This window comes from Myotis nattereri (genome assembly GCF_964212035.1).
Source record: "Myotis nattereri genome assembly, chromosome: 5".
Taxonomy (NCBI): Eukaryota; Metazoa; Chordata; class Mammalia; order Chiroptera; family Vespertilionidae; genus Myotis; species Myotis nattereri.
The window spans coordinates 3,100,245-3,388,602 of NC_138080.1; the positions used below are offsets into that span (position 1 = coordinate 3,100,245).

The 288,358-nt window shown below is 51.0% G+C and overlaps 2 protein-coding genes across 3 annotated transcripts; both read right to left on the reverse strand.

Annotated features, from left to right (window-relative positions):
• Positions 1-47,900: 47,900 nt before the first annotated feature.
• Positions 47,901-51,454, reverse strand: FABP2 (fatty acid binding protein 2; the record flags this gene model as incomplete). Its single annotated transcript, XM_081092204.1, has 4 exons — positions 47,901-48,196; positions 48,833-48,940; positions 49,796-49,968; positions 51,388-51,454. 4 exons carry the CDS (start codon positions 51,452-51,454, stop codon positions 48,146-48,148), a joined length of 399 nt encoding a protein of 132 aa, XP_080948330.1. The 3' UTR covers positions 47,901-48,145.
• Positions 51,455-72,326: 20,872 nt separating this feature from the next.
• PDE5A (phosphodiesterase 5A) lies at positions 72,327-211,698 on the reverse strand. Of its 2 annotated transcripts, none has more exons than XM_081092068.1 (21): positions 211,487-211,698; positions 186,110-186,698; positions 181,227-181,316; positions 163,655-163,726; positions 161,717-161,806; positions 158,829-158,966; positions 156,238-156,305; positions 150,336-150,444; positions 149,174-149,261; positions 143,183-143,358; positions 140,616-140,675; positions 131,938-132,084; positions 129,408-129,533; positions 127,753-127,847; positions 115,550-115,637; positions 113,660-113,760; positions 112,172-112,249; positions 83,494-83,557; positions 78,352-78,426; positions 76,707-76,790; positions 72,327-73,815 (listed from the first exon to the last, which is right to left on the reverse strand). In XM_081092068.1, exons 1-21 carry the CDS (start codon positions 211,597-211,599, stop codon positions 73,681-73,683), a joined length of 2,586 nt encoding a protein of 861 aa, XP_080948194.1. In that variant the 5' UTR covers positions 211,600-211,698; the 3' UTR covers positions 72,327-73,680. The 2 variants fall into 2 exon arrangements, with proteins under 2 accessions (XP_080948194.1, XP_080948195.1); XM_081092069.1 differs by lacking the exon at positions 211,487-211,698 and adding an exon at positions 210,320-210,467.
• Between the last annotated feature and the right edge of the window lie 76,660 nt (positions 211,699-288,358).

Here is a 288,358-nt window from a genome sequence, read left to right on the forward strand (position 1 = left end):
ACAGATTTACTTTCCTTCCAGTCCGGAGACCTCGGTGTCAGAAGGTCCTCGGGAGACCCAGGTTTGGAACGGTGAAGAAGGTAGCTCCACGCCTCATCCCTCCACGGAGACCTGGGGAATGAGCAGGGTCTGTCCTGAGCAGTTGTCAGGACTCGGCACAGTCAGAGGATTGCAGATCTGAGCCAACACTGAGTCAGTGACATGAAGAAAACGTGGACAGAATCGAGGGAGAATAGACAGTTCTGCAGTAACAGTTGAAAGTTCAACACCCGCTTTCACTAATGGGTGCAACATCCAGACAGAAGGTCAGTAAGAAAGCAGGAACTTGAATGGCACTGTAACCATCAGACTAACAGACATGGAGCTGTACCCAGCAGCCCCAGAATCCATGCTCCTTTGCTCGGCAGCCTGAATGATGGGACAGGTCATGCATGAACTTTAGAAAGTGGGAAAAGTAAACTTTATAAAGTCTCAATGTTGCCACCTCACTAAAGAGTCCTGCACAAATCCCAGCTCCCAGCAAGCAAGAGGCTGTGCTTGTACATTGCGTCCTCTGCTCTCCCTACAACCTGGCAGCCTGAGCCTGGATCAGCACCCATAGATAATGGGTGTCAGATGGCACAGTGCTGTAGGGGGCAGTGAGCCTGGATCAGCACCCATAGATAATGGGTGTCAGATGGCACAGGGCTGTGGGGACAGTGAGCCAGACTGCTTTGGTTCAACTCCTAGATCAGCCACTTCTTGACTGTCATGTTGTCCAAGTTCCATAACCCCTCTTATTTAGTTTCGCCATCTGTTAAGTGAGGGTTGCAGTGCTGGTTCTCGTGTGGTCCGTGAGCATTAACACGCATTGATTTTTAAGAGGCATTTCAACGTCTGCTCATTACAGACATCACAAAAGTGGGCAAGGTGCACTGAAATTCATCTCAGCTAGTGCTGTGTACTGTGGATAAAAGACTTATTTATAGTTTACAATGCTCTCTTTGTATTTTGGAGCCAATTTGTATTTTGAAGATATTTTAAGTCTTGGGAACCAGCCTTTTCATGTCTGGTTACAAAGTAAAATAAGGATGGAAAGAACACATCTTTATAGAGTGTGCAACAGGCCTCCTATAACTCAGGGAGGCCACATAACCAGCATATGGGGAAGGAGGCCCATGGAAACATGAGTTTAGATGCTGCGGGAGTCTGTGAGAGCTTTGTCCACTCCCTGGTAACACCTATCACAGTGGTTTCTGTTCGTTTCTACCTCCAGATTCTGTCCTAGGCTGGATTTGAAGCTCTATGGGGACAACACAGGTCTGTCTCATCCATCACTGAGTTCAGATTAGTTGGAGCGGGGCAAGCTGACCAGCACAGGGTTACCTTTGTGTAAGCCCCAGAACACAAGTGGGAATGCTGCCTGCTGCCCACAGGCCCAGGTATCATCCACCTACAATGATTAATGTTTGCTGTGTGTGAGAGGGATATGGGTGCACAGAACTGAGACCATCCTGGTCTTGGAGACCTCACGGCCTGCAGTTGGCAAGTGAACCCACTGTGTCCAGAGTGCTGGTGTGATACTGGCGAGCCCTCTGTGCTGTGGGAACACAGGAGGCACACTCAGGGGCCTCGGTGTGAAGTAAGGGCCATCCTCATTCCAGTTTTTCTGTCCAAGTACATGTTGAAACAAAAACATTCTGAGTCATATTTGTCCTTTGATATCCTTATTATCTTGATATCTTCTTTTAAAAAAATATATATATAGAAATGATTACAAAAGGACAGCAAAAATGGGGGAACAAAGAAACAATCCCCAAAGGAAAGAAAAGGAGGAATTGCCAGAAAAGTAACTAAATGAAATGGAGGCAAGTAATTTGTCAGAATAATGGTTATATAGATGTTCAAACATCTGGATGAAAAATACATGCAGCTCAATGAGAATTATAAGGAGCCATATGAGAATTTCACCAACATGAGTAAGAATCAAGAGCAAATGAAGAATGACATAGCTCTGATAACACAATAGAAGGTTTCAACAGTAGTCTAGAAGAAACTGAGGACTGAATTGGTGAGTTAGAAGACAAGGTAAAAAAATTTATCTAAAGGAAAACCAAGAAATGGTAGTAAGCACATATTCCTTGACCTGAAACACTTTGGGTATGTCTCTTTGTGAAAGAGGGAGAGCACAGTTCTCTGGCTCCAGGTGCTTCCTGTGTTGAGTGTGGGCCGTGGAGCAGAACTGTCTGAAAAAACGACTTATACCACTGTCCTCTGGGACGTGACCTTGTGACTGGGCAGAGGTCCAGGAGAGCTTCCTCCCTCCCCAGGCTCCACTCCACCTCCCCACACAGGAGTCCTGCCCACTTACTACTGGGCAGGACTTGCCTTCCCTCTTCTCTTCCTGGTGATCTGGATGCCACCAAAGGCAAGACTTTCACGGGGTTCTCAGTGGGAGTGGGGAGGGACCAGAGAAGCCCTCAGAACACTCTTCTGATAATTTGCTCCATGGCCCTACATTTTGCGAATTCTGCCACTTCCTGCTGACTCTGCCTGCTGATTGTGACTTCTCTTCCAACTAGTAGCCTGAAGGTGGTTGTTGAACCTGGTGTTCATAAGTATACATCACCTTGCATGTCAGTACACGCTGAGGGTAACCCTGCACGTCAGTACACTCAGAACGAGTGTCACCCTGCACGTCAGCAGTCAGAACGAGTGTTACCCTGCACGTCAGCACACTCAGAATGAGTGTCACCCTGCACGTCAGCACACGCAGACCCAGTGAATCTGTTGATGACAGTCTTAATAACTACCTTACCAGTGGCATTTATTATTGAATACTTGATGCCTGACACACAGTGCTGTTATAAAACCAATGAAAGCCACTTTGGGGTTTGTTCAGGAGGACAGAGAAGGAGTTTTTGCGGTGCTTCTGTTCAGTTTGGAAGTTGGCATGAGGAAGCCTTTGCCAGGTATTGCCAACTGCCCAATGCAGCATGCCCAGCCCTTCTGGACTCCTCCTACTGAAAGGCATCTGCCCCTGAGGCCTTCAAAGAGCTCATGCCCATGACCAGCAGGTGGCAGACTCATCCTAGGGTTGAGAAACAGTAAGGGGCAGCAGAGGGTCAAGAGCATTTCATACCCCTTGGAAGTGCCTCCTCAGACAGCATCTCACCCACCCTGCCACATCTGCAGGCGCCAGGGCTGGCATTCTGCCAGGCTCTAGCTGCTCGTGGGAAAATGGCGGTTACAGTTAGTCCCAGCGGCCTCACAGGAATGGGGCCTGTGTAAAATGCACATGCGGGGCTTCTGGTTCAGAATTTCCTGAGTGTTAGTGCAGTCACAGCTGTGAGGCAGCATGCTGAGAGGTTCAGAGGTCACTCCCTTTCCACCTCTGCCCTCGCAGCTGCTGTGACACACAGCACGGCACTTAACGGAGTCACTGCATGCTGTTCACCGACCATGGAATCTGGCACCGGGACGGGGTAGTAGGGGCCATCTAGTCAAATGGCCTCATAAAGAGGACTGACTGAATTACATTCCAAGAGACCAAGTGACTCCTGTGTCCTGAGCTGGTGATGTCACAGACTGCCCTGAACTCAGGGTCCTCACTCCCAGCTGAGACTCTTCCTCCCGCCCCCCAGGCTGGTGATGCCCCAGGCTGAGGTCCACCCCCCGCAAGCTGTAGGCCTTTCCCCCCCCCCCAGGCTGTTGATGCCCCAGACTGATGGCCTCACTGCAGGCGAGGCTCTCCCCCGTCCCCTTGGCTTTGCCATCAGTCAGAAACACTTTGCTCTGTTCTCCCTTCAAGAGAAGGGCATAGATGCGAATCACTAACATTTATTGAGTACAAAAATCAAGGCTGGGCACTTGCACTTGACTTAGTGAGTGGAAGACAGAGTGTGGGAAGTCTGGGATCCCCACCCACTTCTGAGCCCAGTAGGAGCCAGCCTGCGTGCCTGGGCATGGCACCCATCTTCAGTCAGCGATGGCAGGTCTCGAAACTGTGCCCATCAGGCTCACTCCAGCCTTGGAACCTTTGCTCTTGGATGTTCCCTACATCAAGGTTTTTTGAGATATTTCAATGGATGTTATGTTTCCTTTTCGGCCGTAGTTCATCTTCACCTTTTCCTCCTGGACCGCACGCATCCTTTGCTCCAAATTGCTGCCTGCAAACGCGAGGGGTGCAGTGAAGTCAGCACCGGTTCTGCCTTAACTCAGCATCACCATTCTACATCATTCCTAGGGGTTGGGGCAGGACAGGGCAGGGTGGGGTGGAAGTCCTGAGCGCATGGCCTTGTAGACCTGCAGGTGCTTCTGCAGAAAAAGTCCCTGCCTTGCAAGCTACTCTCACCGAATTTGAGAAAAAAATAAATGGAGCATGGAATTACAGAACCTTAGAACTACATAATTTAAATGAAGCGATCACCCTTTTTGTTTCAGAGTTAAACCAAATACCAGATATGACCAATGAAGGTTCAAAATGACATTCATCCATGTGTAAGGATATACAACTTTACTTCTATGAATACAGATTCTTTTATTAGTGTAATTCTGCTTTCCACAGTGGCTTCAGATTGTGACCTTTGCCATTATCTTTGCTTTCAGAGGCATTTCTGACTGCCACCGAAATGAGGAAGTCAGTCATTACTGCAGCCAAGGTCATTATCATAAAGCATATGGATTCTATAAGTGGAGCTTCTGGCCCCTGAGCTGCAGGTCACAGTGGAGGCAGCTTTTACTTGTGGGTAATGACACACATGTGTCTGCCCTTCTTGGGCAGCGTGTGCGCTGCCCGCGTGTTGGAACAGATATTAAAGCAGTTAAACTGTGACCTCCTTTAGTAACCCCAGGTTGTCGGGAGGTTATTCTGAGGTTATTGCGTTGGCTTGCGACTCCTGCTAGGACCCTCCCTCACTCTTCCATGCCTTGTTGTTGCCAGCCCTGGAACTCAATGCCTCAGGCCTGGGAGCAGTCATGCACACCCCCTTCTTCCCTTTATAGAAAGAAGCTATGCATGTGCACCCATAGAGCTCGGTCAGCTCGAATGCGAGGAAACATCTGGATCTTTCTGTGTCTCAGGGGACAGCACCCAAGGCCTTTCCTTCCACTAGTGACAGTGTGTCTCCAGCAGAAGCCGGGAGCTGGGTGTGCCCTGCTCTGTGCCAGCACTCAGCCAGAGCCCCTAGGGACAAGGGATGAGGAGACAGAAGCACAAGAAGGAACCACAAAAAAGTGAGGCCCTTACCCATCTTCTCCAGGGAAGTGTTACAGTTCTCTTCCCGCTGGATCTTCCAGGCCTCTTTAGATGCCATGATCTCTGGTCCTGTCCAAGCCTCAGGTCCTTCTGGAGGAGATAATTTATTCTGTTTCTTATCTTAGAGCCAATCTTGCCCTGTGATGTTTAAGTTTAAAGTTCAGGAAGTCGACCAGCCAGAGTAGTCACCACAGCTGTGAACAGCACCCCCCAGAGGAGCTGCTGCAAAATGAAGAGCAGCTGCTAGCACAACTGTTAGAGGAGCAACCGCAGCTGGAGGAGCCACTGCCACCCAAGGAGCAGCCGCTGAATGACTCAACATCTAGATATGTCGGTGAGATCAAACATGGGTAGACAAAGAAATCCCCAAAAGAAAGAAAAGGAGGACTTACCAGAAAAGCAGCTAAGTGAAGCAGAGGCATGCAACATGACAGAAAAAGAATTCAGATTAAGGATTCTAGAGTGCATAAACCAGATGGAGGAAAATAATCAACAACTTATGCAAGAATCAAGAAGAAACAGATGAAAAAATCAACAACTCATGTAAGAATCAAGAAGAAATGAATGAAAAAAATCAATAACTTAGGTAAGAACCAAGAAGAAATGAAGAGTGATATAGCTGCAATAAAAAACACCATTGAAAGTTTCAACAGTAGACTAGGAGAAACGGAGGACCGAATTAGTGAATTAGAAGACAGGGAAGCAAAACACAACCAAACTGAACTGCAATTGGAGAAAAAAATTAAAAGACGGGAGGAGAGCCTAAGGGAACTATGGGACAACATGGAACGAAACAACATACGAATAATAGGGGTGCCAGACAACAGAAAGAGGAACTAGGGGTTAGAAAACCGATGTGAAGAAATAACATCAGAAAACTTCACTGAGGTGGGGAAGAAAAAAGTCACACAAGCACAGAGAGTCCCAAACAAGGTGAACCCGAAAAGACCCAAATCAAGACACATCATAATTACCATGGCAAGTGTTCAGGACAAAGAGAGAATCTTACAGGCTGCAAGAGAGAGACGGAAAGCTACATACAAGGGATCTCCCATTAGATTATCAAATAATTTCTCAACAGAAACACATCAGGCCAGAAAAGAATGGACAGAAATTTACAAAGTGATGCAAAGCAAAGGACTGAATCCAAGAATACTCTATCCAGCAAGGTTATCATTCAAAATTGAAGGGGAAATAAGAAGCTTCACAGACAAAATAAAGGCTAAGGGAGTTTATCACCACCAAGCCGGCAGTGCAAGAAATGCTAAAGGGACTGGTGTAAAAACGAAGAAATAAAAAGCTAAGAAAGAAAACAGGCACAAAGGATAGAAATGGCTACAAACAAGTACCTTTCAAAAATAACTTTAAACGTAAATGGATTAAATGCTCCAATCAAAAGACATCGAGTGGCTGATTGGATAAAAAAACATGACCCATATATTCACTGTCTATAAGAGACCCACCTCAGAAAAAGGGACTCACACAGACTGAGAGTGAAGGGATGGAAAAATATCAGGCAAATCAAAATGAAAAAAAGCTGGGGTAGCAATATTTATATCTGACAAAATAGACCTCAAAGTGAAGGCCATAACAAGAGATAAGGAAGGCCACTTCATAATACTAAATGGATCAATACAACAAGAGGATATAACCCTGATAAACATATATGCACCCAATGCAGGAGCACCCAAATACATTAAAAAAAAAAAAAAAAACTCCTGGAAGATATCAAGGGAGAGATCAATGACAATACAATCGTAGTAGGGTACTTTAATACACCACTGACATCACTGGATAAATCCTCTAGACAAAAAATCAGCAAAGAAACAGCAATCCTAAATGACTCACTAGATCAGATGGACTTAATTGACATCTTCAGAACATTTCACCCCAAAGCCATGGAATATACATTCTTCTCAAGTGCTCATGGGACATTTTCAAAAATAGACCACATATTGGGTAACAAACGAAGTCTCCCCAAACTCAAGAAGATTGAAATCATACCAAGCATCTTCTCAGACCACAATGGCATAATATTAGAAATAAACTACAATAAAAACAACCCAAAATACTCAAACACCTGGAAGCTGAATAGCATGCTATTAAATATTGATTGGGTTACCAATGAAATCAAAGAAGAAATTAAAAACATCCTGGAAAATAATGACAATGAAAACACAACAATCCAAAACCTATGGGACACAATGAAAGCAGTCCTGAGGGGGAAGTTTATAGCTCTACAGGCCTATCTCAAAAAAACAAGAAAAAATGGTAGTAAATCATCTAACTCTACAACTCAAAGAATTAGAAAGAGAGCAACAAGAAAACCCCAGAGTGAGCATAAGGAAGGAGATAATAAAGATTAGAGCAGAAATAAATGACATAGAGACCAAAAAAAAATATAATAATAATACATAAAATCAATGAAACCAAGAGCTGGTTCTTTGAAAGGATAAACAAGATTGATGAACCTCGAGCCAGGCTCACCTAGAAGCAAAGAGAGAGGACCCAAATAAACAAAATCAGAAATCATAGAGGCGAAATAACAACAGACCCCACAGAAATACAAATGATTGTTAAAAAATACTATGGACAACTCTACTCCAACAAACTAGACAAGCTGGAGGAAATGGACATATTCCTAGAAAAATACAACATTCCAAAACTCAATCAGAAAGAATCTAAAAATCTCAATAGGCCAATAACTATGGAAGAAATTAAAGCAGTCATCTAAAAGCTTCCAGCAAACAAAAGCCCAGGACCAGACGGCTTCACAGGGGAGTTTTACCAAACATTCAAGGACGAACTAAAACCTATCCTCCTCAGACTACTACAAAAAATTCAAGAGGAAGGAACACTTCCAAGCTCATTCTATGAAGCCAGCATCACCCTAATACCAAAACCAGGTAAAGACAACACAATGAAAGAGAATTACAGGCCAATATCCCTCATGAGCATAGATGCCGAAATCCTCAACAAAATCTTAGCAAATCGGATCTAGCAGTACATCAGAAAGATCATACACCATGAACAAGTAGGATTTATCCCAGGGATGCAAGGATGGTACAATATCCGCAAATCAGTAAACGTGATAGATCACATAAACAAATTGAAAGAAAAAAACCACATAGCCATATCAATTGATGCAGAAAAAGCATTTGACAAAATCCAACACCCATTTTTGATAAAAACTCTCAGCAAGATGGGAATAGAGGGTTCATACCTCAACATAATAAAAGCCATATATGACAAACCCACAGCCAACATCATACTCAATGGACAAAAACTAACACCATTTCCCCTAAGAACAGGAATAAGACAGGGATGCCCACTCTCACCACTCCTGTTCAACCTAGTACTGGAAGTGTTAGCCATTGCAATTCTGCAAGAAGAAGAAATAAAAGGCATCCAAATTGGAAAAGAAGTAAAACTGTCCTTATTTGCAGATGACATGATATTATATATAAAAAACCCTAAAGACTCCATCAAAAAACTATTAGACTTAATACATGAATTTGGCAATGTAGCAGGATACAAAATTAACCCCAGGAAATCTGTGGCATTTCTATACACCAATAGTGAACTTACAGAAAGTGAGACTAAAAAAAAATCCCATTTACCATCGCACCAAAAAAATTAAGCTACCTAGGAATAAACTTAACTAAAGAGGTAAAAGACCTCTACTCAGAAAACTACAGGACATTGAAAAAAGAGATAGAGGAAGACATAAGCAGAAGAACATACCTTGTTCATGGATTGGTAGAATCAACATCATTAAAATGTCCATACTACCCCAAGCAATCTATAAATTCAATGCACTTCCCATTAAAATACCAATGACATATTTCACAGATGTAGAACGAACTCTCCAAAAATTCATCTGGAATAAAAAAAGACCCCGAATAGCTGCAGCGATCCTGAGAAAGAACAAAGTAGGTGGGATCTCAATACCAGATATCAAGCTGTATTACAAAACCACTGTTCTCAAAACTGCCTGGTACTGGCACAAGAACAGACATATAGATCAATGGAATAGAATAGAGAGCCCATAAATCAACCCGAACCAATATGCTCAATTAATATTTGACAAAGGAAGCAAGAACATACAATGGAGTCAAGATAGTCTCTTCAATAAATGGTGTTGAGAAAATTGGACAGATACATGCAAAAAAATGAAACTATACCACCAACTTACACCATACACAAAAATAAACTCAAAATGGATAAAGGACTTAAATGTACAACGGGAGACCATAAAAATACTAGAAGAATCCAAAGGCAACAAAATCTCAGACATATGCCGAAGCAATTTCTTCACCGATACAGCTCCTAGGGCATTGGAAACTAAAGATAAAATAAACAAATGGGACTACATCAAAATAAAAAGCTTCTTCACAGCAAAAGAAACCATTGACAAAACAACAAGAAAGCCCACTGCGTGGGAAAACATATTTGCCAATGTCATATCTGATAAGGGCCTAATCTCCAAAATTTATAGGGAACTCATACAACTTAACAAAAGGAAGATGAACAATCCAATCAAAAAATGAGCAAAGGATCTAAATAGACACCTTTCAAAAGAGGACATTCAGAAAGCCAAGAGACATATGAAAACATGCTCAAAGTCACTAATCATCCAAGAGATGCAAATCAAAACAACAATGAGGTACCATCTCACACCTGTCAGACTGGCTATCATCAACAAATCAACAAACGACAAGTGCTGGAGAGGATGTGGAGAAAAAGGAACACTCGTGCACTGCTGGTGAGAATGCAGACTGGTGCAGCCACTGTGGAAGACAGTATGGAGCTTCCTCAAAAAACTAAAAATGGAACTCCTATTTGAACCTGTGATCCCACTTCTAGGAATATATCCCAAGACACCAGAAACACCAATCAGAAAGGATATATGCACCCATATGTTCATAGCAGCACAATTCACCATAGCTAAGCTCTGGAAACAGCCTAAGTGCCCATCAGAAGATGAATGGGTTAGAAAACTGTGGTACATCTACACGATGGAATACTATGCTGCTGTAAAAAGGAAGGAACTCTTACCATTTGCAACGGCATGGATGGAACTGGAGAGCATTATGCTAAGTGAAATAAGCCAGTCAATGAAGGAAAAATACCACATGATCTCACTCATTCATGGATAATAAAGACCATTATAAACTTATGAACAATAATAGATACAGAGGCAGAGCAGCCTCAAACAGATTGTCAAACTACAGCGGGAAGGCCCGGGAGGGTTGGGGGGCTGGTGGGGGGGGGGATTTAAGAGAGCAACCGAAGGACTTGTATGCATGCAAATAAGCATAACCAATGGACATAAGACACTGGGGGGGGGGGGTAGGGGAGGCCAGGGGATTGTTAAGGGCGGGAAAAAAAGGAGACATATGTAATACTCTTTTTAATACTTTAAGCAATAAAACAATTAAAAAATAAAAAATGAATGAACTACAACTACTCACAACAATATGGATGGTTCTTAAAAACAAATGAAAGAATAGAACAAAAGAATGCATACCGTAAATTTATTTCATTTGCAAAAAGTTCAAAAACAGACAAAATTAAACTATAGTGTTGGAGATGCAAATGCAAGTAAATAACAATAAAGAAAAGCAAGAAGCCGAGCAGGTGTGGCTCAGTGGATAGAGCGTCAGCCTGCGGAGTGAAGGCTCCCAGGTTCGATTCCAGTCAAGAGCACATGCCTATGTTGCAGGCTCAATCCCCAGTGTGGGGCATGCAGGAGGCAGCCGATCGATGATTCTCTCTCATCATTAATGTTTCTATCGCTTCCTCCCTTTCCCTTCCTCTCAGAAATCAATTTAAAAAAATATTTTAAAAAAAGAAAACCAAGAAAATAACTTCATGAAGTCAGGGGAATGAAGGGTGTTGTAATTAAGAAGGGGTACACGGTGGCTCCTGGCCATGTTAGATGTCTTGATCTGAGTAGTATTTAGAAAAGTGTTTACAGGCATACCTCAGAAATATTGTGGGTTCGGTTCTAGACCATCGCAATAAAAAGTAACATGAAAAAAAAAAGTTCAGGAGGTCACCTCACCTAAGTTCACTGAATGCAAAGCAGTTTTTGTTCCTATAAATCCCTTAGTTCCTCTCCTGAAATCTCACTGAATTGAAACTGCTCTTTCTTAAACTACAACTTGCGGGACATTAGAAGGCATAGGATCTGAAGGAAGGTTTTTTGGTGCGAGGTTGAAAGTGCACATTGCCTCGGAGGTAATCTGGAGCATAAGTAACAGCTGGGCAAGTGAGACGCAATGGCTAGTCCACTTTCTCAATAGCCACTTCCTTGTAAGACTTTCTGGCCAAGTGCAGCTACACAACCAAAGTTAATAAACCGCTGAGACTGAAAATCCACTCGCTTTCAAACAAATGTGTCACTGCCCTGTTTTCTGGGATTACTGGGAGTTCGGGCCACCCCCGCACCTGGTGCGGAGCCTGGCCCACATGCAGACTCAGCCCGCTTGTGTTTTGCCCTTGAAGGGTGATGGGCCTGCGGGGGCGGGGGCGGTGGGCGGGGGGGGGGGGGGGGCAAGATGCAGAAAGGAAGCTGGGTAACTCCCATCAGAGAGAGTCAGCTTCAAGGCTGTCACACTGCTAGCTGAAACCTTCCCTTCTCCGCTCTCCCTGCCCTGCCCTCCACAAACCTGGCCCAGGGGAATTTGGGGACTACTGTGGAGGGGGAGGGCGAGGGGGGGGGAGCAGGGGTGGAGGGTGGGAGGGTCCCAGGGAAGGTGGGAGCAACTCAGCCTCGACCAGCGCTGGCTCCTGCCCGCCAGGCCCCAGGACACCGTGAGCTGTGAGCAGAACGAGGTCACCGTGCACCAGCTGAGCGCAGTGATCCCTGAACATGGCTGTTGTGAGGGGACGTGACTGCCGAGCCCGTGGTTACTGCTGGTCAGGGGAGCAGCTACTGGGCCAGCCCAGACCTCTCCAGGCGCGGGGAGCGATGGCCACACATCTGAGCAGACTGCGGCTCAGCCAGGTTTACATCTGCTGGTGCCCCCGGGGCCCCCTTTCAGGGAGCTGCCCACTGTCCATTCCATCAGCCGGGCCATTGCAGGGCGGTGGCCACCAGCCCCAGGTGTGGCGTGGTGATCGCACCTGCTCTCGCTGGCCCGTCCGTCCTCCAGGGCAGAGAAGGAATGGCATGGCCATGAACGGGGCTTAGGGCTCCTGCTGTGTCTGCAGCCTCGCCTCCCCCCTGCCCCGCGCCCCTATGCCCTCCAGGTGCGGTCACAGGCAGGGTGCGCTGTGCAGGCCACGCATCGCTGCCTCTCCCAGGAGCCTGCCCTGTGCCCGCGAGGCCCGCCCGGCTCCCTCAGGGTTTCGGAACCTGCTTTGCAGTCCTCAGTTGGTTGCCTTTTCTTGCTGGACGGGAAGTGGTCTGTGTCAGGGGAGGGGGCTGAATTCGAGGAGGGGGGTCTGGAAAGTCCCGCCAACCCTGCAGGGGCTCCCCTCTCGCTCACCCTGAGCCACTGCAGCCCAGAGACTGATGCCTGTGCAGGGCTGTCCTAGAGGCTGTGCCTGGAGGGCTGCTTGGTTTCCTCCCCAAAGACCATGAGTGGCGGCAGCTGGGGGGGAGGGAGGGGCAGGTGGGGGACTTTCGTGCAGCGGGAGGGGCTGCCTTCTCAGGACCTGGAGGGTCAGCCCAGTGACCTGCAGTCAGGGATGTGACCTCCACCTCCTCCTTGACTCTAATCCAGACGCCTCAGGATGCGCGCGTGTGTGGGGCGTGGGGGGGTGGGGGGGTAGGGGGTGGGGGGGCAGGGGGCGCTCCTCTCCTGCCCGCACATGTGCCCCCACACAGAGGCAGGCCGGTCGCATTGTCTCTGCTCCCCACGCCACAACCCGCACACAAATCTTAGGTTTCCACCTTTTTTTTTTTTTTTTAAAGAAAAGCTTTTCTTTTGAGCCCATTTCCAACTGGCCATGACTTTCCAGCCTTGGCCATGACCTTCCAGCCTCGGCCTCAGGCTATCTATCTCCTCCTGGCCTGTTGTTATCATCTGTCCCCATCGCATGCTATCTCCCATCTACACTGCAGCTGGCTCACTGCCACCCGTGTCCTGCCACCACCCAGGTGACCCCAAATCCATGTGGAGAAGCCACTTGTCATTCTGGCCTCCCAGCTCCTGAACCATAAAACCTTGTCATGATTCAGCAACACCCTCACCACGACTCCTCCACCCTCTTTCACACAAAACTTGTCTTTAACAACCGTCTGTATCCGTTTCCTTGTCTTGTCCCCTCGCCTGCACTGTATCCCGCTGCTGCCTCCTCACTGCTGCTCATCGCGGGGCCCCACAGCCCCCTGGTCCGCGCGGACCCCCCGGCCCTGCACCTCTTGGAACCTGCGTGTGTGTTGCCTTCTGCTGCTCCTCCGTCGGCCTCCCTGCTCAGCGGCCATGTCCATCCGGCCCAGCGCTTTCTCCTCCTGCCCCGTCCATGTGAACCTACATTCCCGAGGGTCCTGCCCTCGCCTTCCCTCCGGGCCTGCCCTCCCACCACCCCGCAGTGGGAACCACACTGTGGACGCTGTGAATTTAGGGCCACCCCCAGACCGACGCCTCCGTGGGAGCCCCAGCCCTCACTCTGAGTGTCTGTATTCACCAGGTGTCCCGCAGCCTCACCGTCCCACGTTCTATACCACATCAGCTGGCCCTCCTCCTTCCCATTCCCGCTTGGTTATTCAGGCGCCATCCTTCTCTTCAGGCTCACCCGCCTTCTCTCTGCCTCACAGGTAGCGCCATGGACTGTGCACGGCCGTGGGGGTGCACTGTGTGTCCTGGCTCCACTTCCTGCCACGGTGACCATGACCAGCCACAGCTGGTCAGGTCAGGTCAGTTTCCCAAAGAGGGGTGACAGGAGGCGGTCACAGCCAGGGATCGGCGGCTCCAATACTAGGAAGCAGGGACACCCAGTGCAGGAGAGGCATAGGCTGTGGGAAGTGAGCCTGTGAGGCGGCGGGCGTGGACAAGGGCCCAAGCACTGGCTGCCGCTGCTGGACAGTCAGACCTGGCTCATTGGAGCGCTGGTTCTCATTGGGCCACTGAGGAGCGGGGGGCCTTTTTTTCTTAAGATACTTGTGTTTGGGAAGCCCCCCCCCAACCTAAAATCAAAAACCTGACAGGGTTGAGCCGGGCTGAGGCAGGGAGGTGGGAATGGAGAAAAGAAAGAAAGACAGGAAAGCGGGGTCGGGAGGACGCCAGTTCTCTTGATGAACTGAAGCGAGCTTATTAGCTGTACCATCCTATTTATACACAACACACTGAATAGGAGGTCTGTCAAGAGGAATGTATTCTTTGTTCCTCTTAATCTCTAAGGGAGAGACACAGCAGAAGGACAAGTTCTCAGTACAGCATATCTCAGTAAATAGTTACAAACTTCTTGGCAAGCTATGAAAAGCTGTTCTCATTCTACAAATGTTACTCCCATTCTACTGATAATCGCCATCCAAGCGAATCTGGGAAAACTGTGTGGGTAAGGGTCCCAGCCTTGGTAGCCCCTGCAGGTGCAAGGACCTTGCCAGCTTACATCTGGCCCCCAACAGATCCCCCTTCTTTGTTTTTTAGGCAAAGTTCATGTTTTAGTGTCCGACAGTTTTTTTATGTGTACATATCAGCAGTAATATTTCAGTTCTGGATGGTGGACAAATGGTGGCAATGTAGGTTTGACCCTCTCTGGTTTGGTCCTGGGCAACCTGCAGCAATGCACAGCTGCTGACTGCTAGCATGATAAAGCGTTGTCACCGTCTTCATTTCTGGACTGCTTCTCTTCTCATTGTCTCACGGGGCCACTGCTATTCTGTGGCTGGAGCAGTCCTGATAATTCCTCTCTGTTTCAGGAATCCACATGGTCTTGGAGTTGTTTTCTGAAAATATACAAATGTATTCTCGACCAAAGGTTAATAAAGGAATCATATCTATAATTGAGACTTGGGATTCTTTTAATTTTTGTCCAAACAATTTTCCTTTGGCTTATTTTGACACCACGTATATTTTCATGGGTGTCTTGCTGTTAGCATTATAAATGAGAAAATTAATTTTCAAGTAAAAATATTAAATCAATTAAGGCATTTACTTAACAGGTTATTATTCCACTAACCCCTCTTTTTTATTTTTTAATATTAGGAGGTTTTAGGAAATTTTTTAGTGTAGTCTTGATAACTTATAATTTTATTTTTTTGTATAAAAATATGACTGCTTTAGGTTTATAGTATGTTAAACAATTTATCCATGAAATGAAAATTTTGGTTAATACTTTTTGAATAATTACTTATATTAATTAGTAAAATTTAATTAATCTGAAAACTTGACTACTATTTTACTGTTAAATTTAATAATCTAATAACAATCTTAGTTTACACTGTAAATATTAATGGAAAGGATTATTTTTGCATCCTTGAGAAGGCCCTGAGCATTCCCGTGTGTTAAGCTGGATTTAGATATAGGGTAGTTGCTGTTAGCCAAGTCTCTGTTATCTGGGCACCGATTTTGGCTGGGCTAAGTCTCTTTCTGTTATCTGGGTCCCGATCTGAGCTGGGCATGGGAAGCTCAGCAGCCATGGGGGCAAGAGACCTCCCTCAGAAGGGGCGAGTGTTCAAGCCCCTGCATAGTTGGGGGGGGGGGTGAGGATCTGTGCCCCACCTGTGCTGACCCCCAAGTTCTCCCCTGAGGCCCCCTGCGACTGTGCCTGTCGTAGGTTGCCCCTCCCAGAGGGGTCTTACCCGTCGTTGACTAACCAGCCATCCTCCAGGGCCAAGCAGGGTGATGTGAGGTTTAGTTTTGTCTCCTTGATAGTGTATGCCCCTGTGGCCTCCATGCCCAGTAACTGCCTTGGGATCCCCTCGCCTGCTGGCGGGGCCCCGGCATTGATCATGGGGAACCCAGGTTTGTTCTCCAGAGAGGGCCCAGCTTATGCTATTGGGCAAGAGACAGATCTATGGTACCAGCCACCATGAGGCTTCAACCTCAGCATGAACAGAGAGCTTAGGTAACAGCTATGGGCAATTGGAAGAGAGACCCCCTTTGGTAAAAAGGGTCAAGAGAGGTCAATATAGAATGCTTAAGTGCCTTCCCAGGGGGCCTTCCACACAGTGGAAGTGATTAAATCCTTTCATGTTCTTATTAAATTGCTGCCAAACAATTAGTTTATAAGCTTGTTTGGAATAAATGTTAATATGCTGTTGTAAAATATTAAAAATTATTAATGAGCTTTTGTAGAATAATATCATGTAAGGATATTCTTTGCTCTAGGCTATGGTAATTCAATTTTAAACTGGCTGTCAATTTCTTTTTGTATAGACAAGCTCTTAGTTATATTTTCTGTATCTCTCCCAGGAGTAAGTAGTGACAGTCCCCTATTTCCTTGCCCTATTTATGTTCCTACTGGATACTATATTAGGCGGGGGATCAGCCCACGTAAGGGTTTTTACCTATGAAGGGTCAGGAGCATAAGTTTGAAATATTTCTATATTTGCCCTAGGTAATATTACCGTATAGATGATTACTGCTGGCATGGCAAGAAAGACGTTCTCAGGCATCAGGCGTCAGGCGTCTTCTTTACCATTCCTCAGGTGGTCTCCGGGCTGTTTGTTGTCTGGCTCGTCTTCCTCCTGCTGGGTTATACTTGGAAAACTTCAATTAAAAAAAAAAATCTTTTTCTTTTATACTAGGTAATCTATAGGTTATTTCGTGGATGTGGATTGATAGTGCCGTAAGGCTATGTATATTAAGTCAAAGTTATTAAATATTTATGGTGATTGTACTTATTTTTAGATTTGGTATTTTAACAGTAAATCATTAGATTATTTTATAAATATTAGTGGAAGATACTTTAAAATTTTCTTCTTTTTATTAAATTTAAGATAATATTTTTAAAATAATATTCCCTTTTGGCTTATTTGTATATGTAGAGGGATTATGGGAAGTCTTCAGTAATTGTTTTAGAAGAATTTACTTTACTAGGATTTAATTGCCTATAAAGATACTGGCTTCTTATGGTAGGTACTTTTATTAATGAAGTTAGTAAATTTATTAAAGTTTTATGTCTGAATTACAAGGTGTAAACACTGCCTATCTCTAGCCTAGTTTAAAATGTAGTAGTGAGGAGCTTTTGTTACTTTAAATTATATCTTAAAATTCTATTGCTGTATTTTAAGAAATTTTAAATAAAATAACTCTTTTTGCCCTTTTTTAGAGGCAAAACCTTAAAATATATATTTATTAATATATACTTGATAAAGCTTTCTATGTGATTTCAAGTATATTAAATTGGCTTTATTAAAAAATCCTTTAAGAAAAGAGAATAAACTTTTGAAAACATTTCAGGGCCCATCAAATGTCCTAAAGTCATTCCTCGATTATAGTTTTGAAACCTAACTTAAAAAACTATTAAATATGCCGAAACCGGTTTGGCTCAGTGGATAGAGAGACGGCCTGCGGACTGAAAGGTCCCAGGTTTGATTCCGGTCAAGGGCAGGTACCTTGGATGCGGGCACATCCCCAATAGGAGATATGCAGGAGGCAGCTGATCGATGTTTCTAACTCTCTATCTCTCTCCCTTCCTCTCTGTAAAAAATCAATAAAATATATTTTTAAAAAAACCTATTAAATATATATGTGTATATATAATTTAAAGATTATATACCTTTTATAATTATTAAGAGATATCAATTAAATTAAAACTGATCTTTGTATTTAAAAATTTTGGTTGGGATTATAGAATTTATCCTCTTTTTTCAATTAGATAAATGTTGAAATTTTATTATAATTATATGATTTCTCCCAATTTATTTAACCAGAACTTTAAACTCTTAGCTGGCAAGTTAAATATTTAATATTTTTCAATCAGTAACATTTTTAAGAATATACTTTAAAAACATAAGATATAATCAATAGATTTAATTCTGTCCTTTAGATTTTTCATGAGGGAAATTTAGATTAATATTTTAGCATTTATTTATTTCAGAATATCTAATTCAATTTAGCAAACTCCTAAACCTTGGGACTGAAAACAGGTAACTATTAAAATGCAAATTAGTTACATTCTTTCTACTAAGGATGGGAAACTGAGAAGCAAGCCTCTTTTTTAAAGTTGTCACTGGCAGGAAATTTTTGGCCTACCTGCTCTGTTGAGGGAAGGGAGGCTAGCCCTTCCTCTATTAGAAATTGATTTGGGAAGCCAGCCTTAAATAGAGGGCATAGCCGACTTTTACCTGGGCTACTTAGATTTTTATAATTAATATATTTTAATAATTCTTGAGATTTAAATCCAATTTATTATTTCAAGGCATATTCTTTAGCAAATTTTTGTACCAGAGATAATTTTACTGAATTTCCTTTTCGGCCTTGAAATTAACTTTTTAATATTCTTTATTAGTATTTAAAAACTGTCCTTTATTATGGAAATGCCAATCCTGCTGCTAGAATCTAGCCAGCATCTTTTTTCCTTTAGGTCAAATTTTGCTATTTTTATCAGGAAATAATCAGTCTTGGGTTTTATTTTGTATATTTGTAAAGAGATTTTAGCTTAAAACTTTATCTAAATGTCCAAAATCGGACGTTGCACGCCTTAGTTCCAAGCCAGTTTTCTCTTTACACGTGTACAGAAATCCCAGACGTATTTTTAAATTTCAGATCCGGTGGCATTTGCTGTAGCTGTATCGGAAATGCAAAGAAAATCATCATTTCTTCTCTATGTGGGAGGTTTTAAATCTAATGATATTTTGTTTATTTCAGTAGGCAAGGGCAGCACCCAGGGCAGACAGAATGTCTTATCCTATGGATCCAAGGTCCGGCCCGGCACTCCCGGGGTTGCTTGGAGTAGCTCTTGTATCTATTTTGCTCTCTGGGGTGGCCTGGGTGCTGTGCAGGCTGCTGGCCTTGAGACGGCACAGGGACAGGAGGGTAAATAGACAATGCCCCTGTTATTTGCCGTGGCTGGGCTGGCCCCTTTGGTAGTTTCCTGACTGGTGTTGAGGCAAAGAATTTCCCTGGATATCTGTCTTAGATTTACACTCATTTGCCCAATGTTTTCCTTTTTTACATTTAGGGCATAGTCCAGGTTGCTTGGGACCTCTGCCATTTCCTTTATTAACCCCTTTATTAGAAGGACACTGTTTTGCTATGTGTCCTGTTCCTCCACAAGTGTAACACTTGTATGTTTGACTTTTCCCTGTGCTAAATTGTTGCTGAAGAATTCCTTCAATGGTGGTTCCCTTTAATGCGGCCGCAATGGCAACTCCTTGTATATATGAGGGACCAATATCTGCGCAGATGCGGATATAATCTGAGAGAGTCCCCTTTCTTTGATAGGGCCGCAGTGCAGCTTGGCAGGCAGTGTTGGCATTTTCATATGCCAACTGTTTAACTATTAACATGCCAGCCTCTCCATCCACCACTACTCGGCCAACAGCCTGTAATAGCCGAGAGACAAAATCCTGATACTTTTCATCTGGCCCTTGAATAATTTTTGAGAGCGCCTCTGTTTCTGACCAAAGGTGGGTAACTTTTTCCAGGCTCTGACCCCAGCTCCATTAATCTGTCCATAAGCTTCCTGGGGGTATTGAATTTGATTGTGGGTATCAGCATAGACTCCTTCCCCTACCAGCATTTCATAAGAAATATTAATCCGGGCCGCTCGATTACGAGAAGCTTGTTCCTTCGCCTTTTCATCATATTCTGATTTCCACAAGAGATAATCCCCTCCTGATAAACAAGCCTTGGCAATAGCTCTCCAATCATTAGGTGGGAGAGCCTCTGAGGCTATAGTTTCCAAGATGGTTAACGTATAAGGGGAAGTGGGCCCATACTGAGCACAGGCTGTTTTTAACTCTTTTAAGGTTTTAAAAGGAAGCGTGTCATAAGCACGCTCACGCTGTCCCGTGTGAGGATTCACCTGTTCCATAACAGGGAAGGCGTGAATGCCCAACTCCTCACCACACTTTCGTGCTTCCTGCAAAGCCATCTGAAGAGGGGAAAGTGGAACTGGTGCTGCACAAGGCAGCGGAGAGCGGCGGGAACGGCCCCCGCGGCTTCTCTTTTTCTTGCCAAGAAGCTTTAATAATTCTAAAAAGTGTTCTAACACATCCTCTATATCACTACCCTCTTCAGTTCCAGCAGAAAAACATTCTTCCTCCTCTTCTGCCTGAACAACACCTGTATTATCATCATGACAAAGAGCAGCAGCTTCCTCAAAATCCTCCTCATCTTGAGGAGTTAAATTGTCTTTAAAAGTTACATTATTTCTTTTTAATACACTGTCTTTTTTAGACCCCTGTTTTGTGCTATCACACTGCTTCTCCTTTTTTTCTGGCTTAAGAGACGGTTGATTATGGTCATGCCTGGGATCCAAACAATCCCGTATTAAATTCGATAAGGAAATGCAGACCTCCTGAATGAATTTTAAAAAATTTTCTACTTGCTTGTCATTAACCTTAGTTCCTCTACTATTGAGCATAAACTTTAACATTTGCCCATAAAGGGCATTTTCTCTAGATTCTAATTGCCCCATGCTTTACTCCCGATTATCAAAAATTGCTCCTCCGATAGCTTAACGAGTGCACTCTTTATCCGGAGGAGATCCTCACGTCGTCTCTCCAAGCCCGACGGAGTTCCTCACCGTCTTTTTCCCAGTTCCTCAGTCCCGTAGCTCCGGCGCCAGATCTGTCAGGGCCAGCCTGACAGGGTTGAGCCGGGCCGAGGCAGGGAGGTGGGAATTGAGAAAAGAAAGAAAGACAGGAAAGCGGGGTCAGGAGGACCCCAGTTCTCTTGATGAACTGAAGTGAAGTTTATTAGCTACACAATCCTATTTATACACAACACACTGATAGGAGGTCTGTCAAGAGGAATGTATCCTTTGTTCCTCTTAATCTCTAAGGGAGAGACACAGCAGAAGGACAAGTTCTCAGTACAGCATATCTCAGTAAATAGTTACAAACTTCTTGGCAAGCTATGAAAAGCTGTTCTCATTCTACAAAGGTTACTCCCATTCTACTGATAATCGCCATCCAAGCGAATCTGGGAAAACTGTGGGTAAGGGTCCCAGCCTTGGTAGCCCCTACAGGTGAAAAAACCTTGCCAGCTTACATCTGGCCCCCAACAGAGGGGGAGCTCCCAGACGGCCTGCAAGGAGGAGAAAGCAGGGTAGAAGCTGCTCTGGAGAAAGGGCAGCCCTGGGCATGGGGAGCTAGGCCGGAGCGCAGGGGAGCCCAGTAGAGCGGGGATGGGGGGAGGGAGCCTGAGGACGCGCTCCACATGGAGGCCAGGGGGTAAGCGCCAGGCGAGCCCGGGGACCGTGACCAGGCCACCGCAGGGAAAAGATAAAAGATGAAATGACCAAACTGGTCAGAGGGCCCTACATCCCACCCGGGCACTCACCTGGGCCCCCGAACGGATCGCAGCTGCAGCCTTGACAGGCACAGCCAGCTCAAACCTTGTCAGGCTCTCTGACAGTGGCAGCAGCAGCGGCAGCATGGCCTCGCTCCCTCCTGGGAAATGAGGTCGTGGACCCGCCTTTCCTTGCCCACTGACGTGCTCTGAACTCCGTGGGCGGCGGTCACGTGGGTTGCCCCGGTCCATTTCCTCCCCCGCCCGGGTGGCCTGGGGAAGAAGGGCAGAGGTGGGCGGAAGGGGCTTAGGGTACTGGGCGCGCACTGATGGTTGGCTTACTGTATGGTCCACATAGGGACAAGGGGCTTAGGGTATTTGGCAGGTGCGGATTGGTGCTGCAATGTACAGTCCATATAAGGTACATGGTTAGTCACTCAGGTATCTCCCTGCTGCAGGTTAGGTCGGCATACTCCGCCCACCAGTTGGGGGAAGGATCTATCAGTTTCCTGACTTTTGGCATGAAATCTGGAGGTTTTTTGTTTTTTTTTTTTGTTTGTTTTTTTTTTTTAATTGATTAAGATATTACATATGTGTACCCTCTACCCCCCCTCTCCCCGCTCACCCCCTCACCCCCCCGTTGTCTGTGTCCATTGGTTAGGCCTATATGCTTGCATATAAGTCCTTTGGTTGATCTTTCCCCCTTGCCCCCACCCTCCCCTACCTTCCCTCCAAGGCCCTACAGTCCAATCAATGCCTCTCCGTCTCTGGATCAGTCCTTGTTCATCAGTTTATGTTGTTCATTATATTCCACAAATAAGTGAGATCTTGCGGTATTTATCCGCTCTCCAGTTCCATCCATGCTGTGGCAAATGGTAAGAGTTCCTTTTTCTTCTTCCTCTTCTTAAAGAATACCTTTCAGCATTTCATATAATGCTGGTTTGGTGGTGATGAACTCCTTTAGCTTATTCTTATCCGTGAAGCTCTTTATCTGACCTTCCATTCTGAATGATAGCTTTGCTGGATAAAGTAATCTTGGTTGCAGGTTCTTGCTATTCATCTCTTTGAATATTTCTTGCCACTCTCTTCTGGCCTGCATGGTTTCTGTTGAGAAATCAGCTGACAGTCGGATGGGTACTCCCTTGTAGGTAACTGACTGTCTTTCTCTTGCTGCTTTTAAGATTCTCTCTTTATCTTTTGCTCTTGGCATTTTAATTATGATGTGTCTTGGTGTGGTCCTCTTTGGATTCCTTTTGTTTGGGGTTCTCTGCGCTTCCTGGACTTGTAAGTCCATTTCTTTCACTAGGTGGGGGAAGTTTTCTGTCATTATTTCTTCAAAAAGGTTTTCAATATCTTGCCCTCTCTCTCCTTCTGGTACCCCTATAATTCTGATGTTGGTACGCTTGAAGTTGTCCCAGAGGTTCCTTACACTATCTTCATATTTTTTGAATCTCTTTTCTTTTTTCTTTTTCGGTTGGGTATTTTTTGTTTCTTTGCATTTCAAATCTTTGACTTGATTCTTGGGATCCTCTTGTCTGCTGTTGGAGCTCTGTAAAGTATTCTTTATTTCAGTCAGTGTATGCATAATTTCTAATTGGTCCTTTTTCATGACCTCCATGGTCTCACCATACTCCTTGAGGGATTCATTAAATTTATCGGCGGTTTCCATAAAATTCTTGACAAACCTTATAAACGTGGCCTTGAACTCTATATCCAGTCGTCTGGCCTCCTCCGTTTCTGCCAATTGTGACCTGTTTCTTTGTCTCCGCATTTTGGCTGCTTCCCTGTGTTGATAGAGTGGCCTGCGCGCCAGGTGTCCTGTAGGGCCCAGTGGCTCAGCCTCCCCAGTTACCTGGGGTGGACACTCTTGGTGCACTCTTGGTGCCTCGCTTGTTGTAGGATCACTGGGAGGAATTGACCTCCAGGCCAGTTGGCTGTGGGAAGCAGCTGTGTCTGAAGTGGGAGAATGGACCCCCTCTGACCACTGGGTACACTGGCTCCTGGATCTAAGGAGGTGCTAATTCAGCCCCTGCCTGAGGCCACACAGCAGGAACTACGAAGAGGCTCAGCTGTGAAGCAATGCAAGCCGCTGCGGGGCCTTGGGCCTTCTCTTGGAAGTTCCGGGTCTGGCTGGCCCGGCTGCAGTTAGGTAATTATCAGGTTGCAAAGTTCTGGGGCATTCACATGCAAAAGCCTCTGCCGCAGCCCGGGTGGGGCGGGGTCTCAGGGAGTCAAAGGGCCAGAGAAAGAAGCAATGGCTGATTCTCTGCGCCCGGAGTCGCGCGTCTCAGTGTCCCGGCAATGGCTGCGAGCACCTCCGAGGGATATCTGCCCCCAAGTTCGCCCGCTGCCGCCTGAGAGAGCCGCCTCTCCCCGTATGAGACCTGGGTCCCCAGAGACTTCCCGGAACCGGAGATCAGAGCAGTCGGGAGCTTGTGATTCAAAAAGACAGCCGCGTCCTCAGGTGCCACCCCCTTTCCGCGCGCGCGAGCCACCGCGTACCTCTGCACTCAGCCTCCGCAGCTCCTCTGGCTCTCAGCGTGCTTTTCTTTTCTTCTAGTTGTAGAAATTACACTCAGCCAGCCTTCCTGTTGTTTTGGACGATGTTTGCTCCGTCCTTTGGGCTAATTTTCAATTGTTGTGGGAGGCGACTATTTCCCGGTGTTTATCTATGCCGCCATCTTAGTTTCTCCTCAAATCTGGAGGTTTTGACTTAGGTTAGATTCTAACCTTCTAACTGTTAGAGGGTCTGAGGAGGTTTCCCTGAGAAAGTGGCCCATAAACTTGTAGTTAATCAGGCCAAGAATTGGGAAGAGCATTCCAGGCCGAAGGAAGAACACATGGGAAAGCACTGTGGTCTGAAGGAACACATCCTAAATATTGTTAGCCTGTCAAGGACTCTAGGATGTAACCGGAACTAAAGCTCATGAGCCTGGTGCGGTCATGAGGAGCCAGATCCTCTGGGTCTGATAGTCAAGGTCCAGGATATTGGCTCTTACTCTGAGAGCAATGGGAAGCCATTGAAAGGTTTATAAGCAGGAGGGGGATTCAGATTTCCTTTTTTTCCCGGTATTTTTTTTAAGATATATTTTTATTGCCCTAGCTGGTTTTGCTCAGTGGATAGAGTATTGACCTGCAGATTAAAGGGTCACGGTTTGATTAAAAAAAAAAAAAGATACTTGTGACTGTGCTGGGCCGGGTAACAGCATAGATCCCATGTACAGGGCTGAGGTCAGGGCTTCAGCTCCTGGGTCACCGTGGCCTCCCACACAGGAGACAAGCTAGTGAACAACATGCCAGTTTCTCCACCTTCAAATGCGGTTAGCTCCTGCCATTCCCCACTTCAGGTGTGTGGAGACCCTGAGCCAGAGAGGTGAGCTTAGAGAGGGACAGGTGCTCTGAGCCTTTGCTTTTACAAAAGCATGTGAAAATCTAAATCCTGTTTCCTCTGTGAAGTTTTCAGTGAAGTTATAACCTAACAGTGGGTTTGAGGGCTTGCTTTTGCAGAAGGGCAGGTGTTCTCCAATCTGTGCATTTACATCTTGTGCTCACATCTCTTTCTAGTTCTCATGTATCTGCCATGTGCACAAACCCAGCAGGACAGTGCTGGATCATGGCTAGGATGACGTACATGGCATAGTATGAAAAAGAGGCAGTCAAAACAAAAGCTCATAGAGACTCACAAAATATCAACCCACTCTCCACCCCCTGATGCACACCCTCCTGTAATGCAGCTGCTGGAAGAAAATAAAGTGGTACATCCTGTGATAACATGAGAAAGTGGTACATCCTGTGAGAACATGAGAAAGTGGCACATCGTGTGAGAACATGAGAAAGGAAAAGGCCGCCCCAGGTGGTTCTGCTGCGGCGCGGTCGCGTCGCCTGGCCCTCGCCGCTCCCGGAGGCCTTTCCAGCCACTTACTGGCTGTCATGTTGGTCAAGTTCCACAGCCCCTCTTCCTCAGTTACCCCCTCGGTTAAGTGAGGATTGCAGTGCTGGTTCTCATGTGGTCCATGAGCATTAACACACATTGATTTTTAAGAGGCATTTCGACAGCGTCTGCTCATTACAGACATCACGAAGGTGGGGCAAGGTGCACTGAACTTCATCTCAGCTAGTGCTGTGTTCTGTGGATAAAATATTTGTAGTTTGCAATGCTCTCTTCGTATTTTGGAGCCAATTTGAGTGTTGAAGATAATTTTAGGTCCTGGGAACCAAACTTGTCATGTCCGGTTACAAAGTAAGTAAGGATGGAAAGAACACATCCTTATCAAGTGTGCAACAGGCCTCCTATAACTCAGGGAGGCCACATAACCGGCACGTGGGGAAGGAGGCCCATGGAAACATGAGTTTAGATGCTGCGGGAGTCTGTGAGAGCTTCGGCCACTTCCTCGTAACACCTATCACAGTGGTTTCTGTTCGTTTCTACCTCCAGATTCTGTCCTAGGCTGGATTTGAAGCTCTATGGGGACAACACAGGTCTGTCTCATCCATCGCTGAGTTCAGATTAGCTGGAGTGGGGTGAGTAGACCAGCACAGGGTTACCTTTGTGTAAGCCCCAGAACACAAGTGGGAAGGCTGCCTGGCTGTCCACCAGCCCAAGTATCATCCAGCTACAATGATTAATGTTTGCTGTGTGTGAGAGGGACATGGGTGCACAGAACTGAGACCATCCTGGTCTTGGAGACCTCACAGCCTGCAGGCGGCAAGTGAACCCACTGGGTCCAGAGTGCTGGTGTGATACTGGCGAGCCCTCTGTGCTGTGGGAACACAGGAGGCACACTCAGGGGCCTACGTGTGAAGTAAGGGCCATCCTCATTCCAGTTTTTCTGTCCAAGTACATGTTGAAACAAAGACATTCTGGGTCATATTTGTCCTTTGATATCCTTATTATCTTGATATCTTCTTTTAAAAAAAAATACATAGAAATGATTACGACAGGACAGCAAAAATGGGGGAACAAAGAAACAATCCCCAAAGGAAAGAAAAGGAGGAATTGCCAGAAAATAACTAAATGAAATGGAGGCAAGTAATTTGTCAGAGTAATGTTTATAAGGATGCTCAAATATCTGGATGAAAAATACATGCAGCTCAATGAGAATTATGAGGAGCCAAATGAGAATTTCACCAACATGAGTAAGAATCAAGAGCAAATGAAGAATGACATAGCTCTGATAACACAATAGAAGGTTTCAACAGTAGTCTAGAAGAAACTGAGGACTGAATTGTCGAGTTAGAAGACAAGGTAAAAAAATTATCTAAAGGAAAACCAAGAAATGGCAGTAAACACATGCTCCTTGACCTGAAGCACTTTGGGTATGTTTCTTTGTGAAAGAGGGGGAGCACAGTTCTCTGGCTCCAGGTGCTTCCTGTGTTGAGTGTGGGCTGTGGAGCAGAACTGTCTGAAAAGAACGCCTTATACCACTGTCCCCTGGGACATGACCTTGTGTCTGGGCAGAGGTCCAGGAGAGCTTCCTCCCTCCCCACGCTCCACTCCTTCTCCACACACAGGAGTCCTGCCCACTTACTACTGAGAAGGACTTGCCTTTCCTCTTCTCTTACTGGTTATCTGACTGCCACTGAAGGCAGGACTTTCACGGAGTTCTCAGTGGGAGTGAGGTGGACCAGAGAAGCCCTCAGAACACTCTTCTGATAATTTTCTCCATGGCCCTACATTTTGCGAATTCTGCCACTTCCTGCTGACTCTGCCTGCTGATTGTGACGTCTCTTCCAACTAGTAGCCTGAAGGTGGTTGTTGGACCTGGTGGTCATAAGTATACATCACCTTGCATGTCAGTACACGTGAGGGTCACCCTATGTATCAGTACACACTGAATGAGTGTCACCATGCACGTCAGCACACGCACGTGTGTCACCATGCACACCGCACACTCAGAATGAGTGTCACCCTCCCTGCCAGGACACGCAGAACTAGTGAATCTGGTGATGACATTCTTAATAACTATCTTACCAGTGGCATTTATTATTGAATACTTGATGCCTGACACACAGTGCTGTTATAAAAACAATGAAAGCCACTTTGGGGGTTATTCGGGAGAACAGAGAAGGAGTTTTTGTGTTGCTTCTGTTTAGTTTGGACGTTGGCATGAGGAAGCCTTTGCCAAGTATTGAAACTGCTGAATGCAGCATGCCCAGCCCTTCTGGACTCCTCCTACTGAAAGGCGCCAGCCCTGGAGGCCTTAAAGAGCTCATGCCCATGATCATCAGGTGGCAGGCTCATCCTAAGGCTGAGAAACAGCACGTGGCAGCAGAGGGTCAAGAGCATTTCATACCCCTTGGAAGTGCCTCCTCAGACAGCATCTCACCCACCTTGCCCGTCTGCAGGTGCCAGGGCTGGCATTCTGCCAGGCTCTAGCTGCTCGTGGGAAAATGGCTGTTACAGTTAGTCCCAGCGGGCTCACAGGAACGGGGCCTGTGTAAAATGCACATGCGGGGCTCCTGGTTCACAATTTCCTGAGTGTTAGTGCAGTCACAGCCGTGAGGCAGCATGCTGAGAGGTTCAGAGGTCACTCCCTTTCCACCTCTGCCATCGCAGCTGCTGTGACACACAGCACGGCACTTAACAGAGTCACTGCATGCTGTTCACCGACCACGGAATCTGGCACCGGGACGGGGTTGTAGGGACCATCTAGTCCCTGCCCAGCAAGCTATTCTCCCCGAATTTGAGAAAAAAATAAATGGAGCATGGAGTTACAGAACCTTAGAACTAAGTGATTAAAATGAAGTCATCAACCTTTTTGTCTCAGAGTTAAACCAAATTCCAGATATGACCAATGAAGGTTTAAAATGACATTCATCCCTGTGTAAGGATATACAACTTTAATTCTATGAATACAGGATTCTTTTCTTATTTCAACTCTGCTTTCCACAGTGGCTTCAGATTGTGACCTTTGTCATTATCTTTGCTTTCTGAGGCATTTCTGACTGCCACCGAAATGAGGAAGTCAGCCATTACTGCAGTCAAGGTCATTATCATAAAGCCTATGGATTCCATATATAGAGGACCTGAGCTGCAGGTCACAGTGGAGGCAGCTTTTACTTGTGGGTAATGACACACATGTGTCTGCCCTTCTTGGGCAGCGTGTGGGCTGCCCACGTGTTGGAACAGATATTAAAGCAGTTAAACTAAGGCCTCCTTGAGGAACCCCAGGCTGTCGGGAGGTTATTCTGAGGTTATTGCCTCGGCCTGCGACTCCTGCTAGGACCCTCCCTCACTCTTCCATGCCTTGGTGTTGCCGGCCCTGGAACTCAATGCCTCAGGCCTGGGAGCAGTCATGCACACCCGCTTCCTCCCTTTATAGAAAGAAGCTGTGCAGGTGCACCCATAGGGCTCCGTCACCTCGAATGCGAGGAAACATCTGGATCTTTCTGTGACTCGGGACAGCACCCAAGGCCTTTCCTTCCACTAGTGACAGTGTGTCTCCAGCAGAAGCCGGGTGCTGGGTGTGCCCTGCTTTGCGCCAGTTTTAGGCCAGAGCCCCCGGGGTCAGGGGGTGAGGAAGACAGAAGCAAAAGAAGGAACTACAAAAGAGTGAGGCTCTTACCCGACTTTTCCACGGACTTGTCACAATTCTCTTTCTGCTGGATCTTCGGGGCCCCTTTAAACGCCATGATCTCTGGTCCTGTCTGAGCCTCAGTGCCGCCCTGAGGAGAGAATTTATTCTGTTTCTTATCTTAGAGCCAATCTCGCCCTGTGATGTTTAAATTTAAAGTTCAGGAGGTCACCTCACCTAAGTTCACTGAATGCAAAGCAGGTTTTGTTCCTATAAATCCCTTAGTTCCTCTCCTGAAATCTCACTGAATTGAAACAGGATAAGCATGCCTGCTCTTTCTTAAACTACAACTTGTGGGACTTTTGCTTAAAGAATTAGAAGGCATAGGATCTGAAGGAAGGCTTTTTTGCTGTGAGGTTCAAAGTGCACGCTGCATCGGAGGTAATTTGGAGCATAAATCAAGTAACAGATGGGCAGTGAGACTTAGTGGCTAGTCCGTTTCCAAAATAGCCACTTCCTTGTAAGTAAGACTTTCTGGCCAAGTGCAGCTACACAACCAAAGTTATAAGACACTGACACTGAAAATCCACTCATTTTCAAACGTGTCACTGCCCCGTTTTCTGGGGGTGCTGGGGGTTCAGGCCACCCCCTGAACCTGGTGGGGAGCCTGGCCCGCATGCAGAATCCACCCGCTTGTGTTTTGCATTAGAATGTTGATGGGCCTGTGTGTGTGTGTGGGGGGGGGGGGAAGGGGGGTGTCAAGATGCAGAAAGGAGGCCGGGTAACATGAAAACTCCCATCAGAGAGTCAGCTTCAAGGCTGTCACAGAGCTAGCCGAAACCTTCCCTTCTCCGCTCTCCCTGCCCTGCGGTCTGCAAACCTGGCCCAGGGGGACATGGGGACTCGTGTGTGGGGGACCGGGGTGGAGGGTTGCAGGGAGGGTGGGAGGGACTCAGCCTCTCCCAGCGCAGGGTCCCGCCCGCCAGGCCCCAGGACACCGTGAGCTGTGAGCATAGCGAGGTCACCGTGCACCAGCTGAGCGCAGTGATCCCTGAACACAGCTGCTGTGAGGGGACGTGACTGCCGAGCCCGTGGTTACCGCTGGTCAGGGGAGCAGCTACCGGGCCAGCCCAGACCTCTCCAGGCCCGGGGAGCGATGGCCACACATCTGAGCAGACTGCGGCTCAGCCAGGTTTACATCTGCTGGTGCCCCCAGGACCCCCTTTCAGGGAGCTGCCCACTGTCCATTCCGTCAGCCGGGCCATTGCAGGGCGGTGGCCACCAGCCCCAGGTGTGGCGTGGTGATCGCACCTGCTCTCGCTGGTCAGTCCGTCCTCCAGGGCAGAGAAGGAAAGGCATGAATGGGCTTTAGGGCTCCTGCTGTGTCTGCAGCCTCGCCTCCCCCCTGCCCTGCGCCCCCATGCCCTCCAGGTGTGGTCACAGGCACAGGTCGCTGCCTCTCCCAGGAGCCTGGCCTGTGCCTGCGAGGCCCGCCGTCCTCCCTCAGCCTTTGGGAACCTGCTTTGCAGTCCCCAGTTGGTTGCCTTTTCTTGCTGGAGGGGAAGTGGTCTGTGTCAGGGGAGGGGGCTGAACTCGAGGAGGGGGGTCTGGAAAGTCCTGCCAACCCTGCAGGGGCTCCCTTCTCGCTCACCCTGAGCCACTGCAGCCCAGAGACTGAGGCCTGCGCAGGGCTGTCCTAGAGGCTGTGCCTGGAAGGCTGCTTGGTTTCCTCCCCAAATACCATGAGTGGCGGCAGCTGGGGGGGAAGGAGGGGCAGGTGGGGGCCACATGTGCAGCGGGAGGGGCTGCCTTCTCAGGACCTGGAGGGTCAGCCGAGTGACCTGCAGCCAGGGATTGTGACCTCCACCTCCTCCTTGACTCTAATCCCAGACGCCTCAGGATGAATGTGTGTGTGTGTGTGTGTGTGTGTGTGTGTGTGTGTGTGTGTGTGTGGAGGGGGGCGGTGCTCCTCTCCTGCCCTCACATGTACCTCCCACACAGAGGCAGGCTATTTGCATGGTCTTTGCTCCTCACCCACATCCCACACCCAAACCTTAGGTTTCCGTCTTTTCTTTTTTTAAGAAAAGCTTTTCTTTTGAGCCCATTTCCAACTGGCCATGACTTTCCAGCCTTGGCCATGACCCTACAGCCTCGGCCTCAGGCTATCTACCTCCTCCCGGCCTGTCATTATCATCTGTCCCCATCGCGTGCTATCTGCCATCTACACTGCAGCTGGCTCGCTGCCACCCATGTCCTGCCACCACCCAGGTGACCCCAAATCCATGTGGAGGAGCCACTTGTCATTCTGGCCTCCCAGCTCCTGAACCATAAAACCTTCTCATGATTCAGCAACACCCTCACCACGACTCCTCCACCGTCTTTCACACAAAACTTGTCTTTAACAACCGTCTGTATCCATTTCCTCGTCTTGTCCCCTCACCTGCGCTGTATCCCGCTGCTGCCTCCTCACTGCTGCTCATCGCGGGGCCCCACAGCCCCCTGGTCCGCACGTACCCCCCCCACCCCCCCGGCCCTGCACCTCTCGGAACCTGCCTGTGCATTGCCTTCTGCTGCTCCTCCATCGGCCTCCCTGCTCAGCAGCCATGTCCGTTGGGCCCAGCGCTTTCTCTTCCTAACCCCGTCCATGTGAACCTACGTCCCCGAGGGTCCTGCCCTCGCCTTCCCTCCTGGTCTGCTCTCCCATCGCCCGCACAGGAAACTTGTTCTCCAAACACCTCACATGGGAAACCACGCCGTGGACGCTGCGAATGCAGGGCCACCCCAGACCGCCAACTCCGTGGGAGCCCCAGCCCTCACCCTCCGTGGGAGCCCTCACCCTCTGTGAGAGCTTCAGCCCTCACCCCTAGGCCTCACCCTGCGTGTCCATATCCATCGGGGGTCCCACAGCCTCACCGTCCCACGTTCTAAACCACATCAGCCGGCCCTCCTCCTTCCCATTCCCGCTTGGTTATTCAGGCGCCATCCTTCTCATCGGGCTCACCCGCCTTCTCTCTGCCTCACAGGTAGCGCCATGGGCTGTGCACGGCCCTGGGGGTGCACTGTGTGTCCTGGCTCCACTTCCTGCCACGGTGACCCTGACCAGCCACAGACCCTGACCAGCCATAGATACTGACCCGCCACAGCGACCCTGAGCCAGCCACAGCTGGTCAGGTCAGGCCAGTTTCCCAAAGAGGGGTGACAGGAGGCGGTCACAGCAGGGATCGGCGGCTCCAATACTAGGAAGCAGGGACACCCAGTGCAGGAGAGGCATAGGCTGTGGGAAGTGAGCCTGCGAGGCGACGGGTGTGGACAAGGGCCCAAGCACTGACTGCCGCTGCTGGACAGTCAGACCTGGGTCATTGGAGCGCTGTTCTGGGGGCCACTGAGGAGCGAGGGACTTTTTTTTCTTAAGATACTTGTGTTTGGGAAGCCCCCACCCGCCTGAGCCCGACCTAAAATCAAAAGCGAGCAGGACACAATTTTGAATGCAGGCACGCTGCATCTAGGCTATTTCAGTTAATGCTGCCACCAGAAGCTTCAGGGCTCCCTCCCGCCAGGCTTCCCACACTCCCCCAGGCCTTTCTTTCTATCCAATTAACCACCTCCCTGTAAGCACTGTACTACCCCTGCTGGCTTCCAACTTCGGGGCTCCAGCTTCTGCCGCCATGCTCCACCCTAAGATTCCCAGAGGCAAACAGAACAGCTGATAAGAAGTTGGTTAGATGCTCAGGAAGGCAAATACGGCCTCCTGTAAGCAGAACACACGCAGATTATCACTGGAAGGCAAGTCAAGTCAACCTCACCTCCAGCTCAAGGGATGGAGATAAACGTGGGCACACACATGTTCCACACATGTTCCCGGGGCAGGTGCATTTGGACCATGCCTCCTCTGGCCACGCAGGGAAAAGGACGGAAGAGGTACTACCATTTAGTGGGTGCCAGCCGCCTGGGCCCTAGGGGAAGGCAGAACCAGGCCAGCGAGGACTGTGCGGGGAGGAGGGGGAGAGAAGGACACTCAGAGTTCCTGGAAAAGAAATCCAAATAATCTGGTTCATACGCCAAAAATACTGAAATTTTCTTACCATACATTCTGGTGCATTGACTTGCTTTGCAGCACAAATTTACGTGAATTGTCTCCCCTGTCAGAGTAATAAGTGTTCTTTACGGGGTGGACTATCTTCTTTACCATCTTCGCAGCCTCCACAGTCCCTCCCGCAGTACCTTGAACAGGGAAGAAATTCAGGATTTATTCAGTTATATTTTGTTGCACCAACAGCATGGGTGACAGCTGCCCAGCTCTAAAGAGAACTGTCAGGGGGGCTGGAAGCAGTAATGATGGAGGAGGAACGGACGGAGGGGCCTAAGGATGCTGGGGTGGCCTGAGATATGGTTGTTTTCAGCGACCACCAACACAGTCCTGTTCACAAAGTACTTGATGATCTCTTCCTGGCAGAGTAGTGAAATGGTCCCTCCCTGTCAGGCTCCTTCGGGTACTGGTGAGGGACACGCACGAGCCGCACCCCCGTGGATGGCTCCTCTTTAATCCCAGGAAGCAGTCTCAGAGTGCGGGCGCTGAGGAGCCCCGTGAGACAGAGGCCGTGTCCGCCAGCCTCAGCAGGTCCGGTCTCCACCACAGCACAGTGGTGTGTGGCCAGCAGCCTGGCCCGGAGCCCAAGGGCGTGCATCCGCCTGGGTGCGGGGAGGGCCACGCGGGATAGGCTGTGAATGAAGGGCCTCTCCACCTGCCGCTCACGCACGCAGGGGCCTCCGCAGTGGAGCTCGGTCTCCTTTATTTCATGTTGCAGGGTTCATAGGAGATTTCATTTTAAAATAAAGGAGACATTCCTCTGCTTTTTAAGGATTAAAAGCAACTCAATGGGGCCAAGGTCACTTAATTGACAGGCAGACATAGATGACAAAGATGGCGGAACCCACAACCTTAAAATATCTTCATGCCCATCAGCAGAGCAAACAACCAGCTTTTGTTTTATTGGAAGGTGGAGGGACAGTCTCAGCGGGTGGAGACTGGAGGTGAGTCAGCACAGGGCCCGTCTGCTCTCATGAAGCGATTGAACAGGCTTCCAGGCGAGGGCGTGCCGATGCCATAGGCGCCATCTGGAATAACAGTGCGAGCTGAGTGGATGCCAGGTGGTCCTGCCACCCACCAGACACTCACCAGAACTGGGCGTTGTTCTGAGTGTGGGAGATGTCAGCATGCTAACAGCGGTTACCTCAGGAAATGGGATAGCAGATCGTTTTATTGCTGTGCTTTTTCATATTTTCTAAACTTTCTCAAAGAAAATTAACTAGAAGTTGGGGAGGAAGGTTTTTGAAAGCAAGTTAGGAAATAAATGAGACCACCTGCGCCAAAGCGCCTACTTAGTGATTTCTGACGTGGGATCAGAGCAGGAGGAGCATCAGTGTGGGATTGCTGTGAGGGTGGCTGCTCGTCAACCTGTCCTTCATGGAGCTCTGACCCCCGAGGAAGCTTTGACGCCCACACCTATAAATGTCCCCGGGAGGAAACAGATTTACTTTCCTTCCAGTCCGGTGACCTCGGTGTCAGAAGGTCCTCGAGAGAACCAGGTTTGGAACGGTGAAGAAGCCAGCTCCACGCCTCATCCCTCCACGGAGACCTGGGGAATGAGCAGGGACTGTCCCGAGCAGTTGTCAGGACTCGGCACAGTCAGAGGATTGCAGATCTGAGCCAACACTGAGTCAGTGACATGAAGAAGACGTGGACAGAATCGAGGGAGAATAGACAGTTCTGCAGTAACAGTTGAAAGTTCAACACCCGCTGTCAGTAATGGGTGCAACATCCAGACAGAAGGTCGGTAAGAAAGCAGGAACTTGAATGGCACTGTAACCACCAGACTAACAGACATGGAGCTGTACCCAGCAGCCCCAGAATCCATGCTCCTTTGCTCGGCAGCCTGAATGATGAGACAGGTCATGCATGAACTTTAGAAAGTGGGAAAAGTAAACTTTATAAAGTCTCAATGTTGCCACCTCACTAAAGAGTCCTGCACAAATCCCAGCTACCAGCAAGCAAGAGGCTGTGCTTGTACATCGCGTCCTCTGCTCTCCCTACACCCGGCAGCCTGAGCCTGGATCAGCACCCACTAATAATGGGTGTCAGATGGCACAGGGCTGTGGGGGCAGTGAGCCTGGATCAGCACCCACTGATAATGAGTGTCAGATGGCACAGGGCTGTGGGGACAGTGAGCCAGACTGCTTCGGTTCCTAGATCAGCACTTCTTGACTGTCATGTTGTCCAAGTTTCATAAGCCCTCTTATTTAGTTTCCTCATCTGTTAAGTGAGGTCGCAGTGCTGGTTCTTGTGTCGAGCCGTGAGCATTAACACGCATTGATTTTTAAGAGGCATTTCAATGTCTGCTCATTACAGATATCACAAAAGTGTGCAAGGTACACTGAACTTCATCTCAGCTAGTGCTGTGTTCTGTGGATAAAACACTTATTTATAGTTTACAATGCTCTCTTTGTATTTTGGAGCCAATTTGTATTTTGAAGATATTTTATGTCCTGGAAACCAGCCTTTTCATGTCTGGTTACAAATTAAAATAAGGATGGAAAGAACACATCCTTATTAAGTGTGCAACAGGCCTCCTATAACTCAAGGAGGCCACATACCCAGCATGTGGGGAAGGAGGCCCATGGAAACATGAGTTTAGATGCTGCGGGAGTCTGTGAGAGCTTCGGCCACTTCCTCGTAACACCTATCACAGTGGTTTCTGTTCGTTTCTACCTCCAGATTCTGTCCTAGGCTGGATTTGAAGCTCTATGGGGACAACACAGGTCTGTCTCATCCATCGCTGAGTTCAGATTAGCTGGAGTGGGGTGAGTAGACCAGCACAGGGTTACCTTTGTGTAAGCCCCAGAACACAAGTGGGAAGGCTGCCTGGCTGTCCACCAGCCCAAGTATCATCCAGCTACAATGATTAATGTTTGCTGTGTGTGAGAGGGACATGGGTGCACAGAACTGAGACCATCCTGGTCTTGGAGACCTCACGGCCTGCCGGTGGCAAGTGAACCCACTGGGTCCAGAGTGCTGGTGTGATACTGGCGAGCCCTCTGTGCTGTGGGAACACAGGAGGCACACTCAGGGGCCTACGTGTGAAGTAAGGGCCATCCTCATTCCAGTTTTTCTGTCCAAGTACATGTTGAAACAAAGACATTCTGGGTCATATTTGTCCTTTGATATCCTTATTATCTTGATATCTTCTTTAAAAAGAAAATACATAGAAATGATTACAACAGGACAGCAAAAATGGGGGAACAAAGAAACAATCCCCAATCGAAAGAAAAGGAGGAATTGCCAGAAAAGTAACTAAATGAAATGGAGGCAAGTAATTTGTCAGAATAATGGTTATATGGATGTTCAAACATCTGGACGAAAAATATATGCAGCTCAATGAGAATTATAAGGAGCCAAATGAGAATTTCACCAATATGAGTAAGAATCAAGAGCAAATGAAGAATGACATAGCTGTGATAACACAATAGAAGGTTTCAACAGCAGTCTAAAAGAAACTGAGGACTGAACTGGTGAGTTAGAAGACAAGGCAAAAAAAATTACCTAAAGGAAAACCAAGAAATGGCAGTAAACAGATGCTCCTTGACCTGAAGCACCTTGGGTATGTTTCTTTGTTTAAGAGGGGGAGCACAGTTCTCTGGCTCCAGGTGCTTCCTGTGGTGTGAGCAGTGGAGCAGAACTGTCTGAAAAGAACGCCTTATACCACTGTCCTCTGGGACATGACCTTCTGACTGGGCAGAGGTCCAGGAGAGCTTCCTCCCTCCCCAGGCTCCACTCCTTCTCCCCACACAGGAGTCCTGCCCACTTACTACTGGGCAGGACTTGCCTTCCCTCTTCTCTTCCTGGTGATCTGGCTGCCACCGAAGGCAGGACTTTCACAGAGTTCTCAGTGGGAGTGGTGAGGGACCAGAGAAGCCCTCGGAACACTCTTCTGATAATTTGCTCCATGGCCCTACATTTTGCTACTTCTGCCACTTCTTGCTGACTCTGCCTGCTGATTGTGACGTCTCTTCCAACTAGTAGCCTGAAGGTGGTTGTTGAACCTGGTGTTCATAAGTATACATCACCTTGCATGTCAGTACACACTGAATGAGTGTCACCCTGCACGTCAGCACACTCAGAACGAGTGTCACCCTGCACATCAGCAGTCAGAACGAGTGTTACCCTGCACGTCAGCACACTCAGAACGAGTGTCACCCTGCACGTCAGCACAAGCAGACCCAGTGAATCTGTTGATGACAGTCTTAATAACTATCTTACCAGTGGCATTTATTATTGAATACTTGATGCCTGACACACAGTGCTGTTTAAAACCAATGAAAGCCACTTTGGGGTTTGTTCAGGAGGACAGAGAAGGAGTTTTTGCATTGTTTCTGTTTAGTTTGGAAGTTGGCATGAAGAAGCCTTTGCCAGGTATTGCCAACTGCCCAATGCAGCATGCCCAGCCCTTCTGGACTCCTCCTACTGAAAGGCACCTGCCCCGGAGGCCTTCAAAGAGCTCATGTCCATGACCATCAGGTGGCAGGCTCATCCTAGGGTTGAGAAACAGCAAGTGGCAGCAGAGGGTCAAGAGCATTTCATACCCCTTGGAAGTGCCTCCTCAGACAGCATCTCACCCACCCTGTCCCATCTGCAGGTGCCAGGGCTGGCATTCTGCCAGGCTCTAGCTGCTCGTGGGAAAATGGCTGTTACAGTTAGTCCCAGCGGGCTCACAGGAATGGGGCCTGTGTAAAATGCACATGCGGGGCTTCTGGTTCAGAATTTCCTGAGTGTTGGTGCAGTCTCAGCCGTGAGGCAGCATGCTGAGGGGTTCAGAGGTCACTCCCTTTCCACCTCTGTCCTCGCAGCTGCTGTGACACACAGCACGGCACTTAACGAGTCACTGAATGCTGTTCACCGACCATGGAATCTGGCACCGGGACGGGGTTGTAGGGACCATCTAGTCCAATGGCCTCGTAAAGAGGACTGAACTACGTTCTAAGAGACCAAGTGACTCCTTTGTCCTGAGCTGGTGATGTCACAGACTGCCCTGAACTCAGGGTCGTCACTCCCAGCTGAGACTCTTCCTCCTGCCCCCCAGGCTGGTGATGCCCCAGGCTGAGGGCCTCCCCCCCAGGTTGGTGGTACCCCAGACTGAGGGCTGCCCCCCACGGGCTGTGGGCCTTACCCGTCGCCCCCCCTCCCCAGGCTGGTGATGCCCCAGACTGAGGGCCTCACTCCAGGCGAGGCTCTCCCCCATCCTCTTGGCTTTGCCATCAGTTAGACACACTTTGCTCTGTTATCCTTCAAGAGAAGGGCATAGATGCGAATCACTAACATTTATTGAGTACAAAAATCAAGGCTGGGCATTTGCACTTGAGTTAGTGAGTGGAAGTCAGAGTGTGGGAAGTCTGGGATCCCCATCTACTCCTGAGCCCTGGAGGAGCCAGCCTGCGTGCCTGGCATGGCACCCATCTTCAGTCAGCGATGGCAGGTCTCGAAACTGTGCCCATCAGGCTCGCTCCAGCCTTGGAACCTTTGCTCTTGGATGTTCCCTCCATAACAGTTTTTTGAGATATTACAACGGATGATACGTTTCCTTGTCGGCCGTAGTTCACCTTCACCTTTTCCTCCTGGACCACACGCACCCTTTGCTGCAAATTGCTGCCTGCGAACGGGAGGGATGCAGTGAAGTCAGCACCGGTTCTGCCTTAACTCAGCATCACCAGTCTCCACCATTCCTAGGGGTGGGGGAAGGACAGGGCAGGGTGGGGTGGAAGGCCTGAGGACCTGGCCTTGTAGACCTGCAGGTGCTTCTGCAGAAAAAGTCCCTGTCCAGCAAGCTACTCTCGCCGAATTTGAGAAAAAAATAAATGGAGCATGGAATTACAGAACCTTAGAACTACACAATTTAAATGAAGTGATCAACCGTTTTGTCTCAGAGTTAAACCAAATTCCACATATGGCCAATGAAGGTTCAAAATGACATTCATCCCTGTGTAAGGATATACAACTTTACTTCTATGAATACAGATTCTTTTATTAGTGTAATTCTGCTTTCCACAGTGGCTTCAGATTGTGACCTTTGTCATTATCTTTGCTTTCAGAGGCATTTCTGACTGCCACCGAAATGAGGAAGTCAGCCATTACTGCAGCCAAGGTCATTATCATAAAGCCTATGGATTCCATAAATGGAACTTCTGGCCCCTGAGCTGCTGGTCACAGTGGAGGCAGCTTTTATGAGTAATGACACACATGTGTCTGCCCTTCTTGGGCAGCGTGTGGGCTGCCCGCGTGTTGGAACACATATTAAAGCAGTTAAACTAAGGCCTTCTTGAGGAACCCTAGGTTGTCAGGAGGCTATTCTGAGGTTATTGCCTTGGCCTGCGACCCCTGCTAGGACCCTCCCTCACTCTTCCATGCCTTGGTGTTGCCAGCCCTGGGACTCAATGTCTCAGGCCTGGGAGCAGTCATGAACACCACCCTTCTTCCCTTTATAGAAAGCTGTGCACGTGCACCCACAGGGCTCAGTCAGCTCGAATGCGAGGAAACATCTGGATCTTTCTGTGACTCAGGGGACAGCACCCAAGGCCTTTCCTTCCACTAGTGACAGTGTGTCTCCAGCAGAAGCCGGGAGCTGGATGTGCCTTGCTCTGCGTCAGCACTCAGCTGGAGCCCCCGGGGTCATGGGGTGAAGAAGATGGAAGCAAAAGAAGGAACCATGAAAGAGTGAGGCCCTTACCCCTCTTCTCCAGGGATGTGTTATAGTTCTCTTTCCACTGGATCTTCGGGGCCCCTTTAAACGCCATGATCTCTGGTCCTGTCTGAGCCTCAGTGCCGCCCTGAGGAGAGAATTTATTCTGTTTCTTATCTTAGAGCCAATCTCGCCCTGTGATGTTTAAATTTAAAGTTCAGGAGGTCACCTCACCTAAGTTCACTGAATGCAAAGCAGGTTTTGTTCCTCTAAATCCCTTAGTTCCTCTCCTGAAATCTCACTGAATTGAAACTGTTCTTTCTTAAACTACAACTTGTGGAACTTTTGCTTAAAGAATTAGAAGGCATAGGATCTGAAGGAAGGCTTTTTGGTGCGAGGTTGAAAGTGCACACTGCATCGGAGGTAATCTGGAGCATAAGTAACAGCTGGGCAGTGAGACTCAATGGCTACTCCGCTTTCTCAATAGCCACTTCCTTGTTAGACTTTCTGGCCAAGTGCAGCTGCACTTTCAAACAAGTGTGTCACTGCCCCGTGTTCTGGGGTTGCTGGGAGTTTGGGCCACCACCCTGCACCTGGTGAGGAGCCTGGCCCGTGTGCAGACTTGGCCCACTTGTGTTTTGCCCTTGAATGGTGATGGGCCGGCGGGGGGTGGGCGGTGGGGGGTCAAGATGCAGAAAGGGGGGTGGGTAACCTGAAAACTCCCATCAGAGAGAGCCAGCTTCATGGCTGTCACACTGCTAGCTGAAACCTTTCCTTCTCAGCTCTCCCTGCCCTGCCCTCCGCAAACCTGGCCCAGGGGGTAGTGGGGACTCATGTGTGTGGGGGGTAGAGTGGGAGGGTCCCAGGGAGGGTGGGAGGGACTCAGCCTCTCCCAGCCCTGGCTCCAGCCAGCCAGGCCCCAGGACACCGTGAGCTGTGAGCAGAGCGAGTTCACCGTGCACCAGCTGAGCGCAGTGATCCCTGAACACGGCTGCTGTGAGGGGACGTGACTGCCGAGCCCGTGGTTACCGCTGGTCAGGGGAGCAGCTACCGGGCCAGCCCAGACCCCTCCAGGCGCGGGGAGCGATGGCCACACATCTGAGCAGACTGGGGCTCAGCCAGGTTTACATCTGCTGGTGCCCCCAGGGCCCCCTTTCAGGGAGCTGCCCACTGTCCATTCCGTCAGCCGGGCCATTGCAGGGCGGTGGCCACCAGCCCCAGGTGTGGCGTGGTGATCGCACCTGCTCTCGCTGGTCAGTCCGTCCTCCAGGGCAGAGAAGGAAAGGCATGAACGGGCCTTAGCGCTCCTGCTGTGTCTGCAGCCTCGCCTCCCCTCCGCCCTGTGCTCCTATGCCCTCCAGGTGCAGTCACAGGCACAGGTCGCTGCCTCTCCCAGGAGCCTGCCCTGTGCCCGCGAGGCCCGCCCTCCTCCCACAGGGTTTCGGAACCTGCTTTGCAGTCCCCAGTTGGTTGACTTTTCTTGCTGGAGGGGAAGTGGTCTGTGTTGTGGGAGGGGGCTGAACTCGAGGAGGGAGATCTGGAAACTCCCACCAACCCTGTAGGGGCTCCCTACTTGCTCACCTTGAGCCACTGCAGCCCAGAGACTGAGGCCTGCGCAGAGCTCTCCTAGAGGCTGTGCCTGGAGGGCTGCTTGGTTTTCTCCCAGAAGACCAGGAGTGGCAGAATCTGGGGGGGTGGGGGGGCACCCATGCATCGGGAGGGGCTGCGTTCTCAGGACCTGGAGGGTCAGCTGAGTGACCTGCAGCCAGGGATTGTGACCTCCACCTCCTCCCTGACTCTAATCCCAGACGCCTCAGGATGCCTGTGTGAGTGTTTGGGGTGGGTGGGGAGGGGGGAGGGACTCTACTCCTGCTTGGGCATGTGCCCCCCACACAGAGGCAGGCCGGTGGCATCGTCTCTGTTCACCATACCACATCCCACTCTCAAACCTTAGGTTTCTGCCTTTTTTATTTATTATTTAAAGAAAGCTTTTCTTTTGAGCCCATTTCCAAGGGACCATGACGTTCCAGCTTCAGCTATGACCTTCCAGCCTCAGCTATGACCTTCCAGCCTCTGCCATGACCTTCCAGCCTCGGCCTCAGGCTATTAACCTCCTCCCAGTCTGTCCTTATCATCTGTCCCCATCGCGTGCTATCTGCCATCTACACTGCAGCTAGCTCACTGCCACCCGTGTCCTGCCACCACCAGGTGACCCCAAATTCATGTGGAGAAGCCACTTGTCATTCTGGCCTCCCAGCCAGATGAACCATAAAACCTTCTCATGATTCAGCAACACCCTCACCGCGACTCCTCCACCCTCTTTCACACAAAACTTTTCTTTATCAACCATCTGTATCCATTTCCTCCTCTTGTCCCCTCGCCTGCACTGTATCCCGCGGCTGCCTCTTCGCAGCTGCTCATCGCGGGCCCCACACCTCCCTGGTCCTCACAGACCCCCGGCCCTGCAACTCTAGGAACCTGCGTGTGCATTGCCTTCTGCTGCTCCTCCTTTGGCCTCCCTGCTCAGCAGCCATGTCTGTCCGTCCCAGCGCTTTCTCCTCCTGCCCCGTCCATGTGAACCTACATTCCCGAGGGTCCTGCCCTCGCTTTCCCTCCCAGCCTGCTCTCTCACCGCCCCCCAGGGGAACCTGCTCTCCCACCACCCTGCACGGGAAACCACGCCATGGATGCTGCGAATCCAGGGCCACCCCCAGACCGCTGCTTCCGTGGGAGCCCCAGCCCTCACCCTCATGCCAGTCGTTCCTGTTATGCCCAGATTTCAAGATCCCCAAAAGCCCACCAGGGAGCCAGCCGAGTCCCATGCAAAAGCAAAGAGTCTTTATTCAAGCTAGCTCTGCTCCCCGACCACACTCACCAATGCAACAGCAAGCCAAGCGGCAGAGAGATAGAACTCTGTGTGGAGAGGGGTTTTATAGGGGGTTGGAGTAAGGGGAGGAGAAAGGACTGTGGGCCCTGCCGATTGGCCAGGTGCAAGTCGGTGTCTTGTTACACAGGATGTGGTCATATCTATGGCACCCACTTCCCTTGATTGTCATTGGTTAGTTTAAAGAAGTCCTGGGTGTGGCTAGCAGAGGCTTGGGCTTCCAGGAAGAAGCTCCTTGCAGAGCACATGGCTGCCCCAAAATGGAGGTTCCAGGGTAAGATGGTGGGCGTAGCCCTTACCCTGGGGCAAGATGGAGGGCGTAGCCCTCGCCCTTTCAGTTCCTGCCTGTCCATATCCATCGGGGGTCCCGCAGCCTCACCGTCCCACGTTCTACACCACAAGGGCCAGCCCTCCTCCTTCCCATTCCTGCTTGGTTATTCAGGCGCCATCCTTCTCTTCAGGCTCACCTGCTTTCTCTCTGCCTCACAGGTAGCACCATGGACTGTGCACGGCCCTGGGAATGCACTGTGTGTCCTGACTCCACTTCCTGCCACGGTGACCCTGACCAGCCACAGACCCTGACCAGCCACAGCTGGTCAGGTCAGGTCAGTTTCCCAAAGAGGGGTGACAGGAGGCGGTCACAGCCAGGGATCGGCGGCTCCAATACTAGGAAGCAGGGACACCCAGTGCAGGAGAGGCATAGGCTGTGGGAAGTGAGCCTGCGAGGCGGCGGGCGGGGACAAGGGCCCAAGCACTGGCTGCCGCTGCTGGACAGTCAGACCTGGCTCATTGGAGCGCTGTTCTGGGGGCCACTGAGGAGCGAGAGAATTTTTTTCTTAAGATACTTGTGTTTGGGAAGCCTCCCCACCCCAACCTAAAATCAAAAGCAAGCAGGACACAATTTTGAATGCAGGCACGCTGCATCTAGGCTATTTCGGTTAATGCTGCCACCAGAAGCTTCAGGGTTCTCTCCCGCCAGGCTTCCCACACTCTCCCAGGCCTTTCTTTCTATCCAATTAACCACCTTCCCATAAGCACTGTACTACCCCTGCTGGCTTCCAACTTCGGGGCTCCAGCTTCTGCCGCCATGCTCCACCCTAAGATTCCCAGAGGCAAACAGAACAGCTGATAAGAAGTTGGTTAGATGCTCAGGAAGGCAAATACGGCTTCCTGTAAGCAGAACACACGCAGATTATCACTGGAAGGCAAGTCAAGTCAGCCTCACCTCCAGCTCAAGGGATGGAGATAAACGTGGGCACACACATGTTCCACACATGTTCCCGGGGCAGGTGCATTTGGACCATGCCTCCTCTGGCCACACAGCAGAAAGGACGGAAGAGGTACTACCATTTACTGGGTGCCAGCCACCTGCACCCTAGAGCAGTGATGGCGAACCTATGACATGCGTGTCAGATGTGACTCGCGAACTCATTGTTTTGGTTGATTTTTCTTTGTTAAATGGCATTTAAATTTATAAAATAAATATCAAAAATATAAATCTTTGTTTTACTATGCTTGCAAATATCAAAAAATTTCTATATGTGACACGGCACCAGAGTTAAGTTAGGGTTTTTCAAAATGCTGACATGCAGAGCTCAAAAGGTTCGCCATCACTGGCCTAGGGGAAGGCAGATCCAGGCCAGCGGGGACTGTGGGGGGAGGAGGGGGAGAGAAGGGCACTCAGAGTTCCAGGAAAAGAAATCCAAATAATCTGGTTCATGCGCCTGTGGGGGGGGGGGGGCTCCCAGACGGCCTGCAAGGAAGAGAAAGCAGGGTAGAAGCTGCTCCGGAGAAAGGGCAGCCCTGGGTGTGGGGAGCTAGGCCTGAGCGCAGGGGAGCCCAGTAGAGCGGGGGGGGGGGGGGGGGGGGGGGGGGGGATGGGGGGAGGGAGCCGGAGGACGTGCTCCACATGGAGGCCATGGGGGAAGCGCCAGGCGAGCCCGGGGACCGTGACCCGGCCACCGAGGGGAAAAGATAAAAGATGAAATGACTGAACCGGTCAGAGGGCCGTACATCCCACCTGGGCACTCACCTGGGCCCCCGCACCGATCGCAGCTGCAGCCTCCTCAGGGCACAACCAGCTCAAACCTAGTCCCTGCTCTCCCAGGGCGGCAGCAGCAGCAGCGGCAGCGTGGCCTCACTCCCTCCTGGGAAATGAGGTCGTGGACCCGCCTTTCGCCCGCTGATAGGTGGCTTACTGTATGGTCCACATAGGGACAAGGGCTTAGGGTATTTGGCAGGTGCGGATTGGTGCTTCAATGTACAGTCCATATAAGGTACATGGTTAGTCACTCAGGTATTTCCCTGCTGCAGGTTAGGTCATACTCTACCTACCAGTTGGGAGAAGGGAGGATCTATCAGTTTGCTGACTCTTGGCATGAAATCTGGAGATTTTAACTTACAGCAGTTCTCAACCTGTGGGTCCCGACCCCTTTGGGGGTCGAACGACCCCTTCACAGAGGTCGCCTAAGGCCATCAGAAAACACATATATAATTACATATTGTTTTTGTGATTAATCACTATGCTTTCATTATGTTCAATTTGTAACAATGAAAATACATCCTGCATATCAGATGTTTACATTATGATTCATAACAGTAGCAAAATTACAGTTGTGAAGTAGCAACGAAAATAATTTTATGGTTGGGGGTCTCCACAACATGAGGAACTGTATTAAAGGGTCGTGGCATTAGGAAGGTTGAGAACCACTGACTTAGGGTGTTTGGCAGGTGCTGATTGGTGCTTCAATGTATAGTCCATATAAGGTGCCTGGTTAGTGTTAGGTTAGGTGGCTCAGGAGGCGGCGAAGGGAATAAAGAGAGTTGATCAGAAAAGGAAGGAAGGAAGGAAAGTTTATTCTGCGTACCGGGGAGACACACGTACCCCAAGGACAGGGCACCCCAAGGACAGGGCACGTGGATTCACACCAATAGGGAGGGGGGCGCTTTTTTTTATACTGCGGTTGGGTGAGGGGCGGGGACATGAGCTGAGGTATTCAGTTGAGGAAGTTTCCGCTGCAGGGGGTCAGCAAGGTATTCAGGAAGGAGTCAGTATCTGTGTCTGGCACGCTGATCTGTGAGAAATTCCAGGGGAAGTCCATTGTCTCATCACATGTCTGCATGTATCCGATTGTGGGCTCTCTCCCACCTAACAGTTAGGTACTCAGGTATTCCTGGGCTGCAGGTTAGGTCATACTCCTCCCACCAGTTGGGGGAAGGGAGGATCTATCAGTTTGCTGACTCTTGGCATAGAATCTGGAGGTTTTGACTTAGTTTAGAAGGTCCAAGGAGGTTTCCCTGAGAAAGCGGCCTATAAACTTGTAGTTAATCAGGCCAAGAATTGGGAAGAGCATTCCAGGCCGAAGGAAGAACACACGGGAAAGCACTGTGGTCTGAAGGAACCTGGCACATCCTAAATATTGGTAGCCTGTCAAGGACTCTAGGGTGTAACCGGAACTAAAGCTCATGAGCCTGGTGTGGTCATGAGGAGCCAGATCCTCTGGGTCTGACAGTCCAGGTCCAGGATATTGGCTCTTACTCTGAGAGCAATGGGAAGCCATTGAAAGGTTTATAAGCAGGAGAGGGATTCAGATTTCCTTTTTTTTTTTTTTTGGTATGTTTTTTTAAAGATATATTTTTATTGCCCTAGCCGGTTTTGCTCAGTGGATAGAGTATTGACCTGCAGATTAAAGGGTCACGGTTTGATTAAAAAAAAAAAATACGTGTGACTGTGCTGGGCCGGGTAACAGCATAGATCCCATGTACAGGGCTGAGGTCAGGGCTTCAGCTCCTGGGTCACCGTGGCCTCCGACACAGGAGACAAGCTAGTGAACAACATGCCAGTTTCTCCACCTTCAAATGCGGTTAGCTCCTGCCATTCCCCACTTCAGGTGTGTGGAGACCCTGAGCCAGAGAGGTGAGCTTAGAGAGGGACAGGTGCTCTGAGCCTTTGCTTTTATAAAAGCATGTGAAAATCTAAATCCTGTTTCCTCTGTGAAGTTTTCAGTGAAGCTATAATCAAACAGTGGGTTTGAGGGCTCGCTTTTGCAGAAGGGCAGGTGTTCTCCAATCTGTGCATTTACATCTTGTGCTCACATCTCTTTCTAGTTCTCATGTATCTGCCATGTGCACACACCCAGCAGGACAGTGCTGGATCATGGCTAGGTTGACGTACATGGCAATTGGTACCTTCATAGTATGAAAAAGAGGCAGTCAAAACAAAAGCTCATAGAGACTCACAAAATATCAACCCCCTCTCTACCCCCTGTTGCACACCCTCCTGTAATGCAGCTGCTGGAAGAAAATAAAGTGGTACATCGTGTGAGAACATGAGAAAGCGGTACATCATGTGAGAACATGAGAAAGTGGTACATCCTGTGAGAACATGAGAAAGTGGCACATCCTGTGAGAACATGAGAAAGCGGTACATCGTGTGAGAACATGAGAAAGCAGTACATCATGTGAGAACATGAGAAAGTGGTACATCCTGTGAGAACATGAGAAAGTGGTACATCGTGTGAGAACATGAGAAAGCAGTACATCATGTGAGAACATGAGAAAGTGGTACATCATGTGAGAACATGAGAAAGTGGTATATCGTGTGAGAACATGAGAAAGGAAAAGGCCTGGACCACACCATCGCTGGTGCACGTGCTGATGAAGGGGGGTGGCAGGTGGCCCGGCTGGCGTCTGAGGCCCTTCCTCTCAGATCCAGGCACCCTGCCCAGAGGTTCTGCCCAGGGCTGGGTGGAGCGGAGGAGCGGAAACCTCCAAGCCCCTCGGGCCTGGGATCCCTGGCAGTCAGAGACAACAGGCCAGGCCTCTCCCTTGCACGTGGTCACGTGGTTGGAAGTGATGCCTGTGGAGAAATGCCTGTTTCCACAGAGACGAGGCCGGGAGGGGTATGCTAAGACCAAAATGCTGACCAGGCTGGGTCCTGAGCTGGTGCAGATATGAATTTCCCATGTGCTTTTCTACTTCTAAGTTTTCTGGTTGAATATATATTGTTTTTATAATAATATGTTCTACAAGAGGAAATATTTAAAACCAGGGCCGGATTGTAAAGACCCCCATGCAGGCTATGCATTTAATTTTCCAAATGTGTGAAAGTACCCCAGTCTATCAATACACAGGGTGACGTCATGGAGCTTTTCCCTTTTTTTAAAGGAGAGGCTCCTTGTAAAGTAATGTAGGAACATATTTATTCATCTTTTAGAAAATGTCAGATTCTTTCAAACACCAATTGGTGTACATCTGAGAGAGCGCACACCCTGTTAAACCCGAACTAGCTTTCACTTCTTTGCTCTGCCGGACGGGGACACAGAAGCCGGGTCGTTGACGAATGGGCTGGCCTGTCAGTTGACTGCACTCAGGAGGAGGCGGCCACAGAGCTGTCCCTGTGGGTCCACCTGACATGCAGGCATCACTCACTCCTTCTTGAAGATCCTCTTGGCTTCTACCCCTTCGTACATGTAAGTCTGAAAGGTGTGAACAGACAGGAGGTGTTAACAGCATTAAGATTTAAGGCTAACTTAAGAAAAAGATTAGATTTGATTCATATAATGTTATCGCTTTGAAGTGAATTCATCGTTTGTCCTTGTTCTTGATAGCAGCATTTTGTACAGATACAGAACACACCTAATTAAAAACATTCAGTTTGCCTGGTTGGCGTGGCTCTGTGGTTGAGCATTGACCTATGAACCAAGAGGTCCCAGGTTCGATTCCCAGTCAGAGCATGTGTCTGGGTTGCGGGCTTGATCCCTAGTGTGGGGCATGCAGGGGCAGTCAATTAATGATTCTCTCTCATCATTGATGTTTCTCTCTCTCTCTCTCTCCACCCCTCCCTCTCTGAAATCAATAAAAATATGTTAAAAAAATAAATAAAAACATTCAGTTTGTAATCACATTTCAGTTAAAATAGGCATGGATGTATTAGACATAGATGTAAGTTTTCTTCAATACATAGGCACCAGAAAGGATGCATACTGTTAAAATCAGAAGGTTTATGAGAGTAATAGTCTGTTTATGGAGCTATAACTCGGGAACCACAAGGATAAAATTGCTGTCGTGTAGTTACTTGGCTTTGGGAAGCGGAGCCATCGGTTACAACTCACCTGGACCAGTTCACCACCTACGATTTCTCGGACGGCGTGCAGCTCCTTGCCGTTGTCCACCCGCTTGAATCTCCCGACAAGCTTATCTCCCTCCAGGCTCCAGGTCCCCTACAGAACAGGAACGTCAGAGGAATGAAATGGACCGCTGCGGTCGCCCACGTGTCAGGCGCTGCTCCGAGTCGGTTGGGGAGTCGTCTCGCATCTTCACAACCAACCCGTGAGGTGGCCGTCACTCTCCCTCTCACAGGTGAGAACACAGGTGGGAACCAGCCAGCCCGGAGCCGGACTGACCACAGCTAAGCTGTCACGTAGCCCCATGCGCTGGCTTGCAAACCCGCCTGGGAGCAGAGCGCCCGAACCTCTCCGTGGTTCTGGTCAGTTCCAGGGCCGGGCCGGCACCCCCGTTGGCTTTAGTTATGGACTTGTTATAGGAACTTTATAAGGGACACAGCGGGTCAGATGCTAACACTTTCATCGTCACTGCAAGCATAGAATTTAACTAGAAAAAGTCCGAGGACAGAAAAGTTTTCAAAACATCAGTTGAAACATGACTCCCTAAAATTTAGTATCTTAAACATGACACGGTATGAACTACGGTTAGCATTAAACCTTTCCCTCTCTCACGCATTCATAATTATTTTATTTAAATTACACTTATTAAACGTCTGTGATGTCTGGTTAGAGAGCTAAACGTTCTGCTTGCGTCAAATATGGAAAGTTGGTCTATGAATAGGTCTAGAGTCAGTCATTCAACGGACTTCTTCTAATTCTTATTGTTCAGTCCCGGTTCCTTACAGATATGGGTGGAAATAAAATGTATTCAATCCTCCCTCTGCAGCTGTGTGATATGCAAGGTGGTAAACTCATAAGTGAGTGAGACCCGCCTTGGCCAACTGCCAGGGCTGGGCAGCGGCTCCCGGGCTGGGCAGGGAAGCCAGAAGGAATCATATGAAAGTGTCTCACAGTGAGTTCCGTGCCGTCCGCGAGGCTGTAGTTGAAATTCACACCGAGCTCGAAAGCGATTTCGACGGTCCGGAAGGCGCTCGACTCCTTGATGGTGAACTTGCTTCCTTCATGGCTGATGATCAGCTTCAGGTTGTCGTGGGCGGCCAGCTTCCTTTTCACCATGTTGATGCCTGCAAGCAGGAGGGTGCAGTGAAGTCAGTGCCAGTTCCGGTTCTGCCTTAACAGCCTCACCTTTCGAGTTTGCGGAGGGCGGGGGTGGGTCGGGGGTGGGGGTGGGGTGGGGGGGGTGGGGGGGTGGGGGGGGTGGGGGGGTGGGGGGGGTGGGGGGGTGGGGGGGGTGGGGGGGTGGGGGGGGGAGGAAGGCCCCAGGGCGTGGCCTTGCAGACCGGCAGGTGCTTCTGCAGAGAAAGTCCCCGCACAGCAGGTCCTGAGCCCTGACAAGCTATTCTCCCTGAATTTGTGAAAAAATAAATGGAGCATGGAACTATAGAACCTTAGAACTAAGTAATCTATAATAATAAAAGGGTAATATGCTAATTAGACCGGACGTTCTTCCTGATGAAGCTGGGGCAGAGGAAGCCAGACCTGGTCCCAGGTGCCTGCCGGCTGCTGGAGGAGGGAAGCCGGTGCCAGCAGCCGGGAGTAGAAAGGCCTACTCTCGCATGAATTTTCATGCATTGGGCCTCTAGTTTAAATAAAATGATCAACCTTTTTGTCTCAGAGTTAAACCAAATTCCAGATATGACCAATGAAGGATTAAAATGACATGCATCCCTGTGTAAGGATATACAACTTTAATTCTACGAATACAGGATTCTTTTCTTACTGCAATTCTGCTTTCCACAGTGGCTCAGATTGTGACTCTCGTCATTATGTTTGCTTTCTTTTTTTTTGTTATAAGTATTTTTATTTTTTTAAATTGTTTTATTGCTTAAAGTATTAAGAAGAGTATTATATATCTCTCCTTTTTTTCTCTCCCCTTGACCCTCCCCTAGCCTCCCATGCCCCCCAGTGTCTTGTGTCCATTGGTTATGCTTGTATGCATGCGTACAAGTCCTTCGGCTGATCTCTTACCTCCCTCCCCTCCCTGCCCCACCCCGGCACCCTATCTTTGCTTTCTGAGGCATTTGGGCTGCCCACATATTGGAACAGATATTAAAGCAGTTAAACTAAGGCCTCCTTGAGGAACCCTAGGCTGTCGGGAGGTTATTTCAAGGTCATTGCCTCAGTCTGCAACTCCTGCTAGGACCCTCCCTCACTCTTCCATGCCTTGGCGTTGCCGGCCCTGGGACTCAATGCCTCAGGCCTGGGAGCAGTCATGCACACCCCCTTCCTCCCTTTATAGAAAGAAGCTGTGCACGTGCACCCACAGGGCTCAGTCAGCTCAAACGCGAGGAAACATCTGGATCTTTCTGCGTCTCAGGGGACAGCACCCAAGGCCTTTTATTCCACTAGTGACAGTGTGTCTCCAGCAGAAGCAGGGAGCTGGGTGTTCCCTGCTCTGCGCCAGCACGCGGCCGGAGCCCCCGGGGTCAGGGGTGAGGAAGACAGAAGCAAAAGAAGGAACCACCAAAGAGTGAGGCCCTTACCCATCTTCTCCATGAACTTGTCATAGTTGTCGTTCCGGTCGATCTTCCAGGCCCCATCAAACGCCATGATGTCCGGTTGGGTCTGAACCTGTTGAGCGAGACTCAGGTCCGCCCGGAGGAGAGAATTTATTCTGTTTCTTATCTTAGAGCCAACCTCGCGCTGTGATGTGGAAGTTTAAAGTTCAGGAGGTCACCTCACCTAAGTTCACTGAATGCAAAGCAGGTTTTGTTCCTATAAATCCCTTAGTTCCTCTCCTGAAATCTCACTGAATTGAAACAGGATAAGCATGCCTGCGCTTTCTTAAACTACAACTTGCGGGACATTTGCTTAAAGAATTAAAAGGCATAGGATCTGAAGGAAGGCTTTTTTGCTGCAAGGTTCAAAGTGCACGCTGCATCGGAGGTAATCTGGAGCATAAATCAAGTAACAGCTGGGCAGTGAGACTCAATGGCTACTCCGCTTTCTCAATAGCCACTTCCTTGTAAGTAAGACTTTCTGGCCAAGTGCAGCTGCAAGACCAAAGTTAATAAGACGCTGACACTGAAAATCCACTCACTTTCAAACAAACGTGTCACTGCCCCGTTTTCTGGGGTTGCTGGGAGTTCGGGCCACCCCCTGCACCTGGTGCGGAGCCTGGCCCGCATGCAGAATCTGCCCGCTTGTGTTTTGCCCTTGAATGGTGATGGGTCTGGGAGGGGGGTAAAATTCAAGATGCAGAAAGGAGGCCGGGTAACATGAAAACTCCCATCAGAGAGAGCCAGCTTCAAGGCTGTCACAGGGCTAGCTGAAACCTTCCCCTCCCCGCTCTCCCTGCCCTGCCTTCTGCAAACCTGGCCCAGGGGGACTCATGTGTGGGGGACCGGGGTGGAGGGTTGCAGGGAGGGTGGGCAGGACTCAGCCTCTCCCAGCGCAGGCTCCCGCCTGCCAGGCCCCAGGACACCGTGAGCTGTGAGCAGAGCGAGGTCACCGTGCAGCAGCTGAGCGCAGTGATCCCTGAACACGGCTGCTGTGAGGGGACGTGACTGCCGAGCCCGTGGTTACCGCTGGTCAGGGGAGCAGCTACCGGGCCAGCCCAGACCCCTCCAGGCCCGGGGAGCGATGGCCACACATCTGAGCAGACTGGGGCTCAGCCAGGTTTACATCTGCTGGTGCCCCCGGGACTCCCTTTCAGGGAGCTGCCCACTGTCCATTCCGTCAGCCGGGCCATTGCAGGGCGGTGGCCACCAGCCCCAGGTGTGGCGTGGTGATCGCACCTGCTCTTGCTGGTCAGTCCGTCCTCCAGGGCAGAGAAGGAAAGGCATGAACGGGTCTTAGGGCTCCTGCTGTGTCTGCATCCTCACCTCCCCTCTGCGCCCCCCCCCCTCCAACCCCCACACCCCCCAGGTGCGGTCACAGGCACTGCCTGCAGGCCAGGCTCCAGCGGGTGTGCTGTCTGCTGAGCAGGCCACGCATTGCTGCCTCTCCTAGGGGCCTGCCCTGCGCCCACAAGGGTCAGCAGCCCCCCAGGGCAGTGACCTCCGGGGTCTCAGCATCACTCAGAAGAGACACCAGGGACACGCAGCTCAGAGACTGGGGGAGGCAGTGCTATGTTGGGGGCTCACCCCAGAGGGCAGGCTCCAGAGGTCATGGGTCCTTCGCATCTGCCCCTGCTCAAGCCCCAGAGACCGGGAAGGGCTTGGAGAGAATTGTTCCCAGGATCATTCATGGGAAGCAGCCTTGTCAGCCTCCCTTCTCCCTCAGCCTTTCAGAACCTGCTTTGCAGTCCCCAGTTGGTTGACTTTTCACGCTGGAGGGGTGTGGTCTGTGTCAGGGGAGGGGGCTGAACTCGAAGAGGGAGGCATCTGGAAACTCCCACCAACCCTGCAGAGGTTCCCTTCTCGCTCACCCTGAGCTACTGCAGTCCAGAGACTGAGGCCTGCACAGGGCTGTCCTAGAGGCTGTGCCTGGAGGGCTGTTTGGTCCCCCCCCAACTCCCCGAAGACCAAGAGTGGCAGTAGCTGGGGTGGGGCATCCGTGCAATGGGAGGGGCTGCCTTCTCAGGGCCTGGAGTGTTAGCCACGTGACCTGCAGCCAGGGATTGTGACCTCCACCTCCTCCTTGACTAATCCCAGAAGCCTCAGGATGCCTGTGTGTGTGGGAGGGGGGGCACTCCTCTCCTGCCCGCACATGTGCCCCCCACACAGAGGCAGGCCAGTCGCATGGTCTCTGCTCCCCAGGCCACATCCCACACCCAAACCTTCGGTTTCTGCCTTTTTTTTTTTTTTTTTTGGAAAGCTTTTCTTTTGAGCCCATTTCCAAGGGGCCATGACCTTCTAGCTTCAGCTATGACCATCCATCCTCAGCCATGACCTTCCAGCCTCAGCCTCACGCTATCTACCTCCTCCTGGCCTGTCGTTATCATCTGTCCCCATCGCGTGCTATCTGCCATCTACACTGCAGCTGGCTCACTGCCACCCGTGTCCTGCCACCACCCAGGTGAGCCAAGTCTACGTGGAGAAGCCACTTGTCACTTTGGCCTCCCAGCTCCCGACCCATCACCTCATGCTTCATCTGCTGACACCCGGGCTGCATCTGCCATGGGCCCTGGTGGCAGCCCCTCCACCCTCGGCCACAGCTCTCGGCTCTCAGCTCCACTTTCCCTGATTTGTGGCTGGGAGACGTCCGTCAGCGTGGCCTCTTCCTCCCACAGGCCAGTTGAAAGGGCGAGACCTCAACCTAGAGGCCCTGATGCCCAGCGCTCCCCGCGGTCGGTCTCGGCGTTCTCCGCTGCGGGCTCCCCCCAGCCCATCCCCGACCATCTCCCGGCACCAGTGCTGGGTTGGCTGCCCCTCCCCCCCCCCAAACTAGTTTCCTGCCCTGGAAAGCCGAGGGCCACGGAGAGGGGGCAGGCCCGGGGCTCTGAGGGAGCAGGGGTGGCCTGAGGCCCCTCCAGCAGGGGAACTGCGCCCCGGGCTCCTGGGTGCTGGGGAGTGGCCTGCGGCCTTCGGGGAAGGACACCTATCGAGGGGCGAGGAGGCGGGCTGTCGGAGCTGGGGTTGCGGTGCGGGGCCAGGGAGCTCGGGAGGGAGGGAACAGGACAGTTCGCAGGAGGACTGGTGTGCTGGGCTCCCACCCACACTTGAGCTAGGAGGCCCCGCATGGCCCTGTGGACGGGGGGATGGTGGGGACCGACCAGGCTGCAGCTGCCCAGAGCCGCCAGCCCATCCCGGGACGGCCTCCTTTTCCACACGAGCGGAGACCAGCGGACGCACGGCCCCGGCCCTTCCCCGCGCCCTTCCCCTCAGTGGAGGGGTGAGGACTGCGCCCTCCATCTTGCCTTGGGTCCTCTATTTTTGGGCAGAGCCATGTGCTCTGTGGGGCTTCTTCCTGGAGGCCCAGGCCTCTGCTGGCCACGCCCAAGATTTCTCTGGACTAACCAATGATAATCAAGGGAAGTGCACGCCATCAATATGACTACATTCTGTGTAATGAGACACCGACTAGCACCTGGCCAATCGGCAGGGCCCACAGTCCCCTCTCCTGCCCTTACTCCACTCCCCTATAAAACCCCTCATCCCATCAGGCTTTGCTCTCTCGGCCACCTGCTGCTGTGCCAGTAAGGAGGGTAGGGGAGCCAGACCTAGGTTTGAAATAAAGGACTCTTTGCTTTTGCATCAGACTCACTGGCTCCCTGGTGGGCTCTTGGGAATCTTGAAATCTGGGCATAACACCAGCCTCCTGGTTTATGCCCATTCTCCACCCAAGCAAGGTGCTGTTGCCAATAAGAAACCCCTCCCACTTTATCCTGTGCTGAGCAGGCGCTCCCCCACCCCTTCCCACCGAGTCTCCATTGCACCCCTTTCCTCCGCCTGGAAACCCCACCCTTTACCCTGCTTTTCTCCTAACACTCGCTTGGCCAGTAAGAAGCCGCTCAATGCCACGTCCAATAAGCCGGCCTTGCACTGGCCGCCTGCTTGTGGCCGGGCTAACCTCGCACCTGCTGCCTCCTCCACGTGGACTGTCCTTCACACTCTTGGGTCGCGGTGCTGGGAGCCTGTTTCTCCAAGAGACGCCCAGGTGTGAGGGCAGAGATGCCCCCAAACGTGCAGAGATTCACGTGAGTAGCTAACGGTGAGTAACAGCAGCAGGGCCCGCGCTGGCTGCTCCGATTCTAGGGGGTTCCCGCCCTGCAGCTGAATTGCGGGGCCCCCTTCTCAGGCCCCCCCATTTCAGATACTCAGTCTCAAAGCTGGTCAGAGCCATAGCTTACATACTGTTTTGTAAACACTTTAAAAATGAACAACTATCATAACATTTTCCCATTTCATTAAATACTCCTTTACATCATTAAGAAAAAATTTTAGCCCAGCCACGCGTGGCTCAGTGGTTGAGCATCCACCTTTGAGCCAGGAGGTCATGGTTTGATTCCTGGTCTGGGCACATGCCTGGGTTGCAGGCTCAATCCCCAGTAGGGGCTGTGCAAGAGGCAGCCGATCCATGATTCTCTCTCATCATTGATGTTTCTATCTCTCTCTCCCTCTCCCTTCCTCTCTGAAATCAATAAAAATATATTTAAAAAAAGAAAAAATTTAAATTATAGGTTAAGGAGTGGTCAATGCATGTAAGAAAGTGCTGGAAACCAAGATCAACAGTAATTAATATAAATGCGAGAAGTCCAACAGAAGGCTGACCTGGATTCCTTTGACATTCACAGGGAGATTATTTACATTTTATTACCTACTGCTGACTCAGTGGCCTAAAGCAAACTCCCCCCAAACCTGATAATCTTACTGTTTACTAAACATTACCATTGATATGTCCGTTTGCATTCCTAAAAGGCAATTGTGTATTCTAGTAAACAAAAGCAGCTGGGAAGGGAGACTCAGTGGAACTTGACTACTACAGTTGAATTTTTCCCTGGCTTCCCCCCATAATTTCAAAATCAATATTTCTTGTCTTGTGTATTAATTTGCGTGTCAGCTCTTTCTCCAAGCCTTTGAGCCCGAAAGCCATGCTGGCCGTGGCCTTTCACAAGGAAGTATTAAGAGGCATAAAGAAAACAATGAGTCAAGGACCCCTAACCCTACCAGCTGGACAGAATCCTGCATAGGATTCTGTTAGCTTGAAGTGTGCGCATGTACACTCACACACATGTGTATGTGCATATTTCATATGGTCCCACGCACACAGGTGTGTATATGTGCGTACACACATAGCTTCATTTGGCACCAAATACAGGAGGCGTTTGGGAGACCATCGGGAAGAGGAAGACCGAGAGCAAGACTGGCGTGGAGAGAAGCAGCGGCAGGTAGCGACGCCCAGGCGGCGGGCAGAGGAGCTTAGCCAGCAGACCGCGGTGCCAGCGGGCCCGTGTGCCCTATCTCCCAGCGGCATCAGGGCAGGATCGCTCCTCAGGGCGCACTGCTGTGGGACAGGGACCTTTGAGGTGCAGATAAGGCCCTGCACACCTCAGTCAGTTGGACATTGAGCTTTGCCCTCCACATACTGCTGTCCTTGGCAATAGCAATTTGCTTAACTCACCGGCTGATAAGGATGGGGTTAATTTAGAGAGAATTACTCTCCTTAACCACTTAATTGGCCTTTCACTCTCTGCTTATCCCTCCATCCCTCGTCCATCCTCCTGTGACAGCACAGCCATGGAGTTGGAACTAAAACGCAAGTTCCTTTTTGCCCTCGGGGAGAAGTGTGTTCCTGGGGCAGCATAAAAACCGCGCAGCCCCGTGTTTTCTGACCATGTGAGCAACCAACACTCTCAGGGCCCTCCGTGGCAGGACCCAGGGCACTGGGCATGGAGGTCTCTCCGGCCACCCTCCGATGGGTCATAAGGGGAAGTTGCGCAACCGCCTTGAGTCCTAAGGTCATGGTTTTAATCTTTAACATCAGTCACATTTTTAATTCTGTGTTTAGAAGGGATCTGCCTTCTCTATTAAAGCATACTTTACCCTGCCTTCAGTTAAGACATCTCGTCACCGCCTGCCTCCTCGGAGGGCCGGGCTGCAGGTCCGCCAGCCTCCTCAGGGAGGAGAGGGCTGCGAACCTTCCTTCCTGCTGGCCCCAGTGGGGGTGGGGGATGGGGGGGGGCAGAAGGTGCCTTCTGACTGCTCTGGCCCTCACACCCTTTCCCACTAGCAGGGTCTCCTCTGCACATGCTCACTGCCAGCGTCCTGGCTTCTGCTCACAGCAACACATCCCAGGGCCGCCTACTCCAGGCAGTCCTCCAGCCTCTCAGACTTCCCTCCTGCCCAGGCTGCCCTGTAGATGACCCCAGGCTGGTATCCTGTCTCCTACGTCCATGTCTTTGCTGGCCTTTGGGTACTTTGAGCCTCTGCTGGACGAGGGAGGTGCCTGCTCAGTGCCCACCCAGTGGCCTGTCACAGCTGCTCAGCGCCCCGAGATTGGGGGAAGCTAGTGAGGCACTCACTTCCATTACAGAATTGGGGGGGTGGGGAGGGTGGGGGGCAAAAAACTCAGCAATCAAACTTTGTGCCAAAGATGCAGAGAGGCACATCATGCAGGCTCTGGGGATTTTTTTTAGAAACTTATTTTTTTAAAATACATCTTTATTGTTCAGATTATTATAGATGTTCCTCTTTTTCCCCCCCATAGCTCCCTTCCACCTGGTTCCCACCCCACGCACTGCCCTTACCCCCCGCCACTGTCCTCATCCATAGATGTAAGATTTTTGTCCACTCTCTTCCCGCACCCCCCCATACCCCCTTCCCCCAAGAATTGTCAATCCACTCCCTTTCCATGCCCCTGATTCTATTCTATTCACCAGTTTATTCTGTTCATCAGATTTTTTTTATTGACTTAATTTTTAGATTCACTTGTTGATAGATATGTATTTGTTGTCACTTTGTTGTTCATAATTTTTATCTTTACTTTTTTCTTCTTCTTCCTCTTCTTAAAGAACACCCTTTAGCATTTCATATAATCCTGGTTTGGTTGTGATGAACTCCTTTAGCTTTTTCTTGGCTGTGAAGCTCTTTATTTGACCCTCAATTCTAAATGATAGCTTTGCTAGGTAGAGTAATCTTGGTTGTAGGTTCTTGCAATTCATCACTTTGAATATTTCTTGCCACTCCTTTCTGGCCTGCATGGTTTCTGTTGAGAAATCAGCTGACAGTCGTATGGGTACTCCCTTGTAGGTAAGTAACTGTTTTTCTCTTGCTGCTTTTAATATTCTCTCCTTGTCTTTTGCCCTTGGCATTTTAATTATGATGTGTCTTGGTGTGATCCTCTTTGGATTCCTCTTGTTTGGGGTTCTCTGCACTTCCTGGACTTGTAAGTCTATTTCTTTCACCAGGTAGGGGAAATTTTCTGTCATTATTTCTTCAAATAGGTTTTCAATATCTTGCTCTCTCTCTTCTTCTGGCACCCCCATAATTCGGATGTTGGTACGCTTGAAGTTGTTCCAGAAGCTCCTTACACTATCTTCATATTTTTGGATTCTTTTTTCTTTTTCCTCTTCTGGTTGGGTGTTTTTTGCTTCCTCATATTTTAAATCTTTGACTTGATTCTTGGGATCCTCTAGTCTGCTGTTGAATCCCTGCATATTATTCTTTATTTCAGTCAGTGTATGCTTAATTTCTAACTGGTCCTTTTCCATTTTTGTTGGCATTCTCACTAAGATCCTTGAAGATCTCATTAAGTTCCTTGGAGGTTTGTAGAAGATTCTTGAGTAATCTTATAACTGTGGTTTTGAACTCTATATCCAGTAGTGTGCTTTCCTCCATTTCTTTCATTTGTGACATGTTTCTTTGTGTCCGCAGTTTGGCTGCTTCCCTGTGTTGATAGAGTGGCTTTGTGTGGTAGGTGTCCTATTGGGCCCAGTGGCTCAGCCTCCCCAATCACCTGAGGTGGACACTCTTGGTGTACCCCTTTGTGGGCTGGGTGCACAGTCTTGCTGTAGTTAAGCCTTGATTGCCATTGGTATCCCTAGGAGTAAATGACCTCCAGGCCAATTGACTGCGAGGACCCACTGTGTTTATAGTGGAAGAACTGCTGTGCTGGAGACACCCTTATGGGGCAGGACTTGCTTCAGTGGGGCTTTGGTGCTCACTGAGTCTGCCTCTTCAGTGTGTCACTTATGGATGTGAGGAGTTGAGATGTGGAATCTGACCACTGGGTACACTGGCTCCTGGATCTCCAAGGAGATGCAAAGTCAGCTGAGTCCACCCAGCAGGAGCTACAGTGAGATATGCAGATTTCTCCTCTTTGTTCGGGGTTTGGAAGTTTTGGAGCTCTCTGACCCAGCTGCAGTTTGTTAAGTTAGGCTGCGAAAGGACAGGCGATTCATTTGTGCCACTGCACACAGCTTGGGTGGGGTTGTAAATTGGGTGGGGCATAGTCTCAGAGAATCACCAGGATGGAGAAAACAGTGATGGCTGTCCATCAGCCGTCTCTGTCTCCACGTCTCCAGGTCTCCGCATCACTGAGTCCCCGAGTCCCATGCCCCCACAGTAACAATAATCCCTGCGAGCAGCTCTGTGAGAAAGCCACCCTCGCTTTCTGACCCCCTGCCAGACAGTCCAGTTTCTCCCTGTAGGAGTCTGGGTCCCCAGAGTCTTACCAGAAATGAGTTCAGAGCAGTCAGGAGCTTGTATCTCCCTTCCAATGGAAAACAACTGCACACCCAGTTGCAGCCCATTTCGCGTGCCTGCACACCTCCTACCCAGTCTCAATGCCCTTTTTTCTTTTCTTCTAGTTGTAGAACTTCCACTCAGCCAGCTTTTCCATGGCTCTGGATGATAGCCGTTTTGTCTTTTAGTTTTAGTTCTAATGTGGTTGTGGGGGGCAGCACGTACAGTTATATACCTTATGCTGCCATCTTGGCTCTCTCTGGAAACTTATTTTCAAAGTTTTTTTTTTTTTTTTTTTTTTTTTTTTTTTTTTTTTTTTACAGCTGGTGCACTAAACGGGTAATTTAATCAATAAATATTTGTTATCTATTTAGTTTGCGACACAGAGTGATTATTGGTGCCAATGGTCAAAGATACCTCTACAGTCACTGGCGGCACCTCTGGCCCATCCTGTAACTGGGTACAATGAGCATGGGGCAGGTGTGCCCATGGGAGACCCCTGGCAGGCGAGGCGAGGGGCCTGGCGGGCAGAGTGCAGGGTCACTGGGGCTGTGCTCTGTGGGGATCTGGGACTGGATGGGTCTTTAGTGCTGTCCCTCACTTAGACAGGGTCAGGTCCTTGTCCCCCCTAGAGCCAGGCAGCCCCTCAGGGGTGGGACAGTTTCTGGGGAGGCCCAGCTGTGAGCTGACACTTGCCAGCAACCTGCCACCTGGCATCTGCCCAGGGAGGAGGCAGAGGCAACCCTGAGGAGGGGCCCACAGCGACTTCTGCAGTTGGCCTCGTGCCCCATAAGACCAACCGCCTCATCTAACAGGTGCACCCACCTGGGACCTGCTCCTCAGGCCCCGCTGGTCTCTGTCTGGGAAAAAGGAAAGGTTAGTGGGAGGGACTATTGAGCCTCCTGGTGGCAGCTGTCCTTGCAGTCACCACTTCTAATCGCACCCCTGTCCCTGAGCCCCCTGCCCTGGGGCTCCCCTGGGGCCCTGGAACCCTGGCCATCACTGATCCCACCCCAAGGCTGCTGAGCTTCTCCGTTTCTTCTCAAACTTTGGGGAGAAGTCCTAGCACCACTGTGTTCACCTCCGCCCTCCCTTTTATCTCACGTAAGACAAGGAATGACGGGGGTGTGACTGGGATGGAGGGGTGACGGGGGGCAGGGAGGTCAGATGGAGGACTGGACAGCATCAGTGAGGAGCATTCTGAGAACAGCTGCCTGCACTCTGGTCCCAAGCCCCGTGGGTGGTAGGACTGTCACTCAGGACAGCATGCAGAGGGGGTGTGCAGGTCCGGGCGTTGGGGACCCTGGGAAGGTGTGTGTAGCCCTGAGAGGTGTCAGGGAGTGGGGACCCTGGGAAGGTGTGTGCAGCCCCTAGAGGTGGTGGGACGTGGGGATTCTGGGAAGGTGTGTGAAGGCCTGGAAGGTGGTGGGAGATGGAAATTATGGGAAGGTGTGTGCAGACCCGGGAGTGGTGGGAGGTAGGGATTCTGGGGAGGTGTGTGCAGCCCCAGGAAGTGGTGGGTGGTGGAGATTCTGGGACATGTGTGTGCAGGCCCAAGAGGTGGTGGGAGGTGGGGATTCTGGAAAGGTATGTGCAGGCCAGGAAGTGGTGGGAGGAGGGGATTCTGGGAAGGAATGTGAAGGCCCCGGAGGTGGTGTGAGGTGGGGATTCTGGGCGAGGTGTGTGCAAGCCTGGGAGTTGGCCAAATGGCGGGGCCCCTGTGAAGGTGTTTTTAGACCATGAGAGGTGGCCGGCAGGTAGGGACCCTGAGAAGGTATTGCAGCACCGAGAGATGGTCGGGGGGGGGGGGGGGGGAGGGTCGAGGGGTCAAGGAGTGAGACCCTGGGAAGATGTATTTAGGCCCCTAGAGGTGTTTGGAGGTGGGGACCCTGGGAAGTTGTGTGCAGCCCTGGAAGGTGGGGACCCTGGGAAGTTGTGTGCAGCCCTGGAAGGTGGGGACCCTGGGAAGGTGTGTTTAGTCCCAGAGAGGTGATGGGGGATGAGGAGCCTGGGAAGGTGAGCTTAGGCCGGGACAGGTGGTGGCAGGTGGGGACTCTGGGACAGGTGTGTGCAGGTAGGGAATTGACCAAAAAGGTGGGGCCCCTGGGATGATGTGTTTAGACCCTGAGAGTTGGCTAGGGGGTGGGGACCCTGAGAAGGTACGTGCAGCTCCTAGAGGTGGTCCAGGGGTGAAGGGGGGTGAGACTCTGGGAAGGTGTGTGCAGGCCAGGGAAGTGGTGGGAGGTGGGGATTCTGGGACAGGTGTGTGCAGGTCCTGAATGTGGTGGAGTGGGGATTCTGGGATGGTATGTGCAGGTCTGGGAGGTGGTAGGAGGTTGCGCCCCTGGGAAAGTGTGTGCAGCCCCTAGAGGTGGTAGGCAGTGGGGATCCTGAGAAGGTGTGTTTAGGCCTGGAGAGGTCGGGGGTGGGGGGGGGGGCCCTAGGAAGGTATGTTTAGCCCTGAGAATGGTGGGAAGTGGGGACCCTGGGAGGTGTGTTTAGGCCTGAGAGGTGGAGGGGGTGGGGACCCTGGGAAGGTGTCTGCAGGCCTGAGAGGTAGGGACCTAGGGAAGGTGTGTGTAGGCCTGGGAGGTGGTGGGAGGTAGGGATTCTGGGACAGGTGTGTGAGGCCCAGGAGGTGGTGGGAGGTGGGGATTCTGGGATGCTATGTGCAGGCTCAGGAGGTGGTGGGATGTGGGGATTTTGGGATAGGTGTGTGCAGGCCTGGGAGGTGGTGAGAGGTGGGGGTTCTGAGACAGGTGTGTGCAGGCCTGGGAGGTGGTGAGAGGTGGGGGTTCTGGGACAGGTGTGTGCAGGCCTGGGAGGTGGTGAGAGGTGGGGGTTCTGAGACAGGTGTGTGCAGGCCTGGGAGGTGGTGAGAGGTGGGGGTTCTGGGACAGGTGTGTGCAGGCCTGGGAGGTGGTGGGAGGTGGGGGTTCTGGGACAGGTGTGTGCAGGCCTGGGAGGTGGTGAGAGGTGGGGGTTCTGGGACAGGTGTGTGCAGGCCTGGGAGGTGGTGAGAGGTGGGGGTTCTGAGACAGGTGTGTGCAGGCCTGGGAGGTGGTGAGAGGTGGGGGTTCTGGGACAGGTGTGTGCAGGCCTGGGAGGTGGTGAGAGGTGGGGGTTCTGGGACAGGTGTGTGCAGGCCTGGGAGGTGGTGGGAGGTGGTGGTTCTGGGACAGGTGTGTGCAGGCCTGGGAGGTGGTGGGAGGTGGGGGTTCTGGGACAGGTGTGTGCAGGCCTGGGAGGTGGTGGGAGGTGGTGGTTCTGGGACAGGTGTGTGCAGGCCTGGGAGGTGGTGGGAGGTGGTGGTTCTGGGACAGGTGTGTGCAGGCCTGGGAGGTGGTGGGAGGTGGGGGTTCTGGGACAGGTGTGTGCAGGCCTGGGAGGTGGTGGGAGGTGGTGGTTCTGGGACAGGTGTGTGCAGGCCTGGGAGGTGGTGGGAGGTGGTGGTTCTGGGACAGGTGTGTGCAGGCCTGGGAGGTGGTGGGAGGTGGGGGTTCTGGGACAGGTGTGTGCAGGCCTGAGAGGTGATGGGAGGTTGGGATTCTGGGAAGGTGTGTGCAGGCCCAGGAAGTGGTGGGAGGAGGGGATTCTGGGAAGGTATGTGAACCCCCGGGAGGTGGTGGGAGGTGTGGATTCTGGGTCAGGTGTGTGCAGGCCTGGGAATTGTCCAAAGGGTGGGGCCCCTGTGAAGGTGTTTTTAGACCCTGAGAGGTGCCCGTGGGGTGGGGATCCTGAGAAGGTGTGTGCAGCTCCTAGAGGTGGTGCGGGGGTGGGGGTGGGGGGTAAGACCCTGGAATGGTATGTGCAGGCCTGGGAAGTGGTCGGAGGTGGGGATTCTGGGATGGTGTGTGCAGGCCCAAGAAGTGGTGGGAAGTGGAGATTCTGGGATGGTGTGTGTAAGCCCAGGATATGTTGTGAAGTGGAGATTCTGGGATGGTATTTGCAGGCCTGGGAGTTTGTGGGAGTTGGTGCCCCCGGGTAGGTGTGTGCAGCCCCCAGAGGTGTTGGGCGGTGGGGACCCTGAATATGTGTGTGAAGCCCTGAGAGGTGGCAGGGCATTAGATTCTGGGAAGGTGTGTTTAGGCCCTGGGAGCTGGTGAGAGGTGGGAATTCTTGGAAGGTGTGTGCAGCCCCAGGAATTGGTGGCAGGTGGGGATTCTGGAAAGGTATGTGCAGGCCCGGGGGTGGTTAGAGGTGGGGTTCTGGGACAGGTGTGTGCAGGCCTGGCAGGTGGTGGGAGGAGGGGATTCTGGGAAGGTGTGTGCAGGCCTGGCAGGTGGCCAATGGGTGGGACCCTGGGAAGGTGTGTTTAGGCTCTGGGAGGTGGCTGGGGGGTGGGGACCCTGCTAATGTGTGTGCAGCCCTGAGAGGCGGTCGGGAGTGGGGGTTGGGTGAGACAGACCCTGGAAAGGAGTGTTTAGGCCCAGGGAGGTGGTCAGCGGGGGCGGCTGGGTGGCTCCTGTGCTCTCCAGTGATCAGTGGCCTGAAGTGATGTCTCAGAGACCAGGGTAGGCCCACTGGAAGCCTTGGGCTGGGCAGCGTGGAGGTGGGAGGGGAAGACCCCCGGTGCCCCTGCTGACCTTGGAGTCATGGTCCCTCAGGGTGGATGCAACTGCTCTGAGGGGGCAGCTGATGCCAGGGGCCTGCTGACGCCCAGGTGAGAGAGGAAGCACTGGGACCAGCCACTGCCCTGCCCCCAGGGCCTTGGTGTCCCCTGCCTACAGAGGGAGCTGCTGCTGTGGGGAGAGAGGGGAGGTCCTGTAACCAGAGAGGGAGGGGGGAGGGAGCAGGGTGGGGGGCAGTGAGAGGAAGGGCGGGTTCTCAGCCTGTCTCACACTCAGGAAGCATTGGAGCAGCTGAGGTGGAGGTCAGAGGTCAGGCAGGGGCCGGGACTTGCATTGCCTGCAGATGCTGCTTTGGCCTGGGAGCTGCAGGAGGGAAGTTAGTGACATAACACAGGCTGGACGAGACCCTCGGAGAGGAGAGGGGGCACAGCGGCGCTGTGCGCTGGCGTGGGCTCAAGGGCACCTCAGAACAGTACCTGTGACCTGTGGTGAAGCGCTGAGCCTCAGCTCTGAAATTGGGGGGTAGGCGGGGGGCACCGCCAGCTGCACAGAGTCGCTGTTGGGGGAGGCCAGCACAGGGACCCACGGGAAAGGGCTCGGCAAGCGCGAACATGACGCAAGTTGAATTCATTCTGGATGTGGTTTCAATAGTCAGGTTGCATCTCAGTGGGAGAAGAGCTTTTGTTTTTCCTTCTGGGACAGAAACCCTCCATCAGGACCCCCCCCCCCCGCCCCAACCAAGGTAGAGCCCGCTCCCCTCTCCTGGCTGCCGGCACTGGGGCGTTGTTTACAGCCTCCACCAGCAGGTGCACTCTGCCCCTCAGAGCAGGCAGCGTGTGACAGTGACCTGTGCTCCGAAATTCCCTGTCCCGGGGACCGTGACTGGGTGACCGACAGCCCAGACCCTCGTCCTGGGAACGGGCCGCAGCACCTGTCGCGGCCGCAGGAGCTGTGCAGCGTGACTGACTGCTGAGCATCTGAAGTGGAAGGTCGTCCGGACCACCTGGGTGGGCCTGGTGTTGCCACAGGGCCCTTCCCAGAGGGAGACAGAGTCAGAGGAGACGCGAGGGTGGAAGCAGAGGCCGGGCGTGTGTGTGTGTGTGTGTGTGTGTGTGTGTGTGTGTGTGTGTAGAGGCGGGGGGTGGGGGAAGGACACGGAGGGTACCCATTAGTTTAGAGGAGGAGGAGGAGGAGGGGGGGGGGAGGAGGAGGAGGAGGCCGCCAGGGCTGAGCGGGGGCCCTTGAAGAGCAGGGCAGGGGCCACCACAGGAAGCAGGCTGTTTTTGAGGCTGGTTTTGAGGCTGGGTTTTGAGGCTGGGTTTTGAGGCTGTTTTTGAGGCTGGGTTTTGAGGCTGTTTTTGAGGCTATGTTTTGAGGCTGGGTTTTGAGGTTGGGTTTGGGGCTGGGTTTTGAGGTTGGGTTTGGGGCTGGGTTTTGAGGTTGGGTTTGGGGCTAGGTTTTGAGGTTGGGTTTGAGGCCAGGTTTTGAGGTTGGGTTTGGGACTGGGTTTGAGGCTGGTGTTGAGGCTGGGTTTGAGGCTGAGTTTGAGGCTGGGTTTTGAGGTTGGGTTTTGAGGCTGGGTTTTGAGGCTGGGTTTGAGGCTGGTTTGATCTGAAAGGTGAGATGCTGTGTCGGTTGTTCTAAGTCCATACACTGTGGTCATGTTACACACAATGGGAAATGAATATGGTTTTGAATGGAAATTTGGAAACTTGAGTCCGAAGAGGAATTCCCACACGTTGTTGTCCAGCTGGTGTGTGTGGGGTCCATCCCCCGGGCAGTGTCTGGGCCACGTGCTTGGCATGTCTCCGCCAGGCGCGTCCCATCCCCACTCCCCGAGCGCCCGCAGCAGGGACAGCTCAGCGCCGGGCCTTCAGACCTGTCTGTGTGGAAACAGCGTGGGTCTCGTCCCTGATGCGCTGACCCTGCTGGTCCCATGATCGTTCAGGATGCCGCCCGCCAACAGCTTCCATTCCCAGGACTCAGCATCCCCGTCACCCCAGCGGACGGCGGAGGACGGGCAGGAGAAAAGGCGAATGCTCGTGGCTGTTCACGCTCCATCGGCTTTTCCAACAGCAGCCCTGGTGGCTCAGGGGTGAGTGGCGGCCCAGGCACCAAAGGTTCTAGGGCTCGATTCCTGGTCAAGGGCTGGTACCTGGGTCGCGGATTCGACACCCAGCCTTGGTCAGGATGTATGCAGGAGGCAGCCCATCGATGTGTCTCTCTCATATCAATGTTCCTCTCTCTCTCTCTCTAACCCCCACCCCCTTTCCTCCTCTTCCCTTCCCTCCACTCTCTATAAAAATCAATGGAAAAAACATCCTTGGGTGAGGATTAAACAAAAACAAACACACACACATAAACACAAATCCTCAAACCGCCCCTCCCCCCCACCCCACCACAAGAACAGATCTTTCAGCCACACCTCTCTCTCCCTGCGCAGGGCCACACCATGGCCTCCGAGTCTGGGGTCACTCAGGGTGGACTTCACCCGCCACCTAGGAGGAGGAGGGAGCACAATCTATCCCTAGAACCTCACGGCCGTGGCAGGACCAGGAGAGATGGTGGACGCCGACCAGAGGCAGGGGCAGCGAGGGAGAAGGCCGTGGGCCCGGCAGAGTGGCTGTCAGGAGCCCTGGCGGGAGCTAGGGCAGTTCTCCAAGGTCCCTGAGGTCACGGGTGGGAGCGAGCTAGGTGGGAAAGGAAGTGTGTTTCTTACAGGAATTTGCTGGATCGGGTCATGTAAAGCCTGAATCAGTCCCGCTGGGCGAGGGGACACATGGCGGGGACGTGACATGGCCCTAGGAGTAGGCACTGCAGGAGACAGCACAGCCCATGTCCATTGCTCCCTCGACCCCCTCCCAGCGACCCCTCAGCCATGCAATCTTGTCCCTTAGTTTAGAAAGAGGGATCGAAAATGTGCCCGTGGGAAGCTATCAGATGACTGAGTCAGCTTAGTTGGTGTTTATCACATGCACACACACAGACACTCGCACACACTCATACACACATACACACACTCACATACACTCACACACACATACACACACACACTCACATACACACACACACTCTCTCTCTTTTTTCTTCTTAAAATGAAGCAAGTGGAGAGGGAGATCATACATGACAATTAGATCTCTTCTTTAAAAATATTTTTTATTGGTTTCAGAGAGGAAGGCAGAGGGAGAGAGAAACATCAATGATGAGAGAGAAACATGGATCGGCTGCCTCCTGCACGCCCCACACTGGGAGCCCACAATCAGGGCATGTTCCCTGACAGGGAATCAAACCGTGACCTCCTGGTTCATAGGTCGACGCTCAACCACTGAGCCATGCCAGCTGGGCTAGCCAGATCTCTTTGATGCAAATATTTTGATTCCATTCATAACTCCAGTGGATTTCCATTTTGAACAAGTGGTTTGTGAAATGGAAACATGTCACGTTGTTCCTTTCGAGGCTGAATGTAGCTCGAAATCAGAGCATCATCTCTGCCCATTCAATGTGTTTGTCCACTCACTCTCCTGTGGCTTAAACACAGAGTCACCCCCACACCAGCCCCTGTCACTCAGGGCCCATCGGAGGGGAGGCAGCACAGCTGGCCACAGGACGGGGTGCAGAGCTGCCGGCTGCTCTTCAGTGAGAGGGAGCCTCGGGGAGGGGTGTCGATGGTCAGGGGGACCCTCCCGGTGGTCAGCTATTGTTCATTTGGAGAAAATCATGAAGAAATGTCACTGGACAAAGGGCAGCCAGTCTTCTTTCTCCATTGATTTTTCCCATTTATTTCTCCTCTGCTAATAAAACCTTTTTATTTTTATTATTTTTTAAAACATATTTTTAGTGTTCATAGTATTATAGATGTCGCCCTTCCCCCTTTTCCCCCTCCTCCCACCACCTCCCTGCAGATCTTCCCCACCCTATTGCCCGTGTCCATGGGCTGTGCCTATCTATACTAATAAAAGGGTAATATGCTATTTAGACTTGGAGACCTTTCGGACGTCCTTCCAGACAAAGCCATGGTAGCAGGGCCAAGGCAGAGGCAGTTAGGTGTGATCATTTTGTTCATTAGGTTCCACAAATAAGTGAGATCATGTGACATTTGTCTTTCTCAGTTTGGCTTATTTCACTCAGCGTGATATTTTTCAGCTCCTAAAAACTGTTTAAAAGCAGCTCTATTCACTGTTTGTGCCGTGTGTGTGTGTGTGTGTGTGTGTGTGTGTGTGTGTGTGTCTTTGGGGAGGGGGTGGAGAGATGACCATTTTTAAATATAACTCAAACTCTGGAGCCCTCTAGAGGCCCAGAAGCCTGAACTCTGGCTGTAGGCGAGCTCCGTGTACTTGGCCTTCAGCCCTGACATGCAGGCCCAGCCCCTCGGCCATGGGAAGGGGCTTGTCTAGGCAGAACCTACGAGGCCTACGACCCTGCACTGAACCGCACCTCCCGCCCCTGCCCCGCGCTGGAGGGCCCTGTGCTCAAGGAACAAAAGGGTCACTGTGGATCCCAAACACACCTATCTGCAGGGTGAGTGACGCCCATCTCTACGCTTCCAGGTGCCCACCTGACCCACCACCCATGGACTGGGGGCCTCTTACAATGAACACGTAAAAGGAGGGCTGAGTGGAGTCACACCTACTTGGAAACTGGGCAGCTGGGCTGGGATCCAGCCCATGTACGTGGCCAGTACCGCCCCACGCCTGCACCTCTGTGGCATGAGGCTGGGCCCGTCCTCCGGAGCGTGGCTGGGCTCTTGGAGTGAGATGGGGAATGTGGCCGCAGTGGGTGGCAAAGGACACTGTTAAAAAGAGGAGTGCAGGCTGGGCTGAGGGACACCCTGGCTGCCGAGAGGAGTCTGGGCCGGGGAAGGACTTTTCCCAGCCGGCAGGACCCAGGTTAGCAAGGTCTAAAGTCTCTCCATCTCTTCGACCCATTCCCACTGCCTCAAATCCACACCCAATAACCACTCCACACTCATGCGTGGCTGCTCGTTCTTTCTTTTATTTTTACAAAGCGTGGCAACACGAGGGGACAACGCACAGTGAGGAGCCGCCCTCTGGGGGCAACCCTGACTGTGGCCTGTAGGGCTGGTCCCCGAGGACGTGCCTCTGAAATGCTTCTCCCGGTGGAGGTGGGGGTGGGGGAGGGGAAGATGAGAAATCAACACCCACAGTTATTCAAGTGGACTTAACCGCCAAACACAATATACACAGTACCTCCGTTATCCTAGTACAAAAATAGTGCCAGAAACTATATATTTGTTCAAATATGTTGAAAAGGTATAAGAATACAAATAGATATTAACAGTGGCTAGTGATGATTCATCAGGTTTTCTTAAACTGTAATAGAAATTTCTATTTCCCACTATTTACACGGCTTTCAACAGCATTCGTTCGGACGTGTCTCCACAGGCTTTGAGGAGGGTGTGGATGGCAGCGTGAGCTGCTGAAGGGCCCCCATGTGCATGGGACAGGCTGTGGCCAGCAACCTGGGGACGGTGCAGCACACGGCCCCACCCCAGCAGCGGCGCCCTCGGGGCTGGCGACAAGCTCGCCGGAAGACAGGTGTCCTGACGGATCTCCTAAGGTCCAGGTGAGGAGCTCCTTGGAAAATGCATGACCACAGGCTATCGATGAAAACAAAAGGGACACCGTGGGACACAGGCAGGCTCAGCGCTGAGCTGGTCCCACCAGCGCCACCCACGAGGCTGGGAGCCCACGAGGCTGCTGTGCTGTCTTCTCAGCGGCCTGCGCCTGGCACGTGGCAGGGACCGAGGCGGACACAGGTCAGCAGGGCGCGTGGCAGGGACCGAGGCGGACACAGGTCAGCAGGGCACGTGGCAGGGACCGAGGCGGACACAGGTCAGCAGGGACCGTGGCAGGGACCGAGGCAGACACAGGTCAGCAGGGACCGTGGCAGGGACTGAGGCAGACACAGGTCAGCAGGGACCGTGGCAGGGACTGAGGCAGACACAGGTCAGCAGGGACCGAGGCGGACACAGGTCAGTAGGGCCCGTGGCAGGGACTGAGGCAGACACAGGTCAGCAGGGACCGTGGCAGGGACTGAGGCAGACACAGGTCAGCAGGGACCGAGGCAGACACAGGTCAGCAGGGACCGAGGCAGACACAGGTCAGCAGGGACCGAGGCGGGCCAGGCAGAGTGGCACTGCCCCGTGTAAGCAGGCGCTCGGGGAGGCAATGGCGGGGCCACGGTTTCCTTCTCTCATCGCCAAGGATCTCAGCATGAAGCAGAGCAGCATCGCTTGTGCGGCCGTGAAGTGTGAGGAGCACAGACGATGAGAAACACAGGAAACGTGAAATCCACGGGGTCCAACACGCATGCTCTGTGCCGGACACGGCAGGTCCCGGCGAGGCAGGCTCGCAGCTGGGCCCGTCCCCCCGGAGCTAGACTCCGGCAGGTTCCCGCGCTCCAGGCCAGCAGGGCTGGGGGGAAACCGCTGGGGATTAGGAGACAGGTGACCACCTCACGCCCGGCTGTGCTCTGAGCCACGCTCAGCCCGAGGCCCCTGCGCACCAGCCGTCTGGTCTGCGTGAGCAGCGAGTGAGTGCATGTCTCTGAGGAGCCACCCGTGGGATCACAGCCCTGTGGCTGCGTGTCTCGTGCGACAGTGGTCTCGGCTGCTGGGTGGACAGAGCAGCCGCCACCTGTGACATCCTCGGGGAGACAGAGGCTTTGCCCGAACACAGCGCCTCCATGTCCAGGTGACAGAGGTTGTGACCCACCGAGTTCACACAGGATCGCGGCCGGCAAAGCCCACGCTCCGAAAAGTACCCGGCCAGGCACGTTCACAGATTCAAACAGCTGAGTGAGCAGTGGGGGCTCGGGGGCTGACCATGGAAATGAAATAATGGTGCAATGTCACTCAGCTAAAACCACACCAACCGCTTTCTCTGGAGCAGAGCGCACGCCTGCTGGTTTGGGTGACAGACACACAGGGGAAGGCGGAGGCCTCCCCCAGGGGGGCAGGCGGAGGGCTACAGCTGTGAGCACGTGAAACAGCGTTTTCTTGTAGCGTGACTTACTAATGGCTGTATTACTTTCCATACCAACAACTGTAAACCCACTACCGGCCCACCCTGGACATGTATTTCCCCCTAGGAAGCGACAGGAAAGGAAATACTCACATGAGAATGAAAACTTTGTGCCACATACCAGGTAGGAGCCCATGTATGGAATGATTTTCCTAACAAGTAAAATGGCTGCAACCAGCTCTAAAGACGTCTTCTGCAGGGACTACAGTGCCAGGCGTGGCACAGCCTAACTTCTAATTTCTAAACGAGTGAAGTAAAACCAGCGCATCTACAGGCAAACCGAATGGTTTCTCGTCTAAGTGTATCTCTCTGCCTGTGAAATCGGCCCCTCACACCCTCCCAGACTCATCTGCGGTGGCTTTTACGGTCTCAGTGACATGTGGCGGGGGGGTCGGAACCGAAGCATATGACGCAGACGGAGGCACAGTCACAGGGCATGGTGACAAGTAGGTTATGAGAGACACCGTTTCAGACAGTGTTCCACGCTGAGGAACATGCGTACACGGGGGTGTGCACAGGATGCAGGTGTGTGATTCAGGGGCAGCCTGTGGCAGACACACCCGCGCCCCCAAGAGGTGCCTCGGCTCATCTGAATGACATGAGATAGAAATAGGGTCACATCCTGAACATACAAGTGTCATGACAATCACACACACAGCATCACGCAGTCCCTAACGCTGCAGACTGGCCGTTCTCACAGAGTAAAGGCCGTAGATTTGCCCGCCCCCCCCCTCTTTTTTTTAAACCTGAATGGTAAGAATGCAGATACATTATCCCAAGGTACATGTACATATACAACTTCACCTGCTGTTAGGCAGTTTAGAGGAAAATGCTACCCATGGGAACCTTGTTTCCATGAAAGCTTTGCTAATGCTGTTACCGGCCCCCCAGAAACTTCCCTCCAAAACAGAAACTTGTTTGGGGTTGGGGGGCAGGTAACAAACCAAACAAACATCGCTCTTCCTGCTCAGTCCAGACATCTGCATGGATTTGAGCGGATTATCTTTCTGGAAGCAGCCGCCTGCCCCCTCTGTGTCTCCAGTGCTGGACGGTGCACAGGAGCACACACTACGAGTGGAGCTCAAATGCTAAAAAAAGTTCACATTTTCTAAATGGACGGGAAGCGAGAGATGTGAATACACCAGGCCCAGCTCAGGGCCCGTGGTTAGGGCATACGCCCACATTCTGTGATCCCGGGCGGACTGGTCCCACGAGCCCATACTGGGCACTGCCTCAGGCACAAAACAGACTGCTGACCATCCCTCAGGCCTGGGTGTCCTGCTGCCGCCCCCGCGGGCTCATTTCCAGCCCATGTCCAGGTGGCCTTCTGCTGCGCTCTCCTATTGGCAGTCACATCTCACGCCAGCTCTGGGTTCTTGATTTCCCACTGGGGTGCAAACCGGCCCCCTATAAACTATGCAGTATGATGAACCGATGATAAACGCTGAGGGAGTTACACACAAAAAAGGGGCAGAACTGGTGACCGTAGTGTTTCTGGGTCACACTGCCTGTTGATAAGATCAGTGACGGTCAGTGAAACAATTCTGCCCGCAGCACTTTCCACTGCTTGGGAGTTTTAACTGTTTTGTTAACATAATACGTTGTTGACAAATAGCCCCCTCCCCCTTTCACATCCACGCAGCCCAAACTTTTCTCTATCTTATGAAGGTTTTACGTGTCACGAAATATATTCCATTTGCTCTGGGCCTATTTTTGAGAAATAAAAGATTCCAAACATTCTTGAAAGGTCGGTGATTCCAAAACCACAAAACCAATCGCTTAAAATTCCCAAGCCAAACAGCCAACTGAACGCGAGACGCAGCCCGCACTCTCAGCACCGATTCCTGCGTGGACCTGCGGTGGGGGGTCGGTCCCGTGGTGGGGGGGGGCGGTCCTGTGCTTAGCGAGCCTCAGCTCAGTGGGCAACACACACACACAGGCAGGCAGGACCGCCCCCTGAAAAGTCCCTGCTGTGCTCTCAGAAGCTGTGCAAACACACCAGGACACCGTGGAGGGGCACACGCAGCCTGTGCAGCATCCAGCGAGGCCGGGCCGCGCAGACCACGGTCGCCAGCATCCCGTCCGGGCCCAGGCGGTCAGCTGCGTGGGGCGGGGCCGCCAGCCCCGTTGACCAGTGTGTCCTGCTGCTCAGCCAGCGCCTGCCACTTCTGCCTGTTGTGCCTGCAGCCGTCCAGCAGGGGGGAGCAGTCAGGGGACACGCGCGCCAGCGCCTGGGGAAGAAGAGAGAGCCGCCTTAGGGGGCGCTGGGCAGCAGCCCTCCCCATGTGCTGGCTGCACCGCTCATTGCGGTCAGCCCGCAGCTTTCACAGGCTTCGTGATCACCCAGAGACCATGGCTGTGACACACAGAAGGTCCCCTTGTAGTGAGTCTGTGCTGAGACAGGGCAAACACGCGTCACAAACCACAGCACTGGGCTGGGCGGCCCCGCGAGCTGCTGGCAGGGCAACAAGGCATTTTGCCTTTTTACATAGCACAGACGTCGCCCCCTGCTTGCGACTGTCCTGGACACTCTGTTTATGCGTTTTTCTATAAAACTATAGGCCCAGTGCATGAAGTTTGTGCGGGGGGGGGGGGGGGCGGGGCGGTCCCCTCAGCCCAGCCCACACCCTCTCCATACAGGACCCCTCAGGGGATGTCCAACTGCTGGTTTAGGCCCGATCCCCAGCCGCGTCTAAACCGGCAATTGGACATTCCTCTCACAATCCAGGACTGCTGGCTCCTAACTGCTCACTTGCCTGCCTGCCTGATTGCCCCTAACTGGCCCCCCTGCCAGCCTAATCACCCCTAACCACCTCTGCCTGCCGACCTGATCACCATCAACTGCCCCCCCATCCGGCCTGGTCACCCCCAACTGGCCCCCCCTGCCAGCCTGGTCACCCCTCACTGACCCCCTCTGCCAGTCTGGTGGCCCATCACTGCCTCCCCCTGCCGGCCTGGTTGCTCCCAACTGCGCCCCCTGCTGGCCTGGTAGCCCCCAACTGCCCCGCCTGCTGACTTGGTCACCCCTCACGGCGCCCCCCCATGCTGGCCTGGTCACCCCTCACTGCCCCCCCTGCCAGCCTGGTTGCCACCAACTGTGCCCCTGCCGGCCTGGTCACCCCTAACTGCCCCCCTCTGCCAACCTGGTCGCCCCTCACTGCCCCCCCCCCCCCCCCCCGCCAGCCTGGTTGCCCCATGCAGCCTGCTGCTCAGTTGTTTGGTCGACCCTCACCAACCCCATTGCTGGCCTGGTCGCCCCACGCAGCCTACTGCTGTCGTTTGGTCATCCCTCACTAACCCCCCTGCTGGCCTGGTTGCTCCCAAATGCCCAACCCTTGCTGGCCTGGTTGCCCCCTCACTGCCTCCCCCTGCCGGCCTGGTTGCTCCTCACTGCCCCACCTGCCGGCCTGGTTGCTGTCAACTGTGCCCCCTGCTGGCCTGGTTGCACCTCACTGCCCCCCTCTGCTGGCCTGGTCACCCCATACAGCCTGCTGTTCAGTCATTTGGTCGCCCCTCACTGCCCCTCCTGCCAGCCTGGTTGCCCCTCACTGCCCCCCCTGCTGGCCTGGTTGCCGCCAACTGCGCCCCCCGACAGCCTGGTCGCCCCTCACTGTCCGCCTCTGCTGGCCTGTCATCCCTCACTATCCCCCCTGCCAGCCTGGTTGCCCCACGCAGCCTGCTGCTCAGTTGTTTGGTCGTCCCTCACTAACCCCCCTGCCCGCCTGGTCACCCCATGCAGCCTGGTGTTCAGTTGTTTGGTCGTCCCTCACTATCCCCCCTGCCCGCCTGGTCACCCCACGCGGCCTGCTGCTCAGTTGTTTGGTCATCCCTCACTAACCCCCCTGCTGGCCTGGTTGCTCCCAAATGCCCAACCCTTGCTGGCCTGGTTGCCCCTCACTGCCTCCCCCTGCCGGCCTGGTTGCTCCTCACTGCCCCACCTGCCGGCCTGGTTGCCCCTCACTGCCTCCCCCTGCCGGCCTGGTTGCTCCTCACTGCCCCACCTGCCGGCCTGGTTGCCCCTCACTGCCTCCCCCTGCCGGCCTGGTTGCTCCTCACTGCCCCACCTGCCGGCCTGGTTGCCCCTCACTGCCTCCCCCTGCCGGCCTGGTTGCTCCTCACTGCCCCACCTGCCGGCCTGGTTGCTGTCAACTGTGCCCCCTGCTGGCCTGGTCGCCCCTCACTGTCCGCCTCTGCTGGCCTGTCATCCCTCACTAACCCCCCTGCCCGCCTGGTCACCCCACGTGGCCTGCTGCTCAGTTGTTTGGTCGACCCTCACCAACCCCATTGCTGGCCTGGTCGCCCCATGCAGCCTGCTGCTCAGTCATTTGGTTGTCCCTCACTAACCCCCCTGCTGGCTAGTGACAGAGGTCCCTGCCGGCCTTGTCACCCCATTCACCCTGATTGGTCGTCCGTTTGGTTGTTTTGGATGTGACGGCCCCTGGTTCTTTATATATATAGATTTTTTTCTTATCATGTACTTAAATCAATTTTTATCCACGATTACAATAAAGATGGATTCATAGTTCTCTGTGGTGCTATTATTTACCTGCTATAGTGTCATAAATATTTAGAAAAAAGGATGTTCATGGCAGATTTCTTCATAATAGAGAAACATTGACTTAAACACCCAACAACAGGGTTAGGTGATGGGATACCATTTAAACTTGGGAAGACAAGGGCAGCATCTATCTTCTGTACATGGAGCATTAAAAATCTAAACCAGTGAACTGGTTGTGTTAGGGCAAATATCTTCAACTCGAAAATGAAGACCCCAAGCAGCAGAAGCCTGGAGGTAGGACTTGCAATCGTCTCCCAGCCACTCCGTTACCCTCACAGACATGTATCAACACTATTCAGCTGCACTGTTCACTGAGAAAGAGTTGGATAATTAGTTTCTCTATTTAGGCCAGAGTTAACGTAAAAGGAATAACACTGACAGAGAGCGTGCCCGGCATATGTCCTCAGGGAGGTCACCGGGACATCAGTCCTAATGTCCCTCACCGCTGGGACTAGCACATAGCAGGCACTCACTAGATGGCTGCACTTGATGACGTGAAGTGTCTGGGAAACTGCAAATATGAAATGTAGGGGTTTAGCAGCCTAGCAGTTTGCATGGAGATACCTCATACAGCTGCAGGCAGATGGCGTCGATGAAGCCCACCTGCATACTCGGGATCTTGTTCTTCTTCTCCCTGTTCATGAGGTCCTGAAGCACAAACACAGGAGAGACACTCAGACCTGCAGCCACGGAAAGAGCACAGTGCCCGTCCCGGGCCAGGGGAGGACGGGCTGGCACCTACTCACCACCTCCTGACCTTTGCCAGCCTCCGGGACTGCCCAAGGCAGCACCCTCAGGAAGGCCCGATCCTCAGCCTTCTGTCCTGGTGGTGACCTTCCCACATCACCCAGAACTAACGGCTGCCCTAGAGCTGACATTGCCTTAGAGCTGACACTGTCCTAGAGCTGACACTGTCCTAGAGCTGACACTCCTAGAGCTGGCACTGTCTACTAGAGCTGACACTGCCCTGGAGCTGACACTGTCCTGGAGCTGACACTGTCCTGGAGCTGACACTGCCCTGGAGCTGACGCTGTCCTGGAGCTGACACTCTCCTAGAGATGACACTGTCCTAGAGTTGACAGTGTCCTAGAGCTGACACTCTCCTAGAGCTCACACTGTCCTAGAGCTGACACTGCCCTAGAGTTGACACTGTCCTAGAGCTGATACTGCCCTAGAGCTGACACTCCTAGAGCTGATACTGCCCTAGAGCTGACACTCCTAGAGCTGACACTGTCCTAGAGCTGACACTGTCCTAGAGCTGACCACTGACTTGCATCCAACTACTGACCTAACATTCATTTCTGATGTAGAACCGATCGCTGACGTGTACTTGAAGGACATGCAATCTGTGAACTGCATTCAGCTATGGATTTAACACCTTCTCTGTGGGAGGCGCCGAGGCTACAGTGGGTACAACTCAGGTCATGAGCCTCCGAGGGAGGCTCTGCAGGTGCTGCTGCTGCTTTGCCCAAGAGCTTGTGACGAGACCAGGTGAGCCAGCACCCGCATGGGAAGCACCGTGTCTGTCTGGGGCTTCCAGTCAAGCACATCCTCCCTCGCTGTCACCACCACTCTGCCCACCACTTTCTATGAAGATTCTGAGCTTCAAACAGCTCGCCTCACACTGTGCAACTGGAAGAGACGAGTGAGACACAGCCTCGGCCTTTGTTAACCATGGCCCATTCACCATGGGCCCAATAAACGTCCATTGGAATTGGAAAAAATGACTCTATGCGTCATGTGCAGGAAAACTCATTCCAAATGGTTCAAGGGGAATCTTTGTTTTGTATTTGAGATCCATACCCTATGCAAAAGGAAGTAGGTATTCAAAAAAACCTTCAAAATCCATGTGCCCTTCTGGGAATCCATCCTAACAGGACATGCTCAGCAACATACATGGTTATCACGGTGCTGGGTGGGATGGTGAGCATCGCAAATATCCACTGAGGGACGTGGGTAAGTGACGGTTAGATCTGTTTTATGTAACCATGATAAACAATATTTGGAGGGTAGCATTGTTAGAATGAAAAGTGGCTGATGATACTTAAATGGAAAAAGCAAATTACAAAACAGTAGGTATAACAGGATGGAAAACAGAATGAGAAGCCGTGTTCCTAAGGAAAGACCTCACTGACACCTAAAGAGAAGTTCATAACAGAAAAGCTTCTGAGTCATTATTTAATAATTCCTAGCTACGGGCCTCACTCACCGCAGGCTCTATGTTGAGCTCTCTCCTCTCTTTGTCTCCTTGGTCAAAGAATTCCGCCGCCACAAGCTCTGCGATCTGAAACAGACAGCACAGGGCGTTCGGGGGTTACACCCTCTCCTCTGTGAAACAGACCACACAGGGCATCTGGGGGTCACAGCCTTTTTTCTGAAAGAGACTGAAGTCCTGGATCTCCAAAGTTCAATGGCCCTTTGGAGTTTCAGATAAACAGCATTAGAATTCTTATCGGTTTTTCAAATGTTGATAGTTTATATAAATAGAACAAAGAATGTTCCTGTATTTTTGACAGAAATCTTAAAAGTTACAATAGCATTTTCAATGCTTTCCAAATACAAATCATCAATATAAGGACAAATAATTCACAACACATAGGCTCGAAAGCAATTGTAAAGAGGAAAATATAAATACTTTATGTTGTATTATTAAAAAAGGGTAATCCTACATAGTTGTACCATTTTATATGCTAAAACACCATAAAACTTTTAAAATGTGTCAATGTTATAAACTATAGAATTAGGAGTATTTATGATGTGTAAGTACATGGTAAAATACTGATAAAAAATACCAAGTTATGAATTTTGCAAATAGAATATTACTTGTACCTCTCAAGACCTGTATATCCATTCCTAACACTTTTACCCTACTACACCTGCACAAGTAACTGTGCCCTAAATTTTGTGTATTTCATTTATTATGTTACCATATGTGTGTAGGCATTGAAAAACAAATTGTTTGGTTTTATCTGTTTTTGAAATATATATGATTTTAAGCTAAAAATAAAAGGTACTAAAACCGGTGAGGTCTACAGCTTTCAAACAAATCAGTACACTTAGGAGCAGGCAGGAACGGGGAATGAAATTGTCTCCCCTCTGCTTTTAATGTGTGCTGTCACCAAGGTGGAGTCCGACCCTCTCACTACGCAGAGAAAGCTGCCGTCACATCCTCAGCACTTAGCGGGGAAAAGCAGGGAGCCCGTGTGGAGTGCAGTCAGCGAGGCATCAGGCACAGGTTCCCCGGGCTGTGAATATACAGCAGGTAGGCGCGTCCTTTGCACTCCATTCATAGGCCTTGTGGCTTTAACCTCCCGGGCCCTCCCTTCTCCTTCTAAGCCAGTGGTTCTCAATCTGTGGGTCGTGACCCCTGAAAATACATCCTGCATATCAGATATTTACATTACGATTCATAACAGTAGCAAAATTAGTTATGAAGTAGCAATGAAAATGATTTTATGATTGGGGGTCACCACAACATGAGGATCACGGCATTAGGAAGGTTGAGAACCACTGCAAGCGCTTCCCTTATGATTTCTGTGGTTGTTCTTATTGAATATGTTGAATACGCTGGGTTTTGCCGCCTGCAGTTCCCGCTGTCTAGGCCAGCCGTGGGCAAACTACGGCCCGCTTGAAATGAATAAAACTAAAAAAAAAAAAAAAGACCGTACCCTTTTATGTAATGATGTTTACTTTGAATTTATATTAGTTCACACAAACACTCCATCCATGCTTTTGTTCCGGCCTCCGGTCCAGTTTAAGAACCCATTGTGGCCCTCAAGTCAAAAAGTTTGCCCACCCCTGGTCTAGGCTTTGCTGACTGCATCTCAGATGGATTGGGCACCTGTGCCGTTTCTGTCACTGGTGATGAGATGTGGAGCTGCAATGAGATTGAGACGGGATCTTTCTAACTTGCATCTTTGCTCAGAGGCAGTGTCCTCCTGCCGCGGCTCCGAGCGAACGCCTGGTTGACTCTTTTCGTGACCTTAGCAACTGCGGATGACCTGTCTACCTTCAGTGATGTAGGGGGCTGCAAAGCTGACAGCCAACCAATCATTCCTTTCTGCTTTATTAGGTGAAATACAATGAAGAGAAAGTTAATTGGTTCCCCTAAAGCACCGCTGGCATAAAGAAGCAGGGGAAATGCGTGTTCCCCACTTTTGTTACCATTTTAAAACTAACTTGGTTCTCCCAAAGCATCCGCCAAAGATGACCAGGCAAGGCTTTGTTTCCTTACCTTGATTATTACTTCAAACTCTGAAATTTAAACGTATTTAACGTATTCTGATCCCTCATGATGCTCAGATTGTCCCCTTTCAGCCAGTGGATGCTCAGCGCGTGACTTCTCTGGTACCACCAGGACCCGCTCAGCCTGCACCTCCTCGCTCCCTGCTGCTCCAGGTCACCTGGTCACCTGCCAGGACCCATTTCCTGGCCGTCTGCTGCTTCAGCCCCAGGACCAGCCATTTCTCTCCGGAGCCCGCACTCCTCTCCAGGGAGGTACTCAGAAACCTCAGTGGCACCAGGTTTGTTCATTAACCATGGTAACCCATGTAAGCCCTGCGAGGGGGGCGAAGCTGGGGCACAACACAGGTTCCTACAAACTCTCATTCCCGGCATCCACATCCCTGCCTGACTTTGTCCATGATCTTCATCACCACTTACTCCCAAATCCTACTTCTCAACACCCCATGGACTTTCTTACCTGTTTCTACCCTCATCACCTACAACAGGGGCTGAACAGCTACACAGCATCGCACTAACGACACCATCCCTGAGAGCAGCTTCCAGGGCTTGTTTTGATGAAGATGTGGTTTTGAAGGCGCATCATCCTACTAGAGATGCATGGTTCGGTTGTTGTGTTAATGTCACCTGAAATGCAACAGTCGCCCTCGGTGTGGTTTCACAACCCCAATCAGGTTCATGTTACTTTCAAGGCTGAGTGATGTGCAAAATTTAATCCTATATAATAGAAGCCTAATATGCTAAGTATCTGGTCATCCGTTCAACCAATCAAAGCGTAATATACTAATGATATGCTAAGGCTGCTCAACCACTTGCTATGACATGCACTGACCATCAGAGGGCAGATGCTCCAACCAGTAGGTTAGCTTGCTGCTGGGGTCCGGCCAATCGGGACTGAGCGAGAAGGGCCGGACACACCCTGGAGCCCTTCCGTGGTCTCTCCCTGGCTGGCCAAACTCCCGCGTCCCTCCCTGGCCCTGATTGTGCACCGGTGGGGTCCCTCGGCCTGGCCTGTGCCCTCTCGCAATCCAAGACTCCTTGGAGGATGTCAGAGGGCCGGTTTTGGCCTGATCTTGCAGGCCTGGCCCAGGGACCCCATTGGTACATGAATTTGTGCAGTGGGCCTCTAGTTTTATTTTATAACTAGTGGCTCTGCGCACGAATCCATGCACGAGTAGCTCGCTGCCACTGTCTCAGCTGGCTGCCCCACTCACCGCTGCTCTTAGCTCTCCGCTGCACTTAGCTCTCCGCTGCACTTAGCTCTCCGCTGCACTTAGCTTGCTGCCCCGCCCTCCTGTAGCTCTCCGCCCACTGCCCTGCCCTCCTGTAGCTCTCCGCCACTCATAGCTCACTGCCCTGTCCTCCTGTAGCTCTCTGCTGTTTGTAGCTTGCTGCCCTGCCCTCCTGTAGCTCTCTACCACTCGTAGCTCACTGCCTTGTCCTCCTGTACTCTCTGCTGCTTATAGCTCGCTGCCCTGCCCTCCTGTAGCTTTCCACTGCTTGTAGTTTGCTACCCTCCTGCTGATTGGACGTTACGCGTTATGGCATAACGACCATTTGCATATTACCTCTTTAATATATAGGACTAAAGGCCTGATGCATGAAATTCATGCACTTGGGGGGGGGGGTGGAGGGGCGGTCCCTCAGCCCAGCCTGCACCCTCTTGCAGTCTGGGAGCCGTCAGTTGGACATCCTTAGTGCTACCGAGGAGGTGGAAGAGGCTCCTGCCACCACTGCTGCACTCGCCAGCCGTGAGCCCGGCTTCTGGCTGAGCGGTGCTCTCCCTGTGAGAGCGCATTGACCATCAGGGGGCAGCCCTTGCATTGAGCGTCTGCCCCCTAGTGGTCAGTGTGCGTCATAATGGCTGGTTGTTCTGCCATTCGGTTGATTTGCATATTATTATATAGGAATATAAGCACTATTTATATGGTTCCAAAGTTAAATCTACAAAACAAGCCTAGCGAAGCAGCTCTGGCTAGCATCTCTGTTCCTCACCCCTCTTCCCTCCTTAACTTGCCTTGTGGTTAATCCTTCTGGTTTTTTTCCCTCACATAAAATGCACCCTTGTGATCACTCCATGATGGTTACAGATGGTGCTCAATTCCTGTCCCAGCCCCATGGAACTCGTGGTGTAAAGTACTCGGCTTACTAGTCAGTACCCTGGGGATGAACTTTGGGCCGATGCTCTATCCACTGAGCCAAACCGGCGAGGGCTCTTCTTTGTTTTTCAGAAGTTCTTTAATATTAGTGATATTAACTATCAGAAAGAAGATGCAAATATTTTTATCAGTGTATCATGGTCTTTTGCTTTGCTTATACTGTCTTTTGCCATGCAGAAGTTCTTAATGTTTCCATTTGCGTGGAATCAAATGCATTCATCTTTTCCTGTAATGCTTTTGCACGCTGAGCCACAGTCCAGAAGGTCTTCTCATTCCTGGGCCGCAGAAGACTCCAGTGTTCGTATTTAGCACCCGGATGGCTTAATTCTCTGCACCGAGCTCTCTGCTCCACGCAGACTTTACCTTTGCAGACTGGGTCCTACTCTGCCTCTCGCTATCTGGCTGTGGAGACAGGGAAGACATCCTCACACTATTTAAGTCTGCCCTTGCCCGGTTATTTTAAACGCCACCTCTACTGTCCACCGAGTGTTCTGCGCAGTGCCTAATGTTCTATGGACTCCGTGTCTGTCGCCCTCACCACCTGCTTTGATTACAGAGGTCTTACAGTGTTGCTTTGTAGGTCCAGACCCAGCCTCACCACTCTGCCTTCCCAGGTCTGATGTGGAAGAAAGAAAAGGGAAATGAAAATGCCAATCTTTCCCTGTTCCACTGTTAAAGGGATGCGTTAAAACCATCTCTAAGCTAACCAGAAGTGGTACTTACCAAAGTCAAACTTACCAACTGTGAGGTGTCCTCCTCCTTCAGATACCTCACAAGTCTCATTAAGTGCTAATGAATCTTCCACGAAGAACACTTATGTCCAACTGCTTTTCATGCCACTTAAAAATGACATCATAATTACCACTAATATGCCAGAAGCCGCCATGGAGAGTGAAGACATTCCTGACTTTGATTTTTAAGGGTTAATTGCGCGTCACTAAGCGACGTACCCGTTGCTGAATGGGCCAGGGCTTCGTGATGGCAGAGAGGTCACACGCGGTCATCAGCATTGCCCTGCGGGGGGGAGGGGAGGGGAGAAGACCAGCAGCCCTGTTAGCTCTGAGCAGCACCCGCCCTCAGCAACAGCTCCCAGTGAAAGGCAAAGTCAAAACCCTCTACCCAGGAATGGCAGTTTATAAAGATGAAGAAACAGGATTTACACAGAAATGTGACTGATCCCGGTGGATCAGAGGGTCACTGTTTTGGTTACCCAGTGAAAGATTGGAATTTTCCCTAAAACCACCTCTGTTAGCCCCAGACAGCAAAGGAGAGAAATCACTGCCATTGGGCAAATCATGCCTTTTCTATCATTATTTCCACCTGAGTATTCCATTCTTAGTGATCACATGAAGAAAACACACTGATGACTAATGAATAGCCACTGAATGGCAACAATCCTACTGCAACACACCACTTTGGCAACACACCCCACTGGCAACACACCCCACTGGCACACACCCCACTGGCAACAAACCCCACTGGCACACACCCCACTGGCAGCACACCCCAATGGCAAACCTGACTCGCAGCACTTCCAACTGTAAACACTCTCTACTGGTCACACAGACTACCGTAACACATTGTACTGTGACACAGCATACTGAAACACATCCTACTGTGACATAACCTACTGTGACAAACGTACTGATCATACAACCTACTGGTCACACAGCCTACTGTGACACAAACTACTGACACAGCCTACTGTGACACAGCCTACTGTGACACATCATACTGTGACATATCCTACTGTGAAACAGACTACTGTGAAAAAACCTACTGGTCACAAAACAGACAGGTCAAACAACCTACTGTGACACAGCCTATGGTGACACATCCTACAGGTCACACAGCACACTGGTCACACAGCCTAATCTGACACAGCCTACTATGACATAGCCTACTGTAACAGAGCCTGCAGTGACACAGCCTACTGGTCACACAACCAACTGGTCATAGCATACTGTGACACAGCCTACTGTGACACATCCTACTGTGACACAGCCTACTATAACATAGAATACTGGTCACACAGACTACTGGTCACAGCCTACTGTGACACAGCCTACTGGTAACACAGCCTAGTGTGACATAACCTACTGTGACACAGCGTACTGGTCACACAGCCTACTGAGACATATCCTATTGTGATGACATACTGGTCACATTTCTACTGTGACAGATCCTAATGTGACACAGCCTATTGGTCACAAAACCTACTGTGACACACCATACTGGTCACACAGCCTACTGGTCACACAACCAAGTGTAACACAACTTACTGTAATAGCCTACTGTGACACAGCCTACTGGTCACACAGGCTACAGTGACAGTGTCTACTGTAACACAGCCTACTATGAAATGAGCTAATGGTTACATAGCCAACTGTGACATATGCTACTGTGACATAGCCTACTAGTCACACAGCCTACAGTGACATACCCTCATGTGACGCAGCCTAGAGGTCACACAGCCTACTGTGAGAGCCTAAAGGTCACACAGCCTACTGTGACACATCCTACTGGTCACTCAGAATACTGTGACAGAGCCTACTGGTCACACAACATACTGTGACACAGCTGACTGGTCATATAGCCTACTGTGACAAAGCCTACTGTGATATATCCTGCTGTGACACAGACTAGTGATCACATCCTACTGTGACATATCCGACTGTGTCACAGAGCCTTCTTTGAAATATCCTATTGTGAAACATCCGACTGGTTACATTTCTACTATGACGTATCCTACTGTGACACAACCTCCTGATCATACAGCCTAAGGTGACAAAGCCTACTGTTCACAAAGCCTACTATGACATATCCAACTGTGACACAGCCTATTGGACACACAGCTTACTGTGCCATATCCTATTGTGACTCAGTCTACTGGTCACAATTTTACTGTGACACATCCTAATGTGACACAGCATATTCACACAGCCTACTGTGACACAGTCTACAGTGACATATCCTAATTTGACACAGCCTACTGGTCAAAAAAGCCAACAGTGACATAAGCTATTGTGACACAGCCATTGGTCACAATTCTAATGTGACGCAACCTTCTGATCACACAGCCTAAGGTGACACAGCCGACTGGTCGCACAGCCTACTCTGACATATTCAACTGTAACACAGCCTATTGGTCACACAGCTTACTGTGCCATATCCTATTATGACTCAGTCTACTGGTCACAATTTTACTGTGACAGAGCCTCCTGGTCACACAGCCTACTGTGACAAAGCCTACTATGATATAACCTACTGTGACGCAGGCAAATGGTCACAGAGCATACTCTGACATATCGTATTGTGACAAAGCAAGAGGTCACACAACATACTGTGACACAGCCTAAAGGTCGCACAGCCTACTATGACACAGACTACTGGTCACACAGCCAACTGTGACAGAACCTACTGGTCAGAAAACCTACTGGGACATATCCTACTTTGACAGAGCCTACTGTTCACAGAACCTACTGTCACATATCCTATTGTGACACAACCTACCAGTAACAATTCTAATATGACACATCCTACAGGTCACACAACTACAGTGACAAAGCCTACTGTGATATATCCTACTGTGATACAGGCAACTGGTCACACAGCATACTATGAAATATCCTACTGTGAAACAGCCAAGAGGTCACACGGCCTACTGTGACACAGCCTAAAAGTCACACAGCCTACTGTGACAGTCTACTGGTCACACAGTCTACTGTGACAGAGCCTACTGATCACACAGCCTACTGTGACTTATCCTAATGTGACATCCTGTGACACAGCGTACTGTTCACACAGCCTACTGTGACAAAACCTGTGACATATCCTACTGTGACATAGCCTACTGGTCACACAGACCACTATGACAGAGCCTACTCTTCACACAGCCTACTGTGACGTATCCTACTGTGACACAGCATACTGCTCACACAGCCGACTGTGCCATATATACTCTGACACAGCCAATAGGTCACACAGCCTACCTTTACATATAGTGACACAGCCTGCTGGTGACAATTCAATTGTGCACATCCTACTATGACACACCCTACCGGTCACACAGCCTACTGTGACATATACTATTTTGACAGAGCATACTGTTCACAATTCTAATGTGACACATCCTACTGTGACGCAACCTACTGTGACAACATGTACTAGTTACAGACTACTGTGACAAAGCCTACTGTGATATATCCTTCTGTGACAGACTACCATTCACACATCCTACTGTGAAACAGCCTAAAGTTCACACAGTCATTGTGACATATCCTACTGTGACACAGCCTAGTGATCACACAGCCTACTGTGACTTATCCTATTGTGACACAGCCTAGTGTTCACAACTCTACCGTAACAAATCCTACTGTGACATCCTATGACACAGCGTCCTGTTCACACAGCCTACTGTGACAAAGCCTACTGTGACATATCCTACTGTGACACTGCCTACTGGTAACACAGAGCACTAAGACACCACCTACATTTCACACACCCTATTGTGACTTGTCCTACTGTGACACAGCATACTGTTCACACAGCCTACAGTGATACAACTTACAGTTCACACAGCCATTGTAACATATCCTTCTGTGACACAGCCTACTGATCACACAGCCTACTGTGATTTATCCTATTGTTACACAGCCTACTGTTCACAACTCTACTGTGGCACATCCTATTGTGACATCCTGTGACACAGCCTACTGTTCACACAGAATACTGTGACGTATCCTACGGTGACACAGCATACTGTTTACACAGCCTACTGTGAGAAGCCTACAGTTCACAGAGCCATTGTGACATATCCAACCTTCACACAGCCTACTGGTCACACAGACCACTATGACACAGCCTACTCTTCACACAGCCTACTGTGACGTATCCTACTGTGACAGAGCATACTGCTCACACAGCCGACTGTGCTATATATACTGTGACACAGCCAACTGGTCACACAGCCTACCTTTACATATAGTATTAAGACACAGCCTGCTGGTCACAATTCTACTGTGTACATCCTAATATGACACACCCGACAGGTCACACAGCCTACTGTGATACATCCTATTTTGACAGAGCGTACTGTTAATTCTGTGACACATCCTACTGTGACAAAGTGTGCTACTTACAGACTACTGTGAAAAAGCCTACTGTGATATATCCTACTGTGACAGAGCCTACCATTCACATATCCTACTGTGAAAGAGATTACAGTTCACACAGCCATTGTGACATATCCTACTCTGACACAGCGTACTGTGACAGAGAATACTGGTCACACAGACCAATATGACACAGCCTACTCCTCACACAGCCTACTGTGACAAAGTGTACTAGTTACAGACTACTGTGACAAAGCCTACTGTGATATATCCTACTGTGACACAGTCTACAGTTCACACAGCCATTGTGACATATCCTACTGAGACACAGACTATTGATCACACAGTCTACTGTGAATTATCCTATTCTTACACAGCCTACTGTTCACAACTCTACTGTGACACATCCTCCTGTGACATCCTGTGACCCAGCGAACTGTTCAAACAGCCTTCTGTGACAAAGCCTACTGTGAAATATCCTACGGTAACACAGCCTACTGGTCACACAGACCACTATGACACAGCCTACTCTTCACACAGCCTACTGTGACAAAGTGAACTAATTAAAGAGTACTGTGAACGCCTACTGTGATATATCCTACGGTGACACAGCCTACCGTTCACACATTCTACTGTAACACAGCCTACAGTTCACACAGCCATTGTGACATATCCAACTGTGACACAGCGTACTGATTACACATCCTACTGTGACTTATCCTATTGTGACTTCCTGTGACACAACGTACAGTTCACACAGCCTACTGAGAAAAAGCCTACTGTGACATATCCTACTTTGACACAGCCTACTAGTCACACAGACCACTATGACACAGCCTACTCTTCACACAGCCTACTGTGACATATCCTATTTTGACAGAGCATACTGTTCACAATTCTAATGTGACACATCCTACTATGACGCAACCTACTGTGACAAAGTGTATTAGTTACAGAATACTGTGAGAAAGCCTACTGTGATATATCCTACTGTGACACAGCCTACAATTCACACAGCCATTGTGACATATCCTACTGTGACACAGCCTATTGATCACACAGCTTACTGTGACTTATCATATTCTTACACAGCCTACTGTTCACAACTCTACTGTGACAAATCTTTCTGTGACATCGTGTGACACAGCGTACTGTTCACACAGCCTAATGTGAAATATCCTGCTGAGACACAGCCTACAGGACACACAGACCACATTGACACAGCCTACTCTTAAAACACCTTACTGTGACATATACTATTGTGACACAGTATACTGTTCCCACAGCCTCCAGTGACAAAGTGTACTAGTTACAGACTACTGTGAAAAAGCCAACTGTGATGTGTCCAGCTGTCATACAGCCTAGAGTTCACACAGCCATTGTGACATATCATACTATGACACAGCCTACTGATCACAAAGCCTACTCTGACTTATCCTATTGTGACACAGCTTACTGTTCACAACTCTACTGTGACACATCCTCCTGTGAAATCCTGTGACCAAGCGAACTGTTCACACAGCCTTCTGTGACAAAGCCTACTGTGACATATCCTACGGTAACACAAGCTATTGGACACACAGAACACCATGACACAGCCTCCTCTTCACAAAGCCTACTGTGACGTATCGTACTCTGACACAGCCTACTGGTCACACAGACCACTATGACACAGCGTACTGATCACACAGGCTACTGTGACTTATCCTATTGTGACACAGCCTACTGTTCACAACTCTATTGTGACACATCCTACTGTGACATCCTGTGACACAGCGTACGGTTCACAAGCCTACTGTGACATATCCTACTGTGATACAGCCTACTGATCACACAGACCATTATGACACAGCCTACTCTTCACACAACCTACTGTGACATATTCTACTGTGACACTGCATACTGATCACACAGCCGACTGTGACAAAGTGTACTAGTTACAGACAACTGTGACACAGCCTATGGTTCACACATCCTACTGCGACACAGCCTACAGTTCACACAGCCATTGTGACATAACCTACTGTGACACAGCCTACTGATCACACAGCCTACTGTGACTTATCCTATTGTGACACAGCCTACTGTTCACAACTCTACTGTGACACATCCTACTGTGACATCCTGTGACCCAGCGTACTCTTCACAGAGCCTCCTTTGAAATGTCCTACTGTGACACAGCCTACTGGTCACAAAGTCCACTATGACACAGACTACTCTTCACACAGCCTACTGTGAAGTATCCTAATGTGACATCCTATTGTGACACAGCCTACTGTTCACATAGGCTACTGTGACAACGTGTACTAGTTACAGACTACTGTGACAAAGCCTACTGTGTGATATATCCTACTGTGTCACAGCCTACTGTTCACACATCCTACTGTGACACAGACTAGAGTTTACACTGCCATTCTGACAATCCTACTGTGAAACAGCCTACTGATCACTTAGCCTACTGTGACTTATCCTATTGTGACTTAGCCTAGTGTACACAACTCTACTGTAACACATCCTACTGTGACATCGTGTGAAACTGCATACTGTTCTCACAGCCTACTGTGACATATCCTACTCTGACACAGCATACTCTTCACACAGCCTACTGTGACAAAGCCTACTGTGATATATCCCAGTGTAACACAGCCTACCTTTCACACATCCTATTGTGACACAGCCTACTGGTCATACTTGCTCCTATGTCATATCCTACTGTGACACTGTATCCTGGTCACACATGCTACGGAGACACATCCTACTGTGACATCCTGTGACACAGTGTAGTGTTCACAGAGCCTACTGTGAGAAAGCCTACGGCGATATATCCCAGTATAACACAGCCGAGCTTTCACACATTCTACTGTGACACAGCATACTGGTCATAGTGGATACTGTGACATATACTACTGTGACATCCTGTGACACAGCGTAGTGTTCACACAGCCTACTCTGACAAAGGGAACTGTGACATATCCTACAGTAACAAAGCCTACTGGTCACACAGACCACTATGACACAGCCTACACTTCACACAGCATACTGTGACGTATCCTACTGTGTCACAGCATACGGTTCACACAGGCTACTGTGACAAAGTGTACAAGTACCAGACTACTGTGACAAAGCCTACTGTGATATATCCTACTGTAACGCAGCCAAACGTTCACACATCCTACTGTGACACAGATTACAGTTCACACAGCCGTTGTGACATATCCTGCTGTGACAGTCTACTGATCACACAGCCTACTGTTCACACAGCCTTCTGTGCCTTATATACTGTGACACAGCCAATAGGTCTAACAGCCTACCTTTACATAGAGTATTGTGACACAGCCTGCTGGTTACAATTCCACTGTGTACATACTACTATGGCACGTACTACTGGTGGCACAGCCCACTGTGACATCCTATTTTCACAGAGCCTACTGTTAACAATTCTAATGTGACACATCCTACTATGACAGAGTGTACGAGTTACAGACTACTGTGACAAAGTCTAATGTGATATATCCTACTATGACTGAGCCTAGCTTTCACACACCCTACTGGGAGACAGCATACATTTCACACAGCCATTGTGACAATCATACTGTGACACAGCGTACTGATCACACAGCCTACTGTGACTTATCCTATTGTGACTTAGCCTAGTGTACACAACTCTACTGTAACACATCCTACTGTGACATCCTGTGAAACAGCATACTGTTCTCACAGCCTACTGTGACAAAGCCTACTGTGACATATCATACTGTGACACAACCTACTGGTCACACAGACCACTATGACACAGCCTACTGATCACACAGGCTACTGTGACTTATCCTATTGTGACACAGCGTACTGTTCACAACTCTATTGTGACACATCCTACTGTGACATCCTGTGACACAGCATACGGTTCACAAGCCTACTGTGACATATCCTACTGTGACACAGCCTACTGATCACACAGACCATTATGACACAGCCTACTCTTCACACAACCTAGTGTGACATATTCTACTATGACACTGCATACTGATCACACAGCCGACTGTGACAAAGTGTACTAGTTACAGACAACTGTGACACAGCCTATGGTTCACACATCCTACTGTGACACAGCCTACAGTTCACACAACCATTGTGACATAACCTACTGTGACACAGCCTACTGATCACACAGCCTACTGTGACTTATCCTATTGTGACACAGCCTACTGTTCACAACTCTACTGTGACACATCCTACTGTGACATCCTGTGACCCAGCGTACTCTTCACAGAGCCTCCTTTGAAATATCCTACTGTGACACAGCCTACTGGTCACAAAGTCCACTATGACACAGCCTACTCTTCACACAGCCTACTGTGACGTATCCTAATGTGACATCCTATTGTGACACAGCCTACTGTTCACATAGGAAACTGTGACAACGTGTACTAGTTACAGACTACTGTGACAAAGCCTACTGTGTGATATATCCTACTGTGACACAGCCTACCGTTCACACATCCTACTGTGACACAGACTACAGTTCACACAGCCATTGTGACTTAACCTACTGTGACACAGCCAACTGATCACACAGCCTGCTCTGACTTATCCTATTGTGACACAGCCCATATCCTACTGTGACATCCTATGACACAGCGTACTGTTCACACAGACTACTGCGACAAAGCCTATTTTGATATATCCCAGTGTAACACAGCCTAGCTTTCACATAGTTCACTGTGACAGCCTACTGGTCATAGTGGCTACTGTGGCATATTCTACTGTGACACAGCCTACTGGTCACATAGCCTACTGTGACATATCATATTATGACACAGCCTAATGTTCAAACTCTACTGTAACACATCCTACTGTGACATCCTGTGACACATGGTAGTGTTCACACAGCCTACTGTGACAACACCAACTGTGTCTTATCCTACTGTAACAAAGCCTACTGGTCACTCAGACCACTATTCCTCACACCGCCTACTCTGACATATCCTACTGCGACACAGCATACTGTTCACACAGGCTACAGTGACGTGTACTAGTTACAGACTACTGTGACAAAGCCTACTGTGTGATATATCCTACTGTGACACAGCCTACTGTTCACACATCCTACTGTGACACAGACTAGAGTTTACACAGCCATTGTGACAATCCTACTGTGAAACAGCCTACTGTTCACACAGCCTACTGCGACTTATCCTGTTGTGACTTAGCCTAGTGTCCACAACTCTACTGTAACACATCCTACTGTGACATCGTGTGAAACAGCATACTGTTCTCACAGCCTACTGTGACATATCCTACTCTGACACAGCATACTCTTCACACAGCCTACTGTGACAAAGCCTACTGTGATATATCCCAGTGTAACACAGCCTACCTTTCACACATCCTACTGTGACACAGCCTACTGGTCATACTTGCTCCCCTGTCATATCCTACTGTGACACTGTATCCTGGTAACACATGCTACGGAGACACATCCTACTGTGACATCCTGTGACACAGTGCAGTGTTCACAGAGCCTACTGTGAGAAAGCCTACGGCGATATATCCCAGTATAACACAGCCGAGCTTTCACACATTCTACTGTGACACAGCATACTGGTCATAGTGGATACTGTGACATATACTACTGTGACATCCTGTGACACAGCGTAGTGTTCACACAGCCTACTCTGACAAAGGTAACTGTGACATATCCAACTGTAACAAAGCCTACTGGTCGCACAGACCACTATGACACAGCCTACTCTTCACACAGCATACTGTGACGTATCCTACTGTGTCACAGCACACGGTTCACACAGGCTACTGTAACAAAATGTACTAGTACCAGACTATGTGACAAAGCCTACTGTGATATATCCTACTGTGACGCAGCCAAACGTTCACACATCCTACTGTGACACAGATTACAGTTCACACAGCCGTTGTGACATATCCTGCTATGACAGTCTACTGATCACACAGCCTACTGTAACTAATCCTATTGTGACATCCTGTAACACAGCATACTGTTCACACAGCCTACTGTGCCTTATATACTGTGACACAGCCAATAGGTCAAACAGCCTACCTTTACATATTGTATTGTGACACAGCCTGCTCGTCACAATTCCACTGTGTACATACTACTATGACACGTACTACTGGTAGCACAGCCCACTGTGACATCCTATTTTCACAGAGCCTACTGTTACCAATTCTAATGTGACACATCCTACTATGACAGAGTGTACTAGTTACGGACTACTGTGACAAAGTCTAATGTGATATATCCTACTATGACTGAGCCTACCTTTCCCACACCCTACTGGAAGACAGCATACAGTTCACACAGCCATTGTGACAATCCTACTGTGACACAGCCTACAGATCACACAGCCTACTGTGACTTATCCTATTGTGACTTAGCCTAGTGTACACAACTCTACTGTAACACATCCGACTGTGACATCCTGTGAAACAGCATACTGTTCTCACAGCCTACTGTGACAAAGCCTACTGTGACATATCATACTGTGACACAGCCTACTGGTCACACAGACCACTATGACACAGCCTACTGATCACACAGGCTACTGTGACTTCTCCTATTGTGACACAGCCTACAGATCACAACTCTATTGTGACACATCCTACTGTGACATCCTGTGACACAGGGTACGGTTCACAAGCCTACTGTGACATATCCTACTGTGACACAGCCTACTGATCACACAGACCATTATGACACAGCCTACTCTTCACACAACCTACTGTGACATATTCTACTATGACACTGCATACTGATCACACAGCCGACTGTGACAAAGTGTACTAGTTACAGACAACTGTGACACAGCCTATGGTTCACACATCCTACTGTGACACAGCCTACAGTTTACACAACCATTGTGACATAACCTACTGTGACACAGCCTACTGATCACACAGCCTACTGTGACTTATCCTATTGTGACACAGCCTACTGTTCACAACTCTACTGTGACACATCCTACTGTGACATCCTGTGACCCAGCCTACTCTTCACAGAGCCTCCTTTGAAATATCCTACTGTGACACAGCCTACTGGTTACAAAGTCCACTATGACACAGCCTACTCTTCACACAGCCTACTGTGACGTATCCTAATGTGACATCCTATTGTGACACAGCCTACTGTTCACATAGGCTACTCTGACAACATGTACTAGTTACAGACTACTGTGACAAAGCCTACTGTGTGATATATCCTACTGTGACACAGCCTACCGTTCACACATCCTACTGTGACACAGACTACAGTTCACACAGCCATTGTGACATAACCTACTATCACACAGCCAACTGATCACACAGCCTGCTCTGACTTATCCTATTGTGACACAGCCCATATCCTACTGTGCCATATCCTACTGTGACATCCTATGACACAGCGTACTGTTCACACAGACTACTGCGACAAAGCCTATTTTGATATATCCCAGTGTAACACAGCCTAGCTTTCACATAGTTCACTGTGACAGCCTACTGGTCATAGTGGCTACTGTGGCATATTCTACTGTGACACAGCCTACTGGTCACATAGCCTACTGTGACATATCATATTATGACACAGCCTAATGTTCAAACTCTACTGTAACACATCCTACTGTGACATCCTGTGACACATGGTAGTGTTCACACAGCCTACTGTGACAACACCAACTGTGTCTTATCCTACTGTAACAAAGCCTACTGGTCACTCAGACCACTATTCCTCACACCGCCTACTCTGACATATCCTACTGCGACACAGCATACTGTTCACACAGGCTACAGTGACGTGTACTAGTTACAGACTACTGTGACAAAGCCTACTGTGTGATATATCCTACTGTGACACAGCCTACTGTTCACACATCCTACTGTGACACAGACTAGAGTTTACACAGCCATTGTGACAATCCTACTGTGAAACAGCCTACTGTTCACACAGCCTACTGCGACTTATCCTGTTGTGACTTAGCCTAGTGTCCACAACTCTACTGTAACACATCCTACTGTGACATCGTGTGAAACAGCATACTGTTCTCACAGCCTACTGTGACATATCCTACTCTGACACAGCATACTCTTCACACAGCCTACTGTGACAAAGCCTACTGTGATATATCCCAGTGTAACACAGCCTACCTTTCACACATCCTACTGTGACACAGCCTACTGGTCATACTTGCTCCCCTGTCATATCCTACTGTGACACTGTATCCTGGTAACACATGCTACGGAGACACATCCTACTGTGACATCCTGTGACACAGTGCAGTGTTCACAGAGCCTACTGTGACAAAGCCTACGGCGATATATCCCAGTATAACACAGCCGAGCTTTCACACATTCTACTGTGACACAGCCTACTGGTCATAATGGATACTGTGACATATACTACTGTGACATCCTGTGACACAGCGTAGTGTTCACACAGCCTACTCTGACAAAGGTAACTGTGACATATCCAACTGTAACAAAGCCTACTGGTCGCACAGACCACTATGACACAGCCTACTCTTCACACAGCATACTGTGACGTATCCTACTGTGTCACAGCACACGGTTCACACAGGCTACTGTAACAAAATGTACTAGTACCAGACTATGTGACAAAGCCTACTGTGATATATCCTACTGTGACGCAGCCAAACGTTCACACATCCTACTGTGACACAGATTACAGTTCACACAGCCGTTGTGACATATCCTGCTATGACAGTCTACTGATCACACAGCCTACTGAAACTAATCCTATTGTGACATCCTGTAACACAGCATACTGTTCACACAGCCTACTGTGCCTTATATACTGTGACACAGCCAATAGGTCAAACAGCCTACCTTTACATATTGTATTGTGACACAGCCTGCTCGTCACAATTCCACTGTGTACATACTACTATGTCACGTACTACTGGTGGCACAGCCCACTGTAACATCCTATTTTTCAGAGCCTACTGTTACCAATTCTAATGTGACACATCCTACTATGACAGAGTGTACTAGTTACGGACTACTGTGACAAAGTCTAATGTGATATATCCTACTATGACTGAGCCTACCTTTCCCACACCCTACTGGGAGACAGCATACAGTTCACACAGCCATTGTGACAATCCTACTGTGACACAGCCTACAGATCACACAGCCTACTGTGACTTATCCTATTGTGACTTAGCCTAGTGTACACAACTCTACTGTAAAACATCCTACTGTGACATCCTGTGAAACAGCATACTGTTCTCACAGCCTACTGTGACATATCATACTGTGACACAGCCTACTGGTCACACAGACCACTATGACACAGCCTACTGATCACACAGGCTACTGTGACTTATCCTATTGTGACACAGCCTACTGTTCACAACTCTACTGTGACACATCCTACTGTGACATCCTGTGACACAGCGTACAGTTCACAAGCCTACTGTGACATATCCTACTGTGACACAGCCTACTGATCACACAGACCATTATGACACAGCCTACTCTTCACACAACCTAGTGTGACATATTCTACTATGACACTGCATACTGATCACACAGCCGACTGTGACAAAGTGTACTAGTTACAGACAACTGTGACACAGCCTATGGTTCACACATCCTACTGTGACACAGCCTACAGTTTACACAACCATTGTGACATAACCTACTGTGACACAGCCTACTGATCACACAGCCTACTGTGACTTATCCTATTGTGACACAGCCTACTGTTCACAACTCTACTGTGACACATCCTACTGTGACATCCTGTGACCCAGCCTACTCTTCACAGAGCCTCCTTTGAAATATCCTACTGTGACACAGCCTACTGGTTACAAAGTCCACTATGACACAGCCTACTCTTCACACAGCCTACTGTGACGTATCCTAATGTGACATCCTATTGTGACACAGCCTACTGTTCACATAGGCTACTCTGACAACATGTACTAGTTACAGACTACTGTGACAAAGCCTACTGTGTGATATATCCTACTGTGACACAGCCTACCGTTCACACATCCTACTGTGACACAGACTACAGTTCACACAGCCATTGTGACATAACCTACTATCACACAGCCAACTGATCACACAGCCTGCTCTGACTTATCCTATTGTGACACAGCCCATATCCTACTGTGCCATATCCTACTGTGACATCCTATGACACAGCGTACTGTTCACACAGACTACTGCGACAAAGCCTATTTTGATATATCCCAGTGTAACACAGCCTAGCTTTCACATAGTTCACTGTGACAGCCTACTGGTCATAGTGGCTACTGTGGCATATTCTACTGTGACACAGCCTACTGGTCACATAGCCTACTGTGACATATCATATTATGACACAGCCTAATGTTCAAACTCTACTGTAACACATCCTACTGTGACATCCTGTGACACATGGTAGTGTTCACACAGCCTACTGTGACAACACCAACTGTGTCTTATCCTACTGTAACAAAGCCTACTGGTCACTCAGACCACTATTCCTCACACCGCCTACTCTGACATATCCTACTGCGACACAGCATACTGTTCACACAGGCTACAGTGACGTGTACTAGTTACAGACTACTGTGACAAAGCCTACTGTGTGATATATCCTACTGTGACACAGCCTACTGTTCACACATCCTACTGTGACACAGACTAGAGTTTACACAGCCATTGTGACAATCCTACTGTGAAACAGCCTACTGTTCACACAGCCTACTGCGACTTATCCTGTTGTGACTTAGCCTAGTGTCCACAACTCTACTGTAACACATCCTACTGTGACATCGTGTGAAACAGCATACTGTTCTCACAGCCTACTGTGACATATCCTACTCTGACACAGCATACTCTTCACACAGCCTACTGTGACAAAGCCTACTGTGATATATCCCAGTGTAACACAGCCTACCTTTCACACATCCTACTGTGACACAGCCTACTGGTCATACTTGCTCCCCTGTCATATCCTACTGTGACACTGTATCCTGGTAACACATGCTACGGAGACACATCCTACTGTGACATCCTGTGACACAGTGCAGTGTTCACAGAGCCTACTGTGACAAAGCCTACGGCGATATATCCCAGTATAACACAGCCGAGCTTTCACACATTCTACTGTGACACAGCCTACTGGTCATAATGGATACTGTGACATATACTACTGTGACATCCTGTGACACAGCGTAGTGTTCACACAGCCTACTCTGACAAAGGTAACTGTGACATATCCAACTGTAACAAAGCCTACTGGTCGCACAGACCACTATGACACAGCCTACTCTTCACACAGCATACTGTGACGTATCCTACTGTGTCACAGCACACGGTTCACACAGGCTACTGTAACAAAATGTACTAGTACCAGACTATGTGACAAAGCCTACTGTGATATATCCTACTGTGACGCAGCCAAACGTTCACACATCCTACTGTGACACAGATTACAGTTCACACAGCCGTTGTGACATATCCTGCTATGACAGTCTACTGATCACACAGCCTACTGAAACTAATCCTATTGTGACATCCTGTAACACAGCATACTGTTCACACAGCCTACTGTGCCTTATATACTGTGACACAGCCAATAGGTCAAACAGCCTACCTTTACATATTGTATTGTGACACAGCCTGCTCGTCACAATTCCACTGTGTACATACTACTATGTCACGTACTACTGGTGGCACAGCCCACTGTAACATCCTATTTTTCAGAGCCTACTGTTACCAATTCTAATGTGACACATCCTACTATGACAGAGTGTACTAGTTACGGACTACTGTGACAAAGTCTAATGTGATATATCCTACTATGACTGAGCCTACCTTTCCCACACCCTACTGGGAGACAGCATACAGTTCACACAGCCATTGTGACAATCCTACTGTGACACAGCCTACAGATCACACAGCCTACTGTGACTTATCCTATTGTGACTTAGCCTAGTGTACACAACTCTACTGTAAAACATCCTACTGTGACATCCTGTGAAACAGCATACTGTTCTCACAGCCTACTGTGACATATCATACTGTGACACAGCCTACTGGTCACACAGACCACTATGACACAGCCTACTGATCACACAGGCTACTGTGACTTATCCTATTGTGACACAGCCTACTGTTCACAACTCTACTGTGACACATCCTACTGTGACATCCTGTGACACAGCGTACAGTTCACAAGCCTACTGTGACATATCCTACTGTGACACAGCCTACTGATCACACAGACCATTATGACACAGCCTACTCTTCACACAACCTAGTGTGACATATTCTACTATGACACTGCATACTGATCACACAGCCGACTGTGACAAAGTGTACTAGTTATAGACAACTGTGACACAGCCTATGGTTCACACATCCTACTGTGACACAGCCTACAGTTCACACAACCATTGTGACATAACCTACTGTGACACAGCCTACTGATCACACAGCCTACTGTGACTTATCCTATTGTGACACAGCCTACTGTTCACAACTCTACTGTGACACATCCTACTGTGACATCCTCTGACCCAGCGTACTCTTCACAGAGCCTCCTTTGAAATATCCTACTGTGACACAGCCTACTGGTCACAAAGTCCACTATGACACAGCCTACTCTTCACACAGCCTACTGTGACGTATCCTAATGTGACATCCTATTGTGACACAGCCTACTGTTCACATAGGCTACTGTGACAACATGTACTAGTTACAGACTACTGTGACAAAGCCTACTGTGTGATATATCCTACTGTGACACAGCCTACCGTTCACACATCCTACTGTGACACAGACTACAGTTCACACAGCCATTGTGACATAACCTACTGTGACACAGCCAACTGATCACACAGCCTGCTCTGACTTATCCTATTGTGACACAGCCCATATCCTACTGTGCCATATCCTACTGTGACATCCTATGACACAGCGTACTGTTCACACAGACTACTGCGACAAAGCCTATTGTGATATATCCCAGTGTAACACAGCCTAGCTTTCACATAGTCTACTGTGACAGCCTACTGGTCATAGTGGCTACTGTGGCATACTCTACTGTGACACAGCCTACTGGTCACATAGCCTACTGTGACATATCATATTATGACACAGCCTAATGTTCACAACTCTACTGTAACACATCCTAATGTGACATCCTGTGACACAGGGTAGTGTTCACACAGCCTACTGTGACAACACCAACTGTGTCATATCCTATTGTAACAAAGCCTACTGGTCACTCAGACCACTATTCCTTACACCGCCTACTCTGACACATCCTCCTGCGACAGAGCATACTGCTCACACAGGCTACGGTGACAACGTGTACTAGTTACAGACTACTGTGACAAAGCCTACTGTGTGATATATCCTACTGTGACACAGCCTACTGTTCACACATCCTACTGTGACACAGACTAGAGTTTACACAGCCATTGTGACAATCCTACTGTGAAACAGCCTACTGATCACACAGCCTACTGCGACTTATCCTATTGTGACTTAGCCTAGTGTACACAACTCTACTGTAACACATCCTACTGTGACATCGTGTGAAACAGCATACTGTTCTCACAGCCTACTGTGACATATCCTACTGTGACACAGCATACTCTTCACACAGCCTACTGTGACAAAGCCTACTGTGATATATCCCAGTGTAACACAGCCTACCTTTCACACATCCTACTGTGACACAGCCTACTGGTCATACTTGCTCCTATGTCATATCCTACTGTGACACTGTGTCCTGGTCACACATGCTACGGAGACACATCCTACTGTGACATCCTGTGACACAGTGTAGTGTTCACAGAGCCTACTGTGAGAAAGCCTACGGCGATATATCCCAGTATAACACAGCCGAGCTTTCACACATTCTACTGTAACACAGCCTACTGGTCACAGTGGATACTGTGACATATACTACTGTGACATCCTGTGACACAGCGTAGTGTTCACACAGCCTACTCTGACAAAGGTAACTGTGACATATCCAACTGTAACAAAGCCTACTGGTCACACAGACCACTATGACACAGCCTACTCTTCACACAGCATACTGTGATGTATCCAACTGTGTCACAGCACACGGTTCACACAGGCTACTGTGACAAAGTGTACTATACCAGACTATGTGACAAAGCCTACTGTGATATATCCTACTGTGACGCAGCCAAACGTTCACACATCCTACTGTGACTCAGATTACCGTTCACATCGTCGTTGTGACATATCCTGCCGTGACAGTCTACTGATCACACAGCCTACTGTAACTAATCCTATTGTGACATCCTGTAACACAGCATACTGTTCACACAGCCTTCTGTGCCTTATATACTGTGACACAGCCAATAGGTCAAACAGCCTACCATTACATATTGTATTGTGACACAGCCTGCTGGTTACAATTCCACTGTGTACATACTACTATGGCACGTACTACTGGTAGCACAGCCCACTGTGACATCCTATTTTCACAGAGCCTACTGTTAACAATTGTAATGTGACACATCCTACTATGACAGAGTGTACTAGTTACGGACTACTGTGACAAAGTCTAATGTGATATATCCTACTATGACTGAGCCTACCTTTCACACACACTACTGGGAGACAGCATACAGTTCACACAGCCATTGTGACAATCCTACTGTTACACAGCCTACTGATCACACAGCCTACTGGGACTTATCCTATTGTGACTTAGCCTAGTGTACACAACTCTACTGTAACACATCCTACTGTGACATCCTGTGAAACAGCATACTGTTCTCACAGCCTACTGTGACAAAGCCTACTGTGACATATCATACTGTGACACAGCCTACTGGTCACACAGACCACTATGACACAGCCTTCTGATCACACAGGCTACTGTGACTTCTCCTATTGTGACACAGCCTACTGTTCACAACTCTACTGTGACACATCCTACTGTGACATCCTGTGACACAGCGTACGGTTCACAAGCCTACTGTGACATATCCTACTGTGACACAGCCTACTGATCACACAGACCATTATGACACAGCCTACTCTTCACACAACCTACTGTGACATATTCTACTATGACACTGCATACTGATCACACAGCCGACTATGACAAAGTGTACTAGTTACAGACACCTCTGACACAGCCTATGGTTCACACATCCTACTGTGACACAGCCTACAGTTAACACAGGCATTGAGACATATGCAACTATTACACACCTACTGATTTCACAGCCTACTGTGACTTAGCCTATTGTGACATCCTGTGACACAGCATACTGTCCACACAGCCTATTGAGACAAAGCCTACTATGATATATCCTACAGTGACACAGCCTACTGGTCACAAACACCACTATGACACAGGCTACTCTTCACACAGCCTACTGTGAGGTATCCTACTTTAAGACAGCATACTGTTCACATAGCCTACTATGACATATTCTACTGTAACAAAGCCTATTCGTCACACAGACAACTATGACGCAGCCTACTCTTCACACAGACTACTGTGACGTATCCTGCTCTGACACAGCATACAATTCACATAGCCTACTGTGACAAAGCCTACTGTAATATATCCTACTGTAACACAGCCTACCTTTCACACATCCTACTCTGACACAGGCTACTGGTCATACTTGCTACTATGACATCCTCCTGTGATACAGTCTACTGGTCACACATCCAAATGTAACATATCCTACTGTGACACTGTCTCCTGGTTACACATCCTACTGAGACACATCCTAATGTGACATCCTGTGACACAGCGTAGTGTTCACACAGCCAACTGTGACAAAGCCAAGTGTGACGTATCCTATTGTAACAAAGCCTACCCGTCACACAGACAACTATGACACAGTCTACATTTCACACGGACTATTGTGACGTATACTAATGTGACACAGCATACTTTTCACACAGGCTACTGTGACAAAGTGTACTAGTTACAGACTACTGTGACAAAGCCTACTGTGATATATCCTACTGTGACACAGCCTACCATTCACACATCCCACTGTGACACAGCCTCCAGTTCACACAGCCACTGTGACATATCCTACTGTGTCACAGCATCTGATCAGACAGCCTACTGTGACTTATCCTATTGTGACATCCTGTGACACAGCGTACTGTACACAGACTACTGTGACAAAGCGTCCTGTGACATATAATACTGTGAAACAGTCTACTGGTAACACAGACCACTGTGACACAGCCTAGTCTTTACACACCCTACTGTGACTTATCCTACTGTGACATAGCATACTGTTCACACAGCCTACTGTGACAAAGTGTACTACTTACAGACTACTGTTACAAAGCCTACTGTGATATATCCTACTCTGACAGAGCCTAGAGTTCACACAGCCACTGTGACATATCCTACTGTGACACAGCCTACTGTGACTTATCCTATTGTTACACAGCCTACTGTTCAAAACTCTACTGTGATACATCCTACTGTGACATCCTGTGAAACAGCGTACTGTTCACACAGACTACTGTGAAATATCATACTGTGACACACCCTACTGGTCACACAGACCACTATGCACAGCCTAGTCTTCACACAGCCTACTGTGACGTATCCTACTGTGACACAGCATACTGTTCACACAGCCTACTGTGTCTAATATACTGTGACACACACAATTGGTCACACAGCCTACCTTTACATATAGTGCCACAGCCTGCTTGTCAGAATTTTACTGTGTACGTACTACTATGACACACCCTACTGGTCACCGAGCTGTGACACATCCTATTTTGACAGAGCCGACTGTTTCCAATTCTAATGTGATACATTCTACTGTGAAAAATTGTACTAGTTACAGACGACTGTCCTAAAGCGTACTGTGATGTATACTCTTGTGACAGAGCCTACCATTCACACATCCTACTGTGAAAGAGCCTACAGTTCACACAGCCATTGTGACATGTCCTATTGTGACACAGCGTACTGCGCACACATCCTACTGTGACTTATCCTACTGTGAAATCCTGTGACAAAACGTACTGTTCACACAGCCTACTGTGACAAAGCCTACTATGACATATCCTACTGTGGCCTACTATGACATATCCTACTGTGACACAGCCTACTAGTCACAGAGACCACTATGACACAGCCTACTCTGCACACAGTCTACTGCGAAGTATCCTACTGTGACACCGCATACTGTTTACAGAGGCTACTGTGACAAAGTGTACTAGTTAAAGACTACTGTGACAAAGCCTACTGTGATATATCCTACTGTGACACAGCCTAGCATTCACACTACCCACTGTGACACAGCCTACAGTTCACACAGCCATTGTGACATATCCTACTCTGACACAACGTACTGATCACACAGCCTACTGTGACTTATCCTATTGTGAAATCCTGTGATACAGCGTACTGTTCACACAGCCTACTGTGTCTTATCCTATTGTGACACAGCCTACTGTTCACAACTCTACTGTAACACATCCTACTGTGACATCCTGTGACACAGCGTACTGTTCACACAGCCTACTGTGACATGTCCTACTGTGACACAGCCTACTGGTCACAGAGCCCACAATGTCACAGCCTACACTTCACACAGCCTACTGTGACGTATCCTACTGTAACACAGAATATTGTTCACACAGCCTACTGTGTCTAATATACTGTGACACACACAATTGGTCACACAGCCTACCTTTACATATAGTATTGTGACACAGCCTGCTGGTCACATTTCTACTGTGTACATGTACTATGACAGACCCTACTGGTCACACAGCCTACTGTGACATAACCTATTTTGACAGAGCGTACTGTTCACAATTCTAATGTGACACATCCTACTGTGACACAACCTACTGTGACAAAGTGTACTTGTTACAGACTTCTGTGACAATGCCTACTGTGATATATCCTTCTGTGACACAGCCTACCAGTCACACATCCTACTGTGAAACAGCCTAATGTTCACACAGCCATTGTGACATATCCTACTGTGACACAGCCTAATCATCACAGAGCCTACTGTGCCTTATCCTATTGTGACACAGCCTAGTGTTCACAATTCTAGTGTAACACATCCTACTGTGACACAGCGTACTGTTCACACAGCCTACTGTGACATATCCTACTGTGACACAGCCTACTGGTCACAGAGACCACGTCACAGCCTACCTTTCACAGAGCCTGCTGTGACGTATCCTACTGTGACACCGCATACTGTTTACACAGCCTACTGTGACGAAGTGTACTAGTTACAGACTATTGTGACAAAGCCACTGTGACATATCCTACTGTGACACAGCCTAATGGTCACACAGGAACTATGACACAGCCTACTCTTCACACAGCGTACTGTGATCTATCCTCCTGTGACACAGAATCCTCTTCACACAGCCATTATGACATATCCTACTGTGACACAGTCTAGTGATCACACAGCCTACTGTGACATCCTATTATGACACAGCCTAGTGCTTACAACTCTACTGTAACACATCCTATTTTGAAATCCTGTGACACAGCGTACTGTTCACACAGCCTACTGTGACAAAGCCGACTGTGACGCACCCTATTTTGACAGAGCCAACTGTTTCCAATTCTAATGTGACACATTCTACTGTGAAAAAGTGTACTAGTTACAGACGACTGTGCCAAAGCGTACTGTGATGTATTCTACTGTGATGCAGCTAAACGTTCACACATCCTAATGTAACACAGCCTAGAGTTCACACAGCCATTGTGACATATCCCACTTTGACAGTCTACTGATCACACAGCGTACTGTGACTTATCCTATTGTGACATCCTGTAACACAGCATACTGTTCACACAGCCTACTGTGCCTTATGTACTGTGACACAGCCAATTGGTTAAACTGCTTACCTTTACATATAGTATTGTGACACAGCCTTCTGGTCACAATTCTACAGTGTACATCCTACTATGACACATCCTACTGGTCACACAGCCTACTGTGACACATCCTATTTTGACAGAGCCTACTGTTAACAATTCTAATGTTACACATCCTACTGTGACAAATTGTACTAGTTACAGACTATTGTGAGAAAGCCTACTGTGATATATCCTACTATGACTGAGCCTACCATTCACACATCCTACTGTGAAACAGCGTACAGTACTCACAGCCATTGTGACATATCCTACTGTGACACAGCCTACTGATCACACAGCCTCGTGTGACTTATCCTATTGTGACACGGCCTAGTGTTCACAACTCTACTATAACACATCCTACTGTGACACAGCGTACTGTTCACACAGCCTACTGTGAGAAAGTGTAATAGTTACAGATATCCCACTGTGTCAGTCTACTGATCACACAGCCTCTTGTGACTTATCCTATTGTGCCATCCTGAAAGACAGCATACTGTTCACACAGCCTACTGTGCCATACATACTGTGACACAACCAATTGTTCAGACAGTGTACCTTTACATATAGTATTGTGACACAGCCTGCTGATCACAATTCTACTGTGTACATCCTACTATGACACACCCTACTGGTCACACAGCCTACTGTGACACATCCTAGTTTGACAGAGCCTACTCTTAACAATTGTAATGTGACACATCCTACTGTGACACAGTGTACTAATTACAGACTACTGTGACAAAGCCTACCGTTCACACAGCTTACTGTGACATGTCATACTGTGAAATAGCCAATTGGTCTCACAGCCTCCCATGACATATAGTATTGTGACACAGTCTGCTGGTCACAATTATACTGTGACACAACCTACTTTGACACAGCCTACTCGTAACACTGCCTACTGTGACATATCCTACTGTGACAGAGCCTACTGGTCACACATCCTACTGTGACATATGCTACTGTGACACAGCCTACTGTTCATACATCCTACTGTGATACAGCCTTCTGTTCACACAGACTACTGTGACACAGCCTAGAGTTCACACAGTCAATGTGACATATCCTACTGTGACCCACCCTACTGGTCACACAGCCTACTGTGACACATCCTACTCTGACAACTGTGACACAGTGTACTGTTCACACAGCCTACTGTGACAAAGCCTACTGTGATATATCCTACTGTAACACAGCCCACCTTGCACACATCCTATGGTGACACAACCTACTGGTCACACTGCCTACTGTGACACATCCTACTGTGTCAAGCCTATTGGTCACTCATCTTAGTAAGATATATCCTACTGTGACACAGCCTACCCGTCACACAGCCTACTGTGACAAAGCCTACTGTGATATATCCTTTTGTGATAGAGGCAACTGGTCATACAGCCTACTGTGACATATCCTCCTGTGTCACAGCCATGAAGTCCCACAGCCTACTATGACACAGCCTTCAGGTCAAAACCTACTGAGACACAGTCTACAGGTCACACAGCCTACTGTGACAGAGCATCCTGGTCATACTACCTATTGTGTCAAGCGTACTTGTCACAATTTTATTGTGACACATCTCACTTTGACCCTCGTTATACAGCATACTGGTCACACAGCCTACTGTGACAAAGCCTAATGTGATATATCCTACAGTAACACAGCCTACTGTTCACACATCCTACTGTGACACAGCCTACTGTTCACACAGCCTACTGTGATATATATACTGTGACAGCCAATTGGTCACACAGCCTACCGTTACATGTAGTATTGTGACACACCCTGCTGGTTACAATTCTACTGTGTACATCCTACTGTGACACATCCTATTGGTCACACAGCCTACTGTGACATATCCTATTTTGACAGAGCCTACTGTTCACAATTCTACTGTGACACATCCTACTGTGACACATCCTACTGTGACACATCCTACTGTGACACAGTGTACTGGTTACAGAGTACTTTGACAAAGCCTACTGTGATATATCCTACTGTGACACAGCCTACCGGTCACACATCCTAATGTGCAATATCCCTTTGTGACAAAGCCTAGTGGTCACACAGCCTTCTGTAACATAGCCTACTGTGACACAGCCTATTGTAACACATCCTACTGGTCACACAGCCTACTATAACACACCCTACCAAACTCAGCCTACTGGTCACACAGTTTACTGGTCACACAGCCTAGTGTACCAGCCTACTGTAACACAGCCCACTGTGCCACAGCCTAGCTTTCACATAAATTAATGTAACAACCTACGTTGACACAGCCTGGTGGAACAGAGCCTACTGTGTCACAGCCTAGTATAACAGAGCCTACTGTGACCCAGCCTACTGGTCACACAACGTACTGTGTAACAGCTTACAGGTAACACATCTTACTGTCGCACAGCCTACCATCACGCAGCCTACTGTGACATAGTCTACTATGACACAGCCTAGTGTCACACATCCTACTTGTCACGTAGCCTAGTGTTACCGTGCCTACTATGACACAGCCTACTATGACACAGCCTAGTTTAACAAAGCCTAGTGTAACATTGCCTACTGTCACACAGCCTACTGTCACACAGCCTGTCACAGAGTCTACTGATCACACAGGCTACCGTGACACGACCTACTTTCACACAGCCTACTCTGACACAGCTTATGTTACACAGCTTACTGTAACACAGCGTACTGTGACTCAGCCTACTTTTACACAGCTTATTGTCACACAGCCTACTCTAATACAGCCTACTGGTCACAGCCTCCTGTGATACATCCTACCGTGACACAGACTACTGTACCACAGTCTACAGGTCACACAGCCTACTGTGACACAGCCTAGAGCAGGGGTGGGCAAACTTTTTGACTCGAGGGCCACAATGGCTTCTTAAACTGGACTGGAGAGCTGGAACAAAAACATGGATGGAGTGTTTGTGTGAACTAATATAAATTCAAAGTAAACATTACATAAAAGGGTACGGTCTTTTTTTCAATAGTTTTATTCATTTCAAATGGGCCGGATCAGGCCCACGGGCCATAGTTTGCCCACGGCTGGCCTAGAGTGACACAGACTACTGGTCACACAGCCTACTATGACACAGCCTACTGTCACATATCCTATTGTGACACAGCCTGTGACACAGCTTACTGTAACACAGCCTACTGTCACACAGCCTGTGACACATCCTACTGTTACACACATTAGTGTATCACAGTCTACAGGTAACACAGCCTTCTGTGACACAGCCTATTGGTCACACAGCCTACTGTGACATAGCCTACTGTGACTCAGCCCACTGTAACACAGCCTAGTGGTCACATAGCCTACTGTAATTCCTCCTACTGTGACACAGCTTAGTGTAAGAGAGCCTACTGTAACACTGCCTACTGTGACACATCCTAATGTAACACAGCCTACTGTTACACAGCCTACTAGTCACACAGCGTATTGTGTTACAGCCTACTGGTCACACAGCCTACTGTCACACAGCCGACTTGTCACATAGCCTAGTGTAACAGCTCCTACTATGACACAGCCTACTGTGACAAAGCCTAGTGTAACAGAGCCTACTGTAACAGAGCATATGTTACATCACCTACTGTCACACAGCCTACTGTGAAACAACCTAATTTCACACAGCCTACTCTGACACAGCCTATGTTACACAGCTTACTGTAACACAGCTTACTGGCCACGCAGCCTACTGTGACACAACCTACTGTCACAGCCTACTGTGACACATCCTACTGTGACAAAGACTACTGTATCTCAGTCTACAGGTCACACAGCCTACTGTGACACAGCCTACTGTGACACAGCCTATTATGACACATCCTACTGGTCACACAGCCTACTGTGACACAGCCTGCTGGTCACATAGCCTACTGTAACAGCCTACTGGTCACACAGCCTACTGTGACATATCCTATTGTGCCACAGCCTATTGGTCATACAGCCTACTGAAACACAGCGTACTGTGACACAGCCTAGTGTAACACAGCTACTGTCACACAGCCTACTGTCACTCAGCCTACTGGTCACACAGCCTACTGTGACACAACCTACTGTCACACATCCTACTGTGACACAGACTTCTGTAACACAGCCTACTATGACACAGACTACTGTAACACAGCATACTGGTCACATACCCTACTGGTCACACAGTGTACTGTGACATAGCTTACTGTAACAGCCTATTGTAACACAGCCTACCGGTTACACAGCCTACTGTGACACAGACTACTGTAACACAGCCTAGTGTAACAGCCTACTGTGACACAGCCTACTGTACCAGAGCCTATTGTGATACAACGTACTGTAAAAGCATGTGAGAGCAAGACTGGTGGGTCATCCTAATTCACACACACAGTGACTTTGGACTATTGGCTGGTGTCTTCCGGAGAAATGATAGAACAGTGCTCTTGGTCTTGTTAGAGAAGGACCGTGCTGGCCCTCGGGTCAGGGTGCAGGCACTCTGGGACTCAGGACTGGACTTGCCCCATGAAAATGGTGCTGTCTCAGCATAGTGTCCAATCCAGATGTCTGCCACTATGTCCTTTGTATCTGAAGAGACAGGCAGGATGGCATCGCTGTGGCACAAAGCACTCAGGGCACAGGGCTGGACTACATGCTGCTCGGGGACCCTGGCTAAGAGGGCCTTCCCCTAATCCCGCCGTGTCAGCACTCATGGAAACACTCCTGAGGACTGAGCGCACTGGGAAGGTGTTCCCTGGCGGCTTACACCATCACAGCGACTTCCGCGGGGCCTGCCACACAAGCTGATCCCCAACAGCACTCTGACCTACACGCTGAACCCTGGTCTATGAAGCGAAGTGGGGGGAGTGACAGTGAGTGGCCCGCGAGACCTCGAGGCCACAGGGAGGAGAGCTGAGCCGTGAACAGTGAGGCACAGGCTCGGCTGCGCATGGATTTGTGTTTTGTTATCAAGAAGAGCTGGTGATTCCTGAGGTGCTGCCCTGAACCCCAAGACTGTCAAGACTGCAGGACAGACAGCAGGCCCTGCGGGCTGGTGCTTCATAATTCCATCTTCACGCCAAGTGCTGACAACCTATTTCAAGAAACGCACCGTCCGTAGTGCTGCTCTGTCTTATTATTGACTCTGTTCTTTCTCACGAGGACAGCCCTTGCCCTGCAAAGGCAGCCAGGGAGGGGACCCTGAGCTGGAGGGACCAGCGGGGTCAGCTGAGGGGAACACATCCGGGTCGGCCCAGCCCCACCCTGCGGCTCTGCCATCATCTTCCAAGAACAGTGGACACCTCGCCACCAGTTCCTAGCTCCCACATCTCTAGGGTGCTATGTGCAGCTCTCTCATCCCCAAGTCTGGGATGTGAACACGGGAGCCTCAGCGCCAAGTGCTGATGCTCCACCACATCCTAACATCCCCCCAGAACAAAGGCATGGCTCCTTCAGGTGACTTTGCAACGCATTTCCTTTTGTTTAACATTCACGTCCTACCCTTGGTTCAATGCGGGAATTCCCACAGCCTCTAGGTCACCGGGTGTGACAAGTGCTCGCAACACAACCTGCCACTAATCACATTTACTGGAAACTAGTCGTCCGCGTGGAGGCGGACAGAGGCCACTTACAGAAACAGCTCCTTCTGGTGCGGGTCTCCCAAGTTGAACTGGTTTTTCCTTATAAGTTCAAAAAACTCCCCTCGCCTCCTTGGAAAGAAAGAAAAACATCGATTGTTATGGAGTCCCTAGGTCTCATCTTATCCCTTTGGTCTAGAAAGAATCATGGACTCAATTTTTGGGGGGAGAAAATCTCCAGTGGATTTTACCCATCTTAGAACCCAACATAAAAACCATCATTTAAAAATTGTGAATGCCTCCCTTTTCCTCCTTCTACCATTTCCTTTGGGTGAAGCATTGACCTCACCTGTACAGACCACAGACAGTGGTAATCTCATTCCTAAACACAACTTCATGAAAGTGAGATGGGCTGGCCGGCGTGGCTCAGTGGTCGAGCGTTGACCTATGAACCAGGAGGACATGGTTTGATTCCCGGTCAGGGCACATGCCTGGGTTGCAGGCTCCATCCCCAGTCGGGGGCATGCAGGAGGCAGCTGATCAATGATTCTCTCTCATCATTGATGTTTCTATCGCTCTCTCCCTCTCCCTTCCTCTCTGAAATTTTTTTAAAAAGTATATTAAAAAAGTGAGACAATGTGAGTTAAAATGGGATGCTGAGAATGATTTAAGGAATTTTAAGTGCATGGCAAAGAAGAACTATATGATTTCAGTGTAATTTCATATAATGCACCTGTATTATGAGATAGGGTAAATAAAAAGGCATAACAAGTGCTCTATGTCAGTGTAAAGCTGTGAACTGCTTCTGAGGCAAAGAAACATGGAGACACCGGGAAGAAGCCTCTATTGGAGGCCAGGGAGTTCCTCAGTGCCCAGTGCTGTAGACATCTCCAGAAGCCATGATGCCAGAGACATCAGGAAAACAGGGAACTTATGGAACAGAATGGACGGCCTGTGACCAAGAACCAACAATGAAACGCCGGTTCCAGAGAGACCCATGGCCTGGGAAGGTAGGAGGCATGTGGTTACAGGTGTTTTTCTAATTCTTGGTTATATGATCATCTTTACTCCGCCCTCAGGTTGAACCAGCTGAAATGGACTCAGTTCTCTACTGTCCTGGTTGAGTTTAAAGTGCCCCCCAATTCAGGAAGCAGGGATGCCAGCGGCAGCTCCCTTTAGGTGTCCGTGCTCCTGTTTGCTCTGTGTGTGCTTACTCCTCATCAATGGCCTACGCACAGGCGTGACTCCCCGTGCGAGGGGAGAGAGGGCCACGTGTCCAGGGAAATCACGTGAGTGTGACCATCTTCTCCCCTCACTGCACACGCCACCCAGACTACGGTCCCATGTGCAAACCACAGCCTGTCCGCGCAGTACACGCACATTCACCCATGAATGCACGCTAAGTCCTGTGTCAGTAATGTCCAAGTTCCACATTCCCACCTCTAAGAACTGCACACAGTCCTATAACCTAGACGTGTCCCCATGTGAAACACGGCACACTCTTCCCACACCCACTCATCGCAGGGCACTGGGGAGACTTACTTAATGTACAGGGCCAGGTCTGTGGCCAGAATCGCCTGCTTGATGATCTTCAACGCGGTCTTATACTCTTCGATGGAGAGGCCACTGAGGATCTGGTTCCCCTTCACAGAGAAGAAAACCATCGTCAGCACCCCACGGGAGCACCACATAGGAGCACCGCACGGGAGCACCGCATAGGAGCCCCCCACAAGGACAGCGGAAACACAGTCACAGCTAAACCACAGGCCTGGGGTTCGGAGTCCTGCGCATGGGCTGCCTGCTTCCAGAGAGTGAATGCCTAATGCCACGGCCTGGTCTCCTAGGAAACGCCGGCTTCCCGCTGGTGCACCCACCTCCTGTGCCTGTCTGCCAACTGCCTACCCCCCGGGCCTCCGCCAGCCTGAAGGCTAACTATCTAGCCAGGGGCAGCTTACTTGCCATATTGCAACTGGAAGTGAAGCTTGAAAACTCAAAGCCACATTAATGAAGAACGGAATGGTGAAACTTCTAAACAATTGATGACTAACACATTTTTTTCTCTATGGTTGTTGTAATAAATCCAGTGGCACATTGGCACACGTTTATGTAATTTTAACTTAATATCAAGAGCAGCACATAGTCCTTGGGAACATGCCTACAGGTGGGCTTCCTGGTGGGAAGCACACACGGTATGAAACCAAGAAGGACTCTTTAAAAGGGGCTGATCCGCGGGCAAACACTCAAACGCTGTAACTACATAATTATTGTGTTGTGCCTGCTAACACAATAAAAGAGATTTAAAAGCAAATCTGCTTTAAAAGAGATTTAAAGCAAATCTCTCATCTCGAATTGAGTAAAACGTGCCTCGGTTCGCAGAATAAACTCAACATCTGCTTGGGAGGCAGGTGTGCTTTCTAAGTCCCAGGGCTGAGGGAACCAGCGGCTCAGGACGGGGGTCCAGGGCAGCGGGTGCTTCGGGGCACTCGGGGGTGCCAGGCCCAGATAAGATCTTCGCTTAGTGGAGAGCTGGAGGCTGAAATCGGGCATGTGTCTCACTGACGAACTGACGAACATTACTTTTAAATATCAAGTCATTTTAGATTCTGGGCTGAACAGAAAACTATTCAGAAAATATCTTCCGATATTTTCATTGGGTGTAAGGTCAAACCATTTCCAGGGGAAAGAAGATGTCTAAAAGGAAATGTCTTCGGTGTTATGTGTTTATTTCCCCTTTCCCAGGCAAAGGCTGTAAACCGCTGCGTGTGGGGGCCTCCAGGGACAGAGTGTAGGGAGGGGCCTGCTGTAGGAGGATGTCCCAGCAGCAGCTATAACTCATGCTTCTTACTATAATGCCAGGCATGCACACAACAGACCATGCGAGTAACGGAGGAACCAGAATATAACAAGTATTAAGTTGGCAGAAACAACCATGGCTAACGGGTTGGTATACATGTTCTCAAGCTTACTTCCCTCCACAGAAATACGTCTAGCATAGCATGTCATGTGCTTTCTCACACGGATAAACATCTGTCTCCACCAGGCGTTGAACAGCTTCATCCCTTAACAATTTGTTCGTGGTCAGAAGTTTCAGTAAAAAGAGGAAAAGGTTCTTGAGCACTGTATCACCCACTTAATTTTATGCCCCGCCCTCCCCCCCAAAAAGGTGGAATTAACGGAGAGCCAGAAAACACCAGCTTTGCTTGCTTCTAGTTTGGAACAATGTGGAGTAATGAAGTGGAGGCGAGTAAGCAAACCCCCTTATCAGGCAGCTGGCAGCTTAGGGTGCACAGGGACGAGGCTGTGGGGACCTCGGCCTTCCTACCCAAAAAAGAATGACGCACACCCGGGAATTAGGATCCTGGGCATAAACCCAAACACTTAAAATATCCCCGCGTTTGTGCAGCCTCCGGGCCGCCACGCGCCGGGCCTCACCGGGCTATTGAGGACCATCAGGCACTGGTCGAAGTGGTGGTGCTCCAGGGTCGAGTGGCAGTACAGTTGGGCCAGCGGGTGTTCGCTCCTGTGGGGGAATCACAGAGACAGGGCTTAGAGAGGACAGTCAAGCGCTGCATGGGCCGACTGTCACTCTTTTCTTATTGGCTCCTTAAGAAAGAGGCTAAAATCCATCAAACCAACCACGCTCTCTCCTTTGGCTGAGAAAAGAGGGAGCTCATCTCTGGGAAATAAGTATAAAGAGCCAGGCTGTTCTCAAAGACTGGTTCAAACCGTGAACAATCCCATCGACATCAATATCGTGGACAAGGTACTAATTTCTCTAGATACAGAGAGAGGATCCCTGAAGTACTCGTACCAATCATCGCTTTCAATGTCAAGACTCTAATTCATTTAGAATATGAAACAAACGTCCCTGCGGCTTTTCCTGAGAAAGAAGGCTCACGGTCAGGCCCCCTCATGCCTCAAGAAAGGGGAGAACTGTCTGAGAGGAGCCGGTGAGGGTGCCAGATGGAAGGCACGGGGGGAGTCTGTTCCCCACGGGGACCCAGTAGGTCGGGGAGCTCGCTAGACTGAACTCGGGAGGACTGGAGAGGTGCCTGGCTGAGGGAGGGAGGCAAGGAGGGGTCCTGCACTCAGTTCATCACATGTAACAGATGGTTACAAATCAAGTTCCAAAGCGTGACAAGTCCTCAGGTCTCTCATGATCGTCCCATGTGAGCAGAGAGTACAGTGTCCACTGTTCTTTACAAGGGAAAAGCCAAGTTCCTGCACATCTCTGTATCTCAAGGGGCAGCACAGGAGATTATGAATAAAGCACCACAAGGTTAGAGAACACACATCTTATTTCCTTACTAGAGGCCTGGTGCATGAAATTTGTGCGGGGGGGGGGGGGGGGGGGGGCGTGTCCCTCAGCCCTGCCTGTACCCTCTTCAATCTGGGACCCCTTGGGGGATGTCTAACTGCCGGTTTAGGCCCGATCCCTCTCACAATCCAGGACTGCTGGCCCCTAACCGCTTGCTTGCCTGCCTGCCTGCTTGATTGTCCCTAACCGCTCCCCTGCCGGCTTGACTGATGCCTAACTGCTCCCCTGCAGGCCTGGTTGCCCCCAAATGCCCTCCCGTGCTGGCCATCTTGTGATGACGTGAGGGTGGCCATCTTGTGGTGGCCATCTTGTGATGACATTGCATGTGACGCCACCTAGGCTTTTATTATATAGGAGACCATATGAACATTCTGTTACTCTGCAGTTAATTCGTGGAAGAGAGAGACGCTCCTGAAGACTGAAGAACTGTGACACAGGAAACAAATGAGCAGAGTGAGAGAAGCGTAGGGAAAGCAAGCACAGTCGAGTGAAGTTAAAGCTTTCTATTGCTTCATCTCCCACCCACAGGGCTGCCCAAACAGGCCATTGTGACCTGTTCCCAGTTAGCCCCTGCCTGCTGCCAGCTTTGCCCCTCCCATCCTTTAGTGGTCCTGTGGGTGGATGCTGCACTCATCGTTGGGCAATGGACAGAGTCAAATGGGAAGACGTGTGGATTTATGTGGCCTCTGACCCTGGTTCTTTGACTTCCTGGAGTTCAGAGATTGTCTCTTTTCACACACTCTCTTTTGAGTACCACAGCCTCCAGGTGTCCCTGGTACAGGCCTTGGCCACCCACCATCCCTTCACATGGGATGAGGCAGGGTCCTCAACTCCTTGCTGCCCTTAAAGGGTCCCCATGAAACAGCTAAAACCTGCAGAGCACGTGTGCATGCCGGGAGCTGTGAAACACCCACATCAGCGATGCCCTTTGATCCTGACCCCATCACACAGAGAAGGAAGTATGAGGAGGTGGGTATGGCTGCCCCAGGGTCACGTGGCCAGAGGAGGAGCATGGTTCCCACCTGCAAATGGGCACCTGACTACAGAGGGACCCTAAGAATCATCACAATCCTAGCCATTGCATGTTGGTGTGAGGACCAACCCAATTCTTATCTATAAAGAGGTCAGGAGAGTCCCAAGAGCTCATAATGAGAGGTACATGATGTTGGCCTATACTCTTATTATGTGACTGGCCACTGGCAGGAGGACCAACTGAACTACTGACAGGAGGACTGACTGAACTACTGATGGAGGATTGACTGAATTACTGATGGAGGACCGACCGCCCTACTGATGGAGGACTGACCGAACTACTGATGGAGGACTGACCGAGCTACTGATGGAGGACTGACTGAGCTACTGATGGAGGACCGACCGAACTACTGATGGAGGACTGACCGAACTACTGATGGAGGACTGACCGAGCTACTGATGGAGGACTGACTGAGCTACTGATGGAGGACTGACTGAGCTACTGATGGAGGACCGACCGCCCTACTGATGGAGGACCGACCGCCCTACTGATGGAGGACTGACCGAACTACTGATGGAGGACTGACCGAGCTACTGATGGAGGACTGACTGAGCTACTGATGGAGGACTGACTGAGCTACTGATGGAGGACCGACCGCCCTACTGATGGAGGACCGACCGCCCTACTGATGGAGGACCGACCGAACTACTGATGGAGGACTGACCGAGCTACTGATGGAGGACTGACTGAACTACTGATGGAGGACTGACTGAGCTACTGATGGAGGACTGACCACCCTACTGATGGAGAACTGACCGAGCTACTGATGGAGGACCGACCGAGCTACTGATGGAGGACTGACTGAACTACTGATGGAGGACTGACTGAACTACTGATGGAGGACTGACCGAGCTACTGATGGAGGACTGACCACCCTACTGATGGAGGACTGACCGAGCTACTGATGGAGGACTGACCGAGCTACTGATGGAGGACCGACCGAACTACTGATGGAGGACCGACCGCCCTACTGATGGAGGACTGACCGAGCTACTGATGGAGGACTGACCCAACTACTGATGGAGGACTGACCGAGCTACTGATGGAGGACTGACCGAGCTACTGATGGAGGACTGACCCAACTACTGATGGAGGACTGACTGAGCTACTGATGGAGGACTGACTGAACTACTGATGGAGGACTGACCGAGCTACTGATGGAGGACTGACCGCCCTACTGATGGAGGACCGACCGCCCTACTGATGGAGGACCGACCGAGCTACTGATGGAGGACTGACTGAACTACTGATGGAGGACTGACTGAACTACTGATGGAGGACTGACCGAACTACTGATGGAGGACTGACCGAGCTACTGATGGAGGACTGACCACCCTACTGATGGAGGACTGACCGAGCTACTGATGGAGGACTGACCGAGCTACTGATGGAGGACTGACCGAGCTACTGATGGAGGAGCTACTGATGGAGGACCGACCGCCCTACTGATGGAGGACTGACCGAGCTACTGATGGAGGACCGACTGAACTACTGATGGAGGACTGACTGAACTACTGATGGAGGACTGACTGAACTACTGATGGAGGACTGACCGAACTACTGATGGAGGACCGACCGAGCTACTGATGGAGGACTGACGGAACTACTGATGGAGGACTGACCGAGCTACTGATGGAGGACCGACTGAACTACTGATGGAGGACCGACTGAACTACTGATGGAGGACTGACTGAACTACTGATGGAGGACTGACTGAGCTACTGATGGAGGACTGACTGAACTACTGATGGAGGACTGACTGAGCTACTGATGGAGGACTGACCGCCCTACTGATGGAGGACCGACTGAACTACTGATGGAGGACTGACTGAGCTACTGATGGAGGACCGACTGAACTACTGATGGAGGACCGACCGCCCTACTGATGGAGGACTGACTGAACTACTGATGGAGGACTGACTGAGCTACTGATGGAGGACTGACTGAGCTACTGATGGAGGACTGACTGAACTACTGATGGAGGACTGACTGAACTACTGATGGAGGACTGACTGAACTACTGATGGAGGACTGACTGAGCTACTGATGGAGGACTGACTGAACTACTGATGGAGGACTGACTGAGCTACTGATGGAGGACTGACTGAGCTACTGATGGAGGACTGACTGAACTACTGATGGAGGACTGACTGAACTACTGATGGAGGACTGACTGAACTACTGATGGAGGACCGACCGCCCTACTGATGGAGGACCGACCGCCCTACTGATGGAGGACTGACCGAGCTACTGATGGAGGACTGACCGAGCTACTGATGGAGGACTGACCGAGCTACTGATGGAGGACCGACCGAACTACTGATGGGAGGACTGACTGAACTACTGATGGAGGACTGACCGAACTACTGATGGAGGACTGACCGAACTACTGATGGAGGACCGACCGAACTACTGATGGGAGGACTGACCGAGCTACTGATGGAGGACTGACCGAGCTACTGATGGAGGACTGACCGAGCTACTGATGGAGGACCGACCGCCCTACTGATGGAGGACTGACTGAACTACTGATGGAGGACTGACCGAACTACTGATGGAGGACTGACCGAACTACTGATGGAGGACCGACCGAACTACTGATGGGAGGACTGACTGAACTACTGATGGAGGACCGACCGAGCTACTGATGGAGGACTGACCGCCCTACTGATGGAGGACCGACCGAACTACTGATGGAGGACCGACCGCCCTACTGATGGAGGACCGACCGAACTACTGATGGAGGACCGACCGCCCTACTGATGGAGGACTGACCGAACTACTGATGGAGGACTGACCGAGCTACTGATGGAGGACTGACCGAGCTACTGATGGAGGACTGACCGAGCTACTGATGGAGGACTGACTGAACTACTGATGGAGGACCGACCGCCCTACTGATGGAGGACTGACCGAACTACTGATGGAGGACTGACCAAACTACTGATGGAGGACTGACTGAGCTACTGATGGAGGACCGACTGAGCTACTGATGGAGGACCGACCGAACTACTGATGGAGGACTGACCGAGCTACTGATGGAGGACTGACTGAACTACTGATGGAGGACCGACCGAGCTACTGATGGAGGACTGACTGAACCTACTGATGGAGGACTGACTGAGCTACTGATGGAGGACTGACTGAACTACTGATGGAGGACCGACCGCCCTACTGATGGAGGACTGACTGAGCTACTGATGGAGGACTGACTGAGCTACTGATGGAGGACTGACTGAACTACTGATGGAGGACCGACCGCCCTACTGATGGAGGACTGACTGAGCTACTGATGGAGGACCGACTGAGCTACTGATGGAGGACTGACTGAGCTACTGATGGAGGACTGACCGAACTACTGATGGAGGACTGACCGAGCTACTGATGGAGGACTGACCGAACTACTGATGGGAGGACTGACTGAACCTACTGATGGAGGACTGACTGAGCTACTGATGGAGGACTGACCGAACTACTGATGGAGGACTGACTGAGCTACTGATGGAGGACTGACTGAACTACTGATGGAGGACTGACTGAGCTACTGATGGAGGACTGACTGAACTACTGATGGAGGACCGACCGCCCTACTGATGGAGGACTGACCGAGCTACTGATGGAGGACTGACCGAACTACTGATGGAGGACTGACCGAACTACTGATGGGAGGACTGACTGAACCTACTGATGGAGGACCGACTGAACTACTGATGGAGGACTGACTGAACTACTGATGGAGGACTGACCGAGCTACTGATGGAGGACTGACTGAGCTACTGATGGAGGACCGACTGAGCTACTGATGGAGGACTGACTGAGCTACTGATGGAGGACCGACCGCCCTACTGATGGAGGACTGACTGAACTACTGATGGAGGACTGACTGAGCTACTGATGGAGGACCGACTGAACTACTGATGGAGGACCGACCGCCCTACTGATGGAGGACTGACTGAACTACTGATGGAGGACCGACCGAACTACTGATGGAGGACTGACCGAGCTACTGATGGAGGACCGACCGAGCTACTGATGGAGGACTGACTGAACTACTGATGGAGGACTGACGGAACTACTGATGGGAGGACCGACTGAACTACTGATGGAGGACTGACCGAGCTACTGATGGAGGACCGACCGAGCTACTGATGGAGGACCGACCGAGCTACTGATGGAGGACTGACTGAACTACTGATGGAGGACTGACCGAACTACTGATGGAGGACTGACCGAACTACTGATGGAGGACTGACTGAGCTACTGATGGAGGACCGACTGAACTACTGATGGAGGACTGACCGAGCTACTGATGGAGGACTGACTGAACTACTGATGGAGGACTGACCGAACTACTGATGGAGGACCGACCGAGCTACTGATGGAGGACTGACTGAACCTACTGATGGAGGACTGACTGAGCTACTGATGGAGGACTGACTGAGCTACTGATGGAGGACCGACCGCCCTACTGATGGAGGACTGACCGAGCTACTGATGGAGGACTGACTGAACCTACTGATGGAGGACCGACTGAGCTACTGATGGAGGACTGACTGAGCTACTGATGGAGGACCGACCGCCCTACTGATGGAGGACTGACTGAACTACTGATGGAGGACTGACTGAGCTACTGATGGAGGACCGACTGAACTACTGATGGAGGACCGACCGCCCTACTGATGGAGGACTGACCGAGCTACTGATGGAGGACCGACCGAGCTACTGATGGAGGACTGACTGAACTACTGATGGAGGACTGACGGAACTACTGATGGGAGGACCGACTGAACTACTGATGGAGGACCGACCGCCCTACTGATGGAGGACCGACCGAGCTACTGATGGAGGACCGACCGAGCTACTGATGGAGGACTGACCGCCCTACTGATGGAGGACCGACCGAACTACTGATGGAGGACTGACCGAGCTACTGATGGAGGACCGACCGAGCTACTGATGGAGGACTGACTGAACTACTGATGGAGGACTGACCGAACTACTGATGGAGGACTGACCGAACTACTGATGGAGGACCGACCGAACTACTGATGGAGGACTGACCGAGCTACTGATGGAGGACCGACCGAGCTACTGATGGAGGACTGACTGAACTACTGATGGAGGACTGACCGAACTACTGATGGAGGACTGACCGAACTACTGATGGAGGACTGACTGAGCTACTGATGGAGGACCGACCGAGCTACTGATGGAGGACCGACCGAGCTACTGATGGAGGACTGACTGAACTACTGATGGAGGACTGACCGAACTACTGATGGAGGACTGACCGAGCTACTGATGGAGGACCGACCGAGCTACTGATGGAGGACTGACTGAACTACTGATGGAGGACTGACCGAGCTACTGATGGAGGACCGACCGAGCTACTGATGGAGGACCGACCGAGCTACTGATGGAGGACTGACTGAACTACTGATGGAGGACTGACCGAACTACTGATGGAGGACTGACCGAGCTACTGATGGAGGACTGACCGAACTACTGATGGAGGACTGACCGAGCTACTGATGGAGGACCGACCGAGCTACTGATGGAGGACTGACTGAACTACTGATGGAGGACTGACCGAGCTACTGATGGAGGACCGACCGAGCTACTGATGGAGGACCGACCGAGCTACTGATGGAGGACTGACTGAACTACTGATGGAGGACTGACCGAACTACTGATGGAGGACTGACCGAACTACTGATGGAGGACTGACTGAGCTACTGATGGAGGACCGACTGAACTACTGATGGAGGACTGACCGAGCTACTGATGGAGGACTGACTGAGCTACTGATGGAGGACCGACTGAGCTACTGATGGAGGACTGACTGAGCTACTGATGGAGGACCGACCGCCCTACTGATGGAGGACTGACTGAACTACTGATGGAGGACTGACGGAACTACTGATGGGAGGACCGACTGAACTACTGATGGAGGACTTACTGAACTACTGCTGTGAGCACTGTTTGAACTTGCACATTACCCATGTTCAGCTCTGTTGCCTCTCGAGCCTCCAGGGATGATCTCATCCTCCTCTAGGAAGCCCTGCCCACTCTAAACTTCACCAGTGGTGACTCCTGTGCTGTCTCGGCTCCCCTTTGAATCTCAGAGCCTGCTGACCCTGTGACCTGCACACCAGCCCATGACTCCCCCTCATTCCTGTCACTGTGTCACATACAGAGCAGGCAAGGTCTGTGGGAAAATACAGTTATCCTGATTTAACTGAATTGTTAATCGTGAAAAAAAATAATTTTATCAATTTACCTCTTCTTAAACCACCCTACTTATAATTTTCTTTTCTTTGTCATGCTCCTGTACCTTCTCTTTTTCATGGCTGCCTCCAGAGCACACAAACCTGCACACACACCTACACACACTTGCACACACACTGATGCACACCTGCACACACCTACACACACCTGCACATATACCTATGCACATACCTGCACACACACACCTGCCCACACATCTGCATACACAACTGCACATGCACACACACCTGCCCACTTCCCAGTTTTCACTTTCTTCAACGGCACCTCCTTGTTCCAATTTCCTGGACCAGAAATCATGAGTTCCCTTTCTTTCATGCACAGAACGAGCTGTTCAACAGGGAATTAAAATGTTTCTCCTCCAGTCTCTCCCCTGTGTAGCCAGGATGTGATTTTCAGCATGCTCCTGGCTGGCTAGCTGAACCCTGAGGCTCTACTTCCTACCATTTTCCTGGTACCTTCAGACTCTTCCTCCTAAACAATGCCCTTGCTTCCTCCTGTCCCCCCTGAACGCACTGCAGATGTTTAGAGCTATCCCTACCACGGAATGTACCTCCTAGCTGTTCATCTCTCAGTTCATCGGGGGATATCCAACTGATGGCTTGTGGCTAAGCAGAGCTCCCCCTGTGGGAGCAGACTGACCACCAGGGGGCAGCTCCTGCATTGAGCATCTGCCCCCTGGTGATCAGTGCATGTCATAGTGACAGGCCGTTCTGGTTGTTCCACTGTTAGGGTCAATTTGCATATTACCCTTTTATTATATAGGATGCCTGTCCTGCATTGCAGAACATGTTTCCCGGAATACTCCCATTTTACAGAGGCCATAAACAATGAACCATATACAACCCCCGGAGGGGGTTGGCAGCGCTGGCGCCAGACAGGCCAAGCCTCTGAGTGTAATCTCACTTCCCCCATGCCAACTCACGGGGGCTGCAAAGCCTGCAAAATGTCTGGAAGCCATATTTGGGAGACAAAGAAACTAAGGGTATAAAGGGAAAGTTCCTCCATATTCACCACTCAGGCTTTGGAAACAGACTCCCCTGAGTCACCGTGCTAGTACATCTGCAAATAAAGGGTTTTTCCTGAACTTCTGAGTACCCGTTGTGTGTTTTTCAGTCATCTGGTAAATTCTGCAACACAGCTTCCAACTGATTTTCGGAAAAGATGATGGAGAAGAAAATGGCGGAGGTTCTGTTTCTAACTGTGCTGCCCCGTGAGGCCACTTCTCTCTCTGATGTGTTCCTTTCACTTCTGCGCCTCCTTTCATGGTTTGGGGTTCCTTTCTATCGTGTCTGAGTATCTGAGGAGGTGGGGACAGCAGACCTTTCAGAAGCTAGTCCTTCGTGTGGGAATGTCCACGCTCTTCTCGTCCTCCCACGAGCGGCGTCACCCTCTCCCACTGGGGACAGAGAAAAGAAACGTCCCAGGAAAAGTCAGGGTTCCCTCTGCTTGAACCACAAGGACGGAGGAAGAAGTAAACATCTCTGGCCCTCCTTCAGGTTTCCACTGACGTTATTGTGACGTGGGGGAGTCTGCCTCATGGTGAGTGTGAAAGCAGAGGCTGTGATCCATGACTGTTCTCAGGGATTTTTTTTTTAAAAAAAGAAGATGACGTTTCTCCATATGTTTTTCCAGGCGGAAACAAAGGGAAAAACAGTCATGTTCTTCCCTCTCCACAGGACAGTGTGGCGTCTGACCTGAACACTAACAGCATATGCGGCCCTGCGACCTTCCAGCCGCGCTCGGGGCTGCATCTCCTGGTGGCCTTGTCCCCTTTGGTCATGACAGGTCAGCATTGCAGCCACATGGCAAAGCACACACGTTAGACTTTAAAGAGGAAACAGCCAGGCTCGGACCCTGGGGCCGGAGCTTGCTCTCTCCTCTCGTCGGAGGTCAGCAGAGGACGTGGCTGCTACATCACTCTGATTCTTTCTACATGAAGTTGTCTATTTATTTAGATAAAGGAATGTGATTAGAGAGCTTCCCGAAATTCCTCAAGACAGCAGACATCTGGAATTTCCTGAAGAGATCTATCTACCCATCCACGGGATCACTCGCATACCTAACAATGCTCAGCACTAAGAGGTTTTCCCACTAAAATGTAGGCTTTTAGACTAAGTGGCTGCAAGAAAATAAGAATGTCGTGGTGGCTCAAAAACCTGACGAGAAGTGGGGTTGCCTTCACATCTCATTTGCTATTGCAAACGCCCCTCAAGCGAGGTCCGCGGGGAACCTGAAGCCCTTGTCTGTGGAGTTAGTATCTTAGTCTCAGAATCGGCCGAAGAGCAGGCTGGCGATGAGAACGCAGTCACCAGCATGGCTGCTGGGGCTTGCTCACACTGTGCATAAGCCAGGCGTTCCCCGTGGTGGTGACGTGGTGGTTAGCTCCTGAACTGGCGCCAACCCCATGAGGTGGGAATGCGATCACCTCCATGTATACGTGAGGAAACCGGGGTGCAGAGCGGCACGTGCCCTTGCCCATGGTCACGCGGGGACTGTGTGAGAGGAAGGATTTGAATCCAAGTCTGGCTGCCAAGCCTGGAGTCCTCAGCACTGCGCTGCGCCCTGCACCTTCCCCGAGGCCACAGCCCCCTCAGGAGCCCGGGATCGAGCGAGGCCCTTCCCAGCATCACCTTGTTATTAGGGTGGAATCTTACCTTCTCTGAACTAGTCTTTGAAGTTTGCTATGAAGCCCTAATTCAACCTGAAACAAAACTCTTGGTAATTACCTCATGAAATAAGATTCTCACAGAAATATTTTCCCACTTTAGGCCAGAAACGTTACCAACACAGTACTGGACTTTCATTTTCCCCCATTTCCCTTAAATAAAACTAGCCCTGCTGGTGTGGCTCAGTAGTTGAGTGTTGACCTATAAACTAGGAGGTCAGGGTTTGATTCCCGGTCAGGACACATGCCCAGGTTGAGGGCTCAATCCCCAGTGTGGGGCGTGCAGAAGGCAGCCGATCCATGATTCTCTCTCATCATTGATGCTTCTATCTCTCTCTCCCTCTCCCTTCCTCTTTGAAATCAATAAAAATATCCTATATAATAAAACCCTAATATGCAAATCGACTGAACAGAAGAACGACTGGTTGATATGACATGCACTGACCATGAGAGGGCAGACGCTCAATGCAAGAGCTGCTGCCCCCACCCCGGCTGACTGGGGGTAGCTCCTGCATTGAGCGTCTGCCCCCAAGAGAGGGAGGTGACTAGTGGCGATGATTGGGGGGAGGGGCCAGCCAGCAGGTTGCACCAGGCTACCAGCCAAGGCATGTGCCAGCGGGGGCCCCCTATCGCCCTGCCCGCTGGTCACTCCACATATGGCCCTGATCGCCGGCCAGGCATAGGGACCCTACCCTATATATTGGGAACAGTCTCCTAGATTTAAAATTAAAACCTGGCAAGGCTACTCTAACACTGAAAAAACAGGATGATGCAGCGATGACGTGCATAGACTCTGGCTTGTACATTTTGTGGTCAGCCCTGATTCTGACACTTATAACTGTGTGACAAAGCCAATTACTTAACTTCTCTCTGCTTCAGTTTTTCCACCCATGAGATTGGGAAGATGGTACTACTGCCTCAGAAGGATCATGTTCTGTACTACGTTTTATAATCAGGGCAAAAAAAAATGCAGCTGCCCATACAACAGCAAGATTCACCTGTGTGAAAAGTATGGTAACTGGTGCATGCAGCATCCCAGATTGCGAGAGGGATGTCCAACTGCCGGTTTAGGCCCAATATCCCCCGAGGGGTCCCAGATTACAAGAGGATGCAGGCCGGGCTGAGGGACCCCCCCTTTTCCTCCCCCAACCCCATGCATAAATTTCATGCACGAGGCCTCTAGTATTTAAATAAAACCAGAGTATGTTACGGGACCTTAACCAGTTGATATTTTGGACCTTGACCAATGCAATTTTGCCGTGGGTTTTGCTTTAATAAGGACAACCCCACTGTTGAAAAGGTCACCCTGTCTGGCAGGGTGACCACCTCACCGCTGAATGTAGGAGTTGTTCACGCCGCGGTGGTCCAGGTCGTGGCTCAGGGCGGCGACCAGCAGGGCCAGCACCTCCAGGTCCGACAGCTTGCTCTACACGGCGGGCGTGGGGAGGAGAGAGAGAAGGACCTGTAAGGGTGCTAGGCCATCTCTGTGAATCTCAGCGCTTCACACAGGCCTGCTTCAAGGTAGCGGCACGCCCGCTCCACAGGGGAAGGGCTGCACCTCGCGCTCAGAGCGGGGCTATCGCCAATGTCACTGACCCACGGAGAGGCGGAAATGCCTCACCAACCACCTGTCCCCCACAGTCAACACCACTCCTTCCTAATGGTCTACGTATGCACATGGGATAAGCACATGAACTTTGAATCACTGGCTTCTCTTAACCTTTAACTCCTGCAGCTTCCACGGCTTCCATGCTCTACCCTCAGAGGCTGTGCCTAAAGGCACCAGACAATGAGTATATTTGGCAAAAGAATACACAAAAGGGGATTAGGGATGAAAAGTTGGCTTTAAAAAGTTACATAATAGCCTGGCTGGTGTGGCTCAGCGGTTGAGCGTCGACTCATGAACCATGATTCGGGGGTCGATTCCTGGTGCAGGGCACATGCCCAGGTTGAGGGCTTGATCCATTAGGAGGCATTCAGGAGGCAGCCCATCAATGATTCTCTGTCATCACTGATGTTTGTCCCTCTCCCTCCCCTTTCCTCTCTCTCTGGAATCAATAAAAAAATATATATATTTTGAAAAAAGTTACATGATGTATTTATTGCAAAGTGAATCCCAGATTATTTTTGAGTGGCTGCCATTTGTATTCTCTGTACTACTGTTATTCTTCATAAGAAAACACAAGCTGAAATTCCTATTGGCTCTATCTGCCGGAATTCTCAGCACTCGAAGTGGCATATTCACAGCACACACATCAGCATTTTGTTTTTCTTTGCCAGAGCCCGGATAGCATTGGGTGGTTTAACCCTCCTGACGTTCCCAGTTCCTCCTAACAGGAGTGGAGCCTGCTACCAACAACAACAAAAGACACTCACCAGGAAAGCATGGGAGCTCTGGACTGAAGAGCTCTGTTTGATGGGCCTGGACTCACTCACCTAGAATAACGGGTCGGTGCCCGCTGATGGCGGAATCTAAGGACAGAGCTAAGCATAAAAAGGCCTGGCAAGGACCTAGGTGCTGGAACGTTGTCCGCGTTGATGTCCTGTGAACAGGGTGTGGTCCACGCACTGGTAAGGTTAACGGGGTGAAGAGAACCCGCGACAGGGCCCTGGCCGCATCTAGGGAGCCACGCTCAGGACCTGCGTGGTGTGGAGCAGCACGAATGTGAGCAGACGGATGCTGCTGTAGTTTCCCTCTGAAGGACATACTGACCTTCCCAAGCGCCATTTGACTTTAGCGTGAAGCTACTTAAAGGTTATGCTAACATGCCGTATACATTCCATAGGAGAGGACGTTATCAACCACGGATTTTGCCACACTAGACTTCTTTCCTTAAAATACAATTTATTTTGTAGCTGGCAACAAGCAGTACCCTTAATCACCACTAATGCAGATTTAAAAAAGTACTTGAAAGCATGTGCTGTAAATTTTACCACGAAAGCCACCAAACGTCTTAAGCGAACGGCTCCATAGTAGAACTTGTACCTGGATCTTGCCTGCCTTCAGGGCGGCGAACATGCACTGCGCCGTGTTGAAGGCGTGTCTCCAGTTGTGGTAGGCCACGTTCTTCCGGTAATTCTTCTTCACACTCAGGATCCACCGGCAGAGGACCTGCGGGCGGAAAGCGGACGTGTCACAGCGACTGCGGAAGTTGGTCACACGCTCACTGCGACCCGGGCGATGCGCACAGCACACCCAATCTCCGGCTCCAGGGATGCGGGGGGGACTAGGATGCAATCACGTAACAGATCAGGACACTGACACAAACATGTGGCTCCATGTGACCAGGTCATGTGGCTCCTAAGGGAGGGGCCAGAGTTCATACCTGAGCATCCGACGGCAGACCCTACCCTGCTAACCAACCCACTAAATTAGTGCAAAATGCAAGGCAGCCGTACGGGAGGCCTGGGGGCCTGGAGGGCACCGACTAGCTCTGTGAGACACCAGGTCCACGTGTCACCAATTAGGAGAGTCCCGCATGTGCGGACAGCCACGCAAGCAGCCACCGCTGAGGCCTCCCCAGTCGCCTGCCGTCTGCTGTGACGGCTTCGGTGCGAGGCTCGGGCTGATGGGACAGGGAGGGGGCACATGTCCCGCTCCAGCACCTGGCCCGATGCGTCCTGAGCTCTTTGTCCCTTTTGCACCAGCTTGGGCATTCAGACAGAGGGACTGCGTGGTTACCGAGAAGCAATTAAAAAAATAACATATGCCAAGGTCCATATGAAAAAAAGCATTTTAAAGATGGAGCGAAAAAAGGAGAGACGGCTGAGCAGCATGTCACAGCTGGGCTTCACTCAGCTTCTCAGTGGTGTGTATGCAAGGATCCCGGGGCTCAGGTCCCCCGCGGGGGCTGTGACTGCGTCAGCATCCAGTCGCTGCTGTTCAATCCTGAGTGGTTCCCTGTGCTCTTGGGGCCTGGACAAGGAACAAAGATGCATGCTTCTCCCTGCACACATGGCTGGAGGCGCTCCTGCCACAGAGCACTGCCTGGGAAGTGGAGGTTTCCAGAAAGAATGCTGCAGATGCAGGTCCAAACCACAGTTTTCTCATCGGTGGAACCACTGGGAGAGGGTGGGTGGAGGGTCTGCGGTTTCTTGCCTGCCCTGTTCTCCCCAGGCCGCAGGGAACCAAGTGCCCCTCCCCTCCCTCCCAGCCACCGCACATGGCAGAGGATTGGGTGTTACCTGGCACCTCAGACAGAGCGGCCAGGAGGTGGCAGCTTCGTCCTGTTGGGAGGCTAAGTACTGTAACAGCTATGAGCTTCCAAGCTCTGCAGGGAGGGGTTGTGGCAATTGCTGGGATTGACCGCAGAAGCCGGGAAAATGCAGAAACCCAGCCAATAGTCCTTTCATCTGAGGGCTGACTGAGGGGACAACGAGGTTGAGCCCCCGTCACGCGGTGAGGGACGTGTGTCCCGCCCTCCCCTGCATCAGCCGGTGTCCATCTGGGGCGAGGCGTCTGAGCACGGACCCCACTGCGGACCGGGCCCCAGCCCAGTGCCGGGCGCACTGTCCCGGTATCAACCGCATTTCATGATTAACCATCAGCTGAGCAGCGAGGCCTCAGAGGTCCGTAAGTTCCAGGGGAGGAGACCTGTGCAAGGAGAGCAGACACCCGACCGAGCAAATGCCTTGAAGGCAAATGACTGGACTTTGTTCTCCGAGGTCTTCTCCCTCCTCCCTCCTCTGTGTCCCTGATGCTCCTTCTCCATGGACGGCGGGGAGGGACACGTCCAGTCCTGCTGTTTCCCAGGAGGCGAACGAGGTTGTCAACGCGGTAAAATCCTGTGTTCACCTTCTCCCCAGAGGTGGCCCGGGGGCGCCCAGAGCTGGCTGTCATTGGCCCTGTACCCCCTTGTCCCCAGGAGCCCTCTCAGTCCTGGCCCTTCCCTGAGAGGTTGTGACCTACGCCATCCGACATGTCACCCCCCCTTCAAACTCCTGGTGACACCACTGTTTTCAGGACAAAATCCTGATTCCTCTGAGCAGCCTACAGGGGTCTACACGATGGGCTTCCTCCTTCCCCTCCTGTGCCTGCCTGCAGCCTCACCCCTGCACAGCGCGCTCCACAGCCCCCACCTCCTGCCCACCCGCCTCTGCACATCCTCTCCCAGGGTGGGAACCCCCCCAGTGGACAGCGGGGGCTGGATACCTGGTGGGAACCCGATAAATGCCTTCACGGTGGCTGGTCGTTTCCTTTAAAATTCTCTGATAGGCATTAGTGACAGATCAGTCGCTGAAACTTAAAATCTGCATTTCACACCAGCATCCAAAGCCAATTCTCTCTTCCACACATGCATACACACGTGTGCACACACTAACCCACACACATGCACACGGGCTCACACACGCACACATACACATATGCGCCCCTACCTCATGCTTCATCTGGAAGTTCTGCACCAGGTTGAGGTCAGTGAACATCTGGATGATGCACACGCATGCACACATGCACACGTGCTCATACACGTACACACATGTGCACATGCTTGCATACACACACGCGTGTGCCTCACCTCATGCTTCATCTGGAAGTTCTGCACCAGGTTGAGGTCGGTGAACATCCGGATGGTGCACAGCGCAGTTTCCAGGTCCGACAGCTCGAAGTCGCTGAAGCCGAAGTCGGTGATCCGCAGGGTCTGGGCAGAGGGCACCACGGCCGCCTGGGGGAGGGGACACGAGTGAGCCCGGCTCACAGTCCTCGGCTTCACGGCGGGGAACAGTGCGTCTGCTTTCCCTTGGGAATGGGACACATGCGAGACCCTCATCTAGGAGGCGGGCGGAGGCAGTGAGGCTGCTGCCGGAGGCTGAGCCCGGAACAGGACGCAGGCCTCCGGAGGTGCCCTGTAGGCTGCCTGGCCTGTGCCAATGATGACTCTGAGTGGCCGTCCTGGGCCATGCCAGGGCCGGGGCGAGGATTGAGGGGCAGCAGCAGTGACGATGCTCGGAGCGCTTCACGTTTCATTCCCAAGCAACACTCCCTCAGGTGCAGAAACTAAAGCCCAGACGGGGTTAGCCTCCTCCCCCAAGCGGAGCAGGGGCCCCAGTGCCCAGCCCTGCCCCGTCCCCTGGGTGTGCTCGGCAGACAGGTGCCCGGCTCAGGTCTGGGCCGGCCTGAGAAGCCGGTTTTGCTCCCTGGAGGACCTGCGCTCTGACTGCCACCCTTGGTGTTGCTCCGACGCTCATTTCACTGTGCTTCATGCGGCAGCTTCATCCGATGCGCCTGGCTCCTTTCCCTCGATCTCATCCATGTTCCCTTCTACCCCTGCTTCTCTCTCCAGGTGCTGAGCTCCCACCCACAGAAAGGTCAAAGGTCAAATGCCGCAGAGCTGACCCAGCTGGGAATGCCCGTTCCCTCCGCAAAGTTCATGGGCACGTGGTTTCCTGTGTCGCCCGGCCACACGGGGACCTGCGCTTCCACTGTGGCTGCTGGCGGCTGCGGCTGTGACTGCTCACCAGGGACGGCTATGGAATGAACGCAAGGAACCCCATTCCCTCACTTGGTCTGAGCCGTCAGCTCCGGTGCAAAGGACCCCAAGCTCAGCGGAGATGCCCTCCAGCGGGTGGGAGACAGCAGCCCCCACAGCTGCCTGCTGACCTCTCTAGTCTGAGACGGGATGTTAATAAAAATCACCAAACTGGTTATGGTATTTGAATTGGGGGAGATTAAGCAAAAATAAAGGGTTTCCGTTTTCTCCTGAGAAAGGCTACACAGAGCTCAACTCCCAGGAAGCAACAGAGGCCAAGGCCTTGGCACGCGGGCACCTGCAGAGCTGAGCTGTGGGGTCTCCCCTAGATTTCCTGCGGGGCCGGGGCCCAGAATCGGCACTGGCAGGAGTCCCCATGCCCCCCTCTCTGCACCGGCCACCCCTCCCGCACCTTAGCTGATGGGGCTCAGTGTGGAGAGGGCACAGGTAAGCGGGGTCCCCCCTTAAAGCGTTCCCGACTCCCCCCAACCCCTGAGGTTCCCTGTGAATAGCTGGATGTCACTACTCTGCTCCACTTCCATCTTTTGTGAAGCACAGAGGTGACATAATAAAATCCCACGGCCAATCCAGAGCTTTCCCTCCCAGAGAGGGCACCTCGCCTCCTCCCACTCCCCACGACCTTCACGTCGGACTTATGCTCACCAGACGTATTTATACTTTATACACATGCCCCCCGCTCCCCCTGCACACAGACTCTCCCAGCCCAAACTCCACGAGAAAGCACGCAGCTGCTCCTTTAGCCCCGGGCCGGAACCGGCGTGGCTGCACCGGGAGGGGTTGGGTGTTACATAAAGGCCTTGTGCTTCCAGCAGCCCCTGTCAGCGCAGCTGGGAGTGAGGGGTGGGAACAGCCCCCTTTAACTCACAGCTAGAGCAGTGCCCGCCCCCCTCCGCCACACACACACACACACACACACACACACACAAACACACACACTGCACGGCCGGAGGACTGTCCCCCAGGGCATCACTGTTCGTGCAGCCGGAAGTGTCTTTCGTTCCTTCCACGAGGACGCTCTAAGGCTACAGGAAAAGAGGCCAACACAGCCGGGCCTCTCCCCGCGGACACTGGCTTGGCCTCGCTCTCCCAGAGCCAGCCTCTCCCTGCTGCCCGCTGGGCCAGGGGTCAGCCCACCATGGCCAGCTTCCTGAGCTGACCTCTGGGGACAGGCGGCCACGTCTGTCCAGAGCCGTGTGGTGTTGTGGTCAGTGACGCGGGGGCTCGGGACTCTTGGGATCCAGGACTGACCGGCCATGAGAAAGTCCCTGTCATTTACAGCTCACGGACCATCCCCAGGGACCCGACTTCCTGTCCGCCCCGACGGGCTTGGAAAGGCGATTTTAACTCCATTTTATGAAACAGAACTCAGCATTTTACCACGAGCAGGGAGGGCGGTGGGCGCCCTTTCAGGGGCAGCTCTCGCTGCGCCACAGTCTGCATCCCCACGTGCCCTGCAGGGCTGCCTGGTGGTCAGAGTGTGCCAAGTGAGAGTCCGACTTGGTTTCCTTCAGGGGCTGATGCACCTGACCGCCCTGTGGTGCTGGAGACGGACAGAAAGCGCGCATTTTAGAGGTTCTGTAAAGCACTAGGTGTGACAGATGTGTACATGTCCAATCACCGAATAAGCCAACCCAAACTGGGCCGCTGCCGCCTCCTGCCACCCAGCTGGGCCCGCCCCTCCGATGCCTCCTGCCACCCAGCTGGGTCCGCCCCTCCACGGGCTTCAACCTCAGAAAATCTGCTGAGGTACCTCAGCGATCAGTACGAATGTAGTTCCACTCTTATGTTCAGGAAAGCAGCTCACTTTAGTCTGAAGCTGATATAACAAACACATCATTTAAAGCTACACCACTGGCTCAAACTTGGCCAAGAGTTTAATTAGTCAGTCGTGTTTTTAAACAACTGCCTTCAGTTGTTTGTGCTCCTGTGCAGTTAGGAAAACTACCTTCGCGTCAACGGCCATGTTCACGTTGGCATTTGGGAAGCCAGCCGCCTGGAGGTGGCCCGGCTGAGGCCTGTGCCCACATGGAAGCCCTCAAGCTGCCCGCCCGGCAGCCACCGCATCGCACTTCCCAGGAGGCTGACGGCTCCCCTCCCCATTCAACACGCACAGGACACATGCTTTTAAAGAAAAAACATTCACGATTCATTTACAAGGCCATTAGCACTTATGAAGTGAGTCCATGCACGAATGAGAGAAGAAGCCACTGTACATCGGCTCCACATGGAGCCCAGCCGTGCAGAGAGCAGAGTGGAGCTCAACAGGGCTCATGTGTTTCCCTCAATAACTACAGCAACAGGCTTTTGGAGGTTCCCTTCCCTAACATCATATACGCGGACTCCTGTAAGTCTCAATCAGGCAGAGGCAGAGACTACAAAGGTTGGATTGCGAGTGCACAGTTTTTCAAAACCATATAAAGAAGGCATGCAATAATGGCAAGGACAGGATGAAATATGTATACGCTTGTAAGTAAAACTTTAGAGGGAACTTGACTACAACTGGGACGAGTACCCACGGAACTGGGTGACACCTAAGTGCATAAGAATTTCCAGAACAGAGCTGTGATATTTCGGAGCTAAGGACAGCAGTAGAGCCCTGGTTGGTGTGGCTCAGTGGATAGAGCGAGCCTGCGGACTGAAGGGACCCAGGTTTGTTTCCGGTCAAGGGCACAAGCCCAGTTGTAGGCTCGATCCCCAGTGGGGGGTGTGCAGGAGGCAGCCGATCAATGATTCTCTCTCATCATTGTTGTTTCTATCTCTCTCTCCAAAATCAATAAAAATATAGATTTTTTAAAAAGAATAGCAGTAGCAATAATCCACTAGCAACATCAAAGCAAAACAGGTAGGATTCGCTTATTGGGTGAAAGAGGAAGAATCAAACAGAATCCGCTGTCTTATCCAGGTGAACTGGATGGAGCCAGTCACGCCCTGCACGTCTGTAAGGATGATGTCTCGATGGTCTGAAGGGCCCACATTGTCCCGAGCACGTCCCTAGCACCGTGTGAGGAAGAGGTATCTTCTCAGTTGTTGTGGGTTACGACAGCTCAGTGACCCTGGTTAATAAGACCAGAGCATCAACTCTTCGTTGCTATTATTTGCTCAAATTTTTCCATTAATGAAATGGTTATCGATAGAGATCTGCCCAAAGAGGGAGGGAATGTGATCATCTGACAGGAGGTGCTGGGTCGCACCCTAACACTGACAGAGGCATCAGGGGTGGTGGTCTGCCCCTCACTGCTGTCTCCGGCAGTGATCGCACCTCGCACTGTGCCTGAGGGAGGGGTCCCCGCCTGATGGGAGAAGATCCCGCCCGAGGGAGAGGATCTCGCCCAATGGAGGGGTCCCCGCCTGGTGGAGGGGTCCCCGCCCAGGGCTGGCTCTGAACGCTGGTCCAACGAGGCCCATCTGTCCTGAGGAACCTGCCTAAGCGGCCAGCTGCTCCCTCTCTGGCTGTTTTGACACAGAAGACCTTTCACAGCAGCGTCTCGACTTGCTTTTAGAGACATTCTCGGGATGACAGAAGTCACAGCAGGAACCGGATTGGCCCCGGCCCCATGACGAAACCCGGAGCTTGGTTTACACAATGAACTCCAGGACATGCCTGGAAGAGGCAGCCAGCCAGGCTATGGAACATCCAGCTATCTATAATGCAGTGGTTCTCAACCTTGGCTGCACATTAGAATCACCTGGGAATCTTTTTAAAAACCTGATTTCTGGGCCTCATCCTCCAGAAATTCTGTTTCTTTGTTACTAATGTTGTGGCCTCACCCCATAACAAAGAAACAGAATTTCCGGAGGATGAGACCTAGAAATCAGGATTTTAAAAAGATTCCCAGGTGATTCTAATGTGCAGCCAAGGTTGAAAACACTGCTATAATGAGTGAACACAGTGCGTCCCAATAACTGTCTAATAGTCAGACCCAGGCCAACTGGCCTCCTTTCATTTTCATCTCAGTAACTGCTGACCAAGGGTTATTAAAACGTCCACAGCAAAATGCTTTGCTTAAGGCTCTACTTGTGCTACACCCAATTCTAAGCCAAGCAATGATCAGATTAATAACAACAAACTCAATAAACTCAATAATAATAATAAAAAACCTCAGGGAAAGTAGGGGGAGAAAATAAAGATGCTGAATTTCCTACCAACAAAATTATTCTGTATAACTAGTGAGCTTTTCTGGGCACAGGCGTAAATGTTTAGTGCACTATTTCATTCTCTTCAGAACTAATTTTTTAAAATAAAAGTTAAAACATGTGACAGCTTTTCCACGTATTTTAGGTTTAAGTTGGGATAAACAGTCAGACACATGATGAAGCCAGCGATTTTGTCATTTCTGGAGGACGGACACCTGTGTGGCTGGGGCTGTACAGGAATCTTTATAAGACTGAGAAAACGAGAATTGCAATCAGATGCTAAATTTCAACAGATTTAAACAAGTCCTTTGACCTCCCAGCTTTGTAAGCCTGAATTTCTGAACGCAGCTGCCAGAATTCTATGTTCTGAATAGAAAACAGATGGTTTTGAACAATACTGCCCTTTTCAGTTGCTCCAACGTCTTTTTCTCTTGCTAAAATTATGAACATAATTGAGAAAATAATTTTCAGATTTTTCTGAAAGACTATTGCTATTTTCAAAGTGAAAAGCGAGTTTTTTAGCAGGATCTTTGGGAATTGCTCTATACGCTAGTTTGTATTTATCTAAAACAGTGGTTCTCAACCTGTGGGTCACTACCCCTTTGGTGGTTGAACAACCCTTTCACAGGAGTCGCCTAAGACCATCCTGCATATCAGATATTTACATGACGATTCATAACAGTAGCAACATTACAGTTATGAAGTAGCAATGAAAATATTTTTATGGTTGGGTCACCACATGAGGAACTGTATTTAAAGGGCCAGAAAGTTGAGAACCACTGAAACAACTCAGGGCGGAGTGTAAGCTTGACCTCATTTTAGAACCACCTGAGTGACCCCCCAGTGCCCACACTGAAAATGTGCCTCTCCTGTGATCATTTCCAGCCCACAGCAGGCGGTCAGCCCCAAACGCCAGCATTCTGGGAGGTTAGACTAATGGGCCAATTGAGTCTGAGGTGAAGGAGTCTTTAAATCTATAACCCTTTGTCAATAATTGGGGGGAAAGCTCATTTCTTCAAATACCATCGAAAGCAAAATAAGTACAGCCGATTCCGAATGAGCTGAACCCCAGGGAAGCCCAGCCTTTTGGGAAAATTATCCCAAGTCCCTAATGCTCCTCAGCAGATGGCTCAGCTCGCCCCTCACCCCTCGACGACTTAATTGCGATCCAGCCCTGCCCTCCCCCTGCCTCCCCAGCTCACTCTCTCTGCGTGTGGGCGGGGGCTGCGGGCAGTGGGCTGCGTGGGCTCTGGCCTGGACCGCCTGGGCATACATGGGCACATCTCTGCCAACCTGTGTAGGATGCCCTAAATGCTCAACCTCGAGTTGCCTTAAAAATGCTAATAGCAGCAGCATGTGGAACTGTTGTGGATTAAATACACTCAGTTAACACACACGAACTTCACACATGCCACGCCGGTGGTAAGCGCTCCCTAAATGTGGCTCTTCTTACCACCCTTCCCCTGGTGGGGCAGAGGGGTGGCTCTCTCTAACGCCCAACCCAGTCCAGGCCTGGATGGCGCCCCGTCCCGCACTGTGGGCCTCGCCCACCTCTCCTTCCCTCTCTGTCCAAGAACGTGCCGACCTCAAGCTTGGGAGCTATCCCTACTCAAAATCCCAAACCGAACAGAACAGAACCGAACCGAACCGAAACATAAAACCTCATCATTCAGCAACACCCTCACCGCGACTCCTCCACCCTCTTTCACACAAAACTTGTCTTTAACAACCATCTGTATCTGTTTCCTTGTCTTGTCCCCTCGCCTGCACTGTATCCGGTGGCTGCCTCCTCGCTGCTGCTCATTGCGGGCCCCACAGCCCCCTGGTCCTCACAGACCCCCGGCCCAGCACCTCTCAGAACCTGCGTGTGCGTTGCCTTCTGCCGCTCTTCCATCAGCCTCCCTGCTCAGCGGCCATGTCCGGCCCAACGCTTTCTCCTCCTGCCCGTCCATGTGAACCTACGTTCCCGAGGGTCCTGCCCTTGCCTTCCCTCCGGGCCTGCCCTCCCACCGCCCCGCACAGGAAACCTGTTCTCCCACCGCCCCGCACGGGAAACCTGCCCTCCCACCGCCCCGCACGGGAAACCTGCCCTCCCACCGCCCCGCACGGGAAACCTGCCCTCCCACCGCCCCGCACGGGAAACCACTCTGTGGACGTTGAGAATACAGGGCCACCCCCAGACCGCGGCCTCCATGGGAGCCCCAGCCCTCACCCTCCATGGGAGCCCCAGCCCTCACCCTCCAGCTGGTCATTCCTGAGTGTCCATATCCATCAGGGGTCCTGCAGCCTCACCGTCCCACGTTCTAAACCACATCGGCCGGCCCTCCTCCTTCCCATTCCCGCTTGGTTATTCAGGCGCCATCCTTCTCATCGGGCTCACCCGCCTTCTCTCTGCCTCACAGGTAGCGCCATGGACTGTGCACGGCCCTGGGGGTGCACTGTGTGTCCTGGCTCCACTTCCTGTCACAGTGACCCTGAGCCAGCCACGGCAACCCTGACCAGCCACAGTAACCCTGAGCCAGCCAAGGCTACCCTGAGCCAGCTAGGAGCCAGCCACGGCAACCCTGACCAGCCACAGTAACCCTGAGCCAGCCAAGGCTACCCTGAGCCAGCTAGGAGCCAGCCACGGAGACCCTGACCAGCCACAGTGGCCCTGAGCCAGCCACGAAGACCCTGACCAGCCACAGTGACCCTGAGCCAGCCAAGGCTACCCTGAGCCAGCTAGGAGCCAGCCACGGAGACCCTGACCAGCCACGGCCTCTCTAGGTTCAGCGAGGCCTCCGTGGCACAGCTGTACAGTCACAGGGAAAACGCAGGGACCGCTCAGAGGGCTGGGGTTTGGCAGTTGAGATGCTGATGACCTCGACAGAGAACCTCGGTGACTGGCCACGCCCTTCTCGTTCCTTACCTGACCCTCGTCACATCTCACACCGACCGGATCCCTGAGGTCTCAAATTTAAACTTAGGAGGCCAGCGTGGCTGCCAAGGTGTAAGTAAATGCCTCAGACCTGCATGGACCTCAACCAAGACCAACCCCATCAAAACCCAGAACGCACGGCATCCCAGCCCCAGCCCGGGCGCTCTCTCCCCGCTCACTGGAGGGAGGCAAGAAGTCAGGCACCGGCCCCTGGGAGCCCAATTCAAGCAGCCTCAAGCCATGTGGTCGGAATGCAAAATCGCTTGCTCCTCAAGAACACGGGGCAGGGACTCAGTAACAAACCACGACACCTCGTCACCACGACCCCAACCGGACAGCCACTTTGCAGCTGCCCGGCCGCTTCCCCCAGGAACTGAAACGGAGTTTAATGTTGGCCTCAGCTAGATGTAAAGATGGGAACAATTATTAGAAAAACCTGGAATCATCGAATGGAGGACAAGGTCCATTGGAGTTATTCTCTCTGCTTTGCAGCACCGGTGACTGCAGCCCTGCAGGAAATGGGTTGACTGAATATTTGTGAGCGTCCCTCTAACTACCCGCCACATTGGCTGAATGTCTCCCACCGTTACTGGTGGGAGCAGATCCCCGGGAAAGGCGTGTGTGTGGATGACTGCGCTGTGCCGCCCGTCATTACCGCTAAGGCCTGCAGCTCCCGGGTCTCCTCCTCCGCGGCCGAGGCGTGATAGGACAGGACCTGCGGGGAAGCGGGGACACATTACACGACAGGGGCCGAGATTTCAGCCTGGGGTCCCGCTAACACCTCCCAGAAAGAGAACTAGGCCCCTCAGACTCTCAAGCCTTGTTTTCTTCGTTTCCTTCAACAGAGAGAAAACCCCCAGATTTCAATTCAATTGTTCCAGAAAACAAAATCAGACGCCCACTCCCCCGACCCCCATGTTCAAAGAAAAGGGCTCACTTCAGTCTGACATTGTTGGTATAACAAACACACGATTTACAGCCACACTATTGGCTCAAATTTGGCAGAAAATTTCAATTGTGTGTGTGTGTGTGTGTGCTTTTAAAATCCTGACTTTAGTTATTTGTGCTTGTGGGCAGAATTAGGGAAGCAAACTGACGTTTTAAAGCCAGCGCCTGGAAGTGGCTCAGGGGAGGCCTGTGTGCTGCAGAATCCACAAAGACGACGGCGTGGCTGGGATAGGGATGCCGCAGACCCAGGGCCGAGGGGCACCGGAGCTGAGCAGTGTGGCCGAGGGACCCGCCCGCTGATGGCTGCGGCCACCCAGGGGCGAGGACTCTCCTAACTTGGCTGCAGGCTCACCCAGGGAGAGGAGGGGCCTGGGTACCAGCTTCCACATCTCACAGTTCTGGCTCTAGAACTTCCCATTGCCCCAGAGGGCTAGGAAGTCAGGCTCACCACGTCTTATAACTGAACCTGAGGAGCAGCAATGCCCATTTTCAAAAGTGAGACCCTCTAGCAATGCGACAATATTTCCGACACCGTTTTAACCAGGGTGGTGGTTGGATTTAAAATGTCTATCATACTTTTAAAACATTTCTGAAAGTTCATTTTTGACAGAGATAATACAAGATTTATTTTTAAAAATCCCCCAAAGTTTTAGGATCATTGTTAAAAGGTACCCATTTTCAGACCTTTGAGTGACAGGTACACGTGTATGTGTGCATGTGTGTCATTTGGATGTGTGTGTGTGAGTATTTGCAGGTGGGGCTTCCCCTGGTTATGGTCTGAGGTCTCATCTGAAATGATTCTCTAGCGAAGTGTTACATATTCATTTTAGGGAGTGGAGAACCAGATGGGTTACTGATGAATCTCAACATATCTATAATAATAAAAGTGTAACATGCTAATTAGACCAGACAGCCAAACGACCTTCCAGACATCACTCTGACGTCCTTCCAGACGAAGCCGCGGCAGAGGGTGCCAAAGGCAGAGGTGGTTAGGGGCAATCAGGCAGGCAGGTGAGCAGTTAGAGGTAATCAGGCAAGCAGGCAGAGGGGTTAGGGGCAATCAGGCAGGCAGTTGAGTGGTTAGGGGTGATCAGGTAGGCAGGCAGGCAGGTGAGCGGTTAGGAGCCAGCAGTCCCGGATTATGAGAGGGGCCTAAACTGGCATTCGGACATCCCCCAAGGGGTCTCTGATTGTGAGAGGGTGCAGGCCGGGCTGAGGGACCCGCCCCCCATCCCTGTGCACAAATTTTGTGCACTGGGCCTCTAGTATTGCATAACTTTCTAGCTCTTTAGTTGGATGTTTATTTATTAGGGATGGAGGGAAGGTTACATCCCACCACAGATTCCAGCTCATGGCAACTGGAAAAGAGAGGTGTGTATTTTACACCAACACTGAGTGATGGGCAGACATGTGCACCCTCTGACATCTGCTTCCCTAGACTGGCCCGGGGGGGAAGACATGTCATGTTACATGAAGTGCATTTTTTCATGGATGTTGGTGAGGTCCCCCTGGAAGGGGCTGCCCCACCAGGGAGGGACCTGCCCAGGTCAGCCCCCAGCCAGCATTCACAGGGTCCCTGTGTGTCCAGGATCCTTGCAGACGCTCAAGAACATGCAGATCCCCAGCCTTCACCCAAGACTCACACTCAGGAGTCGGCCATAAATCTCTAAACGGAGTTTCTGATGATGGTGAGGTGGCCAGTGTAAGAGTTTGAACAGTGCCAGACGCATCTTTTCTTTTCCTTATTTCTGCTTCTCTAAGAGCACTTAGGATTTCTGTCTTTGTCTTTTGTTTTGTTTTTGTTGTTAATCCTCACACAAGGATATTTTTCCACTGATTTTTTTTTTTTTTTTTAGAGAGATTGGGAGGGGGAGAGACAGAGAGAGAAACATCGATGTGAGAAGAGAGACACATCAACGGGCTGCCTCCTAACACACCCTGACCAGAACCAGCGCTCGAGCCTGCAACAACGAGGTACATGCCCTTGATTGAAATCAAACCTAGAACTCTACAGTCACAGGCCGACACTCTATCCACTGAGCTGAACCAGCTAGATCTGTCTTTGTTTTTGAAACTGTGACTAGAGCTGTTGGCAAGGTGAGATGGGCCGGGTGACTGCCGTGGCAGTTCTGTCCATGGGAGTGGATGGCCTGGGTCACGCGCTGCTTTCCATAACAAAGCAGACGGACTGAGCAAGCCGTGGGCCTGAGTTGTGGTTTGGTCACGTAACCTTTGACAAGTATGGACACCAAGAGGTCCCCCAGCTGTGCTCACCTCCAACGTGACCATCTGCTTGGCCATGGCCCTCTCCACCGCCTCATACATCTGCGTGTTCTGGATCCCCAGGCCACAGAAGATTACAAAAGCTTCCAGGAACTGCTCATCGTTCCGGTTGAATGGCTTCACCTTGCCGGTGTTCTCCTCCATCTTGTTCACGAGCTGGCAAACCCCTGTGATGACACATGGAAAGGAGCCGATGTTACTGGAGGTCACAATGCTCAATGACTCTCACTCCGAGACTGCCTGATAATCTCCTCTTAGGAACGCCTGGCACCTCAGAACAGTATCAGCCAGAAAAGCCTACGGGATTTATCTACATGAGCCCTCACTCCACATGGTCTGGAATGTGGGCTGTTCAAAAATCCTGAGCTATTTTCTCGCAGAGGTGCCCTGAAAGTTAGGCTGCTGGATCCCCAGAGACAGCCTGTCCGTGGGAGACTAATTGGGTTTTTGTGCACTCGCCAAGAGAACAATTTTGATGCACATCTGAATTCTGGGCCAGGCAGCCTGCCTCTCCTTCCTGAGAAAGCAAAGGCTCAAAGCCACAGTTACACACAGGGTGGGACACAGAGAACAGGTAAGTCACAGGATGCTCTCACAGCTCACGCAGGGGCCTGCGTCTTGGAGAATCATGCTTGTAGATGGCTTCCAATACTTCAAATAAAAATGACACTTTGCATAGAAATAAAGGCAGAACGCATTCCTGAAGGAAACCATGACCTCCTATGTCCCAGCCTCACTTTCAAGGTCAAACATGTCATTAACAGGACTGGAAGAGGATGTCAACATTCTGACCGATTGCTACTGAACCATTTGCCCATGGACTCCTGAGTCTCATGGTCCCTGGGAGGATTGGGTGCTTTACTCACTTCCTTGCTCATCCATACTTGTTTCTCTTATATCTTCACTAGAGGCCTGATGCACAAAAATTCGTGCACTTGGCAGGGAAGGGGGTGTCCCTCAGTCCGGCCTGTGCCCTCTTGCAGTCCGAGAGCCCTCTTGCCAGCTGTGAGCCCGGCTTCTGGCTGAGCAGCGCTCCTGCTGTGGGCGCGCACTGACCACCAGGGGGAAGCTCCTGCATTGAGCGTCTGCCCCCTGGTGGTCAGTGCACATCATAGCAACTGGTCGTTCTGCTATTCGGTTGATTTGAATATTAGCCTTTTATTATAGAAGGTGGTCTGTTGGAGGTTTATTATTATTGTGTTTGCACATTATCTCTTATTTTAATCCCTTCCCAGTTCATAAATTTATCTTTTCATCATTTTCCCTCTGCTTTATTTCTTCCTATTATTTATTTACTAGGGGCCCGGTGCACAAAATTCGTGCACTGGGTGTGTGTGTGTGGGGAGTGTCCCTCAGCCCAGCCTGCCCCCTCTCACATACTGGGAGCCCTCAGGCGTTGACCCCCATCACCCTCCAATCGCAGGATCGGCCCCTGCCCAGGCCTGACGCCTCTGGCCCAGGCATCAGGCCTGGGCACGGGACCCCCAGACCCCTCCGATTGCTGGCTCTGCCCCTTGCCCAGGCCTGATGCCCCGGCCAGAGGCGTAGACCCCCATCACCCTCCGATCGCCTGATCGGCCCCTTGCCCAGGCCTGACGCCTCCGGCAGAGGTGTCAGGCCTGGGCAGAGGATCCCCAGCTCCCCGCGGTTGCAGACTCTGCCCCTGCCCAGGCCTAACGCCTCTGGCCAAGGCATTAGGCCTGGGCAGGGGACTGCCAGCTTCGACCGTGCCCAGCTCCCATCGCTGGCTCCACCCCTACTTCCTGCTATCACTGGCCAGGGCGGCAAAGGCACCTGATTCTCCGATCATGGCTGGGGGCAGGGCAAAGGCGGTCCCATGGCCGCCTTTGCCCTGCCCCCCAGCTCTTAGCTCCCCCCTGGGTTTCCGATCACTGTCAGTGGCAGGGGGCTTCTTCCTGCTTTCCCTTTCGCCTCCCTGCATTGTGCCTACATATGCAAATTAGACACCATCTTTGTTGGCAGTTAACTGCCATCTTAGTTGGCAGTTAATTTGCATATAGCCCTGATTAGCCAATGAAAAGGGTAGCGCTGTACGCCAATTACCATTTTTCTATTTTATTAGTGTAGATTTAGGGGAGAAAAGTGTAGAGGGTGAAAAAGAGAAAGTCCTATTTTTCTAATGTCTTCAGTTGACCACTTAATTCAAATAATTTTGTTATTAATAATAACAAAATATTTACAACTATATATCTCCCGAGTGTATAGCTTTGACCATGTACCTTGAGTATTTGTTCTATCAATACAACCATTAATTTTCTAAAATGCTCCCTTATCCATGGGGGATACATCCAAAGACCCCAAGTGGAGGCCTGAGACCATGGCGAGTCCCAGACCTCCTATCTAGTAAGATTTCTCCTGTATATACACAGCTAGGATGAAGTGTAATTGATAAATTAGGCACAGTAATAATGAAATAAGGCAATGCTAAAAATAGGCGGGCTTCTACAGGTGGAGATGGGGGGGAAGGGATGGTCACATCCCACACGAGATGGCATGAGACTCTCGAGATTTCATCACTGTCCTCAGAAGGTCATCCGATTTAAAATGCATGAATTGCCTATTTTTGGAATTTTCCATTTAATGAATTAGGACATGGAGTAGTTGAAACCACAGAACTACTGTGCTCTCGTTCTGACTTTGGAGTTCTTCTCTGTCATTCGGGAGAACACGTCCAGTTTCTGAGAGTTTTCTCCTTCCCACTGACCCTTTCATTCTGCACATCCAGCTTTAATGCATCACGGTCCAGGAGAGTGGCTGTCAATTCCACTCCTCAGAAGTCACTGAGCTCGTGTTGTGTGTGTGACTATCAACAGTATTTGAGAAATTTGGATGGATATTTGACAGGAATTTGTATTTTTAAATTATGAGATAAAAAGTATACATATGCCAAGTAGGTCCATTTCATTTTTATATTAATCAATTCTAATGTTCCCTCACTTCCCCCCTTTCTTTAACATTGCATGGATTGCCATTTTGTCCATTTCTCCTTGTATTTTTAACAGCTTTGGCTTTTATATGTCAATGATGTTTTTCAGTTTATTAGAAGCACGTATGACAATTACACATTCCTCTGTGGACTTTAAATCTAATCAATGTGGAGACCAGCGCGGGGTGACCAGCGGACCCTGAGCAACAGATGAATGGATTACTCTGACACAACGTTTGCTGTGAAAGAGAGGACCAGGCAGCCCAGATTGCCTGCCTCGCTAGGCTTTTATTACAGTTTGAGATAAAGTTTATTTTTTAGATACAATCAATAGTGTGAGTAATCTTGGGAGGACACGTGTATTCACGCTATCCTCTAGGTAAGGTCATTCAGGGATTAAGCGAAAGGATTCCAGTAAACACCCGGGGGTCTGCACGTGCACAGACTTGTTCGGAAAAGTCAAGGAATAATAAGGGGTGCTGCCTTTGACACTACCCTAAGTCTCCCCTAAGTCGGAATTCCGATAAACAGGGCAGACAGCCTTCCTCCCTTTCCTCGCAATGTCCTCCTCACAACTTTCCAATCAAGTCTCAGGCTTCCCCACAGAGACCCTTTACATGATGTTTTCACCTTAAATTCCATTTTGTCTGATGTTATTATCTTTATTCAAATTTTGCCCCTTTTGTGTGAAATGTGTTCTTGCAAGCGGCGTATTCTTCAGATCTTTCAGAAACTCCTTGGCATTTATGGCTCAACAGGCAGCCTTCTCTGTCTCCTGGTGCTAGAATGACATCTGTCTCATTTCTCTGTTTCTTCAATCGATGCTTGAAACCTTAACATCCATATTTGTTTTCACTTTGTAAATTTTCACTTTGATAATTTTAAGCTATAATGTCTTAGTGTTACTTTTTCTCATTCCAGTCCGATTATTACGGTCTCATTTCCGGGTGCTTATTATAACGAGGCATACCTTTCAGTTCTCCGACTGGGGAAACACTGGGTATTTAAGCATTAAAACATCAACGTGCTCCATGGAGGCCACAGTGCAGCTCAATCACGGCTGCATCGGGAAAACCCTAGCGAGTGTCTTATAAACAATGGAGCCATCAGCGATAGAGCCACATGACTGAGTTTAATGTGAAACATAAAATGAAGCAGAAGTCAAAGTTAAACATGTAATTTCAGGATATGAGTTTGTGCTGTGGAATCAGACTGCAACACAAGGGTGAGTGGAGGAGGTGGGGGAGAGGAATCCATTTGGAATCACATTCAGTAAAAAGGCCTATTTCTCATGCCTCCCAGTCAGGCAGTGTGTGGTAGAACACTGTACTTTGTATTAGACTTTGCACTAACAAACACATGGAAACATAAGTTATTTATAGTGGAGATGGACTAAACTTTTATTTCTTTGGATGGGAATGGGATAATTCCTTTTAAAAAATGCCCTAGAGTTTGTGTGAACAATAGGAGGAGCTGGTGCAAACAATAGGAGGAGCTGCTGTGAGCAATAGGAGTTGGTGTGAACAGCAGGGCGAATTGGGGAGAATGATAGGAGTTTGTGTAAATGATAGGAGTTGGTGTGAACATAGGAGTTGTGAATAATAGCAGGAGTTGGTGTGAACAAGAGGAGGAGTTGGTATGAACAGTAGGAGTTGGTTGGTGAACAATAGGAGGAACTGGTGTGAACAAGAGGAGGAATTGGTGAGAATAGGAATTGTTGTGAACATAGGAATTGTGAATAATAGGAGTTGGTGTGAACAATAGGGGGAGTTGGTATGAACAATAGGAGTTGGTGTGAACAAGAGGAGGAGTTGGTGAGAACAATAGGAGTTGGTGTGAATGATAGAAGTTGGTGGGAACATAGGAATTGTGACTAATAGAAGGAGTTGGTGTGAACATTAGGAGTTGGTGTGAATAACAGGCAGAAGGATTTCTGGTAAATACAATATAGGAAAAAGGCACATTTAGTCTAATAAGTAGGGGGACTAGTTGGTTAAATAAATGAATGTTGAATAGGAAAGTGTTTCCTTTACAGCGTTGAAAGCAAAGTGGTGGAAACACTGTCAGCCAGAGCACCGAGGAGACACGTGTGGGAAACAAAACCTCAGGGTACATCTGTCAAGACAACAGGCCCCCACTGGCCTAATGTCTGTGATGTCACCTTAATGTCAGTAATGGACAAGGATGAGCAGGGGAAGGAGGGAAAGATGACAGAAAACACATGGTCCATCTGTGTTCTGTGTGTAGCTCTGTGGGATTCTCTATCAGAACAACACAATCACAGAATCTGGTCTGTGACAGGCAAGAAAAATGATCTACAGCCCTGACATTTTCCAGGCTGCCTCTGGGGTGCACAGTCTAGTCAAGCATTGAAATGCTTTGTCTCTCCCACTTATGAAACAGCAGGAACACTGGCAAGTTCCTCCTTTACTTGGAACCAACATGCGCCCACAGCTAAAACCCCACCCAGGGATCATTTTTAAATCCTTTTGATTTACAGGGACTTTTCCTCTCCAAAAACAGCATCTGCTTACTGCAGACTCTGTTCTCAAGTGAGGACACAAAACGTACGCCAAGAGAGGTCCGATGGTTCCCACTGGCACTTTTAAATTTTTTTGCTCACTTGTTGACTGTTTCACCCCAGAGCCTAGAGCTAGATACTTCTGATGAATGAATCAGTACAACCTACAATCTAAACCACATGTTCAAGAAAGAAAAACCAGAAACCAAGAAATGAGACTCTAAAACAATGCACATGATCAACTCGATGTTTCTCTGTCTACTGACTCTCAACACGTCATCCTTAAACAAACACGCTGTTAAAACAGGATTACAATAATTACAGAAAGTACATCATAGTTAATAAGACATGCACCAAATGCCTGTGGTTAGTTGAACATCCTTTTATCATTTCAATTTTTATCTTTTACACATTTTATTCTTTAAATTTACACTTGAAAGACAGAAGTTTCTGGGAATACATTATTTTTTTCTTTAGTAAGGGCAGCGTGGAGGTTAATGAAAAGCTTACTTACCTATCACTTTATTCTTCTTTCCATTTTTTATAGGCGTACAAAGCAAACTTCGAATGCCCTGCTGGCTTACGTTCACCATGTTTTCATTCTAAACAAAACAAAACAACAGCAAAAAATTACAAAAAGAGTGATTTTCCCATTAGATGCTGTTATGTAAACTATATTGGACATCTGAACCCACTAACATAGTCATGTTTTATTAGCTGGAGTGATAAGAGTGCAGAAAATATACGAAGTGCAATGGCATTCACATGAATGCAATAGAAAGCAATTAGTTTTTATTATTAAAAATACAAATAACCTAGCCCTGGTTGGTTTGGCTCAGTGGTTAGAGTGTCAGCCCACGACCAAAGGGTCACAGGTTTGATTCCTATTCAAGGGCATGTGTTTCGATTGCAGGCTCAATAGGGGTGCATGCGGAAGGCAACCAATTGATGTGTCTCTCTCACACCGATGTTTCTCTCTCCCTCTCCCTTCCTCTCTCTCTAAAAACATCAATCGGGCAAGTATATATCCTAGATTTCTTTTTTCCCATTTTAAACGTTCCCAGCAGCTTCCAGTACTAGCATGCACTGTACCTGGAGGAGGCGTCTCTGGTCGCCTAACAAGAGGAGCAGAATCCAGAAGAGTCAACCCGCCCCCCCCGACACCACGTGTTACACACTGGCCTCTGTGGACGCATGACCACTGTGACCACTGCCCATACTGCTGACTTCTAAGAGGCCTCCTAGATATGAAACAACAACAGCGAGGTAGCTGCCTCCACCTGCAATGCTTCTCTGAAGTAAAAGGAAAGAAAATACCAGGATTCAAAGTTTCCCATGGCCGAGAGACGGGTCTTTGCCGCCTTGTTGTCAGGGAAAACAGATATTCATTCTCCATGGAGCTGCTCCCTGTGGTGGGTCACCAGGTACGTCACTTCAAGCCATGGAAAACTTACCTTTTGAGGATAAACTCAAGAACGCTAGCAAGCCTGTCTTGGGGCCATCACTGACATGAAGTGGGCAATAGAGCAATCATCTCACGTGCCAATGAATTATTTAAAAACGGGTGAAAGTACACAGGGAAGTACTCAAGCATCGTGGCCCAGCTCCCGGCAGGTGCTAAGGGCATCTGGTCAGGGAAGGCCGCCCGCACTCCGAGCCCCACACCGGCTACTCACCGCCCAGGGGAATCTGCTGTCCTTGCTGACGTCGGGGATGTTGAGCGCCTCCATGGTGCTGGCGACGTACTGAGCGTACATGTAGTTGATCTGGCTCCCATCCCGGTCCCTGTGGGAGGAATGCAGGTGAGTGCTCTGTGGGCAGCGGAGTTAAAGAAACCAACATAAGAGAGACGAACAGGTCTCCGGCCATCGGGCAAGCACATGTCGTACTTAGGAAAGGCGGCTTGAAATGCACTTCCCGATTGACAACTTGGGTGGTTACTAGAACTGAAATGGTTTGAAAAGACAAAGACCCACAATTTTCCAACGACCTACAGCAAGTTTTTAAACGCCCTAAGTCATCTCCTTGCCATCGCCGACAGGCCTGTTGATTTTTGTGCCGCTGAATGTAAAATCCACCTGAATTCCCTCCCAGGTCTCATTTTCATCAGACGATAGAGTGACCAAGGACCAGCCTGTCCTATTCCTCGGTTATTTTCTCTACGTACCCGCCCCAACAACCTCTCCCACATTTCAAATCCAGGGAGAGCCGACACGCGGAGACGAGCTTCACTCAGCAAGCTTGCGTCTCCTTTCTTTCAGATCTTTTAGGATACTTTTAAGATCATAAAAAGCATAAAAAATGTATCTTCTTCAAAAGATTCTCATTCACTTAGAACAGCAGTTCTCAACCTGTGGGTCGAACCCCTTTGGCGGTCGAACGACCCTTTTACAGGGGTCGCCTAAGACCATCCTGCATATCAGATATTTACATTATGACTCATAACTGTAGCAACATTACAGTTATGAAGTAGCAACGAAAATAATTTTATGGTTGGGTCACAACATGAGGAACTGTATTTAAAGGGCCAGAAGGTTGAGAACCACTGACTTAGAATATTTTCCCAGTGACCATGTGCCTGGTATTAGTGTGAGTGAAGAAGAGTGAGGAGTCAGAAGCCAACCCGCTCCACACAGATAATCTGGAGGGAATCCCAGGAAAATCTCGAGATAAGCATGGGCTTTAGGCTCATTAAGCAAACTTTAAAACTGCGGATCCTCCACGGACAGCAGGAGTCTCAGGGAAGGAAGACAGGCTTTTGGGAAGATAAGAAACATCGAAGTCACTGTGAGAAAGAGGGGCTGGAGAGGAAGTGATAATGATGCTATTAATGGCTTTATTATCCTTACCATCATCCTGTTCACAGCGGGAGCCGGATGAAACCCAAAATAGTTAGTCACTTGCGGGGGAGGGTAAAATCCGACTTAGAGACGCTGACAGGGAGAAGTAGTGACACGTCCATGACTTTTCAGAAACCTCGTTCTTTTAATTCCCCGAAGCTTTCCAGTTCCTAATGGGCACTTTAGGGAAAAGTGGTGTTGGGGTGACTGAGTTATCATTTCCTCTCTCACTCGGGGAGGAATGCGGAGGGAGCTTCCTTCCCACGTTCCGTAGGCGCAGCCTGAGTGCCCGGGGCCAGGGAGGCCTGGTCAGTGTCCCGCGGAGCCTGCCCACGCGGGTCATCGGCTGTCACGCCGCTGTGGTCGGCGTGCAGCTGCACACTCTGCCGGGTAGCGCCCAGTCTCCGGACCCCCCCTTGCACCTGCACCCCTGGCCCCCGAAGGAAGGCTCGGGCTCAGCCACCTGGGGCTGGATGCCATGCAAGTTCAAGTCTACAGGACAAGAGAGAAAACGTGAGGGCTTTTAGAAGCCTCCGCGAAGAGGCAGCTGCTGCATTTCTCTGCCCATCCTGCCTGGTCCCCCACAGCCCTCTGACCCCGGGAAAGGACGCAGGAGCAGCCTCCCTGACCCCAAAGGGGAGGGCCACACCTGACGGCTGGGTGCCTGGGTCCCCAGGCCTGGGAGCACCTGAGTCGCCACCTCCAGCTCTTCCAGGAGCAGCAGCACTGCGCTCGCTGAGCGCCTTTCACTGGGGTTTTTATGATGCAGGATCCAGCCTGACCCTAAGGAATGCAGCTGGCGATAGTACCACCCTGTGCAGAGGAGAGGGCGGGGCGTGTGAAGAGGGCGGGGCGTTGGGAGGAGAGGGCGGGGCCTGTGGAGGAGGAGAGGGCGGAGCATTGGGAGGAGAGGGCAGGGCCTGTGGAGGGGGAGAGGGCGGGGCCTGTGGAGGGGGAGAGGGCGGGGCGTGGGGAGGAGGAGAGGGCTGGTGTACCTAAGAGGAGCTGGTCAGGGAGGAGGCGGTGCTGGAGGGACTGTGAAAGGCTGGGTAAGATTCAGGAAGTAAGGATGTGAAGAAACAGATGGGGGGGGGGGTGAGGGGGGCGCCCAGGAAGGGAATAAAAACACCATAAAACACGACAGTGCTGAAACTGAGTCTGCGCGTCTGGAAGCCATTGCATCACCAGTCATCAGGCGTGCGGCGGTGGCTTCGGGCCCACGACATTGGCCAAGATCAGCTAAGACCACAGCAGGTAGCATGGAAGGTGCCATGCGAGGAATAGGGCCTCTGGCCTGAAATCACAGGGATCTCCCGGTGGCCTTGCAATGCGCCTCCGGCTCCAGCTGCGGGGAGCGGCTCTAAGCCACGGCCACGGCTGCACGGAGGCCACGCCGGCCAGCGCTGCGAGGGACGGTGCCGCCACAGCTGGGACTCTCCCGAAAGGAGGGCTCCCCGCAGCCCTGCCCGACGCCTCACCCCTGTCTGAGACGCCTCCACAGGCCCTCCCCGCCCTCTCTCCCTCCTGAATGTCTTGCATATTTAGTCCAGTCTCAGCACCCGCTTCTCCGAGGCCCTGGCTCACTCAGACGTCCGAGGCTCTTCACAAAGCAGGTATCAGTGGGTGTATGGGAGGACACCTCGGGAAGACGGGGGGTGGGGGGGGGGAAGGGGGGAGACACACTGAGAAATGTCTGTGCTTTAGAGCTAATTGGAAGCTGCAGGCGGTGTAAGCCAAAGACAGAAAGACACAGCCGAGAGACAGAAACAGCAGCGAATGCGGAGAACTTACTATGTCCCGGAATTATCTCGCTCAGTGCGAGCTCCAGCCCTGCTCCTGTATAAGTGTGCCCATTTCACAGATGGAGAAACTGAGGCCTCCAGAGGTACAATAATTTACACAAAGCCCTAGGGCCGGTAAAGTGGTGGAACTTAAATGCAACTAGTCTGATTTCAGAGTCTGCACTCTCCTCCGCCTCCAGTTTTTTCAACGTGGTAAAATCCTTTTCACTACATTTTTAAGTTGTAGGTGTTACTAAAATTATGTTTCTAATATAATTATCATCAATAAGTATTAATTAGTACCGTATATATATTCCAAGAAAGTGAGTTTAGAGGATTAACCCTATGTATGTGTTGTTTTATGATAAAAACGTGGATTTATAAATTAACAGGGAATGAATATGGAATAATAGCACTATTTCCTAAAATTAAATGCTAACGTAAACGGTGCACCGTCACACTCCCTTTCCCCTTCTAATTGGTGGCTCTTCGGTTTGAATGAACTGAAACCCCCCCATCTGGAAATGCGTTTCCCTCCCCGACTCCTCAGGCCCACCTCCCAGGGCAGCCCTCGCTTCCTCCCACGGTGATCCGACGCTAAAAATTCTGCATCCTGTGCACCCTGAGTGTTTCACACTTAACGTTTCACAGCTGTCTCTAACACATCACTTTATTTATGAAAGATAAGCGGGCTGGCTGGAAAGATACCAAATGAGCCAGGCTTTTATGCGGACACATACTGCCTACAAGGACTGACTTCCTCACTGCTCACCTCTCCCTCCACGGTCACTGCATGGAAGAGGGTCTGGACTGCAACGTGTGGGCCAGTGAGGGCGAGAGGGCCCGAGTTCTAGCAACAAGCAATTTTAGAAAGAGAACTAAGATTCTGATGGTGACAATGAGTACCAGGTTAGTCCTATTTCAAAATGCAGGAGCTGTTAAGCATCATTCTAATCAGCGTTTTCACAAAACTCAGCCTCATATCTAATTTTTACTTTTTTTTAAAAATCACTAAGATGTCTTTAAATGCATCATTAGAATAGCAGTTAAGTTTAAAATGTTCAGCGGAAATAAGGCATTCGTATTAAATAATTTTCATTACTGTAAAATCAGTTAATGAATCGGTTAAAATGATCCATGCAAATTAGTCTCCTTTAAGGTAATCATACCCAACTAGCTATCTTTATAAGGAAATATATTTATACTAAGACTGTTTTGAAATGATTAAAAACATAAATGAAAAGATACCTCTATTTTGCTTACAGAAAGGGAATATGGTATTCACCAGGAACTAATCAAATATGTAGTAAGAAAGTAAATATACTATATAGCAGAGGTTCTCAACCTTCCTAATGCCGCGACCCTTTAATACAGTTCCCCATGTTGTGGTGACCCCACCCATAAAGTTATTTTCGCTGCTACTTCATAACTGTTATGTTGCTACTGTTATGAACCGTAATGTAAATATTTGACATGCAGGATGTATTTTCATTGTTACAAATTGAACATAATTAAAGCATAGTGATGAATCACAAAAACAATATGTAATTATATACGTGTTTTCCGATGGTCTTAGGGGACCCCTGTGAAAGGGTCATTCGACCCCCAAAGGGGGTGCAACCCACAGGTTAAAAACTGCTGCTGTATAGTAAGACTTTGCTTTAAAAATAAAAAAAGCATATTCACCAGTAGGGGTCACTATTACACCAAGTCACTGGGCTAGTTCAGCTCTCACTGCCAGGAATGAGAGGACCTGGCTGAATTAATAACAACACTCAAAATGCGAATGAAAATAATTACACATACATGCTGCTGCACAGATATTCAAAGGTAAATGTAGGTACTTCATAATTTTACACATTTAATATTCCCTATCACACCAATTTCCTAATCCCATAACATATGTAAAGTCTTCAATATACATGTTTATATTTGTCCCTATATAAATTCATTATTTATGCAAGCCAAAAAGCAAACTAGTCCAATAATTATGTGTCTTATCTGGAAGCTTTCTAAAATGTTCTTTATAAAAAAGCAACAAAAATGTCACAGCATCCTAAAATCAAAGTGATCTAGATGAGGGCCCGTCCCAAGAATGAGGAACTCCGCTGCTGAAGGAGGCAGACCGGCCTGAAGCCCACATGTGGGAGGCAGAGATGTTGTTAAGATAATGTCCTATTTCCACGATCAAACGATATAATATCAATAATTTCTGGGAAAATGATTGGAAGGAAATGAAAAACAGGTCCCGTGATAAGCAGCATTTGCCAGGCCTTCCGGTCGCTGGAGGCTGGCGGACCACACTCCGCAGGAAGGCTCGTGCAAGCCAGCGCCAGCAGCTCGCACAGGGTGCACGGGCGGTGGGAGCACACAGATAGAACAGGGCCAGGAGCACCACACCCTCCGCACATCAACACTTTGCTGTTTCCGAGCAACAACTGAAAAGCGAATAAGAATTTAAACATAAAAAAAACCATGAAAAACCAGTGAGCTCCAATGGACACCTGCCCTGTCTCCAGCCCCAGGGTCGGCCCACGACTGTGACTCGGCCGCAGGCTCCCTTCTGCATTAAATCCCCTGCTGACTCCAAATCAGAACAGATTCGCGGAAAACTTTGTCTAGAAACTGTCCAATGTCCAGGGGTCTCCGATAGGCAGTGAAAACTCTAATTGAAATAGAGCCCTGGGGGGCTCCACGAGCCAGCTCACAGGACTCATGGTGCCCAGGCCTGTGCTCATCGGGACCGTTCACTCTGGGAAAGACTTCTTAGCTGGAGTAAACACAACACAACACAAACCCCGGGACTTTATAACATCCAACAGTGAAGTATTTTCACAAACCAAATTATTTGCGGGGAACATGAAAGTCAACAGCATCTGTGTCTGAAATTAACTGGGTCACGGAACGATGCTGTAGCCTGTTTCGCAGGCTGGTGAATGCAGGCGGAGTTCTTTTACCTTGTCACAGTGTCGGATGATCGCTCCAGCTCCTCACACTCCATGTGGAACACGCTGGAAAAGGAATCCTGGAAACACAGCGACAAGGCTGGAGTAAGTGTGACGAGGCTGTACCAGGCGTCCGCGCAGACACGGGCTGGTGTTACGTTTGTCTACTTACTCTCCGAGGGAGCCGGACCGAGCGCTCACTTCATCACATCATGCTATTAAAGCCATGTTCCTATAGCTTCTGATCGCCACTGCCTAGAATGCTTTTTTGAGCACTCTTTTTTTTCTACCAGGTCTTAATAAATGTTAGCTTCAAAATTTCTCTATATTTCTTCAAAACCCTCCAGTCCTGCTTTCATGCAGACATCGATTGCTGCTGCTAGATCCCAGCAGAGGAATGGCTTTTTAGAAAGACATCCCATGCAGTCATATTCTGTGAGAGCCAAACAATTGGGAAGGTTTGAGCAACAGAGAGAAACGCTTTTGAAGTTACACTGAAAAGCAGGTACGTATTTGCAGCCGAGCTATACTTGCGCCTGAAGAATCGGAAGGAAGCAGGACTAAAACACTGATGTTAGCGTGACGTGGGGACAGGAGAGAGGAGCATGTTGTTGTTTTTTTCTTGCTCACATTTTGATTTTGGCTCACGCTGTTGAAATACTTTTAATCGGTAACTAACTGCAACGTAAATCAAGTCACTTAATTCCCTACCTAAACCCAACAACCGAAGTTGTTAAAAGTGAGCAAAGTGCATCAGCGGGCCTGTGGCTGGAGTTTATTCAAAGCACCAGTGAGCCGAGGCAGACGCTGCCATGACAGGGTTAACCAGGGAAGCTTGAGCCGAATGCTAATGACTTTTCCGGTGTCTGAAAAAGGGGGGGCCTCGTATATAACTTTCCAACAGTAAATCACAGGGGAAACGTGCTAAGTTGACAGACTACATTAGTGAGTGCTGACCTGAACTTTAAAAGGGTGGCTACTCTCTTATAATCATCTCTACATTACAGGTTTTATAACTGATAAAGCATATGAAGTAGTATCTACGAGAATACCGGTTACCTTACAGCATAGAGAGTTCCTAATTGATATCCTATTAATGAGAATCACACACACACACACACACACACACACACACACACACACACACACACTGATTCGGATAATGTTGGGTCCTACAGTGCAATCTTACTACCTAAAACAATGTAAAGACTTTAAATATAAGTATTAAATATATTTTATTCTGCTTCCTCCCAAAAACGTAAACTCAAGATATCACACATGGTGGAAGCTGACTGATACAAGTGGTGACCCCACTCTCTTTCCTACTAACCCCCCAATAAGGAGCCTATCGCCAGGGTCTAAAGGGAAAAGAAGAGGAACAAGGACATCCAATAGAAGTCCCCTGGCAGCAGTGGTTCACAGGCTGAGAAGGGAAAGAAACTGCAGAAAGGAAAACTGCCTTCGGCCAGGGGCGCCGATTCTAACAGCAAGCGCGGCTGGCCCATCGAGAGGCAACCAGCCCCCTACGAGAACCACCTCTCACACACATCTCTTTCTTGCTTTTTCTTTTTTTAATCCTCACCCGAGGATATTTGCCCATTGATTTTTAGGGAGAGTGGAAGAGAGAGGAAAAGACAGAGAGAAACATCGATGTGAGAGAAACATCGATGGGTTGCCTCCTGCATGAGCCCTGACCAGGGCCCGGGCCAGGGAGAAGCCTGCAACCAAGGTGCATGCCCTTGACCAGAATCAAACCCTGGACCCTTCAGTCCGCAGGCTGAAGCTCTATCCGCTGAGCCAAATAGGCCAGGGCCCATCCCTTTCTTTACGTTACAAATCGGTGGATTGAAATTTACCACTCAGAACTGTTTGGTGGCTTCCCATTGCTGGTAAAGGATTGGGGACCCACAGGCAGCTTTAATAATGGAGGCTCTATTGGGCCATCCCTTTGTTTTTTAAAGTATTTCTGGCAAAAGATAACGTGGCCCTAGCCGGTTTGGCTCAGTAGATAGAGCGTTGGCCTGTGGGCTGAAGGGTCCCAGGTTCGATTTCTGTCAAGGGCACATGCCCTGATTGCGGGCTCAATCCCCAGTAGCGGGTGTGCAAGAGGGAGCCGATCCATGATTCTCTCTCATCATTGATGTTTCTCTCTCTCTCTCCCTCTCCCTTCCTCTCTGAAATCAATAAAAATATATTTTAAAAAATAAATAAGATGAGAAACCTATTTTAAAAAGAAAAGAAAATGTGCTACCCAACCCGTTCAGAATGGGGATCTCCCTGCTCCTAGCAGCCGTGGCACCGCTCTTCCAGCCATGGGAGGTCAGCACTAACGACAATGCATTTCCCCATCGAGGCCATGGACCCGCTGACCACAGCAGCACAGGACACGCCCATGGTGACCACTTTGAGGAGGGACACTGAGGCACCCTCCCCCCACCCCTACCTGTCTTCAACCAGGACAGGTCTACTGTCATCAGCTTTGCATGACCAACCACACAGGGTTTAGGAGAGGGTTCGAGGCTAACATGGGGTTTACAAGCAGTGGCCCAAGGAATCTCCATTTCTGTCTTTCTAACAAGAAAAAAGCCATACTCTGTACTCACGGAGCAGTCTCCATCCACGATGAAGATGGTGCACTTCTGCACCTGCATGAAGGAGATAATCGTGGCAGCGATCTTCTTCAGAATGACCTCCAAGGATTGCTGCTCTTCAAAAATCAGGCTGGCCAGGTCAAGCAGCACCTGACAAAAAGATACCACAAGCTTCAAATTTAGTAACTAGAGGCCCAGTGCAAGAATCCGTGCACCAGTGGGGTCCCTCGGCCTGGCTTGCAGGATTGGGCTGAAACCGGCTCTCTGACATCCCCTAAGGGGTCCTGGAGTGTGAGAGGGCGCAGGCCAAGCCAACAGACCCCACTGGTGCATGATCGGGGCTGGGGAGGGATATGGGAGGTTGGACAGCTGGGGAGGGACTGTGGGAGGGCTCCAGGGCATATCTGACCCCTCTCGCTCAGTCCCAATCGGCCAGACCCCAGCAGCAAGCTAACCTACAGGTCGGAGCGTCTGTCCCCCAGTAGCCAGTGCACATCATAGCGAGCACTTGAGCAACCTTAGCATATCATTAGCATATTATGCTTTGATTGGTTGAATGGACGACTGGACGACGAGACACTTAGCATATTAGGCTTTTATTATATAGGATTGCTTGTGACCACTAAAGCAATATAATGATATATATGAGCTATACGTTGTTTATATATATTTAATCTAACATGTTACAAGCAAGTTTGCATTCTGCTTACTAACAATTGTTATTACAGTTAGTACAGTGGTCCTATCATAGACTCTGAATCCAGCCAGAGTCATTAGATTTTAATTCCGACTTCCCTTCCTGCCAGCTTTGTGATTTAGGGAAAATTTCTTGAAAATGGGGATAACAGTAGTACCAAAATCATAGGAATGCCGTAAGAACAAAATAAGTTAACATTTATAAGGCATTTTGAACAGCATATGACACTTAAAACACGTTGTTCATAAATAATAAATGTGTATTAATGTTTATCGACATTTTCAGAGGACATATTAAATACTGTCCAAAGTAAACAAAGTATTAGTTCTTTTTGTGATTTTCCTGGTAAGTTCTCTTTCCTTTGAATTCCACAGAATTTCTTCCAATGTCACAAAGAATGAGTGTGATGAGGGGGTAGAAAGTGTACATATTACAGAAAATATTTTTGGAGGTGATACTGTCCTAGCCCAGGCCTGAGAGATGAGTAGAAATCATTGAGGTGAAGTGGGGGAGGGGGACTATTTCAGTCAAAAAGAACTGAATTGAGAAAAAGCAGCACACTACACTACTAGCTTCCATCAAGTTTCATGTGCTTATGGAGTTTAAAGAGGAGAGCTGGGCAGATGAGGTTGGAGAGTGAAGCAGAGAAACAACCCCAAACCCTGTATATCTCTTGAAGCAGTTGGATGGTGACAGTTTGCAGGAAGGAAGTGACAGGGTCATAGTTGTGTTCGTGAACACGGGGTCTGGGTGAATGGATGACAAGCCCAGAGCATGGGAACAGTTAGGGAGATACCGCAGTTGAAGGCAATGGAAGGTCCAATGTCTTATTAATACAAGTTCAAAAGAGAAAAAATAGAGAGCAGGGGAGAAGAGTCATCAAATAAATAGTGAAAAAGAATCACATAAAACGGAAGGGTATGAGTCTCCAGGCTGAAAGGGATGACCAGGTATCAGCATGATAAATTAAAAGGGAAAAGAAAAAGTCATATTGTGAAATTAAGTTACCAAAGCAAAGATAAAGAAATAATCCAAAAAGCTCACAGACATTTAAAAAAATCTACAAAGAACCAAGAATCAGAACAACATGGATACTAGTTAGAAGACAAAGCACTACCTTTAAAATCTGAGGAACTGATTTTTTTTTCATTTGAGAATTTTGTACCCAGCAAAACTTGCCAGGATGGTACAATAGACATTTTCATACATGCCAGGATTCAGAAAGCTTCCTTCACCACTCCCCTCCTCATAGAGTTACTTGAGAATGTGTGGCAATACAGCAAGGGGATGCGCTGAGAGAGGAGTTGTGGGATCCATGGCTGCAGATGAGCCTTAAGCTGTGAAGGGCAGTTCTATGCTGACACCTGGGCAGCAGTCATGGGGTGACAAGTTTGGCTTGAAAGAGGCAAGATGGAGAACATCTACTTGGAGATCTCCGAGAAAAAGAACTCCACAGAATGCCTGAATAATGGAGAGTCGCAGTGTGGGAGGACCAACAGCATGAGATGACACCAAAGCAAACAGTTCAAGGGAAAAAGAATGGAATTCAGAAACATCCAGAAAAACTAACATGAACAACATTCTCACAGCCCTGGCACTTCTGAACACCTTGTTTGAAATTGCAACTTTAGAATTAACCTAGAGGTAAAAAACAAAACAAAACAACAATCAAAAACCCACACAGTTAATCATGGTTGTAGACAATATATATGTCATCCACGTGGGCGACATAAAAGAAAAAGTCCAGATGGGCAAACAGAGGTGACAAGGAGGAGTTGGGAAGGAGAGATGAGAGATGCTGAGGTCCTGGTCTTACGAAGCATGGAATCAAGAGATGACATCTCTTGTGGATGGAGCAAGAACTGAAAGCGTTATTTAACATGACAAATGCAACCCACCCCGTAACTCAAAACAGTGACCGATGATACTGGTCCGCTAAGGGTCATGCAAGCAAAGGGTGGTGAAAGCCAAATAAGCCCTCCCCTGTTCATTAGTGAACACTGCCCAACGGTTATGAACTTGGGAAGAAGGAAGCAGAAATAACTATTAGAAGGAACAACTGACATATTTAGAAACTGAATCTGTGCTATTTGCATTTTCAGTCGTGCACAGAGATTGTCTAAAAATCACACGCATATATTAGATAAACATTTAACACATTTAGAGAGAATCTCCGAGCTCTCTCTCTAGGCCCCGGACTTGCCTGATTCCTCTTGTTCTCCAGCAGCGATGTCTCGTAGAGTTGTGCGTTGTGCAGAACAATCCCACAAAATGCCAAGTACGCGGCGAAGTCCTAGAAAACGGGCCAGACAACACCAAGTGAGAATTGTCTCTACAACTGTCTGGGTCTGTTGCCGGAAACACAAAGGGCATCCAATGTTAGGTACAGTTGAAATAAATACGGGAGAGCCCGAAGGAGAGATGTTTATTCTACGTAAAATCAGGAAATGAGGCAGAGCGGGTGTAAGCGAAGTGGCACCCCCTAGAGGGTGACCAGCACCGACACAGCCTCCTATGTTGTAAGTTAGGTAGACATGAACAAGGAGAGAGAGAGTGGTATGGAGACCTGGTCTCTTTCTTAGAAATGGGAACCTGCTCTTATGCAAAAACTCGTGTGGCCTCTGAATGACGGTGACTCAGATCCATGCCGAGGAGATGCAAATGGCTTATAACTTCTTCCCGGGGCAAATAAAGCTCTCGTGCTCGTTAGGAGAAGACGGGCAATTACACTTCCCTCTAAAGTTGCCGATATTAGTTGAATTGTGTTCCTTTTAACAGGTAACTATTGTCCTCAATATACTATACTCAGGTGGTGTGCTCACACTTACATTGCTTGTTGGTTAAAATAGATCTTTACCTGGCACGCTGGACCCACAATCGTGGATTCATTTTGCCAAGTGGTGATATGGCCTAAGGATCCCGGCCTTTCTAGAGGGGTTCACATTTCATGAACTATAAACAGATAATGGGACAGAAAGCTGCCTAGAGCCATGCGTCCACCACACACGCTCAGGAGGCATTCACAGACGGGAGAGTGGATGCCCAGGACCCTGACTTTACAGGCACTTGCTTTGTTCTGGAGCAATTTAGACACAGAGACCGACACCAGGGCCAACACAGCCCCAGCGTGGAGACAAGTCTTGTCTCCCAAAGCGCCTAACTTTCAGGGAATGACGGACACAGCACTGGGCTTGGGTAGGAGAAATTGGGGCGGGGGGGGGGGAGGATAGAGGGCGCCCTGGCACACGTGTAACGCCTCTTCAGGAAGAGGGATGGCAAACCCGCCAGTAGATGCAGCCGTGACCAGGTGTGCGGGCTGCGGTCCTGAGAGGAAGCAGATGGTGTGTGGCCTGTCACAGGACAATGCTGACGGCCCTCTTTCTGGAGCTGGTTCGCACGCTCAGCCTGAATGCACGCCTCGGTGCCCTGCGTCCGTGTGCCCAGCTTAGAGGACATTGTGATTGGGCTTCACAGGGGGCAGGTCCGACGCCCAGCTGACCTATGGTGCTGGCCTCGGAGCACGGCTCCAGGGGGTTTATTCGAGGCTGAATTTCTTTTTTTTCTTTTAAATAGATTTTTATCGATTTCAGAGAGGGAGAGGGACAGAGAGATAGAACAGAGAGATAGAAACATCAATGATGAGAGAGAATCACTGATTGGCTGCCTCCTGCATGCCCCCTACTGGGGATTAAGCCCGCAACCTGAGCATGTGCCCTTAACCACAATCAAACCTGGGACCCTTCAGTCCACAGGCCAACACTCCATCCACTGAGCCAAACCAGCCAGAGCAAGGCTGAATTTCTTAATAGCAGGATGAAAGGTAGTGAGCAAACTGAAAGTCCATGTCACCCTCTGTATGGCCCCAGTGTGTGCACACGCACACACGCACACACGCACACACACACACACTCACACACGCACTCACACATACACGCCGTGGGGGAGGCGTGGCCACACAGAGCGGAGCTGACTAAGCGGATGGCACAGGTTCCCCTGCAGGTCCCTGTGTCTGCCGCAGGCGGCATCCGGACCATTTCAGATCACGTTAACCCGCAGGCTGCTTAGTGAAGGCAGCGTCAGCAGCAGCTCCTCTGCAGGTCTGTCCACCCTGAGGAGACACCACACCAGACGCGCTCTGTACCTTCTCATCTTTCTCAGTGAACGTCCCGCCGTTTCCCGACTTCTTGTTGATGGCCTGGGCGACGCCGACAACCTGGTGTAAGGAGAGAAAAGTGTCCAAAATGATTGGTATGAATGCACCGGTGTGCTCGCAGCAGAATTTAAAACAGCAAACAAAACCAGGCTGCCAACCCGAGACAAAGCCCTGGCAGCTTCGCGAGCCCTGCAGCATCTACTGCAGTCTTTCGCACTGACAAGAGTTTGAAAGTTTTTACCTTCCTGGGTCCCAACGACACCTGACTTTGTGACATCACCTGGAATTGTGTTCTAGGCAGTGAAGACGCGGGCGGAACAAGAGAGATGGCAGATGCCATAATGGTGACATTCCAGTCAGTGTGAGGCTCGGGAGGAAGTCCCACCCACCCCCTTCCCCACCCCGTTTTACAGACCAGCTAACAGGAATCGAGGGGCCGACGTGGCCCACGCAGGCTTTCCACCTCTCTTCCAAACCCTAGGCCAGTGATGGCGAACCTTTTGAGCTCGGCGTGTCAGCATTTTGAAAAACCCTAACTTAACTCTGGTGCCGTGTCACATATAGAAATTTTTTGATATTTGCAACCATAGTAAAACAAAGACTTATATTTTTGATATTTACTTTATATATTTAAATGCCATTTAACAAAGAAAAATCAACCAAAAAAATGAGTTCGTGTGTCACCTCTGACACGCGTGTCATCGGTTCGCCATCACTGCCCTAGGCAGTCATCAAGTTACAGACATATTCACGCCGTAGGCAAACACAGCCCCAGACACGGCCTCATCCTAATCCCTGGAGCCTGGGAAGAGGTCACCTTACATGGCAAAGGGACTCTGCAGATGCGATTAAGTTATAGGTCACCCGAGTCATGTGGGGGGTGAGGGGCCCAGTGTTGGAGCAGGAGGCAGGACAGTCGGTCAGAGATGGGAAGATCTGGGCTGCAGGGATGTGGGCAGCCTGCAGGCAAGAGAAGGATTCCTCCCGGACTCCGCACAGGAGCACAGCCCACCCACACCGATGTTAGCCCAGGGAGAACCAGTCTGCGCTCTGGCCTCCAAACCATACCATGGCACATTCGTGTTAAGGCACTACCTTCCCGGTAGACTTCTACAGCAGCAGTGGCACTCAGACGGCCATTAGAGTTGCTCTCACAATCCTCTTCCCTTCTCACTCCTCCGCACCCCATCCTGCATCTGCTTCACCAGAGAAACCTCATTCTCTTTGAAGCCTGACATCTCACTGCTGATGGTTTTCCTGCCGTTAGTCCATCTCTGACACTAGGCCAGGCCTATCTTCCTGGGCCACTGCTTTGGGCATACAAGTTACCCCATCACTCAGCTGTTTTAATGCTCTACCCATCCATCCATCCACTCATCCACCCACTCACTCATCCATCCATCCATCCATCCATCCATCCATTCATCCATCCATCCATTCATCCATCTATCCACCCATCCACTAATCCATCCATCCATCCATCCATCCATCCATCCATCCATCCATCTATCCATCCATTCATCCATCCACCCATCCACCCACCCATCCACCTATCCATCCATCCATCCATCCATCCATCCACCCACCCATCTATCCATCCATTCATTCATCCATCCATCCATCCGTCCACCCATCCACCCACCCACCCACCCACCCACCTATCCATCCATCCATCCATCCATCCATCCATCCATCCATCCATCCATCCAGGATAAAAATCGCAGATGGATTCCACACCCTCAACGTGCACTGAGATCGCTTACATGGCCTTTGAGTTAGAATCCTGCGACCTTAGTTCACGGGGTTCTTTGAACTATGACCTTCCTCTCTCTCAACAGAGGCCGAGTTTCCAAAGAGCGGCCCACAGACCCCCCCGAGTCCTCTGTGGCTGTCATAATGCCAGACATCTGACAGCCAGGCCTTCCGGTCCTGCACCTCATCTTCTCACACACCCTGAGTCTCCAACTAGCTTGTTTCCCGAGGACATGATGTAGGCCTTGCCCTCAAAGTGGCCTGGGGCCTGTGCCGTCCTGACGCCCTCCGTGCCGGTTGGTTGCTGTAGATGACGAGGGAGAAGTGTCCGAGGGACCACAATTTTCAGGCTGATGTACTTACTGGACAACCCACATTTGAATAAGAGTTAATAAATCTGCCCCCTCTCTCTCTGCCTTTGGCTTGACATTAAGAGATCTGCCCGAACCCGAGGCCTTACATGGCAGTGCTAAGTCTGTGCTCTTAGTCAGCCTTTAGTGATGAGGTTAACACAGCCCAGAGGGACTTGGGGAGAATGGAAAAGAAAAGCTTGTGTTTATTTCAGTTTTTAATTTAAAAAATATAGAAAATCACAGAGAACAAGATGGTAAACACCATGTCGTTGTCAACTAGAACAATGGTAATGAGGGCTGTGTTCAAACTCAGCTGTGACCTGGTCAGGGTGGCTCAGTTGGCTGGGCATCCTCCCATAAACCAAGAGGTGGCTGGTTTAAGTCCCCCATAGGGCACCTGCCCAGGTTTCGGGCTTGATCTCCAGTAGGGGGTGTGCAGGAGGCAGCCAATGGCTGTTTCCCTCTTTCCCTCTCCCTTCCTCTCTCTCTAAAATCAATTGAAAAGACATATTTAAAAATTTCAGCTTGCAGGTCCAATCCCGGTGGGTCGGACTCAGTAGGTCTGGGTTGGGGCCTGAGAATTTATTTCGCTAAAAGTTCTCAAGTGACGCCAAATGCTGAGGTCTAGGGACAAAAACCACTTTTAGAACCACTGATAATAGAACTACAAAGTGTTAATACTTCGTGGTTTCTTTTCTTTTAAGTTACATTAAGATAAAACTATCCCAGTAGGCATGGCTAGTGGTTGAGCATTGACCTACGAACCAGGAGGTCACGGTTCAATTCCCAGTCAGGGCACATGCATGGGTTGCTCACTCCATCCCCAGTGTGGGGCGTGCAGGAGGCAGCCGATCAATGACTCTCATCATTGATGTTTCTATCTCTCTCTGCTCTCTGCCTCTTCCTTCCTCTCTGAAATTAATATATATATATAACTAAATGGGACTTTCTCCTTTCCAGTCCTATTGTACTCTCTACCAAATCTTGGTCATGTGACCCCCAGATATCTGCATCACTGGCAGGCTCTTGTTGTTACGAACCATCTCCAGTGACCATCTGCACATGGGTCTCCTGGGCACAAGGAGAGCCTTCCTTCGATGCCACTTTCAGAGGCCGACAGAAACGTACACCTTCCCAGCCATGCCCGAGAGCTCCCGCCAACGTCACAGCCTGACCAGCCCCCTGCGTCCTCAGGCTTTTAAATCTCAGCCAGTCTGCTGGGCACAAACTGCGTCTCATTGTCGCTTTCATTTACATTTTCTGGATTACGAGAGAGAAGGCACAGCTTTTGCATTTTTATTAGCTGCATCCATTTGCCTGTTCCGTGCTGCCTCTGCACCTTTGCCAGTTTTGACCTTTTGGTTGTTGTTTTGGGTTGTTGGGCTCTTATTAATAACCTAGAGGCCTGGTGCACAAAATTCGTGTATGGGGTGGGGGGTTCCTCAGCCCAGCCTGCACCCGCTCCAATCCGGGACCCCTCTCGCAATCTGGAACCACTGGCTCCTAACTGCTCACCTGCCAGCTTGATGGCCCTAACTGCTCTCCCCTGCTGGCCTGATCCCCCTAACTGTTCTCCCCTCCTGGCCTGATACCCCTAACTGCCTGTCTGCTCTCCCTTCCTCTCCACGCCCTTCGAACGCCCAGCACAGGCATGCTGAGAGCTCTCCGCTGTGGCCCCGCCCCCGTCCTGATTGGTAGTGACGTTATGGGGTCCCCGGAGAATTTGCATATTCCTCTATTAGTATAGATTTAAGAATTGAGGTTTGCCATTTCTTTAAATGGCTGCTAAGGCCCCTGTCTGTTGCGGCCCACTTTGTCCACCTGTATGTATAAGCAGTACACCGACTGTCTCCATCTTCTGAGTGTCTTAATGGGTGTGGTGGGCAGGGGACTGGCTGCTTTGGGCTTCCTCACATGCCTGGGACAGGGAAAGGCCCCAGTGGACGAGAGGCAAGTCACAAGACACAAGCAGCAGGGCCCTGAGGGTAACCGGTGTCGGACATACTTGACCGAGGGCCAGTGCCGCTAACAGAGTTGATGACTCTATTCCCAGCCGACATAAGCAAGAGTCAGAACGTGGAAAAGTTTGCCATTTCAGGAAGTGAAGGGAGGCCTGGCACAGGGCAGGCCCTTGGCATCTGCTCATTCACTGAACCTTTAGAGCAACACCTTCAGCTGGGCATTACCCTCCCCATGTTACCACGGGGGCAGCCGGAGCTCAGGAAAGTTAAGTGGGTCACCCCAACATGGCAGCTGACCTCTCCAGTCTGATTCCAAAGCCTGCGTCCTTTTTAAAAAAAAAAATATATATATATATATGTTTTCATTGATTTCAGGGAGAGAAAGGGAGGAGAGAAATAGAAACGTTAATGATGAGAGAGAATCATTGACCAGTTGCCTCCTGCACGCCCCTACTGAGGATCAACCCGGGCCTGTGCCCTGACTCGGAATCAACAGTGATCTCCTGGTTCATGGGTCAATGTTCAACCACTGAGCCACGCCGACTGGGAAAAAGCCAGCACTCTTTCTGCTCCCGCCTGGGCCCGGGGCAAAGTGCGAGCAGGCCCGCTGTGGGCACGGGCTCTGAAGCGCCATTCTGCAACGGAACCGCTCAGCCCGGGTCCCCAGTGCAGCCGGGGCTGTCGCCCCACGCCCCCGCCCCAGCCTCCACACACATGCTCATATGGTTAATGCATATTTCCACCCGAGGCAATGGAACAATTTCAGCATGAGAACTTTGAGAAACAAAGATGAATCCAGAGTGGCCGCTAGACATGCTGTTTTCTTGACTGCGATTATAAATCTCATGACACATTCTTACAGCCAAGAATCACTCATGCAACATAAAAAAAGTCCTACATTTCAGGGAGGAACAGATAATAATGCCTTTTCAAAAGCCAGTAGGTTCTTGCAGAAAAAGCCGGAGGGACTGATGGTGATCGCAGTCAGAACAGCGGGGGCTGAGGGTCCGTGTTCTAGCTCTTGACTGGGCTGTCAGTTACACAGATGTAAACACGTTTGTCGAAACACGTCAAATTGTACATTCAGGTCTGTGTCTTTTACTGTATGTAAATTTTAGTCGGTTTTCAAAACAGTATTTAAAAGTGAAAAGTGAACTTGTAGTTGCTGGTGGTCCGTGTGCCAGAGCCCGCTGCCGCGGTGACCGTGGCGCAGGCGGAGGTGTGACCGTCTGCTGGGTGCCGTGAGCAGGATTGATGTCCCCAGACAGGGCGGGACAAACCCAGCCCGGACCAGCAGCCTCCCTGCCCTCGGAACGGCCTGGGGGAGCAGTCTACCCAGCTGGCTGCATCCAGGGAACGCTTGACACAACTCTCCATCCTACCGTTTATTCTTGTCCCTTCGCTCACAAAAACCCCTCTCCCCTGCCAAGTCCTAGCGTCTCTGCCACCTCGCCCGGCACAGGCACTGCGGCTCCGGCTCCTTAGTCAGCGTGTCTGTCCCCGGGACGCAGAAATGCGGCTCTAAGGCAGAGCAGCCCCTGGCCACTGTGAGACTCCCGCCAGTTGCCCTTTATTTTTAAAAAATATATTTTTATTGATTTCAGAGAGAAAGGAGTCATCCATGATGAGAGAGAATCATTGATTGGCCTCCTGCACACGCCACACTGGGATGGAGCCCGCAATCCAGGCACGTGCCCTGACCGGGAATCGAACCGTGACCTCCTGGTTCATAGGTCGACGCTCAACCAAGGAGCCACACCGGCTGGCTCCCTAGGTGCCCTTTAAAAACTGCCAGAGACACACAGGTTACAGGTTATGTAGCAGAGAGCCTTGTGTCCCACGGGGGCACGTCCAGGCTTAGGGGGGTCAACTTCCCATTCCCCCTTTGGCTGGGCGCTGGGCGACATGCTGAGAGCGCCATCGTGCACCCTCAGAACCTTGCGGTGAGTCTCAGCGGCGGCCACTGGCACTTTCCTGCCTCCGAGCCAGCCTGGGGGTTTGTGCTTCACGTGGAAACTGCCAGCGAGTCCCGGAAGGCGCCGGGAGCAGAGGGACTTGCTCCGGGTCCTGCTCCTCAGCCAGCGCACAGGCCACGCGCTTCCTGCCACACAGTCAGGCTCTTCCCTGCACACTCTGTCTCTGCTCAATTAGGAACACAGTCGAAACAACAAACACATCTGCCTGCGCAGTCTGTGTGCACACACTGTACCCTGCACCAGGGTACTCCCAGCTCCGCCGCGCCCCCTCCACACGCCACGCTGCCAAGAACGACGCGGAGCCTCGAGCTGTTCCATAGCTGAGATTTGTTTTCAGGGCGGTGTCCGTGCTCTGCCAGGAGCTGGCGGCCGAAGCATGGGCTCTCCCCGGGCACGGCTGTTGGACTTGGACTCTGTTACACCAGAATCCAGTCTGTTCCAGCTCAGCCTGCCCCAGTGACAGGCCCACATCTCTCCAGCAGGGGGCGATGCTGTGCTGGCAACATTCGGAATTACAGGGTAAAGAGGGCGTCCCGCAGGTGCTCCCGACCCACACCGATGGGAAACGACACAGCATGAGTGGAAAAAGCAAGTTCCTTATCAAACTCCGATGAGGCTGTGTCTCACTTATATTCAGTATTATTTTATGCTAGAGGCCCGGTGCATGAAAATTCATGCACTTGGGGTGGGGGGCCTCAGCCCAGCCTGCGCCCTCTCACAGTCCGGGACCTCTCAGGGGATGTCCATCTGCTGGCTTAGGCCTGATCCCCTGGGGATCAGGCCTAAGCCGGCAGTTGGACAACCTTAGTGCTGCTGCGGAGACGGGAGAGGCTCCCACCACCACAGCTGCACTCGCAGCTGTGAGCCCGGCTTCTGGCTGCGCAGAGCTCCCCATGTGGGAGTGCACTGACCACCAGGGGGCAGCTCCTGCGTTGAGCGTCTGCCCCCTGGTGATCAGTGCACATCATTGCGACCGGTTGTTCCGCTGTTAGGGTCCATTTGCATATGACCCTTTTATTAGAGAGGACTGCTTTCAGGTGTCCAGCATAGTGGTTAGACAATCATATGCTTTACAAAGTGCCCACCTGCCCCCATAGTCATCCCAAGGTTACTGCCTGTATGTCCCACCCTGTACTTCACATCCCGGGACACCCTGTAACTGCCCATCTGTTAGGGGTGCTCAGTCTGAGATGTTCCAGACACGCCCAGGCTGAGGGTCCTGACCATGTGAGTCTGAGGAGGAGGGACAGGACACGTGTGAGTGGCATTTAAAGCCAGGCGAGTAGGCGACATCGCTACAGGAGCAGGTGTCGTCAGAGCAGACACGGGTCCAGGCTGGGCCCCCGCCCCGTGTGCGGTGTGCGGTGCGGCCCCAGTCGAGGACCTGGGCAGGCCGTCGGGGAGCAGGACGCTGGGTGGCCTGAGGTCCTGGAAGGCAAGGGAACACATCTGTCTGGAGGAAGACTGACCAACAATGTCACCTGCCACTGAGGGGCGAGAAGACGAGGCCTGAGGAGGATCGCAGCCTCGCCCACAGCATCATGGGTCCTCGCCCAGAGTGGTTTCCACAGGGCGGGGATTGGTGGGCTGGGCGGCGGGGATGGCAATGCCCCCGGACCAGGGCGGGGCCCTGTGGTCAGCAGACACGGTGGCCCTGGAGGGAGGGGCAGCCAGTGGGCTGTCTCAGAGGGAGCCTGGCAGCCTGGTGTGTGCCCAGGAGCCCGTGGGCACGGAGGAATTCTGATGAGCGGGGCGCGGGGGTCTCTCCTGAAACCCTTCTGAGTGCTTTGTTCCCACGGAACCGACAGGCAAGTGTCAGCTGAAAGCGGAGCCCGAGGAGAGAAGAGAGAGGATTAGCCATGAGCAACGCGTCCATAAAAGGAGCTAATGGTTTGCTCCCCATAAAGCAGTTCCCTCCACTGCATGTTTTATTTTAGGGCCTCTCACACTCTCTCCGGTTACGGCCCATCTAAACAACGGGGATGTATCCTGGATTCTTCCTGCTACAATTCCTGCATCAGGTCAGCCCTCACCGTCTCACACGGAGCAGCAAACCCACTCCCGGCCCCTTGGCCTCAGCCGGGGCCAGCCTGCTCGGGAGCACTCACTCATCATGGCCCGCTCCACGGATGAGCACATGGGAAATGCAGACTATCCACACCCATCAAGTGTCAAATGGCGGGCTCTGGGTTAGAATGAAGCACAGAAAGATGCTGGTTCTTAAGTTCAAACAGCAAATGTCTCCTGGTTTCAGCCCTCCCCGTGCCCAGCAGGAGCGGCTTCCCCTGACACTGGCCGCCTGCACAGGCTCCTGCCAGGCCAGCCTCCTGCAGCCTGAACCCTGGAGGACCCCAGGCACTGCCCTCTGCACTGCTCCACTGGGAGGAGCAGGACCCCAGGGGGGCCGATGAGAAGGATCTGAGGGAGCATTTCCTGTGGGCGGAGAAGCAAGGACTTCATCCAGGCAAACAGCCACCTCCTGTAGTGCAGCCTTTGTGACACTTGAAGCCCCTTAGTGCCTCAACCATATGCCAGGGCCCTTGGAGCACAGCTCACGCCCCTGCCCACCCTCCTCTGCACCCTCTCCTCTCCCTCATCCCCTGACCCTCCCCCTTCCCTGTCCTCTCCCTCATCCCCTGACCCTCCCCCTCCTCCATCCTCTCCCTCATCCCCTGACCCTCCCCCTTCCCTGTCCTCTCCCTCATCCCCTGACCCTCCCCCTCCTCCATCCTCTCCCTCATCCCCTGACCCTCCCCCTCCCCTGTCCTCTCCCTCATCCCCTGACCCTCCCCCTCCTCCATCCTCTCCCTCATCCCCTGACCCTCCCCCTCCCCTGTCCTCTCCCTCATCCCCTGACCCTCCCCCTCCTCCATCCTCTCCCTCATCCCCTGACCCTCCCCCTTCCCTGTCCTCTCCCTCATCCCCTGACCCTCCCCCTCCTCCATCCTCTCCCTCATCCCCTGACCCTCCCCCTTCCCTGTCCTCTCCCTCATCCCCTGACCCTCCCCCTCCTCCATCCTCTCCCTCATCCCCTGACCCTCCCCCTCCTCCATCCTCTCCCTCATCCCCTGACCCTCCCCCTCCTCCATCCTCTCCCTCATCCCCTGACTCTCCCCCTCCCCTGTCCCTGTGACACAGGCCGGTCAGCTCAGCACACACACGGACCCATCACCTTTCGGCAAAACCAGCCCATGTTGCCTCGGGTAGTTCATATGATGTTTTCGTCTATGAAAGACTGAAATTTTACTAGTAAGTGTTAGCTTAATCGACAAGCAGAGGCCTCCTGTGTCATCCAACCAGTTTTCAGGAAAGATATGAGTCCACAAAATGTATTTAGTCCTTCCTTCTGGTGGTTTCCACCTGTCTCCATGTCCTTCCACCCTCCTCCCCTCAGGGGCGGGGCCTAGAGTCCCTCCGGTGGCTGTGACCTGCACGTGACAGCTGGCTGCTGAGGATCAGAGCGAGAGGGGAGATGACCGAGCCGGAGACCTGGTCTCCGCAACCGCTGCTTCCTCCCCGCCGGCTGTCCACCAGGTGGTGCGGCCGATGGGGAGGCCCCGTGGAGAAGAGCCACAGCCCGGGAGGAGCCTCTGGGAGGCGGCTCACCTGGAGTCAAGCCCCTGGCCCCTCCTGAGGCGGCAGCCTGGGCAGGGCGGCCTGGCCTGCCGTGCCCTCGGGAATTCACCCGATTTGTTATGTTGCAGAAGATCACTCACAGGGTCCTCATGGTCATCAAACAATGCGTAATAACCAGCCCTGGGATTCTAAATCCAGGCACTTTTACATCATTTCACTTCTAGGAAGTGATGCAATAAACAAACGAACAACATGATTCAAAACTTCTATTAGATCACCACCTCCTTCTCTTTAATGTGATTTAATCCTGGAATATCAATTTCCTCTCTATGCTACAAGAGAAACAAGTGGGAATGTTTAGATGAGGATTTAATATGAAGAAATACAGAGTATGTAAAGCTCTTGACCGTGTAACCTTAACCCTTCACAGACAAACACAGACGTTTGCACATGTATCTATCGAGGGCAGCAATTTCACCAGCAGCCACCTGACTCGCTAAGAAAAATGAGAACTGTTCAATACTGAAAACCCACCCCAGGGTCTGGGTATGCGACTCCGGGGCTGCGTTCCCCGCAGCAATAGTCCATGCTCCTCTGCAACGGGCCCCAGACCACGGCTCTCGTCCTCAGGGCCTGTGGACAGCTCCTCAGAAGCAAACAAACACGACCCGATCCACGAAAATCCTGGGCATCCAACACGTGCTGCCAGGCTGCCCGGGAGGCAGCGACGGAGGCCACCGTCCCAGTGTGAAGGGAAGCCGCCTGGCCATGCCTCTGAGCATCAGAGGGGCCTGGGTGGGTGGGTGGAGCTGAGCCTAATGCCACCTTCGTCCCAGCTCTGGGCCCTTCCTCCCCCTCCTGGTCAGGAGGGGGCTGCAGGGGTGACCTGTCAGCGCGGCATTTTCACCTGTGGCTCCTAAGACGCGCTTTGCCTGAGGGAAGTGGCTGCTGGCTTCTTTGTAAAATACTTGTTTACGATGAAAAGGGGAGCGTGGAAAAGGGGAAAGCAAAGATCGCGGGCACGGTGACGTCCAGAGCAAGCGCCGCTCGGCGAGGGCTGAGCTCCAGAAAGGACATTGCGGGGGGAGCCATGCAAGGAACAATTTGTGAGCTTTTAAAACCAGTGACTCACCAGTTCTTCAGGACCAAAACAGAGCCGATCGGCCACCCGCCTGCCACGGAACTGCTGACTTTTGTGGCATCTCATCGGACTTGTCAGGAAGGAAGATGCACAAAGCCGTCAAGTTTATCTGTTCCAAGCTGACGCGTCAAAGGGAGGAGGCCCCGTGGCTCTGTGAGCGGGACCGCAGGCCAGGGTCCTGCCTGAGTCCTCCCAGGCTGCGGGCCCACCAGCCGGGCCCTATCCTTTCTCCAGCTCCCCGCCCGCAGCCTGGACTCCCAACTTGCGGGCTGAGTATCAACCTCACTTAACCCGTGTCCTGCTACTGGGTACTGAGCTTTAGTCTTCGGTGCACAAGTTCTACATCCACGAGGAAGGCAGGTTTAAAGCAAGGGCCTTCCTTGCCTGTGTTTCCCACACCCTCATTGCCGAGACCAGGAAGCAACACATCCCGGCAAGTCCACCATTACATGTCCAAACAGGACAGTTCGGGGGGAAATGGGAAGAGTTAACAGTGAGCGTCAGGCACCTCGGCTGCATGTGCTTCTGTGCACGGCAAACACTTATCTTCCTGCATCGCAGCTGGGTACACCTCTGGTTCCATTAACGCTTTATTTTGTGACTTTCTTCAGGTATTCGGTCTCTTCAGTTCATTAAAGTATTTATCTTCTAAAAAAGCTCATAGCCGTAACCGGTTTGGCTCAGTGGATAGAGCGTCGGCCTGCGGACTGAAAGGTCCCAGGTTCGATTCCGGTCAAGGGCATGTATCTTGGTTGCGGGCACATCCCCGGTAGGAGGTGTGCAGGAGGCAGCTGATCGATATTTCTCTCTCATCGATGTTTCTAACTCTCTATCTCTCTCCCTTCCTCTCTGTAAAATCAATAAAATATATTTAAAAAAAATTAAAAAGCTCATAAATATTAGCTGATATTTTTTGAAAATTTTTAGTATTTTTCCCCCCAAAGGAAGATATACACTGAGTGGCCAGATTATTATGACCATCTGAAGTTTGTAGGCAAATTAGCTATAATTTCCCACTGAAGTTGCTAGAGGGCCAGATCATTATAAACGTCTGAATAGCACAACATACCTAAGTATCGCTGCTGATCAGGTTCATCCTATCATGTTGATGGCATATCCCAATGGAGACGGCTTCTTCCAACAAGACAATGTGCCATGCCACGGTGCTCATGTTGTGCAGGAGTGGTTTCAAGAACATGAGGGGGACTTTACCTTGCTTAGGTGGCCCCCACAATCACCAGATCTCAATACAATTGAGCATTTGTGGGACGAAGTTAAAAGAGCCATCAGGTAGCTGGTTCCACAACCATCAAATCTCACAGAACTGGACAGTGCTATTCATCAGGCATGGTGTCAGATTCCTCCCATCACCTTTCAACATCTCGTGGAGTCAATGCCAAGAAGAATCATTGCAGTATTGAAGGCAAAAGGTGGCCCAACGAAGTACTGATGGGGTGGTCATAATAATCTGGCCAGTCATAATAATCTGGCCACTCTGTGTGTGTGTGTACATCCTATCTAATAAAAGAGAAACACGGTAATTAGTGTACGACCGCTACACTTCCCATTGGCTAATCAGGGTGATATGCAAATTAACTGCCAGCCAAGATGGCGGCCGGCAGCCAGGCAGCTTAAACTGAACATGAGGCTTGCTTGCTTCAGTGATGGAGGACTCCAACGTTCCCTGCCTGCCTTGCCGGCCTCTGAGCCTGCAGTTTAAGAAACCTTGTAACATATAGAAGCTAAACAAAACCCCAGAAACCAGCTTTCAGCTGGCTGGGATCTCAGGGCTGGAGTTGATACAGAGTTTCGATTATAGAACCGAAACAAACCAGATACCTGCTTTTAAGAGCGGAGGCCTAAGAGCTGGAGCCTCAGAGCTAAAGGTGGCCCAGAATAAAAAAAAGAAAAAAGAAAAAAAGGAGCAGTTGGGAGCTTCAGTCCCAGCCTGAAAACAGCCCTCAGCCCCTCACCCAGACTGGCCAGGCACCCCAGTGGAGACCCCCACCCTGAAGGGTGTGTGACCAGCTGCAAACAGCCATCATCCCCTCATCCAGGCTGGCCAGGCACCCCAGTGGGGATCCCAACCCTGATCCAGGACACCCTTCAGGGCAAACCAGCCAGCCCCCACCCATGCACCAGTCCTCTATTCTATATAGTAAAAGGGTAATATGCCTCCCAGCACCGGGATCAGTGGAGCTGCAAGGCCTCCTGGCACCGGGATCAGCGTGACAGGGGGCAGCGCCCAAACCCCCTGATTGCCCTGCGGCTCTGTGTGTGACAGGGGGCGGGGTCACAACCTCCCTATCTGCCCTGCTCTGTTCGTGACAGGGCAAGGCACCCCAATCCCCTGATCAGCCCTGCTCTGTGCCTGATAGGGGGGAGCTCCCCAACCCCCTGATCGCCCTGCGGCTCTGTGTGTGATGGGGTAGAGCCATAACCTCCCCATCGGCCCCGCCCTGAGTGTGAGAGTGGCGGCGCCCCAACCCCATGATCGGCCCTGCTCTGTGGGTGATAGAGGGTGGTGCCCCAACCCGCCCCCCCACGGGCCCTGCTGTGTGTGTGATGGGGTAGAGCTATAACCACCCCATCAGCCCTGATCTGAGTGTGACAGTGGCGGCGCCCCAATCCCCTGATCGGCCCTGCTCTGTGGGTGATAGAGGGCGGCGCCCCAACCCCCTGATCTGCCCTGCTCTGTGTGTGACAGGGGGCCGTGCCCCAACTCACCTATTGGCCCTGCTCTGTGCGTGACAGGGGGGAGCTCCCCAACCCCTTGATTGGCCTGCTCTGTGCGTGACAGGGGGCAGCGCCCCAACCCCCTGATTGGCCCTGCTCTGTGCGTGACAGGGGGTGGCGCCACAACCTCCCCATTGACCCTGCCTTGAGTGTGACAGGGGGCGGTGCCCCAACCCCCCAATCGGCCCTACCCTGAGCGTGACTGAGGGTGGCATCGCAACCTCCCGATCCGCCCTGCTCTGTGCACGACAGGGGGCAGCACCCCAACTCCCCAATCGGCCCTGCTCTGAGCCTGACCAGGGGCTGCACCTAGGGATTAGGCCTGCCCTCTGCCACCCGGGAGCAGGCCTAAGCCAGCAGGTCGTTATCTCCCGAGTGGTCCCAGACTGCAAGAGGGCACAGGCCGTGCTGAGGGACCCCCCTCTCCCCCTAGTGCACAAATTTTTGTGCACCGGGCCTCTAGTGTATATATATACTCTCATATAAATATTTATATAAAGATATAAAGATATAAAGGAAGATGTGTATTTATATATATATATATATACAAATAATTAGATATTTAGCTAAAAATACTCCTTTATCAAACTGTTCAAACACTTATCATAAATCCTGTTGAATTTGCATCAAACAATTATATGATCACATCTGATGAAATAACACCAAGATGCTAAAATAAAGCAGAGGAGGAGGGAAGAGGCCCGATTCCTGGTTAGATTTTCATTCAGTACCTGGAGCTGACAGTCAGCCAAGGAAAACAGGTGTTTCAGCTCAAAGGTATCCCTGGCTGTCCCTTCTGCAAAGCAATTCAAGGGTGACTTTGCTTTGCAAAAGGGTGACTTTGAAATGGAAAACCTGTGATGTCACCAGGACGTTGCAGGGGAGGCGCCACCGCAGAACTAGGTGGTCCGAGCGGCGGAAAAAGCCGGCTGTGCCTGCCCCTCTTGATGGAACATAAAGATCTGTCTGGTTATAGAACCACCTGATGCGAGTGACACACATTAACATGGGCCCACGTGCCCAGGCCCCAAATCCAGCCCGACGTGGGGAGGAAAAGGAGGAGAGGCTCCGAAACCCGCACGCCCTGTGGATCGTCTCTCTGTGCCGTGGGTGCGGCGTGGGCCCCTCCGAGCGCCGCCCGGATTCACAGGACACGGACGTTTCCATCCCAGGGAACCACGGATCCCCCAGGGACATCACAGAGGATGTGGTTCCCTCCTCCCTCCTCTCCCGTCTGAAAGGAGCCTGTCCCCGTGGTAGCCGCACTGTGAACTCCGCGAGCCAGCAGCACACAGTGGGCCTCCTCCCCCGCCCCCTTCCAGACCGCCTCTGGGCGGGGCCACGTCAGACGCAGAATGTGAAGAAACCCTCCTTTCCACCCACGACCCTGGGGTCAGACGGCCAGGTTCGACCCTCAGCTTTGCCAGTTCTATATATGTATTTATTCATGTCAGAGAGGAGGGGAGAGGGAGAGAGAGAAACATCAATGATGAGAGAGAATCATGGATCGGCTGCCTCCTGCACGCCCCACCTGGGGATGGAGCCCACAACCCAGGCCTGTGCCCTGACCAGGATCGAACCGTGACCTCCTGGCTCATTGGTCGATGATCAACCGCTGAGCCATGCTGGCCAGGCGATGCTCTATGATTTTTTAAAAAAAAATGTCACAGAAGTTTAGGACTGAGATCTGACCTCTAAAATCTACTACCCTGGAGACGATGACATCATGGAAAGAGCGCCTGAAAGTTCTCAGTAGTTGAAATACTTCCCAGGAAGAGGAGACCACATCTTTTTCCGGGTCTCGGGAGCTTCCCTGAACTTTCTGTCCCGTGTCAGAGGCAGCTCAGCCTCTCGTGGCCAACACCACCTGCTCCGTCCCTCAGCCCCTCAGGGACGTGCCTGTGCCTGTGCCTGGAGCATCGGGGTCACTAAAGGTGCCTCGGCATTTAACTAGAGCCGTGCTGGCTTCCTCGGCACAGAGGGACTGGCTCAGAGACGACACCAAACTCCTGGCCCCACGAGGAGGCACGCGAGGGCGGGCGCTTTTCTTTCCAGCTTCCTGTTTGCTCCACGGTAGGCCAGTTCCTCAGGGACGGCGCTGGTTTCCCTGCCACCCCGGCAGCTGGCGGGTCTGCGGCCGGTGACCTCCTCGTACAGCGTGGCCCATCCTGGTCTGTCTGGACAGCCCTGGGAGTTCTGTCTGTTTTAAAAATTAGCAGCTACTGTGCACTGGTCACTCCCAGTTGCCAGGAGCTGAGAAGGCCTCTGCACGCGTGAAATCTAATCTCCACGACCTTCAGAGTGGGTCCCTGTGGAAGGCCCAGGAGGCAGATGGGACATGGCAGGGACTGGCCGATTCCATCAAGTTCAATGGTCACTCATCAAGTTCAGTGGTAAAGACCAGGTTTAACCTAAGAGCAAAGCATCTAGGCATCACCCCCAACCCTTATGGTGGCTCCCACTTTGATCTCAAAGCTGAGAGAGAGAGAGAGAGAGAGAGAGAGAGAGAGAGAGAGAGAGAGAGGTGGGTGGGGGCTGTGCGCACAGCCAGCGCGGCCGAGTTTGCCTGCGCGGCTCCAGGTGAGGCTCAGCCTGGAAGTCACTGGGAGCATCTGCCCAGCGGCCTTGCTCCCGGAGCCAAGTTCCTCTTGTGCAGCAGCAGCCGTGCGAGAGCTGGGCTGCTCTTCCCGCTGTTTCTCATCTCCCTTCCCTCTGGAGAGGCCTTCTCCCGGGACATGGGGACATCGGGACATCGTCTCCAGCTGGGCAGTGGCCGCGGGAGGAGAGTGGGGGCCAGAGGAGGAGAGTGGGGGCAGAGAGATGTTTAAAAGCTGCGTGTGGAGACCCTCCCTTCTGCAAAGTCATCTAGTCTCCAGGCGGTGACTGACGGCTCCTTATCTCAGGAAATGCTGGGGCCAGTGGGCTGTGGCCACCAGTGACGAGGCAGCTTCACACGGGGTCACCACAGGTCAAACAGGGCGCAGAGAGGACATGGGAGCGGGGCGGTGGGGGGGAGGGGGTCGACTCCAGGAGGCTGGGGACCCAGCAGGAGGCTCAGGGGAGCTGTGGCAGCCAAGTCTGGGGGCCTGGCTGACCCGCTTCAAGGAGATCTGGGAGGGAGCAGCCGCCCTGGGCTGAGAGGGGGTTACAGATCCACGGAAGCAACTTTAAATCAGCCACGGGAATGGCTACTTTCACACACCGACAGGGCCCAGTGCTGCTGGGGACGGGCAGCCGGATGCGCAGGCCCCACCACTGAGCAGACACTGCTTCAGCCACTTCCCCGGAGACGTGCGTGTTCCTCACAAAGTGAACATGCACCTGGCACAGGGCCTTTTGTTTTTTTAATCCTCACCCAAGGATCTTTTTCCCGTTGATTTGTTTAGAGAGAGTGAAGGGGAGGGAGGACAGCGGGGGGGGGGGGGGGTGGGGGGGGGGGGAGAAACATGGATGTGAGAGAGGCACATCAATCGGTCCCCTCCCACATGCGCAGGACCGAGCCTGCAAGTGAGGAGGCACACGGTCTAAGGGCTGACACTCTAACCACTGAGCCAAACTGGCCAGGGTGCAATTCCCCTTCTTGGACAACACGGGTTCGAGCCATGCAGGTACACTCACACGTGGATTTTTTTCAATAAACACATTGGGAAAATATTTGGAGACTTGCGACAATTAGAAAATTATTGCAGATTCATATTTTCTGATGATCACTGCAGTTAGATAACCACGTATGAAAGGAACCCTATTCAGCCACTTAAAATATAATGTGAAATAAGCTGATTACAACCACGACCACAGTGATATATCGCGGACAGAATAAAGTCACGAGGGGGATGGTAGGGGAAGGACATGACACGTCTACAATTTATTCCTAAGTCCCAGTGAAATCCCCGTCAGGATTCAATCCTATAACTAAACTCTAAATTGAAAATATCAAGTGGAACAGGTGCGTGCTTTGGCGTTCCTTGTCACGGTAGGAGTAGTTCACACGTGTGCAAAGCAAATCGTTTTCTTCAAAAAGAAAACTGTTTTCAAATGACCTTTTATAAAACGGAACCTGCTCACCTCTTCGCGGTGGTTCTTAATCGGCATACAGAGGATGCTCTGTGTCCGGTAGCCGGTGATCTGGTCAACCTCTGCGTTGAAGCGAGGGTCCTAGGAAGGAAAAGGAAATTCGCTTTAATGACTGACCTGGTCAGACACTGATTTGATTCTCCCAATCGATAAGGTTAGAGAACTCTAATCATCAGCTTTCCTTGCTGGTCTGCACGCCGATCTTATTGTTGGAAGAGGCCTCAAATCACGTAAGTTCGTATCATTCTTGACAAAGATAAATCTAAGTCTTTTTGAGATGCTAATGTGTATGAGAACCAAAAAAACACACAAAAATACAGACTCAAACAACATGTTCAGAAATAAAGGAAATTCAAAATACTAACGGACTTCGACAGCCTTAGTTACATCCGGGCCACGGGGCGGCTCCGCACCTGCAGGCAGCTTGCCCCTCCGATCGCGCTGCCGCATTCTTCCAAGCCACCCCAGGCCCAGCGTCGGGGCTTTGAAACTTGTCCTGTAAAACCACACGACCTCCCCAACATCGCCTTCACTTCCGGGGTGACGATGGCTTACACGTTTCCTCAGCATCCTGCTCTACTGTCTCAGGGGTTCACACAAATTTAAATCTTATCCTTTCTTCCTTTTTTTTAATATGTAAAAAAGCCATCTGGCCCTGGCTGGTGTGGTTCAGTGGCGAGAGCGTCGGCCTGCAGACTTGAAGGGTCCCAGGTTCGATTCCAGTCCAGGCACATACCTCAGTTGCAGGCTCCTCCCTAGCCCAGCCCTGGTCTGGGCTCCTCCTGCAGGAGGCAACCAATTGATGTGTTTCTCTCACTCGCATCAATGTTTCTCTCTGTCTTTCCCTCTCTCTTCCACTCTCTCTAAAAATTAATGGGAAAATATCCTCGGGTGAGGATTAAAAAAAGAGAAAAAAGCCATCTGGCCTCAATCACACTGCAAAAAAACTCCTTAATCTTTTGAATGGTTTTCCCTTTTCACAAAGTACACCAGTAGTCACAAGGGACTCTGGGAGGTGCGACAGGCCTAAATGCGGGTGGAGAAAGACAGGTACAGGCTGTTGGCATTACGCTTTAGGGGGGGAGACGAAAGATAGGCTGTCCACCCCAGGAGGGGCTGTGCCTGGTTCATCGGTGCGGTCCCCATAGTCGCACAGGAATCCACAGCTTGTGCTAAATTAACGAGGGACTTCATTCACCCTCGGCCTCATCCTTATCAAATGCGATGACTCTTAGCTTGCTATCCTTCAAAGCAGACGCGGAGGCGGTGCTGGTGGGAAAGCATGCTGGCGGAAATGGACAGATACCGCTATACGGGGTGAGCTTCGAATGGAAACACACATACCAGGACATAAACACTGGAATGAGTGCAGAGCGTGGCCTGGGAAGTTATAGGCTCAGCCTAATAATAGCATCGCTGCTCTCCCACGCCGTGTCCGGAATTCCTTCAGAGAACAGGGAAGAGCCAGGCTGGAAAAGCGCGTCTGCGAAGGTCACTGCTATGTCCTGTCATTAGTCTAACGGCGTGCAAAGCCGAAGCTGTCAGTGAGGTAAATGATTGCACCGGATTCACCCAACTGGGGTCAGAAAGGAGGGCAATTTCCCCACCGAGAGAACCACACTTGGCATTAAAGACAATTTCAGAGGGAAAGTTATGAAACGGTGGATCGTCGGTGTATTTTATATTGTAAGTAGTCACCACTGTATCTGTGCCTTCTTCTTGCAAATAAGCTGAAAGTTAGTTATATTGAGACACAGTGGAAACCTTGGCCGAGGGTCTCTGAGAAGTAGTTCTTAAATGACACTGAATTGCAAAGTATCTGAAGAAGGCAGACAGGATACGGACATTGATGAATTAAAGAAGTAGAGAATTAGCTCTTGCAGCGAGTTATTCTGTAAGCTAATATCAAAAGTGAATAAAAAAGGCACCGCCCGCAGTTGTTTTGTTAATGAAGTAGGAAGCTCTGAGCAGCTGGCCCACGCAGGGCGGGGGCGGGGGGGGGGGGGCGGCTGGGAGGGGTGCACAGAGCAGGGTCAGGGGACTGAGTGGTGATTCATGTCCGGCTGAGAGGCCTGGCAAAGCAACCTGCTGCTGGCTGAGAGCAGACGGTGACACGGGTCGGGGAGGGGCTCAGACGCTGGGAGGGGACCCCGCTCAGCACTCAGGCACTCAGCGGAGACACAGCAAGTGTCCTTAGGAGCAACAACCAGGCCCTGGATCGACGCTGCCCAGAGGGACCGTCCACAACACAGCTGGCCTGCATTCTCCTAAAATACCAAGGCAGACAGAGAATCAGGGAGAACGCAGGCCCGAGTTAAAGGAGACAAAGGAGTCACCCGGTGTGTGCAGGGCGTGAGATGAGACCCTCGATCCGAAGGAAAAGATAGCTACAAAGCATATTAAGGGGACCACTGACCAGGTCTGACCACAGGCTTTTAGATAACAGCATCATGTCATAAAATTGCCTGGCTTTTTAACATTTTTTTTTAATCTTCACCTGAGGGTATGTTTTTTAAATTGATTTTTAGAGCGAGAGAGAGAGAGAGAGAGAGAGAGAGAGAGAGAGAGAGATTGATTGGCTGCCTCCCATAAGTGCCCAACTGGGGACTGAACCTGCAACCAGGTACCTGGCCTGACTCAGAACCGAGCACGCAGCCTCCTGACTATGGGACGCCGCCCCAACCCACTGAGCACCCGACCATTTTGCTTGTACAGAATGAATTCTGAGAAATATTCCCGGATTTCATCCACTTAAACTCTCCCATCCCCCACAAATCCCTGCCCTCAGTATTTCTCCCCAGTTACTAATATTTAGCTACTTACCCACCTTCAAAACCCAAACCCTCTTCCCCCCCCACCCCCCCACCCCGCTGCTCTTCTCTCCCCCAGGCTTCCATCTCCTCTGGGCAGCCACGCCCAGCAGCTTCTGCTCCTCATGGAGGCCCACTCCCCCTCACCTTTGCGGCCAGTGCCCTCTGCAGACCCTCACTCCCCAGGCGGTTAAAATCCTTTCTCCTCCCACCTCCAGTGTTTCCCTCCATAGAACTCATCGTCCCAAGCACAGTCTGAGTCAGGGGTCCTCAAACTTTTAAACAGGGGGCCAGTTCACTGTCCCTCAGACCGTTGGAGGGCCGGACTATAGTTTAAAAAAAAACTATGACCAAATTCCTATGCACACTGCACATATCTTATTTCGAAGTAAAAAAACAAAACAGGAACAAATGCAATATTTGTATTTGCACGTGGCCCGCGGGCCGGAATTTGAGGACCCCTGGACTGAGTCATAGGGTCCCCCTCGGACCGCTCCTCCCACCCTGGGCCATGTTCCCCTCCTCAGCTGGCATGGGGACCCGTTCCCCCAGCCTCTGCCCCGCAGCTCTGCAGCATCTGGACATGACCCACACATTCCCATACAAGCAGCACGTCCAGCAGAGACGGGGTCTCCGGTTAAAAGGTCTCTGTCCATCCGCACCCACCATCCACACAACTCCATCCACTCAGGTCTCACCTGCTGTCCAGGGTCCACTCCCCAAACAGCAGTCACCTCCTGTGTCCCTGCCCCCACCCTGTTCCCCAGCGTCTATTACGATCCGCTCTCTAGTATACTTATCTGTCTTCTCGTCTATGATTTTTGCGGAATCAATATTAAAGATGAGGCGGCACCAGGCACTGTACCCGGCGCCAGGGACACGGGGTGAATAACAGAGCGATGACCCCTGGGGTTACATAGAGGAGCGGCAAGCGGGGTACCCTGGGCCCTTCACGGGGTGGCCCGCTACTCCACAAGCTAACGGCTCCTTCACAGCTAGAAACTATCTCCTCCACATCCCACGTGCCATTCCCGGAAGATGCTTTGCTTACAGCCCGCAATTCTACTAGCGAGAGGATCGTTTTAAGTGTGGAATTTGAGGGATTATATAGTCTAATCTTTAAGTCCATAAGTAAAGGTTCGCATATATTGTAGCAGAAGCGGAAGAAAGAGCAAATCTTTCCACGGAAATATCTTAGGCTAAAAAGTGACTCAGAAGTTAATTTGCTTAATTAAAAAGGGGAGAAAGATCGGAAAGAAAGAAAATCAAACTCGGGTATCCGGTTTGAGTGGATGAGTATGAATTTGAAGGAATGAATGAAAAGCTCTACAGGGTTTTTGGGTTTTTTTGACAGTTTTTGCACCTTTCATTTTAGAATCTCAGGAGAACCCCCAGGAGTGGATGTGGAGGGAGTATAGCTGGGGCTACGCTCAGAGGTCAGGTAAGAGCTGAGATCAGCTAAGAGAAGGGCTGCAATCAAATCCTCGTTAGGGAGAAAAGCAGGGCAAGGCCCACTCAGTGCCTTATCCCTGACTCAGCCACCAAACACTCTTACCATAGAGGCAGTTTCAAATAAATGTGCAAATGATTACAATGCAGTTTCAAATATCCCCACAAACCATAGTGCCACCACCCACAGCACCGCCCAGTACCCACCATCCCCAGCACTGCCCAGTGCCCACCATCCCCAGAGATGCCCAGTGCCCACCATCCCCAGCACTGCCCAGTGCCCACCATCCCCAGCACTGCCCAGTGCCCACCATCCCCAGTGATGCCCAGTGCCCACCATCCCCAGCACTGCCCAGTGCCCACCATCCCCAGTGATGCCCAGTGCCCACCATCCACAGCACCGCCCAGTGCCCACCATCCCCAGTGATGCCCAGTGCCCACCATCCACAGCACTGCCCAGTGCCCACCACCCACAGCACTGCCCAGTGCCCACCACCCACAGCACCACCCAGTGCCCACCACCCACAGCACCGCCCAGTGCCCACCATCCTCAGCACCGCCCAGGGTCCCACCCACGTTCCCACCCAAGGCTCCTGCCCTGCTCAGGCTCCTCACCTCGTAGGCGTCCTTGATGTTGAGGGGCTCGCCCCGTGCGGCCACGTGCCCCACGATGCCCTTGTTCCACTCCAGGCGGATGCAGCTGCTGGACGCCTCCTCCAGGGTGGAGCCCTCGGCCACGTCGAAGAGGCGGCTGACCAGGAACTTGTCGTTGGAGCTGTCCTCGCAGACGAGGAACAGCGAGTAGCGGTCGGCGGCGATGAGGCCGTGGATGTGCAGGAAAATCTTGTGGCACAGGGCGGTGACATCCAGGTGGCTGGCGATGTCCTTCACCAGGTCCAGCAGCCGGGCGCACTGGTCCCCGTCGTCGCGGTCGAACCGGCGGGGCGTGAGCGGCATCTGCTGCTTCTTGTCCGCGTCCGAGAGGAAGCTGACCGCGCCCTCCGAGTCCTTCACCACGATGGGCCGGAGCGGCCGGTCGAACTCCGAGGCGGAGATTTTGCGGGTGGGGGTGCCCGGGGCGCTGCCCTCGGCGCGGGGGCTGTGCTGCGGGGGGCACGGGCAGGACTCCGCGCGGCCGCGGGCACCTTCCTTGCCGACGGGGATGGTGTGGACTCGCTCAGCAAACCAGGCGTTGACCATCTCTCTACGGGACAGAGCAGGCGGTTACCTCCTGGCCAGGGACGGGGCGCCCGAAGCTGCAAGTCCCCCCACGTCAACTCACTAGGTAATAATCCACTGTCATCGGGAATATTAACAAGCTGCCTTACTGACGACAGCTGCATCTTGAAAAAACTACGAGGACCATTGGTCCAAAGGACATTTTAATTAAATATGATTTTAAATATGATGTCCATGGACATAGTCCCGATGTCTGACCTAGAACACACCAACATCAAGTCTGCTTCTCACAAAATCAGCGGGTATTCAAGTGTAAGCCGGCATGGGACGGCAGTCTCAGGAAACATATATGTGGAAGTTAATTTGTCGTTTAAAACACACTTGTTCTGCAGTGAAGTGTGTGAAAGGTAAAAGCAAGGGTTTAGCTAAATGTGGCTCGCTCACAGGCCTGCTTTTAGAAAGCTTTCTCTATATCACTACACACAGATTCGATTTAGAAGAGGAAAGAGAAAACAGCAACAACTTGATCTGGTTTGCAGGAAGACTGTAGACTTCTGGGTACCTTCCCCGGACGATGCCTGCTCATAGCAGCACCTTTCCCTCCTCTAGATCATCCGCTGGTGGGAAGGGTGAAGATTTTAAAGTGGGCAATACCTAAGTGTAAGCATTCTGCCCAAAGATTTTAAATCACTCGTTGTTCATGTGCCCTCCTGTGACGGAAACCTACTAAATACCACACCGCACACACGCAAGGCTTGGCTGATTCAAACACTCCCCCTTGCACAGCTGTAATCTCACACCAGGCGGCAGTGCCCTTACTTTAGACATTTTAAAACTCTTCTTTCCAGGCTAACTTCTAAGAAAATTCGTAAGCCGCCGAAGAGCATTATTTTATCTAAAAGTTAGACTTGTTTCTCACTAAGCCTCTCTCTCCAAACAAACAAGTAAAACAAAATCCACCCCCCACCCAAACCTAGAGTGACAGCTACCTTAAAATCTAGGTTATGAGTGAGACGTGACTTTTTCCAGAACGAAAATTTACCTTCTAAAGAGAAACACTTGCTTCCACTGCAGATACGTAAAGAGTTGGCCTGTAGTGAGAGCCACGCGGCCTCCACGCTAGAAGAGCACACGGGCTAATCGCACCAAACGCCAGGAGGGAAGAGGCTGGGCCAGGCACTCTTTTGAGGAGTGTCGCGATACAGACACTCACCAGTCCCTCAGGTGGTGGCAGAAATGGGCAGCACCTCTTGGGAGGCAAACAGGCAACATCTAACACATTCTAAAATGCGTTGATCCTTTGTTCCAGAGGTGGCACGCCTGTGACAAAGGCAGGGCCAGGGGAGTTGCTGTGCACAGTCGGTTATAGCAGAGATCAGAACCACCTAACCCCCAGCGGAAGGCTGGCTGCATGCGCCAGGGCACGTTAACGCGACGGGACGAGACGCAGGCGCGGAAAGATGGGCACGTGGGGCGATGTGAATGATGGCCACCACTGATTCAGTGAAAAGAAGGATGTGAAAGAGGGGGAGGAAGAGGCTGCCTCATTTCTGAGTTCATTATGGGATGTTCCCTTAATTATTTTATTTTGAGCAAAAACGCATTGTTTGGTGAACGAATCTTATTCTGAAATGCTCCCGGTCTAGAACGGAATGGGTAAAGAAGGTTAACAGATGTTATAAGGAATACTCACAATTTCAAGTGATGGATACAGTTACTAGTATAAAAGCCCTTTAAAGCTCTCTCTTAAAAGTAACAGAGTAGGTGGGTCTAGTGTACTGACCACAAGCATATACAGTACCTACAGCACAGAGTTTTAAAAATGCCCGTGTCCTGCCCTGGCTGGTGGCTCAGTGGTTGAGGATCACGTCCGCTGCCCCAAAAGGTTGCAGGGCACACTCCTAGGTTCTGAGTTTGATCCCTGGTCAGGGCCCGTATGGGAGGCAACCGATCAATGATTCTCTCTCACATCTCTCTCTCTCTCTCTCTCTCTCTCTCAACATATCCTCAGATGAGGATTAAAAAAAAAGTAAGTGTCCTAATGTTTTATAAATTCATGTTGTGGCTTAGAACAGTGACAACAAAGTGCACTGATTAAAATAATGCCGTATCTTAAAAACATAGATGTGAGGGTGCCATACTCTGGGAAAGGTTACTGTACCCCCTCAAAATCGCACTGTAGGGTCAGACATTGATGTCAGAGATGCATGAGCCGGTCAAAACTGCAGGAGACCCCGGAATAAAACTGTCTTGTACAATGTGAGACAGGGAGAAAGCAATGTGTCTGCAAGAACATAAGTCACGAGACTTAAAACATATGTGCATGGAACTTACACTGGTCAACCAACATAAACATAGGCATTTTAACCATTTCAGCTACAAGCCCCAACCTTAGCCACAACTATCTCACCTGCTGATTGGAAAGTAGCGATGAGCTTTTTTCTTTTTTAATCAAACCATCTTCTCTCCTAATCTGTTCATTTCCACCTCCTGCCCTCCACGTGGCCAGAGCCCTACCACGCCTCCCGGAGGTGGCCGCGGCCCCTCCTGCCCCCCACCTCCCCTGTATTATACTTGCCCCTTTCAATCCTCTCTCCACCCAGCGACAAGTAATCTTGTCACAAAGTGGATTTTAGCATCTTTTGTTGTTGTTGTTAATCCTCACCGGAGGGTATTTTTCCCATTCATTTTTAGATTTTTAGAGAGTGGAAGGGTGGGAGGGATTAGAGCAGCAGTTCTCAACCTGTGGGTCGCGACCCCTTTGGGGGTCACACGACCCTTTCACAGGGGTCGCCTAAGACCATCCTGCATCTCAGATATTTACATGACGATTCATAACAGTAGCAACATTACAGTTATGCAGTAGCAACGAAAATAATTTTATGGCTGGGGGTCACCACAACACGAGGAACTGTATTAAAGGGTCGCAGCATTAGGAAGGTTTAGAACCACTGGGTTAGAGGGAAGAGAGACAGAGACAGAGAGACATACAGAGAGAAATAGCAATGTAAGAGAGACACATCAATTGGTTGCCTCATGCATGTGCCCCCAGCCAGAGCTGGTACGTGCCCTTGACTGGGAATCGAACCTGAGACCCTTCAGTGCGAAGGCTAGCGCTCTAACCACTGAACACACCAGTAGGGGTGATCTTAGCATCTTCACTACCCCACTTGGCTTCTCACTTGAACTGAGAATGAAACCCAAACTCAAGCGCACGAAGCTCTGCCTGTGCCCAGTCTGGGACCCTCTCTCCTCCCATCACTCGGCTGCTCTCAGCTCCCACCCCCTGCTCAGCCAGGCCTTCCCTGGCCCCACCTAACGGGCCTCCAGCCCAGCCGGCCCCACTCCACCGGCTTCTCACTGAGGGACACTGTCCTTGGTTATGAACCCGCTGGTGCATCGCCTGTCTCCTCCCACCAGACGTAAGTGCCACCGGGGCCACCTGTCCGTCTGACTCCCTCCTCAGCCCTGCACTTACAAGGCGCCTGCCACACGCTATGTCCTCCACGAGTAGTTCTTTCTTTAAAAAAATATTTTTATTGATTTCAGAGAGGAAAGGAGAGGGAGAGAGAGATAGAAACATCAATGATGAGAACTGTGGATCGTCTGCCTCCTGCACGCCCCCCATGGGGGACGGAGCCCCCAACCTGGGCATTTGCTCTGACGGGGAATCGAACCGTGACCTCCTGGCTCATAAGTTGATCTCAACCACTGAGCCACGCCGGCCAGACTGAGCTCAACAAGTAGTTCTCGAGTGAGTAAGTAAAAGGCCCTAGCGAGCTGCATCGCAGGAGCAGCAGCCTGTGGGTCTGAGAGCCGGCACACTCACTCAGAAACCAGCATCGTGTGTAGCAGTTACTGCTCACCACCCTCCTGCGGAGGCCGCTCCCTGCGGGGCCTGGTGCACGTCTCAGACAGAGGCGGCGCTGGCACACTGGTTCTGGGTCTTTGTTGTTGTGTTTAAATGATCTGAGTGCCTGGAGGGACATGTGTGCGCAGGAAAACACGTTACGATGACATCACAGCAGCCAATTAGGGATCGGCCACAAGGAAGGGGAAACAGTCTCGCACGCCCACCCCTGCCCTCCCGCGGCCCTGGGAGCTGCACTGGCACGGCCTGTGGCACAGCCTGTGGCACGGCCTGCGGCCCACGTGGCTACTGGAGGGGACGCCAGCCTTTTCTCTTAGACCAGTGGTCACCAAACCGTGGCTCGCGAGCCACATGTGGCTCTTTGGCCCCTTGAGTGTGGCTCTTCCACAAAATACCACGTGCGGGCACACGTACAATGCGATTGAACTTCGTGGCTCATGCGCAGAAGTCGTTTTTCAGCCTGGGCGAGTCTATTTTGAAGAAGTGGCATTAGAAGAAGTGTGGGTGTCGGTCAGTCGGGCGACGGGATACGCAGCGCCGGGGAGGCGCTCGCGATTCATGCACGAGTTGAGTGAGCCAGTCAGTCAGCAGTCTCATGTGGAGTGGTTAGTGCTAGTCACATCCGCAAATCGCCCACGGGTGACAAAAGTACCTACTCAAAGCATAAAGTTACCTGTATTTTTCTAACCAGCTGCAAATCCTACAGGTATTTTTGTCATCAATTTAAGAATTGTAATTATTTTGTGTTAGCGGCTTTATTATTATAAAATGAGGACGTTTCTAGCAAAGGCCAGCTTAGGAGTACCCTAATCTACACTAATAAAAGAGAATCATGCAAATTGGTGTCACTCCGCTACCCTTCCCATTGGCTAATCAGGGCAATATGCAAATTAACTGCCAGCCAAGATGGCAGCCAGCAGCCAGGCAGCTTGAAGCAAACATGCGGCTTGCTTGCTTCAGTGATGGAGGACTCCAATGTTCCCCGCCTGCCGCTGCCGGCCTCTGAGCTTGCAGTCTGAAACATTGTTACAAATATAGAAGCTAAACAAAACCCCAGAAACCTGCTTTCAGCCAGCCGGGATCTCAGAGCTGGAGTTGAAACAGTGTTTCGATTATAGAACTCAAACAAACCAGATACCTGCTTTCAGCAGCCGAGGCCTCAGAGCTGGAGCCAAACCTCAGAGCTAAAGCTGGCCCAGAATTAAAAAAGAAAAAAGAAAAAAAGGAGCGGTTGGGAGCTCCAGTCACCCGCCAGCCTGAAAACAGCCCTCAGCCCCTCACCCAGACTGGCCAGGCACCCCAGTGGGGACCCCCACCCTGAAGGGTGTGTGACCAGCTGCAAACAGCCATCATCCCCTCATCCAGGCTGGCCAGGCACCCAAGCGGAACCCCCACCCTGAAGGGGGTGTGACCAGATGCAAACAGCCATCATCCTCTCATCCAGGCTGGCCAGGCACCCCAGTGGGAACCCACACCCTGATCCAGGACAGCCTTCAGGGCAAACCAGGCGGCCCCCACCCATGCACCAGGCCTCTATCCTGTATAGTAAAAGGGTAATATGCCTCCCAGCACCGGGATCAGTGGAGCTGCAAGGCCTCCCGGCACCGGGATCAGCGTGACAGGGGGCAGCGCCCAAACCCCCTGATTGCCCTGCGGCTCTGTGTGTGACAGGGGGCGGGGCCACAACCTCCCTATCCGCCCTGCTCTGTTCGTGACAGGGGAAGGCACCCCAACCCCCTGATCAGCCCTGCTCTGTGCCTGATAGGGGGGAGCTCCCCAACCCCCTGATTGCCCTGCGGCTCTGTGTGTGACAGGCTGTGGCACCCCAACCCCTTGATCAGCCCTGCTCTGTGTGTGACATGGTGCGGCGCCCCAACCCCCCCCCCCCCACGGGCCCTGCTGTGTGTGTGACGGGGTAGAGCCATTACCTCCCCATCAGCCCTGCCCTGAGTGTGACAGGGTACGGTGCCCCAACCCCCTGATCCACCCTGCTCTGTGTATGACAGCGGGCGGTGCCCCAACTCCCCTATCAGCCCTACTCTGTGAGTGACGGGGGGGAGCTCCTCAACCCCCTGATGGGCCCTGCTCTGTGAGTGACAGGGGGTAGCGCCCCAACCCCCTGATCAACCCTGCTCTGTGTGTGACAGGGGGTGGCACCGCAACCTCCCCATCGACCCTGACTTGAGTGTGACAGGGGGTAGCACCCCAACCCCCCAATCGGCCCTACCCTGATTGTGACTGAGGGTGGCATCGCAACCTCCCGATCCGCCCTGCTCTGTGCATGACAGGGGGCGGCGCCCCAACTCCCCAATCGGCCCTGCTCTGAGCCCGACCAGGGGCTGCACTTAGGGATTGGGCCTGCCCTCTGCCACCCGGGAGCAGGCCTAAGCCAGCAGGTCGTTATCTCCCAAGGGGTCCCAGACTGCGAGAGGGCACAGGCCGGGCTGAGAGACCCCCCCGCCCCCGAGTGCACAAATTTTTGTGCACCGGGCCTCTAGTCAAGTTAATAACAAGGTACCTACCTATATAGTTTAAGTTTAAAAAATTTGGCTCTCAAAAGAAATTTCAATCGTTGTACTGTTGATATTTGGCTCTGTTGACTAGTGAGTTTGCTGACCACTGTCTTAGACGGATATTCCTCCCCTCCCGTGGCTCCCTGTCCAGGTGCGAGTCACCTGGGAATGGAAATTAAAGTTCTTGTGCACGATGCGGACTTTCTCGAAGGGGACAGAGGACACTGGGGCCTATTCTCCTATGACACCAGCCGTGGGCGGCAAAGAGCTGTGCCGATGACTGGGCGGCTAACGCATGAAGGACAATGACATTCATATTTGAAAAGAGAATCTACTCAAACAACTACATTCTAGATTAAGGCCCCTTGGGAAAGCGGAGGAAGTCTTCACATATTAACTCAAGAGCAGTATTTGGGGAGAAAAAGATTCTCTTAATCCAGCTGTGAACGTCAAGCCAGAAGTAAAGGTATTGTGCACGGTATGGCTTTGCCAGAAAACTAACTGCTTATTCTAAAAACTAGCATTGAGTGTTCACGATCACCTGAATTTTATTACGTCTAAAATAAATTCACTTTCAGTAACCTGCAGTTCCATTTTTCAAGATAGAGTCCCCATCAAAACCTCTTCACTAGTATTTTTCCGCTTTAATTGGATTCCGTTTTAAGCGTCCTTTGCTTCTAGAATAAATTATTCTCTGGAGGGAAGATCCGTGGGCTCGCCAGGCACTGACCTGGGCGCCAGGGATACGGGAATGAGGCCCCAGTTCATATTGTGTTCGGAGACTAATGTCCACGCCCACTGGAGTTAGCTGTGGTATGGAGTGAGATGTGAAGGCACACGTGTGAATAAGGTGGAGAAGGTGCCGTGAGCCTGGCAGGTGTGAGGGTGAAAGTTCTGAGGGGACTGGAGAGGCCGGGAGCCCTTCCCTGCTCTGGGACAGGGTCTCTCTACGGTCCCTTCCCTCGCTTCCTCGGTTCTACGGGATGCGGACAAGTACGCACATTCAGGACATGGCGCAAACCAGCACCGCGGGGCATTAGGACCTTTTCTTCTTTCTTTCCTTTCCTTTTGCTTTACTTTCTTTTCCCCTTTTTAAAAAAATACATTTTATTGATTTTTTAGAGAGAGAGAGACAGGCAAGGAGAGGGAGAAACACTGATGTGAGAGGGAAACATCAATCCGTTGCCTCCTGCATGTCCCCCAACTGGGGATCGAACGCACAGGCTAGGTATGTGCCCTGACTGGGAACTGAGCCAGCAACCTCTCAGCACAACCCACTGAGCCCCATGGCCAGGGCCCGGGCCCTACTTTCTAAATTATGAAGCTCAAGCCCTGGCCGGTGTAGCTCAGTGGATAGAGCGTTGGCCTGCAGACCAAAGGGTCCTGCCTGGGTTCGATTCTGGCTAAAGGCACATACCTTGGCTGCAGGCTCCTCTCAGCCCCAGCCCTGGCCAGGGCTCAGGAGGCAACGAATCGATGTGTTTCTCTCACATCGATGTTTCCCTCTGTCTTTCCCTCCCTCTCCCACGCTCCTAAAAAGTCAATGGGAAAACACCCTCAGGTGAGGATTTTATAAGTAAATAAATAAATAATGACGCTAAAGTAAACGGCAGAACCAAACACACCCTGCCATTCGGCAGCAGCACCAGGACTTGAACCCGGGGCTCGTGGCCCACGAGCTCATCGCTGTTCCCGCACATCAACGCTGGTCGTGCAAAAGGCCCCCGGTGACGCCCCGCTGCCTCCGAGGGGGTCAGAGTCCACCGCAGGCGCACCAGGCCCAGGAATGAGACCGCCTCCAGCTACTCCCGGGCTGACTTCACTCCTTCGAGACAGGGACTCACGCGGAGGGAGAAGCCGGCCCCAGGCCTCGGAGAGCGGCCTCTTCGGGAGGTGTCCTCACAGCCCCGGGTGCCATGGCTCTCTCTGAAAACAGGTCACGTTCTACACCTAAAGCAGCGCACGGCAAAGAACACGTCACAGACGTGTTGCAGAGGAGACACGTGCTCCGCGTTGCTGGGTTCAGCAAATAAAAGCACAGGCCTCCCAGCTGACACGGAGCGTCAGACAAACAGTGAAGGATTTTTAGCGTCCGTCGCCCTGTCATGCAAGCGTGGCCGGTGCACTGAGCTGCAGCCGCCACAGGGTGCGTCCCTGTTCTGCTTCCGGCTGCCACTGCTGGTCACAGACGGCAGAGAGGAGGCCGGTGCTGTGTGGCGAGTTAGTGAGCTCCAGGCTAGCGACTCACCAATCCCAGCATCATCATCGCAAGAGCAGGAAGGACCCCGTGGACCAGCCACACTGGGAACCCTGTACCAGCCACACCGCGACCCCCTGTACCAGCCACAGTGCGACCCCGTGTACCAGCCTCAGTGTGACCCCGTGTACCAGCCACAGAGCGACCCCGTGTACCAGCCACACTGCCGCCCCGTGTACCAGCCACAGAGCGACCCCCTGTACCAGCCACAGTGCGACCCCGTGTACCAGCCTCAGTGTGACCCCCTGTACCAGCCACAGAGCGACCCCGTGTACCAGCCACAGAGCGAACCCCTGTACCAGCCACACTGCCGCCCCGTGTACCAACCACAGAGCGACCCCGTGTACCAGCCAACTGCCGCCCCGTGTACCAGCCACAGAGCGACCCCGTGTACCAGCCACACTGCCGCCCCGTGTACCAGCCACAGAGCGACCCCCTGTACCAGCCACACTGCCGCCCTGTGTACCAGCCACAGAACGACCCCGTGTACCAGCCACAGAGCGACCCCGTGTACCAGCCACAGTGCGACCCCGTGTACCAGCCACAGAGCGACCCCGTGTACCAGCCACAGAGCGACCCCGTGTACCAGCCACAGTGCGACCCCTTGTACCAGCCACAGTGAGACCCCGTGTACCAGCCATAGAGCGACCCCGTGTACCAGCCACAGAGCGACCCCGTGTACCAGCCACAGAGTGACCCCCTGTACCAGCCACACCACGACCCCGTGTACCAGCCACAGAGCGACCCCGTGTACCAGCCACACCACAACCCCCTGTACCAGCCACAGAGCGACCCCGTGTACCAGCCACACCACAACCCCCTGTACCAGCCACAGAGCGACCCCGTATACCAGCCACAGAGCGACCCCGTGTACCAGCCACAGAGTGACCCCCTGTACCAGCCACACCACAACCCCCTGTACCAGCCACAGAGCGACCCCGTGTACCAGCCACAGTGCGACCCCGTGTACCAGCCACAGAGCAACCCCCTGTACCAGCCACAGTGCGACCCCGTGTACCAGCCACACTGCCGCCCCGTGTAGGATAACTGGGCCGTAGAAAGCTCTTGGATTAATAATTTGCGGCATCAAATTCCTCCCTAATCCGAGCCTTTTCCTCTCACTCTGAAAGCCATAGCGTCTCATGCGCTTCACAGAGATAAAGCGGCTGCAGCCCCCGTGGGGGCGGGAGAGACTCAGGCTGCCGGCTAAGCCCTCGGGCTGCACAGCTCTGGGCGGGTGTGCGTCACGCCGCCCTGAAGTCTCCTCTAACCTGGGCCTCGCTGCCCCCGGGACCACTTCCTTCCCAGCTTCAACCTCGTCCTGCAGGGACAGGCGGCCACCTGCCCCGTGAAGGCGGGGCTGGCGTCTCCACGGGGCAGAACGGACCCCACACTGCGCTGGAGCGTCAGCGGCCACAGCGCCCCGCGGCCCTCCCGGAGCGGCCAGTGCCACTCAGCGCGGAAGGGCAGCCCCGGGAGCAGCCCCACAGCTGCCACCAGCCGCCGGCGGGGACCGGTCAGCGCCCGCCCAGGCCTTCCTGCCCCGCATCAGCTCATTTCTAAGGAGAGAAAGCCCTCCGCACCCCGCACTCCTCACCAGGCGGTGATGTCCCGGAGCCCTGCTACCCCAACCTCCTCCCCCCCCCAGCCCCCAGAGGGCTGCCTCCTGTGCCTGGTGCGCATGCGGGGCGCAGGGCCGGGGAGGAGAAGGCTGCTCAGTCCTCATAGAGCCCTGCCGGGACAGTGTGCGAAAGGCTGAGGGGGAGGCTGGGGGGAGGCCAGGGGGTTGGGGGGAGGCTGGGAGGAAGTTGGGGGGAGGCTGGGGGGAGGCCAGGGGGGCTGGGGGGAGGCTGGGAGGAAGTTGGGGGGAGGCTGGGGGGAGGCCGTACTCCTGCTGGTACAAGACCACGGGCTGAGCGGCCTCTCAGGCCTGGAAACAGGCGGTTGCACACACCTGAGCCCTGACTCTGTGGCCAAAGCTGATGCTTCAAAGGTCATTCCTCACAGACTCTCACTAAGTCCCCGCCCCAAGACAGTCCCATCGCGCTCTCCGCGAGTGACAGTACAGCCATCTCAGCCGAAAAAGCAGGACGCGCGCTCCACGCAGGCGCCCCACACAGGTGCCCCACCCAGGTGCCCCACGCTCAGCCCCACGCTCAGCCCCACGCTCAGCCCCACGCAGGTGCCCCACGCAGGTGCCCCACGCTCAGCCCCACGCTCAGCCCCACGCTCAGCCCCACGCAGGTGCCCCACGCTCAGCCCCACGCTCAGCCCCACGCTCAGCCCCACGCAGGTGCCCCACGCTCAGCCCCACGCAGGTGCCCCACGCTCAGCCCCACGCTCAGCCCCACGCTCAGCCCCACGCTCAGCCCCACGCAGGTGCCCCACGCTCAGCCCCACGCTCAGCCCCACGCAGGTGCCCCACGCTCAGCCCCACGCTCAGCCCCACGCTCAGCCCCACGCAGGTGCCCCACGCTCAGCCCCACGCTCAGCCCCACGCAGGTGCCCCACGCTCAGCCCCACGCAGGTGCCCCACGCTCAGCCCCACGCTCAGCCCCATGCTCAGCCCCACGCTCAGCCCCACGCTCAGCCCCACGCAGGTGCCCCACGCTCAGCCCCACGCAGGTGCCCCACGCTCAGCCCCACGCTCAGCCCCACGCTCAGCCCCACGCTCAGCCCCACGCAGGTGCCCCACGCTCAGCCCCATGCAGGCGCCCCACGCTCAGCCCCACGCTCAGCCCCACGCTCAGCCCCACGCAGGTGCCCCACGCTCAGCCCCACGCTCAGCCCCACGCTCAGCCCCACGCAGGTGCCCCACGCTCAGCCCCACGCTCAGCCCCACGCAGGTGCCCCACGCTCAGCCCCACGCTCAGCCCCACGCTCAGCCCCACGCAGGTGCCCCACGCTCAGCCCCACGCTCAGCCCCACGCTCAGCCCCACGCAGGTGCCCCACGCTCAGCCCCACGCTCAGCCCCACGCAGGTGCCCCACGCTCAGCCCCACGCAGGTGCCCCACGCTCAGCCCCACGCTCAGCCCCATGCTCAGCCCCATGCTCAGCCCCACGCTCAGCCCCACGCTCAGCCCCACGCAGGCGCCCCACGCTCAGCCCCACGCAGGCGCCCCACGCTCAGCCCCACGCAGGCGCCCCACGCAGGTGCCCCACGCAGGTGCCCCACGCTCAGCCCCACGCACTAGGACAGCGCGGTCCTGGCCCACACAGCGGCCCTTGCTCACCGCACGCCCCGGAGCAAGGAAAGAGCCGAGGACTGACAGGAACTGGGAGCAGTGCTGCTCATTGAAAAAATGAAAGGGCCCTCTAAGGCAGCGGCTCTCAACCTGTGGGTCGCGACCCCTTTGGGGATCGAACGACCCTTTCACAGGGGTCGCCTAAGACCATCGGAAAACACATATATAATTACATATTGTTTTTGTGATCAATCACTATGCTTTAATGATGTTCCATTTGTAACAATGAAATTGGGGGTTCACCACATGAGGAGCTGCATTAAAGGGTCGCGGCGTTAGGAAGGTTGAGAACCACTGCTCTAAGGCATAAACGCTCTCCAGAATGAAAACGTCCTCCCTTTCCCAGTTTCTCACGTGCACTGAAGACTATTGTGAATGTATCGCAGGAAACAAAGTTACGAGGCATAGTTTGTGTTCTAGAAATTTCCCACTGAGCTAGGCAAGCCACAGCCCCTCCCACACACCCACTATCTAGGAGCAATAAACAGGACAGGGAAGCCCCCTCTCCCACTGACAGGACAGGGAAGCCCCCTCTCCCACAGCCTTTCACATAGGATTAGCCAAAGGGACACACACGTGCACATGCACACACACATGCACATACACACACATGCACACACATTCAGAGACATATGCACAGGCACACACGAGCACACGTGTGCACGCACATGCACATGCAGATATACACACATGTGCACATGCGCACATACACACATGTGCACATGCGCACACAACACACACATGCACACGTGCCTGCACACATATGTCCAGAGACACAGCATACGTTGTCTCACAACCAGAGCTGAGCTGCTCACTCATCCGACAAAATGACTCGTGAATAGGCAGGAATGGCTTAAAACACATATTCAATATTCCAGATGGCTAGAAAGGAGAAAGCTTGACAGCCTTCGCCCCGGTTTTATAGGAGATTCCTTGGCACCCAGAAGAGTAGGGAGAAAAGTTTACAAGGCCAAGGAAAAATGCGAATAAGCATCACTTATGAGTTAAAATATTAGATGAAACCTACTTGAAAAGCAACTAAAGTGTTTTTGTACTCTTGCCTAAGCCAATGTAACGAAGGATAAAATAATTCTTTGAAAATATACTCTCCTTAGGGTCTTTGGTTCTAAAACTAAAAATAGAATGGCCACGGCCTAGTACTTGAGTCTCCAGCCACCCTATTTAGAAATGTCGTCTGGAGTTCCACTCTTACACTGTAAACTTATCCAGGCAAAGGGACCCTCTGGGCGCGTCCCGGCACCAGGCGGTGGGTGCTGGCGGTCAGGGGCCGCGAGAAAGTCAGCCTCGTCCTGAGTCCTGAGTTAGGTCCGAGGGAGGCGCCTCCGCCAGCCCCTGCTCTGCTGCCATTCACATCATGGGAACTTCGGTGAGCGTGGAGGTCAGGGCCCCAGGTGGGAAGGACGGGCTTCCACCCCAGAAATACTGCTTTTTCTTTAATCCTCGCCTGAGGACATGCTTAGAGAGAGAGGGGGAGGGAGGGAGGAAGAGAGAGAAAGAGGGAGGGTGGGAGAGAGAGAGGGAGGGAGGGAAGGAGGGAGGGAGGGAGGGAGGGAGAGAGAAACATCAATGTGAGAGTGGAACGCCAATCTATCGGTTGCCTTCCATATGTGCCTGGCCGGGAATCAAACCGCAGTCCCTGGGTGCACAGGATGATGCTGACCAGCTGAGCCACTCTGGCCAGCCCAGAGCTACTGCTTTGGAAGGTGACACCTTAGGGGCGTAACTTACTCTCCCTATAAAGTAGAGACAATGGCGCTGCCCCTCACAGGTCTCTAAAGAACTAAAGGAAATGAAGTGTTTAAAGGGACAGCATGGAGTCCAGTCCCCAGTGTTTCATGCACAATAGGTATTGTTTCTAAGGTAATTGACTATTAAGTGGGGTGTATTTTCAAAAGCGCTTTCCTTTGGTAAATATAACAAGAAATTATTCAATAGGCTGCTACAGGAAAACGAGGCGTTAGCAGTGCTGCTTCTTAAGCTCCAGATTTAAATGCACTAATTTCTCTACAGAAACACTCATACTGAAAACAAAAAGTTGTTTGAACATACGCATTTTCTCAAAGTAGAAGTGGAACACACAGACTCCCCAGACCAATAACTACACTTACATCTAACAATTTTCTGAATAACACAGAAATATTAAGAGCCTAACATTTAGCTGAGAAAAATAAATGCAAGAATGTAACTTTTTTTTTTCTCCATCACTACCTCGAAATTACTTTTTTTTTCAAAAATAAGTTATAGATTTGGGGGACAATTTCCCCCCAAATATCAAAGATATAATAAAACTGACAACAAAATTAAGAAAACACACAGCCAATGACCGATGATGAGAACCACAGCAACATTGCATCATGACCCTAACTCTAACCGGAGGGGGCGCTGATGCTCAGCCCCAGGGGGTCGGGATGGCGGTGGGCGGGTTAGCTCCTCCCTGAGGGGTTACCTGGGGCCATGCTGCAGGCAGGCCGGCCCCTGGGCCTCCAGGTCAGCCACTGGCAAGTCCCTGGAGCAGGAGCATCTGCAGAGATTAGCGAGTGAGAAGCTGCAGACCCTGAAGGATCGGACACACAGGGCGCCTCCATGTGCTTGAGTCTGCCCTTCCGCGCCACCCCTTCCCTCTCTCCCGGGCTTTTGTCGCTAGCCGTGTGAACTCACCACGAAGGACCCGACTGCAAAGAGTGTGTGGACTTCCTGCCGGAGGAGGGGCGCCTGGTACCGTAGACGGGGACCTGCTAAAACGGTCTGCAGCGAAAACACCCACTTCGCTGCCGTGAAACATAACGTCAGACGTTTTCCCTGCTCTCGGATGCTGTTTCAGACAGTCTGGGTCGCGTTATTTGCATAATCTGAGGAGGGCCCCCCAGTCCTGCTGAGAAAGTACTTACAGGAGGACGGGTTCCCTCTGAGAAGCTGGTGCCCTGCTCTCCTGGGAGAGTCAAGGAGAAGCTGAAGCTCCTGTATGACTTTCTCTGCCCCGACCACTCCCTCCTTGTTTTAATGCGAGGCGCCCGAACCCCGGCCAGTCACAAAGCTAGTTAGTAGCCCAGCTGGGAACTAAACCCAGGCTCTGGCCTCCACTCCAACCCCCCTCCAGCGCCTTACAAACGCCGCCGACTTCTGTTCACGGTGAATGAAAACCCATCTGAGAGATGAGAGACGCAGCCCCTCAAATCGCTGTCCTGCTCTTCTCGTTTGGGGAGGCCCGTGGACGTTCGTGATCCCACCTACGGCACCGACGACTCTCAAGGCTAAAGAGTGGACACCTGGAAACTGCTACTGAGACAGAAGGAATGTGCGTTGCTGCTCACAGGTTCTTAAGAAGCCTAGGAAACGGAATGCCAGTGCTTCCGTTTCAGGGGGAGCAAATGCAGTTCCGAAGGTCGCACTCTGCGAGAGGCGGGGTCGGGGGGGCAGCTGTCTATCCTATCCCGGGCCCTTAACCGCCATCAATAGAAACAAATGTTAAGGGGTTTAGCACAGTAGCTCCCAGCTGAGTGGAGGTGCCAGCCCTTGGGGGGCATTTGGAATTGGGGGTCACAACGATGGGGGTGCTCCCAGCAGCCAGTGTTAAACCTCCCGCATGCGCTCAACAGCCTCTCCCAGCCAGGACACCAGCACCACAGCAGAGCGTGGCCTCCCAGAAGCCTTGGTTTCGATGAAGGAAATGCTACATACGATAGCAGGTGTCACAGGAAACAGGGGCGGTTCGGGGCGCCTCCACGGACACCCCCAAATTCAAACTTCACGTCCCAGTGAGGAAGCCCCTTGGGGCTGGGGGAGGAAGTGAAGGCTCTGCCTAAAGTTATGTGGTGGCCCCAGGCTCTCCCGCTGGGAGAGCATCCGAGACGCTAGCTGGAACCCACTGCAAACAAGATGCAGAAAGCTTCAGCTGCTCTCACCGGCGCATGGGAAACGCCTTTAAAGGAAACCCACTGACATCGGAGGGGAACACCCCCCTGAGAGCCAAGCTGTCCCGCATCCGAGATGCGCTGTGCAGCCGGACATGGAGCCTGGACTGCCCGGCGGCCTCAGCCCGAGGGCCCAGGAGCCCTGGGCGGCCGAGCAAGTATGTCATGGACGTCTGTCCCTTTGCCATGAAAATACTTTCCTTCTGTGTGTTCACACCGACGGCAGGTAAAACAAAAGACAGGTGGAAGGAGTGCACTTCGCATCCCCGCGATGCCCACCTGGACCCAGGCCCCGCCCGCAGTCCGGCACCAGGTTCTCTCCGGTGGCATCAGTCATGCTGCTGCTCGGCCCGCGGGACCGAGAACGGAAGGGGTGGACATGACATGCAAACACGCTTCCACGCCAAGTGCACCCGGAGAGCCACGAGCTGTGCTTAGGACTTGGTCTCATGATTGTTTAGAGACCCCGGGAGCGGGTGTCATCACAGGGCAGTGGCTCCGGAGGCGGCCGACCAGGGCCTCTGTCACCAGCCAGGGCCACATTCCCTCTGTAGGTGTTTGGTGGATGCTGTCAAGTGACATTTGGTTGGAGGGCTTTCACCTATATATATAAAAGCCTAAGCAACCGAACGGTCAACCAGTCGCTATGATGCGTACTGACCACCAGGGCGAAGATGCTCAATGCAAGGAGATTCCCCCTGGTGGTCAGTGTGCTCCCATAGCCAACCTCCCACGGCTGGCCAACCTCCAGAGGTCTCTCCCCCCCGCTGGCCCTGATTGGCCCTGATCGCCGGCCAGACCAAGGGACCCCACCCGTGCATGAATTCGTGCACTGGGCCTCTAGTTTTATTCAGAATTAACTTATCCACTTATTTTGGTATTACAGTTGCCCACATGTTGTAACTGTGATGAACTCACACGAATCTTAAAAATTCCACGTTGAAATAACGTTAAAACTAAAGGGAGTCAGCACTGGGCACGGCTGTAGCCCGGGACTTGGGGGTGCCCTCGTCATGTCCTTTGGGAACCCCCTGCCCCCAAGAACATGGTCACACTGTGGACTCTCTGCCTCGACAAAGCAGTCTAACACACTGTTCCCAACACAGTGGCGGGTCCAGAGCAGGCATGTGACCCCATGAGGCCAGAGTAGTTTTGAGGACGGGGATGGCAAAGAAGGCACTGCTCTAGCGTCAGAAGTGAAGGTCCTCGTACACTTGCCCAGAAGAAACGTTCCAGCACACGAAGAGAGCGTGCAGGGCAACAAAGCCACACAGTATCGAGGAATGGACGGATGGACGGATGGAAGAACAGATAGATTAAATAGACATATAGAGGATGTGACAGAATTTTGACGATTATTTGATCTGCTGAATTTCACAGCCAAACCCAATTCCCAGGAACTTCAACTATAGGCATCGGTTCTGTATGAGTTCAAATTGGGTTTCTGTCACTTATGACCAAAGCTTTCTAACTACTGAAAGGAGACCAACAGAATGTCTCTTTAACAGAGTACATTAAAGACTTGGGATCACATGATCTCCGTTACCTCTAAAAGTCAACAAACTCTGTGTGTTTGTGTGTGTGTTTCCATTATTTCATCAACTCAAAAGATCAGGGTCTTTTCTCTTCTTATAATATCAGCACCACTAGTCAATGGAGTAGAAATGAGGATTCTTATTGTTTACTAGTGGCCCAGTGCACGAAATTCATGCGGGGGGGGGGGGGGGGAAGGTGTCCCTCAGCCCGGCCTGCACCTCTCCAATCTGGGAACTGGCAGTCGGACATCCCTCTCGAAATCTGGGACTGCTGGCTCCTAACCACTCACCTGTCTGCCTGCTTGATTGCCCCTAACCACTCTGCCTGCTGGCCTGCTCGCCCCCAACTGCCCCTGCCACCAGCCTGCTCACCCCCAACTGCCCCCCCACTGGCCTGCTCGCCCCCAACTGCCCCCCCTGCTGGCCTGCTCACCCCCAACTGCCCCCCCTGCTGGCATGATCACCCCCAACTGCCCTCCCCTCCTGGCCTGATCACCCCTAACTGCCTCTTCCTCGGCCCCACCACCATGGCTTTGTCCGGAAGGACGTCTGGAAGGTCTCCGGGTCTAATGAGCAAATTACCCTTTTATTAGTATAGATACTTATCATTAAGGACAGGATATCAAATGGGGCTCTTTGATTGCTCAAGTTTGGGTGAACTAAAATCATTCAGAGAAAATGAGCTGCAGAAAAGCTAGCCTGACTTCACAATTCACACTCAGGGGAGCGTCTCCGCAAACACAGGCCAACAGTGGCCCACGGGACTTTAAAAGGCATGGCCGCCTCGAACTAAGTACCAGAGGATTACACATGTGGAAGAGCTTTTTAGAGGACTTAGCACAATGATTCCTATGAACTTAACACTCAGGTGGCTTCCCCTGCTTTAACCGTTTGTTTGGCAATCCGTATACATTCCCACCGTTTAGAGAACACGAATGAGGTACTTACATCATAAGTACATGCATGTAATTCAACATGAAATGAGAAGACCACGTCCGTTGATACGGTTACGGAGCTAAATAGCAAACGGTGACTCACGTGGAAAGACTTCCTTCAGCTTTTATTCCGAGGAATGCAGCCCGCAGGCACTTTTCAGTGAGAAGCTGACACTGTGACAGGTATTTCCGAGGCCTCATCAATCAGCTGGACCACAGGGCAACGGATCTACATCTGTGCAGCTAAACCGAGTGCATAGGGAGCCCCGCAGAGGCAGTAGCTAGTCTGCATCCTAAATGCAGGAACTGGTCATTTCTCCACCCTCCACCGTCAATGAAGCCGGTGACTTGCTGAGCTGTCCAGCAGTCCTTACTCAGGGCATTTATCCTCGGGAGAGGCCTTCGGCCCACAGTCAGCTCCGAGAACAAAGAACGCATCGGACGCGACACAACAGTGTGGGTCTCATGAACTATTAGGTTGAAAAATGTTTGGGGGATAAACTAAAAAAAATAGCAAGCAGGTCCGTTCAGCCTTTTTAACAAGGAAATCTTTCCCGGGTCTTATTCTAGAAGTTGAACCAAAGTTCTAAGGTAACTTGTGTTTCCCAATCGGGAGGAAGGTCTCTGTCCTTCACCTCCACACCTCGGAAGGCGTCTCAAATGCTTTGAAAAGAAATGGTATCCGAGGCCAGAGTGAACTCATCTACGTGGGAGGAATTATTTATGAAACCGATGCACTACCCACTGCACTGAGGAGGCACCGGGGAATTATTTAAAAGGGAAATTGTTACACACCATAATCAGAGTGCGAAAAACTGCTCCTCTCGGGTGCTGACGACCCAGTCTTGTGAAGATATTGGCGATTTCTATCCATTTCAGACCACAAACTGAAAGAAAAGTTACCGAATGGCCCTGCCAGCCGCCTTACATTTGTGTGATAGGAAGCAAAGAGAGTGATTTCACAGTGTCCATCTCGGGCTGTCGCTACATCATTCCAGCACAATTTTTAGAAGCTGGTCTTAGGGGTTCCCAACCTTTTTTTGGCCATGCCCCCCCCCCAGGCATCTCTAACATCCTGATGCCCCCTGAGACACAGAATTCTTATTATTCAAAAAGTGAGCTCCCATTCACGTGGAGGAAGCCTACAAGGCCATGAACTCGGTCTAAACAAGCTTCCAAAGGACATGGCACCCATGAAAGAGACAAATAAAAGGACAAAAGGACAGTCAAAGTACCGAGGAAGAAATCACTAAGAAGTTGTTAAAAAAATAGTAATAATATGAAGTGATATGAAAAAGTAGCAAATAAAGTTTCAAAACATATAACAGACAACTGAAATGCATAAATATGTCACAGTGTATATTTGTATACTGTAGATGAGGTCCCTAGGGCCATAAGAAATGCAAAAAATTCACTGTTAATAACCCGAATTGCCCCCCTTAAAATCAAATTGCCCCCCTGTGGGGCGTGTGCCCCAAGTTGGGAACCACCGGTCTACATGGCTCTGAAAGGGAAACCCTGGGATAGAAGGGCAATGAGAGGCGTCATTTCAGGGGCTCTGGGGGCTCTTAGTCAATCACACCTGTGCTCTCAGGTCACTAAAACCGCTCCGAGCAGGCGCTGTGCACCCAGGTTACAGACAACACAAGCACGAGAGGCCGTTCCTGCACCAGAACCACCATCAAAAACATGCAGGTGAGGCAAAGGGAGGCTTCCAGCTGTGCGCGCGCGAAGCGGAGTTTATTCTTGCATTATTATTAATTGTTGTATTATTTTCCACATGAACAACTGTAACCCACTTCTGTGGCACTCTGATTTAAAATAATGCCAGTCTGCCGAAACCGGTTTGGCTCAGTGGATAGAGCGTCGGCCTGTGGACTGAAAGGTCCCGGGTTCGATTCCGGTCAAGGGCATGTACCTGGGTTGCGGGCACATCCCCAGTGGGAGATGTGCAGGAGGCGGCTGATCGATGTTTCTCTCTCATCGATGTTTCTAACTCTCTATCACTCTCTCCCTTCCTCTCTGTAAAAAATCAATAAAATATATTTAAAAAAAAAAAATAATGCCAGTCAGACTGAGGCCAGGCCCACAGAGTCTCATTACCTCTAACACTAGTGACTGCTTAACAAAATATGCTGAACATATCATTTGTCTGAAAATTGTGAGATTTACATTCCTATATAATTATAGAAACAGTCATTAACATTTTTAAAAATATGTTTTCATTGATTTCAGAGAGGACTGGAGAGAGAGATAGAAACATCAATGATGAGCGAGAATCACTGATGGGCTTCCTCCTGCACACCCCCTATTGGGGATGGAGCCTGTAACCCAGGCCTGTGCCCTGACCGGGAATCGAACCATGACCTCCTGGTTCATAGGCGGATGCTCAACCACTGAGCCACGGTGGCCGGGCCAGAAACAGTAATTTGTAAGAGTGGAGAGTGATATTTATATTCCATCCACCATCTCTCTCTCTTTTTTTAAAAAAATATATTTTATTGATTTTTTACAGAGAGGAAGGGTGAGGGATAGAGAGTTAGAAACATCCATGAGAGAGAAACATCAATCAGCTGCCTCCTGCACGCCCCCTACTGGGGATGTGCCCTCAACCAAGGTACATGACCTTGACCAGAATCGAACCTGGGACCTTTCAGTCTGCAGGCCCGGGCTCTATCCACTGAGCCAGACCAGTTAGGGCCACCATCTCTTTTAATAGGAATACCATGCAAATAAAAATGTTACAGCTTTTAGAGGTGGAAAATAATCATAAAAGAGAAAGTAAAAAGAAAGACAAGGACAAGCCCAAATACGGGACCTGGAGCAGCCACCCCTCAGCCAGCCCTGCAGTGTCTACGGGGAGTGGGTCACAGCACCCCACACGGGAGGGGAACTTCTGTTTCTGGACTTTGATCTCAGGGGCCATAAAAGCTCATCCCGCATAATAACCCCCTCCCCTAATACCCTGCTCCCCAGCAGACGCCGGCTACTCTCAAGCTTGTGCCCAGCGCAAAACAAAGCAGTAAGAAGCCGATGGGGTGGCCCCTCCGATACCAACAGGCCAGAGCGCGGCCCGGGGTCACAGAGCGCATTAGCGGCTTGTGAAAGGTACCATCGCTCTAACAGGCTGCCACGAATCGCAGCCTCCGGGACAGTGGCCTGTGCACCGGGAAGGGGTCATCTGCGAGGCAGGGGCACCAGAGCCCTTCCCCGGGCTCTAGGCAGCCGTGGGGTGGCCTCCCGCCCGAGGGCGTGGCTCCCGTGCTGGGGTAACGACCTCCAAGGGACTTCCATGCCAGCAGGTTATGTGACGACTTGTTCAGCAGACACGCCAACTCACACACACGGGTAGTAATTACTAAGGAGCATCTGCTTCTATGCCCCCGGCTATGGCTTTTAAGGGGTTGCTTCACTCCGCACTTGGAGGAAACAGTATCGCCGCACAGCGGCTCTGAAGGCCGACCCTGGTCCACAGGTGATTAAAGGAGAACGGAGGGAGGCCAGGACCTCCCCCTGCCCAGTGCCTGCCGCGGGGTGCGACCACGGAGCCTGGGGAAGGGCAGAAAGGCGTGCGTGGCTGTCGGGAGCACTGCCACGGAGCGCAGACGCGGTGCCATCCGCCTGCGGCTTCAGGCTAAGGCAGCGGTTCTCAACCTGTGGGTCGCGACCCCTCTGGCGGCGGAGCGACCCTTTCACAGGGGTCGCCTAAGACCACCCTGCCTATCAGATATTTACATGACGATTCATCACAGCAGCAACATGACAGTGATGAAGTGGCCACGACAATAATGTTATGGTTGGGTCACCACATGAGGGAGCTGTATTTAAAGGGCCAGAAGGTTGAGAACCGCTGGACTCTAAGGGAATCCAAGCGCGTTTTAAACCTACAGTGGACGCCCCCCCCCCCCGCCCCCCCCTCCCCAGTCGCCAACAGTGCTCAGGTGCACTTACAACGGTAACAACATGTGAGCTTCCGGTTAAGGAACAAGATCTTGGCTGTGACATGAAACTGTCTGCAGTAAGTTCTCACCACAACCCAGCGAGTCACACTGGGGTCCGACGTCTGGCCAGGCTATAAGCAGCTCAGATCCCACCTCTCCTGTCACTTTGGCCTCTTATTTTAAGTCGGTGCCCCCGAATACAGCCCGAGCTGGACGATTGTTTTAGGAAGCACCCCCAGCTCCACGCTGGCCGTTCCCAGCACTTTGCAACTCCTCAAACCGAGGCCTGACGTACTCTCCACTATCGCATACTTTCGTTTTCCAATTTGAACTCAACATACACTCCTCTCTGAAGAGTACACACACATTCTCTCTCTCTCTCTCTCTCTCTCTCTCTCTCTCTCTCTCTCTCTCTCTCATCACAGAAAATGTGCAGCCGCCTGTCCGCATCATCTGTCCTACAAAAACCCGACTGGAGGAAAGTACAGTCTCAGATAACCTACATTTTACACTGCGAGCATCCTTTTGAGAACTGGGATTTTCATCCCTTGCTAATTGGGAGAAAACCTACCGTGTAAAGGAAAGTAACAACATTTTCAACTGACTTCCCACTAAAGGACCACTTTAGAGTTCTGGCCGGCTCTGAAAGTCCCCTGTCGGTTGCTGTGACTAGTTTAAAACCAGCCCCAAGCAACCCCGCTTTTGTCTTTAAAGGAAGGGGGGCGGGGGGGGGGAGGGGCGAGAAAGGCATTTAGGCTGATTTGCAAAACAAGTAACTTTTTTCCTTCCAACTGTTGTTAAGCTGCCTAAAGAACACACCCGGCACTTAAAACATCAGCCCTTCCCCCGCCTGCCCCCCATCCTGTGGCCGCCGCTCAGTGAGGGCAGGGGGTGAAGTGTGCGGGGTGGGGGCTGGGGGGGCCGGACAGGACGGATGGGCTGGGAGTAGCTGGGGCCTCTGAAACTGTCCCCGCAGCAATGGACACCTCCGGACCTCGCCGGCCCCCGCGCTCACCCCAAACTCCCAGAGGGCGCCTTTGGGAAGAGACCGCTCTCTGTGCAGGGTGTACGCGGGGCGCTTCAGGCGTGGGCTTCCCAGGGAGAAGGCGAGAGCGGGGAGGGAGGCGCACTTTAGGGGCCACAGCAATTCACCCGGGAGATGAGATCTGTCCCGAGCCGCCGCCTCAGTCAGAAACCCCAAGCGGTCAAGGCGACCCCCAACATGGGACGTTTCTTGGGAGAAATGGGGTTCAAAGAGCCCCGTCCAAGATGGCAAAGGGACACCCCGCAGAATCAGGGGCCCCGATGTCGCAAGGTCCACGGTCAGTGAAGCATCGCCTGCACCCGACCCGCCACCCAGCCCCGCGCCGCGCCCCGGGAGTGGTGGTGCTGGGGGTGGGGGTGCTGGGGAGGTACCTCGTTCTGTCTCCAAAGGGCAACATAGCAGGCGTGGGGAGCGAGGTGCGCACCGCGCGGCCCGGCGGGCCCCGGACTTCAGCAGCGCGGGGGGCGACGCCGCGCCCAGGTGAGGCGGCGCCCGGAGCCCGCGCCCCTAGCGCCCCCGCCGCCCGCTCGCCCCGCGCCAAGCCGCCCCCTGGCGGGGGGCGCCCGGCACAGCGGCGGCCTCGCGCCGGCGGGTGGGAGCCCAGCGCGGAGCCGGGACCGGCGCCCCCACCATCACCCCCGGCCCCGCGGCCGGCGCCGGCTCGGGCCCTTCCCCGAGGCTCGCCCGGAGGCAGCCCCAGCGCGCAGGAGCCCGGCGGGCGCCCCGGCTGCGCCCCGAGTCCGCGGGCTTCGGGGATCCGCCCGCCAGGCACGCTGCTCCCTCCCCGTCACCCGGCTCCGGCCTCGGGTCCTCCCAACTCTCCGCGAGCTTTTCCCACGCGCGCCCAGGGCCCGCGGCGCGGCGCCTCCCAGGGGACAGAGCGTCCCCGCCCCGCGCGGCCCTCGCCTTGGCTTCCGAACAGGCAGCGTGGCCCTGGGGTCACCGCCCGCCCCGGGGCCGCTCCACGCCGCGCCGCCTCCCCCGGAGCCCGGTCCACGGGTGCGGGGCGAGCGAAAGGAGGCGCGCGGGGCGGCCGGGGCCGGAGGGGACGCGGCGCGGCACTCACTCGGGGAGGCTCCTGCGCGCTGCGCCGAGCTGCCCGCCGCCTCGCCCCCTCGCGGCTCCCCGCCCCGCCGCCGGGCGCGGGGCCGGGGGAGGAGCGCGGCCGCGGGACGGGCTGGGACGGAGCTTCCGGGCTCAGGGAAGGGGCTCGGGCTGCGGGAGGCGGACGGGGCTGCGGGAGGCCGGGGCGCGGCGCACGGAACCGCTCCCGGGAAGCGGGCTGCGGGGGCCCGGCCGCGGGGAAATGTTTGCATTTGAACTTTGCCAGCAAGTTGGACCGAATCCACGCTAGGGTGTTTCGCCCGCGCTCGCCTTCAAGTCGAGGTCTCGGCACCAAACATGACCGGGACCTCCTGCAGAACCGAGGCCCGGGTCCGAGGCTGCTCACGGCTGCGGGAAGGGGAAGGAGCCGGGGGTTGGGGGTGGGGGTCAGCCGGTCGGCTCCGCGCCCCGCCGGGTCCGCCGGGCCCTCTTACCTGGTGGCTTTCCTGACAAAGTACGAGAAGGCGAAGTCCCGGTGATCGTCCAGCCACGCTTCCACCGCGTCGTGGTGCCGCGGCCGCGCGCAGCCGGGGCTCGCCCGCTCCATGCCCGCGCCGCCGCCCTGCGCTCCCGGGCACCGGCTCCTCCCCCGCCGGGGTCTCTCCCCGGAGCCGCGGCCTCGGCCTGGAGACCCTCCCCCACGCGTCGCTCCGGTCCGGCGGCTCCAGCGAGCAGCACGGGCGCCCGGCCAGCCTGCGGCCCCGCCCCGCCTCTTCGAGCCTGACTCCAGGTGCGGCGGGCGGGGCCGGGGCTGCAGCCGCGCCTCCGGGGGTCCGGCCCAGACCGGCTCCAGCGGCCTCCGGAGTCCCCGATTCCCAGGCAGCCGCGGCGGCGGCGAGCAGCGCTCCGGAAGCCCGTGGCCACGGCCTGGAGCCGCGCGCGTCCACTGGGGTGCGCTGCGCGCCGCGCGGGCTCGGGTCGCCGGGAGGTGACGGGGTGTTCGCGAGTGTCCCTCTAGGAAAGGGGGTGGAGACCCGAGCCGCATTCCCAGCGCAGAGAGCGGTCGCCAGGGTAGTCTCCCCAGAGGGAGAGGGGCGCCACCCTGAACCTCTTCCTTGAGCCTGTGCCCTGCGCTGGAGTGTGGGAGCGCGGGGACCCCACCTCTGAGCCCGGCCATTCAGCGCACCGGGACGGAGTCGGGGCGTGGGCCGCCGGACAGGTTGGCGGGTGACTTCCAACATGGCCTTTCCTGGGCTCCATGTTCATCGTAACAGCAGCGATCATTATAAATTATGTACCTTTGCATCAAACACACCCTTTGCATGACTCAGACGAAGATTTTCTGTAAAAGAAAGGGGCGTATCATGGTGGCCCTGTGTGCAGTCAGAACCCCATCCGCTTAACTTGAGACCATGGGCGGTGCCGGTGCAGGCAGAGTAGCCCTCGGCCCAATTTTACATGAACGCTCCTTGGGTTGAACTGGACTGAACTCGCCCCCCCACACACACACACACACCACCACCACCACCTCAGAAGTGTCCCTCTGAGAGGGCCCCTCTCCCCACCCTGCTCTGTCCCACCTCCATGGCTGCTTTACGAAAAGGAATGTGTGTCTGCCTTTGCTTTGTTCTCATCTCCATACCCCCGGAGCACTTGCAGTTTTAATCCGGTGTTTTTCTCAATGAACTAATTTTTGGGGCAGAATGAAACCCGGCCTTGTATGTTTCACAACGTGTGAAGGACCACTTAGCAGGGATATACCCAACGCGATTTCCCTGCTTACTTTCAACAAACTCTTTTCAAACTGTTCTTGACAACAGTGTAAGAAACTAGTACTGCATAACGACACATAATAAACTTGAAAACAGGAGAATTTTAAAGGTGGCTCCCAGCCCCTCCCCGCAGTGGCTGGTCCTCCCTGCATTAACTAAGGGTCCTTTTGTAACTTCAGCTTCTCCGGAGCTTTGTGTTGTAGGCAAGTAACCACAACTCCAAACCGGGGGCGGGCAAAGGGGTAGAGAGTGAAGCCACGCCTGATCAATTATGTCAGATTTTACAGGATCAGAAACCAGGGAAGGTTTCTGAAAAATTCCTGCAAGAGAAACGGTTCCTGCAATCTTCCCTGTGTCAGCCCTGGGCCCTGCAGATGGCGGCGGGGCAGTGGGAAGGCCTGGCAACTGGGCGGAGGTGTTTAAAACTCTTCTCTCTCTACCATGCAGGTAACATTTGTAGCAACACCTCTTGTACTGACAGGCAAGCATATTGGGGACAGGTTTCTGTTGTCCAGCTCTAGTTTATTGTCTCCACGTGCTCAGCTATTTTATGTTGTAACGCATCATCGGTCTGGATTGCACCAAGCTTCTCAAATCTTCTCTCAGAAGAAGGAGTAAATGACAAACATCACCAGGAAATAACACGCGGGACACTGTTCATGCTCTTTACAACACACACGTGTGCAACGACTTAACGGAGAGCCCTCCCATGCTGCGAGAATGAAGCCCCAATCCTGCACATGCCTTTTGCGGTTCCCCCGGAATTCATTCGGAATTCACTTTTATCTGCCTCTACTGTCACAGGTTTGGGTTACCCAAGAAGAAAACAAACAAAACCATGGGGGATCTAATTCCTTCCCCAGAAAGGGTAACACAGAGGGGAAAAGTGATGGCATCTTCCCTGCCTCACCTTTAAAAACAAACAAACAAACACCACCCAGCACCAGCTGGCCTCTCACATTAATCCTATATATTCTAGGCTTGAGAAAATTGGGTAAGTATATTTGCACATAAAAGGGAATCCACCTTCCTCACTGCCGAAGGGGAAAGACCAGAAGGTACATGATGGCCCTATCCGGTTTGGCTCAGTGGACAGAGCAGTGGTTCTCAACCTTCTGGCCCTTTAAATACAGTTCCTCATGTTGTGACTCAACCATAAAATTATTTTCGTTGCTACTTCATAACTGTAGTGTTGCTACTGTTATGAATCATAATGTAAATATCTGATATGCAGGATGGTCTTAGGCGACCCCTGTGAAAGGGTCGTTTGACTGCCAAATGGGGTCGGGACCCACAGGTTGAGAACCGCTGGGATAGAGGGTCGGCCTGCGGACTAAAAGGTCTCAGGTTTGGTTCCAGTCAAGGGCATGTACCTTGGTTGCGGGCACATCCCCAGTAGAAGGTGTGCAGGAGACAGCTGATTGATGTTCCTCTCTCATCAATGTTTCTAATTCTCTATCCCTCTCCCTTCCTCTCTGTAAAAAATCAATAAAATATATTTTTTAAAAGAGAAGGTACATGATGGTGTTGAAATGAAGTTAAAAGCTCAGTGTGTGTGTGTGTGTGTGTGCATGCACATGTGCGCACATCATATGGGAAATTCCATGTGCAGGCAGTTTCTAAGAGCTGTGGGCAGCCTTTAGCTAACAGTCTACAAGGAGCTTGAGCAAGAAAATCCTCGGTCTTAAATGTGGGAAACCGCTTATTGTCTTCACTAGCTGATAAGTGTAGACAGAGAACCCACCCCCCCACCCCCCAAGGCTGGGTACCTTTGAAGCCCTAGCAAAGGTCTGAGCTGGGCACCACCTCTGTTTGTCCAGTGGTAGCTGAAGCAACTTCCCCATCTATTATTATGTAAATCCTTGCTGATGGGCTAGTCTGCCTGTTGCCAGGGGTCACCTGCCTAAGGGCTATGCTATGGGTGTATCCCAGATCAATAAAAGCTTGGTGAGGCCTGAGCACCAGTGGAAGTCCTTCCCCTTGAGTTGGACTTGCCCGCCTGGGCCCCCCAATATTTCCAATTATCTCTTGTCTTTTCTCTTTCATTTGTGTGCGGCTCCTCTTTCAGGTCCTGAACCCTGAACCACGCAGGACGTGGAGGGAAACACACTCAACACTTAAAACTGAGTATAAGACGTCCCCCCACTTTTCAAACCCAAAATTAAGAAACCAATATTTTAAACATGTTGCTGGTTTTCCTCTCAAGGCTTCTTCTTTTTTGGCATCTTCAGGAGCTGTTCTTCCTGTTTTCTCCACTGTCTGATCCTACACTCCGTGGGAGGAGGACCACATGGTCTCTCTGCAGCTCTGTTTCCATGCTCTTTGTGCAGCTGATTACATTCAATTTGAATTTTGCAGAGTAAGACAATCACTTACCGGTATTTATCTTTTTATTTTTTTACATCTTTATGAGCTCAGAATGCTCCGGTCCCTGTTGCAACTGCGCACTCTCCCCCTCCATCTTCAATTACGGCATCAGCTGATGTCAGTAACAATAAGGCCTGTGATTGGAGGTGGCCTGTTTGACAAGGTGTGTGCAGCTATGCACCCGCACGGCTCCCTCCTTGGCTGACTTCCGTGCATAAGACGCCTCTCGATTTTCAGTCTAATGATTTTAGAAAAAAATAGCGTCTTATACACAGAAAAATATAGTATGTTCCAGCTCCGTCACAAAGAGATGCTGGAAGCGATGACAGTTCAGGGTCAATGAGTACGCTTGGTCCTCATAGTTTGACTGCTAAATACCATTCTTCATTTTAAAAAAGAAACCAGGCATCTTTGAGAAAAGATCCAGGTCTGGGACAGGGAAAGTACAAAATGTACCTGAAAAATCATGTTTTACCGGAAAATAAGAAAGGCTTAGCAATGATGTCAATATATCAGAGGGACAGAAGATATATCTGGAGGGGGCGTACAATTTGAATATCAGAATATATCATGATAGTAACAAATGATCACTTACTGCGGCTCCGGACTGACATCAGTAAATAACTAGATAAGCAAATAAACAGAAGGCGATGATCCTCACAGGGGGGTGGCACCTAGTGACCATAAGAGGGAGCGTGCAGTTAGAAAAGCACTAATGGTTGCTCAAACTAATGGGTGAGCAGCATCATGAGTGGATTTCTACAGAAAGGATCTTCTCACAAGTTACTCATTCATTCCCGTGGGGGAAAAAGTATCTGTCATTACTAGGAAAGACCTGCAGATGCTCTAACCAAGTGACCGATCTAGAATCACTTATATTGGGATGAACAGCAGCCCCCTTACAATAGGCTATACAGAGCCAGACACAGCTCACCTATGTCTCATTCCTGCCAGAAATCCGAATCTGTTCACGATGATGAAGAGGGGTGTTCACACCGGCACGCCCAGGCTGGGGGCGGGGGGGGGGGGGGGGAGGGGCTTTCCACAATGATGTCAAGGTTGAGAAAGACAAAGAGAGAGGGAGGCGCTGCAGATTAGCTCTTTACTGCTATGCAACAAGGTGACCACCACACTCTTAGGGGCTTAAAGCCACACACACTGGGCACTCCCAGGGCCAGCCGATGGGGAGTCAGGCGTCAGCCAGAGCTGCAGGCTCCTGGGAGCTGAGCTGGAGAGGGACCCCTTCCACCCTCCTCGGGCTGTTGGCAGAATGCAGTTCCTTCGATGCCAGAAAGGAGGGATTCCTTTCCTTGCTGGGTGCCGCTGGGGGCCCCTGGGGGCCCGCAGGCTGTGGGCGGAGGCCTCTCTGCCTGGGGAGCCACCTTCGTTCCCTGGCCCCCCAGGGCTCCCGCGGGCTTCCGCGTCCTCACAGCCAGACCGCAGGGAGACTCTCACGGGACGGGCACTGTGCTCTCACGGAATGGAGCCCCACTCTCACGTGCTCAGTCACTTACTAGTACATCCCGTCACCTTTGCTGAAAGCAAGTCACAGTCCTGCCCTCCCACAGGGAGGGGTCACCCCATGAGGCGGGAACCATGAGGTCTTCAGGGGTGACCCCGTGTGGTCAGGCAGTGACTGGACATAGCCTGTGTCCATAGCTATTTGTTGGGTCCACATACGAAGAAGGGGGCAGGTCCTCTGAGCACTTGGCAGAAGGGCTGTGTGGGGTGTGGCTCTGCCAGCCACTGCCCTCTGACCCAGGGCCGTGCTGTCAGGGGTCTTTGGAGTCTCAGCTCTTAGTGAGCTCAGCCCTTCCTCTGTCGCCGTGTGACAGCGGTTTTCTGAGGACAGAGTTGGGGAGCGGGTTTCAGCTGTTGCACAGTAGAGATCAGCTGGATGTTTCCTCTTTTATTTTTTATTTATTAAATTTATTGGGGTGACATTGGGCAACATGAACATACTGTATAGGTTTCAGGTGTGGGTTTCTATGTTACAAGATCTGTGTGCCCACCCCCCAAACTCAGATCTTCTCCTGTCACTTCATATCAGGACCCCCTTCTCCCCTCACCCCTTCCATCTGGCAAGCGAACTGCTATTTGTGTTCACGAGTTTCAGTTTTATTTACTTTTTTATTTTATTATTTTTTAAAAATATATTTTATTGATTTTTTACAGAGAGGAAGGGAGAGGGATACAGAGTTAGAAACATCGATGAGAGAGAAACATTGATCAGCTGCCTCTTGCACACTCCCTACTGAGGATGTGTCCGCAACCAAGGTACATGCCCTTGACCGGAATCGAACCTGGGACCCTTCAGTCCACAGGACAATGTGCTGTCCACTGAGCCAAACCTGTCAGGGCACGAGTTTCAGTTTTATGTCCCACGTATGAGTGAAATCATATGGTCCTTATCTTGTTCTGACTGACCTATTTCCCTTCGCATGTGTTCCCAAGGCCCATCCATGCTGTGGCACATGGCGCTATTTCATCCTTTCTTGTGGCTGAGTGGTATGCCACTGTGTGCATGGACCACATCTTCCTTGCCCAGTCCTCCATCACAGGACACTTTGGCTGCTTCCATGTCTGGGCCACGCGAATAACGCTGCAAGGAACACGGGGTGCATGTATCTTTGTGAATACATGGCTTCGCGTTTTCCGGGAATATGCCCAGGAGAGGGGCTGCTGGGTCGGATGGTAGCTCTGTTCTCACTCCTTTGAGGAATCACCAGACTACTTTCCACCGTGGTTGTCGCCGCTGACACTGGCAGCAGCAGTGAGCGAGGGTTCGCTATCCTCCACGGCCTCTCCAACACGTGCTATTGCTTGTCTTGTTGATAATGACAGTCAGATATTTTAAATGTGTGAACTGAAGTCTCGTCATAATTCTCAGTTTCAAAGTCAGAGCCAACTTATGAATAATAGGACCTAGTCATCATGCAATGACTCCAGTCAGTACCCCGCCTTTCCTCTACCAACTCACTCCTGGGATTGCTGCCCAAGACTTCAGGCTGATGAGCAGAGGCTGGTCCATGTGAAGGGACATTGCACCAGAGATCGTGAGCAGCTGTCCCTCCGATCAGCCAGGTCCCACGCCGAGACAGGGACTGGCGGGAAATGGGAGGGAGTCCGGGCAGGTACTAGACCAGCCGTGGGCAAACTACGGCCCGTTTGAAATGAATAAAACTAAAAAAAAAAAAGACCGTACCCTTTTATGTAATGATGCTTACTTTGAATTTATATTAGTTCACACAAACACTCCATCCATGCTTTTGTTCCGGCCCTCCGGTCCAGTTTAAGAACCCATTGTGGCCCTCGAGTCAAAAAGTTTGCTCACCCCTGGACTAGACACACCTTCCGACTGAGGGTGCAAGGTACATGGCTCCATGACAGCAAACAACGGTGGGTTTTCCCTGAGAAAGTCCCCCAGGAGGGGAGGGGGACAGCCATCTGGGGGCGATGCTTTCTGGCCCTGCCTCAGGAGCAGGCAGCTCAGGGGTCCTGCTTTACCTGCACCCCTGGGGGAGGGGGATGTGCTACACAGAGGGATGACGTCGCTCTCATTGCTAAACAATATGAACCATCACAGAGACAGACAATAGCGTAAGACACTCAGACCCAGAACGCATCCACACTCCTCTCGTCCACTTTTCTATTGAAGTGGAGGGCTCGCTCCCCAGGGAAGCAGCCGGCACTGGTCAGAATGATGGAAAATAACCCTTTTGGAAAGAAATCGAGAGAAACGGAACACTTTTAAGTCAACGGCAGGCAGGTGTGACACACTTGACTAAAAGCCAGTTGAAAAGGAGGTCATTTAAAAGTAGGTCTTTAAAGAGGGAAGGAACAAAAAGGTGAACTTTAAAAAGAAAGCCGAGAGAAACAGGGCTCCTGGTCTTCGTTTCCAGTCTAGGCAGCGCCTGCCCTCCCTGTAGACGCCATGGGTAGTGACGCTCAGTCCCACTTCAGAAACCTCCGCTGGCAGCATGGACGCCGTGTGGGGCCGGCCTCCTCCTGAGCATGGAAGGAGAAGTGCAATTTAGTGACCAGGCAGAGAAAAGGGAAGAACCACATGATCGGAGATAACTCTCATCTTTAAAAAGCAGCCGTTGAATAGACTTCTTTGAATCAATCATTTTCAAGGAAAAACCAACGCTTTGCGATTTAATGAAATCAGTGAAAACTCAGGCAAGGCCCCAGTGTGACATACGCTTGGAAAATACTTAAGTTTTAGAATAAACAAGGGTCGTATGGCTACACCGACTCAGCCAGAAGTTCATTCTTCACAGGTACAGCCCCAGGGATTCAGTCTGCCCACCCCTACGCACAGCGAGATGAAAACACTGAAAGGCAGGGACTTGCGCTGTAGGAACCTGGTGGTGCCAGGACAGAGTTTCCAGCTCCTCTTACCGAACTCGCTGCCCTTAACGACAGCTCTTCCGAGAAGAGGAATCGATGCCTGAGCAGCGAGAGGGACTGGCTCCACGCAGCAGGCCCGGCCCCGGTTCATTTGTTTTCCGTCTTCTCTGACCCCGCTGTTGGAGCAGGGGAGTGAGGCCTGCGGAGCCTCCTGCGTGCCAGGCAGGGCTCTGCACAGCATCTCCGTGAGGCCTGGAAAACACGGAATCCGTCAGTGAGGTGGCTCTCTCTGCACCAGGTGCCTGGGAAGGCCGGTGTTTTTACCAGTGGTGCTGCCGCTGCTGCAAACATTCTGGGAGATTCCTCTTTGGGTGCTTTCAGCGTTGGCATTGGTCTTGTCGCATCGCTTCAGTAGTGGCAGTAGTTTGGCGTGCTTGCTTGCTTGTTTGTTTATTTATTTACTAGGGGCCCAGTGCACGAATTCCTGCACCTTGAAAGGAACTGTGGGCCACGAGGCTGCAGTGGGCACAGAGGCGGGTCTCGGCCCATCCCCTGCGCCCCTGCCTGGCCCCTCCCACCGAGGCCCCTGGTCCCCTGTCTGCAGGCAGTCCCGCGCCCATGCACTGATGGCTTGCAGCAATTGGGCAGCGCCAGCAGCAGTTGCTAGTGGGGCCAGCACCGTCAGTGGGTGCGAGCAGTGGCTGCTGCCTCAAGCGCCCCTCAGGAGCAGGGGGAGGTGGAGAAGCCCTCAGGGGCAACCAGGGCCGGCAGTCACCACTCGCACCCATTGATGGCGCCCAGTGATCGGGACCGGCGCTGGGCACTGGCTGCAGATGTGAGCGGGGCCAGTGCTGGCAGTGGGTGCGAGTGGGGCCGGCGCTGGCCGCAGGTGCGAGCGCTGGGCGGGACCACGGCGTGGGGGAGTAAAGAATTTTAAGTAACCATCAGAGGCTCACCCCAATGATAGTAACTAGCACCCGGGCTCACCTGCTCCACCATCCTGCCACGGCCAATGCCTGCCATGTTCCGCACACGCCCTCTGGTGGTCAGCGCACATCATAGCGACCAGTTGTTCAGTTGTTAGGTTGTTCTGCTGTTCGGTCTATTTACATATTAGCCTTTAATTATATAGGATTGTAAAATGAGAAATGATGCTACAGTCACAGAGTGGATCTTTGTTCTCTGGATTGGAAGTTTGCATTATCCTTTTCACTTGCTAGCTGAGTGCCCATGGCAATGTGTGCACTCAGCTTCCCAGGGCCTCCGTCTCCTTCTCTGTGGCAGGAGTACAATGGCTCCTGGGACTGGTTATGTCTACTAAGTGGTCGCATAAATGTACAGCAGTCATCCGAGCCCAGCACCAGTCAGAGCTCAGAAATCCTCACCAGAGAAGGCGATCTGGAGGGAGCTCTCGCTCTCCCCTTCCCACCCAACGCCTCGCTCCACCTGCTCAAATCCAACGTGGCTCAACAGACACTCTTCTATTCTCTGGAGTCAGCTCCCCTCTCTGTGCAACTAATTCATTCTGTAACCCTCTCTGTCCAGCCAGCCATGGAGTCCTGACGCTTGGCCTCACACCAGGACTCTTCAATCCGCTCCCTTGCCCCCTCCTCCTTCTCGGCCTCATTCACAGAGCCAGACACTCACTGTCCATGGGGCCGGCAGTGCTCGCTCCGAAGCAGCGTCTTTCAACCCCTTTCACCTCATGGCACAGACACTGGTTGCTAGAATTCTGTGGCACATGAAAAAGTGGATTATGTGTTGTGCCGATCTGGCCAAAAAAATAGGTATAATATTGATTCATTCACACCGGACAGCTATTGTGGTATTGGCTGTGGTCGTTTTATATTGACCATCTAAGGGAAAGGGGTCGGGGCCCCTGACTAAGTATCGGGGATTGATGTTTTGAACATTCTCGCTGCACACGGTGAAAATCCCTGGTGCAGGGTGTAGGGAACATGGGGCGGGGCATCTGTGATGCTTTCCATAATAAAGATAAACTTAGAAAGAAGCAGCTTCAGGAAGAGAAGCCTAAAGACTATCTTCTGCTTTGAAATGCACAAGAAGAGAGTAACAGAATGCTGGGGAGTGAATTTAACATAAATGCACAAAAACACATACTAAACAAAGAAAAGGAAAGAAATGAAGTGAAAGCCGGGTGGTGTCACTGCCCCCGGAAGGCCCTGGGCTGCCCGCACTGTCCTCCACCCCAAGGGGCATCCGCAGGGCTGCGGGCCACTGGCTCTCTACCCGGGTCTCCTGTAGGGGCCTCACCCCGCCCCCCCTCTCCGTGGAGTGAGCTGCCACTTGTCCGGACTTCCGTGGAGCTGAAATCCGCTGTCACTCGGGGCTTCTGGCAAACTCCACTGTTTCCTCTGGATGTAATGTAGACCTGGAGCTTTGGGAACCTCACATTCCCAGGCCCCCGAGGCCCACCTGCCACCCAGGCTCCCTTAGTGTCCCTCAGAGGAATAAAGAACGTGCATTAATTTCAGAACGCAACCTGGACTGAAACGACACAGAGCATCTGTATGGGGTTTCAAGCTGAGACCATCTCAAGCAATTAATGTGAAAGTGTGTCCACTTTGTTGAAAGATTTAGCAGAGAAGAAGCAGCAGCGCTGTATGAGTTACCATCTTATTTGCATCCAAATCCAAAATGTGTTCATGACTCAAATAAACATGCTCTTGAGTGTAAAATGGGACCAACGTTTACCTTAAAAATTCAAGTGGTTTTACTTGTTAAGTGAATATTTATGGTCTCTAGTCCAATTATAACTGATTTTTATTTTCTTAAAAAGGGATTTACTTTCTTTGTAAAGAAAGATTACTTCTTGTGCTGCACCAGCACCTCCAAGGGCGAAGCTGAGGAGGGGCGGTGAAGGATTAAAGAAGACAGTCCAAGAGAATACAGCTGGGGCTAGGTGGATCTCCCGTGCCTGGATGAGGACACAGAAAAATCCACTGGCAAGCTGAGGCTTTATTTTATAGCCAGAGAAAAACAAGGGTAAATTAACATGTATACAAATGTTCTTGTTTTGGCAACACTTGCTGCACCTCCCACAGCCCATTAGCTACTTAGGAAGGAATTAGGGAGGGCTACAAGGTCAGGCATGATTATGCTAGGAGAGCTCTGCCCTCCAGCCTGAGGCTTGACCCTAGAGCTGCTCCCTACAACTTCTTACGCTTGCTTTTCCCTTCTCAAATAGAATGCATGGCACATTCACTCGGAGTAGTTCTGCTCCATGGGAGCTACAGATTTGGCTTTTGGAGTATTATTAATTTCTCTGTTGGACGTAAGAACTCTGGTTTTTTAAATCACATCATCACCTCCTAAGGTGGAGACCGTATTCCCAACGGCCTAATTTATAGCACAGAAAACCTGCTCGCCACCTGCAAGACACTCTAGTTGCAAACCAAGTGAGTGCAAATATGAATAGTGCCAATGATCAGACCCAGCGCACTCTGAGTGCTGGATTTAGAAAACAGCTGTGTCTCCTAATGCCTTGTGAAATGTGTCACGTGGCCCGCTCCAGCCTTTTTGCCAGATAGACTTACCCTTGATGGCATAACGTTTATGTTGCTTTTTCTACAAAAGCTAACTGCTTTCAGAGCATATAAAACTGTTTTGTTTTGCTGTAGGACCCACGCAGGCGATGGTCTAGGAGGGGAGGCCAGCCGTGCACAGAAGAATAATTCTCCTATTCAGAGGCAGAAAGCTCCTCCGGGTCTCGTCAAGGTCGATTCATCCACACATGCGCTCGTTGACAAAGGATTTGTGAACGCCTCCCGTGCGACAGAAATGCAGTCACTTAAATATGTTTTAGGAAAATGCACGGTTACTGGAAAGACAGTGACTGGGCCATTTGTTTTCTGTTTATTTCGCAGGGACACGGACGCTCTGTGTTTGTCTGGCTTGGACGTGGGTTCCTGAAGTAAGCGCTGCTGGTGGTGGCTCCTGCTTGACGCCGGGCCAGCCGAGTGGCGCGAGAAACCGCCCAGTTGCTTTACATGCGTCCGTTGCTTCCGACGTCCTTGCTCTCATAGTATTTGCTACGTGAACACCAACTACTTCCGGTATTCAAACTTGTACAGCATTTTACTCTTACACTCACTAAGAGACACATCACTTTACGAAAACAATAGCATCGTTTTTAAGCAATGAGACTATATCTCATTCAGGCCAACACTTAGCATACGTCCCATTCATTTTTAGACGGAAACGAAATGAACTATCCTGGCTTCCTGGTCCTTGGGAGTTATTTATTCCCCCGGTTTTCTTCTCTGTACAATTAGGTTCCAGCCCATCCATCAGCATCCCTTCATCTGGACCCGCATCTGCGCTTCCCACAGGATCACAGGCCAGCCTCCCTGGGCACCTGGCCCCTGCGCCGCCAGCTCAGCCGCTCCCTCTCCCCTCGGCCGCCCTCTCTCCTCCACATTGTTCTTCCCTTTTGCACCCAGCTATTCCACCAGCGTGAACGCAAGCAGAATGGCTCTGTCTCTTTAAGAAGAGGCCCTCTCGTGACCCACTCTGCATCCCACTCTCGCTGCCCACTTCCTGCCCCTTTTGTTCCCACCCCTGCCTCCTGCTCTGCCTGCATCTTGCACTTGAACTCACTTCCTTTACTCCTCCACGCCACTCCCCCCGGAACCATGGCAGCTAGACTGTCTCCCATTTCCACCCCCAAGGCCAGGGCTTGCTCAGGGCCCCTCTGATCCTCCACGCTGTGTCCAGGATGAAACGCTCGCCCCCCGTCCAGTAACTTCTGAGCAGCGCTGGGGCAGGCGGCCACCCTCCTCCATCGCCACCACCTGGTCTCCAGGGCGCCCCCTGACCCGCCTCCAGCCACCACGGGGCAGCTGCGGGCTCTGCCTCCTCTTCCTGGCCAGACAGGTCTCCGGCCCCTTTCCTACTCGCACTCATTTCCTCAGCAAGCTCGTCTCTGAGCTGACAGCTTCCAAGATCACACGCCCGCCACGCAGAGCCAGGCTGACTCGCTTCTCACTGCGATGCACAGACGAGGAGAGCAGGCCCCGTGGCGTCTCCCTCACCTGATGCCCTCCTCACCCCTCATCCTCCTGACTCCTTGGGACCAAACACGAAGGCCACTTGCTCATCATCCGGCCAATCACTGAGCAGCAGGAGCCCGGCCCTGCGCCCTCTAACCCATAGTCCAGGACCCAATGCTTTCTGGTCTCTGCCCTTCTTTCCTTCCTCTCGGTCCCTCTTGACCAATCGAATCCATTCCTGTCACTTCAGGCGTGTTCTCGTGACCCCTCACATGTATATCTCAGCCCAGACTGCCTCCCCCAAGCTGCCGGCTCAAGTTTCTACCGACCAGATTCCTAAGCCTGGAACACACCTCAAATTCCACATTAGATTCAAGCACAGTCCGTTAGCAATGCCGAGACCCATGCCTTCCACTCTTCCCGCGAGTCTCAGGTGAGCCCGCCTCACGCCCTCCCCCTCGGGCCCTTCCTGAGCATCTCCGCGCTGGTCTCCTGGCCTCTGCTCCTGCCACCAGGGCTTCCTCCTTCCTTGCCGGACCCGTTAGTCTCTAAGGGTCTCTCGGCCTCCACAGTCCTTGTCCTCCAGTCCCTGCCCACGCCGTCGCCAGCTTGCATTGAAATCTGAGTATTTCACTTCCTTGAATAGCACCTTTGAAGGTTCTCCATAGCCTATGGAGAAAGCTCACAGCTTTGCTCCTTGTAAGGACACACCCGTGTAAACCTCGTCAGCTCTTCTTCTGCAAACACCCTGACGTTCTGGCCCAACAGGATGCCGGGAGGGTCTGCGAGGCTGGCGTGCCCTCCCAGGCTTCTTGGTGTCTGCACGGCTTTCATCCCTGTCTGTCCAGGCGTCTTCCATCGAGACGCGGACCAAGTTATACTACGGTTGAATGGTGAGTATTGAGTGTATAGTTCAGGCCCCAATGCCACCAGGATTAGGCCTCTCTCCTCTGTGTCATTATACCTGGGACAGATCTCTTTATTTCCCCCATGAATTTCAATAGTGTCATTACTTGTCTGTGTGTCTGTCTACTGCACTGTACGGGGAACCCATGCGAGCAGAGACCCTGTAGTTAATCTCATAATTTCAGTCTTTTTTGTTCTTATTTCATCTTTTATAAAGAAGAGGGAACAGCTGTATCCACTCTCTGTTCAATAAATATTAGATTATAAACCCCCAAAATTTTATAAACCACAATAGCGATTTTCTTTCTATCAGTTACTCACTTATACAGGTTTATAAAAAATTAAAATATGATACACGTATCATAAAATTAACCCTTTTAAAGAGGAAAATTTGGTGGTTTTTAGTATATTTGCAAAGTTGTATAGCCTCACCACTGTGATTTTAGAATAGCAGTCGCCAACCGGTGGTCCGTGGACCACTGGTGATCTGTGAGGTCCGAAAGGTTGGCAACTGCTGTTTCAGAACATTTCTAATTCTAGAGTATTTTGTTCCCCCCAAAGACACTCTGGCCTGTTAGCTGTTGTCCCCTCCCCAACCCTCTCTAGGCCAGCCTCCTGCCTCTATGGTCCTCCTGCTCTGGCCACGTGATGTAAGTGGGATGTACAGTGCGTGGCCTTGGTGACTGGCTTCCTTCATTCAGCACACTGTTTCAAGACTCATCCAGGATGTCTGGAAGGATGTCTGGTCTAATTAACTTTTATTATTATAGACTAGAGGCCCAGTGTACAAATTCGTGCACAGGCCAGATCCCTTGGCCTGGCTGGCGATTGGGGCCCATCGGGGCTGTGGGAGGTTGGCTGGCTGGCGGGAGGGGCCACGAGGTTGACCGGCCATTGGAGGTTGGCTGTGGGAGCGCACTGACCACCCGTGGGCAGCTCCTGCATTGAGCATCTGCCCCCGGCTGGTCAGTGTACACTATAGCAACCAGTCGACTGGTTGACCAGTTGTTCGGTCATTCGGTAGCTTAGGCTTTTATATATATAGATAACTAGAGGCCTGGTGCATGAATTTGTGCATGGGTGGGGTCCCTCAGTGTGGCCTGTGGCGATCAGGCTGAAACCTGCAGTACAATGCTGCCTGCAGCTCCTACCTGCCGCCCCTACCTGCCACTCCCACTCATCCCGGCCCCATTGCGCCTGCTGCAGGCTTGTGCCCAATCAGTCCTGATTGGGAGAGGCTTGTGCTGCCACAGCAGGACTCGCCAGCTGTGAGCCCTGTATTTGGTGCCCTCCTGAGTGGGGTGGCCTGCAGGATTGGGCCAAAACCAGCTCTCCAACATCCCTGAGGGGTCCTGGATTGCAAGAGGGCACAGGCCAGGCCGAGGGACACCACTGGTGCACAATCAGGGCCAGAGAGGGATCGCAGGAGGGCTCCAGGCTGTGTCCAGCCCTGTGTCACTCAGTTCCGATCAGGGCTGATCGGAGCCAGGCAGCTGGTGAGGGACCAAGGGAGGGCTCCAGGGTGTGTCTAGTGGCTAGACTCTAGCCCATCTCACTCAGTCCCAATCAGCCAGACCCCAGCAGCAAGCTAATCTACCAGTTGGAGGGTCTGCCTCCTAGTGGTCAGAGCATGTCATAGCAACTGGTTGAGTGGCCTTAGCATATCATTAGCATATTACACTTTGATTGCTTCAACAGTTGACCGGTCACCAGAAGACTGGACACTTAGCATATTAGGCTTTTGTTATATAGGATGCTTCTATGAAAAACATGTACACATTTTTGTGTGAATATGTGTTTTCAATTCTCTTAAGGACACTAGGGGCACCATCACTGAGTCCTCACTCTGTTTAACCTTTTAAGGAACAACCAAACTGCCTTCTAAAGTGGCTGCACAATTTTACACAATTTTCCATTCCCACAATCTACGTATGAGAGTTCCAATTCCTCTCCATCCTCGTCAGCACTGGCTGCTGTCCCTCTTTGTTGCTGGCCTCCCGGTGAATATAAAACGGCATCTCATTTTGGTTACACAGGGTTCATTCCCATCCTGTCAGAAAAGGATTATAGAGTCCCATCCCATCTAAAATCAGTAAGCAAGTGCTTTGTTTTATATTTACTCTGAAATAAATGGAAGGTAAGCCTCTCAGAGGACAGAATTATTCTTTGTTGTTTTATCTAAACATCCTTAATGTTTCATAGGAACATTAACATACCTTAAATTATTTATTCTTCTTCAGATTCCTCCAAGATTCTCTCCTGTTTCCAATTTTTGGGGCACCATATGGCTTCCAAATACAAGGCTCTTAATTAAGATTTGATGCAAGTTAACTTCAAGGGGAAAATGGTTTTTGGTGCCCATCTTTCTGCCTATACTTCATGTAAGCACTGAATGGCAGTTTCGGGCAGTCCCTCATGATTCTAGACTTTTTTGTCTTTTTTGTTCTACCAGTCTTTCCTGGTGGCTAGCTATCACATTGTTTTTGTCTGTACCCCCAGCCTCCTTAGTATATTTGAAGACTTTAAGAAACCTACTATCCATTCCTTCCTTCTGCCCGACAAGCTGCTCAGCATAGACAGCGGTTGTAGGAATTGGATGATATATTTGAACATGTGGCAGGGAGGGACTTTTGCCACAGCGGCTGCTTGTACCTTCACACTCACATTCCCTTGGTCAAGCTTTTCAAGTGAGGTGCCCGAGGTGGCGGCCAGCACTCCGGTCTCCATGAAGGACAGGCTGGCTCCAGTTTACACACATAGACATGGCGACAGTGATTTGCCCAGAGGGAGTCCTGAAGCTGATAGGATGTGGCCGGATGTGCTGACATTTTCTGTGTGTTAGGGCTTTGGGGTGACTCTGCTTGTCCCTGTTTATGGAAATGCTTGTCCAGCCCTAGCGGTTTGGCTCAGTGGCTAGAGTGTTGGCCTGTGAACTGAAGGGTCTTGGGTTTGATTCCCAGTCAGGGCACATACCCAGGTTGTGGGCTCGATCCCCAGTGGGGGTCATGCAGGAGGCAGCCAATCAATGATTGTTTCTCATCATTAATGTTTCTTTCTCTCTCTCCCTATCATTTACTCTCTGAAATCAATCAATCAATCAATCAATCAATCAATCAATCAATGCTATATAATAAACAGCTATATGCAAATTATCCCCTTGACCAGGAGTTCAACTGGGAGTTTGACCCACCCACAGCCCCTCCCCCCAGCCAGCCTCTCCCCTGATCAGCCCCCCTAATCCAAACTGGGGGCAGGACTAGTCAACCAACCTCCCGCATCCACTCCCCCTAGCTGGCCTGGTCTGATTGGCTCTGATTGCGGAGTCCGGCTGGACCCCACCCATGCACGAATTCATGCACTGAGCTTCTAGTATATATATATTGAGATGCTTGTCCAGTGCTTTGTGCTCGGACACTGCATTTCTCAGGGTTTTTTTGTTTTTTTTTGCCTAATCATTGACTAAATGCTTTGCTCACTCACAGTTCATTCCCCTGGGATCCACGGTGGTTTGTCTATAATTTTTATCATCATCATCATTATTATTAAAGCACTAGTGGCCCGGTGCACAAAATTTGTGCACGAGGGGGGCTGTTCCTCAGCCTGGCCTGCACACTCTCCAATCTGGGGCCCCTCGGGGGATGTCCAACTCCCCGTTTAGGTCCACAGGGATTGGGCCTAAACCGGTAGTTGGGCATCCCTCTCGCAATCTGGGACCGCTGGCTCATAACTGCTCACCTGCCTGCCTGCCTGATTACCTCTAACCACTCTGCTGCCGGCCTGCTCACCCCAAACTGCCCCCACCAACCTTCTTGCTCCCAACTGCCCCCCCATGGACTTGCTCACCCCCAACTGGCCCCCCCTGACAGTCTGCTCACCCCCAACTGCCCCCACCTTGCTGGCTTACTCGCCCCCAACTGCCTGCCCCCCCACTGGCCTTCTCACCCCCAACTGTCCCCCTCCTGCCTGCCTGCCCACCCTGCCACAGCTCTGTGATCAATGCTGTGCAGAGAGAGGCCCTGGCCACCCAGTTGGGGCTCTGGGATCAATGGCATAGCAGAGGCAGGTGTTTCCCACCTGGCCTGGGCTCACCATTGATCCCAGCCCACACGGAGGCCCTGCCCACCTTGCTGGGGTTCTGGGATGAATGGCAGAGCAGAGGCAGGCATTTCCCACCCTGCCTGTACTCTGCCATTAATCCCTAGAAGGTCCTGTGGAAGGTCTCCTGGTCTAATTAGCATATTACCCTTTTATTAGTATAGACTAGAGGCCTGGTGCACAAAATTCGTGCACTGGGGGGTGGGGTGTCCCTCAGCCTAGCCTTCACCCTCTCCAATCTGGGACCCCTCGGGGGATGTTCGACTGCTGGTTTAACTGGAAGGCAGACATCCCTCTCACAATCTGGGACTGCTGGCTCCCAAACACTCACCTGCCTGCCTGCCTGCCTGATTGCCCCTAACTGCTTCTGCCTGCCAGCTTGATCACACCCTAACCACTCCCCTGCCAGCCTGATCGACCTCTAACTGCTCCCCTGCAGGCCTGGTCCCCCCCAACTGCCCTCCCCTGCAGGCCTGATCATCCCTAACTGCCCTCCCTCCCCTGCAGGTCTGGTTGCCCCCAACTGCCTTCACCTGCTGCAACCCGCCTCCTTTGCCAGGACCTGCCTCCTCTGTGTGAGGCGGCAGAGACGCTGGGACTGGCCTCCTCTGCTCTGCATGGAGCTGCGGGACGCCCAGGCCTCACAGCATGGAGTGGCCACCGGGCCTCGCCTTTGCTGTGCATGTGACCATCTTGTGATGGCGATCTTGTGACAGCCATCTTGTGACGATGTTAGGGCGTGATGTGTTAGGGTATATCACCACCTAGGCTATTATTATTATAGATTTTTATTGATTTCAGAGAGGAAGGGAAAGGGAGAGAACGATAGAAACATTAATGATGAGAGAGAATCATTGACAGGCTGCCTCCTGCACACCCCCTATTAGGGATCAAGTCTGCAACCCAGGGATATGCCTTGACCTGGAATCAACTGTGACCTCCTGGTTCATAGGTCGACGCTCAACCACTGAGCCACGCTGGCCGGGCAAGATGGAGGAACTCTCAGTCCTTGGCTTCCACAGATGCAGAGAGTGATGTGATGACAGGAGACGTAGAGCAGAAGCCATGGGATTTGGTTTCTGGGGCCAAGCTGCCTCTCTCCCTCAGAGAGAGTGACTGCAGCTGGCATGGGAGGGGACGCCCCCAGAAGGGCGTGTTCAGGGGCCATTTGGTGCAGAGAACACTGGGAAGAGGGAGGACATCTGTAGCCATAAAACTGTGCCCTCCACGCCCCATGCCTCCTTCTGCCCGAGCAGACGGGCTGTGAGTGGGAGATGGCTCACAACCCGAATGCAAGCCAACGACGCAGCACCTGTGGGAGCTCTGGGTACCACCCTGCACTTAGAGATGGGCCGGTGAGTCCCCGACTCCACAGGTGGGCATGCTGAGCTCGGCCGTGGCAAGTCCTTGAGGGCGTGTGCTGCTTGGGAACGGGAGGGGCTGCACAGCACCTTGACATTTCATGCCAATTCCAAAAACACAAACTCTGTTCACTCCCCCTCTTCATGTATTCGAGGGGAGAGTCTCGGCCTCAAATGTTTAGTTAGAGAAGCATAATATCCTATGGGAGGAGGGAGAGACAATAATGTTTTATGGCCCATAATTAGAGCTCCCACGGCACAAATTGAACGTAATTTTGTTAGAGATGTGACAACAAGACTAGGAGGTTTTCCTGGTGAGAAAGACATGGTTGGGCTGGGATGTGACTGAGGTGTGTTCACGTTATGAAAATTCACTAAGGTGTGTGCTTGTGTATATGTGGCTGGTGCATATACTTTCCTACATACAGGTTACGTTTGTGATTAAAAATAAAACATATGAAGGAGTACAATTATTTCCAGTCTCTGTGTTTTCCATGTCAGATGGTGCTAGTTTTTCTCTGTCGCAAAGAAACGAGAATTTCCTTGCAGTCTGTTTTATAAACAAGTGTTTGTGACGGTTATAAGAGACAGTCTTTTCACTGCTTTTTTTGTGTGTGTGTCCCTAGGTTCTACCTCAAGTCCGTGCTGTGGGTTTTTTGTTTTTAGTTCTGGCCCAACCCTGTGCCTCATCACTTTCCCATCTGCCTTTTATGTCGCAGTAGAGCTCTGATAGAATCCCCCTGTCAAACACTAAACAAAGGTCAGTCTGCATGGGAGACATTCCATCGGCCATTAAAGGAATGACAGACAGTCCCCTAAGAACGATGGGACATTCATTTCCTGCCACAAAATACTATGTGCGGGCACGCACATAGAGTGTGATTGAAACTTCGTGGCCCATGCGCAGAAATCGGCATTTTGTGGAAGAGCCACACTCAAGGGGCCAAAGAGCCACATGTGGCTCGTGAGCTGCAGTTTTCCGACCACGGGCCTAAATGATGGGTGGATACAGGGTTTATTCTGTCAGGAGAAAAGCCATTCGTCTTCACAGCTTCGCACATCCCCCTCCACCGCCCGGCGTAGCCCACGGCGGCACCTGGGGGGTCGAGTTGGAGAAGACTTGGTTTCTGGGCTCATCACACAGCTCTGACTAACAGTGTGCATTGGGGGTGTGCCCAGCCCTCTGCACTTCAAGTGACTTCTCTATAAAAGTGGGAATAAACGAATCTGCATCATAAAACTGTTGCAAGGGTTTCAGTTACACAGTTAAATGTCTCTGCCCTAATATTCAGCACATCAAGATGTTCCAAAGATGAAACACTATTTTCCTTTGTACGCTTTACCTTTTTAGGCAAAAATATGTCTTTGCAATAGTTTGCGATCCTGTTTGAGCTTTTGATTCATGAGAATCTGGCTTTGGAAATGAGAGGCTCTGTGATATTCATTTATTTCATAAATACATGTGGGATCCATAATTTTTTCTTACAGTTTCCTCTCTCTCTCTCTCTCTCTCTCTCTCTCTCTCTCTCTCTCTCTCTCTCTCTCTCCCCTTTTGAATTTTCTAGGTGAAATATCTATGCTAAATGGGATAAGAAATAATGATATTGGTAAAATTCCTTTAATTGGAAAGAAGACATTTTAATATTTGATCTCCTATCTTAAAAGAATAGAGAGAGATAGTGTAGATGGGAATTTATTTTGTATGTTTAGTTCCTATTTCAAAGTCTCACAAATTTGAAGGAATCTCTGTTGAGACCTGGACACGGTTGTAATGTTTTTAAAGACATGAACACGTGGCTGCTTTTGATGATAACCAGTTGAATGTGACTTTTAAAACAGCGTCACCGAGGAAGGCTGTGCATGAAATAGTTGGAGGAAAGTTCAGTACTGAGCCATCTCCTCATTTTATATCTAAAAGCCTGCGGGAGCCCTGGCCGGTTTGGCTTAGTGGATAGAGAGTCGGCCCATGGACTAAAGGGTCTCAGGTTCGATTCCAGTCAAAGACATCTGCCAGGGTTGTGGACTTGATCCCCAATGTGGGGCGTGCAGGAGGCAGCTGATCCATGATTCTCTCTCATCATTGATGTTTCTCTCTCTCTCTCTCCCTCTCTGAAATCAATAAAAATATATTTAAAAAATAAATAAAAACCTGCGGGAGGTGAAGCAACCTGCCTGAGGTGGCCAGTGAAAGTTGGGGTCAATGGGTCACCCCTCCCTCTCTCTGAGTCCCACGTGGTAGAAAATAGACGCACAAAAGCAAAGAGTCGCTGCGTTATGGCTGGTAAAACTCAGGTAGAAAATGCAGCCGGGCTGAGGTCAGAATTGCCTGGGAGCCCTGGCGCCCTGCTGAGCCGGCTCTACCGTGGGCACTGGCCCGGCCGCCTCTCCGGGCAACTCAGGACAGAAAGGCGCTCCCGTAACTCCTGGGCAGTGAGCGTCCCCGTCCCAGGATGCCCGGCAGGTCAGCAGACCAGCAAAGTTTATTCTGAATACGACTTGCTCTGTAGTCTTACCTAGAGTTTCATTTATTTAGCGTGCCTCTTTGAACTACTTATGCCATCTCAGGGAAGATGTTAGCCTGCCAAGCAATCATAACTCCAAATTATTATTATTACTAGAGGCCTTGTGCATGAAATTAGTGCACGGGGGGAGGTGTCCCTCAGCCCTGCCTGTACCCTCTCCAATCTGGGACCCCTTGGGGGATGTCCAACTGCTGGTTGGACATCCCTCTCACAATCTGGGACCTTTGGCTCCTAACCGCTCGCCTGCCTGCCTGATTGCCCCTAACTGCTTCTGCCTGCCAGCCTGATTGCCCCCTCACTGCTCATCTGCCGGCATGATTGATGTCTAACTCTCCCCTGCTGGCCTGATTGCCCCCAACTGCCCTCCCCTGCCACGACCCACCTCCTCTGCCGGGCCCCGCCTCTGCTGTGCACAGGGCGATCTTGTGATGGCCATCTTGCGACGACGTTAGGGCATGACGCGTGAGGGTGTGATGACCACCTAGGCTATTATTAGTATAGGTTTTTATTATTATTGTTTGATCACTTTTCTTACTGTTTGGCAGATTTCCTCCTTAGCATCAAACAACTTAGTGTAACACCTCGCAAAGGGAAGCCCTTGGAGGATTAAAGAGACGTTGAATCTTTTGTTTGTGCTCATTGACATGGGCCACTTCTCCAGGTTCCCAGGAGCTATTTTATTGTGGTCTCACATTTTAAAACTGCTCCATAAGACTGCAAGGCCCGAAGGGAAAGAAAGAAAAATATAAACCACGTGATACCTAAAGATTATTTGCTGCGTGGCTGTCAAGATGAATCTAGGCCAACAAGCGAGTTTCTGGTCAGAAATTGCAGTTTATTCCCTAAGTTAAGAACCTCAGCGTGAAATGTAAGTAAAGAGCTATAATTCACTTTAATAAGCCGCATCGTTAGCAAATCACTTTGCTCTCAGTGTAGGAATAAACATGGCAGCCTGTGGGGACACGTATATAAAATCACTTCTTTACCCCCATCTTGCCACGGAGGATTTGAGGCACCTAAGCCATGATTGAGAAAAGATCTTTTTTTTTCAGGAATCAGGCCCCCAACACAACTGCATGTAGCCGTGTGGATACGAATGAAACACACGAAAGCAGCGCTGTGAATATTTCACATACATGGCTGCTCTGTGCATGAGGAAAACTCCAGGAGCTAGAATTACGGAGAGGGTGGGGGGTGCCTGTGAAAAGGACCCGCATCACGTCTCCACTCGCAGTCAGGGGCTCGCAGGGGAGACACACAGGCGAGTGTTAGTTATTTCCTGGTGACATGCGGCTCAGCCTTTTCCCATGTCACCTCTTTCTGCTCCTCTCCTCCTGCCCTCTCTCCCCCAGGTAGTCTTGTGCTTGGGGACAGAGTAAATCGTCTCAGTGGGTGAACCTTGCATCTCCGGGTTCTCCTATTGCACATTAAAGTGGTTAAAGACATGTTGCCTAGTTCTGGGCATGAAGCACAGGTTTAAAAAGACATTCCTTGTCTTGTAGAAAGGATGGAATCTGCGGCTGCACTTGTGGCTGGGCAGTGGCTGTCTGACATGGGACTTCTCCCCATCTGTTGATGGAGAGGCAGGCTGCCCGTGGGGCGGAAGAGGTACAGCTCATCTGCCTTCCGTCGCCTCTGGACTTGATTTCTTTTTTTAAAATAATATATTTTTATTGACTTCAGAGAGGAAGAGAGAGGGAGAGAGAGATAGAGACATCAATGATGAGAGAGAATCATTGATTGGCTGCCTCCTGTACACCCCCTACTGGGGATCCAGCCTGCAACCCTGGCATGTGCTCTTGACTGGAATTGAACCCGGGACCCTTTGGTCTGCTTTATCCACTGAGCCAAACCGGCTAGAGCTATTTTGTTCTTTTTGATGCGATTATCAATGGAATTGTTTTTCTTAAATTCACTTCTAGTTTGTTCATTGCTGGAGTATAAGTAATAAGCTGATTTTTGCCTATTGGTTTTGTTTCCTGCAACCGGGCTGAACTCTAATTGTGTGTGTGTGTGTGTGTGTGTGTGTGTGTGTGTGCGTGTGTGTGTTTGATATAAAAACCACGTCATCTGCAAATAGAGAACATTTTACTCCCCTCCTTCCCAATTTTGCTGTTTCTCTTTCCGTTTCTTGTCTCAGTGCTCTGGCTCGCACCTCCACGTTCCTGTTGTCTAGAAGTGGGGAGGGTGAATACTCTCCTTATGCCTCATCACAGTGGGGCATTTTCAGCTTTTCCACCGTCAAGCAGGAGGTAAGCCGTGAGGTTCCATGCTTGCTTGTTTGTTGTTGATTTTTTTGTTTGTTTTCTAAGATGTCCTTTATTCAGTTGGGGGAGTTCCTTTCTATTCCTCATTTGTTAAGTGTTTTCATCATGAAAGAATTTTGGATTTTGTCAGGTATTTTGTCTGTACCTATTAAGATGACCGTGTGGCTTTAAAAAAAAAATCTGCTATTTATTAATATTCTGTATCACAATGACTGATTTTCATTGTTGAGCCAACCTTGCATTTATGGCTTAAATCCCACTTGGGTATTATTCCTTTTAAATCCCTGGCCTAAACAATGTTTCTATTGGGCTAGACCAGCCGTGGGCAAACTACGGCCCGCAGGCCGGATCCGGCCCATTTGAAATGAATAAAACTAAAAAAAAAAAAGACCGTACCCTTTTATGTAATGATGCTTACTTTGAATTTATATTAGTTCACACAAACACTCCATCCATGCTTTTGTTCCGGCCCTCTGGTCCAGTTTAAGAACCCATTGTGGCCCTCAAGTCAAAAAGTTTGCCCACCCCTGCTCTAGACCAGCAGTTCTCAACCTGTGGGTCGCGACCCTTTTGGGGGTTGAATGACCCTTTCATAGGGGTCGCCCAAGACCATCAGAAAACACATATATAATTACATATTGTTTTTGTGATTAATCACTATGCTTTCATTATGTTTAATTTGTAATAATGAAAATACATCCTGCATATCAGATATTTTCATTACGATTCATAACAGTAGCAAAATTACAGTTATGAAGTAGCAACGAAAATAATTTTATGGTTGGGGGTCACCACAACATGAGGAACTGTATTAAAGGGTCACGGCATTAGGAAGGTTGAGAACCACTTGTCTAGACAATGTGTCCTGAGTGTGAGCTTTAGAGCAATCATTTCAAGGATGCAATAGTTGCTCCACAAAAAACAGGTACATTAAGTCATTGAGAAATGATGTGAGTTAAATAGGTGTTTTTTTTGTTTGTTTTACAAAAGACTATCTCAGAGGATATAATATACTTTGAAAACCTCCAAAAAGGAGATATGCTATGCTATGCTTTATATTTATCTGGCAAAGGTATTTTGTGAAATTAATTTCCCATCGAATACACCTGGAGAAATATGGTCCCAAGAATTTTGATTAAAGTTCTCTATCATGTAATGGTGACCCAGAAAAGCTTGACACTAATAGAGTCTTCAATTTTTTAAGCATATATTGCGATCTAGAAAAATTCATTCAACATTCAACGAATATGTATGGAGTGTCTGTTATGTGCCAGGTACTCTTCTAGGCATTGAAATATGGCAGGGGGAAAAAATGACCAATGTTCCACAATGACTTGTGGAACTGACATTCTGGGAGAGAGGCAAACAAGAATCATTAACATCATGCAAATTATAAAGTATGACAGAGAGCATTGTATGTTATGTAAAAAAAAGAAAAACCAGTTAAGCTCCCTGATATCAATCTTGGTGATAATTGTTTTTGGATTTGACACTCAAAGCGAAGTTAATAAAAAAAAATAAACAAGTGGGACTACCTCCAACCAGAAAGCTTCTGCACAGCAAAGGAAGCCATCAGCAAAAAGAAAAGACAGCCTAGTGAACGGGAGAAATGATTTGCAAGTCATATATCTGACAAGGGGCTACTGGTCAAAATATATAAAGAGCTCATGCAACTCAATAGAAAGGAAACAGTCTGATGAAAAAGTGGGAAGCGGATCCGAATAGACATTTTTCCAAGGAGGAGATACAGGTATATGAAAGATGGCCCACAGGTATATGAAAAGTTCTCAATATCACAAATCGCGCCAGAGAAATGTAGACCAAACCCACAATGAGATATCACCCCCACTTGTCAGCATGGCTGTTATAAACATGACAAGAGATAACACGTGTTGGAGACAACGTGGAGGAAAGGGGGGCCTTGGCGCTGGCGGTGGCTTTGTAAATTGGTGCAGCCGCTATGGAAAACAGTACGGAGGTTCCGCAAACATTTAAAAATAGAACTACCCTCGGAACCAGCGATCCTACTTCTGGGAAGTTATCTGAAGAAAACAAAAGCACTTCTTAGAGACATATGTATCCCCAAGTTCATGGCAGCATATTTACAATAATCAAGAGAAGGGAAAACCCCAAGTGGATGGATGAATGGATGAAGATGTGGTGTACACAGACAAGAGAATGCTACTCAGCCATTGAATAGGATAAAGTCTTGCCATTTGCAACCCCATGGATGACCTTGAGGGCATTATTCTAAGTGAAATAAGTCAACAATGAAGGAAAAGAATGTGGGTGGAGCAGATTAGTGTAGGAAAGCCAAGACTTCAGCTTTGGGACATGATGCATTTGAGATTTCTCCTATGAGACCTTTCGTACATGCTGACTCAGCACAGGGGGTACCTAAGACACGAGGTCCCTGTGATTGCCTTGATTCAGTAGAACTTGACCTAACATCAGTAGAAACACCCACCCACCAGTGCTTTTCATTGTGAGTAGCTATCGAGATAAGGAATTGAATAGATGCTATTGATAACATCTAGTATTTACTTGGTATCATCCCCTCCATTTTCCAGGAAATTCACTGCTTTTTATTTTATTCTTTATTTTTTTAAATAGATTTTTATTGATTTCAGAGAGGAAGGGAGAGAGCGAGAGAGAGAAATAGAAACATCAATGATGAGAGAGAATCATTGATCAGTTGCCTCCTGCATGCCCCCTACTGGGGATCGAGTCTGCAACCCTAGCACATGCTCTTGACCGGAATTGAACCTGGGACCCTTCAGTCCACAGGCCGACATGCTAACCATTGAGCCAAACCAGCTAGGGCAAATTGACTGCCTTTTAGAACTTGACTTCTTTGTGGACCAAGGGTCTCTTGCTTAAACTATTTTTCGATCCTCTCCCACCAAAACCCCACAAAACAACAACAAAGCAAACAAACAAACAAACAAAAAATCAAAACTTCCAGCTGCCTTTGCACTGAGGTTTGGCACGGAGCTGAGTCCTAACCAGTGAAACAGGAGCGGAAGTGGTGTGCCTCCTTCCCAGGTGGCTCCAGAAACCTTCCACTTGCCGATGTCCATTCCTCCCCCTCTGATTGGTGGAGACCAGCGTGGCCATATTGGAAAAGACATGTTGAAAAATTTGGAGCCAAAATTGGTAGAAGCCCAGGGAATTCCTGCTGGAGGGAGAACCCCCATGTTGGACGTAACGCGAGTGGGCAATGTGTCCACTGCATGTGAGCTGGCAGCGATGTGTAAGTTTACCTGTTATAGCAGCGAGGCTGTTTTCTTCATTCTTCAAAAAGTCGGTGTTAGCCTAACTCACCCCGGGTCAGATGGTGCTGGTCTCTGGATTGGCCCCTGTGGAGGTAATGAAATGATACCGCACAATTGCATGTGATTCCTAGAATGGCGCGTTCAAAGGAGTTCACTGCCAAGTACAGTAGCTCCAACAAGCTACGTGGGGCTATTTACCTTGGGAATGGTTACAAGGAATCACAATTAAAAACTCAGTTACCCGGTTGCACTGGTGGCGACCACAGCACAAACCAGAACATTCTCATCGTCATGGGAAGTTCTGCTAGTCAGGCTGTCCTACAGAAAAAGAGTTTACTAGTATAACAGGAATTGATTATGTCCATGGATCATTTGCAAACCTCACTTTGCTGGCGATTTCTTATTTTCCACAACCTCCTCAAAGTCCTCAAACATTCCAGAATCCAAGTTCCTCTACTAAGGTGGCTGCCTACGTTGGAAGTCTTGCCCGCCCCCGACTAAAGTGCTCGCTGAGGGAAAAGCCTGGGAGGAGAGAGGAAGTAGGAAGCAGCAGGAAGCACCAATCCCATGGCCAGCTTGTGAGATCCAGAAAGTGGTCTGGCCCTGGCTGGTTTTTCTCAGTGGATAGAGCACAGGTCCATGGACTGAAGGGTCCTGGGTTCGATTCCGGTCAAGGGCACATGCCTCCATTGGGTTGCAGGCTCCTCCTCCGCCCGGGGCTCTGGTTGGGCCTCGTGCAGGAGGCAACCAATTAATGTGTTTCTCTCACATCAATGTTTCGCTCTGTCTTTCCCTCTCTCTCCCACTCTCTGTAAAAATCAATGGGAAAATATCCTCAGGTGAGGGTTAAAAAAGAAAGAAAGAAAGTGGTCCCTGAGACACCCTGGGGGGGTCACTTAGTCCTGCAGCTTCCGGGAGGAACCTGGAAGCAGGCTCCATAGAGCTACTATGCAGCCCATCCGTTGGGTGACCCCCAAGATCAAATAGTGTAAGTAGGGAAAGAAATTAGAAGCAGCAAATGCAATAGGGCATAGTTCGATTTCAGGCCATTCAGTAACAGTGTCACCTGACCGCCGCAGGGGGTGGCATTGTCCCTGCTGCGCCCACACTTACAGGACCAGGAGCCTGGAGCTTGCATCTCTGGGCAATCAGCCCGTCCTGGGGTGTCCCCAAGCCCAGGTCTCCCAGTGCGGCCGTAGCTCCCTCCAGATACCAGCACCTACTGTGAAATCCTGTCTCAGACCCAATCAGAACACGACTGGTCCCATCCCAGGGGGTGTCCGAGGCCACGGCACAGTGTCAGCCGCTACCTGTTCCCGGAAGTTCCTATTTCCATTACAAATCCACTCCCGCCTCCCTTCTCGCTGACCAGGTCACGGCAGGCCCCTGGAAGCAGGTCTCTGACGGTTACCGTCTTCTCTGCTTCAAGCTGTGTTCTGTCTCTTTTTTTCCCAAGACGACGAAATAAATATTACATTTCAGAAATGCACAAAGGCCAGCAAAAGGAAAAAGGCGTTTGCACGTGGACGCAGACATAATTCACGGTGGTGTTTAATCTCAGTCTTTTTAAAACAAATTCTCTCTCCGAGAGGGACACTGCAGGAAATGGGGAAAGGAAACAACCTCTCAGACGCTTCAACACAGGCCCGAGCCCTGTCAACCAAGGATTTAACCATTTCACCGAGAACTGGCACTTTTCCTCCCAGGCAGCCCCGAGTTCGTGGCTCACTACGGCTCGTTCATACATTGCGCTGTGTAAGAGGCGCCAATTTCATCTGGGGCGGAATGAATGAAGAATATTTGCCGGAGTACTTCAGGAAATCTTAAATCATTTTTGTGACTTACTTTGAACTAAGAAAAATAGAAATATTAAAACTTATAGTTTCTGCCCTAGCCAGTTTAGCTCAGTGGATAGAGTGTCGGCCTGCAGACCAAAGGGTCCCGGGTTCGATTCCGGTCAAGGGCATGTACCTTGGTTGCAGGCTCCTTCTGGGCCAGGCTATGGTCGGGGCGAGTACAAGAGGCAACCAATCAATGTGTTTCTCTCACATCGATGTTTCTCTGTCTTTCTCTCTCTCTTTCACTCTCTCTAAAAATTAATGGAAAAATATCCTTGGGTGAGGATTAACAAAAAAACAAAAAACAAACTATAATTTCTAATGGTTCCTTCTTAGGCTGTTGTGTCCAGACGCCGCTGGTCGTCCACCGGAAAGCCAGCCGCCAGCGCACTCCTGTCCTGGCCGGCTCTGGGTTCTGTCTCCCTCTCAGGTTCCTGAGACAAATTGTTGGCTCTCTTCATTAATCCTCATTCACGTCATAATCTTTGCTTTAAAACAGGATTTAAAATAATACTCGGCATTGTTAGATTGTAAATATCTGGCATATTTGTACCCACTCAATATTTATTGAATACTGAATGATAATTGAATAAAATGTGGGTCAAAAAAGGTTAAGACTATATATCTTTATTGATATAATTTATTGCCTGTCTTCCCATCGCACGGATTTTGAATATAACACTGATGTCATATCTGAGCTATTTGTTTACATGTAAATGCCAAAAATCAAGCCATCTAGACAAGCCATATGCTCCCTGAGTTCCCTTGTCTCCAATGTACCTTCATGGAAATATATTTGGTGAAGAAACTGAGCTCTTAACCCCTTTTCTCAATCACATATTACTTTGCATAGTTCTGGTGTTGAGGTCCATTTGGGGGAAAAACAGGGACCCGGGCGTTTTGGGAAACCTCCTGTCTTCTGATGCTTTATGCTTCGCTGAAACCCACCTCTCTAGCCCGTAATTCACACAAACAAACAAAAAAGAAAGGAGCTCACTGCTCACTAGTCCTCAGTCACCTCAGGGCGCGTGGGTGGCCCCTGGCGCTGTCTCCTGGCCTGTACTCTCCATCTTCGCTTCTCTTCTTCCCTCTGGCTTCCTGCCAGGGGGCCTCCGCATTGTTCATGAGACACCAGGGCTCCGAGACTCGGATCTCTCTTACTCTCCGTTCGCAGTTCTCCCAAAACTGTTGTTGCAGGAGGAGGAGGTCAAAGCCACTCACAAATAAACGCTGTTTATATTTATCGGTTTCAAAGATCCGTGTAAAGAGATGGAACTGCTTAACTTTACACATTGCAGAGGGGCTGGGAACACCATGAAAGGTGCTTAAACCTCTTGAATCTTACATTTGTCCATGAGGACAAAGAAGGAACCGTCTTTCATTGGATACTGATCCCTCACCCCCGCGAGCCTCACGTCTCGGCTCACATTTTCCAGCGCTTCCCCAGCAGGTGCAGCGCGCTCAGCCTGTCCTGGAAGAAAAACAGTGGAGGATAAACAAAACGCCGGCTCGGCTCCGGGAGAGCAGGGCCTTCCAAGAGAAATAAAGGACCAGTGCAATGCTCCGAGCACTGGAGTTGCCGCGCTGCTGGCCAAACGGATATTTAGGGGGTTGCCCGCATGTTTCTGCGTCTGAGGGCAGAGCGCAGGGCAGGCAACCACATGCAGGGCCAGTGACCCCGGCACGGAGGCTAAGGGTTGCAGAGAAATCCTTCCTTCTCGCGAGCACGGGTGTGGGTGTCTGTGTGGTGGCGGCGGGAGGGAGGAGGGGGAGCAGGCAGTGAGAGGGGACACCAAACAGTTCACCTCACTGTCCCTGTGGACACTTGGAGGCGAGCAGCCGACATATCTGAGAGATGTTCCCGGATCGTGTCCAGGGCTGCCTCTCTCTCTCTCTCTCTCTCTCTCTCTCTCTCTCTCTCTCTCTCTCGTTTAAAGATTACACTCGGCTCCACTGGGCACCTGACTTGGTCTCTCTGCCTCCCGCTGAGTGAGTGTGAGGACCGGTAAGTGTGCTTTTCAGCAATGTCCCAGGACACTGGGCAACACCGGCCACACGCTGTAAGCACGCGGCGAACATGAAGTTCCCCTTAAACATGACGTGCAGCGCCTCAGAGCCCAGAAACACATTGTTCAGGCGCAGAAGGGACACCCAGCTCCCTAGCCCTCTCACCGCCCAGCCCCGAGGACCACGTCCCCCGCCCCCCCCCCTCGTCCCCCCACGCCGCGTGCCCACAGCAGCCACTGGCGGGGCCCGGGTTGGGGAGAAAGCCGCTGTGGGCCCGCATGGCAGCTCAGAGGACAGCAGGCGCCGAGAGAAGCAAATCAAGCCTGAGGAACGCGTGGCTCCCAGAACTGCGTCCTCCCTTCGCAGGGATGTCTGATCGCTCTCCCGGCCCTCAGGAGCCAGGCCAGCCTTGTCCTGGAGGAGGGTCCGGGAAGGGGGAGAACGGGCTTCCTATAGTGGTAGAGTGTGGGGACGTTGACTTTACTTTCTAATCGACATGCTTGTCTCTGAATAAAAGGCGATTGCAAATGTTTAACTCGAGGCCCACACTGTGACAGCCGTAGCAGAGCACAGCTTCCCCCATCTCACCCTCAGAGATGGCGCCCCTTCATTCCCGATGGGCCCCTGAGGCCTGTGCAGGCTCCCTGCTTCCTGCACGCCCGTGGTCTCCCTTCTCCCCACAGGTTCCAGGGTTTGGTTTTGTGGGTCAAACACATTCCCCCTGAATCAACGAGATACGCACTTCGCAAACCTGCATCTCAGCTGCTTGTGACCGGGTCGCTTTTCCTGCGTCAACTGACATTCTCTCCCGGAGTCACTCCCCTGAACCTCACCGGCCACGAAAACGTCTGAGTGTTTTTCAGGAAAATGCACGTGTTACAAACCCAAACCACCCGGAGGCAGAAAATTCCCTTATCAAGCCAAAAGGAGGGACAATTAAGTCAAAAAAGACCTTCTATGTATAATTAAAATCAGAATTTAAATGGCTTTGCCGGAACCATGTAACCCCACACAGGGAAACATGAGAGCAAAAGTATGATATTGAATCACAGTAACTATTTTTACTTCCTAATGGTGGCATAATAAGACTATTAAAGGATTCACCCCAAGGTGCAATACACACACTTTTTAGTATCTGTGGTAGGCTTTTCTATAATACTTTTATTCTTCTTATCCATCAAGACAAAAGATTTAGGTTTCATCCTTTTCAAAATAACATGTAAGTAATTCTACCTGGAATTTAGATATTTAGTAATCGTTCTACTTATCTATAATAATAAAAGTGTAATATGCTAATTAGACCAGACGTCCTTCCGGATGACCTTCCCCATGAAGCCTGGACTGCAAGGAAAGCCCAGGTCCTGGGTGCCGAGGGAAGCCGGAGCCAGCAGCCAGGGGAAAGAAGGCCTACTTTTGCATGAATTTTGTGCATTGGGCCTCTAGTTTATATATAAATACTTATCACACATCCGCGTGCACCTGCCTCAGTATTTCATTTCCAGTAGAACATATGAAGAGCAAGACATCAAGTTTAAAATGTAGGTGCCTCCCAGCTTCTCTTAGCAACACACCACACAGGAGTTTAGAGCTAGAATGGACTTTTGTTCCTCCGTTTAGTCCAATGCCTTCAACTACTTTAGGAAGAAAAAAATCAGAATACCTTCTGACACATGCCCATATTACATAAAGCTCCCCATGCACATACTCTCTATACATATATTTTACATTGTCGCAAATTCTGACAATAGCCGTCAGTGTAGAAATCCTCCTCCTCAATTTATGGATGAGGGCACTGACATACAGAGGATTCTGACAGATTGTTAAGAGCGGGGAAGCAGTCACTTTTTAAAAAATTACTCTGATTGTACCGTAGAGCATTTTCAGGGCACAGAAGTCGATGGGAGGGACATCAGCGTGGCTTACCGCGTTAGGGGATGAATGGGAGTGTGAATGGCATTATTCTGTGGGTTACACACTGGAGGCAGGTGCTGCGGCCCGTGGACCCCAAGAGGAGACATGAAGCTGCAGGTACATGGGTGTCCAAAGTCCATTCATCACATTTAAACAAAAATGACAGCAATGTGCGCTGTGGAACTAGCCGTGGAAGAGAGAGAACGTCCCAAGAGAAATGTTCACACGATTGTTTAGCACAGAGCAGATCAAACAAAATAAGGTTGTGAGCCACTTTCTTCTGGGGAAGAAGAAAGGATGTTTACATTCTTAATTTTCCTTTTCATCCCAGTCCAAGTCTGAAGGGCTGAGGAGTCGAGGCTGGGTCTCCTCAGAGGAGCCATATTAGGGAAAGGCAGCAGCTGCGATGGGGATGGGAAGCTGGGGAGATAGGGAGGAGCCTATAAAACAGTCAAGTCACCAGGGGAAGTACCTCCAAAACCCTGAATTTTGCTCTGTGGTTCGTAACCAGGCTTGAGCATCGGCATGACTCACACAGCTTTTTCATAACCCAGTTGCCCAGATGCCACGCCGAGGCTTTCCAATCGGAAACTCTAGACGTGGGCCGTGGGCCGTGGGCCGTGGGCCGTCGGCCGTGGGCAGGGGTGTTTTCACAAAGTGCCCCCAGCTATTCTAAAGCACATTCAGCTTGAGACCTACTTTTCTAGTTCCCCCTCCCTCCGTATGCCCAGGCCTCACGACTCTGCTTATGAGACCACAGGAACAGTAACACTCACATCCCGTGGCCTCCACATGTCATTACGGGTCTCACCTACCCGATTCTGTCATCCCCACACACAGAGCGCGGGTGGCAAGCACTCCGCCAGATTTTCCTGCCCGGTGTCCCTTGTTGAGGCATCTCTGTGCCAGTGAAAACAGGCCCTAAGATTCTTCCTACAGTCCTGTCTCCATGGGGGTTCAGACGAATCAGTGGGACCCATGTATGACAGATACGGCATTTTTTATTCACACTCCTTTCCACCTGTCGCACACCCTCCCCCCTGGATCACTTTCCCACTGTGTCAACTACCTCACCCCCAGGCCCTCTTTGAGCTCTGGCTGCCTGTCGTAGCAAGCGCTCCTAGCTCCAAGGCCCAGTGTAGGATGAGATGAGATCCCTGTGACACTGGCACTTCTCCTAGGCCAGCGATGGCGAACCTTTCGGGCTCGGCGTGTCAGCATATTGAGAAACCCTAACTTAACTCTGGTGCTGTGTCACATATAGAAAATTTTTGATATTTTCAACCATAGTAAAACAAAGACTTATATTTTTGATATTTATTTTATATATTTAAATGCCATTTAACAAAGGAAAATCAACCAAAAAAATGAGTTCGCGTGTCACCTCTGACAAGCGTGTCATAGGTTCGCCATCACTGTCCTAGGACAACACCCTGTGTCCCCAGGCACCTAAAATCTGGCTAAGTCCAAGGAGCTCCCCCTGCCTCACCCGCACCCCCCAAATCTTCCCATCAGGGCTCTTCATCATTGCCAGTGCGCCACTGCTCTCCAAGCCAAAGGCTGGCTGGCCCCTCTCTCCTCTCCTCCCCACAGATTCAGCTGAGCCCCATGGCTTCTCGCTCTAAATCTCTGCTGGTTCTGTTAGCTCCACCGCGACCCCCATGGCCTCTTGTTCAGGTTGACCTCGTGATGTGAGGCTGGGTGAGCCAGGGGAGAGCGGCTTTCTTTTGTAGAATCTATAGTTTTGAAAACACACTAGGTTAGTGACCTAATTCCTGGTTAATGAGTCATTGATTCCCCCATGTCACCCATCACTTTCAGTCCCGGGGGAATTCTCATTTCCGGAGAGAAAGCTGAGAGATAGTAACTGAGCCGCGATTCTTTTTTCGGTGCCAACATTTCAAATGTCCACTCTTTTCGCTGGGAAAGCAGGCGTCCCAGGTGCAGCAGGGACGAAAGGCCTGTTTCCATCCACTCTCCAGGAAGGAGAGGAGAGAGATGACCCTCCAGCCAAAGGAGCCATCACCCGCAGCCTCGCTGTTTACTTCCCAGCAGAAGGAGCCCGCGCCTCTGAAGAGAGGACGCGCCAAGTTCAGGGGGAAAACATTTTCTAGTCTTGGGAATGCAGTAACCTGGGGGCCCGCTGAGTGCCCCGAGCGGCCGACGGCCAGCTGCTGGGAAGAGGAGCCGGAGCGGTGCCGCTGGCGGAGGGACAGTGCTAACCCACAGGCCTGCCCTCAGGGGCGCGGGGCTCCGTGAGAAAAGGAAGTGCTGTCCTTTCCACTGAGAAACTGTAGGACGTCACACTCATCCTTTTTTTTTAATGCTGTCTCTGCTCTCTTTCGCTAGCTTTGTGAAAATGTAAAAGCTGATTGTCCCTCTCAGGAGTGCTGCCCAGTCACCTGAGTATGTCATGTTGATAGGTGACATTGATCTCTTTAAACATTCTAAAGAAGATGCATCTAAACGAGAGGTTAATGCCGACTGCACACAAGACGGAATGGAACCTGACGCTCTTTTTAAAAAAAATATGTATATTTTATTGATTTTTACAGAGAGGAAGGAAGAGGGATAGAGGGTTAGAAACATCAATGAGAGAGAAACATCAATCAGCTGCCTCCTGCACACTCCCCACTGGGGATGTGCCCACAACCAAGGTACATGCCCTTGACCGGAATCAAACCTGGGACCCTTCAGTCCCTAGGCCGATGCTCTATCCACTGAGCCAAACTGGTCAGGGCGAAACTGACACTCTTTATTCCATGTTGTTCTTTCCTTAACTTATTCAGTTGATTTGGATTTATTATTCACTAGAGGCTCGGTGCACAAAATTCGTTCCAGAGTGGGCCTTCCTTCCCTCGGCTGCCAGCACTGGCTTCCCTCCGGAACCCAGGACCCCGGCTTCCCTCAAAGCCCCAGCTTGGTCTGGAAGGTCGTCTGGAAGGACATCCAGTCTAATTAGCATATTACCCTTTTATTATTACAGATAAGGTGAGAGAAAAAATTTCCCATCCAAACATTTTCCCTTTATGGAATGGCTTTAAACAATTGATTTGTTCTATCCAAACTTTGGTATTTTGTTTTTACTTGGACATTAGGGGAAATGTGAGTACCTACCTATTGTTATTAGAGAATGGATTTCAGATAAAAAGCCTAAGGGTGTATTCAAACATATTCCTTGGAACTATTCCAGCATAAGAACTAAAATAATATGTGATTAAGCTAATACTGCAGTTTCCATGACTCATCTGACAATAGTTGCAAGATGCCATTTGAGGAGTTTTACGAGCCAATGTCAGGGCTAGGCATACACTCTCCAGGCCGAGATCTCTGGCGCCTTCCTATTACGCAGACCATGCAGTGGGTCCATGAAAATGGCCTTGGAAAAAGTTTTAGAAGGAAAATAAATGCCTTCTAGTTCTCCATGCCTAGTTCTTAAAAATGCAAGCTGTCTCTACCTCTTTCAGCAAAGGACTCACACACAGGCAGCGTAGGGACAGGGACAACCCCCGAGGGAGGTGTGGGGACCATCCGCTACTGCCCCACCCTGCCCTCTGCCACCTCCACCAATTTGTCATTTTCCATTCAGACAACTGCTGTTTTCTCAATGGTATTCAAGTCATCTTTTGAAAACATCTCTATTTCCATTGATCTGTGATTTGTCGTTTAAATACAAACAGATGACAAGTTCCCTAATCCCCCCCACCCCTCCCCTCCTGCTGCCTCCTCCTCTCCAGGACAACATGCGCATCCCAGCAGATGAGGAAGTGAATGCAGAGATAGAGATGCCTTCGAGGCTCCTTGTCCTGGAAGGGGATGGAGAGAATAGGGCTGGTGCCCCATGAGGACCCCAACTGTTGTGCAAATAAGTCCTCACGGAGGGGAGACACGGTGATTCCCTGAGAACAGGATGGCCCATTGGCTCTCTGGTGCATGCTCCTGGCGATGGTGGTGAAGTCCTATCACTGACCGCCTTTTACTCCATCACGTTTCTATGCGAAGAGGACAGGGGTTGTCTGTGGAGCTTTTGTTTATTAGTCTTGAATTGCTTGGGCTTATTTCGAGGGTTTCTCTCCACCACCTGCTTCTACACATCCACACGCATGCATGTAAGGACTATGACCCCCTCACAGGGAGGGGAGGAGAAACAGATGCAGCTCATCATTTCGGAGGAGGAGAGGAGTCATGAAGTGATGGAGCCGGAGAAATCTATATATGTAAAAAGCCAGCGACCAGAATGCTATAACAACTGGAACAACCAGTAGCTATAATGCCCACTGCGGCCAGCAAACCGGCCGGATCAGTGGTGAAGCTGGCTGGCCAACCTCCTGCAGCCCCTCCACCCCAGCCGGCCCTGCCCCTGATGGGCCCTGACCACCGCAATCAGTTCACAGCCCTTCCCCCCAGCCAGCTCCGACCCTGATCACCCTCCCCCCCGCCACTTAGATCAGGGGCAGGGCCGGCCAGCCAACCGCCTGCGGCCACTCCCCCTGACTGGCCCCATCCCCAATCAGCCCCCTCCCACCCATTTGGAGGTAGGGCTGGCTGGCCCACTGCCCACAGCCCCTCCCCATGGCTGGCCCCACCCCCAATCATCCCCCACCATCTCGATTGGCTCACGGCCCCTCCCCCCAGCCAGCTCCACCCCTGATCAGCCACACCCCACTCTAATCAGGGGTAAGGCTGGCAGCTACTGCCCACAGCTCCTCTCCCCAGCTTTCCCTACCCCAATTGGCCCCCCACACACCAATCAGGGGTGGGGCCAGCCAGCCCACTGCCCACAGCACCACCCCAAGGCCAGCCCTACCCCTAATTGGCCCCCCCACCCCAATTGGGGGTGGGGCCCACCAGCCAATTGCCTGTGGCTCCTCCCCCCCAGCCATCCCAGCCCTCATTGGGCCTGAATGGGGTGGGCCAGTCAGCCAGCCTCCTGCTGTCTCCTCCTCCTGACAGGCCCTGCCCTGATCCGCACGAATTCATGCACTGGACTTCTAGTACTTTCATAGTGCTTAAAATGCTCTTTTACAGTTCGTCATTGGACAAGAGCCCCAAGATTCCTCCGTTTCTGGGAACTAGAATGTGAGGGCTATGACTGATTCTGAGTCTGATATGTGTGTGAAATAGGATGCAGTTGACCTTGAGGTGCCAATCTGAGGTTGCCCTTGAGACACTGCTTGAGTTGCTGCTTCAGAGAGAGCATGCTGAGAAGTAGCTCTGTGCAAACTGTGGTCTGGGATGGTGGAAGGAGGAATTCGACATGGCCCTGTTTTCAGGGGAGAGGTGAATCCAGTGAGGAGACAGCCTGGAGGGAGCACATGGATCAGAGGCGGAGAGTGGGCAAGATGGCGGCAGCGGTGGGGAACGCTGACGGGGAGCTGGGAAGGAAAGGCCGGAGCCTGGGATGCCGATAATAAAAATGCCGTTGCTGGGGATGCCCTTCAATCCCATCGGTGTGGAGGGACTACGTCACACGTGACCGAGGCTGGAGGGAAGGCCTGTGAATAGATCCCATGTGAATCTGAAATCTGAAACCGCTCAGTTCCCACAAATCCAGTGTTTTCAAACATCTTTGACTTCAGGGGCTCTCGAACTTTGGAACAGTGTGTCCCTTAGAAAATGTGAGTAACTGTGATCCCTCCTCATAGAGGAAAGGGGAGAAGCACAGGAGCAATTTCAGGGCCTTCATTCTAAAACCCTTAGGCAATCACCTGACCTCTGCATCTCAGTTTCTCAGTCTGCAAAATGGGAATGACAATACCTACTCCACAAAAGAGTAAATAGAATGAAAGAGATGCTTATATGAGACTAGAGGCCCAGTGCACAAAATTCGTGCATAGGTAGGGTCCCTTGTGGCTGCCGGCTGCCAGCTGCTAGCTGGGGCCTCCCTTCCTTCCATGCCGGCCCCTGGTGGTCAGTGTACATCATAGCGAGCGATCGAACTCCTGGTCGGTTGAACTCCTTAGGGGACACTTTGCATATTAGGCTTTTATATATATAGATATCTAGCTCAGATCCCAAAGTAAATAGTCAATAAATGACAGCCATTATTGTATTCATTGGTCCTTTTTCCTGTGAGACTGTGCTCAAAACTGGGGGCTCAAATTAGGGGCTGCCCACCAAGGAAGGTGGAAGAGGTGAAGGGCATAGGTGAGGTTCCTGTCCAGGCATGAAATATGACGGAGGAAGGAAAGCTGGGAGCTTCCCTGGAAGTCCTGTGTGGAACGCCCAGGAGAACCCTGTAAGGGAACTAGGAGAATCCTGCTCTGGCTGGAACTGCTTTGTGGGTTTTAACACAATAACACTAATAGTACTCATGTCACTCACAGGGACAAATGCTCGCTCGGAAAACTCACCATGTGCCAGGCATGGTGCTCAGGGTCCCTTAGATAGAGGCCTCATTTAACCCTCACAACCATGTGGATGACACAATCCATACTACTCCATCTGAAGTCCTAAAAGGAAAATCTCTGAAAGCTAACATTTTGCAATAATTGATTTGCAGCAAAATCTGGCCTGAGCTGATATGAGGCTGTTTTCCGTCTTTATTGATCTCACTGAAAGTGCATAATCATGCATTTTGCTATAGAAATCTTAATATTTGGCCTAGCAGGTGTGGCTCAGTGGTTGAGCATCAACCTATGAACCAACATATCAGGGTTCGATTCCCAGTTAGGGCATGTGTGAGGGTTGCAGGCTCAATCCCCAGTGTGGGCTGTGCAGGAGGCAGCTGGTCAATGATTCTGTCTCATCACTGATGTTTCTCTCTCTCTTTTCCTCTCTGAAATCGATAAAAATATATTTCAAAGAAAAAGAAACCTTAACACCTTTCGTACCGCATAGAAATCTCTAAGACATACGCCAGGGACCGCACATTTTTGGGCAAACTGCACGTTATTTAAATCATCATATTGCACTTTAGGTGTTGTTTTTCAATAATTATAACATTTTTATTTACAAAAACAATTAAACAATTAAAGTTCCTAGTACTTTTTTAACGGATGGTACTGCGTAAAACATTTTCCTCTATGAAGAGGGGCCAAACAAAATGTACATAAGTATCTAGATTCGCTCCTTTTCCCATGGGTGGCACAAACTCTGCAGGCTCTCGTAGGAAATTTTTTCTTTCCACTTTCTGGAATACACGTAGGTTCATGCTGCTTCATATCACCTGACAACCTTTTGGGTGGATCTTTACGAGGTGCTCTCCTTGCACCCCCAGGGGAAGGGCTGGACAGATTTGTCTCTGGTTCCGGAGAGTCTTCATTATTGTCATCCGTTATCCAGTCTCCCGCCACAGATAGCAGAAACTGTTTATACTTCATTTTTGCTTGTGGATTGAGGACGTTGTGCACTCTAAATGAATTGAAAAGTCAACAGTTTATAAGGCACAGCACTACTTTTTTTTTGCCCATTTCATCGTTTTCCTTAGAATGGAACAACACGAAAGGAAGTGTATCAGTTTCTTTGGTTTCCTTCCTTTTTCTAAGGGAGGGCATTTCTAAAAGTGCCAGGAACTTGAAGACGAAGACTATTCGAATGACCAAAATACAATGTAACTGCAATGCTTTATGGGCTCGTGCAATTATATAGTTTTTCGTAGACTGACCTGCACGGTTTCCACCAATGAGATCGCTTCATTCGATGTGGACAAGACAGGGTGTCGATATCTAAGGTCCTTAACAGATGGCGCATGAAACACGAGAAAGCTCGTGAGCGGTAGGAAAGGTGTTAATATTTGGTTGTGGGTGCTTCTTAGATGCCTCTGTGGTAATGCTCCCTTCTGAAAAAGTCTCCAGATCTCCAAGGCAGGGACAACAGTGAGGGCCCCAAATCACCACCACCACCCCCCCCCCCCCGCCCCCATGGCCTGCCTACCCAGGGTCTGACAGGAGCTGCGTGGTGACAGGTCAAGGGAGTGTTGCTGGGAAGGTGCTAAGGGGCAAGGGCAGGGAGTCTCCTGCATGGAGACCGGGAGGGTGAAGGCAAAGTGGGCCCAGAGTCAGGTCAGAAGAGCAGCTGTGAAGAGCTTAGGGCAGTGATGGCGAACCTTTTGAGCTCGGCGTGTCAGCATTTTGAAAAACCCTAACTTAACTCTGGTGCCGTGTCACATATAGAAATTTTTTGATATTTGCAACCATAGTAAAACAAAGACTTCTATTTTTGATATTTATTTTATATATTTAAATGCCATTTAACAAAGAAAAATCAACCAAAAAAATGAGTTCTAGTGTCACCTCTGACACACGTGTCATAGGTTCGCCATCACTGGCTTAGAGAGTGGAAGGGGCTCTGGGCCAGGGCCGGTGTGGGGGGTAGGGGGGTGGTGGACAGGGACAGAGAGACCTGGGTCTCCAGGGGCTCCGCAGCCTGGGTCACCTCCTGCTCCTTGCACACCGTGCTGAGGCAGAGGACAAAGAAAGGCAGAGTGAAGTGCAGGGGTGGTTTGAAGGGAGGCAAGATAAGGGGGCATGTTGACAATGAATTTGAGCTGGGACTCCTATGGACGGACTGAAGTTGCCTTGGTCCACATGCTTATGTATAAATAAACTGTTGTTTGTGGTTTTGCTCGCCATTCTTAGTGCCTAGAAGTCTTATCAACACACAGGCAGGACTATGTTCTTCCTGTTGCCTTGGTCACAGCTTCATGTGTGGGCTGGTTCACCCCCGTCCGCTGGGCTTCAAGCACCGGACCTCGCCTGGAACGGGAATGCTTCGGGAAATGAACACGAAGTGAGCGAGTGTGTGTGGATGTGCGATTCACTGTGTATGTATTTATTATCTTTTTCTTGTCACAGGTGCACATTTGCTGTCATAAACACAACACTGGCCTGGCTCTCTCCGTTCTGGGCCTCCCAGGAATGGCTCCCAGTGTTGGTGACATGCTCTCTGCACCACAAAGCATCCTCTCCATTCAAACAGCAAACAACACGGGCCGGGCATTCCTTCTGCGCTCAGCTCTTGGGACAGTAGTGTCGGAAACGGGCGGGCAGGCGCACAAGGACAGCTGATGCCGGGGCCTGGCAGCCTGGGGAGCGAGTGCTCTGTGACTGTGTTGACATTCGTGGTGGGGACGTTTCCACTTTCCCTCAATCTAAGAAGAAAGACTTGACTGAGAGGTGCATGGGGCGCTGGTTCATCAAAGACAAGGAAGCTTCGCATGAGGCCCTGGGAAACTTCCAGCTGCATTTGTGTCTGAGTGAGTTAGACGGAGTGCCAGCGCCCCTGTCTCCCGGACGGGTGTCTGATTGTGGACAGTGTGACGTGGCCGTGGTCAGGGTCTGAGCAGGGATACAGGGAGTAGAGGCCTTGACAGGCCTGGAAGGGCCTGCAGGAGCGAGCAGGGTACCAGGTAAGGTCAGGGCCTGTTCTTATCCCCGCAGGCTCTCACCTGCTCCCGCAGAAGGCAGGTGGCAGAGCAGCTGATGAAAGCACATTGGCTCCAGCTTCCCTCACTTATTGAAAGACCAGGATGTCCTTTCAGACGTTAAGGTCTCAGTGCTTTACATGAAAATACACATAAGCCAACACCTCACCTGTCTGAGAGAGGTAATTACTGCAAGTGACTTTTAGAGCAAAGGGCAAAGGGCAAAGGTCAGGAGCGTTGTTGTGTCTTGAGCTGCTTTCCCCAAAGCTAGTCTTTCCCCCCAGAACGACCCGGAGCAAGGCACGAAATCAAGGCAAGGAGCTGAGTGTTAGCTAGACGGTGACTTGCAAGTTACGAGAGTGTGACTCATAGAAGGTTATTGTGCGCGTAAAAGATACGCTTTATGAGCCGTAATGATACGCAATAAACTCTCATGAACATCTGTAGAAGTGCGCAAATCGCCCTAGATTAGGCATGACCGTTTAATTAAAATGTCCCCACACTTGCTCTTACACTTCCTGGCCGGTTTCTTGGAACCCTGGAAGCTTCTGAGCAACAGTTTTCCCAAGGGTCTGAGGCAATAACCCCGTCATTTAGGAATTCAATCCGTAATTTATCTTTATACCGGATGCTTGTCCATTATCAACAGTTTATGCATGCGCACCCACACCCACCCAGCCCCCCCACGCACACACACGTTCATACATTAAAGACTTCACCCCTCATAAACGAATTTTGCCTTATTCATCAGCCAAGACTGAGTACTATCAATTATCCAATAGTTCACCCAAAAGCTCTTAGGGAAAAACTTTGGATCTAAAGGGAAATAATTATTTATTAGATCTTCAGAAAATCCTCAAGCTACAATTCACCCTTAAGTTGAAAGAATGGAGACATTAAATAGCACCGATTTTTATCTAACCTTTACCCCTATTCTGTGTAGGAAAGCCAATAGACTTACCCTGGTATCATTTTGTGTATTCCAATAAGCACGCTTTAGCCACACCACTGCGCCCCTATTCTCTCATACATTTCTTTTTTTTTTTTTTTTAATGTTCCCTATTTTTTTTTTATTAGTTAAGGTATTACAAATGTGTCCTCATCCCCCCCATTAACCCCAACCTCCCCCCCCCCCCGCACCGCACACTCATGCTCCCATCCCCCTGTTGTCCATGTCCATTGGTTTGGCTTATATACATGTATACAAGTCCTTCGGTTGATTCTTCCTCTTACCCCCGCCCTCCCCTACTTTCCTTCTGGGGATTGATAGCCTGATCGCTGTTTTTCAGTCTTAGGGTCTGTCCCTTTTCATCAGTCTATGTTGTTCTCTATAATCCACAAATGAGTGAGATCATGTGGTATTTATCTTTCTCTGACTGGCTTATTTCACTTAGCATAATGCTCTCCACTCTCATACATTTCTAAGTTGTTCACTTGCCCTACGTCTATCTTGCGATTTCTGTTTCCTCATGGGATGTGCTATTTTAGGTCTAGATATTTGATCACATTTAAATGCCTTCTTCTTTCCTGTTCAAATAGCAACTCATTTTTCTCGCAGCTCTGCGGAGGAAGTAAGCACATTCTCAGAGTCTGAAATGTTTAAATTGTCTTCAAAACATTCGTGGGAAAGGGAAAGAGTGACCCTGTCACACTCTCAGCAGCAAAATATTTAAAAGAAGTTGGTCTCCAGGAAAACAACTTGCCATGAAGCCCACTGAGAGAGAATCCAAGCTAAACCGCTCACCCTACAGCTGTGTTCTTATTTGAAAAGAGCAGAACAGAGCAGAAGGTAAGGTGGATAACTGTTCCCGAAACACATCAGATCCTGATACACATGGACAAATATCAGCCCATTTCTAACTTAGAGCTTTCAATCACAGGGAGGAAATTTGTTTGAGATGCTCTCTTGGGTATGTTTGAAAAATGTAGAATCGTTTCCAATAGGTTATATCTGGGTAGGTTTTGTTCCCTAACAGTCACACACTGAGAGCCTTCAGGTCCTACCGGAGTGCCTTTACCTTTTAACCTAATTTTGTTTTATTTCTGTATTGCTGATTTTAAAGTAAACTTTGTTATCAAGTACACGTTACACTTTAGTACAGAAGAATGCACAAATCAAAGCGCGCAAGCCAAGGAGTTTTCACACAATGAACACCTGGCGTAATCCACACCAGGTAATTCATGGCCCACACGGCCAGCTTGGGCGGTGCCTGATTCCTCTCGACAGGCTGGAGAACCTCGCCACGCTGCACCCACATTTCCCTTAGGATCGGTCGGCCACGCTGGGAGCAGATGGTCCTTGAAGAGAGCATATGGCCTCCATTTCCCTGTCCCTCCCTGAGAGAGAGGGTGCTTTTACTGGCTGTCGCCCTGCCTGGGAGTGATAGCAGGTAGCTGGCCTCAGGACCAGCCCGCACTGTGAAGAACTGGGTACGGGACCTGGGAGGCTCCAGCCATCCGAGCTGCTGCAGCCCGAACGTCTTACACGAACTAATACATTGCACGCGGCTGCAGCTGGCGGGCCAGCATTTGCTGCTTCTTGCAGCTGGAACTTTGCTAATGAATGCACCGGGGGAAGCCCTTCATGAGTGAATGCGTTACTTTGTCAGTGGAGGGTTGGTTGGTCTTTATCTGAGCCTGTCTCACCGAGTGATTTATCCACTAAAGGGGAGGCCAAGGTTTCTCTCTGAGTACAGATTTCACACCTTTGCTGCTGCTCGTGAAGTCAGGGCTGAGAGAGAGCTCAGGAGGCACTTCCATGGCTTTGCCTTTTCCATGCTGCAAAAACCAAGTCCTGTTACTTTATAATAGTGTATTGTTTTAGGCATCAAACAGGACGGTGTCTGCCTTCACGGGATACTTTGGAATTTTCAGTTATACAATGAGTGTCCTTTCTAACCCCAATGACTGAAGTTACATTTCTCTTTCCAAGTCCTTCTAGAATCCCCCCCCCCCCCTTTCTTAAATATAGTTACAAAAGTAGGGAGTAGAACTTGATTCTGGGCTAGAATACAAGATTAGTTTTATCTGTCTCCACACTGTTATTTTTGAGTAAATTAATGTTTCTAGGTAAGGCACATATCAGCATGACTACATTATAATAGATAAAGAACATTAACAGCAAACATGTTTTAATAAAAATGCTTTTAAATTTTTTCTAAAGTCTTAGGCACAATATTCTTAGATTACAGATGACGTATAGAGATGAATAATTGTGTGATTTTTATGATTCATTTGTTGAAAAACTTTAAATCACTGTCGGACGGTTAACAATAATTTCCATTTTATGAGTAATCCATGTAGGTTTACAGGGCAGGGAGGACTATAGAAAAGTTTTCTAAGTCCTAAAATTTATCATCTAAAATTTCTGATTGGTGCAGGAAGTTGAACTATGACACCAAAATATGAAATTACATAGACTCGCAGATTCTTAGAGTCGGAACGTTTGATGATCTAATATAGCCATCTATGCAAACTCCTATTTTCCTACGTAAGTCCAAATTGATTAAGTGAAATTCATAAGGCCAGTTGCTGCTTCAACACAAATATCTTGGAGTATTTCCCCGAATCTGGGAATATGTGTTAGTTTCCTACAGCTTTCACAACAAAGCACCACAAACTGAAACAACAGAAATGTGTTGTGTTAGGTTTTGGAGCTAACAGTCTGAAATGAAGGTGTCCCCGCACCTCACTCCTTCTGAAGGCACTGGGAAGAGCCCCTCCTGGCCTCTCAGCCTCTGAGACAGGCCGGCAGCCCTCAGCATTCTTGGCCTATACACGCGCCACTCCAGTCTCTGCCTACGTGGTCACATGGGGCCTCTGTGTGTTCCCGTGGGCCGGGTCTTTCAGCATCTACTAGGGCTCAGGAATCTGGAAAAGGGCTGTGCATAAATGAATGAAGAGGCTAGAGAAGAAATATGAATTTGGAAGGCATTTTGGGGGAGCCAGAGGAGGCTTAGTTCTAGTGACTAAGTTCCCTAAATCTCCTGGCCCAAGTCTTTTTATTCCCACATTTTGCCCTATAGCAAAGCAGATATACATGTCAAAGGTAAGGTTTGGTAAACAGTAAAAGATGATCAGGTTGGGGGAATGCCTACAGCTGTTCAGCAGCGGGTAATAACATGGAGATTTTCAGCCCTGCTGAGCCCCAAGTTCCATCAGCCTTTTGATGAACTCCTTGCATTGATGACCTGCTGTAATTAGCCTCCAGCACCCATGTGTTCACATTTCTGTCTTCTTACAAGGGCACCAGTACTATTGGATGTGAGGCTCACCTTGCTCATCATGACCTCGTCTTAACTCGTTACATCTACAGCAGACCTACTCCCCAATAAGGTGAACTTTTGAGGTACGGGATGTTAGGACTTCATGGTATCTTTAGGGAGAAACAACTGAACCTACAACAGAACGCAAGAGTGCAAAGATGACATTGTTTCCCACGCAGCTCTTACCACACAGGGGGAGGTGTGCACGTAGCTCGATAAAGATGCAGGTCACAAAAGTGCCGTCTGCATAGAATGCTGTGAGCACCCTGCAGTGGGGCGACTACCCCACTGAAATGGTGAAGCAAGGTTTTCCAAGGTGTTTGTCATTTGAACTGGGCTTTGAGGGACAAATGGGAATGCGCCATGGAGAAAAGGATGCCAGGTGGAAGGGACACCTGGGCTTGGGTAAAGGCATGGAAGTAAGAATGAATAACGTGTCTATTTGTTTGATTAATACTAGCTGATCTTTATTGATAATTATATGCCATTTAATATTAGCAACAACCCTCTGATGACCATTTTGCAGATGGAAAACTGAAACTTAGAGTAATTAAGTACTTTGTCTCTGCCCCACACACCTAGAAGGGGGTGCCATCTGATGACACAGCTCGTGTTGTTAGCCGCCGTAGTACTAATGAGAGTTCAGAGTCTCCGGAAGCACGTTTGGGATGGTTAGAGAGAAGGCTGGAGAAGTAGGTTGTAGAGAATTGTGAAGAAGTTGGTTTATCACCTTAGGAGTTTGAACTTTGAGGGCCATAGGCAATTGGACAATTGCCCAGGCTTTAAGGAAAGGTGTCATGGGGCCAAATTCCTGCAGAGTAGAGTGAGGTGAGAGGGAGAGGAAATTGGAGCCCAGAGGCTAGAGAGGAGGACACCTGAGGACTCACGGAGGTTGGAACGAAGGGACACTGGGGTGAGCGGGGGGACAGAGGAAACGAGATACTTGTCCGTTAGAATCTGTCATGCGCTAATGCTGAGGTCAGCGCTTCTCTGCTGCATTGCCATCCTCACTCTCTGACTCAAGAGCTCAGAGTAGAGATCATCTCAACTCGAAAGATCAAAACAACCATTTCAACCCACAACACTAACCTTAGGAAGCCCAGGAAGTACATGTGAAAGCTACTTAAATAGCTACAGAAGACGTTATCGTCTTCTCCAAAGGTTGGCTTCACCCCATTTCAATGCAGACTGCATAAAAGTGGCAGAAAACATGTTGTTGAAATGTTCTTTTAATGGCAAAAATGACACCGGGTGTGAGGCTAGAGGAGTCAGACCAGGCCTGGGCGCAACAACCTCAGTGCTTGAGTTACAGCCAAGAAAGAATTCAGAGTCAAGACTCAAAGGATAAGAGAAAGTTTACTTAGAAAGTCAGAGGTAGAAGAAGTGAGCTGTCGAAGAAATGGGCTCAGGAAACGAGAAAGAGGGGCCCTAGGAGCTTTGGAGAAAGAGAGGCAAGGAAAATGCCCTGGGGAGTCGGGGGCGGGGGAGAAGGGGTTCCTGTTCCATAGAGTGAGCAGCACTGGGTCCCCCGTCGAGAGGGTATTTATATGGAGGTTGGGGGAGGATCCCAATGGAATATTCATCAGCTCTCCAGGCATGTCCTTTCAGGGCCCTGGTCTCCTCTGATTGGTAGCACCAGGTAGGGGTCATGACCAGTGATGTGAAAGGTCAGGGGGTCTAAACCGCATGACCAGCGATGTGCTCAGGGAGGAAAGGTCACCCTGGGGTCAAGGTCCTTGTGTTCCCATTTTGCCCCTTGCTAGGCACCTGGGGCTTTCTGCCCTGGCAACCTTCTGTATCTGGTCACGGTCCTTGCCCTGCTTGTGTCTGTTTGTCCACCAACTGCACTTTGATGCCATCTCATCTCTTATTAAGTTGTAATTCCTTTGGGTTAAATTCACCCAGTTGTTTCTGCAGGTGCAGCCACATTTCTGCAGGTCAGCTTTTTCGACTAAAGGCTGGTGATTTGAAAAAATCTGGCATTCCTTAACAATAGTTTTCATTTGTTACCAAGTGACTCAACTAATATTTCCCATGAACTCGAAATCGAAGCATTAATCAAGGGTCCCAGGTTGCCTTTCCGGGGGCAGAGGAAAGAAACAAACAAAAATGTCTCCTTGCGACCATGGGCCAAGTATGCGGAGCTGCCAAAGCCATCGGGAATATCCAGCAGGGTATTTTTGGAATTTTATCAGAGGATATCAATTACCAGAGGAAGCTTTATTAAAATAATCTGCACTTCCCTTAAGTGGACTTCCTGCATTTTGAGGAATTATTTTATGCCGGCTCTGATGCCAGCGCAGCCATGGCTGTGGCTTGCTTATCTTCAGGGACATGCGGCCTGTCTGTGTGTCCTTGGCCGCCGTCCCCAGCGCTGGCCAGGGCTGGTGACACAACGGCCATTTGTACTTGTCGGGCAAAAGCAAACATAAACAATGTTTGAGAATCTTTTCCCCACTTTTAGGCTGTAGCTTAAAAGCGTAATATCATACATTTGGGGAAAATGAGACATAAGCTGACCTATTCATATACACACTATATGTAGCTCATTAAATGTAAGTATAGTCAGTAATGAAAATAATGCTAAAAACTCTGATTAATTGGTTATACATTGCACAGAGGAACTGCAGTTCCCTGAAAATGGTAGGCATTCTTTCTCTAGTGCTCTCCCAGGCACCCCAACACAAAACAGACCCTAAGTTGTGTGTAAATGTTATTACTTCTTGTGACTGACTTGCAACTTGGTATTTTGCATCAGTGCGAGATACAGTCATTCTTGGAGCATCAATGTTGCATGCTGAGCTCTAAATGAGAGTTCACTGTTGTAAGACCTGACATGAACATCGCAGTGAAAGGACTTAAATTCCTGTGCTTCATGACTTGTGGAGAGCTTTCACCAGCTGGAGTTTCTGTGGAACAGCAGCCCCGCGGACAGGAACACAGAGAAGGAACTGGAAGACAGGAAGAATTATTCATCTTTGCTTAGTTCAAAAGCACATCGGCCATGTCCAGTGTGGCTCAGTGGATAGAGCATCAACCCACAGACTGATGGGTCCCAGGTTCGATTCCAGTCAGGAGCATGTACCTCTGTTGCGGTTGCAGGCTCGATCCTGGCCCCAGTCAAGGCGCGTGCGGGAGGCAGCCAATTGATGTGTCTCTCTACCAGTAATGTTTCTCTCTCTCTGTCTTTCCCCATTCCGTTCACTCTCTCTAAAAATCAATGGAAAAATATCCTCAGGTGAGAATGAACAACAATAAAAAACACACAAACAAAACAAAAGCACACCCCAAGAAAAACATTAAGGCTAAATAGTGATGCAGGTTGCTGACAGCACAAACACAATGGTGCTGTGATTTTTACATTACCAGTAAGACATATAATTCCACAGACAGAAAACACCCATCGTGTTCTCAGTAATGCCCATACTGCAACGTGACGGTCTATGCATCACGTAATGTTCTCGTGGACTTGCTGTGGGTTAGGTCTGTGGGGACCCCTAGGACTAAGGAGCTGCCTCAAAAGGGAAGGCTGGCTGGGAGGGCCTTCTCCCCTGCTTAACAGCATTCCTGGAGTCAGGTGGCCAAACGGCACCTGTGATGGCTTTTTCATAGTGAAGCATCCAACACACCCAGAGAATGATGCTATGGATATGTGGTCCCTAGAGAGGCAGTCTACCCAGAGTTACCTAGTAGTTTAACATGACAGCTAGACCTGGGGCCTAGAACTGGAGCTGGAGCTAGACCTGGAGCCTCAAACTAGAGCTAGAATTAGAGTTAGAGCTAGATCTAGAGCCTGGAGCCTGGAGCCTAGAACTAGACCTGGAGCCTAGATTTGGAGCTAGAATTAGAGCTAGAGTGTAGAACTAGAACTGGAACTAGAACTAGATCTGGAGCTAAGAATTAGAGCTAGAATTAAAGCTAGAGCCTAGAGATAGAGCTAGACCTAGAGCCTGGAGCCTAGAACTAGAGCTAGACCTGGGGCCTAGAACCAGAAGTAGAGCTAGACCTAGAGCCTGGGGCCTAGAGCTGGAGCTAGACTTAGAGCTAGAGGCTAGAGTGCTTCCCCATCATCAGTTCTCCGACACCCGGGAAGGGGGCAGAGAGGTTTGGTTCTGCTGAGCCCAACTGGAGATCCACTTGATTGGGATTCAGTTGGGACTAGACCACCTAGACACGCTGAGGTTCAGAGGTGATAACATGCGGCCTCACATTAGTCAGAATCAGTGGCTCAGGGCAGAGACCCTTGCCTTTCAGCCCTGCCCTGGCAGCTGCGGTTCACAGCAGAGAGATCTGACAGTGGTACCTGACACTGGCCACTGCTCTCCCAGGACAGAGCGGTGGGCACAGCCAGATGCACCCAGCTGCTCCTGCCCTGCCCAGCAAAGGTTAGGTGGTCCCGGACCAGCCCCAGAACCTCACTGGGGCACAGAGAGCCGCACGTCTGGATCCATGCGCGCCAGAGCTGTTCGCCTCTCATAACCTTTCATTGCTAACGTCATTGAAGTAGGGTTTTAAGGAGCTAAAGAATAATAGTGTTATAATGGCTACAATTTCACAAATATATTAATTATTTAAGAAAACAATGTAGAGAATAGTTGTAAATACTGGTGATGGTGCGAGCCAGGGAAGAGGTGACAGCTCTCCCACCTGGAGGCCTTGCCTGGGAGCAGGCACCGCTCAGGGGCGGGGGGCCGAGCCTTGGTCCTGAGCTGGGGTGACTGGTGCAGAGCAGCCGTCCTAGTGGGAAACACGAACCACTGCACAGTGGGGTGTGGAGTGAGCCTGGTGACCCTGTAACAAGGCAGGGGGACGACCCGTGTCCCAGCTGTTTGGTGTGGAACACTTTCTGGGATTCACATTTCACATCACGGCTGTTCTGCCAGCGCGATGCTGAAGGGATTACATGTGAAACCACGAAATGGAAGCTCAAGAAGCCTGCCCTTGGCTCTTGTCACTTCTGTTTCTTCGGTCCGTGCTGAGATGTGCCAGCGGTCCGTGGAGTGAAGAGTTCCTTAAGACCCTGAGATACACATTAAATGTGCCTGTAAAACATCAAGATCATAGCATTACTTGTAGCATGTTGGACGCATAGCACCAACCAGTGGCTGTGAGTGAGATGCATGCCAGTCCCCACACTTCTGCCTCGCGGGGCTGCTTGATTCCATTCCTTCTCCCTGGCTGCCTTCTCTCCCTCGGTGCCAGCTCATGTCACCCAAGCCCTTGTCAGTGGGGCTCTACAGTGTATCACTACAACAAGAATATTTTCCTTGGTCAATACCATTCATATACTATATAATAAAAGGCTAATATGCAAATTGTCCCCTTGACTGGTAGTTCCACAGGGAGTTCAAGCAGGGGTCGGGACATCCAGCCAACTGCCCACAACCTTGCCCCCAGCTGGCCCTGCCCCCAGCTGGCCCTGATTTTGGCGGGCTGGCCAGACCAATTCATGCACCAGGCCTCTAGTGTGTGTGTGTGTGTATATATATATATATATATATATATATATATATATATATATATGTATATATATATATATATATAATAAAAGCATAATATGCTAATTAGACCAGACTTCCAAACGACCTTCCGGATATCATTCCAGACGTCCTTCTGGAGGGCTTTCTGGACAAAGCCGTGGCGGTGGGGCAAGGGAGTGGAAGTTAGGGGTGATTAGGCAGGCAGGCAAGTGGTTAGAGGTGATGAGGCAGGCAGGCAAGCAGTTAGGAGCCAGTGGTCCAAGATTGCAAGAGGGATGTCTGACTGCCGGTTTAGGCCTGATTCCTGGATCAGGCCTAAACTGGCAGTTGGACATACCCTGAGGAATCCCAGATTGCGAGAGGGTGCAGGCCGGGCTGAGGGACCCCCCCCCCCCGTGCACAAATTTCGTGCACTGGGCTTGTAGATATATAATTGATTTCAGAGAGGAAGGGAGAGGGAGAGAGAGATAGAAACAACAATGAGGAGAGAGAATCATTAATTGGTTTGCCTCCTGCATGCCCCACACTGGGGATTGAGCCCACAACCTGGGCATGTGCCCTCACCGGGAATCAAACCGTGACCTCCTGGTTCATAGGTTGACGCTCAACCACTTAGACACACCTACTGGGCTCAATACTACTCTTTTTTTTAAAAAAATATATTTTTATTGATTTCAGAGAAGAAGGAAGAGGGAGAGATAGAAACATCAATGATGAGAGAGAACCATGGATCGGCTGCCTCCTGCAAGCCCCCCAGTGGGGATTGAGCCAACAACTGGGGCATGTGCCTTTGACCAGACTCAAACCTGGGACCTTTCAGTTCCCGGGCTGGCACTCTCTCCACTGAGCCAAACCAGCTAGGGCTCAACACCACTCTTTAAATGAAAACATTGATAGGGACCATGCTGGTCCTATAGAGACCTAGTTTTTTGTGCAATCTGCCAGAATTGAAAGTTACAAGTGACGGCTTCTTAACGTTATTCATTCTTTTCAGCAGCTCAGGCCTGGGACCCGGAGGTCTGCTGAGTTCATTGCCTCTTGAGGTATTTTCCAATTGGCAGCTTCACTATAAATCACTCACCTGGTCCTGTGTAAAAATGGGTCCAGCTAAAGAACAGCCAAGCCGAAACCGGTTTGGCTCAGTGGATAGAGCGTCGGCCTGCGGACTGAAGGGTCCCGGGTTCGATTCCGGTCAAGGGCATGTACCTTGGTTGCAGGCACATCCCCAGTGGGGAGTGTGCAGGAGGCAGCTGATTGATGTTTCTCTCTCATCGATGTTTCTAACTCTCTATCCCTCTCCCTTCCTCTCTGTAAAAAATCAATAAAACATATTTAAAAAAAAATAAATAAATAAAGAAAGAACAGCCAAATCACCGCTACCGAGTCTTCTTTCCTAAGTATTATCTGTATTGTTGACAGTGTTACAGGCGTCCCTCTTCCCCTCCCCTGTCCCCACCCAGCTCCCCCACAGCCCTCACCCCCCTATCGTCTGTGTCCATAGGTTATGCATAGTTGCATACAAGCTCTTTGGTTAATCTCTCCCCACCACCCTCTCCTCACTTCCCCCTGAGATTCCACAGTCTGTTCCATGCTTCTATGTCTCTGGGTCTATTTTGCTCATCAGTTTATTTTGTTCATTAGATTCCACATCTGAGTGCGATCATGTGATACCTGTCTTTCTCTGACCGGCTTATTTCCCTTAGCATGATGCTCTCCAGGCCCCTTGAAGCTGTCCCCAAGGGTAAGAGTCCTTCTTGTCACTGTGTGTACGTAGTATTCCGTGGTATCATGCCCCACGGTGTTTTGTTAAGCGCCCCCATTTCCTACCTGACCAGCCTCTCTGCTCCGTCCTTGTTCGCCCCTGCATAGGAGGGGCGTGGCAGCATCCTTGCTGACGAAGAGGGAGGAGCCATCGGAGAACAGGTGCTTGTATGGGTAGGCACTTTGCAGACACTGACCTAGAAGTTCAGTTTTGCGCAGCACCGGAGCGCTCCCCTCCCCAGGCCTTAGACAGGCGGAGGCTGCGTTCCATCACGCCCCGCGGGAGAACCCTCCTCCTACAAGGAGACTATTATCCGCTCTCCCTGGCCTCTGCTCGGCTGTTTGTCCGCTGGAAACATGGGAGCTCTCATTAGTGAGCAGAGGCCTCTTACACAGGTCAGCCAGTCACACAATGCACGGCCTGGAAATTTCCATCCACTTATGCCTTCCTTTCTGTGACTATTGAGATGAAACTCTGGTTCTTCAGGGGACTGTTTTTCAAATCACCCTATTAAACAAAATAAAGCACCGCCTTATCTGTAGCTACTTTGGTGATGATGTCAAAGAAGGAGGAGGAGGAGGAGGCAGAAGGGAAAGAGGGGGAGGTGGGGAAGGACAGGGAGGAGAAAGGGGAGGAGGAGGAGAGGGAGGAGAAGGAGGAAGAGGAGGGGGACGAGGAGGGGGAGATAAAGGAGGAGAGGGAGGAGGAAGAGAAGGGGAAGGAAAGGGAGGGGGAGGAGGAGGGGGAGAAGAGAGAGGGGGAGGGGGAGGAGGGGGGAGGAGGAAATGGAGGAGGAGGAAAAGAAGGAGAAAGAAGGAGAAGAAATAAAAAATATGAAGGAAAAGAAGGAGAAGATGGTGAGAAGGGGAAGAGGGGAGGAGGGGAGGAGGGGGAGGAGGGGGAGAAGGAGGGAAAACAAAGCTTTTATTTCTTGGTGGATGGTCAAGGAGACCTGGCACAACAGGAACTTGTTTACAGAGAAAGAAGGAAGAAGGCGGGGTGAGCAGGACAGTAACCAGCGAGTCCTCCCCCGAGCCCAAACCTCCGGGTCTGTGTTTTCCACTGGACGAGCTTCCTGAGCCCCCTTGTCCTCGAAGGCACGAGGACAGGGCTGTGCTCAGTGGCTCCCCTTCTTTCCTGACTGAGCGTCTTGGGTGCTTAGATCTGCGCCCGCTCCGCAGCCTGACATGTCTCCACCAGAACAAACAGAAACCAAACCACCGTCCGGAGAGGACCCTCTGGGGTTGTGATTGTGTGACTTCCTCCACTTTCATGCTCTTCCCGCATTTCCCTCCACAGCCCCTCCTGCTCTGCGGGGCTTGCGGTAGGTCTGCGGCTCTCTGGGGTGTGGTCAGGCAGTGACATGGTGTGTGAGCTGATGGCAGCGCGATCGCTCTGACCCACTGTGCACTGTGGACAGGATCCTGAGAGACAGACGCTCCCTTCCTCCCACGGTGTCACACATCAACCAAGCTACCCGGCCCCGCCCCGCCCCACGCACCCTGCATCCGAGGAGAGGGTATAAACAGGCCACTCTCACTTCTGTGGGCTTTTAGCTCCTGGTCTAAGCCTTTGCAGATTCTAAAAGAAAAACACGCACCATTCTGCAACTGAGACTGGTCTGTTAGAGAAGGATCTGTTTTCTAGGTTTCTCAACAGGGAGATGGAACAGCAGAGCAGAACGGTAGTCCTAAGAAGAATAGGACGACCTCGGGGTGTGGAGGAGAGAGGCGGGTGAAGGGCTGTCCTTGCTCTCCTGCCTTTGCTGGAACATTCCGCCACCAGCCCCTGCGCTGGCTCGATTCCCAGTGGGGGCCATGCAGGAGGCATCCGATCCATGATTCTCTCTCTCTCTCCCTCTCCCTCTCCCTCTCCCTCTCCCTCTCCCTCTCCCTCTCCCTCTCCCTCTCCCTCTCCCTCTCCCTTCCTCTCTGAAATCAATAAAAATATGTTTCTGCCCTAACCGGTTTGGCTCAGTGGATAGAGCGTCAGTCTGCGGACTCAAGGGTCCTGGGTTCAATTCTGGTCAAGGGAATGTACCTTGGTTGCGGGCATGTCCCCCGTGGGGAGTGTGCAGGAGGCGGCTGATCGATGTTTATCTCTTATCGATGTTTCTGACTCTCTATCCCTCTCCCTTCCTCTCTGTCAAAAATCAATAAAATATATATATTTTTTAAAAAATATGTTTCTAAAAAACACCCTGATGTGTCCCAGTGCAGCCAAATGCCTGGGAGCCGGTCACCAGGCGACTTCCCCATCAGAGGAGGCCACCTGTGCCGAGACCCCTGGAAGTCACTGGATCGCCGCTTACTAGTGGCAAGTGCAGACCTGGAGTCAGTGGTGGTGACGCCGCTCACCACAGGCAGCCCGTGTGACCCTAATGCTCCTCCCACAGCGCAGGTCAGAGCCCGAGAAGCTGGCCCTCTCCCTCCTCAGATGCTTGGGGACGGATGGTGGACTTGGGCGGCGTTTCCGAGCTGTTTGGCTTCACCAGGACAGGAAGCGGGCCGGGGATCTGTGCTGCAATCAGAAAACTTTGCCGCTGGGAGTGAAAACCTAATTGAAGGTTTGAACATCATTCCTAGGAAGGCCCTGTGTTCCCTCATGGGCGATGACATGGAAAATGCACTGTATTAACATCATGCTCTGCGGTGTTTGCTCACGGTGACCAACCTGTGCAGTTGGAAATCGTTACGATTTTTAAAATGCGAACCTGGAAGCCCCGCTCTGTGCCTGGAAGCCCCACTCTGTGCCGGGGAAACATTGGCACCCTCCCACCCCCACCCCCCGCCAGATCCTGACTTCCACCGCGACTCCAGCTGCCAATGGCTGTCCAGATCCCTCCCTCCCGCGGCCACCAGGGCACCTTCCCTAGACGCCTGAGCCCACGCATTTCAAGGGGATGCTCTCAAAGGTGATGGTTCACTTTAAAAATAAGAAACATAAAAAAAAAACAGAAAATGCCAAGTCGCTCATTCCTAGGAAATTATAGCTGTAAGGAGACGGTGGGGTCCTCCCCAGGGCGGCTCATCCTCTCATCTGTGAAGATAAGGCCGCTGAGCCGTGGAGCCACGGCCAAGGCCACACAGCAAGGGAGGCAGGGCTGGCCGCCTGCAGGCCTGGCTCTCGGTCCAGACCTCCCCCCGCGCTGCAGGAGACCATATTTAGGAAAGATGAAAGGCCGGCGTTCCTGTCCCTCTGTGCTTCACAGTCGATCAGTCCCAGACAGGACTCACACTCCGCGTTCGCAGTGTTTATCTGCGGAGGCCGGAGCGCTGGAGGTTCTGAGGTTTGCCCCTCATCAGCGATGCCGGACATCCTGGGAGAGCAGCCGGACATCCTGATGGGACGGGTGCTCACCTGATGTGGGGGGTGCCGCACCCCCGGCCGCGGTCCCACAAGGCCCCTTTCCCCCCTCCCCCCGCCCATGGCAGGGCTGGTGGGAGGCAGCTGGAGCATTGCATAGTTTACAACGTTATTTAAAGCTCCCCGTTCCAAGCCCCAAAGGTAAAAATACCCATTTACAGTCCCTTTCCCCTCTGGTCATTACACATAATTGTAAAAGTGTCATTGAGAGAATGTTTCCAAGGGACCTCTCGGCTTCGCACATACCTGACCTTCATCGTCTTACTGCCGGGCAGGAACGTGTGGTCCAGGAGGAATGCGTGGGCCCCGGGGGGAGGCGTGCTGTTCCAGGCACAGGCCTCAGCTCAGCTCCTGGGCCCGAGGAGCAGCCATCACACTTTCCTTACTGCTCAGGAGCTGCGAGTCCCGGGAATAAACACTGCACAGGTTACCTCACTTCATCTCACATCTGCCCCTGGGGCAGTGCCACCCCATCCGACAGGGGAAGTAATCGGGGCTGAGGGATGAAGACCACAAAGTCGGCAAGTGGCCGAGCTGTGATTAACTCCACGCCTCCTCAGTGCAGGCCCCGCTCCGTGCCAGCACGCAACCCCCTGACGAGCAGACGGCCACGGGCCCACGGGGTTGCGTTCGGGACTCTGGTGGGACAATCACTCCCTCGATGAGAGTGCATTCATGGCGAAGGTAGTGGCAGTCACGCCAGGGTTATATGACATCACGTAAGACCTGTGCAGACGGAGGAGAGAGCCACACAGCAAAGGGAGATCATCGGTTCCATTCTTGTAAAGCAAAGAATTGGAGGACTCAGTCCTCCGTGCGTGACTATGGACACGGAGAGAAACACGCAAGGCTGCCTGCTAGCTGACTTCTCACCTTAATCACTGGAGGGAGGGGCAGAAAGGGGTGCCCCGGGGGCCAAGGTCGTGGGAGATAAGCAAGAAAGGTACGTAAGAAACGTGTTAGCCATACATTCAGCCCGCGCAGTCCCTTCACGTGACATGACACTGTTTAAGAACAGGCCAGACACGTCTGTGTGTCCACTGCTGCCATGGCCCCTGCCCTCGTCCAGGCCCATCCTGACCACCTGGGGTTCTAGAACAGTCTTTCTCATTCCTGTCTTCCACGCTTGCTTCCCATGGACCCCCCATTGCCCAGCAGCCAGTGATTCTTTGAGAAGGTGAGTCAGACCTTAATCCTCTCCTATGTTTCTGTTCATCTCACTGAACTAGGATCTGGCCCTGCAGCTTCTTCAAGGCCGATCCTAGGCTTCTCCCGTCCGCAGGTGCCCCGAATGCCATCCTGCTCTCAGCTTTCCCACCTGCTGTGCCCTTGCCGGCCTCTCCTCCACACCTCTGCTCAAACATCACCTCACCCAGGAGGGTTTCCCTGAGAACATGTCTGTCACTCAGCGACTCTTTATTTTCCTTCATAGCATCCCCCCCACTGACATCTGCCTGGAGTGCAGGCCCCGTGAGGGTGCAGACTGTGGGTCTCATGGTCCACAGTAGGTGCGCAAACCTTCTTTGCCGAATGAGGGGGTGAGTGAGAAAAGGATGGAGATGTTTGGGGAAGGCAGCACCCAAACATGGACAATGACAGGGCTCAGGCGCTTTTTTGCTTCTTCTTTATCATTTCCTCTGTTGCTTAGGTAACAGGATTCTTAAACATTTTCCTGTTGACAAATCATAGGATCTGGTCTGTGTTTCTTGGAGTCTGTGAAAAGCTTAGAGGAGGAAGAACCCTGAGGAAAAATGGAGTTGTTGCCCTTCCTCTTCATCTCAGAAGTGCAGGGTTATTCCTCACCTCTGTGGCTTTCCTTTCCCAGGCAACCTCAGGGGTGATGGAGCCATGTCTCTGTATCTGTACTTTCTGGACATGGGCAGGAGCCGTGTATCTAGAAACAGGCTCCTGCACCAACTACATCTGCCTTGTGTCTAACTGTTGACGCGGGGGAGATGAATGTGTCTTGTCCGTGCCCAACAATGACTCGCTAATGCTTGCTGTCGTACTGCGGGAGGTGTGCGTTTTCATTTAATTTGCAGTGCATGAGAAAGCAAGATGGATTACCGGGTGACCAGAGGGATGGAATGATATGGAATAAAACAAGGTAGTAAGATATTAATGGTAGAATCTAAGTCGATAGGTTTTCATCATAAAATTTTTCCAGCTTTTAAGTATTTAAAAAGCCTTATAGTACTATTTTTGAAAAGTAACTAACCAAATACAATAGAACTTAAATAGTATAATATTCAAAACTACTTCTTTCTCTTTGATTAGAGGAGAAAAAGGAAGTCAGATGTTTTGATGTGAGCATTAATAGTGTTCTTAGAACTATGTACATGTTATTGTCTTCTAGGGCTTGTGATTGTATGAACTCCGTTTGTTCGACTGGAGAAAATCCGTTTTGGACACTGGGCAGCATGCTTCCGCCCAGCATCCTAGGTCCTTGCAGTATTTGTAGAAGAAGCCAGGAGAGCCGAGGTCTCTGTGTTAATCCGGGCTTGCAAAGGCTCACGGAAAACACTTCTACGGAGGTGGGCCTTGTGCTGTGCAGGGACTGCAGTCAGCACCGCCAACAACCCCCTCTCAGGGGAAGAACGGAGTGACCGCAGGGCCAACCCCCAAAGTATTGTTGTGTGCATCGCTTTCACGTTTTCTTTGTTTTTCATGTGATAAATGGGCAGAAAAATGTGTCTGGATGCTAAGGACTGTTACCACTAAAAACACATTCATTCCTTTCTGTGAGCCCCAGGGGCGAGGACAGAGAGTCAACTCAAGGTTTCCTTCTTCTCCCCCTTCCCCTTGGTTACCTGACCCTCTTTCTCCATCTCCTCATGATCTTCACCCTCTTCTCTCTTCCCTCCCTCCCTCCCCGCTTCCTTCTTGGCCTCTCCCCGTCCTTCTCCTCCTCTTCCTGCCTCCCCCTCCGTCCCCTCCCTCCCTCCCTCCTGCAGGAGGCTGCCTCAGAGGCCTGGCCAGCCTTCTTGCTGGCTCATTTCTCCCACTAATGAGATTACCCTGAGGTAGAATTTAGAGGGATATTAGATTCTACAGTCCAGATAGATAAGCTATTCATTTTTCATTGTTGGTTAGTTTCAATATCTCTCTCTCTCTCTCTGCTATTAGGTCTCTGTCTACTTTGAAAAGAGATCTATTTAAGTTTCCCGAGATAAATGTATTTTTAATCAGGCTCGCCTTTCATTACCACGGTTTTTACTTTCCGAGCTTAGCCCCTGGCGGACGGTGCATTCATGGAAGGACCGTTTCCTGTGTGTGACTCCCCTTCTTGTCCAGTTCAGTGCTGTCTCCTGTGTAGCAGCTGAAGGCACCGCCCTAATAGGTTCTGTGTTGTTCGACGGTGAGGTTGTGATTCCTCTTTTAACTGTTTACCTGGCATTTTCTTGCTTGTTTTGTTTACTTTTTAGTTTTTAATTACCTTATTTTAAATGTTGTCTTATTTTTCTCCTTTTACATCAATATGACTGACTCTTTTAAAGGCATTGACATTCAGCGTATTGACATGCATTTGATTTCTTTTCCTTAAGTGTTCTCTTCTCTCACAGCATCACTTGCAGTTTATCCGCATTTCCTGGTTGGTCCAAGTTATACTCTTCCACGCCCCTGCCCGGCGCTAAGCTCCTGCTTCTGCTCAAGGCCAGGGTCTCTCCGCTCCTCACAGCAGGTGCCTGGTCGGTGTGTTCTCCTTCAAACTGAAACACAAGAGGAGCTGCACCGACCCACAGAGACCAGGGCCCGGGAGGCCCAGGAGGCCCGGCAGCCCCTCTCTCCCCGCTCCTCTGTGCCCCCACCCCCCCGCTTTACGGAGGGATAACTGGTGACAGGCGCACAGCATGCAGTGGGGAGACGGGGTGTAGGCGCATGTTGTGAAGGACACGCCAGCTTCACTTCCCCGCCAGAGCTTCCCTCTGCCGACGGGCCACTCACCCCCATAAGATGACCCATTGGCAGCGCTCCCTGGGCTTTCCCCGCCGCCCCTTTCCCCCACCCCCCTCGCTCCTGGAGGAGTCGGATGCTTTCACGCCTCCATCTCCATCCGAGCCCCCCTGCCACCGTCCACAGCCTCTAGAGAAAAATGCTTTCGTTCTAAACTCATTACACTTTCATTCCAAAATGTCCTATTCAGTATTTTAAATCACATGCCCAGCCTACCACGATCTACTTAGACTGAAATGTATGCTTCCACCGTGTGCGCCTGCTCACCGGCTCTGAGGGTTTGTCCACCTGGTCACAGACCCCGGCAGCTGTGTCCCTGGGCACCCGCCTGTGGCTTTATCTTCCTCTTTCACGGTATCCTGACAGGTCGCTGGTCTTCTTGGTGTGGCCCTGGGTGCAGCCCTCGCAGTGTCAGCATCCCATGAGTGATGGGAAGGGAAGCCTGACTCCCTGGGAGTTGTGAAGTAGCAACGAAAATAATTTTGTGGTTGGGGGTCACCACAACATGAAGAACTGTATTTAACACTAGATTGCCCAAGGAAGTCATTTTGACTGCTTTTTAATTTCAATTAGAAAAACAATTACGTATATAAGGACACAATGTCTTAGAATTTTGTGACTTTTTGTACAACATATAAATGCATTTATTAATAATTGTAGTTACCTCCCCCTCCTTCATTTCTGGTATATATATATATGTGTTATACCTATATTGCCCAAAAGCAGTCATTTTGACTGCTGGGGGGGGGGAGGGGGGGTTATGACTCTTATTATTGAATTGAGTAAATTTCTTATATGACCAGTTCGGCTCTGTATTGAAATAACAGTTTTCATTTTTTTTCGATTACCGTCACATGATAACATACAAGTACATGATAAATTGTCAATACTTGATAAGTTGCAGTTGCTCAATAAGCTAAACTAGTACTTGTTATTCGAATCTTTATGCAGTGATACTTGTTCTAATAAGTTGTTTATTTTATTTCTTTTGCGCCCTAAATTCATGAAAGAAATGTCGAATAGAAGTGAGTTATTGGAAAAGCTAAGGAACATAAGTGAAGAGTGCTCCGATATTATTCTGTCACAGTGCAGGCATTCTGACTGCTTTTGGGCGATATAGGTATGTACTAAATGTCAGTCTTTCTAGTGTTAAAGGGCCGCGGCATTAGGAAGGTTGGGAACCACTCGGCTAGACCATCAGAGACACCTTTCCTTACCGTGCCCACCATCGAACGCCTACTCATCCTACCGAGGCCAGTCCACACACCGTTCCTTCCAGCTTTTCCACACCGAGGTCACTGCTTCTTTCCTGTCTGCGTCTGTCATGGGCCCGTCCTTTATATCTACAACGCTGTCGAGTCACAGTGTTTGCGGTCACAGTGTTTGCGTTCTGTGGCTCCCATTGGAGGACACGTTTCTGAAAGGCAGTACCTCTGCTGTGATTACTTCTTAGCCTTTCTTACAGCATTAACATAGCCTGCAGTGGTTCTCAACCTTCCTGACGCCGCGACCCTTTAATACAGTTCCTCATGTTGTGGTGACCCCCAACCATAAAATTATTTTCGTTGCTACTTCATAAGTGTAATGTTGCTACTGTTATGAATCGTCACGTAAATAAATATCTGATATGCAGGATGTATTTTCATTGTTCGCGACCCACAGGTTGAGAACCGCTGGATAGAGGGTCAGTAATTGCTGAGCTGGTGTAGCTGAACGCGCACGTTACACAAGTTTCCTCGAGAGATTGCGAGTGTTTCTAGAAATGATACTAAACTTTGTAATGCCCTTCGTGTGCACTGTGCATCCCTGAGGGACCTTCTGGAAGCCCAAGTCATCGTCACCGTAGGTTCAGCCTAGGAGGGGTCACATGTGTCCTTCCAGGCCAGCCAGACACAGTTGGGGGTCACCGAGAGAGTGCACATGTCATTGCGTGCTGAAAAATCCTTAAAAATTTTCCACTTGTAAAAACCACTTCTATTTTCTCATGGGAAGGACAGCAGAGGCAGTGCCATCTAGAACAACATTAGCAGCTTAAACACGACATTCGATGGCATTGCTCCCGTGGAGTCCAAGTTTCAGATTCCTGAGTCCTCTGTTTCTGCAGTTATACGTTCATAGCACATATAGAGATAGTTTAATAATGGCGCAGGCATTAATTCCGATTGCTGTCAGAAAGGGCTCAGCTAAGTTTAGCTTTTAAAAACATATGCAAGAGCTGTGGAAGCATGAACCCCTCAGATTCATCTGATCTGCTTTTATAGTCAGGGCAGACCAATAGCTAATCGCTGTAGACCTGGTCTCCCATCCTTCTGTTCTTTTCGGTCATCTTCCTCAAACCTTTAACACTGAAAAGAAATTGAATATGGTCATGGAAATTCAGCTTTTCAAAAATGAGTAAGAATTTTTATCACATTAATTTTCCTCCCCCTTTAAAGTTTTGTTTATGATGGGAAAGACATAAAATGGACCCCTATGGAACTATTCGCATCTTACCTCTAAGTCATAAGCAATGGCATATTTTTTTAAATTGAGGTGAAATTACCAAGGCATTCGCACATTCACAGTGCTGCATGAATACCCTCTCTGCGGGGTCCAGAACCCAGTGTCCGGCCAGAAGGAACCCTGAACACATAGGCTGTTACTCTCCATTCCCCTCCGTGCCCCGTATGCTGATGACTGCCAGTCTGCTTCCTGATTCTACGGGCTTACCTATGGCAGATATCCCACATACACAGCCTCACACTGTGTGGCCTCCTGTGTGTGGCTGCTGTCACTGAGAAGAATGTTTTTGAGGTCCCTCCCTGCTGTAGCATGCTTCAGCTCCTCATACCTTTTTCCTGGCTGAATAACATTCCCTTGTGAGCATGGACCACAAGGTGTTTATCCATCCTTGTCTGGGCCATGCCCGTCTTCTGGCTACTGAGCATAGTGTTGTTATGAACGTTCATGGACAGTCATTATTTGCGTACCGGCTTCCAGTGGGCCGTTGCATTCTTGACAAGGATGTAAGAGCAAGTGTCCTGGACTTGAGAAAGCTGTGTGCAAACGTGACTGAGTAGAGACAGTTTTTATCACTGTGACTGCATCACTCCTGAATAAATTTGAAGTCAGACAGATGGCCGAATAGTAAAGGTGTCCACCAGCATTTTATACAAACAGAAATGTCTAAAAGACCGGGAAACCGCTAACCGCGGGGGTTCCCTGTGGCTCAGTGCAGGAGGCTGCCCGGGGGCTGACGCTGGATGCTCACTCCGAAGGGCCTGCCTCCTGCCTTTTCTGCTCTGTGGGAACCTCCACCTGAGCTCTGGCATCGGGGAGGGGAGGCTCTTCTGTCATAAAGAGAAGAGGGTGACTGCGGGGGTGGGTGTGAGTCCTCCGGGAGCAGAGTGACTGCGACCCAAGTCGCAGGAGGGATCACACCCCACCGTCCCCGGACCGCGTGGGCGCTGTCGGGAGTGACTGGTGGCTCTTTCCAATTTGTTATCTTTCCCTAACACGAGCCCCACTGACCGTTTAGAATAAACACGCATAGCCTAGGACCTTGCACCCTAACGCTGATAGTGCGCCATCAAGATTAGCCCGTTTATGATGTGCGTGCTGGGCGGGTTTCAGAGACGGCGCCGACTTCGCTGGAGCAGCGCGAGCGGGGAGACGGTTTATGCTGGTTGGTGTGTGTGTGTGTGTATTTAAGGGTTGAGCCTACTCCTTGGGTGCAAGGAAAAGAGGAAACACCAAAGAGCAGCAGGCGCCCTAACCGTGCCCGCCCCGTCTGGGCAGGGTGTTCCCAGGCACTGAGTGTGACGGACGGGGAGAGACGTGGCCGGTGAGGATGCAACGGCAGTGATTCCCCTGCATCCTGGCCATGGATCCCGCCCCAGACGACGCCGAAGGGTGAGGCGTTGCTGTGTCCTCTGAGCAGCAGGACACCTGCTCGTGGTCTCCCAGGACCAGCCGCATCCTGCCTCAGTGTCCCTCCTGCTGCTGGCCGGGGAGGGGGGGGGCGCGGGGTTGAGGCTGCTCGTGCCACCTGCCTCTCCAGGCTCTGTCACAGCAGAGGGAACCTGCCTCTCTCGAGACCCCACCTGTGCAAGTCAGGCTGCTAACACCGCTGGCTTCGTTGGGAAACGAAGCTGAGAGGCCGTTGGGACCAGAACGTTCTTGCTGTGGGGCCAGCGACCACCTGAACAAAGTCGTTACTTTCGCGAGCGTTTGTGAACTCACTTGGTATTTGCTTTCCCGTTCTTATCTCCCAGAGTGAAATAATTACAAAAGAGTTATTGTTTTCCCCTTAGTTGCTGCAATGTTTACGGTTGTCAAGGAAAACCACTGGATGTAGCATAATTGACCGTGTGGATTAAAACACAGTAACCTCCGAGCGAAGGGCGAATGCACAGGAACATTTTCCTTTGAGCGGATGCCAAGGAGGCGGAACGTCCCAGCCCTCACAGGGATGAAGCGATTCAGCTGATGAGATAAGGTGGCTGCACCAGATCTTAGCTGTTGTAGACTGTGCTGCTATGAACATGTGGATGCATATATCCTTTCTGATTGGTGTTTCTGGTTTCTTGGGATATATTCCTAGGAGTGGGATCACTGGGTCAAATGGGAGTTCCATTTTTAATTTTTTGAGGAAACTCCATACTGTTCTCCACAGAGGCTGCACCAGTCTGCATTCCCACCAGCAGTGCATGAGTGTTCCTTTTTCTCCGCATCCTCGCCAGCACTCGTCGTTTGTTGATGTGTTGATGGTAGCCATTCTGACAGGTGTGAGATGGTACCGCATTGTCGTTTTGATTTGCGTCTCTCAGATGATTAGTGACTGTAAGCACTTTTCCATATGCCTTTTGGCCATCTGTATGTCCCCTTTGGAGAAGTGTCTATTGAGATTTTTTGCCCATTTTTTAATTGGATTGTTTATCTTCCTTTTGTTGAGTTGTATGAATTCCCTGTAAATGCCGGAGATTAAACCCTTATCGGAGATAACATTGGCAAATGTGTTCTCCCATGCAGTGGGCTTTCTTGTTGTTTTGTTGATGGTTTACTTTGCCGAGCAGAAGCTTTTTATTTTGACTTGGTCCCATTTGTTTATTTTCTCCTTCGTGTCCATTGCCCTCGGAGCTGTGTCCATAAACATGTGGCTGTGAGAGATGTCTGAGATTTTGCTGCCAATGGCTCTAAGTGCTCATCAACAGATGAGTGGATTAAAAACACCTGGTACATCTATCTACACAGTGGAATACTACGCTGCTGTAAAAATAAAAAACTTACCATTTGCAACAGCATGGAGGGACCTGGAGAGCATTATGCTGAGCCAAATAAGCCAGTCAGAGAAAGACAAGTATCACATGATCTCACTCACTCATATGTGGAATCTAATGAACAAAGTAAACTGATGAACAAAAATAGACCCAGAGATATAGAAGCATCGAACAGACTATCAAACCTCAGAGGGAAGGCAGAGGAGGGTGGAGGAGGGGAGGAGAGTAACCAATGAACTTGTATGCGCACATGCATAACCCAAGGACAGACAGTGGGTGGTGAAGGCTTGGGGGGCAGGGGGTGGGAGGGGGTAATGGGGGGAAAAAAGGACAATGTAACACTTTCAACAATAAAGATTTATTAAAAACACAAAGAGGCTGCACCGAAGCCAGCAGGCAGGGCTGTGGGCCTGAGGCCAGTGCAGAAGCAGCGTCCGGCCCCGCAGGCTCCTGGGACGCTGGAGCAGCAGCAACAAGGAAACCGAGGCAGGTGTCCCCCAGGTGCCGGCAGCTGGGGGGCCGCCTGCGATCTGCTTAGCATCTGTGTCTCAGTCACTGTGGTTTTGGCTGGGGACACCGCCTCTGTCGGCTGCCCGGTACCTGTCCCCGGTACCTATCTGAGTTTTTAGTAAGGGCATCTGCTTCCCATAGTGGCGTCCTAGCCTTCAGGTTGTGGACAGAGCAACTGCTCTCCTACACCCCGGAGATGTGCCCTGAGGCTGGTTTGATATCCTGGCCCCGAGCGGAGAGCGGAGAGCGGAGACTGGGAGAGCTGGCAGGCGCTCCTCACTACAGCCTCTCCTCTCCTCTCCTCTCCTCTCCTCTCCTCTCCTCTCCTCTCCCTTCCTCGTCGTTGTCCCCACAACCCCATCGGTCAGAGGCCTCCTCCTGCTCCAGTGCTTTATTTGTGACACTGAAGCCACTTCCATCGCACAAACACTCACAGAACTGGATCCAAGACACGCGTGGGGAGCTGCAGAGGCCCCCAGATGGGCGAGACAAAGTCACCGTTTCAGAGACTTTGCAACTTGGTGAATGATTTCAACACAGAGCCAAGGTGGTGCCCGAAGAGTCATACAGATTCCAAAAATAAGGCAGGGGTCACAGCTGGGTTAGAGCAGTGGTTGGCAAACCGCAGCTCGCGAGCCACATGTGGCTCTTTGGCTCCGTGGCATGGGCCACGAAGTGTTAATCGCACTGTACATGCGCACCCACACGTGGTATTTTGTGGAAGAGCCACACTCAAGGGGCCAGCTTGCCGACCACTGGGTTAGAGGATGAAGAGAAGCTGATGGTGTGGGCCACGGAGTGGAGACCCGTCCCCGGGAGAAGGCGCGGACCAGGAGGAGAAGCTGCCTCCATGCTGGCGGCCGGGAGAGGGGCTCTGCTCAGGGGGCTCAGGTCAGTCTCAGAGGTGCGAGCAGGCGGAGGAGGTGAGGGCTGGAGGAGAGAGACTGTAAGGCACGTCTGGGGATAGAATCCGCACGCCTGGACGGTGCTGGAATGTAATGGCCGAGGGAGAGAGAAGAGTTGGAAACCCCTGGCTGTGATGAGCATGAGGGTGTGAAATGAAGGGTTCCTGTTGCCTGCAAACCATAGAAGGGTCTCTTCTGGGGGAGAAAGCTGTTAAACTGGTTCAGGATCTGCTGAATTTCGGCTCTGAGAGATGACTGAGGGAATAACAGCTCACAAACAGAAGGAGCCCTGGGTTGGGGGGGGGGTGCAGGTTTAGAGTCATCTCCATGGGAATGGTGAGGGGGTTCTCAGAGGGGAGGAGCCCGGGAAGCAGTGTGGTCAGAGGCAGTGACCTCCAACCTATCGCACACCCAGCAGACACTGCGTCTCAATGATTCGTCTTCCCGTCGATCCCACAGAGGCGCCCTCCATGCTCCCCACGTCAGCCGTTTGCTAAAAGGAGGCGTTTCAGATATGACCTCCGCCTCCCTGAGCCTCATCTGCTCTCTGCTTTCATAAAAATGTACTTGTATTTATTTATTTTAATTCTCACCTGAGAATATTTTTTCCCATTGATTTCTAGAGAGAGAGAGTGGAAGGGAAAAAGGAGGGAGGGAGGGAGGGAGGGAGAGAGAGAGAGAGAGAGAGAGAGAGAGAGAGACAGAGACATCAATGAGAGAGAAACACGTACATTGGTTGCCTCCAGCATGCACCTCAACTGGGGCCAGGAAACCTGCAACCCAGGAACGTGCCCTTGACTGGGAATTGAAACAGGCTGTGCTCTAGCCACTGAGCCCAGCCAGCCAGGGCTAATAAAATTTATGACGTCACGTGTGAAAATGAGTCCTTTTGAGAATAAAACATGTTTAATATATGTTTAATACCGAAGTTCACTAGGAATGACTAGACATCTGTTTTGGTTTCTCTCTACTAACTTCAAAGCACCTTGAACTTGTTTTAGCTTTTTGCTAGACTAAAGGCTTGAATTTTTATTTTTACCCACTGAGAGTGATGAACAAACTGTGGTGTAGAAATGATACGAAAGGGAACATTATGGAACAATGGTAAAAATATCGTCAGGATGAGAAAAACATAGTTTACATAATTTTTTGTTTTTCCTTTGTCTTCTTTGAAACATGCTATCCCTTTAAATATTAGGACTCACTGATGTGTTTTAAAAAACTCAACTCTGTACAAATCCATTGAACATATTCCGTGGAAGTGCTGCTTTATATTGAAAGAGGAGTTGTTGCTTTATACATTTATTTGACATTGCTAGCTTGGCGCATTTACGCATTCGTCGGCAGATCCTTAATTATCACATAGGGGAAGACAGGATTCCGGGGCTTAAAACAACAGAAACACCAAACAGCTTCAGTGCCATCTCCTCTGGCCCTCCCTCCCCCCCGAGTGTGGCCTCATGTTCCTGGACCTCCACCCCCCTCACCACAGCTGTGCCCCCACCCCCATCTCCTCTGCAGCCTCAGCCCCTCCTTTGGTTTGCTTGGCTTGTTGCTAGACCTTCCCAGCCTCTCCTGCTCCCACAGTGAACAACTTTCTCAACAGCCTTTAAGTTTGGCTGGAATGCAGGTTCTCTTTTTACTCAGGACTAGAGGCTCAGTGCACAAAATTCGTGCACAGGTAGGGTCCCTAGCAGCTGCTGGCTGCCGGCTGCCGGCTGATGGCCGCCGGCCAGGGCTTCCCTTAGTTCTGCGCCACCCCCTGGTGGTCAGTGCATGTCATAACGAGCCATTGAACTACCAGTTGATTGAACTCCAGAGGGGACACTTTGCATAATAGATATATATATATATATATATACATAGATAGATATAGATATAGATATAGATATAGATATAGATATAGATATAGATATATATGTATATATATAAACTAGGGGCCCAGTGCACAAATTTGTACACCTTGAAAGGAACTGTGGGCCACGAGGCTGTGGTAGGCACAAGGGCAGGTCTCGGCCCATCCTCCGTGCCTTGACCTGGCGCCTCCTGCTGTGGCCCCCCAGTCTCCTGTCTGCCGGCAGCCCCGCTCCCACCACTGCCTCTCCCACATGCTGATGGCGCGCCAGCCCCGCTCACACATGTTGATGACACAGAGCGACTGGGGCCAGTGTCAGCAGTGGTGTGAGTGGGCGGTGCCGTCAGCGGGTATGAGTGATGGCTGCTGCCCCAGTCGCCCCTCAGGAGCAGGAGGAGGTGGAGAAGCCCTCAGGGGCAATCAGGGCTGGCATCCGCTGCTCACACCTGCTTATAGCACCAAGTGATTGGAACGGGTGCCAGTCACCAGCAGCAGGTGGGAGCACTGGGTGGGACTACGGTGTGTGGGAGCAAAGAATTTTCAGTCACCACCAGAGGCTCACCCCGATGACAGCAACCGGCATCCCACCTTAGTTTGGCACCCCCACTCACCTGCTCCACCATCCCACCACAGCCAACACCCACCATGTTCCACACACGTCCCCTGGTGGTCAGTGCATGTTATAGTGACCAGTTGTTCCACCATTCGGTCTATTTGCATATTAGCCTTTTATTATATAGGATTCCCACAGATTCCTCTTGTGACCAGTGTGCTTGGGCTGGCTCTCAGATGCTCCATTCCAGCCTCCAGGCTGGCCCCGATTCCTGAGGATGCCCCACAAGGAACTAACTTCCCTTATGTGGGGGTGCACAGAGGTCTTTTTCCTACCCGTCTTCAGTTCTCTATAAAGAAGACAAAAGGCAGATCAGCAAGAGAAAGCAGACGGAGGTCTGTTAAGCTGTGGGTTGTGTGTACACCTGGGAGCACTGGGCAAGGAGTAACTCGGACAACAGTTAGGACTTGGCTTCTGTGTCATCTCAACAGAAGGAAACATTCTTAGAGAAGCGACAGGACAAAGGAAAGGACTTGAGCTTCTAAGGGCAGCACACGTGGGAAGGCAGGTCTGTGGGGAGGGCTGCTCTCAGCAGGTTTGCTAGCAGCTGCCTCCCGCACACTGTCTGGGCTGATAGGGTGTAACCTTGTCTCCAGTGATGAACCGCCCTTCCCAGCAGAGAATGCATGTCCTGCTTTCAGGCGAATGGGGTTGGGGGCATGTGTGTGTGTGTGAGGCGGGGGGTGGGCATGGTCTGCTGCCCATCACAAGCTCTCAGCTGGGACTAGAGTCACCGCTGCTGGAACATGAATCATAAACAAGGTGCCTCTGGGCTGCCCGCAAGTTAGGGGGAAGTTCAGGTGTGATCCATCGTGTTTCTTGACGTTGAACTTTTCAAGATGATGACTTTTCTTGTCGTGAAAAGAATCACAGGGGTGAGGGCAGCGACATGAGGCCTCTCCTGGCGATGCTGCTGCAGTGGAAGGGGCCTTGGGGTTTAGATTTTCAGCTGGAACCCAGATCCCTACTACTCGGATGAGGGTGGGATACCAGCGGCACGGACAGCACATGGGATCCTGTGAGACCTGCGGCGCTGGGCACCTGGCCAGAACTCACAGACGTCAGACACACACTCAGGGAGGCATTCAGGGCTGTTCGGGCCGGTGGTACCGGAACTTGCCGGAATTCCCAGGCCCCGCCCCAGACCCCCTGAGTCCGGAACTCTGGGGTTGGGCCGGCATCTGTGTGTTAGACCCTCAGGAGGGGGCGTTCTGGTGCTGCTAACATTTGAGACCCACTCAGGACTGGCTCCCGGGCAGCCCTCTCCACGCTCCCGGTCAGCATCTGCTGGGACTGGACGATAAGCTGGGACCATCCAGGCCCCGAGAGGACCAGCGATTCCCATGAGAAGCACATAGGTCTTCTCTGTCGCGGGAATAGGAACATCCTGCATTTGTGTAATATGACTCAGCTCTCAGTACCCGCATAAAAATCTTGACCCATTTTTATTCCAATTTAACAGCTAGCCTGGTACCTGCCCCCACCATGTAACAGGCAGTCACTGTTTATTTCTTTGAACAAAGGAATGAATAGACTACTGAGCTTCAAAGTGAATGAGAGAAAATAAGATCCTATGTGTGGACATGGGTAATGGGCCTCACCCTGTGATAAACGTGCCTGAATTGCATTGAGCATTGTTTACCATCACCCTCTGCAAGTTTCATCGTGTGTACTGAGTGATGGACTATCCCTCCTACACATCCACCAGGAGCCTTTATTGAGCGTCTACATTATCCCCTTGGATGGTCTGCCCATCCTGCGGCCGAGAATGTAGACATTAACCCCCCCAGGAACTTGCCCGGTAACTAGTTGATAACGCGTCCTGAGAAGAACTGAGGGGGGATTTGCAACTAGAGGGCGGTGGCACCTGCTCCCCAGGCTGCTCAGTGCTTCCAGACAAATCACCCCACCGGGCTCAGCTACTGTAAGGGCAGCCCCCCCGCCGCCCCCGCCCCCCCGGAAAGTCTCATCCAGGGGCGGTGTCCTGGCGCTTGGGGCTAACCCAGCGGGGAGGGAGAGTTCAGAAAAGGTGAGCCTTCAGTGCCCTTCACGGCCTTTCAGCAGCAGGAAGTTTTGAGGAGGATGTGCGAGGTGAAGACCTGCTGGCTGCCGGCCGGTGTGGCTCAGTGGTTGAGAGTCGACCTGTGAACTAGGAGGTCATGGTCCAGGAAACATGCCAGGGTTTCAGGCTCCATCCCCAGTGTGGAGCATGTGGGAGGCAGCCGATCAATGATTCTCTCTCATCACTGATGATTCTGCTCTCTCTCTCCCTCTCCCTTCCTCTCTGAAAATCAATAAAAATATATTGGGGGGGAAAAAAAGACCAAGTGATTTTAGCTGAATCTCTGATTCTTCCCCACCTCCCAGTCCTGCCTGGGGTGAATTTGGGGTGAGTTTGGTACCTAGAGGGCACTGCAGTTATAGGGTTATTTTGTTCAACAGGAAATAGGACAGCAGAGGAGCAATTAAACAGATGATTCAATTAATAAACATAGTCTTACACCCTTTAGTTATCATGAATAATCCAAATAAATGTGCCAGGTCTTGACTTCATTCCTTCCCACCAGAGAGGAAGCTGCGGTCCCTGACTGGCTGACTGAGTCCCCTGGGAGCGGCATCACCTCCTGGGGTAGGAAAGGGGGGTGGTGCCAAAGGCTTCGATCTAAGAATATCTCGCAGGGTTTAAAGCAAAAGTGACAAAACCTTCAGCCATGTTCAGGCAACCTGCTTTGCTGGTTTGTTGTTGTGACACATAGAAATCGATAATGATTCAGATTCCTTTAAAAGGTGCATTGGAAATGAGTGTTTTTGAAAATGCAAGAATTTGGAGACACGCATGCCGCACTGGGAAGGGCGGCTGGAAAAGATGGAGTGCTGTCCACTGCCAGGGTCCGGGGTGGTGTCTGTGGCTGGAGAGGCATTTTGATTGACTAAGAATACCCCGGAGCCATAATGTATTATGACAGGAATCGCATTTAACACAGCATCAGGCAGACTCGGTGAGGGAGTCGCTTCTTTATGGTAACCGTGCAGGAAGGTCATCTCAGGAAAAGGTTAGGGTTGATCCCTGTGACCCTTCCCACCGATGCAGCAGGGGCAAAGCACAGAGGAGGGGCTGTCAGACACAAACAAGGGAAGACGCCGACGCTGGGCCTGGCGGGGAAGCCGGGACAGACCGAGGCAGAGCGGAGAGAAGCTGAGCACGCAGGGCCGCAGGGTCCCAGCACAGGCAGCCGGGAGCTCAGTAATCCACCCGACCAGGACCAGGCATCAGGAGCGGCTGGAGCTGTTCAGGGAGAGTTTTTAAATAAAACGGAAACTTAGTACCTTTGCAGCTGGATAACCTAAGAATACTTGGTACTTAATTCTTTTTTTTTAAGTGAAAATTCTGCAGGTCTCACGAGATAGGGACAGTGTGGAATACAGAGGGAGTCAGTTTATAGGAAATCCCCTGGGTGACTTAAAAATGAAAGAAATTATTTGACTTATAAAACATGTCTAACTCATATCTGAGGTTAAGAGTATAATCTGTTCCTTAGCTTGGAAGAATTGAAGGAAATGGGAATATCACACTGTCCTATCTAATAATAGAGAAACATGGTAATTAACCATAACTTTGCTACCCTTCCCATTGGCTAATCAGGGAAATATGCAAATTAACTGCCAACCAAGATGGCGGCCAGCAGCCACACAGCTGAAGCGAACAGGAGGCTTGCTTGCTCCAGTGATGGAGGAAGCCAAGGTTCCCTGCCTGTCGCTGCTGGCCTCTGAGCTGCACTCTAAGAAACAATGTTGCAATTATAGAAGGTAAATAAACCCCAGAAACCTGCTTTCAGCCATCAGAGCTGGAGTGAGCAGGACCGCAACAGTGTTACAATTATAGAACCCAAACAAACCCAGATCACTGCTTTTAGCAGCCGAGGTCTCAGAGCTGGAGCCAAGCCTCAGACCTGGAGTGGGCTCTCAGCTCCAGTGACAGGCATAGAAGGTAAATAAATCCCAGAATAAAAAAAAAAAAAGAAAAAAAGGAGAGGTTGGGAGCTTCAGTCACCCACCAGCCTGAAAATGGCCCTGAGCCCCTCACCCAGACTGGCCAGGCACCCCAGTGGGGACCCTCACCCTGAAGGGGGTGTGACCAGCTGCAAACAGCCATCATCCCCTCACCCAGGCTGGCCAGGCACCCAAGCAGGAACCCCACTCTGATCCAGGAAACCCTTCAGGGAAAACCAGCCGGCCCCCACCCATGCACCAGGCCTCTATCCTATATAGTAAAAGGGTAATATGCAAACTGACCCTAACAGCAGAAGGACTTGGAATGACAGGTCACTATGACACACACTGACCACCAGGGGGCAGACACTCAATGCAGGAGCTGCCCTCTGGTGGTCAGGGCGCTCTCACATGGAAGGAGCTCTGCTCAGCCACAAGCCAAACTGATGGCTGCCAGTACAGCAGTGGTGGTGGGAGCCTCTCCCGCCTCCTCAGAAATGCTAAGGATGTCTGACTGCAGCTTAGGTCTACTCCCTGCTGGGAAGTGGGCATCTCCCGAGGGCTGCCAGGCTGCCAGAGGGATGTCTGATTGCCATCTTAGGCCCAATCCCCCGGGGAGCGGGCCTAAGTGAGCAGGTGATCATCCCCTGAGGGGTCCCAGACTGCGAGAGGGCACAGGCCAGGCTGAGGGACCTCCCTCCCCCCTGAGTGCACAAATTTTTGTTCACTGGGCCTCTAGTCCTATCTAATAATAGACAAACATGGTAATTAACCGTACCTCCGACATGCTTCCCATTGGCTAATCAGGGCAATATGCAAATTAACTGCCAACCAAGATGGCGGCCAGCAGCCACACAGCTGAAGCGAACAGGAGGCTTGCTTGCTCCAGTGAAGGAGGAAGCCAAGGTTCCCCACCTGCTGCTGCTGGGCTCTGAGCTTGCACTCTAAGCAACTATGTTGCAATTATAGAAGCTAAACAAACCCCATGCTTTCAGCCAGCTGGCTGAGCTGGAGTTGCAACAGTGTTTCAATTACAGAACCCAAACAAACCAGATCCCTGCTTTCAGCAGCTGAGGTCTCAGCGCTGGAGCCGAGCCTCAGAGCTAAAGCCTGCTCTCAGCTCCAGTGACAGCCATAGAAGGTAAATAACTCCCAGAATAAAACAAAAGAAGAAAAGGAGAGGTTGGGAGCTTCAGTCACCTGCCAGCCTGAAATCAGCCCTGAGCCCCTCACTCAGACTGGCCAGGCACCCTGGTGGGGACCCCTGCCCTGAAGGGGGTGTGACCAGCTGCAAACAGCCATCATCCCCTCATCCAGGCTGGCCAGGCACCCAAGCGGGACTCCCACCCTGATCCGGGATACCCTTCAGGGCAAACCCGACGGCCCTCACCTGTGCACCAGGCCTCTATCCTATATAGTAAAAGGGTAATATGCCTCCCAGCACCAGGATCAGCGGAGCAGCGAGGCCTCACTGCCCTGGTGTCAAGCGGAGTCGTGAGGCCTCCCAGTACTGGAATCAGCAGAGCCACGAGGCCTCCTGGCACTGGGATCAGCGTGACAGGGGGCAGCGCCCAAACCCCCTGATCGCCCTGTGGCTCTGTGTGTGACAGGGGGTGGGGCCACAACCTCCCTATCTTCCCTGCTCTGTTCATGACAGGGGAAGGCGCCCCAACCCCCTGACTGGCCCTGCACTGTGCCTAATAGGGGGGAGCTCCCCAACCCCCTGATTGGCCCTGCTCTGTGTGTGATGGGGTGGAGCCGCAACCTCCCCATCGGCCCTGCCTTGAGTGTGACGGGGGGAGTGCCCCAACCCCTTGATCAGCCCTGCTCTGTGGGTGACAGGGTGTGGAGCCCCAACCTCCCTGATGGGCCCCGTTCTGTGTGTGACAGGGGGCAGCGCCCCAACCCCTTGATTGGCCCTGCTCTGTGCGTGACAGGAGGCAGCGCCCCAACCCCCTGATCCGCCCTGCTCTGTGTGTGACAGTGGGTGGCGCCGCAGCCTCCCCATCGACTCTGCCTTGAGTGTGACAGGGAGTGGCGCCCCAACCCCCCAATCGGCTCTACCCTGAGCATGACTGGAGGTGGCATTGCAACCTCCCGATCCGCTCTGCTCTGTGCATGACAGGGGGCGGCACCCCAACTCCCCAATCAGCCCTGCTCTGAGCCCGACCAGGGGCTGCACCTAGGGATTGGGCCTGCCCTCTGCCACCCAGGAGCAGGCCTAAGCCAGCAGGTCGTTATCTCCTGAGGGGTCCCAGACTGCTAGAGGGCACAGACCAGGCTGAGGGACCCCCCCTCCCCGCCGAGTGCACAAATTTTTGTGCACCGGGCCTCTAGTCCTATCTAATAAAAGGCTAA

Coding starts and splice junctions, on each gene's coding strand:
- PDE5A (XM_081092068.1), bottom strand. CDS start 211,599: ATGGAGCGGGCGAGCCCCGGCTGCGCGCGGCCGCGGCACCACGACGCG. Junction 132,085..140,615: donor GGGAGCTGCAGGCCTTAGCG/GTAATGACGGGC, acceptor CCCCTCCCCCAG/GCGGCCGTGGTGCCCTCTGC. Junction 127,848..129,407: donor TGAAGGCAGGCAAGATCCAG/GTACAAGTTCTA, acceptor CCCGCCGTGTAG/AGCAAGCTGTCGGACCTGGA.